This window comes from Heteronotia binoei, chromosome 10 (genome assembly GCF_032191835.1).
Source record: "Heteronotia binoei isolate CCM8104 ecotype False Entrance Well chromosome 10, APGP_CSIRO_Hbin_v1, whole genome shotgun sequence".
Lineage (NCBI taxonomy): Eukaryota > Metazoa > Chordata > Lepidosauria > Squamata > Gekkonidae > Heteronotia > Heteronotia binoei.
Genome location: NC_083232.1, coordinates 35259929 through 35548286, shown reverse-complemented (window position 1 = coordinate 35548286; position 288358 = coordinate 35259929). Strand labels below are relative to the sequence as shown.

Sequence of the window (288358 nt, the reverse complement as noted above, 5' to 3'; positions counted from 1 at the left end):
CCCAAGAATATTTTATCAAATGGTTATTTTTCTGTATTGAAACCTATTGTCTTGTATTTGACGTACCTAGATTTAACTTGCATTCTTGACCACCAATTCATTTTGATATCCATATTTTCCAGCTCTTTTCCGGTTTTCAATTGATTATCTTTTCCCAACAAGTCATCATACCTATAATTTTGATCTGATTTTGGGAGATTGGGATGAGTAACTGCTTCTACTGGAGAAACCCATCTTGGAATTTTTTTTGATAAATTCTGGTCTTTAGCCATGACCACATATGGTACAAGGTTTTTCAAAACCAGTGATTCTTAAAATAGGAATGGCCTTCAAGTCTTTGATACCATAAATATGCATGCCACCCCATAGTCCAATCATGTCCTTCTAACAACAATAGTCTCTTATCATTCAGTAGTATCCAATCTCTTACCCATAGAAGCACAGAAGTTTTATAATACAATTGCCAGTCTGGATGGCCCGTACCTGCTCTTAATTTAGCGTCTTGCAATGTCTTTAATTTAATTCTAGGTTTTTTGCCTTGCCAAATATATTTAGAGACCATCTTGTTCAGTTCTTGAAAAAATCCATTATTTAAAAATATTGGAATAGTTTGAAAAAGGAATAGTAACCTTGGGAGGATATTAATCTTTATTAAGGCTATTCTTCCCATTAAGGATAGGTTCAAGTCATGCCATTTTTTCAAATCTTTTTTAATTTCTTTAAGTAGTTTCTCATAATTATCTGTTTTTAATTTGCTACACTTATTTGAAATAACAACACCTAAACATTTGATTCTTTTTTCATACAAAAACCCTGATTTTTGTTGGAAGGATTGAATTTGTTCCATCATCATATTCTGTTTCAAAAATTTTGTTCTATGATAATTAATCTTTAATCCTGCCCATTAACCAAATTGTTTAATCTTATTTATGAGGCAGTCTATTGAATCCAGCGGTTGTTCTAGTATAAAGACTAGATCATCTGCAAAGGCTCTAAGTTTATATTGTTCATCTTTTATCACAGCTCCCTTTATACTTTTATCTTCCCTTGTTTGTTTATTCAGTACCTCTAGAGATAAGATAAAAAGTAGAGGTGACAATGGACAGCCTTGTCTTGTACCTTTTTGAATGTTGATTACATCTGTTAATTTGCCGTTCACTGTCACCCTTGCATTTTGTGTAGAATATATTGCTTCTACTGCTCTCAGAAGTATTCCATGCCTTTCAGTTGCTGTAGCATAAAGTGCCAACGAACATTATCAAAGCCCTTCTCAGCATCTAAACAAATTAAAGCCAATTGTTTCTCTGGATGAGTTTCATAATATTCCAAGATATTACAAACTGTTCTGAAATTATCTTTCAAATATCTTCTAGGAAGGAACCCTGCTTGATCATAATGTACTATAGACTGCAGAACTTTCTTCAAATGTTGTGCCAGTATTGCAGCAAAAATTTTATAATCCACATTTAAGAGGGAAATTGGTTGATAGTTTTTAATATCTTTCAAATCATTATTTTCTTTTGGGATCAAAGATATTGTAGCTTCTTGCCATGAAACTGGTATTTCGCCTTCCTCTTGAATCTTTTCAATAAGACGCTTAAATGCTAAGAGTAATAACTCTTCATAAGCTTTGTAGAATTCTGCACGTAATCCATCTGGACCTGGAGTTTTACCTTTTTTTTGAGATGCCATTGCATCTCCAAGTTCCCTTATTGTTATTGGCTCATTTAAAGTTTTTTGTTGTTATTCTGTAAATTTATTGAGATTATTTTGGTTGATATATTCTTCTAAATCTATTTTATGAACTTGCTTATCTTCATATAATTTTTTATAGAACTGTTCCACAATTTGATGTATTTCTTGTTTTTGAGTTTTCTCTTTATTGTTCTCATCTTTCAGTGTCGTAATTATTCTTTTGGCGTTTTCTTTTCTCATCTTATAAGCCAACCACCTTCCAGGCTTGTTGGCATGCTCAAAGAAATTTTGTCCAGCATACCTCAGTTTGATCTCCATCTCCTCCAAAAGCATCAAATTCAATTTGTGTTGCATTTCTTTACCTTTTTTGAAATTAATGTTTTGTTGGCTGTTTTAAAAATTCTTTTCAGCTTCTCCAGCTTGTGACATTAAGTTTTGAAAATCTTCAGTTCTTTTTTTTTCTTGATACTATATCTAATTGCAAGGCCCCTATAATAAGCTTTAGCAGTGTCCCAAACTACTTGCATCTTTACCTCTTGTGTTATATTCTGTTTGAAAAAAGATTCCATTTTCACCTTAGATTCTTTAAGAAAGTCTTTATCTTTTAAAATTGAAATATTTAGCCTCCATGATCTTCTCATTCGTGAACCTTTGAGCTTTACAGGGCTATGGTCTGAAATAACTCTTGTTTGAATTTCTGTGTCAACCAAATTTTTAATCATACTTGCAGAAAGCCAACACATATCGATTCTTGACCAGGTTTGGTAACTAGAAGAATAGTAAGTAAAGTCTTTGGAGTTAGGATATCTTGTTCCCCATACATCAACCAAATCCATTTCTTCTGCTAATTTCCAAAAACTTGTTGGCAACTGAAGACCTTTACTTTTCATCTGTTTGTGCATTTTTTTGTCCAATTGTCTATCAGAAATTGCATTGAAATCTCCTATTAGGCAATATTTCTCCATATTCAATATTCTCCAAATTTGATAATTTAAGAAGCAAATCTTGAAAAAGTTTCTCTTGATGATCATTTGGGGCATAGATATTTGCAAGTAGAATGTTTTTATTATCCACTGTAATTTTCACTAATAGAATTTTTCCATCTTCAAAAGCTTACTGCAATTGTGGGTTAAATTTGTCTTTAATATATATTGCCACTCCCCTTTTCTTCTTGTTCATGTCTGTTGCTGTAAATAAGTTACCAAGTTTTTTATTTTTCAAAAGATGTTGATCTTTAGTTAAAATATGAGTTTCTTGTAAGCAAATTATCTCCATTTCCATTTTTGTCAAATATCTAAAAGTCTTCCTCCTTTTAACAGGAGAGTTAAGTCCATTCACATTAATTGAAACTATTGAAGCCATTATGGGTTTTGCTTATCATTATCTTTCTTATCTTTTTTGGAATGCTGTCTTGTACGGTATCTCCTTGGTTCATTTGGATTCTCTTCACCAGAACTTTCTTCCTCCTCCTCCTCCTCCTTCCTTTCCTTGCCTTCTTTTTCCTTCACTCTATCCAGAAAATTCTGAGCTTTAAAAATGGAATTAATCTTGTATCTGTTCTCCTGGTAGGTAAAAAGGTCTTCTGGCATTAGCCACATGTAGGATATTTCTCTTCCTCTCAAAAAGTCTGTTAGTGCTTGATATTCTCTTTTCTTTTCTCTCACTGGCCAAAGTACCTCTCTTAGAATTTTTACCATGTTATCAGCTATCATCATTGGTCTGTCTCTTACTTGCTTCAAAATGTCATCTTTAGTCCTCTTTCTTGTGAGTCTCAAATGAACTTCACTAGGTAATTTATTTCGTCTTGTATAACTCGATGAGACCCGTCTAACTTGATCAAACTCTTCTACCACCCTCTGAGGAGTCACCTGTAAAATTTCAGCCAAGGCTTCACTTAAAATTTTCTGTAAATCTTCAGTTTTCTCTTCTGGTATATTTTGAAACCCCGACATGTAGGCTGCTCTGTCTACTTCCAACTGCAAAAGTCTAGAGTAATGTATTTTCTGTTCTTTTTCCAGATGTTCCACCTTTTGGATATTCTCTGTCACCTGACCATCTAGTACTTTTAAGGCTTTGTTGGTCTCAGCTGTCTGTCTACTGTTCTCCAAAACTTCTTGTTTAATCTCTGCCATCTGTTCACCAATATTGTCTACTTTAATAGTCAGCTGTGTTATAGCTGTCATTAAAGCGTTTTGCATTTCTTTCCTATCACCCTGCATGGTCATAAATTTCCCTGCTCCAGGTGGAGCATTAGGTGAAGAAAATGGTGGCTTTCCTTCTGTTTTCTTTTTTTTTTTACTGTTTCTTTGAAACCAAGCCCAGCTTTATTTTCCATTCTTATTAGAATAAGCACACTCACAGCCACAAATTCAATAATGCCTCTTCAGCGTTTGTCACACTATCGGCCGGTCTCAAATTTACCTTTTTGGGTAAACTCATTGAGAGGGCAGTGGCGCTGCAATTACAGAGTTTCCTGGAGGATGCTTCCGTCCTTGACTCCCATCAGTCGGGCTTCCGCCCGGGTCATGGGACGGAGACAGTGCTAGTCGCCCTGGTGGATGATCTCCAGCGGCATCTGGATCGAGGCGGCTCGGCGGTACTGATGTTGTTAGACCTGTCGGCAGCATTCGATACGGTCGACCATCGGTTGCTGACTTGCCGTCTCGCCGACATGGGGATTCAGGGGTTGGCTTTACAATGGCTTACCTCTTTCCTCAAAGGTCGGGGACAAAGAGTGGCGATTGGGGGTGAATTGTCCCAGAGGTACCCGTTGGATTGCGGGGTTCCTCAGGGAGCAGTTCTATCCCCGATGTTGTTTAACATCTATATGCGCCCTCTTACCCAGATTGCCCGGAGATATGGGCTGGGCTGCCACCAGTACGCTGATGACACCCAGCTCTATCTACTTATGGACAGCCGGCCTGCCTGTGTCCCAGAAAACCTGGACCTGGCATTGCAGGCCGTGTCTAGATGGCTCATGCTGAGTGGGCTGAAGCTAAATCCGACGAAGACAGAGGTCCTTTGTCTGGGTCGCCGTGGTCCGGGGAGGGAGATTCCCTTACCGGCCCTCGACGGTGTGCCTCTGTCAGCGGCGCACAGGGTTAGGAGCCTGGGGGTGCTACTGGAGCCTACCCTAACTATGGAGGCCCAGATAGCAGCCACTGCCAAGTCCGCATTCTTTCATCTTAGGCGGGCAAGGCAGCTGGCCCCTTTCCTAGAGGACGGCGACCTGGCAACAGTGATCCATGCAATGGTCACCTCGAGGCTGGACTACTGCAATGCCCTCTACATGGGGCTGCCCCTGTGTCGAACCCGGAAGTTGCAGCTAGTGCAGAATGCCGCTGCCCGGCTGTTGTTAGGGCTCCCTAGACGGGAGCACATTCAGCCGGGGCTTCGGGAACTGCACTGGCTGCCGATAACATACCGAATTCGGTACAAGGTGCTGGTTATGACCTTTAAAGCCCTTTATGGTCTGGGACCTGCCTACCTTAGGGACCGTCTCTCCCCACATGTTCCCCAGAGAGTGCTGAGGTCGGGGTCTCAGAACCTCCTTGTAATCCCTGGGCCAAAGGAGGCCCATCTGAAAGCGACCAGGGACAGGGCCTTCTCGATTGCAGCTCCCTGTTGGTGGAATCAGCTCCCGGAGGAGGTGAGGGCCCTGCGGAACCTGGAGCAGTTCCGCAGGGCCTGTAAAACAACCCTCTTCCGGTTGGCATATAATTAATTGTGATCAGAATGCCGAATACTAAATCTCAAACATCAGATTACTGAATATTGGAAATTGAAGGACTGATTTAAGGGAAATGTAGCATAGTGTATACCGATGTGAGTTTTATGTATTTTTAGGTTTTTATGTTTTTATTGTATAATTTTAATCATATTTAAACCGATTTCTGTTAGCTTTTACTGTTGTAAGCCGCCCTGAGCCCACCTCGGTGGGGTAGGGCGGGATATAAATCTAATAAAATAAATAAATAAATTGTCCTGAAACTCTATGTTTCAGATGTTTCTGCTCTATGTGGCAGATGAGGTTTAATGTGGACAAGTGTAAAATGCATATTGGGGCCAAGAATCCCAGCTACAAATACAAGTTGATGGGGTGTGAACTGGCAGAGACTGACCAAGAGAGAGATCTTGGGGTCGTGGATGATAACTCACTGAAAATGTCAAGACAGTGTGCGATTGCAATAAAAAAGGCCAACGCCATGCTGGGAATTATTAGGAAGGGAACTGAAAACATATCAGCCAGTATCATCATGCCCATGAATAAATTGATGATGCGGTCTAATTTGGAATACTGTGTGCAATTCTGGTCACCACACCTCAAAAAGGATATTATAGCATTGGAAAAAGTCCAGAAAAGGGCAACTAGAATGATTAAAGGTTTGGAACACTTTCCCTATGAAGAAAGGTTAAAACGCTTGGGGCTCTTTAGCTTGAAGAAACATCAACTGCGGGGTGACATGATAGAGGTTTACAAGATTATGCATGGGATGGAGAAGATAGAGAAAGAAGTACTTTTGTCCCTTTCTCACAATACAAGAACTCGTGGGCATTCGATGAAATTGCTCAGCAGTCAGGTTAGAATGGATAAAAAGAGGTACTTCTTCCCCCAAAGGGTGATTAACATGTGGAATTCACTGCCACAGGAGGTGGTAGCGGCTACAAGCATAGACAGCTTCAAGAGACAGCTTTTATATATATATATATATATATATATATATATATATATATATATATATATATATATTTGGCCACTGTGTGACACAGAGTGTTGGACTGGATGGGCCATTGGCCTGATTCAACATGGCTACTCTTATGTTCTTTTTTATAACAAATAAGCTAATCTCCACCAAGCAATGCCCTTGTTATAAAATAGTTTTTAAAAGAAAACAACCTTCTAACTTCTATCAACAATTTGTGATAGCCAAAACAATGATAAGAGTAATAATAAACAAAACTTTTTAGCCAGCCACACTAAATAGCCAATAGGCAAAACAATTCAATTCACTGCAACAACAACAATTCACTATTACAAGTCCTCTAGCAATGATGATTCAGTTGAAATCCAAATCACCACAACGTCTTTCAAGTAACTTCAAATTTCAGAAACTTCAAGGTGTAAATTTGTAATCCAGGGCTGAATGCCCTATTTGTAATCCAAGAGTGAGGTCCAGAATTAAAAATTAAGCCAATAATCCAAACAAAAGAAAAAGAAATCAGGTACTCCCAAAAGGAACAGCAAAAAATAATAAAAAATAGGGAAAAGTTCCCCTATTTGGTGATACAAAAAGAAATAAAGAATGAATGATACATTAAAAAAAAAGAAATCCCAAGCCAAAAAATATTTAAACCATGTCAAAAAATATTCCAGCCACAGATAAAAAGAAGGCAAAGAAAAAATAAAAACAAGTTTAAAAGGTAAGAATAGATAAAAATCCACTTTGGAAATTTATAAAAGTATTCTTCTTACAGCCAGACATCCTGATATGTCTTATAAGTCAATATCAAGTACCCTCCAGCCTTTCAGAGCGCTTCAATTTAAACTTCAGAGTATTTTTAAGCCAGCTGTCTTTCACATCCATATACACTTGCAAGCAAGCATCTTTCCCAAAATCCAAAACATTTTTCTCCCCTAAACAGGGGTTTAAAGCAGATCAGTTAAATTCAGCCTTCAAATCTCTTATATAACTAAAGATTGGTGTGGTCTCCTCATGCAGGTATTTTCAATATTGCCAGGTTAGGCAGAAACTTTTGCAAGCCTTGAAAAAGAATGAGGGAGAGATTCCCCCTCCCTTTCTCAGTCTTTTGCCCCACTTGAAATCTGCTTCAATCCTGGTTCTCCTTTTTCCTTCTTGTCAGAGATATTACCAAAGATAGCATAGGAAAAGAACACTTACAATGATAGGAAAATCGATATCACTTATCTTGATACTGGAAGATTTTAAGATCCAAAATGTAGAGTGCAGAAGAAGAGAGGCAGCCTGTCACTAATAACACAGGTCGAGATGCAGGACAGGAACCCGGAAGTGACTGACAGGCTGCTTCAGCGGGCCGCTGCGCCGGCCCCCTGGGCCCCACAACGATGGGACCGATGCCACAGGGACGGGCTCGAAACACTCTATAACCCCTCAAAAGAACAGCAGTCTAGCTCGCTTCCCCCGAGCCCTGCCGCCATAAGCCTCAAGGGGGCTCATTTTGCGGCATCTCCCGGCGGGAGGGTGGCACCCGCACGGGACACATATCAAATGAAAGAGGGGGCGCAGGGCTATCAGAAACAGCCGGCGGAGGGAATCGGGAGCCCACCCCACTGGGGGATCCACACCCCGAAAGTGATGAAGGTGGCGCAGATAGAGCCAACAGAGCAAACAGGACAAAATAAATAGGCTGCATTATGCAGCACAGTTGAGAAAGTGCCTTATCCCATATACTGATGAAGTAAATACAGGATTTGAGAACAAAATTGCACCAGAAGACACAAACACAAAGCTCCCTTACACTGAATCAGTGCTTGGGTCCACCAAAGTCAGTATTGTCTACTCCAGGGGTGGCCAGAGTTGCTTAACAAAAGAGCAACACAGAATAAAGGTCAGATGTTTGAGAGCCGCAAGACATGAACATCGGATATTTGAGAGCCACGGAAGGAAGGAAGGAAGGAAGGAAGGAAGGAAGGAAGGAAGGAAGGAAGGAAGGAAGGAGGGAGGGAGGGAGGGAGGAAGGAAGGAAGGAGGGAGGGAGGGAGGAAGGAAGGAAGGAGGGAGGGAGGGAAGGAAGGAAGGGAGGAGGGAGGGAAGGAAGGAAGGAAGGAGGGAGGGAGGGAGGAAGAAGGGAGGGAGGGAGGGAGGAAGGGAGGGAGGGAGGAAGAAGGGAAGGAAGGAAGGGAGGAGGGAGGGAAGGAAGGAAGGAGGGAGGGAGGGAGGGAGGAGGGAGGGAGGGAGGGAGGAAGGAGGGAGGGAGGGAGGGAGGAAGGAGGGAGGGAGGGAAGGAAGGAAGGAAGGAAGGAAGGAAGGGAGGAGGGAGGGAGGGAAGGAAGAAAGGAAGGAAGGAAGGAGGGAGGGAAGGAAGGAAGGAGGGAGGGAAGGAGGGAAGGAAGAAAGGAAGGAAGGAAGGAAGGAAGGAGGGAGGGAGGGAAGGAAGGAGGGAGGGAGGGAGGAAGAAAGGAAGGAGGGAGGGAGGGAGGGAGGAGGGAAGGGAGGGAAGGGAGGGAGGGAAGGAAGGAAGGAAGGAAGGAAGGAAGGAGGGAGGGAGGGAGGGAGGGAAGGAAGGAAGGAAGGAAGGAAGGAAGGAAGGAAGGAAGGAAGGAAGGAAGGAAGGAAGGAAGGAAGGAAGGAAGGAAGGAAGGAAGGAAGGCCGCCCCCCCCCGCTTTCGGCCCCCTCCCTCCCTGCCTGCCCTGCTTACCTGCTTCCAGGGCAGGTGGAGGCCCGTGCGCGGGGCCCACCGGCTCTCTGGCTGGCTAAACCGGGACCTCTAATGGTCCGGTATAGCCAGCCCGGGAGCCGGGAATTGGGGGCCAGAACCGGGACTTTCCCAGGTGACCGGGATAGTCTGGCCACCCTACTACATATAGGGAGTGGGCAGTGAATTAGCATGCAAAATAGTAAAATGTTTTAAAACAGATTAAAAGAATAATAAGTTTGGTTTCTGGTTATCATCTGCCTGGTTTCAATGCAGGGAAGAACAGCAAAGACAATAAACATGTCCCAATTGGAAACTGATGGTGAGAGTCTGTCATTAGGTTTCTTAATTGTAAAGAGTAATAAATTTAGATTCTGTTGTCATGCTCCATTTGGTCTCCTCTCGAGCATGGATTAAATTAACAACATCTTTCTCTTAGAGCTGCTTCTGTCCACCTTCAATTTCTTCCTAGTCCATATTCACTTCTTCCTTTTTTACTTAATTATAAAGCTATATATTGTAACTTCCTCCATGACTATTGTGATTATTTTTTCTTGCTTTCCTCATTTCAGAATTATGATCACTATATAATGAGTAGTAAAAACATTGTTCCTTTTCTAATGACTCATGAACCTATCAATAGGCCCTCCTAACACATTCAAGGTGTGGATCTGAGATGCTTACCTTGTCCCCTTGCATCAGTCCTATGCAATTACATTTAATACAATGATGGTGGCATCCAGAGTGTAAGCTGTGTTTACTGACCATGCCTTTTCAAGATACCATTAGCAAACCACCGCTGTGGCTGGTGAAAGAGAAAGATTGTGACATCCTGGAGTAGAAAATATCTTTAGTGCACAGCTAGGAGGACAAAGCTAAACAGAACAAGTTTCTATAGAGGGAACACTTTGGAAAAGTTCAAGCATTATAAATATCTAAAGTCAAGTCTTAGGTATTATTTATACTTAGCAGATACCAATTGAATAAATCACGTTAGAAAGGATTGTGATTTAAGGGTATATAAGAGTTCAACTTCTTGTAAAGGCTCTGTTGGTTCTGCAGTTGTATTAAGTCCTTTTATTAGACAATTGAGGCCACACTCAACAGATCTCATACACTTTCCCTGCCCTGAGCAGGATGAACTATCTGCCCTTGGATTTCAGATTCACTGAAAATGAATTGGTTCATGCTCCATTTTCAGAGGCTAAAGCAATGAGGATCAAATAACATAACCTCATCCTTTCCTTGGTGTTCTGTCCTCCTCCTTTATCTGCTTCTAACTCTATTACTTCAGTCAAAACAACAAATAAGGTAATTTATACATAAAAGCAATAATGATTCACCATCAAAAGTAGGTACAAAGGTCTGAAGTATAGTAAGAACAATACATGAAGCAATCAATTAAAATGGCAGCCAATAATACTAATCAAGAGTAGACACCCAGCAATTAAAATACAGTAGTATGCCTAGATTTAATTTTATAGGCTTCTACTAAGAAATTCGCAACACATGTAGTAATGTATACATTTTTAGAGGATAATATATATGGATGTCTCAATGGGAAATTGTGGATACTTCTTCCTCACCACATACACCATATCCCATATTATATACCATACAGAAAGGCTATTGGTAACTACAGTTTTCAATTGTTTCATCTTTAAGCTACAGTTTTAAGAGCATTACTCCCTCTTCTTATATGCAGGGCTTTTTTTGAGCAGGAATGCACAGGAATGCAGTTCCGGCTGACTTGGTGCCGAGGGTGTGGCCTAATATGCAAGTGAGGTCCTGTTGAGATTTTTCTACAAAAAGTCTTGTGTGGGACTTCCGGGTTGGAAAATGGTGAACTGAGTTGTTTTCCCTAACGGGGGCAGGTTGGCACTGCTGTTCAGGGTAGTAAAAGGCAAATTAATTCCTTCTGCCTACATTTCTCAGCTAGAGAATTATCCAAGATATGCACAGATACTTTGAGGAGACTTACCTTGGCTGAAAGGGAGTCCCAGGGGGGCGCTCCTTTGAGGCTTTGAGGGATCTCCAGAGAGAAGTTGCATATTCATCGTCTGCAGAAGTTCACAGAGTCATCAATTTGGCATAAGCTCGACAGGATCCAAACCTTCTTTTACAATTTTAAACATCTAATCTACAAAGGACTGGTGTTGATTTGGTTAAACTATGGAAAAAAGGTACTGATTGCTATCTCTTCATTCCGGGACTAATTAAAGTTAAACAAAACAAAAGTAAAAGGTGGGAGTTGGAAACACTGAAAGCCTGAAAGAAGAAGATAAGGGGCTAAATTTGAACTTTGTAAACTTAAAAGACAGTGTTAAAAGAAGAAAGGAATTTATTGTTTAGTCTATCTGTGGTTGAGGAGGCAGCCCCATCGTTACAGATCTGCAGCGTTCACAGTCAACACAGGAAATACGTCAGATATCGTGAGATTTCTCTACCAGTGAAATGAGATTTGAAGGCAAGAAAAGCAGGAAGTATTGGAGGAAGAAGAAGGAAGTCAATGAAGTAAACAGCCTACTCTAGGATTATAATAACAGAGAGAAACATCGGTGGCCATTGTTGTTGGGAGAACTAAGTTTTAACATCGTTTTTAAAGTGACTGGGACATTAAAAATTAGTGGAGTTAACAGATTTGGCAATTAAAAAAATTACTACTGTTGGATAGTAGATAAGAAGACTTGAACTGGTAAAAGGGAAAAAAGAAATTTTTTTTAAAGTGAAGCAAAAGTTGCGACCGCCATTTTGGGAGAAATAAAAGCTTTAAAAATTAATAGCTAAGCCTGGGAGGCTCAGAGGACAGCAAAATTGGATGCATTGGAAAGGGCAAGCTTTACTTTATCAAACCTGATGGTTCAAATTTAATTTGGTGAGATCAAAATTTTTGATCTTTTTTTACATGTCAGACCCAAAACAAACTTGTGCTAGGTCTGCTTCAATAGAGAAAATCAAGCACAATTAGATGCAATGGAAGCTAGGATAATGAAGGGGGTGAAAGAAATGATAACTGCCCTTAAAAAAGAAATAAGAAAGAATATTGAGGACTCAAAAAAAGAAATAGAGAATCTCAGAAATGAAACTGTGGTAATAACAAAGAAAGTACAAGAAGTGGAAGAGGGAGTGAAAACACATGACTCCACCTTGTTAAAATTACAAGAAAAAGTGACAATTTTTGACTGCAAACTGATGGAAACTCAGATCCGTCTGAGAGGTGTACCTGAAGATGAAGAATCAGACCTGAAAGAATACATAATAAAAATATTGCAGAATTTTTGGAGGAAGATCCTGAAGGGAATAGAAATATGTATGACTATATGTATAGAGTAAATTCACTCTATGCAAAAAAGAACAATCTGCCAAGAGATGTGGTCATAAGATTTATGACAAAAAAAATGGTGGGAAAGATCATGAATAAAAACTTTGAAAAGTCATTGATAGTGGGAGGCAGTAGAGTAAGAATTATGAAAGAACTGCCAAGACAAGTGCTAACTGATAGAAAGGCATATAAAAAATTGACAGAAAAATTACGTGACAATGGAATAAGGTACAGATGGATAATACCTGAAGGTTTGAGCTTTGAACTTCAAGGGAAAAGGATTACAATCACAAATACACAGGAACTGCGTAGATTTTATGAAGAAAATAAAGAATTTGCACCATAATGGATTACAAATTGATATCTTGCAATGTAAATGGACTAAATCCACCACAAAAAAGAAAGGCAACGTTTCATTGGATAAAATAACAAAATTGTAATATAGTACGTTTACAAGAAGTGCATATTAGACAAAAGGATTATAAATTTCTGTGGAATAAACAATTGGGACTAGAATTTTTTACATTGGCTGAAAAGAAGAAGAGAGGAGTAGTCTTTTATATTAAACAAGAATTAGACCCGAAATTGGTATTTAAAGATAAAGATGGAAGGTATATAGCGGTAGAAATTACTTTGAATGCCAAAAAAACGTTGTTGTTGGGACTTTATGCTCCAAATGGTGCTAAAGACATTTTCTTTAAAAATATTACACAACATCTTGATGAAGTGACCTATCAGCAAATTTTATTGATGGGGGACTTTAACAGAACAATTCAGAACACAATAAATAGATCTGGGAAGAAAAAAAAAACGATAAAGAAGGGAAATTGCCAAAGTCTTTTTTTGAATTGGTTAAACAGGAGAGTTTGGAAGATATATGGAGGAAGTTTAATCCTGAAGTATGGGACTATACCTTCTTTTCAGCTAGACATAGCTCTTTCTCTAGAATTGACATGTTGTGGGGTACTAAAGATTTGGGACTTATAACAAAGGAAATAGAGATATTGCCTAAAATAGGAGCTGATCATAACCCAATAATGTGGATTACAAAACTGTCAAAAAAGTCAAGAAGATGGAGATTAAATGAAGATTTACTACAAAATAAAGAAATAGTAAAGAAATAGTAAAGAAAGCGTACTTCCAAGTAAATGACAGAGAAGATATAGAATTTCAGACGGTATGGGATGCCTGCAAGGCAGTAATGAGAGGATTACTAATAACATTGAATAATAAAGACAAGACAGCAAAAGATAAACAGATGTTGGACATTCAAAATGAAATTAAGAAAAAAGAAGGTGAATTAAGGAAAAGGCCAGGGAAAAAGAAAATTATAAGGGAGATTACAATATTGCAAGCACAAATGAGACATCTGTTAAATAAAGAATTGGAATGGAATTTGAAGAAATTAAAACAGAAATCTTTCGAGGGAGCGAATAAACCTGGAAAATATTTGGCCTGGCAATTGAAGAAAAAGAGAGAAAGTAAAATTATTAATAAAATTGTGGCTGATGGAAGAAAGATGGTAGATCAAGAAGGAATAAAGAGAGAATTTTTTAAATATTATGCTAAACTATTTAAAGGTGTTAAAGTAAAGAAGGAAAAGATGGAAGCATATTTGCAGAAGATTAAAATAGCACCCTTAACTGATTATATGGGAAAAGTTTTGAATGATCCAATTGAAAAAATAGAAATTGAAGTAGTGATTAATGCAATGAAAATTGGAAAGGCACCTGGACCAGATGGATTTACAGCAAAATATTTTAAAACGTTTAAAGAAGAATTAATACCGAAACTTCAAAAATTAATGAATGTGTTAAGAATAAATGGGAAAATACCAAATACATGGAAGGAAGCAGTAATTTCATTGATTCCAAAGGAAGATAGAGATGTCACTAATGTAAAGAACTATAGACCAATCTCATTATTAAAAAAATGATTATAAGATATACACAAGAATCTTAGCACAACGGCTTAAACAATATCTAATAAACTTTATAAAGGAAGACCAAGCAGGTTTTCTCCCTAAAAGGCAAATAAGAGACAATATTAGAACTGTTGTAAATATTGTAGAATACTATGAAAGACATCCAGAGAAGGAAGTTGCATTATTCTTTGCGGACTCAAAGAAAGCTTTTGATAATTTGAATTTGAATTTAATAAATGGCAAAGAAAGATTTCAGAATTTGTATGGGCCAGGAAAAAACCAAGGATTAAAATGAAAGTTTTAACAGATGCTAAAGAAAGAGGAGGATTTCAACTATCAGATTTAAGATTATATCATGAAGCAGTTTGTCTAATGTGGATAAAAGATTGGGTGATGCTGTTGAATAAAAAACTTTTAATGTTGGAAGGTCATGGAAATAAATTCGGCTGGCACGCTTATATGTACTATGGAAAGAAAAAGTTGGATGTTTTTTTTTCTCACCATTATATAAGAAATAATTTACTAAAAATTTGGATGAAGTACAAGAAATATGGTGAAGAGAGAAAACCACTATGGATAGTGCCAACAGAAGTAATAAGAATAACAGCTGAGACAGGAGAGGATAAAGGGATGTCATATAATCAATTACTAAAAATACAAAGCGGTAAAATAGAATTGAAAACTGCTGAAGACTTGAATAATAAATATGATTGGTTTCAAATGCAACAAATAAAAAGTTTGGTGGAAAGCAATGTTAAAACTGAAGGAATAAGATGAGAACACACAGAAATGGAAAAAGTTCTGCTTGGAGATAATGAAAAATTAATTTCGAAAATCTGTGTTACTTTTAAAATGGTCTACAGAAGATGAAGTAGTGAAATCTCAAATGATTAAGTGGGCAATTAATGTAAATAAAGAAATACAGATGGAAACATGGGAATATTTGTGGAAGAACTCTATGAAACTCTCAACATGTCAGTATTAAAGAAAATTGTTTTAAGATGATGTACAGATGATATATGACTCCTAAAAAGTTGGCAAAGATGAACAATAAGATGCCAGATAGATGTTGGAAATGTAAAAAACATGAAGGTTCTTTCTACCATATGTGTTGGACTTGTGAAAGAGCGAAAGAGTATTGGCACATGATTCAACAAGAGATTTCTAAGATCTTGGGATACGAATTTAACAAAGTTGCAGAGATTTTTCTGTTGGGATTACAAATGGAAAAATTTCCAAAAGAAGATAGAACTTTAATCTGGCACTTGCTCTCAGCTGCTAGGACATTGTATGCGCAGTTGTGGAAGCAAGAAAAAATACCAGAGAAATGGGATTGGATTGTAAAAGTTATGACATGGAGTGAAATGGACAAGTTAACAAGAACCTTAAGAGGCTATGATTTAGAAGTATTTAAGATGGAGTGGAAAAAGTTCAGAAGTTACGTAGAAAAAGAGTGGAAAATAAAAGGACTTTGGACAATTTTTTATAATGACTAAGTATAAGAGGGAGGAGGATATTAATTTTGGTTCTTATTAATTAAGGGTACCTTTAATATTAAGATTTTAAGTATATAACACCAGCGGGGGTCAAGTAACGGGGGGAGGGGTGGGTAGAAAGTAATATATGGGATAGATAAAAAAAAGTTATTATTAATGATATAAAAAATGAAATTTATTACCATATGTTACTAATAAAATTATTTGAAACAAAAAAAGTCCTGTGTGAAACAATGGTGATGTCAGGGGGTGTGGCCTAATATGCAAATGAGTTCCTGCTAAGCTTTTTCTACAATGAAAGCCCTGCTTATATGTATGTACTGTCAAGTCACAACCAACTTACAGAGGCCCCAAAATGCTTCCAAGGCATATGAAAAATAGTAGTTTGCCATTGCCTTCTTCTTGCCTTCCATTGCATTTCTTGGTGGTTTCCCATCCAGGTACCAACCCTGCTTAGCTTTCAAGATCTGACAAGATTAGACTACACCATGCTGCCTTCCCTCCCATCCTTCTCTATTGTATCATAATGGAAATGGTCACAGTGGATGAACAGGCATAACGAAGCCTCCTTGAGCCCGCTGCATCGCAGCGTGGCTAAAGGGGAAGTTTTTGCCCCCCTGGAGGGAGAGCGGAATCTTCGGCGTGCTTGCAAGTGCATCCTGAGGGGGCGGGGCTTCAGCGTTATTGCTGAAGCCCCGTTTGTCGCCCGGCAGTCTTCCCGGAGCCTCCTGCAGCCCGCTGCATCGCAGCGTGGCTAGAGGGGGAATTTTGCCCCCCCTGGAGGGAGAGCGGAGTTTTCGGCGCTCTTTTGAGCGTGTCTCTAGGGGGCGGGGCCTCAGCGCTATTGCTGAAGCCCCGTCCGACACCGCTGCAGTCCTCTCTGCGTTTTTGGCCCACCCACCCACCCTGTTTGTTATTTAGGCAATTGCTGGTTGCTTCCGTTTGGAGGGGCCGGGTAGGAATTTTTTACTTCCCGGCTATTTGGCACGTGACTGGGGGGTGTTTTTTGCCTACCCTGCACAGCATTTCAGTGGATTGAGTAATTGGCTTTGGGGTTGGTGCCTTGGTAGTGTTTGGTCACTTTTTAGGGCAGGTTTTACGGGGTTTATGGCACCATGCGGCCTGGGGAGGACCGGTTAGCCTCCCCCTTTTGGGGAGTTAGGGGTCTGGCAGGATCAACCTTGGGTGTGGCCCAAGGTATGTGAATGCAGACTGTCCTGGAGACTCGATTGGATGGGTGCCTTTCACTGAGACTCGGTTGGATGGGTGCCTTTCACTGAGACTCGCGTCTGGGAACACAGGTTGTGACTGAGAATTTAGTGGCTCTATATCTTTAGATAGCATGCCATTTTTATAACTCAAATTTGATAGTAAGCCTACCAGTGGAATTCAGAGTTGGCTTTTGATTATCACTTCAACAATAAGGAGTCCTTAAAAATATTCTGTGCAGTTCTTCTTAAATCATTTTGAGCCCTTTGAAAAAACTACCTGAAGGTCAGACACTAGTCCAGTCCACTTATGTTTGTCAACAGGAATACTTACTTTTTCATCATTTTCAGAGAAGCCTTTTTTCTACCTATGCTGTTGTTTTCTCTCTCTCTCTCTCTCTCCTGTACTAATTAATATTAGAAACTATGGTTGATGAAGTATTATTGTATTAAAATGATATCATATTTAAAGATATTTTCCATCAGCAATCATATCCAGAATCATATTTGTTATCAACATGTTGACAACTTTAATATCAAAATTTTAATATCCTGTTGGATAATGAAATTTTTGCCTGACATGGGGTCATTCCTGACTCTGCAATAGCATGACTGGATATTGCTTCTGAGTTAGTGAACAGAATACTTTACCACTGCTCAGTGAAAGACAACTGTGCTTTTCTGTCAGTAATACTCTTCAGATATGAGCCTAAAGTATAGCAGGAAAATTAACATTTTTCAAGTTTTTCAGCTCTTGGGACTTAGAAGCTATGCTGGAGCTAACAGTTGCTGGCCTAATGGTGTTTTGTCTTGTAAATTATCAGGAGTACTAATCTTGGAAGAAAGAACCTGATACTCCAGAGTAGGCTTCCCAATCCCCCCGCTTTTCCGAGAGGCTCCTGGGTTCCCAGCTTCATCCCCCGGTCTCCAGAAATCAGGAAGCGGGGGGGGTGGGGGGGGAGAACATACCTGAAGCGTTCATGTTGGTGTAGAGCTCCTGAGTCCTGAGCAGTTTGTAAAATTTCTGCCCCTTTAAGGCTGGGCAGGAAGGAGGAAACAGGAAGGGCTTCGGAGAACGGCCCCGCCCTTTCTTTGCTTTCGTTTTCAGAGCAGGCAGAGGGAAGAAGACCAAGTGCGGTAAGTGTTTGTTTGTGTGTGTGAGAGAGGGAGGGGGCAGGGAGGGGGGAATTCCCTGGTATGGAGGCCCTCCCCCTTCCTTTAGAAAGCGTGTGGGGGGGAGGGAAATGTCTACTATGCACTCTATTATTCCCTATGGAGAACAATTCCCATAGGGAATAATAGGGAATTGATCCGTGGGTATTGAGGGCTCTGGGGGGGCTATTTTTTGAGGTAGAGGCACCAAATTTTTAGTATAGCATCTAGTGCCTCTCCCCAAAATACCCCCCAAGTTTCAAAACGATTGGACCAGAGGGTCCAATTCTATGAGCCCCAAAAGATGGTGCCCCTATCCTTAATTATTTCCTATGGAAGAAAGGCATTTAAAAAGGTGAGCTGTCCCTTTAAATGTGATGGCCAGAACTCCCTTGGAGTTCAATTATGCTTGTCACATCCTTGTTCCTGGCTCCACCCCCAAGGTCTCCTGGCTCCACCCCCAAAGTCTCCTGGCTCCGCCCCCAAAGTCCCCAGATTTTTCTTTAATTGGACTTGGCAACCCTACTCCAGAGACTAGTGCTTAGGGACAACCAGTGTCTGCAATTAATGGGATTTCTGTAAGACTGCACACTAAACCATTCTCAATACAGTGTCCTTTGACTGTACCGAGCCAAAGTTTATCCTACCTCTTTTGACCCCAGCTCTTTCTTTGAAATCTTTTCCTATCAGTAACAATAGCTAAATAGAGCCTCCATCTTCATAACGAAAAATGCTTCTGAACCTCAGATGCAAGGGAGAAGTACTGTTCTACTTACCAGTTCTTCACTCTTCTGTGAGTGGTCACCAAATGGTGGACTAGATGGAGACTAGTAAAGTGCCAAAAATCACAGCTTGAATGCAAGAGGTGAGATGCGGCCCTGAATTAATTCAGCATTGGCTGCTCCAGTATCTATTTTAAAGAGAGGATGTGAAGCAACTGTGACCCTAAAATAGAAGTGAGATTATGACACTAAACATGAAACTCCCAAAACAAATTCATCTAAAATTAATTTCCCTCTAAAATCCTCCAAAAATCAATTCCCTGCCAATTATTTTACCATCAAAACATTTCCATTAGAGTGGCCCAAAAGACAAAAATTCTCTATCTAACCTTATGTCTTACCCAGAGTGCCTTGTTGCTGCTGCAGTCCCATGAAGGAACAGGCTTGTATCTGACTACCACTGGAAAAGGAAAAGCATTTTCCACCAAGTCTCCCTCCCCGCTGCAGCCCCATCCTCCATGCTGTTCATGAAGGGTTATTGATCACCAGGACCAAAATGGAGGAGTTTAGCGTGGGAACGCTAGCTTCCAGGACCTGGGAATCCTTCAATTACATCTCATCTTCAGACTACAGAGATAAGTTCCTCTGAAGAAACTGGATGCTTTGGAAAATGCACTCTACAGCACTGGAGGAGGCAAGGTCTTGTTCTGCGAGCTCCGCTGTGTGGCAGATCTTGTTGGATACAAGCCACAAAACAGGAAGGTACTGCCTCATCAGCAGCCATCTGATACAACAACAAACCAGCAGCAATGTTTTCCATGTTTGTTTGTTTATTTGCAGCATTTGTTGTTGTTATTGTTATTATTATTTGTTTATTTATATTCCACCCATTCCCCCATTGATGGCTCAGAGCAGAGTACAGCAAACAGAAATAAAATCACAATAAAATTCTTTAAAATAAAATTCTTTAAAATAAAATTCTTTAAAATAAAAATTGTTTAAAATAAAATCACAATAAAATTGTTTGTTTGCTGCTTTCCTTCCTCCATAGGGACCCAAGGCTACTCACAGAGAAATACTGAAATACAATTTTCCAAATATCAAATGAAACAACCCAAAAAGTACCTGGACTGGGCTTGATCAACCAGGTTGCCTAATACAGGCCCCACTCAGGCTTTAAGTAGCCCAGATGAAACTGGGCAGCTGCTGCTAGCTTGCTCCCAGCAAGCTCTTCCTCATTTCCCCCCTCTCTGTCAGGTGCCAACAAACACAGTGGCACCAGTGCAGCACTCTACTTTTCTACAAGGTGGCAACCTTCAGATGGCACCTGGAAATCTCCTGCTACTACAGCTGATCTCCAAGATGACTAAAGTCAGTTCCCCTGGAGAAAATGGCTGCTTTGGAGGGTAGACTCCATGGCATTATACCCTGCTGAGATCCCTCCGCTTGCCAAACCCTGCCATCCCCAGGCTCCACTCCCTCCCCCCCCCCAAAAAAAAACTCCAGGCATCTCCCCACACAGAGCTGCAACCCTAGGCGGCAAGCAGGAAGCACTCTTCCATGGTCATATGAAGTGTCAATAATACAGCTTCAGAGCATTTTAAAATAAAAACAAGCCACCAGGGAGGGAGAGGTAGTCACTGACTTTATTTTTCTTGCCTGAGTATTTTGCCATGCTGCATACAGAGATCATCCAGTTTTAGCACCCAGGCACTTGACCCTTTGCTTGTGTAGGTGACCAATTGTAAAAAAAAGTGAATATATGAAACTGTCTGATATTGGTTTATCAGGGTGTGTCTTGTATAAGCTGACTGGTAGAAGCTCTCCAAGATCTCAAGTGATGATCCTTCATTTCTCCTACTACCTGATTATTTTAAGTGTTCCACAATTATGAGCTGCAGCCCCTCCCCTGGTTCAGTACACCTACTTTTTCACCACAATGGCACCTGGGGTGATTGTAGATCAGGAAAATGTGTGAGGGAAATTTCCCCTCCCCTTGTATCAAGGCCTGGTAAGAAACTGTTTTTGAATGCTGGCAGCCCCTGCATGGAACTCCCCCTGTGTCAGCAGTACCCCAAAATATCTGATCTTCCATATGGAAGGAATCTGGGCCCATTCCCACACTTTCTCACAAAGCAGAAACAATGGATTTAAAGTGAGGGTACTTAACCTGAACTGGACAGCTTTCAGCATTCAGCTTCTTCTGTGTTCCAGGCAGAAAAGCAGAGATCCAGTCACTGGAGATTCCAGTGATCAATTGTGACCTTATGTATGTTCTTATGGTGAGCCATGGCCACTCCCTTCTGTTAGGCAACACTGAACAACACTGAGACTGCAGTCTTACAGGAATTTTTCTGGAGTAAGCCCCATTGAATACCATTACTAACTTCTGAGTAGAGCTGCTTAAGATTAGAGCCACTCTTGCAGTAACCTAAATTGTGTACTAAATAGCAAAAACCCTCTGATTTTTTTTTGTTTGTTAAATAATTTGTATGGTTTGGATCTCACTAGTTTTTTTTAACCTCACTTAATTAATCTACTTATTACAACTCTGTTTCCAGATGGCTTTTGTCCACGCAGGTCCCGTGAGCTTGGCATAGCCTTTTATGATAGCCAAAGGGAACACCTTCTTCCCTTTTTCACCAGAGGAGAAACCAGTTGGAGCCAACATTATGCGATTTTCTTGAAAACCTAGAGCTATCTAGTGGAAGAAATTTAAGCAAAACTTCAGCTCTGCATATTGGCCCATGCAACTATAAAGGAAGAACATGGCCAACTTTCTAAGTACGTCAGAGCAAGAGGTCCAACCCACAACAGTTTTCAGAAAGAGAAGCAGAACCAGAACATAATTATTAAGAAGTGTAAAAGAAGCATTTATAGTACTAAAGGTTAACTAAACAAAATGGCTATTCCAAATAAATGCCAATAATCATCACAGCCAGTTAGAATTGAAAACTATTGGCAAAAACAAGGCAGTCTTCAGAACTCAAGTTGCAATTGCATTAATTAAACTTTGGTTGATATGTAAAACGAGGAAGCCATGAAGTATAATCCAAATGCATGTGATCTAAAATATGAGGGAAGAGATATCCCCACACCACTGCCTTCATTAAACAGTACCCTTGCAGATAGGTGAGGGAAATGAAAGGACAACAGATACACCAGTTGGAAAAGTCCACAAAAAGCCTATAATTGTCCAGGTTGTCTCCAACAGCACAGAAATGGATATGGAAAATGTCACTCGGAGATAATGAAGAGTGAAAATCTACTTAACTGGACTTCAAGACAAAGTCATCAAGTAGCTCTGAATGTGTTGTTGAATACTGCAGAGTAGATGCCATGCTCAAGTGTTTACAAACATGGCGTGACAGACCATCAACTGGAATTTTTATGACCAATGAATTGCCAGCAGGATACAGAACATTAGATTATAGCAAACTCTTGTGGCTGAGTTGTGTAATTTTAATAACAAAATAGTTTTAAAATCAAGTTCTCTCTTCCCAATCAAGAACATAACTTGTATCTGTTATTAAGGCAAACATTCCAGTGGCTGAGTGTACCATTTATTCCTGATTCAAATCTGGAAAAGATTCTAATTATAGGGTGGAGTGTTCAGGCTCTTTAGCATGTTGCAGTTTCTTACAATGCGAGCACATTATATATCACATGGTCTCCAAAATTCCAGTTTAGGACTACTGAACACAGAAGTAATAAACTGTGCATTTGTTCTGACAGGTAATGGCAACTGATGCTAATGTTGTCCTTAAAAATTTGACCATTAAAGAAATCTTAGGCACTGCAATTTAAATTAAGAAGTTCGGACATGTCACTTCCTGTTTGCTCTGTTGCCTTCCTCTGACATGAGCAGATGGTGCTGTTGCCTGGTACTGGTCTGATATCTACTATTTAATCACTTCTATGAAAGTTACATACACAGACACTTTACAGCTGTATTGTTACTTAAAATACTAATACCCAGCTCTTGCAGCTCTTGTTCATTAGCCAGTTTCCAAACAAACATATATCACAGGCTCAATTAGAATACAGATAGTAAAATGAATGACAGGATTTTAAAAATGTAAAATCGGAGCACAACATAAACCCAGTGCCAGATTAAACCCTGTGGAGGTCCCTAGACAGTCCAAATCTCAGGGACCCCCTTGCATATTATCTCTGAGTCAGAGCGCCTGCCCAATCACCCATTGCCCCAACTGCTTGCGGGCACCTTCTCAAAAGTCCCTTTGACAAAGTTGTGGAGGAGAAGCAGAGAGAGGCAAACTTGGCAATGATGCTAACAGCTGCCTTACCAGGCAAATTGGGCAGAGTGGCTCAGTTGCTGGCTGTGCATGCAGGCTCCGAGGGCTGCAAGCAGGGGAAAAACTGGGGTGGGGAAGCTGGCCTGGGGCCCCTAAAGGTATGGGGGGGCATAGGCCAGTGCCTACTTGGCCTAATTGTTAATCCGGCCCTGCATAAACCAATTGTAAATAAAACATGCTAAATCCCATGTTGGGAAATTCATGGAGATTTGGGGTGGAGCCTGGGAAGGACTGAGTTTGGAGAGGAGAAGTGAGAGAGTTCAGCAGAGATGTGAAGCCATAGAGTTGCCAAATCTGCTCACTACAAAGTTCATAGGATCCCTGGCTGAACCTCAGTTCTTCTTTGAACCTCTTCCTAAAGAATAGCACTCCAGTCTTATCTGGATTCATTGCTGGCCTTCATCCACCTTGTTGTTACTTTCAGGTGATTAAGACCTGACTCAAACGTTGCCCATTTGCAAATGTTGTAAGAAATCTAAATGTGAAAAAATGACAGTTGGAGCAGTTGGGAACCCTCTGATCTGATCATTTACTCGGACACTTTTCTGATTTAATTTTCCTGGGCTGCTGGAGGGTCAGCAAGGGAAGAGAGTGAGGGAACTCAATATGTACAAGTCTGTCCATCTAGATATAAAGCCATTTGCACCAGCAAGGGAAGCTCATTGTGTGCTCCTCAACTTCCTTCACAGGGCATGACTATCTGAAGCACAATGGGTGCATTCACACTACACTAACTAATGTGTTTTACATTTGGATTTTTACTGCGTAAGAATAGCACCCATCCAGATGTAAAACACATCAGTTAGAGTAGTGTAAATGCACCCAATTTCTCTCAACAGGCTCCAGTATGGGAAGACAATACAGCTGAAAGGAAAATACTGGAGGAGAATGAAAGGATGTGTTGGGGTTAGGTTCTCGTACCTATGTGCTCCACTTTATTTTACTTTTTAACATCACCTTCTCTTAGGAAAGGAGTTCACTCTTACACCAAGACATACCTCCATGTCCCTACTATGCAAGCAGATTACTCCAATGTAATCCAATGTAAACTTGGGAGACTGGATCTCTTAAAAGGATTGGGATGGGAACTCTAACCAGAACTGTATTTGTCTTTTGAAACCAGCATAAAATACTATTGAATTATTTTGCTAATACAACTATCTTTAATCTGATATTAAAGAATACAACTCAAGTTTTATTTTTGTACTTTGCTGCTACCTAGCCAGAAAAGCTGAAGCTGAAAAGATTTTCTCCCTTTTCTGTCCTGCCACACCTCACCCAATGGTATATGAACCTGTATCTAGGAATTAAAATTTTAAAGCCGTTTACATGTTGGGTATCCAATTAAGTAACATATTTACAACAACATCTCTTTCTTCACCTATCTCTAATGAGGGCATGAGACAGTTCTAAAAATATGCAGCCATTTACATTTCAGAGGTAAAAATCTGTACAAGAATCTCAGCGCTGTTAATATATTGCAGTATCTCCTGCCCCCTTATCCAATCCCTCTCCAAAGGGGACTTGGCATAATGTTATGTTAATTTTGTATTTCCTCTAATGTATTTAAATGCATGCACTTTCTAGACTTTAGTGGTCACTGCTTTAGTGAAAGAAGCAAATAAATGATTCATGAGTACATGGCATTTATTTGCTAGCAGTAAAAAAAAAATTCAAGTTATGAAAAAAAAAACCTTCAACATTATTTTCTCATATGCCCATCAGTACTTTTTTCTAATTGATCACAGTAACACAAGGCCTTGAGACCAGAACTAATAGAGAGACTACCAGATTAAAAAGGTCATCTTGAACTTGTCTAGGGATAGAGAAGTGGACTTTTATCTGTAGGAATAGACATTTTTAGTATTAAGAACCAAGAGCTGAACAACTATATAGAATTAAATGGAAAATAATTCAATAGACAGTGACTTTGAGTTACAGCAGAGAACAGTCTATTTTACTAGCATAAGATTAGGTTACAGTAGACAATGGGTTGGATCCAGACAACTTTTCCACTCAATCTTGCCCAATTCACATCATTACTATAGCTCTCTTTCATGGCTTTTGTCCATGCAGGTCCCATAATACCCAACATAGCTTTTTAATTGTCAAAGGGGAACTCATCTCCCATGAAAAAGATAGTTGGACCCAACCCAATGATTTCAGTTAACAGACTAACTCCTTCCAGTTGACAGCTAACAGAATAAACTCATTTCATCATTGCATAAACTCAGCATTTAATAGTATGGTTCACTTATAAGACTGCATGTATAGTGCAGCAAGATATTGCCAGATTCACATGTGGACTATGATGAGGCAGAAGAGCTGCAGAAGAACATAGGGTGGTTGTCATAAGGACAAGAAGCTTAAGTTTTGCAAGAAAACAACAACTGTCAAGAGGAGGAAGAGGAACACATTTTCTTCTTGCAGGAGAAATGTGGACCCCTTCATCTAGATGCATTTATGTATTTACATCAGAAGAGTTGTTCATTCTGGGGACCAGAAGAACTGCGCATCTTCATCTACTTTGGCTCTGTTTGTACAGCAGCCTGCTTTGGATTGTTCATCTCTCCACTGCTGGATTGGAGCAAATGGATTTAAATTTGTCTAAACTGTAGGAAGGAAAATTCAAATGGCCAGAGCAGTTGGACAATGTGGCAAGTTGTCCAGAGGGGCTGGGGTGTCTTCCCAAATAAAGTTAAAGTTATCCTGACAGGACAGGAAATTGACAACAGGACCTCTATAGCCATTTCAACTCTATAACACTAACAATCAGGACCTTTTTTTTTAGTAGGAACGCACAGGAACACAGTTCCAGCTGGCTTGGTGTCAGGGGGTGAGGCCTAATATGCAAATGAGTTCCTGCTGGGCTTTTTCTACAACTCTCCCCCACTAACAGTGATGTTAAAAAGCATGGCTACTCCTTGATCTGTCTCCAAAATCCTATTGAAGTTCCATTGGTTGACTGGATGCAAACATTTGGTGTTTGACTTGTTTCAGTAAATGGAATCTCTTGTTATGTGAGTCTTATTGTTACATGAAACTTATATTCCAAATAGGTCTGAATGAAAAACAACTTTCCTATATACCAAGATCACATTGCAGTCTGACATGATACAGAATGAAAACCATGCCTGACTTTTTTTTTAAGTCCTTTATTTTTCAATACATTAGACTGCAGGACAGAAATATTTCAAGTTTTATAGTCCAAGCAAAGTACTTCAGGAAGTAATTTTTTTTTTTACTTTGCCTTTAAATGCTGGGGGTTTTTAATTATTTATGGCAATGGGGTGAGTTTAATTAATAATAGTGTGGGCCATAGTGACAGTTTATACTGCTTTACTTTCAGAAGAATATTCCCTTCATCTGTGACCTTTTTTCCCATGTGATTTTAGGGTGGATATATAGAGAATTTAGTTGATAGCTACTAATAAGATCCTGCAACTTAGCTGCAAATAAGCTCATATGGGATACTCTGAGACCAGATCACGTGGGCTTTTAAAGGTCAAAGACAGGGAATGGGCCATCATGGGTTCTGTATTTGTGTTCCCCCAATCTAGAGGTAACTTGATTGGGGGAGGAGATGTAGCCTCCAATATGTCCAGCCTGCCTATCAGTATAAGCAAAGTCCAGCAGGCACAATCCCAGAGAACAGTTTAGCTCACATACAGACAGCATCCATATGTGTAGAAAGTTAGAAAGCCCTCCCAAAATGAGACAGTGCAACAACAGGGAGTAATTGTTTATCTGAAAGATTACAGAAAGATCAGCTGCTTTATATACCAAACTTGCACATACCTATTTAGTCTCTCTCTCCACCCCCACCCCCAATTTTGCTACCTTAGGAAATAAAATAAGAAAATGAAGCAAGAGATCAACCATACACTTTGCTAGATGGACAATGTATCTGTCTATCACTTCCATTATTTGGTGACTCCCTGCCCACCCACCTCTTTGCTCTCATCAGACCTTTAACAGCATCAGTGAGGTACCAGAGAACAGAGGAGTAAAGGCTTTCCTTTATTATATCCAAATGCTGCTAATTTTCCAATTCAGGCTTGTTACAAGGACTCTATTAAAGAACAAGGTATATTTGCTTTGGATTTTGCTCATTTATCTCTGAATGAAAATCCCTAACTGACTTCAGTTTAGCTTCCTGTTCCAGTGCTTGTTCAGATAATCTGTACTTTCAGCTGTGGACTCCTTTCAGCAGCTTCTCAAAGCAGATAAGGCTGAAATGGAGTCCCCACAGCACATCCAGGATATAAAATTAAACTTCTCCAGCCTCTTTAGAAATACAGTACTCCAGGGTGGAAATGCAAGGAGAATGCTGAGCCTCCCTTAACCTTTTCAAGTGCCTGCAGTGTATAGCAGTAGGCTTTCATTCTAAAAAGTTTCTTGTAGCACTGAAAACTTAGATGCAGAAAGAAAATTACTAAAGTATTTACTATCACATGTTCAGTTATATCAGATAGGGAAATATTTGCTGTGCATGGGGGGAAATAGTATAATGCCCCCCCTTTTAAAAAGTCTTGTACAAATAAAACTAACCTATCACTCAATCCCAAAGAAAAAGTCCAGCATGAACTCATTTGCATAATAGGCCACACTCCCTGACATCACCATTGCATTGCACAGGGCTTTTTTTTTGCAAGGGACTGACTTGCATATTAGGCCACACCCCTTGACACCAAGCCAGCCAGAACTGCGTTCCTGTGCATTCCTGCTAAAAAAAAAAAAAAAAAGCCCTGATCAAGCAGTCAAAGGGTTCTAGACCTTCCACATTGCTAGTTTTGCATAAGTAGCAAGGTGAGGTTTGTTTATTTCATATATTTTTATCCCAGCCTTCCTCCAAGGGCAGCATACATGGTTCTCCCTTCCTCCATTTTGTTTCAGAAGGTCAGACTGAGAAAAAGCAGCTGTCCTGGTGATGTAATAAATTGCATCCTGGACTCCAACTCTCTAACCACCACACTACACCAGGCAGTATGTGCTTTAATATAGAGAACACTGGCACATTCAGTTCTCACGCCCTGCAGGCTGAAGTGGCATAAGCCCTTCAAGGGAAGCAACATAAGAGGCCGCTAATTGTGCAGCTTGGCTTTTGGTGCATTACAGATAAAATTCCACGGTTTCCCCCCAAAGGAGAACAAACTGATTGTGTTGTGAGCATTTCATGGCATTCCCCATCTTATCAGAGATTCTCATCGCCTTTGCTTCTTAATAGGCCAGGCTAAAGAGTGTGAAGGGATTACAGCTGTCACCCGGGAGGGACTGTGGCTCAGTGGCTGACCTTCTGCTTTGCATGCAGAAGGTCCCATGTTCAGTTCCCAGCATCCCTAGTTAAAGGGATGTGGGGCAGTTGGCATAGAAGACTTTTTTCCTTCTTCTACCTAAGAGCCTAGAAACTGTTGCCATTTGGAATAGGTAATACAGATCTTGGTAGACCCTTGGTCTGACTCAGTAGAAGGAAACTTCCTGTGTTCATAGGGTGGCCAAGTCCAATTCAAGAAATATCTGGGGACTTTGGGGGTGGAGCCAGGAGACTTTGGGGGTGGAGCCAGGAGACATTAGGGGTGGAGCCAAGACCAAGGCTGTGACAAGCATAATTGAATTCCAAAGGGAGTTCTGGCCATCACATTTAAAGGAACAGCATACTTATTCAATTCCTTCCTTCCATAGGAAATAATGAAGGATAAGGGCACCTTCTTTTGGGGCTCATAGAATTGGACCCCCTGGTCCAATCTTTATGAAACTTGGGGGGTATTTTGGGGAGAGGCACTAGAAAATTGAAAATTTGGTGCCTCTACCTAAAAAAACAGCCTCCCCCCCCCCACATCTCCAGGAATTCCCCTCACCCAGCTGGCAACCCCCTCCCCCCAAGAGGGAATATTCTCCTCCGAGCCCTTCTCCCCCCCCCCCGCCCAACTGTAGAAATCTTCGTCGTGTCCCACAGGACAGCCAGTGAGCAACAAGCAAAGAAAGGAGCGCCATCCAACCCCATGAAGAGTTCCGGAGAACTAGAACACATGTGTGTAATAAAACGTACTATCTAATACAAAGTACTACCTGGTAATAGTAATATCTGCATGGAGTTTCTTAAGAAAAGAAATATTCAAGGGGGCTGAGATCCACCTCCAAGAGTACGAAGGTGAATACAGCACTCCATTTTCCCCCTTCCCCAAAAGCCTGCACAACCCCGCTCTTCAGTCAGGGCTCATCTGAAGTTCCCACCTCACAACATAAGCCCCTAGGGCCTAGTCAGAAACCGGTGGCTCTTGAGCTGGTGTCGTGCGCATGACACCCACTCCCCACTTGCCTGGGCACCGCAGCGTCCTCCTGGGGGTCAGTGTCAAGCACGCTCTCCTCCCCAATGTCGAGCAAGGTAAAGAAGAGCAGCTGCTTCCCCACCGGTACGCCCCAAGCCCCCAGCTCTCTGGGCAAAGGCGGCGCAGCCAAGCGTGGGGAGCTGGTGGCCAGGGCGCTGGAGGGCTTGGCCCCGGGGCCCGTTCGAGTGGCACCGGGGATAGACAAGCCCCCTGCAGGCACCAAGGCAGCACTACAGCCGGGCAAAGGAGGGCACGGAGAGGGAGGCAGGAGCAGCAGTGACTTGGGCTGCGGGGCACTGGCAGCGGGCGAGAAAGGGGGCGAGGAGGACGAAGCAGGGGGCTTGAAGAGTTTGGCGAACACAGTGCCAAGGTCCAGCATGGTCACTTTCATGGTGTCGCTGGCCCCCAGGAGGCTGCTGCCGCTGCCGCCACGGGGTCTTTTTCTGGCTGCCCTCTGGCAAAGCGCCTTCTTTCCGCTGCGACACAAGAGGCAAATGACGGACGGACACAGAGAGAGTGTAGCAGCCTGGGTGGGAAGGGCCGCCATTCCCCCCGCTTTCCGGATTTTTGGCGAGCGGGGGGAGAAGACTCCAAATCGGGGGTACCCCGCCCAGGCGGGGGATTTGGGAAGCCTATGTGTTCACTGAAACTCCAGCTGCAAACAAAACAAGTGGTGTACTACTCAGCAGAAGATGGGAGAGAGGCAGAGCCAATAAAAGCAAGACCATTCAACCATCCAACCAGGAACATGACAATATTAAAACAAGTGTAAACAGGTGTCTGGTTGGATTGATTTGCTTTTTAAGTGTTAATAAGAAGATTGGTGGGAGTTTTACTTAGTGCTGATGCTGGTTTCTGGTGATGGGAAGTAATTTGTGAACAGATCTTTGTGACTTTAACTGTGTTCCATCTTCCAAGTAAATGCTGAACTGCTGAGGTTTTTTTCAGCATCACTTCCTTAAAAAAAAACATCAACACATTTTGACTTAATATACAAAAGTGACTAACCACATTATGCATGTCTTAAAATGTTAACTAAAAATAGTTAACCCAATTATGTGCTTGACAAGGTTGTCACCTATTCAGGCTCTCCTGCTGTCCTGAAGTTTAATCATTCAGCTCTGCAGAAAAGCCTTATAAAATAGTATAGATCTGCCCCCTTGTGTTCTTTTTAAGTAACTGCTTTTCTCTAGAAACAAAATTTGAATTCAGTCGCACCCTTAAGACCAACAAAGCTTAATTCTGGGTGTAAACTTCTGTGTGCGCACATGATCTGATAAAGTGTGCATGCACATGAAAGCTTATACCAGAATCCAACTTCGTTGATTTTAAGAGTGCCACTGGACTTAAACTTTGCTCTGCTGCTTCAGACCAACGCAGCTACATACCTGAATGCTTTTAAAGACCGCATTCAATTTAAAAATTACAAATGTATATATGGAGGGAAATTTAAAATACACCACCCCTTGTTGCATATATATGACCTAAACAATAAGGTACAAATGCAGTACATATTTAAGAAGCTAAAGCATCTTTGTTATAATGAAATTTTGGGGCTTTTCAGTTTAGCGAAAATCTATGTGAGGGGAGAGACATGATACAGGTTTATGAAATTATGCATGGGGTGGAGAAAGTGACTGGAAGGAGTTTTTTCACTCTTGTGATGTGAGACTCCCGAAGAAGATGATAGATTTGGAGCAGATAAAAGGACATACTTATTTAAATCAATGAGTAATTAACGGAGCAAACTTAGGCAGGTTTACTGAGAAGTAATCTCCATTTAGTTGATGAGGCTTACTGTCAAGAAACTGCTGTTACGATTGTAGCGTAATTTGCTGCAGTGGATGTAGTGATGGCCATGAATATGGATCATTTTAAAAGGGGATAGACAGATACATAGAGCAGAGCACTGACAATGGAACCTTCATATTCAGAGGCAACAAATGTCTAAAACCCAGTGCAAGGAGGCAGCATTGTGGGAGGGCCTTGCCTGATATGCCCTTTGTTAGCCCACTGGCCTACTGGGTAACCATCGTGGGGGGAAATTGCACAAAATGAAACACACAAGCGAGATCGGCTAAATTCTGCCAAGCTGAAATTCTGCAAGCTTGAAGGATAGTCATAGAATAGGTTTTCACTCTCCTCATCTGCATGCTGCATTTAGTGTTTTCAAAACTGGACCTCTCCCCACTCTACACATAAAGAGGACAAGGACATCAGTACTCGATCTGAGAAGTGGGAGAGAAGGTAAATTACGAAGGCTGTAGATGAAGATTTTTCTTCACCCATCATTCCATTTTCTACACTAGTGAATGAATTTATTTATAACTGTCATAAACCAGCAAATAATTAATAAAAGTCCAATTCATAACCAATAAATGGTGATATAATTATACAATAATAATATATACCATCTAAAATATAAAAAAAATATGAATAGTGCAAGTTGCATTCCATAGTTTTTTTCCAGTACATTGGAGGGAAAGCAGGAAGTTATCTCCTTTCCCTCCAAACTCATCCCTATTTTTAAAAAATCTGATGTTGAACAATGTGAGCAGGTTAACATTTATATTTTATTCTGAATTGTAGTGGTACTTACTGTTGGAAAGGGCACAGAGACACATGTGCCTGTACTGGAATCCAAAACTTCTCTGTACCTCACCCAATGCCACCATCTTTTATGTGTAAGTAGACAGTTGTTTAATTTTCAGCTCACACATGCAAAACCATTAAATTCAAAACAATTGTGGCAGTGTGTAAGAGCAGCAGGTGTATCCAAGGCACCAAACTTCTTTATTAATTATTCTGGTTTTTAAAAAGGGGGAAAAACCCTTACCTGAAAGTACATACACATTCCTGGCAGTCCGTGAGCATCTTCATTAGTTTGGTGTAGTGGTTAAATGCATGAACCAGGTTTAATTCCCCACTGCTCCACATGCACCTGCTGATGTAACCTTGAGTCAGTCACATGTTCTCACAGAGCTGTTCTGCTCAAGAGAGTTCTGGGAGAACTCTCTCAGCTTCACCTACCTTCCAGGGTGTCTGTTGTGGGGAGGAGAAGGGAAAGGAGATTGTAAGCCATTCTGAGACTCCTTCGGGTAGTGAAGGGTAGGGTATAAATCCAATCTCTTCTTCTACTAATACACTATATGTATTATCAATAAGTTCAGTGACATCTAGAATAGGGGTGTCAAACTCATTTGTTATGAAGGCTGGATCTGACATAAATGAGATCTTGTCTTAAACAGGCACACACATGGCCCGGCCCGATACAGCCCGGCCATGTGTGTGCCTGTTTAAGATTAGGTAGCAGAGAGATGGACTTTTTAAAGGACACAGACAAACATGACTATAAAGATTTTTTTAAAAACTTAAAACATGCTTAAAACATTAGCACTTACTGGTCTTAAAGGTGCTTTCTTTGTATTTCTCTCATGGGATCCAGGGAACTGGGCAAAGTAAGCTCTGGCTCTTTCCCTCCCTTCCCAGGGTACTAGGAGGAGGAGGAGCCTCAACCAATGGAGACAAACAAGGCTTTGCTCTATGGCTCCTGTGCAATTGAGCAAGCCTTGCAAAGCAGGTTGAGATGCAGAAGGAAGCAAGAGAGAGGGAGAAGCAGACAAGAGCCAGTTGCTCGGGGGCCTGATAGGAGCCCTCGGGCTTGATGTTTGATACCCCTGATCTAGAGTATTTTCAACATGTGAAGTAATTCCTGCCATACTCACAACCTGTCAAGGAAGGTCAGGATTATCCCCATGTTACAGATAAGGTGTTAAAGTATAGTTGTTGCTTGACCAAGGACATGTGGCAACAGACCTCTAAAGTTGTCATTTATTTTTTCATTGTTTCCATTCCAGCTTGCATAATCCAGATACTAAACCAGATCATATATGCATGTGCCTTTTGGATTTGCCATTGGGTGACATGCAACTGGACATACGGATCATCTCCATAGAGGAAAAAATACATTCAGTTGGATGCAATTATACTTTTCTACCAATTTTTCCTCCAATGAAGAAATATTTAGCAGAAAGGAATGATTGGATCCGGCTTAGCATGAAGTAGTCAATCCATTGGTTGGACTGAAGGGCAGTAATATGAAAATTCTTTCAGTAATGTGTGAGTCGCAAGGGTTGTTTCACACCTGTAGTTCAACACCAGAAATTGCAGTGATAAAGGTGTGTGAAATTGGTTCTCTGCTTACTTCAGAACAGACACATCAAACCTATATGACAAAGGAAAAGACTTGCATTTTAACATTGCATTGTGCAAAGAGCAATTCCTCTGGGTTAGCTCCCAGTAGAATTAGTTTGTGAAATGGCATCAGATAAGGGCTTTGGAATTGCTGCTGTAGGTTAATGTGTTCTCTGATAAGATAGAAGGGGGTTTTTTAAAAAAAGAAAGAAAGAAAGAAAATCCCATACTCACTGTACTTGACTGCTTCAGATTATAAGGAATATTTTCTGAACAAACTGAAAGTCAATATGAACAAGTGATATTGGGGACATTTATTAATATATAAATGAATGAAAGAGAAAAAAGGCATTTGGGTCAAAACTTTGTTCTCTGCAGGGGCAAGAAAGCTCATGCTACACACTCTGGGAGCACAGATCATAGCAGCAAGTAATGAGGAAGACTACTTAGACTAACTAGCTCCAGGGAACTGCGTTGCTCTAAAGGGGGAAACAAACAAAGCTACATGATATCTTTCGTTATGATCAACCAGAATGATAGATGTCTTCATCAGGCTAGATTGTTGTTGGGGGCACACAGTAGATCTAAAGATTATTGGGCAAAAAAAAGTCTTTCCAGACAGGAGATCTTCTGTGCATGCCCCATCATTGAACCATGTGACTACTTTATGATCACTGCAAATGCCACATAGAAATCCCCATCTGTATTTCTGAAGCACTTCTTAGAAGACATGGTCCAGATCTTTGCAAAGTGTCCCCAGATTTAGCAAAGCTTACCTCGTTCAACAGTGCAAACAGTATTTGCACAGCTGTGGGCACTTAAAGAGAGAGATCTCCATGTTTATGTAAGCAGCTAGCTTTATATTGGCACATGCAAAACCATTGAATTGACAACTGAGTCATGTTCAAAGAAACACACAGAAACTGGATACCTAGGGGTAAATGAGATTTTGATAGTGGTTAGTTTTCCCTGTGCCCAGATACAGCAGACATAATTGTTCTGATGCTCTTCCTCATAGCATCGGGAAGGCAGAGGGGGAAAACACAGAATTTAAGAGAAATAACCATACAGAAGCTGGGGAGGGGGTTACAAAGTATTAAAACTGATTAAGCTGCTAATTTAATGTAAAGGAAGTTAAGATGGGGACATCTCTCTTGGGATAACTCCCATTCAAAATAACAAATTTTGGTTTCCAGAAATGTGCATCTCAGTTAAAATGGTTACAGATTGCACAACCCAGAATCCTAAAACATACACTTATAAGTGTGTCCAAAATTCTACTTATTTTATTATTGTGCAGGATCATTTTATATTCTAATAATAATTCCATTTTATTTGGATGGGGTCCACAAAACCTCTGATTTCTTTCTTCCTTTTAGCACTCTTCAGAATGCTTTGTTTGGGAGAAGAATGTCTCACAGAAGTCAGATAATGCAAGCACTTTTCTTTAATTTCCTTCTTTGTCTGTGTGTGTCTCATATTAAAAAGCCGAGCTGAATTTAAACCAGCAGAGATGTTTTCCCCTGCAATTGACATTTCAGCTCCCTCTGGAATTAATTCTGAATCCTTTGCCATTAAGAGTCATGAACAAGATTAGCATTCAAATTTTCTTTTAAAATAGTATGTTTAAATAACGTTGAACACTTTTCTTGTTGCTGAATATTGTACAGGAATTAGAACAAAAATACTACTTCTAAAATAGGTGCACTAAGTAACCTCTGGATATATAAATTGCTGAAATTGAATGAAAATGTGTAAAACTCAACTGCATCTCTCTGTATCTATTTGCCCACTTTTTAGTCTAGCAGTAGATTAAGGATTTCATAACCACATAGTCCAAGAAGATGAATGCTTGTTTTCCCACAGGTAATAAATAGATCTTGACCATAGTTGTGGTTCAGAGTTAAACAGAAGCGCCAAGGCCTTGTTGGTTTGACAGGTGAAACAAAACACAGAGGTTACAGTGGACTGACTGTGACCTCTTCACGCATTAAGGAGTACACTGTCTGGAACTGGGGCCCAACCTGTGTCAGATACAACACAGACCATTTCACAACACCTTCTTACCTCATTTTAGTGATGCGTGGAACTCACTTCTGATGCTTCTAGTTTGTGCCGCTCATTCCACAGCAGGGTTTTTGACTCAGGATGAAACTCAGACCATGCATCTTGCAATTAATTTGAAAAGGGACCAAGCTGCCTCCCACCACTCACTACAGCAGCGACTTAGTCTTTTTTTGTGCATGTGCAATTATGTTACAACAGTGGCAGATTGAAAGCACCATGGAATGCTGGGGGGAGAAGTTTATAACTGAAAAAAGGCTGAGATCACACATGCTAAACAATGCACTTTCAATCCATTTCTCAATTGGATTTTACCAGTTCACATAGTAAAATCCAGTTTGAAAGTGCATTAAAAGTTCATTTGTGTGTGTGTGTGTGCAGTCATAATGTTGCTATCTGAATAAACTTCCCTGTGTAAAGGCACCAAGACTGAAGGCTCCCTGAGTCTAGAGGGTTCATTTTAAAATTAGGAACCAGCAAGTGACAGGCAGAGGAGAAGAACTAGAGTGCTGACATTTCACAAGAGTCTGGGAGCTACGGCCATGAGGATGGAGTCCCCTTCCTCTCTCCCCTGGGGCTTGAGCTGGCTGCCCACCAGCTTGCAGCCTCAGTCATGCAAGCCACACCAGGCACCCTCACCTGCTACGAGATGGTCAACTCAGAGGTGCTGCTGTGGAAAGGCACAGTTGAGGCACGCATTGTTTAAAAAAAGGAAAGAAAAATGCAAATTGCTGTATTGTAATGTTCAAAATTGCATTGTAACACAATATTATCTTTAAAAAACTATTTTTAAAAAAATGGGAGGGGCTTGCATGCAAACTGGATAGGTCAGAGAGCCTGGGATTGTTTGCTGTCTTCCCAAAGGAGCAGCTGCAGTACTTGGCAGAGTACTTAAAGTGACCATTCAGAAAAAAACAAGATGGATAGCCATGTTTGTTTGTAACAATAGAAAAGAGTCCTGAGTAAAGACCAACAAAATTTGAGGTAGGGTATGATCTTTCGTGAGTCACTGCTCACTTCTTCAAAATAAAGGGTTTAGTTGTTGCCTTTTTCTAAATTCCCATTTAAAGCAAAACACTCTACCCTCTCTGAAGTTCAAACTAAGAACCTTCTGATTATGAAGCTGACTTGCTGCCTACTGTGTTAAGGAGGCCTCAATGCATGAATTTTATAACTTTCCTCTGTAAACCAGGCACCAAGATTGAAGTGTCTCCCCCACCACTTGGCTTTTAAAATATCTACTTCTCATTCTTTCAAAACCAAGGCAGGCTGGCATCTGCATTGACTTCTTTATAAAAGTATAAAGAAACTTTATTTAGGAGTTTTGATTTATGCCCTCATGGCTATTTCCATATAGGCAAGGAAATGCCTACACAGCACTGATCATGGATAACACTTATTTTGAGTACTAGCAGTCATTTCTGTACTGCCCATTTGTCACTGTTATAACACGATCATTATTATGTTTTAAAAGACTGATGTTTAAAAATGACAAATGTCTCTGGGGAAAATGGTGGGGGGCAGAGCACTAGGTGGAGGTAAGATGCGACAACGCAAAATGGTGGCATAGTGGGAGAACATGTTTAAATATGGATATGGGAATTCCTCACTGGGGAACAGCAGTTTCAGATCTGGAGGGGGGGAAATCATAGAAACAGATAGGGTTACCAAGTCCAATTCAAGAAATATCTGGGGACCTTGGGGGTGGAGCCAGGAGACATTGGGGCGGAGCCAGGAACAAGGGTGTGACAAGCATAATTGAACTCCAAGGGAGCTTCAACCATCACATTTAAAGGGACAGCACACCTTTTTAAATGTCTTCCTTCCATAGGAAAAAATTTCCATAGGAAATAGGGGCATCTCCTTTTGGGGCTCATAGAATTGGACCCCCTGGTCCATTCATTTTGAAACTTGGGGGGGGGGGGTACTTTGGGGAGAGGCACTAGGTACTATACTGAAAATTTGGTGCCTCTACCTCAAAAAACAGCTCCCCCAGAGCCCCTGAAACCTCCAGATCAATTCCGCATTATACCCTATGAGAATTGATCTCCACATACGGAATAATGAAGTGCTCAGCAGACGTTTCCCTCCCCCCCCTCCATTTCTGGTGACTCTGAAGCGAGGGATTGGCATCTCTACTCACAAGTTGCTGGCAGTTTCTTCAAAGTAACACAGACACCCCATCCCAAGAGGAAACCTTTCAATCGGAGACGGAAGCCTCCGGAGGTGGAAAGGCACATGGTCCTCTGGGGGCGGGGCTTCCCCCTGCTGGCCAGCTGACTGGGGGCGGGAAGGAGCCTGGGAAAGCGGAAGAACTCCCACTGGGACCTGGGGATTGGCAAGCCTAGAAGCAGAGGACTCTGAAACTATGAGGCAAGAAGGCACAAAGTTTGGATCCACTCTTGGGGAGGCAAAATGTATTGCAGAAGTTGCATAGTTCAGTTAAGAACTCCAACGTGAGGATTTGCACTTTTGCAGAAATGGTAACTGTATATAAGTTGTGGATTCACCTCAACTCTCACATGCACAGTCCCTTAGGATCAGGGCCATGATATATTACAGAAAGGAGCCTTCAAGTCCCTCTCCTGCAGCATTTTCCCAGCTTGAACAGTCTGAGAGGGGCCATACTGAGGAGGGGCATTGTTGGGGAAGCCCATGGCTATCTCAGAACACATGAGTTTCCCTAAATAGTGCCTCCCCAGGGTTGTTTCAGGTTGAGAAAATTCATAGAAGGGATGTTTTGTCAGATTCTCTTTCCTGGAGTAGCCAAGATGCACAGCAAAGGAAACTGGCAACAATTCTTCTCCCTGCACTCTTGCATGGAATTGAGTCATTTCATATACCTGGGATGATCACTTCAAGTGTTGCATTACCATTTTATTTAATTCACTTCATTTATACCCTGCCTTGCTCCCCAATGGCAACTTATATTGTTCTCCTCTCCTCTGTTCTATCCTCACAACTTATATTGTTGTGGCAACTTATATTGTTCTCCTCTCCTCTGTTCTATCCTCACAACAATCAGTTATGCTAGGCTGAATTGTGTGGGATTGGCCCAAGGTGACTCAACAAGCTTCCATAGCAGAGTGAGGATTCAAACCTGTGTCTCCCAGGCTGACACTCTAACTACTATACCTCACTGACCTTTTAAAACCATTAATAATTGGAAACCTTCATGGCTTAGAGATCACCCTTCCTCTAGCAGCCTCCACACAAACTCCATTCAGGAGGGTAGGCCCTGAGTAGGGCTGTCAGTTCGGTAAAGGCTTTACCGAATATTTACCAAATAGAAGCCTTTTCGGTAAATATTCGGAAATAGGTATTCCATATAGGCTTTTGAGCCTATTTTGTATTTCCGAATAGCTGATTTCTGAATAATTACGGTATTATTTGGAAATATCCAGTAAAGCTATTGCTTCCATAGAAAACAATGGAGAAAGCCAAAAGGCAGTCTGTGATTGCCTTTCCCACCTTTCCCCACCTCTAGCTGGAGTGAGGGGGAGGGGGGAGGCCTCTGACCAATCAGAGCCATGAATTTTGCAGATTGCTAATGCATGGCTTTGCAGGACCCTGCAGGGCTGTTTCTATTGTGCAAAGTAGGGGGAAGGGAGAAACTGAAATTATCCAATGGAATTGCATCTTTTCCCCCTCAAGCCAATCAGAGAACAGAACAATTTATTTTCAAACTGCTCTGTTCGCTCCATGGGCAGAGAGAGGGTATTTATTTACCATTTCTTGGCCCCTGGACTCCATTGCTGTTTTTGTTGCCATAGAGAGACTGTGAGGTGGTGTTGAGCCTCTGATGCTTTGGCACAGTCCTCTGCTTTCTGTGGCCTGGTGTGGTGATCCTGATCTGAATCCTGGACCTGGACTTCAGCATCTGACTGGGTGAGATCCTTCCTATTTTTCCTTATTGTGGGGAAGGGGGTTGGGGAATTTTTATAAGCAGGTTTTTGTTTCTGACCTCTAGAAAACCTTCTGTTTTCCTCCTGCTTTGGGTAGGTGTCTGGGTGGTTTGTGTTCGGGGGGCTGCTGGGGGGGACTGGGGGTGGCTCTGGTCTGGCCTGGCTGGAATTGTTTGTTTTAATCACTTAATAATTTTATTACATTATCTAGTTTGTTAAAATTATTTAACATTAATTAATTAATAATTAATTTGGGCTCTCCCCAAAATTATTTTTGCTCTGCTCTGCTGGTAGTCTGTTTTGATTCCTCGGCACAGACCATTTTTCTGTGGTCTAAGTGCCTCCCTGGTCTGGTTGTTGTGCTTGTGGGTGCGTTTGGGGGATGGGGGGCTGGTAACCATTCCTGGTCTGCTCTGCTCTGCTGTTTTGGGCCTCTGGTAGCCTGGTTTGGTCCCTTGGCAAAGGTCATTTTTCTCTGCCATTTTTCTGTGGCCTGAGTGCCTCCATGGTCTGGTCATTGTGCTTGTGGGTGGGTTTGGGGGGGGGGGCTGACCAGCTCTCCCGACGTTGTTAGGGGCGGATCTGGAGAGCTGACTTCTGTAGATTGTGTGTTCTGTGGCAGGGAAGCTGGCATCTGGGTGAGAGACCCAGAACCAGGATGCTTGGTGTGCTTGGCCAGCTCTCCCCGCATTATTTGAGGCAGGGCTGGAAAGCTGGCATCTGGGTTTACTAAAGCCAGGTCTGCAGAGCAGACCTTGAGCAGATTGTTTTGTGTGGCACTGAAGTTGGCAACTGGGTTTACATTGGTGCCAGGGTGCATAGAGTAGATAGATTTAGTGCATTGGGGTCATATAGAGATTCTCTGATTTGAACTTAGGTTTGGCTTTGGGTGCCCCAGGAATTGGACCCCCTGGTCCATTTTTTTTTCACCTTGTGGGTTTTGTGTGGGACACTGCCCTGAAGCTGCACAGCAGTTTTGTGGGCTCTCCCCAAAATCCCCTGCTCCCCAGAGCCACTTTTCCCACGATAATTACAGTGGGGAAAGTAGCTAATTGTTTTTTTTCTCACCATTGGGAACAGTGTTCCTTTTGGGGTGCCCACAGATGGGTGCAGTCTTTTATGGGGGGTTGCATGTGGGGGAGTCCCCTGAAGCTGCCCTGAAGTTTTGGGGGCTCTCCCTCAAACCCCCTGTCCCCCAACAGCCTTTGATTATGCCCTATGTTGCCACTGAGTTCAATGGCCCATAGGGTATAATGGTGTGATTGGGGCACCCTCTTTGGGTGCCCCTGGAATGGGACCCCCTGGCCCAATCTTTTTGAGACTTGGGGGGTTTGTAGGGGAGAGTCCCCTGCAGGTTCTCTGCAAATTTGGGGGCTCTCCCTCAAGCCCCTCCACTCCAGGCAGCTTCCAATATACCCTATTTTGTCATTGACTTTAATGACCGATAGGGTATAATAGGAGCCACTGTATATATCCAAATATATCTGTAAATACCACTATTCAGTAATATTATTCTCCAGAGCCAGTTTGATGTAGTGGTTAAGTGTGCAGAATCTTATCTGGGAGAACTGGGTTTGATTCCCCACTCCTCCACTTACAGCTGCTGAAATGGCCTTAAGTTAGCCATAGCTATTGCAGGAGTTGTCCTTGAAAGGGCAGCTGGTGTGAGAGCCCTCTCAGCTCCACCCACCTCACAGGGTGTCTGTTGTGGGGGGGGAGAAGATATAGGAGATTGTAAGCCGCTCTGAGTCTCTGATTCAGAGAGAAGTGTGGGTTTTAAATCTGCAGTCTTCTTCCATCATTTAAAAAACATGCATTCATCCATGTCCATCTTTTGGGGAGGGATTATCTGTTGGTTATGCTGGACTCACAAAACACCTGAAGAAGAGCAATATCATGTAAGGGCCCTGGCCAATTTGGTCCTTCCTTTTGTTTTAAACTTTCTTTCAAGGCATTGGTGCAGGGGGGGATGACCAACTATCAGCTGCCTGTTTACCCATTTGCCAGCACCTGGTTACTTTTAATGTTAAAGCATTGTTGTTTTCCAGGGCTTTTTTGGTAGAAAAAGCCCGGCAGGAACTCATTTACATACTAGGCTGCACCTCCTGACATTACCATTGTTTCACACAGAGGCTTTTTTGGTAAAAAAAAGCCCAGCAGGAAATCATTTGCATACTAGGACACACCACTGATGCCAAGCCAGCTGGAACTGTGTTCCTGTGCATTCCCGCTCAAAAATAGCCTTGCTGTTTTCTATGAAAGTACACCTAGACCCAGGTCTACTCATTTTTAAATTCTAAAGTGTTATTTTCTATCTTTGACGTTTAAAGGGAACCATGTGCCACCAAACAACTGTTGGCCATACAAACTTCCTCTTTTCTCACTCCCTGCCTCAAAACCAAACCACTCCTGAAATTCCAGAAGATTAGTTATTACGCCTAGAATTCCCCCCCCCACACACACACACACACACAGTCGATATATAGTTGTTGCACCACTACCACAAGGGGAGAGGTGGTGTCAGTAGAAGGGAAGCCTTCTACTGACTGATGGTGGCAGCACCCTCACATACCTGACAGAGATCTTGCAGGAGAGTGAGGAGAAATCTCTGTGGGAGCTGTTACCACAAAATAATGAATAGGAATGTGTTGCATCAACATGCACCATAGGCAAGCATGCTTTGTAAGGTCCTCTCCTCTGATATCTGTCAAAGTGGCAGGTCCTTAACTATTAGCTAGATTGTAGAGTTATGGCAGATTCAAAATGTTTTTGATGAATATATGCATCCATAAGAGTGGCTTCAATATTTTATTTCTGTGCAATAGTATGATATTCAGAATATGGAAATGTTACAGCTACTTGACAGAATGTGAACTAGGTTGCATAGGTTAGTACTTTCAGGTAGCAGAATGTTGCTCAAGTCCACTGAGGCATCAAGATTCACAGTGTACAAGGGGAGAGAAAGGATTTAAAGCATTTCTAATAAAATATATTTTAATAGCTGGTGTTAACCTTGTGTATAACAAAAGCCAAATTTTGTTGATAAATCATATGACACAGTCAATTCCTCCCCGCCCCTCCAGCCTTTGTAACAACAAAGGTTCCTTCAGAATTTTTTACTCTGAAATAAAATACAGCTTTGCAAAATAACTGGAAGTCTATTCACACTTTTAAGCAAATGTATGTCAAAGTACAGCATGTAGGGATGAATTTTTTTTTGCTTCTTTTAACATTGCAAAAACCAAAAGATGAGTTTCAGATCATGCTAAACAAAATACAATCAGTAAAAATTAAATTCCAGTGCCTTAAGCAGATTGCACTTTGTAATATCTACATCTACAGGATTGAAATGATACAGCAAATAACTTCAGATTTTTCTAAAATAAAACAATTTAGTTGTAACTTGATTACATTGTACACACAATATACAATTTCTATAGATTGGTCACACAAAGCATATGAAATTCCAGTGAATATCCTAAAGTTCTGCAGGCAGTTCCAGAAGAAAAGTTTGCTCCAGTGGGATTTAGAGCTTGCTGTTTATGCTAAAGTTTAGATCCAAAGATAGGATATACATCCTTTGGAAGACTCACGTACACAACTTTGTGTTACTTATTTCTGTTCATAGTATTATGAGTTTGGCTCTTTTAGTTACTGTGAATGGGCTTATAGCTAACACCTGTATATCTAGAAGGATGGTCAAAGGTTTAACAATAGGACAGTATTGATCCATGCAAAAAAAAAATCCATGTAATACATTTTATTAGAACCAGCCAAATGGCACAAAATATTGTGCAGAGCTCATCAGAATGCTTTATCAGGCTCAATGTTACAAATTTTAAAAAAAACTGAGGTGGGGGACAAGATTTTTCAGGCCACAATCTTTAGACCTACTCATGCTAGCATTCTCTGTGAAATGCTGAACCGGTATGTTGCTTTGCATCCTGGGGTGAAGGACTAAACAGTGGAGAGTCATCTCACTTAAAACATCTTTCCTTCTTTCCTTCCTTCCTTCTTTCTGAACATTTGTACACTACCCCATGTCATCTGCTCAAGCAGTCAGAACTAACACTGTTAAGTAGATTGAAGGAAACAGCAAGTAAAAACAAGAAAAAACCCCAGAAGGGGTTAGAATGGTGTAAACGCTATTTTTGCAATGTGCTGAGAAGCACATAAAGCAGAGTACTCTAAATTACAGAACAAAGTGGGAGTCCAGTAGCACCTATAAGACCAGTAAAGTTTTATTCAGAATGTAAGCTTTCTTATGCTTACATTCTGAATAAAACGTCGTTGGTCTTAAAGGTGCTTCTGGACTTCTACCTGGTTCTATTGCTTCAGACCAACATGGCTGCCCACCTGGATCTATCTACTCTAAATTATGTTGGTGAAACAGTCTGCAGGCTAGAAACCTTCTATAGAACAGCTGAAAAACGATGGAACTCTTTAGTCAAAAGCCTGCTGCCTTATGGAGACTGAGGCATGTGGCCAAGTGAGCCTCTTGGAGAAGAATTCCAAAATAAAGTGCTGCAAATTACAAATGTCTCCCAAAAACCAGGCAAGAATCACATTTCTCTTTGAAGGTTAACAGTAAAAGGAAGCACTTGGCATTCTCTGTATGCACAGTGTCTGAGATAAATGTAAGATGATATGCAAGGTATTAATCAATAGAAACCAACAATCATTTTATCTTGGGTAAGCATGGATCAATATGATCGGATACAACATTTTCCTAGTTTAAGTAGACTGATGTGGCTACCACAATTGGAAAGAAAGAATGATGGAGTCCGCAACAACTAGGCTGCAACAATTACTTTTGAGGGATGCCAGATAGATGGTGGCGTGGCCACCTGAAGGCATCTGACTGCAGCATCTTCAATTTACATATCTGTAAGCAAGCAAACATTAATTCTATCCCCTGGAATACTGTCCATGCTATGACTAGCAGTGGCCCTTTCAAGTCTCATGAAGTTTTTTCTGTCCTTATTACTCAAGAACTCAGAAATTCAATCTGGACATTTAGCACACACCTTGGAGATGGGGTTCAGAATATCAGACCAGTTTGCATTTGCTAGGAGAAACCACTGGATTGTGCTAGTAGTTAGGAAGGTCTTTTTTAATGTTAATCACCAGTGGGTTTCCATTTGCTATTTAAATATTGATTAAGTGAAGTTTATGCAGTAGGTAAAGCAACATATTTCAAACACAATCTAATCATTTTATTAACCATTATACTAATCCTTCCAAATACTTCTGTATTTGAAATTGCTTTATAATGAAGTGAAAATAGCAGTTATTGCACAAAACAAAATTGAAAACTAAGAACATAATGCTTTCCAGCCCTCTTAAAGACCACTTAGGGTGGGCATGTTTATTCTAGTTTCAAAAGCAGACTTCAGTTAAAAATACTCACAGCAGGAATCTAAGGACTAGTTCATATATTACAGGTTAATATAGTTGTCTAAAACCATGTCTGCATGGAAGGGTTCCATGAGGGGGTGGAACTCTGGCATATATCCTACCATGCAGTTCTTCTGATGAAATGGCATTTCAGTTTGTGAAAGTGAGTGCAGTCATTTCTGCTGCTTTCCCTCAACACTCTCCCTGCCCATTTAGACTCTGTGTTGTTCCCAATGGCCTGTTGACCCTCAGGGGGTTATGTGGGCTGCAGCAACAGGGGAAAGTAGGAAGATCCCACTCTGTAATAGGGATACCATGAATTTTTCAGAAAACCTGTTGGACAGTCAACCTTACCTTGGTCAACACTCACAATCAAAATGTGGGTTGATCAAGGAAGTTTGCAGCTGCCTTTTGGTGAGAAGCCAACTTACAGTTGATTGGAGGATTAACTGGGAGTTATGTTCTGATCCACTCTCTCTTATCAACAGTTGCAACAGTGAAGTTACTACTTTACGCAGAGAGTTACTCAAATGTGAAATTTGCTGCCATAGGATGAAGTAATAGCCACAGGAATAAACAGCTAAAAGGGAATTAGACAGATTCATGGAGGATAAGTCTATCAGTGGCTACACGTCATGCTGGTTGAGGGGAACCACCACAATCAGAGGCACAAATCCTCTGAATCCCAGAGCCAGAAGAGGCAATGTCAGGAGAAGGCTTCGGCCTCTATGCCCTGTTGTTGGCCATCCAGAGGAATTGGTACGCCACTGTGTGAGACAGATGATGGATTATTGGTCTGATCCAGCAGGGCTCTTCTTATGTTAGTTATTTAGTTAGTTAGTTTACCTTAATTGGCATTACAGGTAATAGATCATTAAAATAGATAGAAGGTTCAGCATAGAATGAGTCACAGATTAAAATCATCCATATTAAAATTTTGCAGACTTACAATATATTACTACATATAAGAACAGCAGCATGTAAGAACTTTGCCACAAGATCAGTTATATTGTTATCCATGTTGTTAAGCAAAAAAAAAAACCAATTTGTATGTATCAGGAAAATCCATAATACTGGATAAAATTGGGAATAAAATATTTTTTCAGATTTTGATATAACAAGGACATTCTAACAACACGTGTAGCACTGTTTCAGTATTTCCACTTGAACAGGGGTAAAATCTATTGGCAAGGGGTATACCCTGGAATCTTCCGGTTAAGATTACTGAAGGTAAAATATTAAGCCTAGCAAGAGAAAAAACTCTACAATGTTTTGGGGTCTGTAATTGATAGAAATAACTGGGAAGGAGTCCCACAATGGGAAATATCCCATGACTAATAGGAGAGCAAGTCTTACTGGCTGCATTGCATAAATTAGCTAGCTCTACCTCCAATAGTCTCTTCCTTATTATTTGGCATTCTTCTTATGTTAAAAGGGAAAGGAGAAAGACCTTGTTTTTCTTCCCTCTCCTACAAGATGGGCAGGGGCAGAAACAATACTTCTAATCTTTGCACTGCAAAAGGTAAAAGACAAAGTTCTTTTCTTTTTCTCAGCCACAAGCTGGATGAGGACAGAAGCAATGCTTCTGAACTCCACAAAGGAACAGGAAAAAAAGCTTGTTTCTCTTTTTCTCTGCTGGTGAGGAAAAAGAAAGAGAAATCATCTGGGCTTCTGACTATCCTGTGCTAAATTTGTTGCATTTCAGTAAGTCTGAGAGAGTGCGAAGTTTCCAGGATAGGAGATAAAAAGAACTCAAGTTCTAGCTGATCAGCTTGGAGTTGGTTCCTGAGAGCACAATGCTATGGTGGGGGCCAAAGTGCGTTGGGAGCAAACCTTCCCCCACATTGGTGAAAATTGCATTTGTTTTGGCGTAAGTCCAGTCCCACCACACCGGAGCGAGATGCTCCGGTGCAAGATGGGGAGGAGTCAGGAGTGCGGCCAGGCTTAGGTGGCTCCCTAAGGAGTTTGGGCCATGACACGCCCCCCGAGAGGCATAAAGTTATGTCTGTGAAAGTCCCATAGGCACTCGTTGAAACTGAAAACAAAGGTTGCCCCCACCGCCACAGGAGTTCACAAACCCCTTAGGAAGTGGTGTAATTGCCTCACCAATCCCCTCGTGCCCCGGGCTGGTGAGCCCCCTCCCCAGCAGCCAATAGCCGTGCCCCCCTCCTAGAAATACTTCCACTCTGGTCTTGTGCAGCTCAGTTTTAGGGACAGCCGCACATGGTGAGGGGCTCTGCCAGTGAGCTCCCTGCCATGCAGACTTAGAGCGAGGGACAGGCACATTGATGATGAGCTCTTAACTGTGCAATTGCTTTGTCAGCATCCTTGACTTGCGAGGGGGAGAGCAAGGTGTCTCCCCTGGGGCTAACTGCTCTTATTTCCAGGTCTCCACAGGTTCTCAGCTCCCAGAGACTCAGCACCCCCACTGCCCTCCCCATTCCTTCGCTCAAGACCGAGTGGTGTGCGAGCGTCTTCGGCACTTGAACCAGGCAGTGGGCTCTGGCAGGGGGCATTTGCTGGCCCTGCTGCCTTGTGCTACTGCCTGCTCCCTTCCCTTGGTCTGTTCTCTGCAATGTTGCCACCCCTGGCAGGGCATGGGGGGTGGGGACTGGCAGCTGCCCTGATGCAGGGAGGTGGGTCGGAGACTGTCCCTTTAAGAGAGCACCTGGCTGAAATACAGGCCACTCCTCCAGCTGCCGCCCCTACAGGTGCTCTTGATCTCTGTTTCTGTTTTGCAGGTGGGAATCCAAGACAGAGGCTTCCATGTGTGGCACTCCACCCCCTTCCACTTCCTCAGCTGTTCCTACCCACCACTCTGAATGGAGACCCGCCCCTCGCCGAGACGGTCCAATGTGCACCGGGAAAACCGTTGCACTCTGTTCTGGAAAAATAAAGTCTGAGCTGTGCCCTCCATTGTCTCTCCTGCTTGGCATCTGCCGCACATTCCCTGGGTGCCTCCCCCCTCCTACTCTGTCAGTGGCCTCTCCGACGGAATGCCTAGGAGGGTGGGCACACTTGGTCCTTAGTGGTGGGTGGGGAGAGGGCTGCCACCATATGGCTGGAAAGGAGAGAGAGGGTTGCTGCCCCTCAGCCTGGCCGGGCTGACAGCCTGCCCAATCCCACAGGAATGTTGTGTGCAGGGCACAAAGGAGGGGGCTGATGAAGTGAATGCACGCCCAGTGGCTTGCACTCTGAGTTCTACGGCACCCGGAGGTGTTCCGTGCACAGAGCAGGGGGCGGCACAGCAACACAGGGGGTCTCTGGGGGAGGTGGGGGGTGTCTGTTGGACTCATTGGTCTGCCTGCTCCCAGGCACACATTCCAACCGCTGTTTATGGCAGCGAACTCCTGCACTTTGTGCTTCCTGCTTGTGCATGCCTCTGCCCGTCTGCCTGCCTTTGGCAGAGTCTCTGACAGCGGGAGGGTGTGAGGGGATTGACAGCCTCTCAGGTGCAGGCTTTCCACCCCCTCTTCTGATCACCTGCAACTGGCTGGCCTATCCCGTTGTCCTGTGCAAGCCTGTCCCACCCCCACTCCTGCCTCCACACCAAGCCAGGCTTCTCATGCGTGCATGCCCAACCTCACTCCTGTTCCCTCCCCGTGTTGGTGGGACATCTCTCCATTACCTTTGATGGTCTGCCCGTCATTGGCTCTGTTATCTGTCTGGGGGCCAGTTGAGGATGGCTATCAGCCTCTCTGGGGCAGCCTCCCCCCACCCCTGACTGTCATGAGCCGCAGTGGATGTGCCAGGACTGGCCAATCCGGGGGAGATGGGCTGGCCCTTACCTCCGGCTACCTCCACCTCTCTTGCATGCCTATGTCAGTCCTACGCCAGTGGAGTTGCCATGACGACAGTCTTCCTTGCGGCAAGCTACACTTCTCCCCTTCCCACGTTCCAGCATGCCAAAGTCCTCAGGAAGTCTACTGGCAGTGCCGCAATTACGCCACGGCTGGCCACCATGGAGGTTAGAATTGGGCTGTGAGTCTCCTTTTTCTCATAATTTTGTTTGCTGTACAGCAAATTTCCCCCAGCAGGATATCAGAAGCTAACTCCCAGTCAATGAGGGAGTGGTTGCAAATAGGCTATTCCTGCAAATGTACACAAACAGATTGTAAACAGCCAAAGTACCCATCTATTATTTGGCTGCCTGATCACCACTGGCAAATGGAAGTAAGCTGAACTGGGAAGAGTTTGAGCATCCCTAGTATGTAACCATATTGTGTGCAACTATATTGAAACTAAAAACAACTTGGAATGTTTCTCAGCTGGCACTATGACACTTTGGGGAAGAAAGTATTAACATTTCTTATGGCAATCTCTTTATAAGGCTAATTGTAAAGCTTATTGCTCACATTTATGTGGCACATAAAGCAGTCCTCAATCATTAGGGAAACAGAATTTCCATTTTAGTAATGAAATAAATATTTTACTGTTGACCACTGCTCTTCAAGTATGTAGAGATTTCCAGGTTTTATAATGGTAAAGACTACAATTAGCAAATAAAGAGACACACATCTTCGCAAATTGATTTGTGTGTATCAGGGTGAAGTACAAGCAAATTAGGTCAGATTGTTTCTTTTGGTGCTTTAGAAGCCATACAACTGATTTATATTGTAAGGTCTGATAGCACTGGCCATCAATTTTGGGTGTGGGTGCCAGAAATAAGAAGGCCAACCATCTGTTCAGCTTATAGGTAATCATATTTATTTCTCAGCAGGAATAAAAGTAGCTCAGTGGAGGGGAGAGAGGAGGCAACTTTTAAAAAGGAAAACAGCAGGTATGAAAAGTTAAAGAACTTGTAATGTTTCTCTCATCATCCAAACAGCAAACCTTGAAACCACATTTGTGAGAAATATCTGTTAAAATGATTGTGGAAATAAATATAAGTTTCACCCTCAGATCTACTCATGAGAGTCTCTAGGTCTGGTTAGATTTTACTCCCTTTTGCTACATGACAAGTCTTACTCTCCAGAATCCTCTAACACATTTTATTTTGCTCATGGTTCTATAACCTTTCCATTTAATCCTCACATCAACTCTGCCTACTAGGTTAAGCTGAAGGGCAGCATCTGGCCCAAACGCATCAAGTAAACTTCATGACAGGTTCTCCCCTGACACTCTCCCAGATCTTCTGTCTCTCCAAGATCCTAATCTGACATTCTTATTACACAACCCTTGCTCTCTGGAATAAGACTCCTCAGTAAACAGAGGGGAGTTGCAGGATCTGAACCTATTCATTTTATATTCATACCGCCATAAGCCATTGTACATTAAACATCATTGATTATTCTTGGTCTCGGCTAGAAAAGGTAAACTCTAAAATGTACATCTTGAGCCAATTACTTTTTTAACAGTGTTTCCAATAATAGCTTTCTTACAAAAACATATCTAATTTTCTATATGGCTCCATCTGTGGATACTTAAATCTGGAAACTGGAGACATGAACTGAAAAGACAGATCTTTGTACATATGTGAGAAAACCCCTAGGTTTGGGGGGGAGAACCCTGAATTCTAAAGTTTGGGGTCCCTATAAAAGTGACCCCCACAAATCTAAATACATTGGAAGATTAAAGCTTCACAAAATAATAGAAGCAGCACCTGTACCTTTATGAAAGGAGATCCCAGTCATTACTGTGAGGGTTTCTAGGCAACCACAACAATATTGCAAGCCTTCAGGCCTTGGTTTTTGTCAGTAAAAGGGATGAGGAAGGCCCTTTCCAGGGCTGTTTTGGCCTCACATAATACCCTTGCAAGTGGGGTGAGGAAATAGAATGAAAAGCAGCAAAAGATCAAGAAAAGTTGAGCAAAATCAGGAGAGCAGGGAAAAGGGAGACAAAATACAGTAAGCAGCAAAAGGGATTTCCCTCATCCACAAGTCTTGAAGGTCCAGAGATTGACCGATTTCCCACTAGCATTGCTCCACCCCCCAGCTTCTGTTTTCCTTGGAGGAAGCAATAGATTTCCCACTAGTTGCTCCATGGGTGCATTCTGAACTGCAGCAACCTCCAATTCTTCACATGGCAATGTAATCCTGAAAAAAAAAATCTAAAATTGGCACAGGAAACTAGAGGTTGCCATGACTCAAAATGCGCCTATGGAGCAACTGATGGGAAATTGATAACTTGAGCTGGGGGGAAACAGAAGCCTCAAGGCAGAACAACACTAGTGGGAAATCTGTCCTTGTCTTTTTTTAATAGGGAACAATGTGTATCTGCTGTATCAGATGCAAAGGATGTGTAGTTTTCTGTGCTTTTCCTTTTATATCAACACAGCAGTAGAAGCTCTATCCTTCCCCCTTCATTCACATATATTTTTAAGCAACAAACATAATACGTATCTGCACTATTCACATCTGAAATACCACACATGTATTTCATACATGAGTATCATACATCAGTATAAAAGGTATCTTACATGAACTCCTCACAACATTTCCACTTCAGCAATACATACATCAGAGATTATAAGGAAGCTAGGTGTGTCTTCCATTCTCATTATTCTGTTTAGTATTATCCCACACTATACTAAGATATTTAAATCCTTGATTGCACTGGATCTGAGCACGCTATCTTTCAGAGTACATCCAATATCATAATTCTGGAATACTACAAAGTTTAAACAAAACAAAAGCACTCCAAATCAATAATTAGTAAATTACAAACTATTAAAAAAACTCCCTAAGCAACTCAATATTCAAAATATTTCAATATTTCAAGATTAATATTTATAATATGACATATAATATGATATTTGGATTCATGGCAATATGTATATTTCTTGATTTACACTCCTACCCTGAATATCAAATGAAGTAATAATTTGTATTTTCCAGGCTGGTAAAACTGCTACTATACTATATCATTGAAGCACTGACCCTCTTCATAAAAACAATATTTCAAAACAGATGTTATTCATTGGCACTGAGAATGAAATCAAACATTTACCAAATAAGATGGCAAAGCTCAACCATATGAATATCATTAATGTCCCTTTCATGACAGGTTGTGATATCTTTTTTCACTTTGAGAAAACAAGCAATTTCACATGCACAATGGAGGGAAACAACCTCATAGGAAGAATATCTCATGAGCATTTAAATCATCCCTGAACCTCTTTTACTCAGCTCCCCAATCCTTAGAAGTCCACAGTAAGACAATCTTAATTATCTGAATTAAAAAATGCTGGCTATCCTATAACTACCATCACCAGAGGACAGAAAACAGTCAACGCTGCTGGCCAGAGGTTTATTTTATCTCTATTAAATAATATAAATTTAGAATTTCTACTCTACACATGACTTTTAATACACTCAAAATATCACATCATTCTTCTAGAAAAAAATCAAACAAACGACTGCTTTCTTGAAAGTTAGAGCACAACTCTCTAACTTTTAAATATGTTTCCTTTAGATAATGGAAAATGAAAAAACATACAATGGTGTTAGTATACCTTCAAAACAGTGTATGGGCCATGAAAGGCCACCTTATCCTTAACATCAATTCAGCAAGTGATACTCTATGCCTAAGATAAAAAATATATGTACCAAGCTATCAAAAGAATTTTACTTAGTGTATCATTTCCCTCTCTGATCTTGATTAAATAAATCTGAGTTTATTTTTCTTTAATTGAAAGAGGAAAAAAAAACAGATAAATGATCATAAATAGTTATAGTGTTTATTTAATTCTGGGCTGACCAAGTAGAAAAATATATTAATTCAATATTTCCTCTTTTTTCATTTTTGTTTGGATAGTATAAATGTAGGGCAAAAAAAATGGACATTTATACAGAAAATCTTTGCACAAATGGTCAGGAAAATGTATCAACAAATTAGAATCCAGGTACTGGCTTACACATAGGAATGCAATGAATTTATGGATACATTTTCTAATTGCTACAGTATGTAATATCTTTGCTCAAAGCATTTCCCAGATGTTATGATAGAAGATTAAAAACTGAATTTAAGAACCCTTTTTAAAGAAACATTTTATTCCATTAATGCTAATTACCACTAAGTCAATTAATAGTACTTTAGAAGTGCTATAGAATAAAATGTATTTTCCCCACTTTTTGTGATGGTAAAGTTCCCAGAAGGATGCCATAATTCAATTATTTATATTCATAAGCATAGAAATTTTAGTTTTTTATCTACATATTTTTCATCTATTAAGCCTCAGAAAAATCATATTGCTTGCCAAATCAGGCCCTAAACAAAAGTCCAAATTCATGCTATAACCTGCACCACATACACACCCCATTACCATACCATTACAAGCAAAGTGTTTTGCTATCACAAGTCCCTGTATTGTAAGTTTGCCAAGCCAGACTGCTAACAAAAGAAAAGAGATCATTGTTACTTGTAAAGTGCTTTGAAGATAGGCATTTCTATATAAACACTGTTAATACAAGGGAAAATAGAAAAGGCTGGCATAAACAAAATATAAAATCTAGGCATTACATGCATCCTAAAATTGTCTCCAGCTGTGCAAAAAGGCACTGCTATATCATAACTCATTCACAACCAGTGGTTTGAGAAGACTGACAAGTGGTGGGAGAGCAAATGAAAGTTTTGGAGAAATACACAGTAGACTAGACAACTATGTGTTGGGAAACCTTCACCATTAAGAGTAAGATACAAATTATTTTAAGGCTGCCTGGCAGTAGTAAGCAACTGTTGAGCACAGCATTCATCACGACAAAAATATCTGAATGATTCAATTCACTTGGGCTTTTAATGGCTTGAACCTTAACAGCAAAACTATGGTCTCTTACAATTTCAAAGTCACGCAAATGAAATGCAACAGCTGCTTATGGTTATAACTTAAAAGCTAACTTTGACCTACAATAAAGGCAGAATTACATTGGGGAGCTAATTGATAGAAACCTCAATGTGATTAGAAGCACCAGGTTTCCACTGACAGACTGTTTTTATAGATAAATTTAAGCAGCATACTTTGGGAGCTCAGTGTTTCTTCAATTTCTTAGAGGACCTGTTGACTTCAGCATATGAGCACAGACAGTTACATTAACAGGGAAGTAATGAAGGTGTAGTCTTAAAAGTACTTTTGTAAAGAGTAAGCAAATCAGAATAAAATCTCAAGGGAACTAATAGTATTAATTAACAAACTCAATGTAATTTGCCGGAAGCATTCCAGTTTTTCCAGTTCTCTGAACAGTACCATACATCCAACCATCATCAATTGGTTGTACATTTATGATGTAGTCACCATCCCTGAAGGAAACTTCATCTTCATCTTGGGCACTGTAGTCATACATAGCCCTGTATGTTCTCTGTTGGGAAAAAGTGGGGAGGGGGAGTCCATTAAATACAGGTAGTAACAAGAACAGCTGGTTTGCTAACCACCCCCACAGCTTATCTCTGATATGAAGCTGTGTTGGTAGCACAGCTTAGCAAACTTCCAAATTGCTGGAACTATTCATAAAATAAGGTAGTCAATGCTGAGCTAGATATGTCATTTTAAGTACTGCTTGTTAGAAATTCCATAAAATATGAGTTATTTGCTTGGTGGTCAATCCAGTTGGAGGGAGAACAGAATGTTATGAACAGGAACACTATATCAACTGCATATTACAAAACTACATCAAACCAAGAATGCATAAACAATTAGTGAAATGCTATGTCTAGAGCAGAAACTGAGGGTTCAGGCTACTTTCCTTCCAATTTATTGGGTTCATCCATATTTTTTTATTTAAAATTATAGCACTATATCCAGGTAAATTGATTTTATTCTGCTGTTCTCCTAGAGGTTGTTGCAAAGAAACCACTGCCAAGGTGGCAAAATTTTGGCTTGGGCTATCTAATTAGGCAGAGAAAAACCTCTGACTTAGCCTAACTTAATTCTAAAACATTTTATAAATCATAAACATCTATTTATTTAATATTTGCCCGTTTTAACTATGTATGTCTGGATGTAACCAATTTATATTTGTTTTAATTCTGATCTTGGATTGTTAAATAAATCAACTGAACTATTTAGAGGTGGTTTACCACTGCTTGCCTCTGCATAGCAACCCCAGACTTCCTTGATGATCTCCCACGGAAGTACTAACCAGGGCCAACCATGCTTAACTTCTGGTCCATCCAAGTCAGGGAAATGTTATGTATGTTATTCCTCAAATTGTAGCTATTTCTAAACATGTTCACCAAAACTATGCAGTTAGATGCGCTGAGCAGTATGTAAACAAGATCTGCTATACACATTCCTCCCAATACAAATACAGAAGCCATAGTTGGCCACTAACTACTGTGATATATTGTTTTAGGAAAATACTTGTGACAATACTTAATTGTTTACAGAGAGCCTTTAATAAGAACCAGAGGCATGATTACTTCATAGATTCATTTTGTTCAAATTATTTCTGGTGTATCTTCAGCAGCATTTAAATCCTTCATTAATTATCTTGAACTAAAACAATCCCATTTTTCAGCCAGAGGGCAGAAGCCTCATACAGATATTGATCATCAAATGTTGGAAACCAAAGTGATCATGAGCTTTATTTGGTGCTATTAAGACACTGGTGGTGGTTGTATCATTAATATTAACTAAAACTGCTCAAATAGTTAAATCAAAAGTTAATTCCCCTTGATGATGATATATGTGATTAACATATTTGGAATGGAAGATGTGAATGTTATACAGATTGATATTATTAGATAAACTTATTAAATATCTGTGATAAATTAGATTTTGTAAACAAATTCTATTAGAAACAGACTGCTAGATGCTTGCATAGCCTTATTACATACATGTTTATTTAATTTTGTTAAAATTATAAAGAGAAAATGTCTGAAACCTTGCAAACATAATTTAGCACTACTTTTATTGCTTCTTTTGTGCTGTTGAGAAAAATGTACCCCATATGTATTTTACACCTCATTACACAACAAGGTTATCAGGAGGAATATTCATAGTAATTCAATTAACATTTAGTTTCTAATTACCACTGCACACAGTACCTGGGTTATGTAATTGAGAATTACACTGCTTTAAGGTCTTAAAACATGGCCCTTGAAAACCTATTAAACAAATTATTCTTCATCTGACTAAGCATCAGAGAAGATAAAAGAAAGATTTGGGGGGAAGGAGGTACAACTGTATTCATTTTTGGCATAAATCACTGACATGTTCAACTGTACAAGATTCACTGCTGAATGAAACCTAAGAGCATGATGGTATACATTCCACTGGTTTCAATGGGATTTGTGTAGTGCAGCTTCCTGGTGGATTATGTCCTCAATTATTTCATATGGAATCCCATCAAAACTATGACCCTCTGCTTCAGAGATCTGAGTGCATATTTAGATACTAGGAATTCCTTATCTAAATAAATTGTGCAATGGTATCTATCTATGATATTTAGCATTTACTATGATCCTGTTTATAAAGAGGGGACATTCAAAGCAAATTAACTTTAAATGTGGAACAGGACATTACTGATGGGGCTGTAAAGATAGCCAGCCAATCAAGAACTTTTTCTTAACAGCTCTTTATTCAGCTGTGCCCTCTTCCTGGCAGACATTTTGCTGCCAGGGAACCATGTGAGAATAGCTGGTCACTATTGCAGGGTCAAGCAAAACATTTTGGTGGATTCACCGGAATGTTTTGGGCAAAGGCCTTTTTAAACCTGCTTTGTGCTCTCATTATAAATAGGATGTTTAAATTAAATAGGCCTGGTTATAAACTGATTAGGCCACAACTAGTTGGCAGGAATAGGCAGGTTGCTCAGGACAGGTAGGCTTAATCAGCAAATACAGAGGCATCAGGCATGATGGAGCAGTGTTAGGAACAGCCATCACATGCCTTGAGGCCAGATACACAGTGAAGGAGTGCCCTTGGTCCTTGGAGGCATCTTTCAAATCTGGTAGGAACTTTGTGGTATAACAGGAGAGGTGAATGAAGCTGTATTTATTTATTTATTTATTTTTAATTTGTATTCTGCTCTTTCCTGCAAGCAAGCTCAGGGTGGATCACAACAAGAGTTTAAACAATCAAAAACTACCTGCTAAAACCATAAAATACAATAAAACAGATAACAAATATATCAAAGGAGGTTTTCACCTCTCTACACATAGTGATTATGCACACTGTGATAAACAAGGCCAGTAGAAAGAGCTGGCTGAGTTTGGAGCCAGGCTAGATCTGCCCGAAAGGCAGACCAGGTGGATGCCTAGTGCAGCTCACCCTCAAACTCATCAGCTTATATATAAGCAATGACATAAGTCACTAATCATTTAAATAAATAAAAGTAGTTGAACCCACATTCATCTTGTGTCATTATTTGGGGGTGCCAGGCAACTTCAGCACATATAAGCAATATTTTATTTTAGGTCTAGTGTGTGATAAATGTAAAAAGAGCATATTAAAGTTATGAAAAATGGGGTTGGATCCAAAGATGTCTTTCTCTGGTATCTGAAGAAGTGAGCAGTGACACACAAAAGGTCATACACCACAAATATGTTAGTCATTAAGGTGCTAACACTCTTGCTGTTTTCTACTTTTTTGCATGGGGAAGGCATCTGCTGCTCAGAGAAAGACTGTACAGCATATTGTACTAGAACACTGCATGAAAAAAATGGAACTGAATCCAAGGCAGCTCTTCACAATCTCTTGCATAAACAGAAACCTAAAAAGTGCTACAGTCCCTAGTTATGAAAGCACTTATGAACTCTTATAGAAGCTCTTTTGAACACAGGAGAAATAGTACTAGCAGCTGTACTTTTGATCATTTCTTATGCTCTTTAGTCAATATATTCTTAAATGAATAGGGAACTGCATTTTTAAAAAGAGGCTGCAATTAAAAAAAGGAATTAATCACTCAGCTAATACTCACCAAGCTAGCTGAATGTGGCTGTGAATGCATTGACCTCATAGATGACACACTAGTCTGGTGCATGTAACCATATCCTTGAGGCTGAGTTTGTTGATATGCCCCAGGAAGCACAGGTGCTGCATGAGGAAGAAACACAAAAACATTACTGCTATTAGATAATGCCCTGGGACTCCTTGTGTAAAGTGGTGATTCTCCTTCACCCATAAGGAAAGCAGCTGAATCTGTAGGAATTGCAGTGTGATGAAAGAACTTTTGTAAACCTGGCTTAGGCAAAAAAAAATTCTTATAGTAAAAATGGTATAAACTACAAAAGATAATACCACAACAAAGTACATGCACGCCAGACCTAGTGGATGCAAGACTAGGCTGTTACACTGTGAGTAAACTACAGAAAGTAATTGTTCTTAAGTTACAAACAGGAAAACACATGCAGAATCAACAAAATGCTTAAATAGTAGAATCAGAGAGTTGGAAGGTACCTCCAGGTACATCTAGTCCGATCCTCTGCACAATGTAGGAAACTCACAAAAACCTCTCCCTGCAAATGAAAGCATCCTATTGTGTCTTAGTGCCCCCTCCTAGTTCACTTGAAAGGGGCCTTTATGCACAAGGCTAGATTTTTATTTTCTCAGAAACCATTTTTGTATCTGCCTATTAAATTGTCAATGATCTCAAGATGGTGTACATTATTTTCCTTTTTCCAATTTATTTTCACAACCACCATGAAATGTATGTGAGACAAATTACTGGCTCAAGATTACAAAGGAAGCTTCAAGGCAGAGCAGGATCTGAACCTACTTCTCCTCACTTCTAGACCTAACACTCTCATCCTTATGTCAAAATGGTTTAAATACTCATAAATCTCTAAAAGCACAATTTAAAAAAAAATGTACAAAAGAAGAATACACTGAGCTTGAGTCCAGTATCACCTGAGAAACCAACAAGGTTTCTGGGGTATAAGCTTTTAAGAGTCAAAGCTCCCAGTTCTGAGCTTTGGCTCTCAGAAGCTTATACTCCCCAAAATCTTGTTGGACTCTGAGGTGTTGCTGAACTTGAATGTAGCTCATCGACTGCGGACCAGCACAGCCATTCTCTGAAACAAATAAGAATGTAGCTCTTTTAAAAATATAGACGTATCCAATTCAAGTCAATCATGGAAAGTAACAACTTCTTGCTGGACCTCCCCACCCCAATGCAACTTCCAATTAAATCATAAAAACAATAAACATACATAATCGCCAAAATTCCTAAAGCAAACAAAACATACCGAGATAAAAACATGATACCTTAATCAATTAATGAAGAAATACAGTTGTAAACAATCACACCAGCAGAGCTGATCATATTTTAAATTTAGATCAAAGCCAGGTACAACAAACAAACATTGGTCAAAACAATAGTATTTTTTAGGAGAACAACTTCTTTCTTTTCTATATTATGAGAATTAGGATACTGCAGAATGTCAGTGCAATCCTTTGCAGAGTTACTGCAGTCAAAGCTGATTGGTTTCAGTGGGCTTTGACTGTAGCAACTTTGCATAGGACCATACTGCATGGAATCCCTGGTACCAGGTCCTTCTTTCTGTGCAGTAATTAATATCTATGACTTCAAATTGTATAATGAAGTAGCAACTCCCTAAGAATCTAATGTTACTATAAAAAGTATACCTAGATATTACTGCAGAAAGGGAAGAGGCTGGACACAGGGATGTCATTTCTAGTGCCAGGGATCGAATATGGGACCTTCTGCATACCAAGCAGAGGCGCTACCACACAGCTATGACCTCTTTCTATGGTATATTTGAACCTAGGTTTCTCTTCAATAGTCAAGCACTACAACTGCAACACCACATGTAACTGATGAGCACATGTAACTTAAGCTATATTATCAAGAGCCAATCTTTTTTTCTTTCTGAGTGCAGGGTTTGGCTCTGATTGATAAAACTGTAAAGAGAGGAAGAGATAAAACCCTCTTCTATGAAATCCCCCCCATACTAAATCAGGAGACCATGGTGCTATTTCTATTTGAAAACCACAGGAAAATCTGGTCATTATGTCTACTAGGCCCATAGAAAAACATGAAAGTGAACTAGTTCAGGAGTTCCTAAGGATGGTCTGTGAGTTTCTGAAACAACAGAGAAAAGGTAATTGAGCAGAGTACACTAAGAAAAAAAGAAAAGTAAAAGCAAAAATGCAGGATAGCTTGAGCTACAGTCTACAAACTCTTGGAATGGAACTGCATTGTACATGGAGTTTTCGAAAATGTATCTGAAAGATGACTAGATTCCAGTATTTCCTAATTGATGCTTTATCATACACTGCCTTTTACATTGTCTGAACTTTTTTGTATATCACAACTTTCACTATTAATATGAACAAATAGGACAGCCATTATAAATAATCACAAGGATGATTAAGCAAGCAAGTAAACAAAAAAGGCTGCCTACAATACATGCTCCTGCTTTATTTATTTTATATTTATTTATTTATTTATGATTTGTACCCCACCCTTCCCACAAAGACGGCTCATTAAGTATGACAAAGTTGTTTGATTTTAATTATCTGTTCAACTAGAAAATCTGATGCATTCCTCACTATGCTTTTCTACTGCTGCTACTACCATGATGCCCCTCAAAAATATGACTTGAAGTAAATCACAAATAGTATCTTGCAATGGTTGAACAGTTTAAAAGCTTACAAGTAATGAGTCAAAGAGATACATTGATCTCTAAAAGTATTGTTAAATATTCTATTTTTATTTGAAAATAGATATACCCCACTCTTAAGATAAAAATCTACCAAGACAACGTCCAATTAAAACATAAAAACAATAAAAATATATAATCAACAAAATTACTAGAGCAAACAAAACATCCTGAGATAAAAAACGTAATACCTTAATTAATTAATGAATCAATGATCATATTTTAAATGCAGATCAAAGCCAGAAACAACAAACAAAACATTGGTTAAAACTGAATAGTACTGACATAGCTCCTAAAATTCAAAAGAGATGGGACAGGGGGGTAGTCTCAGGGGAGAGAATTCCCCTCAGCCTACCATGTTGCTGCCACCAGAAATCAGGAAGCCTACCATGTAACTGATATCTCTGAAGTCATTTAAAAATTTGGGTGGGGCAATTTTATTTTCCTTTTAGTATCACATAGGTGCTTTAAAGTAATCTTTAGCTTGCTGCATGCCTCATGGACCAAGCATGCAGCTTCATCTCTGCACTGAGTCATGGAGGATGACCCTTGCTACATCAAGGCAATGGTCCAGAGTTCTAAATAAACCCTCAAATGTTCATAGTTCTAAATAAACCCTCACTTGCATGAACCAGTGCTGCACCACCCACCACCTCCCTTCTGCAGGTCACCAGCAACCCCCACCATCCCTGTTGGGGGGAGGGGCTGAAGCAGCATTACAAAGACATCATAAAAGAGGAGATTCTCCCTTCCACATTAGCCAATTTTTAATGTTGATTTTTAACAATAGAAAATACATAGCTTGCTTGTCATCAAGTGCTGAAGAACACTTATTGTTGTGACCTGCTCTGAGTCCATTTTTGGGAAGGGCGGGATAGAAATGCAAAGTAATAAATAAATAACATTTTCAGAAACCCAACCATTTAGAGTTATACATTCCAAATAAGAAATACAGTCTATCTCCTGTTGTCAGAGGCAGATGGGAGTAGTAAAATTATTCAGTCTTAAGGCTTAAAACTGAGATGACAAGACATAGCTTTAAACGCCCTGTAAATATAGTCAAGCAGAACAGAAGATTGCAATGAATATTTCATGGGCCTATTTAAGCACAATGTGAAATCCATTTTAGAGTGAAGACACAATAACAAGCATACTTATTAATGATCCATGTATATTCATTTATAGAAATGGTTTAAAACATTAGAATTTGGAACAGATATCAGCAATCCAAGGAAAGCTATGTCAGAACTTGTAACTTTCCTGTGTGCTGTTAGCCTAGGTAATGCCATATTGTAACCAAGTACTAACCCATGCAACTTTGCCCCAGTAACTAAACAGCATTTATTCTGTGTATTTCAAACAAACTGTGATCACTGGAGGGTGACAGATAGCCCAGGGTCAACATCTGCAGATGGCCTTTGAAGCCAGGCCGGTCGAGCATTCTCAGCGGGATTCCATCCTCCCCGCCTGATAACAATCCCTGAGAAACAGACTGTTGTCTCTAACCGTGTGAAAGATCGTTTTATTGTTGTCAGCAGAACCACATAAAGTGTATCCAATGCTAGCTTTCATTATCAGTGTTATCCTGTACCTTCAGCTCTGTAGTTCTCAATAAACGCCTATACTTTTGCAACTAAGTCTTGGGCCTTATTTGAAGTTCTGCCAGTTCTGACAAGCATAAGGAAAACACTGGAAAGTTTTATCTACAAATCACATGAAGTACAGTATGTTAATCATAGAAGAGCATAACAACATATAACAAAAATGTAGAAAAAGCAGGACAGAACAGAGACTCCACAGTTGTACCAGAATTGCATAGCTATGCTCTCATTTCATTCACACATTTCTACCTCTGGATTACTATCATAGGCTGAATTTCCTTTGAGTATCTGGTATAGAATACAACTAAACTATAAGGAGGATGACATACTAACACAGAACATGACATAGAGCTCATTTGCAAGCCTAGGAGGCAGTGATGATGGCAAAGGATTTTTGCAAGTACTGCATCAGGAGAATATTATCCTGCTTGATGATTTTGTCTGTAATCTGTTGACACTGAGATTTGAGGCCTCTGAAGAGTCCAATTCAGTAATTTAATGTGCCATTTTTGCAAGGTCCTTTGCTGATCAAATCCAATTTGGGAGGCTGAGAAGGCTTATACTAAGTCAGAAGCATCCACTTTATCAGGAGTATAATATAGAAATCATGAATCAGGATCAGTTCCAGGTTTGGGGACTTTTGGCAAAGAATGCTCAGGGCCCATTACTAGGTCCCTCCCTTCTTTCCCACCCATTCACATATCCTCATATGCCTAAGCATCCTTCTTCTGCCTGCTTGGAAGCTCTCCCACCATCTGCAGTCACAGCTACCCACACTGCCTGCACAACCTTCCCCTGATGGTGCTGAGTGGTGGGGCAGTGTTCCCTCTAGATTGAGTTAGTGTGAGCTAGCTCATAGTTTTTTAGTCTCTGGCTCACACATTTGTGTCTTAGTTCAGGAAGGATGGCTCCAGATCAAACTAATTCATGCAGTAGCCAAATCACTCACTCACAACTTTAATGCCAGTAGCTCATGAAGCAGAATTTTTGCTCACATAGCTTAGAGGGAACATTGGTGGTGAGTTCACGAAGAATGCCATAGTCATAGCAACACCCACATTCCATTTTACCAGTAGTAATACACAGCATATACATCTGGGAGCAGAAGTGATGAATCACTCACAAGCAGGCATCAGAGAAAATGTATGAGTCAGGAGCAACAGGCCTCACCAGAAACCATAGGCCATGGCAACTGCCTACCTTAGTTTATGCTGATGCTAGCCCTGTTGTGAATATCCTGGAGCACCTTTCATGTTATCAAATATAGCTGATTCTATCTGATACCAAAAATATCAGACATTGCATCAGGGCAACATCATCCAATTGCACACTCCTAGTTCTAAAAACAGTTGACCATAGCACAAGGACAGGGAGGCAAAACCACCATACAGACAGGACTGGGGGGAAATAGGTCACAGCTTTTATTTGAATACACAGGATGGGGATGGATTCAGCATCAGGTGACCCATCTGCTGCCCTATATAACCCCATCCCACCAGCACACCTGCTGGGGTGTGAAACCAAGGAGTGGTAAGTCACAGAGTGGATGCCACATGGGTGGCAGCTGATGTGGTTTCTTTTCCACCAAAATGTAGACTGATGCTCTAACCCATAACACACATTTTAATTTAACACATTTTAGCCTACTTTTCTCCTAAAAAGGTTTCAAAATGGTTTATGCTGATTTTTTTAAACAGACCAAAATAAAACAAATTATTAAAACCTACTTCAGACAACTGGAAAAGTTCAATCTAAATATTTTTGTCTTATCAGAATTTAAGACTTTGTCAGAAATGGGTGAGAGCAATTTTAAAAAATTCAGAAGTGTTAATTTTTAGTAATTACATTGGAAAAGCATTACAACTTGTGAATACTGCAAATATGTCATGCAAAAAATGTTGACAAATCATGGACTCTTACATTAAAACAAATGTTTCATGTCACACAACTGTTTGACATGCAAACAGATTGCAGAGTTAATTTTGAGAAGTGCAAGGTTTGGACAGACTGTGACTGTTAATCAGTAGGAAACAGTGGACATCTGTAAATACCTTCTTCATTAGATGGCTTTGTTACCTCACTAGAATAAGAAAATATAGAACCATCCGACTTATCTTCTCCAACAACAGAAGTACTGGTAGAATGGAAATGTTGCTTACTATAGCGTCTTGCTTTTTCTACACAGAGAAAACAATGCTTCAATAAATACAGTCCCAAAAATAGAATATTAGACAGAGAATATAGCGATTGCCCATGCCAACAGCATCTTGGACAATGCAGCTCTGAGGTAATCATAACTGGGATTCAAGAGATACCAAAGTGTACAAACTGAGACAACTGAGTCAATATAATGTATTGTACTATAAACAGGATCACAAGCATCCTGCTACACCAACCACAACACTTTGTATAGCTCCATCCCAAGACATTCTACTGCCCATTTTGCCTTGCCTTACACCAGGGGTGTTGAACATGTAGTTTAGGGGCCGAATCAGGCCCCTGGAGGGTTCCTATCAGGCCCCTGAGCAACTGGCTGTCATCTGCTTCCTTCTTCCTCTCTCTTGCTTCCTTCTGCATCACAGTTTGCTTTGCAAGGCTTGCTCAATCACACAGGAGTGACAGAGGAAAACCTCTATTTTCTCCATTGGTTGAGGCTCCTCCCTTGGGGACAAAGGGGGGAGGAATAGCTTGCTTTGCCAAGCTCTCTCAATTGCACAGCAGAGCTACTGAGCCAAGCATCTCTTCCTCTGTTAGCTGAGGCTCCGCCCCCCCCCAGTCTCCTTGGGAAAGAAGGAAAGAGCCAGAGTTTCCTTTGCCCAGTTCCCTGGATCCCTTGGAAGAAATACAAAGAAAGCATCCTTAAGACCAATGAGTGCTAACATTTTAAGCATGTTTTAAGTTTTTTAAATATATATATTTGTCAAAGAATTCAGGTTTTCACGGCTGGTAACATCATTAGGGTTTGTAGAATCTTTCGGGATCAAGTGCCGTGTTCTACTGGAGAAAGTTTTCCTTCCAGACGTTTCCTTCTCAGCTGCGGAGAACATCCTCAGCTGCAACGCCACTGAGGATGTTCTCCGCAGCTGAGAACAAAACGTCTGGAAGGAAAACTTTCTCCAGTAGAACACGGCACTCGATCCCGAAAGATTCTACAAACCCTAATAATATATATTTGTGTTTGTCTGTGTTCTTTATAAAATTTATATCTCTGCTACCTAATCTTAAATAGGTACACACATGGCCCTGCCCAACATGCCTTGGCCCAACCTGTTATGGTCCAGCCCAACAAGGTCTCATTTATGTCAGATCCGGCCCTCATGAGTTGACACCCCTGCCTAACACAATCTAAGAATTGTTCTACACATGGCAACAGAATGCTGAGCTGCCAGAATGGACACCAAAGCCTGAAGGCAAGGACCACATTTTAAAAAGTGTTATCTAGATTCATAATTCCTTGTAAGTAGAAAATAGCATGGCATTCAAAATGATAAGCTAGAACACCTCCCTTAATGTACTGTTTAATTTGCAGAGGGTTTGTGAACAGGTTTCTCCCTTCCCTAAAATTGGAAGTGATATAGTTCATTTTTGCTACCTCATTCCGCTTCATGAGTAGACCAGGATTAAGATCTGTGGCATAGATCCCTTGCAATTGTATATCCATTAGCTTGGACCTACTTGTAATTTACACAGGCAGAAGGCACTTCAGTATGCAGAGTTTGCCTTCATCACCTTCCCATCCCACTGCAGCCCCAAATCTCCCCACAAATGGTGCTTCTGAAGGAAAGTGGGCCCCAAGAAACAGCATGATGGGGAATCGGAGGCTGCCCTACCAGGGGTAAATTGGCAAAAATCATCCCTCCGTCTATCCATAGAAAACCTCCACTGAATCCAAGCCTTTGGGTTAACACAGAAGTCATAGCATGACAGAAAATGATTTGTTGTACATTCTATAAACATCTCCCTCCCTGGGTAAATAAATTAATCATTACAATGATAGCATTTTAAATACATAATTGGAAAAAAATAAATGCTTCAATCAGTGTGACTATTCTAAAATAAATCATTCAACAAATACAACATTTGGACTTGTACAAGTCCATATAAAATCTGTGTGAAGTATCCATGTGGAAGAAGTGAAGTATGACCAACCGTATGCATGCATATAGCCAATGGCAATTTAAATTAATGTTGCAGGAGAAGCGTGCCACTGTGCTCACACAAATTGCAGCTGGAAAGCAGGAGCTGTATCAGTAGATGCCTTTTACTTTTTTTACAGAGAGTAGACCAGGAGTTATGCAATTACAATTGTCAATCTCCAAGCGAGGCCTATAGATCTCCAAGAATTACAAATGATCAGATCCCCCAGGGAATGGCTTCTTTGGAGGTCAAGTCTTCTGAGGGAAATGGTTGCTTTTGGAGGTGGAGCATATGGCATTATACCATGCTAACATCCCCTCCAAATCTGCCCCTCCCCCAGGCTTTACCCCAAAATCTCCAGGAATTTCCCAACCCAGAGTTGGCAACCCTATGCAAACCATTTTGCATATAACAATATTTGACCTGGATAGATCAGGCTAACCTGATTTCATCAGACCTCAGAGGTTAAGAAAAGAAGAAGATGAGAAAGAGAAGAGATTGGATTTACACTCCACCCTTCACTACCCAAAGGGTTCTCAGAGTGGCTTACAATCTCTTTTCCCTTCCCATCCCAACAACAGACACTCTGTGAGGTAATTGGAGCTGAGAGAGCTCTCACATAACTGCTCTTGAGCAGAACAGCTGTGAGAGAACCTGTGGTTGACCTAAGGTCAATCAGCAGCTGCAAGTGGAGGAGTGGAGAATCAAACCCAGTTCTCCCAGATAAGAGTCCACACACTTAACCACTATACCAAACTGGCTCTCCTAAGCAGGGTCAGCCCTGATTAATATTTGGAAGGGGAGGCAATCAAGAAAGTCCAGGGTTGTGTCACAGAGGAAGGCAATGGCAAACCATCTCTGAATGTCTCTTGCCTTCAAAACCCTATGTGGTCACCATAAGACAGCTGTGATTTGGTGGCTTTTTCCACCAACATTTGAATGGATGCTTAGTCATACTTTCCTTCCATAACGAATAATGATGTATTTCAATATCCCTGTAGATACTTTTAAAACATTCTGATAAATTATGATTACTTTTGCACTCAAGATTTCTGTGAACACATATACACAAGGCTGACACACCAGACCTCGAACATTTATTTCAAGTTTTAGTTTTTGTAACCACAGCTAAGCAGAGGGGGAAATTATGCATTAAATAATACCCGAAATCATATGTAGACTCCTAGACTGAATATTATCTTCTAGGGGATCAATGTCGAAGATGGAGCCAGGATCTGTACGCCAAACTTTGAGGTCTTTTCCAAAAAGAAATAAGAGAGTAGTAAAGAAAGTAGAAAAAACAAAGTTCTATACTGTAAATTGTTAGGATTTTTATACACACATTTATGCTCTTTAAAAAGCCCAATTGCTAAGAATGCTCAGTGCTTTATATTATTTTTATAAAGAAGTTTATTGACTTATCACAATGATAGAGCTGAGAGATTACTGGAATTCTAAAATCACATGAAAATGTATTGTCTACTCTGACTGGCATCAGCTCTGCAGAATGTCAGGCAGAGAAAGCTGTTTCCTGACATGTTAACTAGTTAACAGTGTATGTTGGCATATGTCAAAACAGAAAGTAATAAAATATAAATCTGGGTGCAAGATACTGGGTTTGCTGATTTACAAGGCTATCCTAAAAACAGTCACACTATAAGCCCACTGACTTTCACTAACATAGAAGGGTGTAGATCAGTTTAGAATTGCACTAAAGTGTTAGTTAATAAAAGTCTATGGTTGCAGTGAGAAACAACTATCTAGAAAAACCCATTATGGTTTTATAATAGCATCCAGGAATCCATATGTGATTTGCGCTATCTGAGGTTGTGTGGAACAGACACCTGGAATGGCTAATTATATTTTGAGAAGTTGTTACTTTTCAAAATGATGTCTATGACAAGCATATTCTTAGCACCTCACATCCTACTTATTATCACAACTGTGTTAAAATGAAATGTAGCACAAAAAAACCTCCAAGATATAAATCTAAGGTGAAGCTGACAGATGGAAGCAGAGACATTATTAGACCCTTCTGATTTTCCAAAGGTCCTAAGTGGAACCAACAATTTAAAAGTACATGATACTGTTCAGAAAGAAGTTTGACTCCAGTGGCACTTTTTTAGATCAGGGGTGGCCAAATTTTGGCTTGGGAGCCACATGTGGCTCTTTCACACATATTGTGTGACTCTCCAAGCCCCCTCTGCCCTGTTGGCTGGCTTGGAGAATGCATTTAAAGTTTAAGTTGCTTTCTTTCCACCTCTCCCTCCTCCCTTCCCTTCATCTATTTTCCTTTCTTCCTTCCTTGTCTTGTGGCTCTCAGATACCTGATGCTCATGTCTTGCAGTTCTCAGATACCTGATGCTCATGTCTTGCAGACATCTGAGAACTGCAAGTACCAGGTGATTGGATGCAACAAAGACCCAAGAATGGCAGTAAATTAGCATACAAATACAAGAGTTAACAAACAAATATGGGAATGAGGTTTGAGTCCAGTGGCAACTACAAGTCAGATAAAGTTCAATTCTGGGTACAAGACAGAACTGAGAGACTTAGCATGTACACTCCTTCAGATTAATTGAAACAGATTTCCTCAAATATTACATATAGGTGGGGGGGGCGGTTAGTTGTCAGGAAGACCTAGTAGTAAACTTGCCTAAGTAACTGAGCAATAAATGCAGCTAAGATTGGAATAACACATTAGGTAAGACATGTAAATAGTAGTAAATTGGTATACAAGTAATAAAGGAGTTAACAGATGTGAGAACTAGGTCTGAGTCCAGAGGCACCTTTAAGGATAAATGGGCACAAATCTGACATAAAGAATCACAAGACTGAAAAACTTGTAAGAAAACACTTCAACCTTCCAGGACACTCAATGGGTGACATGATCAAAGTAGCTGTTTTATTGCAGAGGAATTTCAGAAACAAACAGGAATGGGAGATTGCTGGATACCTATCCTTTTGTACCCTTAGAAGCTAACTGATTCACAAATCCTTGAGCAGTGGAAGACTCTTTTTTTTTATGCAAGGGCTAAAAGATTGAGACAAATTTCGCAATTGCTAGAGTGATCTTAGGATCCTTATTACTGAGCAAAAGAGCCAGGGTTTCTGGAGTATGGGGGAGGGGGGGTGGTTGAATAAAGTATTAATATAGTACTATCTCATAATCTCAAAAAATCTGCATTCTAGCAGAGCATGAAAGGATGTATCAATCCTGTTAAGGGCACAAGGACAGATTCTATTAGTGTATGGTCTATTTAAAAATCTTCCTTACTAACCATTGCAGATATAATGTTGAGTCTTGCAAACAAAAAAAGCTCTGAAATAATGTGGGATGATAAGATAGTACATACGGGGGGGGGGGGGGTAAAGATTTTGTGTAAGAAAGACCAAAAAAATGGGGGTAAGTATACTCTGTGGGCTCTCAGGTACAAACTACCATGGTTGATTTTGGGGACTTGCTTTTTGATCAGAGAAAATGCAATGGTTTTGCTCATCTCAAAAATATCATCGGTTGGTATTCTAACTTTCATCAATTTCTCAGCCAGGGCTTTTTCATCCAGGTTGATCTGTGAGTATCCCGATTTAAAGTGGCTAACAAACCATTTTCAGCAATGAGCTGTTTTAATCTCAGTTTGAAAACAAAAAGCCATGCTCTTGCTTCAATGGATATCTGTCCAAATTCTGCTCGTAATACAATATTTGACACATAGAAGTAAATATTCAGTGTTTTCCTTAAGAATTGGCCTACTGGTTGGTTGATATTATCAGAGATGGCTTTAATCCAAATAGCTGAACCATAAAGAATTATGGGGCTCACTTTCAAATTAAAGTACCACTCCAGGAATATACTCCCCCCCCCCTTATTGTGAAAAAATATATATTTATGGCATTTGTACAAGATTTTGCTTTATTAAGTGCTGTTCTAAATTGGGGGGTTCAGGATAGGACTACTGAGAACAGAATCCCCAAACAGTAGAAGGCCTTGACTTGCTCAGTATTGGAATCATTGAGGTAGGTTCCATTTTCTGGTCTTGGTGAAGACTAGTATCTTAGATTTTGAGTAGTTAATCACCAGACTTTCTCCACAATAACTAGAGAAAGACTGCAAGGTCCTTTTTTAGTCCAACCCTGATTTGGGACAAAATCACGGCATCATCTGCATGAAACAAAATACTTACACCAATCTCGGCTAATTTTGGTGGATAAAAAAATTCCCGAATTAAAAGTTATTACAGCACTAAGAACAATAGAACACCCAAGACTTAACAGAAATATTGACTTCACAATTCACTACACATGCTAACTCATTTAGTTTTCACTTATACCCAGAAATCAAACTTTATTGATCTTAAAGGTGCCACTGGACTCAAACTTTGTTCTGTTGCTTCTGACCAACATGGCTACCCCACCTGAATGATATTGTTCACTGTTTCCTCTCTTTATACATTATTTTTTTGGAGGGGGCATTAAAATTACTCTGGTAATGCATATGAAAAACTTCAGCATCCAAGGCAATACTACATTGTTATTTTTCCTCTTACACAAGATAATTCTTATAACTGCCAAATAAAAAAATGCATCTTTTCCAAAAATACGACTCCCCCCACCACACACACACACACACTGAAAACATAAAGCTAAATTCCAGTTGCACTGATCTAAATTAAAATGGCAAATGGCAATTTATTCTGTAACTTCTTACATTTTATAAAAGAAAGTTGTAATTGGTTAATAATCTGGCCTCTGAATTAACAATTTAAGTACTTTTTATATTACCTCTCTGTTTTCTTTTACCTTTTGGCCTTTGTAGAGAAAATTAATGTTTGATTAAAATCCATTTTCTCATCATCTGTTGTGATAATTAATCTCATTACCTCCGTTTTGCAGAAGACGATTATTCTCCGATAAACCAAAACTGACCTATCATTTTAATCTTTTTTAAAAAAATAATCATACAAAACAAAAATGCAAAACTTTACAAATGGTTAACACTGCAATTAGACAGAAAAAAATTAAATTGATCAAAAGATTATCCTTTTCACTAAGGGAACTATCAGCAGAGCTGGCCTACACAGAACCATTTCCACCAGTAAAACATATGTATTCACTTACCCACAATGATTCCAGGTCTTCTATCCATTTCAACTATATGTGGGTGAACCCCTTTATATGCAGCATCACTAACCACCTGGGTATTTCTTCTCACCCGTTCAGTCACAGGATCATCAACTACTGGTGTGAAACCTCTGCCTTTTGTCTTCTCAAAATCTTCATGGTATTTGATCTGCCAAAGAGTAAGAATTATCCAATTATTATTACCAGGAGTATTAAGTGGCATAATACAAAGAATCATCTTTATTTCTTCCTAATATTTATTTCCTTATTATCCAAGCAATTAACAACCACCATGCAATGGTTTATTACCAGAAGATATTCCACTATGCATATGCCACTTTTCTGAAGTCATTTTATTAAAAAATACTTTTTAATGTTAAAAGTGCCATGCTGTTTAATATGTTTAATGTTAACCCATTACATTCACATGCAAATGATATTACAGCCCTTCCACAGCACCAAACATTTCATATGAATTCAGATATAGTAAGAACAAATGCTTCATAACAAAGTGTTAGGATCAACCACTGCAAAATTTCAGGACAAACCCTTAATAGATGTTACGAAGGCATTAGAAATACTTGAATAATTTTTCAGTATGCACACACATACCCAGTACCTTAAGTTTTAATTTCTACTAGAAACTCACACATACTCAATCTTGCAAGCAAATTCAACCAGTACAACACATTCAGAATTCCATTTGCACACACAAACCAAGAGCATGCACAAGGCAGTGTGTGTGTCACCTCTCCAGTTACACTCTGAGATGCTGAAATAGAGAGGAACCATGTGAAGTATTAAAGAAACCACACAGTGAGTTGTTAGGAAAATAATTTTATTAGTACAATGATACTAAAATAATTACAACATTTATATACCGTTAACTACTTCATCCCTTTAGTGCCTAAATACTTCAAAGAAGCATGTTGCTGGTTACCTACATTAATGAGGAGTACAATCCATTCTACAGCAAATTATTGTTCCTTAGAACAGTTTAGCCACATGAAAAATGTACCCTACCATTGAGATGTTGTTTTGTGTCTCTTTCACATGCCTTAGCTCAGGTGTGTCTAGAATCACACTAGGTCTACCTCTCATCTTTTGCTGATCACTGCTGTACTTAACCTGTAAAAAAAAATCACACAATCACTACCCATGAAGTTTCATGAAAATACACTTGACAATGTATAAAAATTCTATTTACTATTCTACCCCCAAAATTAAAAAAGGGACTGGCTATTGCCACTTTACCCATCTCTCTATTAAAGCAACTTTAAACCTGGCTACAAACTGTACTACTCAACTGATTAAAAACAGTACAAAAAACTTTAGGGCAGATAGACAACTTTATCAGGAAATAAAAACCAAAAGACAAATTGTGGCAAAAGGAAATTTTTAGAATAACTGTCAAGTGCTTAATCATATTTGATTTCTTTAGGAATAAATCTATTTCTAATGAATTTTTAAAGATTAAAAAATCATGCTTAATGGAATACATCATAGAAAGGATAAATTAGATACTTATCCAAAACAATAAAATTCAACAAGAACCACCAAAGAACTTGCCGAGCTGATAAACTCTTGATTCTTCTTGACTCTCTCAATTTCAGGAGTGACACTCACAGAAGTAGCTTTGCTAAGCTGCCCTTTATAGTAAACCTAATAAGTTATAAAACAAAACACAAAGTATAGTATTTTGTGTGAACTATTACTAATTGTGTTTGCATTAAATACCACTTGGGACTAAAACTAAAGATTTTCAAACTGCTTTTGAATTTAACAAACTGTGCATAATATAATTTATTTTTAATATAGCTCACTCAGAACATGCACACAGAGATGAAAGATGTACATTGGGTGCCTATCTTTTACCAGGAGTGCTGGTACTTATCTTTAAAGCCCTAAGTGGTTTGAAGCTGGGATACCTGCATCATCTTCTGTATTGTCCATCAAAATCAGTTAAGCTCCTTATCTCATGCATTGCTTCTTGTGCCCCTGCCTATGTAAATGAGGTGGGTGGCAGCCATAGATGGTAGCTACATTACTACTTTTTAAGAAGCAGGCCAAAATATTTTTTAGTTCTGCTTTTATTGCAATTTATCTCCATGGCTATTATGGTATTGCTTTTATGCCCTCTTTTCATGCTAGGTATACACTCCAGGTTTTTGTGGTTGCTGTTTAAGATATTCCAGAATCCTGGGAGTGCATTACATGGTGGATTTGAACTTGTATGAATTGTATTTTATATATTTTAAAATTGTATTATCATTATTATGTTTTATCCTGTTCTTATACTAGTTATCCTGTAGGGAAGATACAAACTTACAAATATTATTCATGTAAACATATTGACTTTACAGTACAGCTGTTCCTATGCAAACTCAGGAAAGTTCAGTGTGTATTTTGGTATTTTTGATAGATTTTTTTATGGTTTTATCTGGGATTGCTCACTGCCTCACCTTGAGCTCTGGATCAGTATAAACTTTCAAATAAATAAATAAAATCTACGTTATAATTCTAGGATTTATGCAAATAAAACCCAGCCCACAGCTATGTTTACCATGTAAAACATTTTAAGAGCCAATGGTACGCATTTACCCTGAAGTAGATCTTAAAAAACAAAAGCAGCAACAATAATAATTACATTGTTACTACTACCACTATTATTACTTAACATTACCAAAACTTACTGTACTGATATTTTTCTGATTTTTCTTTACTCGCTCTATCTCAGGAGTCTCTTTTACTGCTGTGCCAGCATCTACTCCCTTCTTATAGAACACCTTCATTAAACAAAAGAAAAAAAATAATTATGAGCTTGTTTTTATAAAGCAGGCAATATCCCAAGAATTAATTTGCACTGCCTGTATTGTTGATGTTTTAAGCTTTCATAAGTCAGTTAAATTATCACAGGAACTAATAATGTTTTAATCTCATTTTCTTGTAATGTCTGATGAAAACTCACATTATGTCATTTTACTCTTGCATTAAATAACATTTTTACAATGGATTTACAATGTTGAAGGATTACTTCTGCAATAGAATGCAGCAAGACTATTGAAGTTCAATCTAGGCAAGATTCAAGTGATGGTTTGCAGAGCCACCTTAGCCAGAAAGAGAGGGGAAATTCTCTCTTGTGGATTTCAGATTATTATTGTAATTTTCACTTATATCTCTGAAGGTGCTCCTGAACTCAATGCAATGCTCATAATTTCATGATTTTGTGCTTGTTACAATCTTGACCAGTGTATGAAGCTCTCACTGCTTTAGACCCAACAAATATTATTCATGCTTATGGAATTAATGTTATAGCGCAATGTGGTTTATACTGCCTTGAAAACCTGTTATAGAACATGACAAAGTAGGAGTCACGTATCACCTTTAAGACCAACAAAGTTTTATTCAGAATGTAAGCTTTTGTCTGAAGAAGTATGCATGCATATGAAAGCTTACATTCTGAATAAAACTTTGTTGGTCTTAAGGGTGATAATTGACTCCTACTTTGTTCTGCCCACCTGGATCTATCTACAAAGAACATGACAGTTCCTTTCTTGACAGGGATCAACAAACTGTACTATAATATTGCAGGGACTATTCTAGCATGTTGCTGGACAAAACCATGATGCTCATCTGGCCTTCTCTCTACAACAGCTTGCTCTGAACATACTTAAAGGGAGGGGAAATTGTAATAAGAAAGATCTTGCTTTAGAAATGATGTCTAGCCTTCATGATTTAAGCATCTCTGAACCAATCCAAAATACTATTTAGTATTTTAATGAGCTTCCAACTTAAGAAAGGATGAGCTTCCAACTCAAGATGCCTTTCCAATACCAAGCGGGAGATGTTCTATTACTCCCTAGAAATACTCTAGATTACTTTAAAACCACTGGAATTTAGATTAATTTAAAATCTATATGAATTTAAAATCACTGGAATTGCAGCCCCTTATAACAGAAAAAAGTGAAACTTCTTTGTTTCAGAATATAACAAGCTAAGCAACAACTTAAATACTTAGATGCTTATCAGTGCTCTTAAAGAAATCCCTCAGGAATGACTATTCTCTATTAAATTAAAGCAACACAAAGTGAACAGGAATCAATTGAAACAAAAGACCTTTTGTATAATAGATGTCTTTGAAGAGTTGGCAACGTAGATTGTTTACATGTTCACAAACTAAAACTAAATTTATGCACTGCTTGTAAAAACTAGAATGAATATCAATTGAGATTTGGCAAGGGTAGTTGGAATAGTTTAGGAATTCTAACCATTACTGTCATAGATATATATTTTTTTCTTTTTTGAAGGAACAAATAGTACAGCCTTTGCCAAGGAAAGGATAAGCTATTTCCTTCACATAAGTGATCTGGGGACAATCATTTACAAATTTCTATTTTATCCTGAGACACAAAAGAGTTCATTTAACTTGGAACATTTCTAAAAGGTTTAGTCTGAAATGAAACCTGCTGCTACTCACAGTACTAATATTTCTCTGAGTGCTTTTAATCCTTTCCATTTCAGGGGTATCTGGTATAGCAGAATAGGAACAACGCATCTTCTCTGCTTCATCCTTATATTTCTTCTACAAAACATACATTTCACTTTTTGATTTAATATACCACAACACCAGCAACTGAACAATACATAAATTTTGACATAAACTGCATTCATGTATAATTTTATTGTATTGCACTTATACGTTGTGAGCCGCCCTGAGCCTGCTTGTGCAGGGAGGGCGGGATATAAATAAAAAGTATTATTATTATTCATATTTCCAATAAAATTAATGTTGAAATCAAAACAACAGTGGTTCAATTCAGATTTTAACACCAAACCATGGTTTACTACTACATGAATGAATCTTATACATATACATACTCCCTTCCCCACTCTACCCCTTGCACAGGGCAGCTAACAGTGCAATCCTAAGCAGGTCTACTCAGAATTCTATTAAAGTTTGCTCAATGGGACTTGCTCCCAGGAAAGTGCTTTTAGGATTGCACTGTAAATGAGTCACTTCTGTTTCAGTGCAAACCACAGCTTGTAGTCACATTCCAACTGGCACAGTATGCACTGAATGTCCAAACCACAATTGCAGACAATCTCTGATCCAACTTACTTTGTGCAGGAGACACTACTGAACTAAAAAGTAACACAGAGCAACCCTATGCAGAGTATCTCAAGTTTAAGGTCATTGATCTTTAAGAACTGCACTCTTTATTAAAGACGGCACTCTTTATTATTTGAATCCCCTACGCACTTGGCTGGCTATTTCAGAAGCTCTTTTTGCTCGCTGTATCTCTGGGATATCTGGGCCCACTTGCATTCCTTTTCCTTTTATTTCAGTCTCCAGATCTTTCTTATATTCTTTCTGCAAAAATTGAACATTAATGAATTCTTAGATTTACAATATGATTAGTCTTTTATATCAATGCAGCTAGAATAGTTCATGCATGCTGCTTTCAAAGCTATGCTTGCAACACAAACTAGATTTTGAGTCACTGGCTGTGCCTCTGAAGGATTCAGTTTGATTATCTTCTAGGCTTATTTCAAAATGATTTTATCAAAACACATTTTTACAGATCACTGTAATATTTTTACTGTAAATGTCACTGAAGTACAGGATTCTGAACTCACCTGACTTGCAATTTCAGAAGCTTTCTTAGCTCGTTGAATGTCAGGAATGTCCATGCTCAGCTGCATCCCTTTCCCTTTAAGTTCCATTTCTAGATGTTTCTTGTATTCTTTCTGTGAAGGGCACAACAGGCAACACTCAGATCTATAATACCAAAAGCTTTGTGCAGATTCTGCTTTAATCTGTGAGCTTTTATTAAACAGCACTCTTGAAGCTCAAAATGTCCTTCTATAAACTCAGAACATTGTAGAAGATACACATATCTACTAATTTAAACACCCTTTGACAAAACAAAAACATTGCAGTTTTTAATTTCAAATTATACCTGTTTCAATCACCTGAATCAAACCCTATGTTAATGAAGTAGTTTATATATTTGAACATTACAGATAATTGATGCAATCAAAATAATTGAGGGCAACTGTGGACAGGTTCATTCACTAGGGAAAGCATTCCTTAGTAGGAATAAAACCCCTTTTCTTTTCAATAGAGAATATATCCAGTATGGTTCACTGCTACCAGTCCAGACTGCTGTTAAAAACTGAAACACCATGGAGAACACACTTAGATGATGATGTAGGCAACCAGAAAATATATTATAATGCAATGTCTTCTAAACCTCTCTCTCTCAAAAAAAATCAACTAATACATTTTTACTGACCTAGATTAACAATTCCAAAAAGGAACGATTGTTAACAGAGATGAAAACATCAAAATCTATATGAATTAAAAGAGACTAACAGCATAATCCTAAACACAGTTTCACTCTAAGCCTATGAACTGCACCCTGAAATACAGATGATACTTAGGAAAAATTATCCCACCTTTCTGCTGAGTCAGAGTCACCAAGGGGCAAAAGTCAGAAAGGCTTAGGATACTTAGGAAAAATTATCTCAACGGATTGCTGGTTCAGCACCATGGATAGCACCCACCCCACCCACCCCAACTATTAAGCAGAGAGCAGAGCTAGATGTTAGGAAGGGAAAATATGGGTGCACTCCTGTTGTTCAACTAGTGGTTTCCTATGTAGTCATAAATGGATGTCTCCACAGGTCTGCCATAGAGAATTCTCAAACTTTTCCTAGGGCACAAAGTACCCCTTCTCCCCACACCTTTTGTGAGGGAAGGAGGGGTTCTCCTTTCCTTCAGTTCTTCAAAGTCCTTGCTCAAGAACAGGAAATTCCTGCATATGCAGGCAGAGAGTTCACAGCTGGGTTGAAGGCTGCAGAGCGGTCCACAGTTACAGGTAAGAGCAGCCTTGTTATCACTGTTTATGTATTTATTTATTTGGCTTGTATCCCGCCCTCTCCACCGAAGCAGGCGGTCACACAGCAAACCCACATGGGAGAATATTAAGTTGACTTATCTAGATAGGATAAGGGGGGTGTAGGTTAACATACAATTGCTTGCAATAAAGCCTTTTTGACTTTTGCCCCTTGGTGACTCTGACTCAGCAGAAAGGTGGGATATGTATTTAGTTAATAAACAAATAATAAAATGTACAGTTCTGATTCAGTTAAACAAACCTGACTTGCAATTTCAGATGCTTTCTTAGCTCGCTGCATTTCAGGTGTATCTGTACCAACTTGCATACCTTTCCCTTTAATTTCAGTCTCTAGGTCTTTTTTGTATTCCTTCTGTGAATACAAGCATATATACCTTGTTGAACTCACTTAAAAGAAAAAAAATCCAACAAATTATCTTCATAATTTATTTTTCTGAGGCATCTCCTGTTCTGAGTAGCACTCCCAAGCCGCAAACCTGGCTTTTCCCATCCAAGATAGGAGAGGTCTGAAATCCCTGGTCTACCTTTCTACTGAGAACTTCTTCTTATCACAATTAAGTTTTAACTAAGAATTGAAAATATTATTTGCATGCCTGTCAAAGATAAATTCTACCTATGTGTACAAACAAGATATTCAATGCAAACAACACATTTAATTTCAAATCAAAATTTCTGTTACGTTAAATAAAAACACGGCAGTAATGTAGAAGCATACAGTGGTTTTGTGAAAAATACAGCCATTATATTCTATTTGTTCTGAAGTATCACAAATCAATTTTATTTTGCTAAACAAGTCATGCCATAAAAGATATAAAACAAAATTTTAAATATTTTCTTTTACTGACCTCACTAACCATTTCAGACACTCTCTTTGCTCTTTGAATGTCAGGAGTTTCTGAAATGAGCTTAACTCCTTTCCCTTTTATTTCATTTTCCAGATCTTTTCTGTATTCCTTCTATAAAAACAGGTAGAAACAGTTTCAAAGCATGTACTTTTTCCATTGACTGTAAAAACTAAGAATACATTTCATTGGGTGCTTTGTGAAAAGTGCACTTTCCATGACATTAATAACCTTTACTAACATAACCTACCTCATTTAGTATCTGAGCTGCATTTTTCACTCTAATCAAATCTGGCGTATCTTCAAATACTGTCAGCCCTTTTCCTTTCATCCCTTCTTCCAAATCTTTTCTATACTCTTTCTGAAGGTTTAAAAAAAAGGTTTCACAGCTTTAAATCGTGAGCAAGATCTTGAAAAGAAAAACTTCTTATTAAATATTTCAAGGAATACTTTGAAAATCTCTATAAAATATGAATTAGACGGTGCACATTTATCATAAAATAGAATTGGGAAATCAAAAGATAGGATACACCTTAAGTGAAAAAGTAAGGTAATCTTTCCCTTGCTCCTGGAAAAAATACATATACTGCTACTACAGTTACACAGATACAATATAAAATAGTAAATGTGTGTGCTGCAGATGGTAGCACTGAAGATTACAGACAAGCAAGTGACGCTGCTACTCAAGTTCTACTAATGCCATCATTACCGGCAAAGTGCTGAATATAACACAGAGACATTTATCCAGAAATCAAACTTACTGTCATTGTAAGAAGCATATACAAGGATATTATACTGATAAGACAGAACAGGCAAGCCAGAGTTGCTACAATTATTCTGTTAACTGGAAGGAGAAAGACTAAGTTTTATGCTTTACTGATAAAACGACCCTTGGCACTTACCGTGAGGGGTCCTTCTCCTAAGAGGACAGGAGGACATCTTGGGTGTTTTCCCACCGTCCAATCAGGGAGGCAGGAATCTAAAAGATCTTCCCCTTCCTGTGGCTGTGGGAACCACCCCTCAGTTCGGGTGACTCCGAGAAGCAGTACGAAAAAACCCTAATAACTAATAAAAGAACTTCTCATGCAAACAGTTAACGGTACGTCAGCTACAACTGCCTAAGCGTGGCAGATTGAAATTCAAGGTAAACCCTAAAAAAGGAACGTAAGAGGAAAAACAGGTCCATGGCAATGGACATAAGTAGTAGAAAGTACCAGCAGTAGGTGTAGAATGAAGGAGTAGGAACAGGCTGCCCAAGGTAGGGCGATAGATGGGAGGGCAAGATGTCCTCCTGTCCTCTTAGGAGAAGGACCCCTCACGGTAAGTGCCAAGGGTCGTTCTCCCTAAGAGGCGGAGGACATCTTGGGTGCTCCCAGAGCAGTATTGTTAAGCAGGGTGGGGTCGCCCTACTCGGGCAGGACATGCTGAAGGATTCGCCTGCCGAAGGCGGCGTCTGCTGATGCGTAGACATTCAGTTTATAGTGCCGAATAAAGGTGGATATTGAAGACCACGTAGCTGCCTTGCACACCTCCTCGACAGAGGCGTTCTTATTGAAGGCCGCGTTGGCAGCTGAGCTTCTGGTCGAATGTGCCGTGATTCCTTGTGGAACTTTGAGGTGTAACGCCTTGTACGCCTCCGTTATGCACTGCTTGATTGCATAACTGATGGCAGACTTGGACATCTTCTGTCCCATCCTGGGTTCTGCCACGTTGACAAACATGGCGTCAGATTTACGCAATGTCTCAGTCCTAATCAAGTAAATCTTGATTGCCCTGCGCACATCCAAGGTATGCCACGTGCGCTCCTTCGGGTGCTTGGGATCTGGACAAAACGATGGTAGGTTGATCTCCTGGCTCTGGTGGAATCTAGAGGAAATCTTCGGGCGGAAAGTGGGATCCGGATAAAGAACGACCTTGTCCTTATGAAATACGCAAAGTTCCTTCCTGACCGACAGCGCACCGATTTCGGAGACCCTCCTGGCCGAGGTTATTGCCACCAGGAAAATCGTCTTCATGCGCATTATCCTTAATGGTACGGACATTAACGGTTCGAAGGGTGGATTGGTTAGAGCCGAGAGCACCGTGTTCAGACGCCAAGTGGGAAAGCGGTGCATTTGTGGTGGAGAGCTCAAGGAAGCTCCTCTAAGGAACCGCCAGAGGTGTGGGTGAGATGGCAGATGTACACCATCTACCTGATGGAGTACTGATGCCAGGGCCGCGACCTGTCGTCTGAGGGTAGCTGGTTTCAGTCCGGATCGGAGGCCGTCTTGAAGAAATTGTAGGATCCTAGGGACCGTAGGCTGTAGCGGGTCCACCTGTTTTCTCCTACACCACCTGTGGAAGGCCTTCCAAGACGCGTTATAGATCCGTGTGGTGGATTCTCTTCTGGAAGCTAGAATAGTATTGGTCACATTGCTAGAATAGCCTAGGTCTAGCAGTGATCTCTTCTCAACTTCCACACGGTCAGACTCAGCCATTCGGGATGGGGGTGCCATACTGGTCCCTGCAATAGCATGTCTGGTTGAACTGGCAGGTGGAGAGGTTCTTCTACCGACATCTGCTGAATTGAAGAAAACCAAGGACAACGAGGCCACCAGGGTGCAACTAGTATGACCTCGGCCCCCAGCAGGCTGATCTTCCTGAGCAACTTGGGAATGACCGGTATCGGGGGAAAGGCGTACAGAAGGTCCTGCGGCCATGGAGATGTTAAGGCGTCTGTGGCCTCCGCCCGACTGTGGTAGTACCTCGTGAAGAACCGAGGGAGCTGGTGATTCTGGTGAGACGCAAAGAGATCCAGAGAAGGTGGGCCGAAATGGTTCACTATCTTCAGAAACAAAGCCCTGTTGAGCGACCACTCCCCTGCTTGAATGCTCTCCCGACTGAGCCAGTCTGCTTGGACATTGCAGGCCCCCTTGATGTGCTCCGCTCTTATTGATTTTAAGTGGAGTTCCGCCCATTCGAATAACTTCGCAGCCTCCTTGTGGAGGGAACTGGACCTGGACCCCCCTTGATTGTTCAAGTAGGCTTTCACCGCTATATTGTCCGTTCGCACTAGCACGTGCTGTCCCGATACCTGGACCTGAAAGTAGAGTAGCGCCAATCGTATGGCCCGGAGCTCCAGAAGGTTGATTGGAAGAGTCGACTCCTTGGCTGACCACAGACCCTGTGTGGGAACCTCGTTGAGAGTAGCCCCCCAACCTGAGAGGCTGGTGTCTGAGAACAGTTGTAGTTCTCCCTCTGCGGCGTAGATTCTTCCCTGTCGAAGGTTGGTGGTCTTGGTCCACCATAGAAGACTCTCCTTGACCTTCCTCAGAACCGTCAGTGAGATGGCACATCTCTCCATGATGCGGAGTTGATAGGGTCGTAGAAACATTTGCAACTGTCTGGTGTGATGGCGACCCCACTGTAACGCCTCGAGATTCGAGATCAGGAGACCCATGAGCCTTGCTAGTGTCAGGAGCGTTGATGATGATCCCTGAATCACCTGCTGTACCAGTGTCTTGGTCTTTGAAATCTTGTCCTCCGGAAAGAATATGGAGTTCAGGTTGGTGTCAATTATCATGCCCAAATGTTCCAGTCTCTGGGTCGGATGCAGTTGGCTTTTGGATAGGTTTATTAAGAACCCGTGCTGTTGAAGGCAATTGACAGTGCGCTGGACGTCCAATTCCGCTTCCCTCCTCGACGAAGATCTTATCAACAGGTCGTCGAGGTAGGGGTGCACGTGGATTCCCCTCTATCTGAGGTGGGCTATCGGATTCACCAGGACCTTGGTGAACACCCGCGGTGCCGTCGCCAGGCCGAACAGCAGGGCCCTGAATTGGTAGTGTGATCTGTTCACGCAAAACCGAAGGAATCTGCGATGCGCGGGTAGGATCGGAATATGCAAATAAGCCTCCGTTAGATCCAGTGATGCCATGTAATCTTGGTGATGTAGGGCTTCTGTAATGGACCTGATGGACTCCATTCTGAAGTGTCGAAGTTTGATGTTCTTGTTCAGGAATTTTAAGTCCAGGATCGCCCTCCAGTCCCCATTCTTTTTGGGCACTGTGAAGAAGATCGAATAGACACCTTGATATCTCTGATTCAAGGGAACTTGTTCTATAGCTGCGATCTCTAGGAGGTGGTCTATAGCCCTGAGGGTAACATCCCTCCGACCCGGGTTCGAGCGAAGAGGAGAAACGATAAAGCGGTCTGGGGGTAAGCGCTTGAATTCTATCGGGTAGCCCCGAGAAACAATGTCCAGAGTCCATGAGTCCGCCCGTGACTCCCTCCAGGCTTGATGGAAGTGAAGCAAGCGGCCCCCTACTGGGATGTGTTCCCAGTCATGCCTTGCTGGGCTTGGGGCCCTTCTCAAACTTGTCCGATCAATTGGGCTGGTTCCTCTGGAAGCGGGGGTTGGAGAAGTTCTTGCAGAAAGTTTGCTTGGGTTGACTCCAGGATTGTCTTCTGTATTCTTGTTTAGGCTTGGAGCAGCTGGCTGCGGTACGAAAGGAACTAGAACCGAACCCCCGTCTGTCGGGGCGTCGCAGAAACTTTGGCATTGCTTTCTTTTTATCTCGCGTCTCCACCAGGATCTTTTCCAGTGAGTCCCCGAATAGCTTCTCTCCCTGAAAAGGATAGCCTGACACAATGGATTTTGAGTAATTGTCGGCTGGCCACGCTCTCAGCCATAAGCCCCTTCTCGCGACGGTGTTAGCTGCCATCGCCCTGGCTGAGAACGAAAGAGAGTCCAGAGAGGCGTCCGCTGAGAACTCTGCTGCCCGCATGAGTCTGCTGGTGCCCTCCAGAATTCTCTTATCCGTGTCTGGTACGAGTTGTGCTAAGCGTCTGACCCACACTATTGCTGCTCTAGCCACAATGGAAGTAGCGGTAGTTGCCTTGATGGCCAGGGCTGTGGCCTCATGACTCCTCCTCAAGGCCAGGTCAATTTTCCTATCCCAACTGTCACGGACTGAGCCCTGACCGTTCTCAGCTAGCAACCCCTGGGACTGTAGGGCTGCCACGGGAGCATCTGCCAGGGGTACCTGTAACATATCGTTAGCAAAGGAGGGAAGCTCATACAATTTCTTGACAGAATTGGGAACCTGCTTGCTGACGCTTGGTTTGGCCCATTCTGCTTTTAAATGACATTCAAAGAACTCTGGGAAGGGGAAGACGTTGTCCGAAGCACGGTGCCTCGGGAAGAACTCTGCATTTCCCTTGGGCTTATTTTTGGGGTTAGTCAGGGAACTAGTTGTTTCCTGTTCTTCAGGAGACCCCTGAAGGTCCAGTGCAGCTAGCACTTTGGGGAGAAGAGATAGAAACTCCTCTGGTTTGAAAAGACGTGAGGAGGGTTCTGGCACAGTAGTGCTCTCTATTTCTTCATCTGAGAGGAATTCACCCTCCTCCCATTCTTCCCCATAAGACTCCTCCGATAGAGCTTCATATGGGAGCCTCTCACCCTCCCGGAAATCACTGGCTGAGGAACCCCTTGGAGCCTTAGAATGCCCCCTGGATCTCTTGGGGGATGGAGATCTGGAGGAGGAAGCGTGGCTAGGGGACCTTGGTCTCTTGTGGGTGGCTGCCATAACTGCTGCACCCACAGTCTGTTTTATGGAGTCTAAAAATTCTGCAAACAAAGAGGGTCCCATGGTGGGTACGTTACCAGAGCCCCTCTGGGGCTGGTAGGTCTGCGGAGCTTCCTGAGTTGGCTGGTCATTGAAGGCGCTGGAGTCTCCCGCCTGGAGATTGGCATCCATCGTCCCCCGCCACTGGAGGCTGTCGGCCTGCCTGCCCGCTTCCTTTCGCGCCTTTTTGTGGCGCTCAAAATGGCCGTCGTGGCCGGAATGCAGCTCTGAGGAGGCCTCCTCCGCTGCAGAATAAGACCAGCGCCGCTTCCTTTCGTCTTTTCTTCTGCCCCTACAGGGCACGTTGCCGGCAGCCGAGGCAAGCCCCAAGGTCATGCTGGCTCCGGGAAGCGGCCTTTCGGCCCCGCGCGATGCGTCGGGCGCCGAGTCATCATCTAAAAAAGGATCTCTCCCCCGACGTGCCATCTGGCCTCTCTTCGCGCCGCGGCTTGCACTTCGCTCGCGGTTTTCGCGGCGCCGCTCCTCTCACCGAAGGAAAATGGAAGGGGGGGGAGGAGTAGCGAAAAGAAGAAGAGCTGGTGAGTGAAGGACAAAAGACTGCAGGCTTCAGACGAGGGGCGAGGTAGAATAATTAGATTAGGCTAGGAAGGAGAAGAAAAGGATCTGAGGAAAGTTTCTTTTAAAATTAGTCCACTCTCCAAGAAAAGAATAGGAGCCTATTCTAAACACTTGCTCTCCCTGTTGAGGCAGGAACAGAACTGAGGGGTGGTTCCCACAGCCACAGGAAGGGGAAGATCTTTTAGATTCCTGCCTCCCTGATTGGACGGTGGGAAAACACCCAAGATGTCCTCCGCCTCTTAGGGAGAACAGGCCACTCTCTCCATTTACCTTCATGCATTTTCTTTATGCATCTTCAAACAACAGACAAACACTCAGTCCATGCATCATGCTAAATCACAGGTAAGGAGCTTAACTATGGTTTGAGGTGATGTTCAGAATAAACAAAACACAGCTTGTGGTTGGTCAGCAAACCAGAATGAGAAAATGCAGCTCAACCACAGTTTGCAAACTATACACAGTGCCTCATATAGTTTCACATGGTGACCAAATAGACAAATCATAGTTATAGCCATGTCTCTCCACTTCTGGAAGGGGTAGATCCATGAAAACAGGAATGGAATTTAAAAGCTGAATACTAAGAATCCAGAAGAAGATACCAGCAGTTGTACCGTTTTATACCATGGCACAGAGTGGTAAAGCTGCGGTACTGCAGTTTGAACTCTCTGCTCACAACCTGAGTTTGATCCCAGTGGAAGCTGGTTCAGGTAGCCAGCTCGGGTTGACTCAGTCTTCCATCCTTCCGAGGTCAGTAAAATGAGTACCCAGCTTGCTGGGGGGGAAGTGTAGATGACTGGGGAGGGCAATGGTAAACCACCCCATAAAAAGTCTGCTGTGAAAATATTGTGAAAGCAACGTCACCCCAGAGTCAGAAATGACTGGTGCTTGTACAGGGGTCCTTTCCTTTCCTGTTGCACATTTTGAAGCTTGTATCAGGATTGTGAACTATGGTTTTGACATGTTGACAGTGAATTCAGTACAGAGTTTGGACAAATAGCAGCTATTACACAAATGCCAGAGTAACAGTGGCTCTGAGTAATTTGTTCCACATTGGTTTCCCAAGATTTCTGGGATTCCTGGACATGGCACAAGGGAAAATTGAAAAGGAAGGAATAAGGATATGATGATAATTAGGGGAACAGTCCATAAATCACTGCAATGTAGTTTCCATACTGGTAAACATACATATAAGATTTAATTCAGGTGTGTAGCCATGTTGGTCTGAAGTCCACTGGTACCTTTAAGACCAACCAAGTTTTAAGTTATTTTATCTTTTCACTTTTACCTCTTTCAACAGTTTGGTAACATTTTGCACATGCAAAAATTCTGGAGTCTTGTCTAAATCCAATGATGCCTTTCCTTTGAGTTTATCTTCAAAATCTTGTCGATACATTTTCTGTGTAGTGAGACAAAACTGCTGCTGTTTATTAAACATAGGGGAAGCGTATGCAAGATGTGTAATGATGTTGAATCAAGAGGTATATGATTTTCACCAACATAAATAATCAAACATAAATAAAACATAAATAATCAAAATATTTGAGGAATATCTGAGTCAAAAAGCTACCATTATACCAAATGGGAGTCAAAGAACTGTCCTGACTTATACCATGTACCCAGGAGGAGATTCTATATTAAGAGCTCCATCGCAACATATACTTCTGAAAGAAGGAAGCTTGCAAAAGCACTATGTAATATGCCACAGTGCTCTGCTACTTGGAGGGGAAAACAGTAAAAATGTCACTAAAGCAGGAGTTTCCAGTGCGGTGCCCATGTATACCATGGTGTCCATTTATAACTTTCCTGGTGCCCACCAAGTACGGTATTTTTAGAAAGAAGGTTGGGCTGGGGGGGGGGGGCTTTGACCCAGCAAGGCTTCTGATTGGTCACTACAGATTTGATTGATGGTGCATATTTTTAAAAATATCGCTTTGCTAATAGCTAAAGGACCTTCACTGTGTAACTGAGGGTAAGCTGCAGCAGCCATTATGTGACTGGATCTGCCTCTGGCAGCAGCCATTTTGTGGTTGCACCCACCATACTGTGTCAGAATTCCACAGGTGCTTTAAGGCTTGAAAAGTTTAGAGACAGGTGCTTTAAGGCTTGAAAAGTTTAGAGACCCCCCCCCCAAACTAGATAAACAAAAGACCATCATTTATCTTAAAAGAGCACTTTGGATCTCAACTAATGGAGGAGAGCATAAGAACTTACAACTTTTACTCCCATACAATTACATACAATATAGTAGTGATAGTACCATGGTAATACGGTTTCCATAAACATTCCACCAACCTTGCTTTGAAACCTTTGAGCTTGCTTCAAAACTTGGTATGCTGGTGTATCTGAAAACTCTAGCATTGACTTGCCTTTAGATTTTTCATATTTTTCTTTATACTTAACCTAATAAAATAGAATATTGAGCACAACTGTAGCAATTTTTTAAAAATTGACATTTTGCTCATACATATACAGAGAATGCAAATTTCACATACAAAGGAGCGTCTCTGTTTTTCACAATGCATGGAAATGTTTCATATGTGCACAGGGATTGTCCTTTGCATATTCAGAGTTTTGCTCTGCTTATAGAGTATATAACATTTGCTCCCTGAACGTGCAGAGCAGTGGCTTGTGAAAACTGCATGCATACCTGACTTTGAAGAACTGCATTTTCTTTGTGGAGCAGCTGATCAACTGTATCTGGTGCAAAATGATACAGTCCCTTACTTTTTTCAAACAGTTTCTTATATTCATACTGAAACAAAGAATACCAAAACATATCTGTGTATATATACAAGCCAAACAACTATCAGTTAGCTCAGTTTCTCTATACAGGATAAAAACATTTTTAAAAATAATTTCTATTTTTCTAATATTCATTGCAAAATTGTAAAACAGTTTTTTAAAAAAGCAATCTATCACTATGATTCAGCAAGACCAACATGCACAAGGAAACCCCACTCAGGGCAACATGTGTGTTTCCAAGTCTTGACAGGATCACGCAAGCAGCAATAAAGTGCTGACAACCTCTTAGGGGAAGCAAGTCCAGGGGCTTTCCACCTTTCCACCAGACCCACGGATCAAAGCTACTGAAGTTACTGCACAATCCACTCATTCAGTAGGCACATGCTACAGCATACACTCACTTCACTGCAGCTTATGTACAGCTTTGGAGCTTGGCATTATGGTTTGTGAATACAAACAACAAGAGCCTAGATTCTAAATGTAAACTGCATTCTCATGTATGAAAGGCTTCCATTTCTGATAGCAGCCTTTCACACTTCAGGTTTACAGCTCTGAGGATATCAGACTTTTAGAGGTAGATTTTAAAGTTAGTAGCCTGATGGTGAAATAGAATGTCTTTGGATCCCAAACTAAGCCAATACAACTATTTTGGGGGGTGGGGGAATTATTCATATATTAAGAGCTCAGATCAGACAGTATCTGATTGCCTCCTAGTGGAAGCACTGTGAAATCATTACATATGAGAAAACGAAAATACTCTTAGACAAAACATGAAGCTTAGAAAGGTCACTTTAAAATACATTATAATACTAAATCACAAAGGGCAAAAACTGGCACCCAAAATCCTGTATACAACTGGTCCATTGTAACCTATCTTTTTGGCAGCTATTTAACACAACTGTTTGAATTGTGTACAATTCCCACTGAGCTATGGTTAATGTAACCGAAATAGAGGTAATAGTTCAAACTCTGGAAATAATTTTAAGTCTGTATATAATGCCAACATGTAGCAGGTCAAATAAGCCAAACATATTTCATGGAGAAAAACTAGTTTTGTTGTCAATTCAGACATATTTGTTTGGCACTTGATTACTTCAACATCAAGCCATATTTGAATATGTGATAAGAGGATCTTTCACAGTGATAAACGCAAGAAAATGACTCTGCAGCAGGTAATGAGTTTGGGGCCAGCGGGGCTCTATAAGCCCAAACCTCAGATTGAGGCAACTATTCACATCTGTTATGGCTCAGTAGTTTAACACATTAACTTCTATCCCTTGTTTTGAGCCAGTAAAGAACCACTGGGGATAGCAGCTCACTGGGGAATTTACCATGGGAAATGCAAAAATTCTGTGCTAGCCAGAGTCTGTTTCAAGGAAGGTACTTTAGTTGTGTGTCCAATGCCAGCACTCTCTGGGTCAGACCACTGCAGTGTTTTCTCCATATTAGCTAGACTTAGACATGAGCTTGTAGCCATATCCCTCAAAAATATTGTGTTTTGTAATCTCTGCAGCTGTGTCTATTTCATTCTTTGCTTTACAGCAGAAAGAGTCACCATAAAAGGAGGCAAGATCAGATGCTGAGTTGCACATCTTGCAATGGAAGACATCAAGTGGTGCAACATGCTATTGTGAAGTCTCCTGGCACTCCATTCTGAGGCACAGAATGAGTCTTGCACAACTTCCATCCTTCTTATTTCCCAAAGAAATGTATCTCTATCACTGGGATACTTTGCTCTGCTCTTTTTTTTGGCATCAGGTTAAGATTTTCACAGTATCTCAGGGGGGGGGGGGATACCAGCCACCATGGAAGTGCAACTAGATTCATGTTAAAATTCTATAAATGTAAAAAGCCAACTTACATTACTATGGATTTTGCTAGCATTCAAAACATGTTCTAAATGCAGTAAGTTTGGAAGAGGAGATGTTGACTCATGGAGACTTTCCAGGTCTTTTTTGTACTTCACCTACAAGAATAATAATACACATGTTTAGAGAACAAAAGCAAAGAATAGTGAAATGCACAGGTTCATTTTCGCTCAGCAGAAAAGCAGATTCTGCTTTTCATTATTTTCCTGCCATGCAGAATGACCATTAGGTGGCACTCATTTTCTATTGTGTGGCAAAAAAATAGCCATAAATTATTCCACTCTGAGTGCAGGAGTGAGTGTTAACCCTTTCAAATAGAGTGTGTTAAGCAAAAGCTACAGTAAAAGAGAAATCTCATTGAACACAATGGGAGCAAATATTTTCTGAAGTTGTGCTAGGACAACCAACTTACATTACTTGCTAAGGCAGATGCAATTTGTGCTTGCTTGAAAGAGGCACTTTCCAAAGGATTGAAAGAGTGATTCTTCATATCCTTAACAAATTGCTCTTTGTATTTAGCCTGAGAAATAAATATATCATATTAGGAGCTTACAATGAATAAATCTAGAGTTTATCAATATTTTGTATTCAAAGCATATTCTAAACTATCAGTTATATAACTGCAAACAAAGCCACACACAGAAGTAGGTCTAAGTCCTATCACAGGGGTCCCAGAAGATAATGTTTGGCAATTCCTGGTCTGCCCCATGGCCTTTTACCTATCAGGTGCTGCTGGGCTCCATCTGATTCCCCATGCTAATTAATATCTATATGAAGCCAATGGGAGAGGGCTGCAAAGTTACCAGTATGTGTATGATCCCCAGTTCTACCTTTCTTTTCCACCTAATTTGGAGGATGCTGTTGATGTTCTGAATCAGTGCTTGGAGTTAGTAATCTGCTGGATCAGGGTAAACAGGCTGAAATTTAATCCTGACAAGACAGAGTTTCTCTGGGTTAGTAGAAAGGCAGACCAGGAACTTCAGATCTTCTCTGTCTTGGATGGGGGTTATACTCCCCTCAGTGCCGCCGCTGGGGGTTCTCACACTCCAGGCAGAGCTCCATCCCCTGCCCCACCTTCCAGTGGGGGGGAGGCATGGCAGCTGAATATGCTTGTGGCTGCAGTGGGCACGCTCAGAGCCTGGCTGCCCCTGACCCCACTCATCCTTCCCAGAACCGGGAAGTCTGGGCAGGACCGGGGCAGCAGCAAGTGTGTTTAGACCCAGGCTCTGAGTGTGCTCATTGTCGCCCTGATCCTGCTCAGCCTTCCCAACAGGGGTGTGCATTCGGTTCGGCTGAACCGAAGAAACCACAGAATCAGCCCTGATTCGGAAGTATTCGGTGCTATATACTTCCGAATCCAATCTGCAGCCATAATACGGGAGCCGTATATGGAACTCCATGGAAAAGACGGGAAATGAGCTTCTGCAGCCTCAGGGGAGCTGCTTACCTGCTTTCCCGCCTTTGGAAGCCTTTTCCCGCCTCTCCCATAGCCTCCCTGTGATCAGGGAGGAAGGGGGAGAGGAGCTCCAGTAGCCAATCCAAATGCATGCTTGGCAGGGCTGTTGTGTAGCTGATAGCTGAGCTAATCCCCTAGCCATCAGCAACATTGTTGTTCTTTTGTTTACTTGGGTATCCAAGTAAACAGTGTTCTCTGGCCAATCACAGAGCAGTGGTATTTTTTGAAACTGCTCTGTGTAGGGCCAGAGAACCTTTTTAAGGAGTCTGCCTGGCTGGACTCCATTCCATTGCTGCTGTGCTGGTGTTCTTTTAAAGAGACTAGGGTTGCAGTGCATCTTGATTTCAGCCACTGAAAGCTGGTGCATCCTTAGATTTCCATAGGGTAAACCACAGCTTCTCTCAAGTTATAGGGGACACCTGATTTCTACTTTGCAAGGAAATCCGGTTTGTCCCAGGATCTAGTTAGGAGAAGTTTAACCAGGAGGATATAACAAGGATTGCCTTCATCTCAAGGTAGCCTTTTAAAAACTGTAGCCAGGCAGGATCACCTAGTCTCCTAAACTTTAGCAGACTACTACTACCCCAATCCAAAGAAGGACAGGTTAGGGACCAAAAAAACAAACACGTTTTGGTGGGAGGGTTTTTAAAAAGAAGTCAGGGCACCTGTTAGTTCAAGGTACAGTGCAGTGAGTTAGGTTTGTAAAAAACCCCACTCTCAGTTCAGGTTGTGTGAGACTGGCCAAGGGTGACATGAGTGATAGGCAGCAGAAGAGGGGCCCTAGGGGCAAGGCCAAGGAGAAGACTAGAGGGGTGGAGGGGAGAGAGAGGGGGAGGACTCAGGTTCCCCCCCTCCACCTGTGCGAGGACCACTCAACAGCCACCTTCCACCACTCTGACCTCTAGCCGCCTTGGGCCCTTCATCGAGGCTGCTGCTGGGCCGCCCCCAGCAGAGGTGCCATTAGGTGCTGGCACTAAGGAGGGGTCTGCTGCTCAGGCAGTCTTTCCTCCAGCTGATGTCGCTTGGCCTCAGCAGCCGGAGGAGGGGCAGCAAGAGCAGCCGTCCTTGGAGATGAGCTTTGGGAACAGTTTTCTGTCCAAAATGATCACCCCAAGGAGGGTGCAGGGTGTCATGCAGGAGCTGGAGGAGAAGATGGTTGAGGAGGACCAGCCCTCTTCTTCGGTTCCTTCGGGCACCAGCAGTCCTTCAGGGGATGGCCAGGAGGGGAGGCCGCATGGGGTGGAGGGGAAAGAAATGGAGGCACACAAGGTGTCTCCATCTCTGCCCACTTCCCCCCCGGTGGCCAGCCCCTCCTGCCACCCCGAGATACGATGTGTCTGCCCCGAGCACATCATAGGAGGTAGCTCCAGACACCCAAGCTGCCGGTCAGCTTGGGCATCTGTACACCTCTGAAGTCTGGAAGCAATTCCGACTTATGGAGGATCCACGCTATGCGCAGTGCCAGCTGTGCAGGGCCCCGATCAGTTGTGGGCGAGACCCTGCCCACCTGACTCCGGGGGGGATGCGGCACCACCTGCTGAAGCACCATCAGGCAGTGTTTTTTAAGGGGAAGAAGCAATCTGGTGCTGGGGTGCCCAAGCGGCCAACACCACCCAGCCAGGAAGTCCGCCCCATCATGACTATCTCCAGGAGAGTTCTGTGGCAGTGCAGGGACGCCAGCCATCTCTGCCTGAGATATTTGGTAAGGGTGGTGCCTGTGTGCCAAGAGGGGGAATCAGATACTGCAGGAGGCTGATCGCCTGGAACCTTGCCAAGCGGGAAACCCATGGGCTTCCATTTTCAGTGGTCAAGAATCCTGAGGTGATAGGGTTGCTCAAGTACCTGGCGCCCTGGTACAAAGTTCCTGCTAGAACCACCATTAGCAGGACCATTGTGCCATCTGTTTTCAGGGCAACCAGATCTGTGGTGAAGAAGCATTTGTTCCGTGCTGCCGGGGGGACTGTTCATTTCACCTCAGATATCTGGAGCTCCCAACATGCATTCGAAGGGTATCTCTCCCTGACTGCACATTGGTGGCAACCCAGTGAGCTGCAGGGTGGGAGTTGTAGTAGCAGCAGGCAGGGTCAGGGCCACCAGGCTGGCTATCACTGGGCCTTGCTGCACGCAGAAGCAGTTGACGTGCCGCACATGGCGGACACTCTCAAAGCCATCCTCTCACAGCAGTTAGAGGGCTGGGTAGGCAGTGGGGATGTCGCCACAGGCTTCGAGGTGACTGATGGTGGCTCCAACATCAAGGTGGCTGTCCAGCATCAGGGCCTACAACGCCTTCCTTGCATGGCCCACCTTCTCCACCTTGTGGTTAAGGACGCATTGGGACAGACGAAAAACCAGGATCGTTGGTATCTAGCCGCAACCCATGAGTACCAACTTCTGCTCCAGAAGTGTCGGCACATCATGGGTCACTTCTCATGCAGCAATATGGACTCATATCAGCAGCGTGAGAAACAGACACTGACAGGCATGCCAGGGCACCGCCTGATTGGTGACGTCAGCACATGCTGGAACTCCACCTGTGCTATTCTAGAGTGCATGGTGGAGCAGAGAGCAGCCCTGGATGCCTTTGTCTCTAAAACGAGGGTCTTTTGGGATGAGAATCGTCTCACCCAAGAGGATTGGGTGGTCATTTCTCAGACTGTGGAGGTTCTTGGGCCCTTCAAGACCCACACAGAAATGCTCTCATCTGACACGGCGAGCATGACACTGGTTGTCCCCATGGTCCACATGGCCCGTGAGGACCTGGCCTCGTTTCTAGTGCCAGTTCAAGGCCGTGCAGATGTTCTTCCAGTGGTGCGTGCCCTGGTTGTTAGGCTGCAGGAAGGGTTTGAGGCCCGCTTTCAGACTTTCACCCAGGATAAGGTCTACATGATGGCGACCATGTTAGATCTGCGCTTTAAGAGCACGATTGCCGAGCGGGCCAATGAGCTCAATTGCTGGCAAGACAAGCTCTCCCAGAAGGTCAAGTGCTGCAGAGTCAGGGCAGGCCCAGTGCCGGTAGCTGAGGAGGAGGGGGATGGAAGCAGCTCATCTGCCATTTCCACTGCTGTTTATCCCCAACCTCCCTGGCTAGGCAGTGTTTCCCACCAGACTCACGCCACGAAGAGTCCCAAGATGACACTCATAATACTGAAAAGGCCATTGCAGCCCCCAACTGTAACTGACAGAACCCACAGGCCAAGGCAGGATAACCCAGGTTTTTTTTTTCAGGGGCAGGAGGAAGAAAGAGGGAGGTGCCAGTGATGATGACAGGCAGCAGCAGCCATACCAATGCTGAGGTCCCTCTAATGGGACAGTGATAGCTGGTGTGTTGCTGCTGAGCTGAGAGAGAAGGAATGGTTCCCTTCCTCTCACACAATCTGAGGCCCTCCCAGTGATCTTCCTCATTTGGGGTGCAACTCTGGCTCGCCTCCTCATGGTGCACCCTGGGTAATGCAAAAGAGCCTGGACCAGCCAACTATCCATCACTCAAGGTAAGTCTAGATGTTTCTTGCTTTGTGTCAGATACAGAATGATTTGGAGCTAGGTGTGGTCCACCGCTTCTCTTGTTTGAGAGTTGTGTTGTTTGGGCCAGGGCTGGAGAGCTGGCATCTGTAGATTGTGTGTTCTGTGGCAGGGAAGCTGGCACCTGGGTGAGAGACCCAGAACCAGCATGCTTGTTGTGCTCGGCCAGCTCTCCCCGTGTTGTTTGGGGCTTGGCTGGAGAGCTGGCATCTGCAGATTGTGTGTTCTGTGGCAGGGAAGCTGGCACCTGGGTGAGAGACCCAGAGCCAGTATGCTTGTTGTGTTTGGCCAGATCTCCCCGTGTTGTTTGGGGCAGGGCTGGAGAGCTGGCATCTGGGTTTGCTGCAGCCAGGTCTGCAGAGCAGACCTTGAGCAGGTTGTGTTTTGTGTGGCAGTGACGTTGGCAACTGGGTTTATATTAGTTCCAGGCCAGCAGGGTTCATAGAGTAGATAGATGGATGTAGTGCATTTGGGTCCTATAGAGATTCTCTGATGTGAAGTTAGATTTGGTTTTGGGTGCCCCAGGAACTGGACCCCCTGGTCCAATTTTTTTTTTTTTACCTTCTGGGTTTTGTGTGGGACAGTGCCCTGAAGCTGCACAGCAGTTTGGGGGGCTCTCCTCAAAAGCCCCTGCTCCCCAGAGCCACTTTTCCCACGACAATTACAGTGGGGGAAGTGGCTCTAATTGGTTTTTTCTCTCACCATTAGGAACAGTGTTCCTTTTGGGGTGCCTACAGATGGGTGCAGTCTTTTTGGGCCAGGGGGGTTGCATGCGGGGGAGTCCCCTGAAGTTGCCCTGCAGTTTTAGGACCTCTCCCTCAACCCCCCCCCCTCTGGCCAGAGCCACTTTTCCCACAGCGATTATAGTGGAGGAAGTGGCTAATTGAGCTTTCCCCAGCACTGGTGGCAATGGGCCTTTTGGGGAGCCCAAAGACAGAGACCCCCTGGCCCAATCTTTTTGGAACTTGGGGGTTTTGTAGGGGAGAGTCCCCTGCGGGTTCCCTGCAGTTTTGGGGGCTCTCCCTCAAATCCCCTGCCCCCAGTAGCGTCTAATTATGCCCTATGTTGCCATTGATTCAATGGCCCATAGAGTATAATGGTGGGATAGGGGCACCCTCTTTGGGTGCCCCCAGAATGGAACCCGCTGGCCCAATCTTTTTGGGACTTGGGGGGTTTGTAGGAGATTTGGCGGCTCTCCCTCAAACCCCCTTCCCTCCAGGCGGCTTTCAATATACCCTATTTTGCCATTGATTTCAATGGCCAATAGGGTATAATGGGGCCGTATATTCAGAAATAGCCATGCATCTATCATATATGCGGCTACTCCGAGTACCGGTATTTGGAAATATATGGTATTCCGAATTTTTTGGCCCCATATATTTCCGAATCCAATTTTTTCCGAATTTTTTTTTTTTTTTGCACACCCCTACTTCCCAAGCCTCAGGAAGTCTGAGCAGGGTCAGGGCAGCAGTGAGCGCACTTGGAGCCAGGCTCTGACTGCACTTGCTCCTGAGACACCCACTGACCCCGCTCAGCCTTCCCAGGGATGGGAAGACTGAGCAGAGGGCATCCACCTTTATGTTCTCCAAGCCTATGCTACAGACCTGATGAATGCGAAAGAGGCTGGGCGGTGCCTGTGCACTGTGGTCCTTTGAGGAGCGTGCAGCACAGGTGCTGCCCACTTTTGCAGGTGAAAGCAGCCAAATGGTGCCTGCACACTGTGTTCCTCAAAGCCTGCAAGGCTCTGAGGAGCACGCTGTACAGGTGTCCCTGCTTTTGCATTCCCCGGGAATGTACAGACCCGGGAAAGTGAAAGTGGCCCGGCAGCGTGTACGCTCCATGGAGCCTGCTTTCTGTTGGGGAAGGCAAGCTCTAATGAGCACACATGCCATGCAGGGGGAGTGGGGGCGGCTAGCAGCACCCTTAGGCCAGGTGGCACCCAAGGCAGCTGCCTACTTGGCTTACTCCCATGAGCTGGCTTTGACTCCCCTTGAAAAGCCAGGCATTTTATATCATGATTCATGAGATGTTATGGGAGAGGTGGGCAGAGATGGGGTGGTACCTTTTTGTTGTTCGGTTGTAGCCCTGTACTAAGCAGAAACGTCTTATCTCTGCACTACAAGGAAATGCACAAGCATCTATTGGTCATAACTCTCAAACTGAAGTAAGAACATCACACACAAGACCTGAAGAAGTCAAATGTGGTTTTAAAATACTCTTTACTTGGGATACAAAACAGAATTCAGAAATATAAGGAAACAAAGAGTAACACAGTCTGCAACCTCCTTCCTAACAGAATATATCCAGTATCTGATGCTCAAATGCTTGCATGCCTCTCTTCAGTGTTTCCTTAAAAACCTTCAAAAGGTTTTAGCACTGCTGGTCTGCTTTTATAGATTTAGAAACAGTTTGCTTGATATTTCACCTAAATAGCCAGGGTCACTTTCGCTTTGTAGTCAGCAAGCAAAGAACGTTTCAGAAGTAGCATAGTAAACTCTGAGTTCAGTGGCATCTTTAAGACCAATAAAGTTTTACTCTAGGTATAAACTTTCATGTGTATGCACACTTCTTCAGATACATAGAAACAGAAGTCACCAACCATTCATATAGGTGGGGAGATTGTTGCCGGAAAAGGTGCATACTGAGCAATAAATATAGCTAAGATTGGATTAAGGCAATTGGTAAAACCTGTGAATAGCAGCAAATTAGCATGCAACGTGATACAAGGGTTTACAAATAGGTTTCAAGCCGGGCACTGACGAAGGTTTGATCTGCTAAGCTTCAGCTACCTTTCTGAAACATGTACCTGAAGACTATGCCCAGAGAATATCGAAGAATGTCACAGAAAATTCTGGAAAAGGCTCTTGTGACCCAATTCTTAGTACAGCTACTTGAACAGAATGGTGTCTTGGGTTAGTTGTGATGAAGGCCCTACATTTCTGCACTGATACCTCATTAAACAAGTATCTTAACATATGATCTAAGCTCTAATAATTATCTCTCAAACAACAATTAATATCAAACTGATTGAGTACATGATGTAAATTAGAATTCTTAAAAAGATTATTACCAAAGAGCAAATTGTTAATAAAATAATGGGATTATTCAAGCAAAACCTTATTACTGGAGCATTAAAAAGAAAGGGGAAAAACATAACCCCACTGCTTTCAGCTAGCCTGTATGGTTAAAGAAAATGATATTTTAATTACATTATTTAACTTACAAGTTTCATAATGGAGATCTGCGTTTTTTTCCATACGGCCTAATTAACTTTTTTCCCAGATATTAATAGATGCACTGTGGCTAATTTTTTTCTATTCCAATATATTTTCAATGTTTATTCTTTGGAGGGCAAAGGAAAATGGGGAGGGTGTTTCTAAGTCAAAGATACAAACTCTGACCACCTGTGACAGCCAGCTCTTCTTTCAAAAATAGTTTTATAATTAAGAATAACAATTAAAAATTTAAATCCATTAAAGATACATAAGGATGAACTCTGCCTTGAAATTTACTGTTCTAGAACATAAACATATGCTGTCTCTTTGAAAATACATTTATTTGCTTACTAAACATTTTCTTGAAAGTTGCAAAAGAAGTTAAGTTTGTCATTAAAACAATTTTCCAAACTTGCCAAAACCAATCATAACTGAAGGTGAGTTTAACTTTTTCCACTTTGGTACAATGCTGCCCTGACCTGGATGGCTCGGGCTAATCCAATCTCATCAAAGCTAAGCAGGGTGGGCCCTGATTAGTTACTTGCATGGGAGACCACAAAGGACATCCAGGGTCATGTCACAGAGGCAAGCAATAGCAAACCACCTCTTAATGTCTCTTAAATTGACTGTAACTTGGTACTTTCCACACCAGCAAGTAAGCTAATATCAAAATCTGGCCTCATCCCTTTTATATAACAAAGCAGAATTATTTTAGGTCAATACTATATAATCTTACTCATCAATCCTACAACAATATGTTAAACAATAGATTAATTTTTTCCTAAGTATAGTTTGCACCAATCATATTGCTGAATCACTGTGCTGATGAGGAATTTGATTTGCTTCTGTAGTGGTTCCTGTTTCCTTATTGTTTCATTATCTCTAGTGATATGTCTCCTTGACATACTGGCAGACAACCACTTTGTATTCTGGCTGCCACACACCATAGACTGTGCCAGAGGGTACATCACATGCTATACTTGCCACCCCAACCCCCTGGTTTAAGGTTTTCATGGTGTCCTAAATAAGCATACACAGAAAAGCAATGTTAAGAGAACAACAGATAGGCACAGACCTAGGTCCAATTCAGATAAGTCGTTAAATATTAATGGTGAGGATTTCTTTGTACCTTTAATTGTCTTGCACTTTCCACTCTGGAAGTTGAAGAAGCAAGAATCATAGAATCATAGAGTAGGAAGGGACCTCCAAGATCATTGTCCAACTCCCTGCACAATGCAGGAAATTCACAAATACCTCCCCCTAAATTCACAGAATCTGCATTGCTGTCAGATGGCCATCTAGCCTCTGTTTAAAAACCTCCAAGGAAGGAGACCCCTATGTTCAAGACAATCATCCAGGAAAGTAATAGAAAAGGTTTTTCAATAAAAATGAATCTCTTTCTGTGAACTGAGTAGAGACAGGCATGAACCCACAAACTAAAGTCAATGACAGGAAGTCATTCTGACAAGTGCAGCTTCAGGAATGTATATAATGGATCCTGTGCAAGCAAACTCACAGGGGATCTCTGGCAGACCCTCCTCTACCTGCTCTCCAAGTTTGGTGAGGACTGGATTTATGGAGTCCAAGGAAGAATGTGGCCCCAGAAAAGTGCTTTCTGGGGAAATGGCAGGCAGTTAATAACTTAGAGCCTTAGATTTTAAAAAGTAAACATTAATGCGAAGCCAACTATCATACTTTAAACATTGCTTTTCCTGAGAACTTCCATGTTTTTGTGTTCACTGTCCTCTTTTAAGTATTCAATCATTTTTTTTAACTGATGAATATATAGAACCTTTATATCATCTTTATATCATTTATGTCACATCAAAAGCCATGATGTAACACCATTCTTTGCACTGCCTTATATGCTATGACTGAGCAGAATCACATGGTTTGTATTTCCAAATTACTATTCTAAAAAATACATAGTTTTTCAAAGCAGCGTTGAAACTTCCAAAGGGGTAGCCATGTTAGTTTTGAAACAAAAATAGAAAATCCACAAAATTTGATTGACTAATGACTATATATTTTGCCCAGGATGTCAAAGTGCATCAATCAGTGAATGCAAACAGGTTTGCTCATCAGTTCAGTTTTCCCCATTCTGCATACTGATACCAAGCATAGAGTTGGAAAAAGAACTTCACATGTCTGTGCTTTTTGGCTAAATTAAACAGTGTCTGTGCTTAGAAATATCAGCATGTGATATATTTCAAATATACCAGTTTTATGGGAAAGACTTGTGAAAGCCTTATTGCCAAAGCTTTCATGCAATTATAGACAGTTTGCAATTAAAGAAATGAAGCATTTGATGACACTCCTGGGAATAAGATATCTGAATGGACTCATGTGAAAAACATCAAAATCTTACTTGGCTTAAAAATTTGGAAACTTCTTTAGCATGGTTGAAGTCTGGTCTTCCAAGGACACAAGACTCCTTACTCATTCCTCGGCTTCCTTTCGCATATTCCACCTTCAGGACAAAAATCAAAGTGTTTTTTCTCTTCTTTCAATTTTGTCAAAGGAAATATAAGCCTCCGATGCAACAGTGGAGCAAGTTATCATTTAATGACCTTTCTTGATACCATTTTTGCTTACACTCTAATCAGCAATTCCCACGCTTCTCCCAACTCATCAAATGTATCATTTAATTTATTTGAAAAACAATATGCTGCATTTTTTTAAAAAAAAGAACACTTCATTTTGGCCAAGCGGGTTGAAAGGTTGACAATTTTCAAGAATATATGAACTGAAAGCAAAAGACCTGCTTGTTTTTCAAACAGTAAGTAAAATTCTACCCTGGGACTGCAACTAGTTAAAACACAGTTTTCTATACTGTATGTGCTGGAGTGGTATTTCTGTGTGAAATGCTATGGCTCAGGGTGTTTACCAAACAGCTTGCAAGAAATTTTAAGGTGGGGGTGGGGGAGCACAGATTGATAAATAGCAGGGTTGCATATATGCTTCAGTTGATGAAAAGAAATGGCAATCTTTGCCCTTCCAACATTTTGCAATACAATTTGGTAATACAAGCTAGATAAATGAGACCACAAGGAAGTACTACTTAGTCAGTCCAAATTCTGTAGGAAAAGAACCGGGATGAGCCAAAAATGTATTAGGATGGTGAGTGGTAGAGTAGTTGAGCAGCTAATGGAAGGTTCTTTGACAGCATGACAGCTGATGCAAATGACAGCTATAAGACAAAAGGCCATTACTCGAGTTGCTAATAGTAACTATCAACAAAGGCAGGTGGGGAGTAATGCCACAAAGAAAAAACAATATAGAATTACAAACAAGCCATTGCCAATTGTGAAGTTCCCATCGATCGAAAGAGGTATATCACATCCTTACCTATGTATTTTGTGGTAACCCCAGGGGTGGAATTCTAGCAGGAGCTCCTTTGCATATTAGGCTACACATCCCTGATGTAGCCAATCCTTCAAGAGTTTACAAAAAAGAGTCTTGTAAGCTCTTAGAGGACTGGCTACATCTATGGTGTGTGGCCTAATATGCAAAGGAGCTCTTGCTAGAATTCCACCCCTGAGTAACGCCTTAGACTCAGTACAATGTCCACATTAAGAAGACAAGCATCAGTAGTATGGTTACTACAACTTATTTTGCTTCAGAGTGTGGCTTGCCTGGTCTTTTCCACAGCTTTAAGGCTCACTGGGGGAGCATGGCAGGTAGAAATATTTGTTGACTTAAACCAGCAGTTAAAATTGACAAGCAACCACACCACAAGGTCACATTTTCAGGCCTCATCTTAGTCACAAATTCATTGGGTGGCCTCTCTCTCCCTCTCTCTCCTGCTTTTGTAGTATGTGAATAGTAAAAGTCTCATTACATGAGACAGATTGGGGGTTCCTCCAACCCTAAAGTAAAGTAAGTCAATAGAGTAGAAACTAAGAACATAAAAGAAGTCATGCTGGATCAGGCCAATGACTAAACTATTTAGAAAATTTGTTACAAAAATGACATCCCACTACTGCAGAGCTATTGTGCTGCTCTAAGCAAAGTGATATGGCAGCACAAATATTTAGGAGGACTCAATTACTGAAAACTGTCCACTTTAGGGAATTATGGTCATCTAAATTTGTCACTCTGCATATAAATCTACACTTTTTATTATTATGTATATTTATTCTGCTTACAATAAAACAAAAATATAATTAGAACTAGTCATATTCTCTAAAAATAACACAGAAATTAAGTTCATACATTGCTTATTATCTTTGTTAGCCGGGTTGCCATTGTCACATCTGGTCTATGAAGGACTTCAGTGTATTTATGAATATCACGCAGATCTTTCTTATACGAAACCTGTAAAACCAAAGAGTCTTAGCAGATTAGATATAAATGCAATAAAATATATTAAAACTGAGTTCACAGAGCATTACCAATATTAAAATGGAATAAAGCTTCATATAAAATATATCATAAACAATTTACAACATCTAAAAGAACAGAACGAAAATATAGTATTATTGCAGTGGATATAACAGAAAGGAAGTCTTAATGTATAAAACTCCTCTGGTTGGACATCAAACAGCATGCTACCTGCTTTTGCCACCATTATTTACACCTACCATTTTTGAAAGTTTAAAAAAATTCAGATAAATACTGAGAAATCCTAACACTGTGGACAAAGCAGATTACAGAGTTTAAGTTTAGGACAAATTATTCTATCATTAACAATATGCAAAACAAAAAGGAGACACACAAATTGCTAATTCTCATCCTTCTTTATATCATCTCTACTTTCAAACTAATTTTAACATGAGTTGTCTTAAACTTCTAGATTTCAGCTTTATTAAAATGCGAGGTCAACATGTGGCAGGCAGAAGTAAAATAAATCCAGAATAAAAAAAAACTGAGCTATAACTTTATAATCAAAGTCTTTCAATATATATTGTGGAGAGACCATATAATAAAAATAAATTAGTGTACAAGCTTTTGTCTATTCCACTTTATCAGTTGGTCATTTGAGGATATTTGTCATTTTGACATAATAGCAGAACTTTAAAAAAACCTCTAAGTGAAACATAGGGAAAATAGCTACCTAATATATATTAACATATCTCACTCACTACAATTGTGTAAACCACTACAAGTAATGTTACAGTGAAACCAGAAGTACATGCAGGCTCTTGCAATTCAGAGCATTACATAGATTTAGCTAATTATATGCTGTTCATCCTAATGACCACATGAGGTGAAGTGAATACCATAAAGGCAGTAGGAACAGGTCTCTGAAAAGGACCCCATCATCCATGTAAATTGCAAATTAAAGCTCAGCACATGTGCTGAAAACAGGATGTTAGGACTGAAACTGTCAGTTCAAACACAGAGAAAAATACACAGAATGTTGCTGTGAAATCTACAGCAATTTTGTCTCTTATTGTTCCCAAGTGACAGTCACACAGTAAATGAAATGAAGTATGGTTAATTTCACAGTAAGAGAGTGTGTATGAGGGTGGGGGGTGGGAAACCAGACAGTAGTTATTTCACCAATCAAGTTTGACGTAAGGTCTAGTGCAATACTTTTCCTCCCATGAGTTATTAGTCTCCTAGACCCACGCAAAGATATATTTATGTTGGAGAGAGACAGAGACAGCTAACATTTTGCAAACGTCTGCAAGATCTACTTTGTAAGCTGCATACCCCACTGGTAATACTAATGTTATGCAGCAGAACAGGGATTGGCATGTCTCCTAACTCTTGAGAAATCTTAAACAGGTTTAGCTAAAACAAGGTGGAAATTTTTGTAAAACACCAACTGTGAAAAGTGTCTCCTTTCGGTCATTCTTTTAACTGAGTACTGCAAAAACCCGTGGTATGCATTTGTGGGGACACATCTCCTTGCTAAGACAATGAGGCTGATGCTTTCCATCTTGCCATGTTGTACTGCAGTAGTTTAATTATCTTCTCCTACTGCCACAATACCATGCTGGAAACATGCCATCCCTTCCAGTCCCTGTTTCAGTTTGAGAGCAATAACTCATCCTCAAATCTAGTTGGCCACACACCACCATGATGGCATCATGTTTATTAGTCTGATTGACTACGATCATTTCAAAAAAGATGGGGGGAGAGGGATGAGACACAGCTGGAACAAACATGACTAACAAGCTGAAGAGGCAATGCAAGCGACTTTCTCCACCTCTGAATTTACTTTGTTCACTCCCCAGATATTTCAAAGCAAGCATTCAGCCCAAATACAGTCTTAATAATCAGCTGCTGATCCTGCCCCACACTGAGACTACAGCCTGGTGATGCTTCGGTAGTTACTAATGTCTTCTAATTGTTTTCTTAAATACACAGTAGCTAGCATCCTTTCACTTTGGTGAATAGAGTTTGGGACTAGTAAACACTGGCCAAGGACATTAGTTTTTTCTCCCTCCAGCTCCTTCATTCTTATGTTTCCTCCTTATTCCTTTCCATTTGGGATGCTCAACTGAAGCACTACAAGACACACTGCCTAGTGTTCCCTCCCCTCCCCCCCCAGTAATGCTCTTGCCAAAGATGTTTTCTGAAGATAAAACTATCACTTCTTAACTTCTGTGACCTACATCCTTACAACCAGGGGTCATTTTGTAGGAAAATAGGTGGTGGAGCTCATCCAGGGATTGTTATGCAGCTGCACATATTATTCAGTGGCCAAGGAGGTGGAACTTTCAGAAGGAGGTGGAACTCTCAGAAAGGTTCAGGAGCTGCGCTCCTGTGAGCTCCCACTGAATCTGGGGCCTGTTTACAACACAGAAAGCCTTTGAACAAATCTTGTTCAAGAAGCAAGCCCAAAGATCACTTGGGGTACAGAAGTAGCTTTGCAACTCTTTAGATCTTGGCTATTGTAGGATCTTGGTTATTGTAGGATCCCAGACCCCAGTAGTCATTTACTGGGCCCCCATCCTTCCGAGGTCGGTAAAATGAGTACCCAGCTTAAAATGAGTACCCAGCTTGCCTGGGGGGAAGTGTAAAAGACTGGGGAAGGCAATGGCAAACCACCCTGTAAAAAGTCTGCCGTGAAAACGTTGTGAAAGCAACATCACCTCAGAGTCGGAAACGACTGGTGCTTGCACAGGGGACCTTTCTTTTTCTTTTCCATCTGGCTGAAGTGTCTTCCCCTGACCTCAGAGAGGGGCAGGGGTTGAATAGCATTCCACCTCCACTCCTGTATCTCTATTCCGTGGGGTCTGCTTCAATTCCACAGGGCCTGTAAAACAGAGCTCTTTCACCAGGCTTTCAGCTGAGGCAGTGGGCATCATTTGTTATCAGCCTCCCTCCCTCATTCCATCCCAGCGCTACAAGATCTGCTGGACCTGGACAATAGGTCACATCTGTGAGGTAGAATTTTGCCATCTTAGTCTTTGTAATTTTAGATTTTATATATATATATATATTTAAATTGATCTTTTACTGTTTTTACTGTTGACTGTTTTTATGATGTAACCCACCCTGAGCCTGTTCTATGGGAAGGGCAGGCTAAAAATGGAATAAAATATTCCCTTGTGAGCTGGTCTATCCTCGCTGGCTTTCTCCCTAAAGCCATTTGAAGGCCCTATCCTGGCCTGGGGCATATCTAGTGGCCTCTCTCAACAGAAAAGCCTGTGAAAGATCAACTGTAGCTTCTGACTATTTCTGCTCTACTCCCCTTCCTGGGTCCCATTAAGACAGCTCACTGACAAAGGACCAGCTACCATTAATCAGTTGGCTGGTATGAGGCTCTTATCTGTGACTCCACTGGACTTTATGAATCCCATGTTTGACCATGGTGTTCGGCCTAGTGTTGTCTCCACTGGTCCACCCTACCCCAACAGCTATAATATTTATGCTTTTAGAACCAGAAAGCTGACCTAAGATTACCAAACATGCTTTGAAGTAAATACTACATCCTGTCTAATTTTATACTTTCTATAATCAGGTTAACTTCTGTAATTTGGAAAATCATTTTGTTTTATTATAAATATGAAGACTGGGGGAAAAAATAGTCTTCTATTCTATGACACTGATAATTTTTATTATATTTCCTTTCCCTTTTTCATAACATTTCAACCCACATAAAGATCAGCATAAATTTTATTCAAGATAGCATCAAGAAACACAGTAGCAGAAAATTTCAATGCAGGGCATATTTTCAATCAGGAAATATTTTCAGAAGACAATACTCAGCTTTTCAGAAGACAACAATTCTCAGTTTTAAGTGTCAAGCTTTCTTTAAACTTGAGAAAATAATCCTAAATTCATCTTCACCAGATATCAACTCTGTATGGAAATTTTAAATTGAGTTGGCAGAATGTGCATCTACTCCCATAGTCATATTACAATATTGGAAGATAAAAAGACCTTTGTTCCCAACCTCCTGTATAGATTTTGCATTTAAAAACTGAACTCCTCAAAGCAAAATGTGCCCAAATAAACTAGATGCTTCAGTTTTGGATTCCTTGACCATTCTATTCACAAATTTTCATATTCAGATTGGTAAATTCTGAACATTTTAAGCATCCAAATTCACAAAACTAATTTTGGATATACATACTCCTTTATTCCTGATGTCTGTTAAATAACAGAAAGATTCAATATATTTCTCACTGTTGCTTTGTTTAAACTATACATGCCATGGCTTCCCTTAATTTACTCCCATCTATATATTGCCTAAATTAGTGATAGGAGTGTGTAATAAAATGCCCATTTGGGCCTTTTTAAAAAACTGTCATTTTAAAATAAACTGAGCAAGCTCCTCACTTGGGATCATACTGCAATGGATGTGTCTACTGAGCACACAATGTTTGACCACATATGGTTACATTGGGCATCCCTGTGTGGCACATATCTGTTGTCACTTCACAGTCCCTCTGAAATCATGCTACAAAGAAAAAAGAAAAGAGTTCCAGCTGTGTCAGTCTATTGTAGCAAAACAAAATAGCAGTCCAGTGGCAGTTTAAAGAATCAGGATAAGCATTTATTCCAGCATGAGCTTTCAGTAGTAGTGAACTCTAGCTCATGAAAGCTTATCCTGAAATAAATGCTGTTTTGTTTTTGCAGGTACCAGAACCATCAATTAGTTTGGAAGGTTTCCCAATGCTCCTGAATTCTGCTTGTATTGGAATACACTGCAATATTTAATAATAGCTGGGGGGGGGTTGTTGTTGTTTTACTACAGTTTTGACTACACATTCCTAGTTCACAGCTGTTGGACTAACCTAGGGTTTTAGAAACCATTTTTAAATGTTGGTTCATATAACAATGGGCAGGATTTAAAAGATTCATGCCACTATTTCCATGAACCCATACAATCTGAATTTTTGTTTCTCAGCTGTAGTCCTTTCTCCATACAGCAAACCACTGTTGAAGCCTAATGGAATTTCAAAAGCAGTATATAATATGGTATAAATACCTGCTATTTGAAGTAAGTTTAAAATTTCACTGTGCAAACCCTTGGATATGCCACATCAGCTCGATTCAATCTGACTATTCAGTGCTTTTCATATTAAGTAAACAAGTGCCTATCAATGTTATATTGGAATATGATCCCTGTTTTCTTTCATTCACTTATTTATAACCTGAAGAATTGGTGTTGTAAATTAAAATAGTTTGCATGACAGGGTGTAGGGCCAGTAATACATAAATGAGTACTAAATTTAGGACATGAGAAACCAAGATTCAATTGCTCTTTTCTTTGAGCAGCTGACCACCACATGCATATGTGTAAATGCCATCAACTTGCAGATGGCTTATAGTGACTCCACAGGGTTTCCAAGGCAAGATACTAACAAAGGTGATTTGCCATTGCCTGCCTCTGCATAACAGCCCTGGAATTCCTTGGTGATCTCCCACTTACCAGGGGTGACTATACTTAGCTTCTAAGATATGATGAGATTGAGTTAGCCTGAACCATCCAGGTCAAGACAGTATTTATATCATATCAAAAACTGATATGGAGCACCCTCTCAAAATCATATTTGCAATGTGGCTTAAGGGGTTTGGGGAGGGGGCAAAAGGCTAAAGTCCCATGAGGCTCAAGAAACCAGTTTCATGGTGGTTTGTATTCTGGCCCACATCTATACTTATTAGCAGGTATTCAGACAATTCCAAATGTATTGGTACATGTATACAAAGATTATTCAGACTGTATGACCATAGCCAGAAACTTTGGGGCAGGGGGGAATCCCCCCCCCCAGATGTGGAATGAAAAATAAATGTGGAATGAAAAAACCGTAGTCCAATACATCTTACATTGCTTAATTTAGCATTTCACCCTCCAATGAACATTCAACTAATTTTTATCAAAATGTTTTCTTAAGATAGTAGATGCAGATGTTGGCAATACTGAAGGTTTAGCCGCAATTATCCATGAAACATCTTGGAGTCCAGCCAAGAATCAAAACTTCCAAGACCAGTCAGAAATCACAAGTTTTCTGCATGGGAAACATGCCTTCTCCTACAGCTGTTGCCAGATTCAGGAAAAAAATTGTTTCCATCTATTTACTTTATTACTACCCAAGTCAATATGCAGGGGTGGCCAATGGTAGCTCTCCAGATGTTTTTTGCCTACAACTCCCATCAGCCCCAGCCATTGGTCATGCTGGCTGGGGCTGATGGGAGTTGTAGGCAAAAAACATCTGGAGAGCTACCATTGGCCACCCCTGCAATAGAGGAAGAAATCAGACTTCAACTTTTAGAACCTAAATCCTCTATTGTACCTTTCTGAGATTATCTATGATCAAAAGAGCATCTTCTTGAAAATGTTCTTCCACTAAATACAATGATGGTGCACCAAAGTGGTGTAATAAGCATCTTTCAGAAAATGAGGTTCTTTTAAGTATTTTGATTTTTTAAAGTAACTTTTGGTATAGGATGAGGCGCACATGTACTTAAAACAATACATATATCATATCTGGATATGAAAAAATACTGAAATGGCTTAAATTATTAGTCTGGCTCATTTAAACAATAATATGTTTTATAAAAAGACGTTTAAACTGTCTTGCTAGTTTTGATTAAATTAATGACAAATTATTATGATAAGTTTGATAATATTTCATATTGCACTATACTTTCTGATATAATGCAGTTAAGGTTAAAAACTATGTATTGTTTTTACATTTTGATAAACATAGACAAATATCCTCTTGTTGAATTGAAATTTGTATCCTGCCGTTATTTTCTGTGTTAGAAAGTATAAGTTCAGACAACAAACAATCACAAATGTGTTTTCTTTTTAATAGGATTTTTATATAAAAAGGTCCATACACACTAGACAGTTTCAGTACTGTTTAGTACTGAAACGGGACAGCTTCATTTCATACACAAGAACTTCACAAATTAATACAAGAAAATACTTACATTACTCTGGTGTTTATTAACATCCATGGCATGCTTAACATCTGGAGGCTCCTTCATATGTGCATAGTTTGATGCTGCCTTCTCAGCATCATGTTTCTGCTTGTAGAGAACCTTAAAATGATAGATTATATTATCTATTGTTGATTATGTATAATTAAATTTATAAGGGGTTTTACCCACACTATATGATCTTTTCACTAGTCATGTACCCAAAGTATGAATTTGCAAAGAAACCAAATGGGATGAATCTCATGGATCTGTTCCCAGGGCCGGATATAGGGAGGAACAAGAGGGGGTGCCTGCCTCTGGCGCCATCAGGGGGGGCACCAAATTGGCCACCCCAGCCATGCTTTTCTCCTCCCCAGGAGGAGAAAGTGAGGGTGTCCCGGTGATGTTTGCACTGTCCTCGGAACTGAGGAGGGCGCAAACGCTGCCCCTCCCCCTTTCTCCTCCCCTGCTCTGTGAGTACAGACCAGGGGAGGAGAAAATGAGGGCATCCTGGTGGTGTTTATGCCATCCTCGGAGCCCAGGACGATCTGTGCACAGACTGGGAGGGAGGAAAGTAAGGGCATCCCAGTGGTGTTTGCACCATCCTCAAAGCGAGGATGGTGCAAATGCTGCCCCAGCCCCTTTCTCCTCCCTCGGTCTGTGTGTACATACCCAGGGAGGCAAAAGCGAGGGCATCCCGGCGGTGTTTGTGCCATCCTCAAAGCTGAGGCCAGCACAAACACTACTACCCCCCTTTCTCCTCCTTGGTCTGCAAATTCTGCTCCCCCATTTTTCCTCCTTGGGTTTGTGTGCACAGATCCAGGGAGGAGAAAGCCAGGGCTTTCCCGTGGTGTTTGCACCATCCTTGGTGTTGAGGACAGTGCAAACACCACTCCCCCCCCTTTCTTTTCCTTGGGTCTGTGTGCACAAACCCAGGGAGGAAAAAGCAAGGGTGTCCCGCTGGTGTTTGCATATTCCTTGAAGCTGAAGATGGCACAAACACTGCCCCCCTTCTCCTCCCTGAGTCTGGGTCTCCAGGGAGGAGAAAGTGGCAGTGACCCAGAGGCATTTGTGACCCCCCCTTTTTCTCATTTGGGTCTGTGCACAGACCTGGGAAAGAAAAAAGGGGTGGGCTCCTGGGGGAGGATGGGAAACTGGGACTGCTTTATTAGAGTGGGGTTGCCTTGCTTGGGGTGTCAGGCACATCCCCCACCATTTTTGAGTGGGGGGAGCCATTTTTTCATTTTGCCCCTGCTCAAAAATGGGTAGATCTGACCTTGTCTGTTCCACTAATAGTAATGCCCTCCTCTGGTGCAATGTGTCAAGCAAGTCACCTCACACCAAGAGAAGATCGCACCATTAGCTGATCTGTCATATTTGCCTTTCTGTGGTGACATGTCTTCCAACCCAGGATTGACATCAACATTTGGAACCCAGAAAGATAATTTAGTTTTTCACTCTGTTCAGGCACAGAGGCTATGAGGGATTCCTTGCTGACCAGCAGGAATAATCTGCCTGAGAACAAATTATGTTCCCCTTGGCTTCAAAATGAGACTGAGGTGAACTTCTTCCACTGTAGTAAGCTATGTGTGAAACCCCAGTACTGGAATCAGCCTTTACTAGACCTCCATAATTTGTGCCATACAATTCTACCACAGGTAGCAGTTTTTCTTTAAATTAATATGGTAATAGTAGTATATCTGACCCCACCCCACCCCAAATATCTGATACACGTTCTACTTATCAGACAGATGTATGAATTATATATAAGCTTTTATAAGAGTACTTTTAGATAGTGAACAAAGAATGTAACAATCCCATAATACATCATCATCCTGAGCAGACCTTGTTTTTCAAGCATTGTTGCCAAGTGCTTGCATAACGGTAACTACAGAACAAGAGTCCAGTAGCACCTTTACTTCACTGTTGTCATTTTCTTTCCTTTCATGAGTCATTTGAAAAGCCTTTCCTTGTCACTAATCTGTTTTCTTACTTTCTGAAAAGCAAAAGACCTACCCCTACTATACTAAAAAAAAAACCCTTTCTGTATCTAAAGCAGACCGATCACTTTATTTCTGTCAGATTTGCTGCAATAGTATAATAATTATACAGGCATCAACATTAAGTTAACAATAACTGGTAATCTCAGAAACTATAACACTAATGAATTAATTTCCTCAATGACAAATTCAAATGACTAATCTATCCTTATCTAGCTTGACTCCCTTGTTACCTTGGATACGGTATTTAATCTTTCCTATTCTTGACTCCATTTCTTTAGCAACTGTAAGCATCAAAAGGTCTCATCCTTCCTTAAATGCCTCCACCCCTTTCCCTTTGTGGTGGAATGCCTTCCAACCTAGGACTAACATCAACATTTGGAGCCCAGAAAGAGAATTTGGAGTTTTTCACTCTGTCCAGGCACAGAGGCTATGAGGAATTCCTTGCTGACTAGCAGGAACAATCTGGAGTAACAACAAGTTAGGAGGGCTCACCTCAGAGCCATTCAGTACCATAGAACTGAAGATAATCCCAGCCAGAGAAGGACAATGAGATGCCAGAGTCAAGTAACTATGGTGTAGATGTGATATGGACCTTCAGGAGGCCAAAAGGGAAAGTGGACATTTCCTGCAGGTCTGCTAAGGCAGATAATAAAAGCCCTTATCACACTGAGGGATCTCTCTTAGTTTCCTTTGGTACTTAAGGAGGAGGAATCCATCTTTACTCAAGAAGTACCCATGAAAACTTAGTCCAGAACTCACTAGGAGTTACATATTGAATCCAAGGTAACAGATGATTCCACATGTACTAACAGTGGGAAGAGGAAAGGGGCAGTTAACCCTACTTCCCTAGAGTGTGTAACTAAGGGCATTGGTTCTCTCAATAGCAAGTGCAAAAGAAAGGAGAGACAAAGGGTTAAAGCCTCTAATAGCAAAACAGCAGAGGGTGCCTTCAGGCTGAAACTTTAAAAAGAGCCAGTTTGGTATAGTGGTTAAGTGTGCGGACTCTTATCTGGGAGAACCGGGTTTGATTCCCCACTCCTCCACTGGCACCTGCTGGAATGGCCTTGGGTCAGCCATAGCTCTTGTAGGAGTTGTCCTTGAAAGGGCAACTGCTGTGAGAGACCTCTCCAGCCCCACCCACCTCACAGGGTGTCTGTTGTGGGGGAGGAAGGTAAAGGAGATTGTGAGCCGCTCTGAGACTCTTCGGAGTGGAGGGCAGGATATAAATCCAATATCATCTTCTTCTTCTAAAAAGAAAATTGGTTCACTGCTGGTGGGGAAAATACACAAAAAAGAGAGTATTCAGGAGCGGCGGTGGTAGTGGAGAAGCAGCCCTAGTGCTAGGGGTTCTGTCGCTCAAGACAGACCCCACACACACACCACCCCCCGCAAGCTCCCTCTGTGGAAATCATCGTGTGTGCACGCATGATGATGTCACCAAAAGTGATGTCATCACACAGGCCAGGCGAGCAGGGGATGAGGGAGTAACGGCCGACACACAAGAGTGCTGCCATGCCACGACTTTCCCCTGCAGTACACTCTTTGGAGGATTCCCTGGAAGTCTCTGAGGAGCGTGCTGTTTTAGCAGTGCCCGGCAACTTTCAGGTTGAAAGCAGCTGAGCGGTGCCTTCCCATTGCATGCCCCTTGGCCACTTTCAACCCAAAAGCAGCTGGATGCTGCTAAAACAGTGCTCTCTTCGGAGACTTCCAAGGAAGCTTCTGAAGAGCATACTGCACTGTGTAGCATTCCTCCGATCCAAGCTTAAAGGCAGGCTTGGAGGAGTGCTTTGCATGGGCAGGGGGGCATAAGGGGGTGCCTGGTAGTGCCCCCAGGGCAGGGTGGCACCCTAGGTAGCTGCCTATTCTGCCTACTCCTACCTGTCAGCTCTGTGGAGAAGTCATGGTGGGCAGGAGACCCAGGATGGCTGCGTAACTTCCTCATTCCCACCCTGGGCAGAAATGAGTCCTTGCAAGCCCTATTTCCCTAAACCCTTATACAAGGTTCTTCACACCACAACCTGATGCCTTTTTGTCTTCTTTCAAAAAGCCTTTGGATTAACTCCTGATGAATCACCAATTTCATCTGAGCCAAATTGAATATTCTTTTCCAGCTCCTCCCCCTCACTCTTCATGCCTTCTTGTGGTAACTTCCCAACTAGGCCTAATTTTATATTTGAAGCTCCTTGGAAAAGAGACCTCTTCTAGTAAGTGCCATTAAATTGGTGCCACAACATACACTGTTCTGGGTTTAGAAGAAAAGAGGTCTGCATAGTTCTTCCATGAGAGGTCTCCCATAGTTCTTTAGGAACTATACTATCCATCGCAGATCCACGTAAATAATAAAGAATTTTCTTATCTGTTAGCTTTGCAACATGGCACAGTATAATCAGAAGGAAATACTGATATGAATTTACCCTAGAAATATCAACATTCTTGACTAGCTCTTTTGTTATCTCAGTATATGCCTCTCTACTCCTCACCCGTGGTAGAAAAAATTGTCAAGTCACAGCTGATTTATGGTAAGCCTGTAGGGATTTCAAGGCAAGAGATGAACTGAGACAGTTTGCCATTGTTTGCCTCTGTATAATCGCCCTGGACTCACTTGGTGGTCTCCCATCCAAGTACTAACTAGGGCTGACCCTGCTTAGCAGTCAAGATTTGATGAGATCAGGCTAGTCTGGAGCAATCCAAGGGCAGTAGAACCACTAGAAATATAGAAAAACATGGCAAGGAAAAGTAGAAGTTTCTTTCTTTCTTCAGCATATGTCAAAACTGTCTCAGCAGAAACGTTATATTTTTGGAAGATGTAGGTTTAGATGAGAGTGGTTTGGGAAAGGGCAGGTTTCAGCTCTTCCATTTCCCTGGCAGGGATAATGTTTTGAAATGAGTGAGAATTATTCCCCTTTCATAGCTTTTGCAGCAGAACGCTATGATTTATATTACAAATGGGGGAAATGTATCTGCAGGCTTTACATTTTATGTTACATCTAAGATATATTACATATATCATCTTTTAATGGTGGGGGTTCAGAATAAATACTAGTGTTAATAGTACAATGCAGTATTTAATTCTTAAGAAATACCTCTTAAAACAGGAGCAACATACTTAAGAAGTTAAGGCTGTACCAACTAACTTAATTTTAGTATTATAGTCATCTCTTATTATCCCTACTGTGGTCCACTACTGAAGCAGAAAGAATTTTTTTTTTACTACATTAAAAGTATGCAGTACTTTTTGGAACACAGCCAGAGTGAAATGCATTCAGGGCCAAATAATTTATGTTAATCTCATTTATAAATCAAACCAAGTCTGTTATTTTAAAACATTATGTAATTTACTGCTATGACAATAAAACGCTCACTTAAACTGTTAACTCTTTGTAAGCAGTCATTTTAAAGTAGTGTACTGTATTTCAGATATATGTGTATGCTAAAATGCAGACCTAATTTCTATCAAAACTCTAACTTTAATCCATGGATATATGCATTTGTTTCTCAAAGCTATAATTGATTGCAGTTTCCTGACTCAACACATCTTTGGATACCTACTGGATATTTAGAATACATAAATCAAAATCTATTTTTCTGATGCTGTCTTTAGAATTCATTGCTGAGAATGATCTTGTGGAAGTTATGGCTGCATTCCTTAAAACTATTTCTCCTAAAGCAAGGATATTAAAGGTTATCCTATAATGTACATGATCTGGAAACAGACTGGGAAAAATCTTATGTATATTTAAAATTTCTTCTCTTATTCTCTCTGCTGCCAAGGTTTTAATTTTCATTTGGTTTTATTTGTTTTAGGCTACACTATGGCATGTGAGATTTTTATCTTGTGCTGCTGTTTTATTTTATAGCTGTTGTCACTGCTATGACATAATTATTAATTATTCATTTTATTAAGTAAGATACTATGAAAAACCATCATCTGATTCCCATTTGGAGTCAAGTTCCTATTTGGCTTCTTCCTTGGATTTAAGATAGAAACTGTCTTGGTCATCCTCCTTTATGATCTATACCAGGAAACATACACAGAGTAAATTAACATCTTGATCTGTCCTAAACTTTTCCTGTTGGTGGTCACCTTGATTTGGATAGGGATTCAGTTTTGAATCTGCAATTTTAGATGGCATTCAGGTCCATTGGCATCTTTCACAAGCCTGAGTTCCTATATAGCATGATGCGGCCAGAATTTCTCCAATCATGCTGAACAGTCAGATATTCCATCAAAAAACCCCAACAACTCCCTGTGCTTGGAGTGGGGGTAACAAAAGCAGCCTGCTTCTATTCTCCATACTACAAGATAACAGAGGGAGAAGTTCTCCCTGCTTTCTAACCCTGGATAGAGAGAACAGAAGAATAATCTCAGTTGATGTTAATTGAGAGTCAGCATCTATCTTCCAGGATACACTACTGTAGTTCACTCTACATGGGCCTGCCCTTATGCCTGACCCAGAAGCTCTAATTGATCTATTTATTAATTTATTTTATTGGATTTATATCCCTCCCTCCCCACTGAAGCAGGCTCAGGGCGGCTCTAGAACACAGCTGCATGGGTCCTTTGGACTGCACACATTCAACTTCCACTGCACTAGCTGCACAAGCTTCCAGTGGAGCACTGAATTCGGTTCAAGGTTCTGGTTTAACATTTAAGGACTGTAATGGTCAAGGACCCAATACTTTTGGGACCGTCTCTCTTAGTATGCTCCTGAAAGAGCATTATGCTCTAGTAATAAGAACTTTCTGGTGGTCCCCAGTCCTAGAAAAATCTGACTGTTCTCAGCTAAGGCTAGGGACTTCTCAGCCCTGGCCTCTGCCTGGTGGAACTCTCTGCCTGAGAACATCCGCACCCTACAGGATCTTCTATCTTTATATCCCCTCTACCCAGGGGGCTGGTGGGTACAAACTTTTTCCACCATCTGGATATCATATTGATTTACTGCTGATGTTTTTAGTGTTTTAATGTTGTCTTAATTGTATAATTCACTGTATATGTCCCTGATGTAAGCCTCCCTGAGCTCTATTCTTAGGAAAGGGCATTGAACAAATTATTGGTGGTGGTAGTGGTTCTTTTCTCTCCCTCAAAACTTCTCACTGGGTTCCTGCAAGACAGGGACTCAGCAAAAAATCTGGGAGACAGCTTCAATTCAGCCACCGTTCAGTGCAAGCCAAAGAGATCTGAGGAACAGCCCACCCATATGTTTAAAGCTGAACACAGTGGAGTGGATCCTTCCCCAATCTTATCACTCTACTGAGCCAAGTTTATTCATTCATGTTTATATCCCACCTTTTGCCCACCCACTCCTCGAATGAAACATGAGGCAAGTTATGGGTTAAACTGGGGATTTTATTTAAACATAAGCTGATTTGCATCATCTCATTAATACATTAAAGAATAGTTTGTATTGTGCTTGCAAAGCAAGTGTCCAAACTGGGCAAACCCACCCTGGCTCAGAGCCTGCTCCGGGATCCCTCCAGAGCTTATTTGTCACAGCCTACATGCCAATGCATAGAGGGGAGGGAGAAGAAGAAGAAAAAGAAGATTGATGATGATGATTGAAGGTCAGAATGCCTGCTCCGGCTGCAACGCCACTCAGGATGTTCTCCGCAGCTGAGAACGAAACGTCTGGAAGGAAAACTTTCTCTAGTAGAACACAGCACTTGAGCCCGAAAGATTCTACAAACCCTAATGAGTTCTAATATTGTCTCTTATTTGCTTTTTGGAAAGAAACCCCGCTTGATCTTCCTTTATAAAATTTATCAAATATTATTTAAGCCGTTCTGCCAAGATTCTTGTATATATTTTATAGACATTGTTTAATAGCGAAATTGGTCTGTAATTTTTAACATTCGTGACATCTCTATCTTCCTTTGGTATCCTTCCATGTGTTTGGTATTTTCCCTTTCATTCTTATTATGTTCACCAACTTCTGCAAGGATGGTTGGCTCCAACCGACTATGTTCAGCAGTCAAACACTTTTACTGCTGTTGAAATTGGCACTATCTCCATACAGTAACATTATAAAGAAGGAAGGATGCATCTGAAATTCTATCTATCTGTTCTTCAATTCCAAAGAAAGAAACAGATTCCCTTTCACTAAAAATCAGCTCAGAAAGTGAATGCCATTTTGGTGTAGTGGTTAGGAGTGACACTCTTATCTGGAAAGCTAGCTTTGATTCCCCACTCCTTCACTTGCAGCCAGATGGGTGACCTTGGGTCAGTCACAGATCTATCAGAGCTCTCAGGAGCAGTTCTGTCTGACTCTCTCAGCCTCACCTACCTCACAGGGTTTCTGTTGTGGGAAGAGAAAGGGAAGAAGATTGTAAGCTGCTCTAAGACTCTAAGTGAAAGGTGGGGTATAAATACAACTCTTTTTCTCTACTAGATGTGTGTCTGCTTCTCCCAAAGAAATGGAAGGGGATGAGCGTAAAAAGGTACCATCCTCTAGGGCTAACAAAATCTAGTATTAAAGTAAAAAGTCTGGCCGTGCTTTGTTCATTGTATTTGCTTAAACTGCTGGTTGTGGGGCTGCTGCAGAGATTCCCTTAACCATGTCTGAGAGACACACCCAATCTCGGAAGTCAAATATGCTGGTTTCAAACCCTGATTAAGCAGAAATCCTTTACTGTGGACCCTAACAGGTAATAGCCCTATAACTAAGCATATTATTCTTTTAATCTGTTAAAAACACCTTCATTATTCTGTATACTAATTTACTGCCCACCTTCTATATGTAAGATGTAAACATGAGCAAGCATGGAATGTAGAAAAGTACCTTGCTCTGTAGTTGTGTAACTTCTCTTGCAAATACACTATCTATTGTAGCTGGCATCTCCTTGTACAGTGAGTTGGAAAGCTCTTTCTTTGCACGTTCTTTGTATTTTGCCTAGAAGGAAAGAAAAAGGGGAAAAGTTACACAATTATTCCAAACAGATTAACAAAAGGATGAAAAGCTCACATGCAGATACAACAATAGATTTTTGCCACACTCTGAAATGAAAACAAATACTTGTAAATTGGTTTTGCGATTGGAGCATTAAAAATGTGGCTACCCAAAAATCTGGTTTATTTTCACAGGCTACATTTGCAACAAACCTAGATGGACTGAGTTAGTGTAAAAAGTGGCAGCATATCTAATTGACAGGCTTTTAAAATTCAGGAGCAAGGTACATGGTAAAATCAGTACATTCCCTTACATGGACCATCTACCCTTCTCCCTTTCAGGAAATTCAAAATAAACCCCACCAATTCAGCTAGTGACCTTCACAACACTGTCCAATGACTATTCCCCACTGGTCTTTTAGAATCCAGTCAAATTACTCCTGCATCATTTTTCACACAACTGACAACACCATGTTCTTAAATCTACAACTCTTTTTGAAAAGGGAACTACAGTGTTGTATGCATTCACATTGGGTTATTTGTACACCATCAACATTTGGTCACATTAACAGCAACAATACAGTTGAACAATGAAGAAAGCTGACAAGAAGAAAGTCGATTTATTTGAAATGTGATGCTGATGGAGAGTTTTATGAATATCATGGATGGCCAAACAGACAAACAAGTGGATTGTAGATCAAAACAAGCTTGTACTCTACCTAGAAGCTAAACTGACGAAATTTAGGCTAGCAAGACAATAATGCTAGAAAAGGTTGAAGGCAAAAGGAAAAAAAGACCCAACATGAAACAGATTGACTCAGTCAAGGAAGAGATGGCTCTCAGTTTGCCAGACCTGAGCAAGACTGTTAACAATAAGACATTTTGGAGGACATTCATTCACAGGGTTGCCATAAGTGGGAAGAAATTCGTTTCTAGCAGCCAGCAGCACGCTGCTAGGCTGCTGTAACGTCTTTGCCTCCCTGGGAGGAAAGGGAGGACTTTCGCAGCACATTTGGGCACGTTTATATATATAATTTGTTTTGGCCACTGTGTGACACAGAGTGTTGGACTGGATGGGCCATTGGCCTGATCTAACATGGCTTCTCTTATGTTCTTATGTTTTTGAAGGGGCGGGGCTTCCTGTGATAGCAGGAGCACCATCCGCCCCCTACCTCAGTCTCCAGGCTGAGATCGGGGCAGATGGAGCTCCGTGGGCTGCTCTGCCACGTTTGTTAATTTCAGGCTGGGAGGCAGCGCATTCGCTTGCTCCTCTGCCGCCTGATCGGAGCGTAGATAAGGCGCGCTCCTGAAGAGCAGCCTGTACGGAGCTGTAGGGGCTTGTATTCAGTTCAGCTGCTACGATCGGGCCTCTGATAAGTCCCCGCGGCTGGCTGTTTCGCAACGTTGGACTGCTGGCATTTAGGAAGAGGAGCTCCATTTTCACGGCCTGTTATTTCTTCCCCTTCCCCCGCCCCCCAACTATGGATTTGTGGGTACTCAGGGTGGTGGAGTTTTTCTATGCACCTTTCCCTTTCAGTTTGGCTAAGGGAAAGAGGATTTTGTTCAGGGCCTAAAAATTTTGTTTTCTGGTCTGCTTCAGGCAGGGTCAGCCATATTTGCTTCTTCTACATAAGGACAGCGACCATTTTAGAGGCAGTGGAGCGGAGGCCATTTTGGGGGTCTGTTTCAGTATAAGGCAGCTTCATATGGGCATTCAGTATCAGCTTCCAGTAGTCGTTCTTTGTGAAGATGTAGGCAGCCATTTTAAGTGGAGCCCGGCGGCAGTCATTTTAGGGTGGCAGCCATTTTAGGACAGTTTCAGTGATTTTAAGGGCAACCAATTTTGGGGGGCATTTTGTTTGTTTTTATTCTTAACTCGGTTTGCAAAATGCCTGGGAAGAAAGGATCTGGGAAGCCTAAAAGCAAGCAGCCAGCACCCAAGGCCCCTAAGGCCCCGCCATAAAGGCCAGCCCCCCTTTCATCTTCTTCCGATGAGGAGGGCGATGAGGGGTTAATACAGCTATTCTGCAAAGGCTTTCGGCATTGGAAAAGGTGGCGGGCTTTCCTTCCTCACAGAGGTCAGGCTTGGGCTTGGTAAAAACCTCTAAGGTGGCATTGCAGGCTGATATATTAACTAGGTTGTCCATCCTTGAGGGCAGGTTTGCAGGACTCAGTGCTGGAGGAGTCGAGGGCACCGGCGGTGCAGATGGAGGTGCAGCTTTGTTTCCAGTGAATGCCGGAGCAGGGTCAGCACTGGTACCGATTGAATCTGGGGGTAAGGCTGGGGGCACTACACAGTCGTGGCTTGGCCATGGGGTCCTTGGGCCCCCACTTCTCAGGCGGTGCCAGCTGCTGCTGCTGGGGCTTCAGGTACCTCTCCCTCCATGGGCATGGGTCCGCAGTAAGCTTGGTCATGGCCAACGAGCCAGTTTGGCCCCTATGGACCCTGGCCTGCAGCTAGTCAGCAAGGAATGCCATGCCCCTTTTCGGGGGATGGGGCTGTTCCCCTCAGTTTGGTGCTGCATATGGGTCGGTCCCATTTACTGCCATGCCTTTCCTGCAACAAAGGATAAGATCCTAAAGGGTGAGTATGTTGACATTTTCTCCCTCCTCTTCCGTAAGCTGGAGGAGAAAGATAAAGAGGAGTTGGATGACAAAGAAAAAAAACTGAAGAAGCGCAAGGTGGACTGGACTTGGGCCAATTGGCTTCCTGGGTTTTTTATATATGCTGGCGTGGTTGCACGCACACAGCCTTGGCGGGCGGCTGCGCTTATCCAGTATATGGATATCATTTATAAGGGGTACATGATGTTTAGTGGACTTGCCTGGATTCAATATGATGAAGAATTCAGGATGAGGGCCGCTTTGTACCCTTCCACCAGCAGTTGTGGCTTCAGGTCATGTCCCCAGCGCGACCAAATTTGGGTGACAGCTCTGACAGTGGTCATTTGGTCAATAGGACATTGGCTGCTTCTTCTGCTTCATCATCCTCTTCCCGTAGTTCTGTGGGACAGGTGGTTCAACCCCACTTGCTTTGCTGGGAGTTTGGCTCCCAAGGAGTGTGCAGCAGGAAAGCTTGTTGGTTCAAGCATGAACGCCCCATGTGTGGTGGCCCGCACTCCTTTAGTAACTGCCCCAGAGCCCGGCCACATAAGGGCCAAAAGAGACAAGGTGAGGGGGGGAGTACTTACCAAGCTGGAAAAGGGGCCCAGTCTGAAAAAGATGGGACCTCTTGAGCAGTGGCTGTATAGGTACCCGCGAAGGGCTGATAGGGTTTATTTGTTAAATGGTTTCACATTCGGTTTTAGAATTTCTTTTCAGGGTCCCCGGGTTGCATTTCTGTCTGGGAAACTTAGTTCTGTTAAAGGTTTAGAGCATGTGGTTGAGGATAAGTTTCCCAAGGAGTTAGCAGAGGGCAGGATTTTGGGCTCATTTCCTAATCCTCCAGTGCCTAACCTTAGGGTTTCCCCCTTGGGAGTGGTGCCAAAGAAGGCGCCTGGTGAATTTCGTTTGATTCACCACCTTTCCTACCCCAAGGATGCATCAGTTAATGATGGGATTCCTGAGCATTTATGCTCAGTTAGGTATACCAGCTTTGATCAGGCCATGGGCGTTGTATGACGCTGTGGAAAGGGGGCAGAGATGGCTAAATGCGATATTAAGTCTGCGTTTCGCCTTCTACCCATTCATCTGGCTGATTTTGAGCTTTTAGGATTTTACTTTGAGGGGCAATTTTACATGGACAGAGCTTTGCCAATGGGCTGTTCAGTCTCATGTGCGGCTTTTGAGTATTTCAGCACATTCTTGGAATGGGCTGTTCGCAAAAAAGTTGGTCTGCAGGATGTTGTTTATTATTTGGATGACTACCTCTTTGTGGGTCCTGTGGGGACTGGCTGCAGAACTTGGTGGTTGCGTTGGCTCAGGAAAAGACGGAAGGTCCGGCCCAAAAACTTATCTTTTGGGGGACTTAGCTGGATACCCTGGTGCAATTGTCCAGAATTCCTATTCAAAAAGTGGAAGATTTGAGGAGTAGGATTAATTCCTTCCTTCTTAAGAAAAAGGTCACATTGCTTGAGCTCCAGCAGCTGGTTGGGCATCTTAACTTTGCTTGCAAAGTGGTTGCTCCTGGACGAGCTTTTCTTTGTAGGCTATGTGATGCTATGGCAGGCCTCCGCCTGCCCCAACATAGAACATGGGTTACCAGCAGCATGACGGACGATTTAAGGGTATGGCAAGGATTTGTGGAGTCCTTTAATGGGATTTCTTTTTGGAGAGACGACATGAGGCTTGAAGCAGAGCTTCAGGTCATGTCTGATGCTGCTCGGTCTTTAGGTTTTGGGGTTTATTTCTGCAGACATTGGTGCGCGGACGCATGGTCAGTCATGGACTCAGGCAGCTTTGAACCGAGATCTAACGTCTCTCGATTTTTTTCCCATTCTTGTTGCAGTTTAGCTGTGGGGGAATTATATGACCAATCGCACAATTCATTTTGGTGCGATAACATGGCTATGGTCCATGTCATTAATTCCCTTTCATCCAAATATCAAAGGATTATGAAATTGGTGAGGGCCTTCACTCTGCACTGTTTGCGGCTTAACATACTGTTTTTAGCCAAGCATGTTCCTGGGGTAGATAACGGGGTAGCTGATGCTCTCTCTCGTAAACAGATGGAGAGGTTTCGTCAGCTGGCCCCAGATGCCGATCGAGAGCTGGCACCAATGCCCCAGGAGGCCTGCAGAGCGATAGGCCTAGCCATTGCACCTAGCACCAGGAAGTCTTACGAACGTGCTGTGCGGCAGTTTGAGTACTTTAGGGCTGAGGTAGGGTATCACATTGTTTGGTCCCTCCCGGTGGAGCAGTTGCTCCACTACTGTGTTTCTCTAATAGGTAAGGGATTGGCCGTGCGTTCCATTAGGGGACGCCTGTCTGCTCTGGCTTTTGCTAGCAAGACATTGGGATACAAGGAGGAAACAGCAGACTTTGGGCTTTGAAAGATGCTGGAGGGATGGGCCAGAGAGGCTGGGACTAATCTCGATACTAGGAAGCCTATTTCTCCTCTGATTTTTGAGGGTTTGAAGGGGGTTTGGGGCACAGTGTGTGCATCTTATTTTGAGGCCGCACTGTTCCATGCTGCCTCCTTGGTTGCCTTTTTTGGGGCCCTTAAAGTTAATGAGTTAGTGAGTTAGTGGCGGGCTCCAGAAACAATGTTTCTGGTAATGCCTTGTTGCTACGGGACCTGAGGTTAGTTGAGGGTAAGGTGGTCATTACCATTCGATGCTCTAAGACTGACCAGCGTTGCAACAGGACCATGTTGGAGTTAGGCACGTGCTCTGAGGTTGAGTAGTGCTCAGTTTCCGCTTTGGCTGCTTATTTGGCAGTTCGGGGGACCAATTATGGGGTTTTGTTTTGTCACCTTAACGGCAGCCCACTGGCAAAGCATCAGTTTTGGGCCGTGACTTCCTGGGCTTTAGCTAAGCTGGGGTTGTCCGGGGTGCGGTTTGGTACCCACTCCTTTAGAATTGGGGCGGCCTCTATGGCCGCTGCCCTTGGATATCCTTCTTCTTCTATTCAGCACCTGGGCCGTTGGCGCTCATTGGCCTATAAATCTTATGTTCACCCTCTGCTCAGTTCTTAGCTTTGTTGTTTGTAATTGAGATGTTATGGTTCTTGTTTCTAGTTTGACTGTTTTTTCTTTTTAGATGCTGTTGTTCCTGGCCAGAGGAGCCGAGTTCTCGTCTGTGGACAAAGCTATGTGTTTTAGGCCACACATCAGGCTCAGAGAACTTTGGTCAGCTCTCAGATGGGACTCAGCCAATATGTTACTGTCAAATGGTGTGGCCGCTGGGGGTCTTCAGTGGCCCGACCTGCTACCATTGTTATTTCATGGGAATGCAGGCCCTCCTCCTGATGTTTTAATCATCCATCTGGAAGGGAATGATCTTGGGCTAGTAAAAGGCAAGGCTTTGGTCTTGAAGGCCTGTGAGGATTTTTGGTACATTAGGGAGAGATGGCTCAGGACCACTATAATTTGGTCATCCATGCTTCCCAACCTTGTTTGGCGCAGTGCTTGGGATACTGCAGGTGTAGAGAGGGCCCGTTACAAAGCTAATAAAGAAATTCAGAAGACATTGGAAGGGGGGTTGGACCACTATCTGCCCCACCCGGATATTTCTACGAAATTTCCTGACCTCTACAGAGGGGATAGGGTGCATCTCTCTGAAAAAGGTAACATGCTTTTCTTGAGAGATTTCCAGTAAGGGCTGTGGGTGGCCTTGGGCCTCTCAGTGGGTGCTAAGCCCTAAGTAGAGACTTGGCCTTAGTAGTGGCAGGTTGTTAATGGGTTTATGGTTCTATGTGGCTAGGGGAGGACCAGAAAGCATCCCCCTTTTGGGGATTTAGGTGTCTGGCAGAATCGGCCCTTGGGTTTGATGCCCTTGGGTGGGAGGATGCAGACTGTCCTGGAGGCTCGGCTAGAGGGTGCCTTCCATTGAAATGTGCGTCTGGTGATCAGGCACTCTGGGGGTTGCCTCCTTGCTGGTCCGGCCTAGCGGAAACTGTGCCACACAGCTCCAGCTGGGGGGCTGGGTCTCTCGCCTGCTAATGGCAGGGGAGCGGTCTGTTGAGACCCCTGGCCCTGACCAGGCCACAGTTTTTGCTGCCCTTGCCGTTTATTATTAGACTTATTAAATGGCCCAGAACCACTATAATTTGGTCAGCCATGCTTCCCCACCTTGTTTGGCGCAGTGCTTAGGATCCTGCAGGTGTAGAGAGAGCCCGTTACAAAGATAATAAAGAAATTCAGAAGGCATTGGAAGGGTACCTTGTGTCCAACTCTTCATTCTGACTTGGGGGAGCAATTCGTTTCCAGCAGCCAGCAGCATGCTGCTAGGCTGCTGGAATGTCTTTGCCTCCCTGGGAAGGGTGGGGCTTGTGTGATAGCAGGAGCACCATCCACCCCCTACCTCAGTCAACAGGCTGAGATCGGCCCTCCCTCCCGCCTGTTTGTTATGTAGGCAAGTGCTGGTCGTCTCATGATTTGGGGGGGGGGGGGCGCGGGTAGGAAGTTTTTGTTCCCCAGCTGATTGGCAGTTTGCTGGGGTGTTTTTTCGCCTACCCTACATAGCAGGTCAGTGGATTGTGGTTTTGGCTATAGGAAGGTGATGTTAAGTAGGTTGGTCACTTTAGTTTGGCAGGTTGTTAATGGGTTTATGGTTCTATGAAGCTCGGGGAGGATCAGAAAGCATCGCTCTTTTGGGGATTTAGGGGTCTGGAGAATCAGCCCTTGGGTTTGATGCCCTTGGGTGGGAGGATGCAGACTGTCCTGGAGGCTCAGCTAGAGGGTGCCTTCCATTGAGATGTGCGTCTGGTGGTCAGGCCCTCTGGAGCTTGCCTCCTTGCTGGGCCGGCCTAGCGGGAGCTGTGCCACATAGCTCCAGCTCGGGGACTGGGTCTCTCGCCCGCTAATGGCACGGGAGCGGTCTGTTGAGACCCCGGCCCTGACCAGGCCACAGTTCTTGTTCCCCTTGCCATTTATTATTATACTTAATAAAATGGCCCTTTAGCAATATCTTGTGTCTGACTCTTCATTCCGACTTGGGGGGGCAATTTAATAGCCCTTAACATGCACATGCACACATATGATTTCTTCACAGAACACACTTTCAAGCTTGTAACACCCTAACAAGTAAACTTCTGTCAAAATATTAATATCAAACACTTATCCAATTTTTTTTTAAGTCTTACTTCGGAAATAAAAGCAGAAAGGTTTTTCACGTGAGTGAGCTGAGGAGTATCTGGTACAAATAAGCATTTCCCTTTAGATTTTTTGAATTCTTCTTTATAGTGGACCTAAAAAAAAAGAAAGCAAACAGGCTGGAAAACAAAGAAAACACCGATAATACTAATAATATAAACATAAATGAGAAATGAGATTAAATTGTGAGACTTTGAAGACTAACACAATTTTGGGGGAACCACGCATGCGTCAAATCGGTTAAGACGCTCCCAGAACGTACTCCCGGAGAAATTTGTTATTAAGCCATCGAAGAAGAGAGATAAACTTCTGAAAACAGTTTGAAATATTTGTGAAAGGAAGCAAGATCTGGAGGGCATCAATCAGAGTGAGTCTTTGGAAGTGTGATTTCTTATCATCTCTTTACTCTCCGCTCCCTGGGAGGAGGCCAGAAAGCGAGAAGAGAACATGGCGACTAAAAAGGAGCTGAAGGATTTAACACAGCTCATTGCTTCTTCAGAACAGAATGTAAGGGGCGATATTAAAGCTCTTAAAACAGACCTGAGACAGATGGCTATAGAAATTAAGAACATAAAAAAGGTGGCTGATAAGGCAGCCAAAAAAGCTCAAGTTAATGAAGACAAAATTAAAGAGCTAACGAGCAAATTAGCGTTTGTAAGCGATCGTCAAAGGAGAAGAAACATTCGCTTATCAGGCATCCCTGAAGAGATTACACAGAAAGACCTTGAATCAAAACTACTGGAATGGCTTGAGCGATATGATTTAAGGATACAAACGGAAGATATAGAAAGAGTACACAGATCTCTCCGCCCCAAGCCAAGCCTGGGAGCAAAGCCAAGGGATGTTATTATGGCTTTTGCAAGAGAGAAAATAAGGGACAATATTTATAAATGTTTGAAACTTCAGAAGGATTTACAGTTTGATGATAATAAAGTTATAGTAAGACAGGACCTCTCTCCAGAGACACTCCAGCAAAGAGCAATACTAAGACCTTATACGCAAAGTCTTGTTGAAAATGGAATATTATTTTCATGGGGCTACCCGGCAGTGATTTTGGTTTTTAAAGAAGGCAAGCTGCTGCGAGCTAAAAATCCAGAAGAGGCAAGAAAAATGTTGGAGAGATTGGGAATCAACATGAGGCCGTTAGAACCAGGAAATGTGGAGGAGCAAGAAGACGAGCAACAGGAACCTTGTGAGAACACTTCAAGTAGCAGTGAAGAAGAAGGAGAGTCGAGTCAGACACTGCAAAGCAAGCCAAAGCGTTTGAGAAAAGACACTGGGGGCTCTTAGTAATGAGAGTCTCCAAGGAAATTTAATATTGCTTTCAATTTACTTTAAAAAAATCTTTTTTTTTTTTTTGGAATAAGATGGCTTATAGAGAAATATTGAAATGAGTTACATTAATTAGATAGGGAGGAAGGGAAAGAAACGTGGACCCCAACTTAGCAACGAAGAGGTCAGGAGGTTATGCCACCTGTACACCCTTTGAGGGTTCTTCTTCGGGGAGGGGGAAGGGGAAAGGTAGTGACCATCAAAGTAAGAGAGGATAGAAATGAGCACATATGTATGAAATTTACAAAGGAAAATGGTTGAGACAATTAAAATATTATCTTTAAATATAAATGGGTTGGCTTCAGATTTAAAAAGGTATAGATTGAAAAATATGCTAAAAAAACAGGGAATAGATATAGTGTGTCTCCAGGAGACCCATAAAGGTAAAAAAGATAAAAAACCCCTACTAAACTCTACACTATGGGAAACAAGGGTGGAAGCAAGAGGAACTAGGAAGGCAAGAGGGGTAGCGATACTTACACATTCTAGCTTGAAGTTAGAAGTACTGGATCAAATATCTGATTTAGAGGGAAGATATGTTTTTTTGAAATTTAAGTTGAATAGTAGGAAGTTTACAATAGTATCTATCTATGCCCCAAATATGGGTCAGGTAAGCTTCTTAAATAAGGTATTCCAGAAACTGCAGAACTTTTATGAAGGGGATGTGGTAGTGGCAGGGGATATGAATTATGATTTTAAGAAAAGTAAAACCTTGAAATTTAAGAAATGGAAATTGAAAGATGTGTTCACATATGAAGGGAACAATTCTCAACCTACATATTTCTCTAATAGATTTAAGACTTTTTCATATATAGATTATATTTTAGTAAAGGAATCAAATGAGTTAGAGGTGATGAAGGCAGTAACTGAGCCATTATGGATTTCGGACCACGCTCCTTTAAGGGTGCAATTTAGAATAAGTGAAGAGAGAAAAGAGTTTACTTGGAAATATAAGGCATATCTGCCCTTGACAGGAAAAGATCGGATGGACTTAAGAAGGGATATAGAATGCTATTTTAGAGAAAATAGGAATTCAGCCACAGAAGGAGTAGTTTGGGATGCGGCTAAGGCAGTTATAAGAGGAGCTTATATAGCTAAGGAAATTAGAATTAGAAAGGAAAATAATAAGGAAAGAAGTAGGATAGTAAATGAGATTAAACGAATACAGAAAGACCTACAGGGAAATTATAATAGGCAGTCATATGAATTATTCAAAAAACTTAAAAAAGATTTAGAGAACTTGGATTCATTATCTATGTGGAAAAAGGATATATTAGTTAAGAATGAGTACCATAGAATTAATATAAATACAATGAGAAGAATGGAGAATTATTTAAAGATGAAAAAGGAAAAACAAAAAATTGGATGTATTAAGGGAAATGGGGATAAACAATTTTTTAAAAATGCTCGGATAAGAGAGGAATTTGCTACATTTTATCAACAACTATTCAATTTGGGAGAAAACCAAAGATTCGAGGAACAGCTAGATAATAAATTAACGATAGAACAGAGAGAGAGCCTGAATAAAGAAATTACCCGGCAGGAAATAATAGAGGTATTAAAAAGGTTAAAAAACAGGAAATCCCCTGGTTTGGATGGTTTTACGGCAGAATATTATAAAGAAATGGCAGAGTTAATAATACCAGAAATGCAAAGTTTATTTAATTATATTTTAAAAGGGGGGAAAATACCAGATTCATGGAAAAAAGCTGAAATTTTACCAATTTTGAAGCCTCAGAAGGATCCCCTAGAAATAAATTCATATAGGCCAATTAGCCTGATGAATCAAGACTATAAAATATTTACAAAAATTCTAGCTAATAGACTAGAAAAATATTTACCAAACTTGATTAAGGAAGATCAATATGGTTTTGTTAGAGGTAGATTTATTGCAGATCCATTGAGAAATATATTGAATGTTTTGTTCTGTAAGGATAAGAAAACTTTGGCCTTGTTAAAATTAGATGTGTATAAGGCGTTTGATACGGTAAATCACAATTATTTAATGCAGGTATTGGAAAACTTTGGTTTTGATGGGCCCTTTTTAAATGTTGTAAGGGAAATCTATAGGGGGGGTAAAGCAGTAATTAGAATAAATGATGGGCACTCTAGAGAAATTTCGATACAGAGAGGAGTAAAGCAAGGTTGCCCATTATCTCCTTTGTTATTTGCATTAGCAATTGAACCCCTAGCAGATAGGATACGAAATAGTGGTAGAATTCAGGGATTTCAAATAGGTAAGGAAGAATTGAAATTAAACCTTTTTGCGGATGATATTTTGTTGACAATAAGTAATCCACTGCAGGCAATACGAGAATTGTTAGTTATTTTAGAAGATTTTAAGTTATGTTCGGGACTTGGAATAAACATTAAGAAATCAGAAATAATGTTTATTAATGTAGGTGGGGAAACCAAGAAGGCAATATTAGCCTTAACGGGGATGAAATCAGGAGTTAGCAAAATTAAATATTTAGGAGTTTATCTTAATAAAAATATAGAGAGGCTACAAAAAATGAATTATAATAAGGTGTGGTTAAAGATTTTAAAGAAATTGAAGGAATGGAAGAACAAAAATTTGAGTATCCTAGGGAAAATTAGAGCAATAAAAATGTTTATACTCCCAAAGCTGCTATATTTATTTCAAGTACTTCCTATAAGATTAGATCAGGAAACGATAAGGAAATGGGATGAACATATTAAAAATTGGGTCTTTGGTCGGAAAAAAGCAAGAATACAAAAAAAGTTGATATATATGCCCCAAGATGAATTAGGATGGGGAGTTCCATATTTACAAGCTTATTATGATGCAGTTCAGTTGAAAGCACTGATGGAGTTAGAATGGAGGAAAGGGGATAAATGGGTAAGACTTGAATCTGCAGTCAATAAGGGAGCAGGTAGTAGTGGAATTTACACGAGAGAGATAAAAAAGGTAATGATACAAACCGAAGGTCCAAGAAAAATAGCTTTAATTGTGTGGAAGAGGTGGAAAAAGATCTTAATGCCTTTAACCTCGAAATGGACCCCACTTAAGGATATTTGGGAAAAAGAGATGAACCCAAAATTCTATGAAGAGCTGCAAAGGGAAGACATAATAAGAGTCAAGGATTTGTACAATAGCCAAGGGGCCTTATTACCACTTCAGGAGTTGAACTGTAAGATAGGGAAACAATATTGGTTAAATCTAATGGGATTATATCAAACAATCCGACAAGAAAAGTATAAAGATGCTATTAAAAGAGATGACAATTTTATAGAAAAGGCACTATATGTGGATGAAAGGAAGAAAGGACTGTCAGGGATTATTTACCTTGAATTGGTAAAAGATAAGGAGTTCATGTATAGAACCTTAAAGAACAAATGGAATAAAGAAAAACAAATAACTGATGAGGAGGTGAATAAGTTAATGATGAATTTGAAGAAAATTAAAATAGAGAAATATAGAGAACTTGAAAGGAAGATAATCTTGAAATGGTATAGGACGCCGGCTCAATTGGCATATATGATTAAAGGGATGAAACCAAATTGTTGGCACTGTAATGCAAAAGAAGGGTGGTACTCCCACTTATGGTGGGAGTGCCCCAAGGTTATAGAGTTTTGGGGGAAAATTCGGGGAAAAATAGTGGGGGCATGTAAGTTTAATATTGATATAGATGGGGAGTTGTTATTTATGGGGGTACTGGAAAACAATAACATTGAGAAACAAAACCAGAGCATTTTCAAAGCAATGATATTAGCAGCACATGCAGTGATAGCATATGGTTGGAAGGAGAGCTTAAAATGGACCCTGGAAAGATGGAACAATTATTTGTATGAATATATACAATCAGACATATTAGAATGTTTAAAACAAGATAAGATATGGGATAGAAAAATTGAAGAGATAAAAGAGAAATGGGATATATACTTCTCATGGGTATTTAAGGGGGAAGCCAACAAAGCTATATTTGAAAAATTGGGAAAAGTGTGCTCATGGTTAAAAATTTAATTGTAACTTTAGTATGGTCACTTGGTGGGGGGGAGGGATATAAATAGGGGTAAAAATGGTGTCATAAGAGAATTGGAAATGTATTCTATGTAATGTAATATTTGAGACACAATAAAATAAAAAAAGGAAAAGAAAAAAAAAAGACTAACACAATTTTGCTCCAGTATAAGAACTGGACTAGAGCCAAAAAGAAGTTATGACTTTTCACTAATTTAGTGTGAGATTCTGGGTATATGAAAGTCCTTAGGTTTGAAATACATGTCTTTGATGATATCTGCAACACTAAGCAGTGACTTGCATGAGTGACACATGAAGCTCCCCTTGTATTAGAGTCAGATCATTGTTCTGTCCAAGTCAGTACTATATACTGGTACCAACTATCCAGGGCCAAAGACAGAGCCTACTACATGAGATGCCGGGGACTGAGCCTGGGATTTTCTGCATGCAAAGCACATACTCTGCCATTGAGTCACAGCCTCTTCTGTGAGCCACAAAGTTATTCCAGCATAACCTTTCATGAGTCAGACCTCATACCTTCATTTGCAAGGTTTTGGCAGTTATGTTGTGGATACATTGTGATACGCTCCAATATAGTCTAGGTTAGGAATTGCCACATTTTCAAATCACAAAATCTTGAGTGACTCCTTTTGAAATCTGTTTTCTTAGGGAGTTTCATAGCCTAGTTTGGTTAGCATCAGCCAACCAATGAATATTTTTATCTTTCAAAATGTTCACCATCATATTTAATATATTTCTTTGGCACCTGGCATTCTCTTTCCATTGTGAGAAATAAGCTTTCACTCTTACTTTTTGCTTCCTTTCACATGATGTACAATACATTTGCACCTAAGTGCATTTGCTAACAGTACATTAATTGAATTCATTTCAAAAAAATCCAGTTCCATTTTAAACCTGCTGCTGTTAATTATTGGCAGACTTTCAAGCAGCATCCTGTGCTTTATAACTTATATTTATCTAATTCAGAAAATGAGATGCAAGGTTTTAACAAATGCTAGGAATGAGACACAGGAGAGAAACAGATGCAAAAAAGGGTAGATGGGGACATTGAAAGGTTGGGGCTTTTAAAATCACTATACTGACACTGGCAGAAATCCAAGAGGGCACTATTAAATCACAGTAGAAAATGAGCAAAAAGACCTTTTGAAAAATGTGTGGCCTAGAAAAAACAGTTCTCCCATAACAGTTTTGCCTTCAATTCTGTGTTTGTAGCAACAAACAGCAGCAGCAGCAGCTTTGGGCACAGTCCAGCCAGAGTCAGGGGCAGGTAAAATCTCACCCAGTGGAAGAAATCTAAATGCATGATTAACTGCTGCTGATATCAACGGAACATTAAAATGCTTAAATATTTCTTTATTATTTTTATCCCATGCTCCCCACAAGCGGGCTCACAGCAGGTCATAACACACAATATGGTGAACAAGAAATAAAACAGTTTGAAAACCTTAGAAACAGTTATTACAGATTCCGACACAATCACAAGATGGCATTTTCAAGGACTTATGGTGTCCAAAGTAGAAAGATGCATGAATGGTCCAGGTTCTCAGAGTTATAAGGTCATCACCATCAAATTCAAAGGGGCACTTAAGCAGGAGAGGCCAGATTAATTGGAAATCTGCCACCTCAACCAAAGGCAGAATAGCTCCATTTTACAGTCCCAACAGAACATAGTAGATCCTGCAGGCCCCTGATTTCCATTGGGAGTTCATTCCACCAGGCTGAGCCAGGGCTGAAAATGCCCTGGCCCCAGTCAAGGAGGAGGCAGACATCTTTCAGGCCAGGGATTTTCAACAGATAGACATCTGCCAAGCATAGGGCTCTTCAGTGCAATTGGCATAACACTAGCCAAATGTGTGCCCATGGAGATGTCACAGTCAGCAGGCTGAGCTTCAGTGTCTGTGTGACATTTGTCAGTCCCCCTTGCACCTCCCATAATTATTCTTCTTACTAGCATGACCTAAGTAGGCCTGGCTGCTTGCTCCTGTTTAGCAGCAGCCCCCCATAACAGCCAATGTGACTTAGCAGTTACCAGCTCCAGGATAGAAAAGTCCTCGAGATTTGAGGGGTGGAGCCTGGAGAAGGTGGGGTTTGAGGAGGGCTGGGACCTCAAACAGGTACAATGCCATAGACTCCACCCTCCAAACCAACCATTTTCTCCCAGAGAACCATTGTTGCCAATCCCCAGGTGAGAACTGGAGATCACTAGGAATTACAACTGCTCTCCAAACAACAAACATCAGCTCCCCTGGAGGTGGGGGAGGGTGAATGCCTTCTCTTGGGTGGGTAAGAAGACAGAAAGGGGGAGGCACTCACCCAGAGCCTCCTTCTAGAGCCTGTGTATTTTCCTTCACAATGGGCCTTATTCCTAGTTAACAGATATGAGTGAAATTGGTGACACCCAAGCCCAAAACTCTGGATTAGCTGGGTGAGGGGCACATATAGAGGTTGAATAATATCAGGGAAAGGATCATCCCCTGGGAGACACTGCAACCCAGTAGGAATCATGGAGAGGTCCTCTCCCCAAGCACCACCCTCTGTCCCCAATCACGGAGAAAGGAGGAAAGCCATTGCAGGATGGTCCCTCAGATCCCCGCATTAGTGAGGCCATGGGTTAAAAGATTGCAATCGATCACATCAAACGCTGCCATTAGGCTGAGAAGGAACAGCAACACTGACCTGTCTTGATCCAGATGCCTCTGGAGGTCAACTGTAAGGGTATCCACCACAGTCTTGGTCCCATGTATAGCAGGAGTGGCCAACGGTAGCTCTCCAGATGTTTTTTGCCTACAACTCCCATCAGCCCCAGCCCGCATGGCCAACGGCTGGGGCTGATGGGAGTTGTAGGCAAAAAACATCTGGAGAGCTACCGTTGGCCACCCCTGATGTATAGGGCAGAAGCCAGACTGGAAAGGATCCAGGATGGAAGTGTCATTCAAGAAAGCCTGGAGCTTTTCAGCTGCTGCTCTCTCAACTACCTTCCCCAAGAATAGAAAGTTCAATACTGGGTGGTAATTTGCCAGGATCATAGGATCCAAGGATAGTTTCTTTAAGAGCAGACACGCCACTGCCTCTTTCAGGACCCCTGGAAAAAGCCCCTGACAACAGGGATAGATTAACAATATAACTCAGAGGAGTCTGTACTGACATTGAGGGACTGACATTGAGGGGGGCAAGTACACTTATTCCATAATAGTGTGGCTGCCATCAAAAAAGGCCCTCTCTCATGTAATTACCAGATGAGGGGGGGGGGGGTTGGTCAGGATGATCAAGAGGGACTCTCCCTGTCATCTCAGTAACTTTCTGAAATTATCATTGTTTTTAAAGAAGTATTTATTCTAAGTAGCCAAACAAATTCAACTTTAAAATATCCATTCTCATTCCAGTTATATAGTTCTGATGCTAACAAGACACAGATAACAGATAAAAAGAAAAAGGCAAAATTGTAAAAGTTTCTGCCTGCTGTGAGAAAAATTCTGGTTTCATCTCAATTTCTTTTAAGCCCCAGTTTGAAATATGGCAATTTCGCCTAGCATGAGAAGCTGGCTACTGTCTTGTCTTAAGTATTGTTTTTCAAATGTTCAACCTGTCAGTACTACAGTTTTAAATTTAACCCAAAAAAACACACCTTTGTACCGCATCAATATGGGATTGTGGGACTCAGGTAAGAGACTGAATTGTGCAGTCTATGAAATCATGGCTAAGAAGACATCTGAGGCAGAATAAACTGTCAGCACTTTCCAGATATACTTAACAGTTTTTCAGGAATACAACATCTCATTTCTACATAGTGCAATACCTAAATATTGGTGGGAAACGGGGAGCAGAAACATTAATCAAAGATTTAGTGGAAATTTTACTTACATCACTTATCATTTCAGTACACTTTCTAGCCAATGCCATGTTTCTGTCTTCAACAACAGGCTTAAGAAATACCTATGCAGGAGAAGAAGAAATCCCACAAATCACTACAAATCACATAGTGATCTTTTTACCATCTTACAAAATATGCTAGAGCCACCCACCTTTTCATCGTCGCTTTCTTCTACCTCCTCTTCACTTTCATTCTTCCTAGATTCTGGAACAGGCATTCTCATTTTTTGTTCTGTTAGAAAAATGGCAAAACTAAGTAGCAAGGACTTCTGCAACTTGCTGAATGCCTGGACTACTTTTGTCTTGTGGAACACTTAGCCTCCTCATGGGTTCCTTCCTTATTTAGGCAGTACTTCCAAGGTCTTATCTGAACAATTCAGCATGAGTGCTGTGAAAAGCATTGCAGATGTCGTTACCAATGACCACTACTAAAACAAAAGAAAGATTTAATTATTCCTTTAATATATTAAGCTTAAAATATCTAATGATTACTTAATTACCTATTAGAACTATATGAGTTCTACAGTTTATGAAATATCACAAAATGAAAATAATTACAAAATAGGGCAACTCACAAATACAAGGAACAGCATGCTAACCTTTGACATTTAAATTATCAGAGGCCATTAACTAACTATGACAAGACCTCAACACTCATTCCGTATAAGGATTGCACTCACCCAACAAACATAGTTCCCTGATACTTCTGTAGATTTCCTTTATAATAAAGCTACATAATTCAAACTTGATCACAATGCCATTTCAGAACAAAATAATAATGTATTTTGACATATTTTCTGAAAGCACATTTATAGTTTTGAACTTAGGAAACCTGGTTAAAATATTAGCATGATTTGTGTAAAATCATACCCAGACTTTCTAAATATATTGCAATGATTCAGACAGTGCTGATTTTTCAGAAGTATGCAACATTAGCATGAGAATGTCAGCAAAGACAGCATTAGAGTGCCCTGTACTGGTACAAGGACAGCAAAACTGGAAATGCTCCAGTTGTTTGTCCTAACTGCCTTGCCTTTCACTTCCCTCAGATGAACTTGCATCAGATCTCTTTTCCCCCCTGTCTCTGGCTCTTGGCCCTATTTTCAGGATGTCAACACCATGAAGATATTTCAGTAGGGCATTCAATACAACATCTTGGCCATTAGTTGCCTGAACACTATGCAAGACCCATCAAGACAATGTCAAAGGTCAAATTAACTTGGCCTACACATTAATGTCTCACTCAAATGAAATCTTTTTCCTATGATCACCATGTGCTAAATTTGTTGTATAAATAGGCCCTTGAATTTTTACCTTTCTTGTACTTTCTGTACTAGGGCATAATAACCTTGGGGAAACATGTCTTTGTTCTTCCAGTTTCAAGGCTAATGTTTTACTACTGAACTGTGCTTTTGGATTACATTTCATTCACCCACTGCAACTTCTACTCATTTCCTGTGTTCCCATGCTCTAAAATCCAGAGGATAGCTTTCCTTCGAAATGGTTGTAAATACTCATGTCAAATATTTAATAACTTTGCATAAGTCCTTTAAATGATTTTATAATGTGAAATAATAAGACTTGCAAACATAGCTAATAAATATAATTCATTTTCCTTAGAAGGGTTGAACTAAAACTTTTTTATCACATAAAAGAGTTGCTGATTTTTCTCTCCCATCATAGCCTGTCATAAAATCATAGAATTATAGAGTTGGAAGGGACCTCCAGAGTCAAGTCCAACCCCCTGCACAATGCAGGAAATTCACAAATACCCCTAAGTTCACAGAATCAGCACTGGCGTCAGATGGCCATCTAGCCTCTGTTTAAAAGCCTTCAAAGAAGGAAGGAAAGCCCATTACCTCCTGAGGAAGCGTGTTCCACAGCATCCTCTATATGACAGCCCTCTAAGTAGCTGAAGATGGTTATCATATTGCGGTAAGTACTGCTCCCCAATACTCAAGTGAATTGGGGAAGTGGGGTAAAAGTCTAGACATGGATGCCAGATCTACCCATATCACGAGCCAGCATGGCATAGTGGTTTAGAGCTGTGGACGATGACCTTGGTTCAATTCCCCACTCTGCCATGGGAGACTGCTGGGTGATCTAGGGCCAGTCACACAGTATCAGCTTAACCTACTTCATAGGGTTGTGGTGAGGATGATATGGAAGAGAGGAGAATGATGTAAACCACTCTGGGTCATCACTGTGGATAAGGGGAGGGTATAAACTAAGTAAATTAAATACATAAAAGAAATAACTAGGGGAAAGATTAATTTATTGGACCTCTTGGGCTATAGATCAAAGTCAGAAGCCTAAAAACTATAATCAGAAATTGTGCAAAATTGGGGAAATGAAGAATCTGTGTTTGTGCACACACATGCATGTGTGTGTATGAAGTGCCATCAAGTCACAACTGACTTATGGTGACCCCATCAAGGGGCTTTCAAGGCAAATGAGAAGCAGGGGTGGTTTGCCATTGCCTTCTGCTGCAGAGTCTTCCTTGTTGGTCTTTTAGTTATAAAATGCAAGTATTGACCCCCAATTAGCTTTCGAGATCTAATGAGATTAGGCTACACCATGCCATCCTTCCCTCCAAGTAGGATCTAGAAAGAGGAACAAAGAAGGGGGAGCAGCACTATCCAAGACTGGGCCAGAGCTACATGAAATCTAATTACAGCTGTAGAGCTTGGGGGACAGAAGGAAAAACACAGCTTGAGGTGAAAGATTTGGGGGCAAGAGCAAAGACCGTGAATCTCTACAATAAAAACAAAACAAGTTACGGTAAATGAATTACTTTTTAATAACTACAAGAACATACAATCAAAGAGCTCTGGCTTAAATCATAAATATCTGTACATAAAGAACAATATCGACATTACAGCAGTATTATTAACACTAGTACTATTAACACTAGTACTATAAGCAAATTCAGATTTGTGCAAAATATGCTAGAGGGTATTTATAGTCAGAGGCACCTAAACCATCAGCACTTCCTGATTTCAATACACTTTTCCATATTTCTCCAGGTGGAAGAATGCATGGGGGGGGGGGGGTCACAGCAAAAATGCTAACCAGAAAATGGTTAGCAACTCATGCTGTGCTTTAAATTTTCTTCATCCCATTCTGTAAGAATTCAGCATAGCCTTCATGCTAGCACCTATATCAGGCTGCCATAGTTTTTATTTGCTCATAATTCAAGAGAGAAACCTGAGTGTTGATCATGAGAACTGACATAAGTGAATCGAAACCATAGTAGCTACAATAATTAAATAAGGGAAAACTAGGTTCCCTACCACAACCCAACAAGGAGATATGGTTACCCTGACAACAAGGACAAGACAATAAATATGGCTCTTTTCTTCAACCTTCTGAAAAACATATTTCTGCCTACATATTGTCAAAGACCTGTTTTACAACTGCCATTCTAAACTGTACCACACGTACATGGCTAAACCTCCACAAAAGCAGTTAACATGTTTTTGGATTTCAAGGGTTTAATGTTAGTTAGAATTGCTTGTAATTTAGTAGTTTCTTTGCATAGTTTTTGTATTTGTCACTTAAAATGCTTTGGTTTGCATACACTTCATAATCAAATAATTTGAAAGTTTCAGCTTCACAGCTGAGACTGAAAAAATATATGAACACTTAAATACTGGTGATCAAGTTGTACTGGTGTTCAAGTTGAACAGTTTAAAAAACTCATTGTTAGAACTGATACAAACAAAACAGGAAGAGCTTTTTAAAAACTGCATTGCAAAATGCTGAAAAAGTTGAAAGCTAAAAAGAATAGCTCCCTTGTCCAAAAGGGAGAGGAAATTTGTGGGGGCTTGAATGGGGTGGGCCCATTAGCTTAAGGAATTATGATTAGAACATTATTGTATTGTGGATAGGGTCTATAAGCCTTACTCAGTGACAGATCTAATAGTAGGAATGAATTACAACTCAATTTTTAGTTATAAAATGCAAAATTCAAATTCATCACCATTCGCTACGAGAAAGTGTCAATAAAATTAATCTGAATCATACATAGTATTGCCTATTTCAAGAGAGATGTTTTTTCCACACAGTTGAGTAGGAAACAGACTTTGCAGTGAATTCTTATGCAGGTATATTGAGCAAAACAAGATAGTGAAGTGTACCCATCTCACCCTCTCCTATGTAACAAAATCATTGTGAACAGAATTTTTACACTGCATATTCACCTCAGATCATTGTGGACATGTTATAATAAATCTATTTAGTACAAGCAACACAGTAGCTGCATAACAGCAGCAGCAAAAGTGCCCCTAGTTAGTTGATTAATAGTGGTACTACCCAGGTTAATGAAGAGAAAATTGTGATCTATGAATATCAAAGTAAATATGAAAACTGTTTTCAAAAAAGAGTGGCACAGAACGTTCAGTACTAAACAAGTATCTGGAAGACTCAGAAAAGCTTTCAGGGTTGTGAAAGAGGTTTTTAAAAGAAAGAAAGGTGCTTGGCCTCCCTGAGACAACAATAGGTTTTCCAACCTTTGGGAATGGCAGGATGGGAAAAGATAAGAAATAGAATGAATATGAATTTATGGAGGTAATAAAATAAATAAGATATGGAAAATAAGACATAAAATACAATTAAAAATAGGCTTCAAGTGACAAGATAAAATAGGACAGATTATTTTTATTCAAACTGAAAGCTTATTTATTAATGTTTACATATTCCGTCACCAGAAAGTTAATTTCTATCAGGCCAAGGGCATAATTTTGACCAGCTTTTAGGCTTTTATCTCTATGATGATCTCACTGGAAGCCTGAGGCTCCCTTTTAGTTTAAAAAAAGACAGACTAATGCCAGAGGATGGTCTGAATCTGTACCAATGAACTTTCCGGATTTTCCTACAGCCAAGAGAAGAGAGTTCTAAGTCTCATCAAAACCCTGAAGATAACAATCTGTAAATCAAAATGGCATGAGGCTTTGCCAGGAGGCAGAACAAGCAAATGTCAAATCTTTTTTATACATACCTTTTCCAAGTTGGAGCCTTATTTAATTTCCTAATGACACTTTTAAATCTAACATGCAGTAATCCCACTTCACTGTGATAGTAATTTAAAACACTCCACAGTTCATGTCACCAAAAACAAGTCAGAAATTCAGGATAAAACACACAGAGAGAGAGAGAGGTATAGTTTCATATTAATACTTCAATTCAGATGTTTGAAGAGCACTGACTTTAAACAGCTGAAAACAATAAACCAGTCTAAACAGCTGAAAACAATAAACCAGTCTAAACAGCTGAAAACAATAAACCAGTCCTTAGTGGAGAGTCTTTTCTCTAAATGAAAGCAAATGCCACATCAACCTCATGATTGCTATCAAAAGGAAATCAAATCATATTTTGTAACAGGTCAAGAACATATTTGCCATCTTCTATTCATTTTTAATTTAATTTGCTGTGCTAACATATTAAGTGTTGATATGATACACAAGTGTTATTTTAAGTGTTATCAAGGCTAAAATGCAAAAACAAAACTCTTAAATAAAATGCATCCTGAATGTGCCACTCATGAAATAGAAATAGGAAAAAAAAACAAAAAAAGAGGAAATATATGCCTGATCCAGAAGATAGCCAGCTAAGAGGTCGGACTGAAAACTCCTCCACATACAACTACTGGGTGACCTTGTATAAGCCACAGTTATCTCAGATCTGTTCCCTCAAGTTCCCTCAAGAGTTCTCTCAGAGCTCTCAGCCTGACCTACTTCATGGGGCATCTGTTGTGGGGAAAGGAAGGGAAGGAGATTGTAAGCCACTCTGAGACTCTGAATGAAGAGTGGGATATAAATCCAGTCTCTTCTACTAATTATATGAAAATAGGTGTAGCCCATTTTCATGAGTTTTAGCCCAGCAAGACTGCTCCAAAATGATAGTTAGGATCTCCAGCTATCTCTCTGCTTGATGAACCCATTCATCACCACTGCAGAAGAAAAAAAAAACTGAAAGCTGCTCTGCCATGTAAGAATTAGAAGATGGCAGTCTCTACAAAATTCACTGCCAAATTCCAGACAATTAGAAGCTCTGTGGCCCTGCTCCAGTGATGAAGTGTACCAACTCCAGTGACAAAGTATCTTGAACAAGGGAATAAACACGCAAGTTTAGCAGATGTCCGAGAAGAGGGTAAGTGGCATATATACATACGTGTGTGTGTTTGTGTGTGTAGAGAGAGAAAGTGATCAGACAGGCAAAATTGATGAGGAACATCTTGCAAAAAACATAAAGACCAACAATAAAAATTTCTTAGTAGCAGAAAACCAGCCAGGGAGTCAATGGGGCCGCTGGATGACCAAGGAATAAAATAATTACTAAAGGATAATAGAAAAATGGCAGAGAAGCTGAATGCATTTTTTGCCTCTGTCTTCACTGTCAGAAATGTGAGGTGCTTGCCCACTCCAGAACCACCAATTTCAGGAGACCTGTAGAAAGACCTGAGTCAGATTGAGGTAACAAGAGAGGAGGCCCTATGACTGATGGACAAATTAAAAACTGACAAATCACCAGAACCAGATGGCATCCATCCAAGAGTTCTGAAAGGACTCAAATGTGAACTTGTGGCCCTCCTGACAAAAATATGCAATCTATCATTAAAATCTCCCTGCATTCCCAAGGACTGTAAGGTAACCCCCGCCTTTAAAAAAAAAGGTTCTGGAGGAGAGCCAGGAAATTACAGGCCAATCCATCTAATGTCAATACCAGGTAAATTGGTGGAAATTACAGGCCAATCCATCTAATGTCAATACCAGGTAAATTGGTAGAATCTGGCACACTGATGATCAAAAGCTATTGAGGAAAAATCAGCATAGATTCTGTAAGGGAAGACAGTTTCTCACTAACCTTTCGAAGTTTTCTGAGGGGGTAAGCAAACTTATGGACAAGGGTGACCCAGTAGATGATATTTATATAGACTTCCAGAAACCTTTTTCAAAAAGTTCCTCATCAAAGGCTCTTACATAAACTCAGCAGTCATGGGATAAAAAGAAAAGTCCTCTTGTGGATTAAAAACTGGTGAATTAACAGGAAACAAAGAGTGAATATAAATGGGCAGTTTTTATAATGGGAGTTAGTAAGTAGTGGGGAGTTTGTAAGTAAGTAGGGCTTGGTACTAGGTCTGATGCTTTTAACTTGTTCATTAACGATTTGGAGCTGTGAGTAAGCAGTGAAGTGGCTAAGTTTGCAGGTGATGCTAAGTTGTTCCGGGTGGTGAGAACCAAGGACTGTGAGGCACTCCAGAAGGATCAATTGAGGCTGTGAGAGTGGGCATCAATATAGCAAATGAAGTTCAATGTGGGCAAGTGCTAAGCAAATTCAAACTATAAATATATGTTAATAGAGTCTGAACTGTCAGCAACTGACCAAGGGAGAGATCTTAATAGATAACTCACCAAAAATGTCGACTCAATGTGTGACTGCAATCAAAAAAGCACATGCTATTCTGGGAATTAATTAGGAAGGAGTTTGAAAACAAATCAGCCAGTATTATAATGTCCCTGTATAAATCCATGGTGCAGCCTTTGTGTACAGTTCTGATCACCACATCTCAAAAAGATACTATAGCATTGGAAAAAGTGCAGAAAAGGGCAACTAAAATGATTAAGGGATGGAACACCTTCCCTATGAAGAAAGGTTAAATTGGTTAAGACTTTTTAGCTTGGAGAAATGATGACTGCGTGGGTGGGGGTGACATGACAGGGTTTACGAAATTATGCTTTGGATAGAGAAGGTAGAAAAATAAGTATTTTTCTCCCTTTTTCACAATACAAGAAATCATGGGTAAATGAAATTAATGAGCAGTAGGCTTAGAACAGGTAAAAGGAAGTGCCTTTTCACCCAAAGAGTAATTAACATAGAGAATTCACTGCTGCATGGTGGTGGCTACAAGCATAGGCAGCTTCAAGAGGGGATTCCATCAACATATAGAACAAAGGTCCATCTGTGGCTATTAGTCACAAGGTATACATGGAACACTGTGTCTGGGGCAGTGATGCTCTGTATTCTTTGTGCTTGGGGGAACGGTGGGAGGATTCTGGAGTTTTGGCCCTGCTGGTGGACTTCCTCATGGCACCTTGTGACACCGTGTGTTTGGACACTGTGTGACACAATGTTGGACTGGACAGGCCATTGGCCTAATCCAACATGGCTTCTCTTATGTTCTTATCACAGTAACTAAGTAGCAGAAAAGTACATTCCACACTAAGCACATTCCACTTGTTTAGAGTTTTTGACTTGGATCCTCTTGTAATTCCAAATATGGAAGGAATTCCTGTTGGCAGAACATACTATTACCTCCCCCCTTCCCACGGCAGCCCAAAGTGCACTCTAAAATGCTGCTCCTAGGAAATCCCAGGAATAGTATAAGGAAGATCCAGTGGAACATTCATAAAAATTGTTTCGCATCTGCAGGAATCATCTGCTGGATCCAGGCCTTTGCTTCTTTATTAATGCTTTTTTTCCTCTTGCAATTCTAAACCCTGAATATGATAGAAGAAGAAGATGAAGAAGAAGATATTGGATTTATATCCCGCCCTCCACTCCGAAGAGTCTCAGAGTGGCTCACAATCTCCTTTACCTTCCTCCCCCACAACAGACACCCTGTGAGGTGGGTGGGGCTGGAGAGGGCTCTCACAGCAGCTGCCCTTTCAAGGACAACCTCTGCCAGAGCTATGGCTGACCCAAGGCCATGCTAGCAGGTGCAAGTGGAGGAGTGGGGAATCAAACCTGGTTCTCCCAGATAAGAGTCCGCACACTTAACCACTACACCAAACTGGCTTATAGCAAAACTCTAAGCTTAATTCCCACTCTTAGTAAGCCCTAAGTAAATTCTAATTCTTTGGTCAGTATTTGCTTCATGTAGTTATATATTTTTATTATCTTGCTCCATCATGTCCAATGTAGAGCTTATTCATTTTATTCTGTATTTTGACTATTTTCTGAACTTAATTTTGATCCTGTCTTTTTAATTAATTCTAATTTTAATAGTCTGTAATAATTTTCATTATGGTGTCCTATTATTTGTATTTAATGAAAAAATATGTTTTAATAGTTTCTCCTGATGAAGCCTGCACAGCAAAATGCACAGGGGCTCTATATGATAATAAACTAGTCACCTATCACCTGGCATTTTTTTTTCCTTTTGGGTTTGCTGGCACATTGCTAGGTGCAGCCCAGTTCTTCTTCATCCTGAGAATGACAGCTGACACTAGAATCCATAAGGGAAACTGAAACAGTTTGCTCCAGAAGAAAAAAGAGAGGAGCCTGAAAAGCAGCCGGACTGGCCTGCATTAAAATACTCACCATTACCCTGCATGCTACTAAGTTTTCTCGTACTTAAAAAAAGTGCATTCCTTTAAAAAGGTAAAGGTAGTCCCCTGTGCAAGCACCAGTTGTTTTTGATTCTGGGGTGATGTCGCATCACGACGTTTTCACGGCAGACTTTTTAAGGGGTGGTTTGCCATTGCCTTCCCCAATCATCTACACTTCCCCCCCAACAAGCTGGGTACTTGTTTTACTGACCTCGGAAGGATGGAAGGCTGAGTCAACCATGAGCCGGCTACCTGAACCCAGCTTCTGCCAGGATCAAACTCAGGTCGTGAGCAGAGAGTTTGGACTGCAGTACTGCAGCTTTACCACTCTGTGCCACGGGGCTCTGTTAGTTTGCCCCTAATGCTGACATTTCCTTCCCCAGTACAACCCCTGAAGAGTATTACACTGGAGATAAGAACTTCCTGGTGTTCCCTGGCTCGAAGTACATCTAGCCATTTTGGTCCTGGCACCGGTCTGGTGGAATTCTCTAGCTAAAGCAGTTCCTCAGGGCCTGAAAGACAAATATCTTCTGTTGGGCCTATGGTCAAGGACAGCAATGGCTCATGAGGTCATATGAGAACGCTTATGAGGTCATATGAGATGGCACTCAAGGCCGCGAAGAAAGATTACTTCGCGGCCAAGATTGCGTCTGCAAATTCACGCCCGGCACAATTATTCAAAATAATTGGAGATTTAACTACACTGCCCCAGGGCAGGCCAAATATTAAAGAATTGGAAATAGGCTGTAAGGCTTTTGCGAATTTTTTTGCAGACAAAATCACGTCGCTCCGCCAGGACCTGCCCACCGCATTGGATACAGTATACGAACTGGAGGCTCCGTGCCTGTCTTCAGGTTTAGTTCTGGATCATTTCGACCCGCTCAGCCTGGAGGAAGTCGACGGAATCCTCGTTTCTGCACGCCCAACAATTTGCGATCTAGACCCATGCCCCTCCTGGCTAATTAAATCTTGCCTGAGGGAGCTCAGATGTCCTTTACGGGACATCATAAATAGATCCCTCTTGGAGGGGCGTTTTCCAACGCTCTTAAAAGAGGCCTTGGTCCGCCCCCTCTTAAAAAAAAGTACAGCAGACCCGGCCGAATTGGCAAATTACCGGCCGGTCTCAAATTTACCGTTTTTAGGTAAAATTATAGAGAGGGCAGTGGCGCTGCAGTTACAGAGTTTTCTGGATGATGCTTCCATCCTAGACCCTTGCCAGTCCGGCTTTCGCCCGGGTCATGGGACGGAGACTGTGCTGGTCGCCTTGGTGGATGACCTCCAGCGGCTTCTGGATTGGGGCGGTGCGGCGGTGCTGATGTTGTTGGACCTGTTGGTTGCGTTCGACATGGTCGACCATCGGCTACTGACCCGCCGCCTCACCGATGTTGGGGTTAGGGGGTTGGCCTTACAATAACTTTCCTCCTTCCTTGAGAATCGGGGACAAAGGGTGGCAATCGGGGGTGAGCTCTCCCAGAGGCGCACACTACATTGTGGGGTGCCTCAGGGAGCAGTTCTCTCGCCGATGCTATTTAATATCTATATGCGCCCCCTTGCCCAGATTGCCAGGAGATACGGGCTTGGGTATCACCAGTATGCAGATGACACCCAGCTCTATCTGCTAATGGACGGCCGGCCTGGCTGTGCCCCAGAGAACTTGGACCTGGCACTGCACTGTGGCAACTTGGTTAAGGCTGAGCGGGCTGAAACTGAATCCGGCAAAGACAGAGGTCCTTTGCTTAGGTCGGGGCGCCCTAGGAAGGGAAATACCTCTCCCGGTCTTTGACGGGGCGCCACTGAAAGCAGCGCACCGGGTCAGAAGCCTCGGAGTTCTGCTGGAGCCTTCATTATCAATGGAGGCCCAGATAGCAGCCGCGGCCAAGTCAGCCTTTTTTCATCTGAGGCAGGCAAGGCAGTTGGCCCCCTTCCTGGAGCATCGGGACCTGGCAACAGTGATTCACGCAACGGTCACCTCGAGACTGGATTACTGTAATGCCCTCTACATGGGGCTGCCTTTGTGCTGAACCCGGAAGCTGCAGCTAGTGCAGAACGCGGCTGCCAGACTGTTGCTGGGGCTCTCAAAGCGGGAGCACATACAGCCGGGGCTGCGTGAACTGCACTGGCTGCCAGTTATATACCATATTCGCTACAAAGTGCTGGTTATTACCTTTAAAGCCCTATATGGCCGAGGACCTGCCTACCTTAGGGACCGCCTCTCCCCGCATGAACCCCAGAGAGCACTGAGCACTGCTGACTATCCCCGGGCCAAAGGAGGTAAGACTCCAGAGCACCCGTACTCGGGCTTTCTCAGCTATGGCCCCACAGCTGTGGAATCAGCTCCCAGAGGAAATGCGGGCCCTGAGGGACTTTGAACAGTTCCGCAGGGCCTGCAAAACCATCTTGTTCCAAGCGGCCTTCACCAGCTGAAACTACTAAACTGCCAAATAAACTTGCCAACGGAATAGCACTAAATGGACTAATGTTTTTAGAATGCTCTTAGAATTTTAATGGATTTTAATTAATTATAGTTAAATGCTATTTACTGTATAATGTATATACTGAGTTTTGCTGTTAGCCGCCCTGAGCCGCTTGGTCGGGGAGGGCGGGATACAAATAAAATGTGACTGACTGACTGACTGACTGACTCACCATCAAGCCTGGCCTCCCATTTCCTCCCCCCAGGAAAGGAGATAGAATGTTAACACCATCTGATCAGTTTGGTTATTGCTGTTTTTACTGTTTAAATTTTTAATTTGTGTTTGTGCGTGTGTATGTATGTATGTATACACACACACATATTGTTTTATTAGAATTGTATTTACAAGCTGTTGTTTACTGCCCTGAGCCCCAAATGGGGGGAGGGCAGTATATAAATGAAATAATAAATAAATAAAATTACCTTTACCTTCGTAACAATAGATCAATATGTGTAGCCGTGTTGGTCTGTCTGTAGCAGTAAAAAAGAATCTAAAATCCCCATGAACCAGATCTGAAGAAGTGACCAGTGGCTTGCAAAAGTTCATATTTTACCACAAATTTTATTAATCTTTAAGGTGCTACTGGACTCTTACTCTTTTCTACATCATAATAATGTTTGTTACTCCTTCAAACACAGACCCAATGCAAATATTTCATTTTTTGTTAGCATGCATGACAATACTAGAGCACAATATATTTTATAATTTTAATAGTAATACAATGTGTACATTTCCATTATATAGCGCCATGTCCGAGTGCCAGATGAACAAACAATGAAGAGCCAGGTATTGCTTCTTTAGATTAAAAAAAATAATTAAATACAGCCAACGGGAAGAAAACAGAAAACTTTGTTCCTGTAATATGAATCATCGTTTTCCAGAACTTACAAATATTCAAAATGCAAACAGAGCAATGCCACAGAGAACTTTAAGATACTATACATCACACACAACTTCTCCTTCCCCATCTAATCAACTTCTTTAGGCTACAGTAGCTACAATAACTGAAAAAGATAATTATAAGAATTTATTTTGATCATATAATGCTGAAAACTATTGTGCCCTATAGCTCTGTATGACATGACCTAAAGCATTACAGAATATAGTCAAATGATATCATAAAACAGGTCAGCAGGGTGAATGAGTATGTAATGTCTGTCTCACTTTTATTTCATCTTTCATCCCAACCTTTTCACTTATTTCTTGACCCTTTTTGATTTGTAATGGATTAATGTACTTCTTACTTAGTGGGATCTGAGCCTTTGCTAAGCATTAAGCTATGTCCTTATTAAAAGAAATGCATTCACAGCAGTAGAGTTGTAGATGCTGTTGACCTGGCCCCTTCTCCAGTCCAAATGAGGCATGGGGTTTAGACTGGCTGGGGCCTGTGTTCTCCAGCCAATTGGAGATAGGGCTGAAAAAACAGGTCTTCACTCCCCCCCCCCCCATGTAGCAAAAGTTGCCTTCTCTCAGCCCTTTTGACAACATCTTGCCACCTCATGTCACCCAAGACAGAATAGCCTCCTGACATACTAAGAGTTGTGTAGAGGAAACTTTTTAAAGATATGATGAATCCTTCAAGCACATGACCCCATCACTTGAAGCAGTCAAGTCCAAATACAAGTTGGCCATCATTGTGAGAACTAGGCAAGTATAAGCATGAACAAGCCATGTATTTTATTACCTAGCAATGCTGAATCATTTGTTTTCCTAGTATTCTGGTATCAGCAATATACATTGTTCTTTATTTAAAAGGATTTTAGATGAGGTAAATCACAACAAAGGCACGTAGATTGTCACCAGGTCACCCAACCATATGTGTTTATTTCACAGTTTTGAGTAACTCCTGAGTAATCTGCTGAGGTAGATTTTAGCCTAGGCCTTTAGAGCATACAAAGACTACATGGAAAGCATACTAGCTTCTCTGAATGGCCGATCACACACTAAGCCAACTCAGCAGATGGGGCTGTTGTTGTCAGTTCTGAGGACCAGCATTCTAGAACATGCAAGGTCTATACAGATAAAAGGGGAATAAACAAAGCACGCAAATTGAAGCTCTGGTGCAGTGATATAAAGCATATGCTGGGCATGTGTATGACATTTCCAGAGGAAAGCATCTCATATAGATGCAAAAGACCTCTGCTCAATTAACCCTGTCTGATCTGCTGCAGCTGATATTTAGATAGGTGCTGGAATCTCTCTGACTTGGGGAATTTCAATATGTGTGCAGAGGCAGCTTTGTCTGGACTGACTCAAGACTGCATGGCCACCATAAGGCTATCCCAGGTTGTAATGGGACCAACACATTAAAAATATTACATTCTAGATTGAATCTTCTGTACTGAGCAGGTTCCTCTTGACATGGTTAAGGACTTGGAAATTCAGCCAATCCAGCCAGGAAATTCAGGAACAAAATTAGTTTAGCATGTAGCTGTAATTTTTTTGCATGGTTTTCAGAAAAACTCTCTCAGATTTATGCTGATTTAATCAGTACACAGATGGAACAGTTATCTTATAGCACCATCTAGTTGCTGTTGCTTGGATCAGTTTACTTTGGTTTCACTTACCGGTACTGAAAAGTTTCTGGAATCTGTGAAGGTCACAACTTGTATTCTAGATCCATGTCCTCCTTGGCTTGTAAAATCTGGCATCTGAGCAATGGGTCCTTTGAGTCCAAAGACAGTACAAACCTCCTAGAATTTGAGAGCTTTGCCTACAAGAATAGTAATAACTTAGTAAAATGGCTCCTTATAACATATTAAAACTCTTAGCCAAAACCAGTTACTCACTTCTGCTAAATAAGGAACTTCCCTCTATCAAAGGAAGACTCTTCACATACCATAAGAAAGCTACTCAATCTAGCCTTTTCTCTTTTAGTTTGGATTCTAAAGGGGTCAAGGTCAACCATAAGGGTTGGATCCTAAAGGGTTCAAGGTCTTCTGCCAAGCATTTCTGAATTAAAATCCATGGCAACAGATAAAAAACAAATATTAAACCATTTGGTCCACAAAAACAGACACTATTTGGCCCACCTCGAACACTCTACTGGGACCTGGGTCCTTTCTCTTAATAGGACATCTAGCAGTAACAGCTAAATAATAAAACTTAACATCGAGGGAATTGGCAGCTACCTGCCATTACTAATACATCAATATATTCCGCTGTTAGATCAAAATAGCACCTGACATTTTTTTATGATATTGTTTTATATGCTTTTATCTATTATGTATTTTATATTTTTGTTATGGTTTATTAATACTGGTTTTTATGACCTCTAAATGTGAGCCGCCCTGAGCCTGCTTCAGCAGGGAGGGCGAGATATAAGTCGAATAAATAAATAAACCATAAACAAGAATACAGACTATAAGGTATTGGATGCTGTGCTGGCTAGCCAGATCTCAAAGAAACTTACAAACAGGACTTGATATTAATTGTCATCATGATCACTGAGTTCCTTCAAGGGAAGGGGAGTTGTCTTGCAAACAGAATAATAGGGTATGTCAAATATTAAGTTATACTAGTATTAAATAAACTGTGACTCAATGTAATCCTTTTTTTAAAAATCGGTCCTTTCAAAGATTAATCTCTTCTTTTGTTCCTTCTTTCACTGTATCACGTACTAGACTACTTGAGGTCAGCAGGGCCAAATATGCCTGAAGTTCTTCAATGATTTAACATACCACCAAGATATGTGTGCATGTTATGTGCTGCCAAGTTGCTTCAAACTTATGGCAACCTCATGAATTAACAATGACAAGATACTGCTAATAGAATGCTAATATCAGTATTCTACAAGTCAGTTAGCAATTGAGAGGCTAGCTAGACATTGCCCATTACTCAGCACTGGAATCCAACCACACAGAGCTGAATCACCTGTACTGGTCCAGAAGCAGTCCTCAGCTAGTGTACAGATAAACATGAGGCCAGATAAAGCACCAAGTACATTTGGACTGTATGGATTAGAACAGCTAACTTAGTACACAATGGTGGTAAAATTGCAATTATCTGGCTAGATGTGACATCTGAGGAACATCACTGAAATGACAATGAATTCATCCTGACCAATATGCTGTCAATGCCTTAAATAACATAAATATTACAGAGAACTCTACAAAAAAAACCCCTCACAGTTGCAACCCATGAAGGTTGCTTTTCTTAATGCAGTGGATACACAAGAGGCTGATACCGATGCTTTAACTGTACTGTATTTTGGTAAACTGCATTCTGCAGCAACCTCTCCTAATCCTTGCCATGATTTAAGTAGAATTTTTCTAGTCATTCAGTCCTGCTATATGCATCAAGAATCAAGACCAATGTTGGGCACATTCAACATCCAGTCAGTGATATTAAATATGATTCATTTATATATCAACATTTTAACAAAAGGGAACTGCTGTTTCACTTTGCCAGACAGATGATGAATCATAAAAATGCAATAAATATATTCAAGGCCAAGGCAGCCCAAAGCAAGACAGCAGCTGGTGAAAAACAATTTTACCTTTTCCATCCTCATTATTTGCATGTTCCACGATGTTCCTCAAATATAAACTTCACTGACCTTGGAGAAGAAGTAAGGGGAATACTGATAATCAACAAGCCAATAGGTGGGTACCGCATTCAGAAGCTGCAGGGAGGGAGAAAAATCTTACAAAAAACCTGCTTGTTTTGAATCCATTTTGAATAACCACACAGGTTCATGAACTCACCACCTACAGGCAAATAATACACAGAAGAGAGTCTATCTTATTTCACAGCAGGTTTGGCAACTAGAAGAATGTGATTCTTCTGCAATGCATATGTCAAACAGCAACAACAAAGACTAAAAGAGAAGTTATCACATTTGAATTGTTACTGCAATCCTTCCAGATTGTAAGCCAAAATGCCCTCAAAACAAGGTTGGGGAATTGTCAGGGGGGGCACCTGGCTTAATCAGGATCTTTTACCTGTGTATACAGGATTCCACATCCAGAAATTAATGCTTAAAAATATTAGGGACTCTAATTAAGTAAAACAATTAAAATTTATTCCAGAAAAATATAGGCTTTCATACAAGATACAGTACTCATAAAATCATACATACAGTCCTAAGAAAAATACATAGAGAGATAGGGAAACACATGGGTAGATGAACAGGGTGATATTTACCGATCATAGTCTTCAAGGAAGGCTCCAATGGTGACGAGCGAGGAAGTGGGAGAGGGGACCCGAAACTTGGCCTTAGAATTGGGGATGGATCTAGGAAGCAGAATTGGGATACTGCTAGAAGCACACCTTTGGGTAGCTAGTCCACAGGTTATAAGGACTACCTTGAGCCCTTAGGAGATGGGAGGTACGAGGGAGGAGGAAAGTGGTCAGCTGATGCATGACCTCCCAAAAAGGGGAGACTTCGCAGTGACCATAATGGCTGGACTACTGCGAGAGCCAATAGAAAGTTCATTGGTGTCACCTAATTGGGTGTCCATTCCTGACCAATGAACAGACTTGGATCCTGGATACCTGAGTGAACTTTCAGGTTGAAATGGACCAGGGTGGGGATGCTCCAAGGGGATAACAAAGAGAAGAATGGGGAGAACCACTGGGTGGAGGTGTGCTTGAGTTTATCACACTTATCTAAAAAGTGACAATAGAGAGCCAAATTGTTATCTAAGGTTACACCCGGTTTACACAAAGAAACTTGGCTCTGGCTGAAGATGGTCTTCCTCTTATTCTGTCTTCTTTTTGGCACCAACCTTTGTTTAGAGTTCTGCTGAACAAAGACAGTGGTGGTTGGACAATTAGCCACTCCTGGGGTGGGTTGCTGGCTTGCAATCACTGGTGACATCTGGCGAGTATGTGAGCTGTTCGCTTCGCTGGAATGGAGTCTGGCCTGTTAGGAAGATGGCTGCGTGTGGTGTTAGCCCTCCACGGTGGATTCCATGGTCAGTGCTTCAAAACCGTTTGCCTGGATAGCTCCTGGTGGCGCAGTCTCCTCCGTTCCTGAATGCCTTCTTCACGTTCTGGCTACCAGTACTGCATAGGTCACTTTCGCCCCTGGATAGGCTCACTCACACTCTCTGGCCAGACGTGTGTGAGCGACTTCTCCAGGTGCTCTGGCAACCAAGGTAGTGATCACAAGGTTCTGTAAGGGGTTTTTCCTCACAATATCTTCATATGATTTCACTCAGTGCCTCTGCTATGCAGAAGCAAATTTTGTAGAATTTCACAGATTAAATATAAGGAAGCAGTAAAATAGCCACTGTAGGCTAATAAGCAAATATACATACCTCCATGTTAAAAGGGAAATGCAGCACTCATCTTTTCAGGAATCTTGGCAGAGATGGGTTATTCCAATAAATGAAAGTTATGCCAATATAGTCTGCTCTGACTTAAGGATCAGTATCAACATTATTAAAACAAAAAAAATTAATAAAAACAACTTACCTAACATAAGCTTTTTGTAAGAGAAATTCCTGAAACATTCCCTGTTACAAACATTAATCTTTTCACCTTCATTTTAGATATGTTATGTCTTAAAAGGCTCTAATTTTTAGTCTAAACTAAAACAATCCACAATGTTTACAATTTGTAAATGTGATAATTTTTAGAGTTGTATTAATCATCCCCAGGGGCTTATGTCAAAGAACTCAGGAGTCCTGTCCTCACTACAAAGACTTTCGAGGGAGGGGAGTGGTGAAAGGAGAGGGAGTGAGGGGGGAAGGAAAGCCAGAAAGAGACAGAGAGAGAATGAACTCCTGTGCTTAAGATTAACAATGCTATCAGAGAGAGTGTGTTGGAATTATTGGGCCTAGTCATTGGGCCCAGTCCTGATTACAGCTAACAGTTCCAGGTTGGTGGAAAATTCCTGGAGATTTTGTGGTGGAGTTTGAAGAGGGCAGGGTTTGGAGAGGGGTGAGGCCTCAGCTGAATATAATGCTACAGAGTCCACCCTCCAAAGCAGTTATTTTCTCTAGGGGAGAGAGCTTTGTTGTATGGAGTTCAGTTGTGATACCAGAACGTCTTCAGGCTCATCTGGCAGTTGGCTACCCTATACCTGGCTGCTGTCTACTGTTCAGCAGCAGCCCCTCTATGGCAGCCAGTGCGGCATGGGAGTTAGGCCTTCAGAGCTGGGTCTGCCAGACCCAGGTTCTTGCTGTAGAAGCTGACTGGGTCACTTTGGACCCATCACAGACTTTCAGCCTACCCTACCTCGCAGGGTTGTTCTGCTGATCAAAAGGGAGAGAGGAGAATGATATAAGCTGCTTTGATCCTCACTGTGGACAAAGGCTGTAGTTTTCCTAGATAGAGGCAGGGGGGAGGGGATGGAAAGATGAAGTCAGATCAGTTCCCCTACAGAAAATGGCAGCCTTGGGTGGGTGGGAAGACAGTGGATGGGGCACTAGCCCAGAGCCTCTAGATCCCACTGTATTTCTCCCACAACAGGCCTGGTAGGAAATATAAAAACACTGGCAATTTAAAAACTGAATCATATAAGCAACATTTGTTTCATTAAGAAAAATATGCCACCAGGATGCCATGAGACTATGATGTAAAATCTTGGTAGCCATTTTAGTGGTTGCTAGGCAACCCCCAACCAATATTGCCAAGGATTCTGAGCCACTGTTAACATCAGTATGGGGAAGGGGAAGAGAGCCAGGCTAAAAAAGTAAAAGAGAAGAAGAAGGGAAGGTGTAAGGTAGGAGGGAGTTGAGCCAAAAAAAAGGGAAAAGGGAAAGCTGAAGACAGGAGAGGGTAACAAAAACACAGCCAACGAAAGTCTAAAAGCTATAGTTTTATAAAGATACATTACATACATTGTCTCAGCCCCATGAAAATGCACTTTTGTGAGAGAACATTTCAGTGACCCAACCTTGAGAGTGAGGACTGATCATGAGTAACTATTCCAGTGTGGGTGAGACAGCATCACAAATTTATCAAGCTGCAATAAAGACAGCTTGATAATTTTTTGCTCACCTGCATTTGAACCAAATAATTAAATAAATACACATTTTATTTCAAAATAGGTGTTGTATCAAGTATAATAAATGGAGGCGAGGGGACATGATTTCCTTCAGTATTCTACAAGATACGGTACACTTTTGAAGATTACCAAATCCTTAATTCCTTTAAGCATCTGGAAAAGTTACAGTTTCTTAAAGCAACAATTCAAATGGAAATCATTATCTTCATTATCCAGTACTGACTAGATGATCTCTTCCAGAATTTGGTCTTATGCTCAGTCTATCTGACCAGCTGTTGAGCACTTCGACCATCACTACTACTTGGGAACTATGTTGTTAATATTTACTCATTTCCCTACAATATTTTATTAATTTGATGATGTCACCATTCATGTTTTGTATTTTTAAGATGGGCTTTTATAGCATCATAGTTGACATTAACTTTGTAGAATATTTAATAACCTATTACATTAAGAAATATGATTATTTAATACATGTGATACTGTTTTGTTGTGTGATAACTAATGTATCTGCCCAGAATATACAATATATAGAAACGTCACAGCCAGAGAGGCTTTAAAATGAAATGTTCTCCTATATTATGAAATTTCTAAATTTAAAAGGAATATTGACATTGATTTCAACGGAATACTGTCAGTTTCAGTTGCCTGTATTCTTATTGTCCATAGCAAAGACATGGTGGCTTTACTTGACCCTGAACGGTAAATTATATACTAGTTCTGCATAAAAGGTGAAGGAAATCCAAATGGGTTTTCTCCCCCACCCCAAATAATGAGAAAATATAGAAAATGTCTATGTTTGTATAATCTAGGCAGAGATATGCCCTTCAACTGCAATCCACCAATTAAGCAACAGGGTATGTGTGCAATTAAAACTTGGGCTGATGAAATTACCAATTAAATCTATGAAAGCTTTCACTCTTAATAAGCTTCTAATAGGCATGAAAATGTCAATAACAAGCCTAAATGGCAATTACAAGTTCTGAGCTTACCAATAACATGCATAGGTTTTCACATATTAAGGCTTTGGTTTATTAACCTTCTCCACAACCTCCAATATTAAAAAAAAAAAAAACCCTAATGAAAATGTTCCCAAGTTACTACTTAAAATCGTTTCACAAAATCTATCCTCAGCAGAGTTACATGCTTCTAAACCTGTTGACATCAACAGACTTAGAAAGCTATAACTTCGCTCAGGATTGCACTGTGAATTAAGAGAATGGACTGCACTTGGCAGGCATTCTTGGCTCCCTTCATTTGGACAACACCACCATCCTGTCTCCAAATCCTTGTCAGTTTTGGTTACCCTCTCCTGCACATGGACTGTGCCAAGAGATCTGCTAAATCATGGCCCTCTGCCTTGAGACATACAAACTGGTTTTGGCCAATGCTGCTCAGCACCCAAGGCACTCCTTCCCAGAAACCATTCCACTGCACAACAAATGGTGAATAACTCAAGAAATGATCCTTCATTATAGCATGAGATAGCATGATGTCTCAGGGTGCCTGTCAAGTGCTCACTACCTATCATAAGTAACCCACCTCACAAAACAAGACTTCATCTTGCACGCCTATAGTAAGCACTTAATACACTTGAATGAACTTGGAAAGCTATGCATACAATGGCAGTGTAAATAACTCAGTATAATTCTGTTTTCTTTCCTCATTGCTGTTCCATGGAATTAAAGAGGCTGGAAAATTATTAAGGCACTCCTCCTTTTTCTTACTATTCCTAAGTAAAACTTCAAACCAGTAGACTCTATTAAATCAAGAAAAGGAAATGAAAACACATCCCTTTCTCAAAACGATTGAATAATTTAAGTGATTCAGGAGATTAATATGTACCCCATTCAAATAAAACAGAGTAGCTTTCTTACATTAGTGCATTCAAGCACTTGAGCTCTGCAGTCTACAATTGAGCTATGGGGGCTTGATTTTAGCATCTTTTCTTGCCAATTCTCCCTGCAATCTGTTTTATCAATTTCAGAGCACAGCTTATGCTTGAGCAAGTAAACAGGTTGAATGAATGTGCCAACAAGTTCTAATTATGGGATTGTTTTTTAAATGTGTGACTAGGGCCTGGAAATTATCAGTGCAGTTCACAGTGCATGATCATCAGCAAAAACTACATTTTGTTACATTAATAGGGTTAAATGTGGTCTTCAAAATATCCCAGTGCAGTTTCCACACAAACAAAATATTTATCATTTCAATAGAAAAAAGCACCCAGACATGCAGAATTTCAGAAACACCACAAGCAAAAAATATTTTCAGTATTTTCAGTATTTATGAGTAATCACCTTGATTATGTTCTTCTGCACTGATAAGAGAATGGGCCAGATCCTACTAATTCATTCCACCTGCATGATGAGGCATCTGCTGCTGGAAGAGTCCCTTGTGCCCAGTGGAAGGCTTACAGCGCTGTAGGGATAGAATCATAAGAGCCATTCAATTTATGTAAATGTAGACCTAGCCTTTTCTATATTATGCATATAAGAAAAAACTCTAGTTAAGGAATGAGACAACAACCAAAGAAATGTTTTAGATACAGCCTATGATTTTCACACACTTCTCTTCATTTAGCTTGCATCCTAACAAAGAGGGCTCTGGTCATGAAAGCTTGTGCCAAAGTATGTTTGGCAGTCTTAAATATGACAATAGACTCCCACTGTTGTTTTCTTTAACATATTAACTAGGCCACATCTCTGGAGATGTTGTATGTATATATTTAAAAAAAAAGATTTTACAGCAATTACATAGATGACTCCTTTGTTATTTTAAAAGCTATAGACTTGGAGTCAATGGTGTCCCTAGCATGACCTTACACAGGGTGGAGACAATTTTTGAACAATTTTTGCCAGTTCTCTGCAGCTGAAGTTTCATTCAAATGTCACTCTGGAGGACACCCCAACTCTCAGAAAGAGCTGAGGAAACAGCAGCACAGGAGGCTGAAACAAAAATGAGAAAATTCCATAACAAAATTATATCTGTTAATTTGTTACACATTGTTTACAAGTGGGAAAGGCATTTTAGGTCTATCTTGAAATTAAGAGAAATAACAGTAATGAAAATTTGACAAAAAGTTGTATAATGTTTAACTGTGCTGGCAAAACAGAATCACTACAGACAGATTGCTACATTTTAAATACTCACACACAATACTGACATTCCTAAACAAATGCTTACATGTATGCCATATGTCCACAGTCCATGGCAGCCTGATAATAGAAAACCTGTTTTCATTGGCTGAACCTGAAAATGTAATCCAGAGGCAAGTGCTACAAGTCTTAAACTAGGATGCTGTTTCCAATTCCAGGGCTTACCTCAACCTAGAAATGCAGTATGGTCTTCATTGGTTTGGCCATCTCCTCTAAACACCAGGTTCAAGAAAATGGGTATCTTCTCCAGTGGCTCTCCACTGGATGGTACCAAATCAAACATCAAGACAAACAAACACACACACATAAAGTGCTGTTTTTAAATAAATGACTGGTGATTACCCAGTTGCCATTAACAATATGTTTTTCTGGGCCTTTTAAAACTTACCACTGCTGCTACAACTGATGTTTCAAAGGACAGAATTTCTTCTTCCTTACCTACCTTTTAATAACCTCTCTCTTCAAATTTAATACATCAATCAGAATACAAATCTTGGAAAGTTGTTATAATTATATTCTAACACTTTCCTCTTTTGGATATTATAAATCCTATATACACTTGATGTCCTGAGAAAAGGTATGACTGAAATAAATTTGATTGTGAGGAAATACTAACAGATGAAAAGTTACTGATTAAAAAGAAACAAAACATGGTAAAACAAAACAAATGCAATTTACTGCACCACACATTTGAGGTCACAGATTCAGCATGCTTTCCTCTGTAAAACAGATGTTAATAGTTCAGACCTGAAATGTTTGTAAAAAATTAATTTATGAGCATCTTACATCAATCCACACAAATTGCAAAATGTACAAGCAATTTAAAATGCCCATTCAACCATGGAAAGGTGAACCAAAATGTCTAAAACTTGTCATTAAGAGAGACAGTTAATTTATTTAACATTCCTACAGCAATCCATACAGGACACTCAGTTTGTAACTGTCATGACAAAATAATCCTATCAAAATAATTGGGGGGGGTAACTTCTATAGCTCATATTCTCACTAAATTTAGGAGGTACTATTTACTCAAAAACTACATTTTTAATAGTAAGCAAAACAGCAGTCGATCAAATAAGGTGTGCCAAACAAGGCTTTGACCCCAACTGTCTTTGCCACCATCAGAAGCAGCTAACAACCCTTCCCTTCCTTGTCCTCCAGGTCTCTTATAACCACAGTGTAGCAAGCTGTGCATGCCAAGTCAGTCTTCGCAACTTCTTGCCCGAGGAAGTGAAGAAAGAAAGAGCATTAGCAGATCCAGGGGTGGGACTGAAGATGGGGAGAGAGTGGTGAAACAGAGGTAGCAATGGATGTGCACTAGCCTTCCCCCCCCCAAAAAAAAATCACTGCCCATGGTCTCTGCTTCACTTCATGTTTGACAGGATATATACAGTATATAAATACATGCACCATGACAAACTTCCATCTCGATAGATAGCTCCATCTTGTTTAGCTTACAAATTCCATTTGTATTTCTGTGGGAAGCAGAAGATGTAAACCTGCTAAAGACATAAATTTGTCAATACTTTGACCATAGTAGGAGATGAGAAATATTCAGTAGATGGAGGGTTTTTGTTTTGTTTTTTTCAATTAGTATTCAAGTATTATGCAATGGCCTTCTTGAGGAAAGAAAGATGGTGCCTTCCCCTAATGTCTTTAGAAGAGGCTGAAATGCAAACTTTTTCCAAGGATAGTTTGTTGAACTTAAAAGCTGGTGATGTTATAATTTGTTGTAGAGCATCCATTCCAGTTTCCCTTTTCTCTGATTTAAAGGCTACCCATGGATGGCATGCATTTCACTACATATGGAAACACAATATGTACTGCAACTAGGCCTGCTAATACCTAGGTGGGGGCAAGGGATCCCCCGGTTTGGAGACCCTCTCCCTGCTTCAGGGTCATCAGAAAGCAGGGTTGAGGGAGGGAAATGTCTGCTGGGAACTCCACTGTTCCCTATGGAGTCCAATATCCATAGGGTATGACAGAAACTTGATCTGTGGGTATCTGGGGCTCCAGATAGGCTGTTTTTTGAGGTAGAGGCACCAAATTTTCAGCATAGCATCTGGTGCCTCTCCTCAAAACACCTCCCCCAAGTTTCAAAAAGATTAGACTAGGGGGTCCAATTTAATGAACCCCAAAACAAAGTGCCTCTATCCATCAGTATTCCAAATGGAGGGAAGGCATTTAAAAGGAGAATGGTCCCTTTAAATGTGATGGACAGAACTCCCTTCAGAGTTCAATTGTGGTTGCCATACCCTTAGTCCTGGCTCCATCCCCAAAGTCTCCTGGCTCCACCCCCAAAGTCCCCAAATATTTCTTGAGTCAGACTTGGCAACCCTAACTAGAACATGTACAGCTCTTGAAAGAGAAGAGAAAAGTAATTCACATATAAGAGGGGAGCAGACCAATCCCAGAGTACATTCTTAATTTTGGTACTAAGGCCACAGTAATGCTATGATATAACATGGGGCTCTATGAATTTAGGGCCCAAAAAAACCCATGCCAAAACCAAGTCAGAATGTGGAATTAAAAGTTCGGGGACTATAGCTATAATAGAAGATTTCCATCTTTGAGGATACCTGTGTCATGCAGGTGATCTGCTAAGCTGTGGCTGAGGATTGGACAGAGCCAGTTTCTGAAAGATCTCTGATAAGTATCTGAAAGTGAGAGACCAGATCAGTTAAGAAATGTGTGGTTAAACTGGCCAAAGTGTCTATGGTGGTCTCTTGCATGAATGAAAAGCTTATGCAAAGTAATAATTTAGACCAGAAACTGCTGATTGAAGCAATCTGTGATGATAGTCTGGAGGAAGATGGAAATGAAGTAGTCAGGAATTGATAAAATCTTGCTTAATATGAAAGCATGCACAGCTGCATGGAGATGCTGTAATAGAACTTTTGACCTCTCTGCTGAAAACAATAAAAACATTTTTTCTTTAAAAGTGGACCATTTAGTCAAGAGAAGTTCAGAACAATCCAAGGAAGAAGAAATGCAGAGAGAAATATACTGTCTTAATAAACCAAGCTTGTTTACACACTCGCCAATTATAGCATGCACAAAGCCAAGCGCTACTGCTGGTATTAGGTTCCTCCTTGCCATTCCTGAAAAGACCAGATGTACTGGGCACATCATGAGAGGGAGGGCAGGAAGGGATGTTTCAATGGTCAACTCTCAAGGACCTTTATTACATATCCAGGGTAATGCTGTTTGCCACTCTGGAGTCAGGAAAAAAATTTCCTCCAGGCCAGATTGGAAAGGTATCATGGTCATTTTTTGCCTTCCTCTGGGTATAGCATAAGGGTCACTTGGGCGGTAGGGAGAAAGGTAGTTATGAATTTACTGCGTTGTATAGGTGGTTGGACTAAATGTCCCTTGAGGTCCCTTCCAGCTATACAGATACCCTGCTGGGCTTGTTGGAAGCCGTATCAGGCTGGGCGCTGGAATACCCCAGGTTACTGATCCTGGCAGGGCATCAATGTCCATGTTAATGATGCGGCTTCCATTCAGGCCAAGGACCTAATGTTGTCCATGGGATATCTGATTATCTTCATGCTAACAGCTTTCAAATCCAATCAGCAGTTTTACCCAAAGTGTGATGTAATCATTTGTTTATATGTCAGCAAATGCATTTAAAATGATAGTGCAGCTGTTTCAAAGATCAGATGAACACTTGTACTTCGGTGTGCATCACAACTTAGCAATTCTGAACACTTTTGAAAGTTGTTCTTGTATCCAGTAACATCACATTGTTATATGTTACCACCACTCACCTAGGGTTTTTTACCCATCACCTTATAGTATCGCCTTGGAAGCTACCTTTCCCAGGTTTTCAGATGCTACCTCCCTCCGAGAAAAAAAGGATCCAGAATAGACAAGAAATCCTCTGTTGTCACAAACTAGAGTTCCTCTGTTCCTTAGATCTCTCTCTCTCTCAGGTTCAGCTGCAAGGTTTCCAACTCCATAATTATTTTATGCTATCTTTTTCTCTTACAAATCCACTTTGTGGCTGTATCTTGAAAAATTAAATGTTAACAATACATGTGTGAGGTTACTGTATAAGCAGAAGTTATGTGGAACATTATTCAGTAATTTGTATCTTGCATAATTTATAGTAAAATCTATTACATTGAGGCTATTTGAAAAAAAATAATGCATAACAAAAATATTCATATTTGCAAAAAGAGGATTTGTTTCTTTATGAGATTTTAATAGCAAGTGTAAATAACAAATCCATCTTCAGTTAGAGAGGAGAAACACACACTACCAATGTACTGGGTAAGCAAAACAAAGCTCTGATCCCAAACACACAAGCACATCAAATAATCCAGATCCTCACTCAAACAGATTCATACTTGAAAATATCACCACAACCTCATATCATGCCTTTTCACTGTGTACCATTCTTAAAATCTAGTACCACTGAAATAGTTGTCACATACATTACTGATTTGTTCCTGCGTTCTTTTCAGTCTTTGCAGTTCTGGTGTGTCAGTTACAATGCTGAAGCCTCTTCCCTTGCTTTCTTCAAAGTCTCGTTTGTATTTGACCTACCAAATAAGATATGCAAAGGGGAAAGCATTTTCATTATATTCTACAGCCTATCAGATGAAGTATAATTTTTAATTGAACACCACCAAAATAAAAAAAAACACTTGAGTATATCATCTTCCATTTATTAAGAATGATTTTTGTCTGTATTTTCACATCAAGGAGCTAGTTTGCAGTCTAGTCATGAAGCAGAACAAAGAAAAGTTAAAAAAAAAAAGTAACAGAGTTCAAATCTCCCCCTAACCCACTCTTTTTTTTTTTTCTGCCAGACAACAGGTGCTGGTGCTGGAGAGAAGCAGACATTCCAAGATGAGCAACTGAAGATCCGTTTGTCTCACAGAGTTCTGGACACAGCACCACCATCACTGAGCACAGCTCCCCATCCAACTCATTTCATTCTGTAGAACATGGCACTGCCCTTGTAAATGTGGTAACATTTACAGTATGCACCATAAATCACCACTGGCTCCACCTATCATATAATGTAACCTCTTTCTCTCTGCTGATGGAGGCAGATGAAGACTGAATGATTTCCCAAATCAAACCAGAAACCAAGAAGTGTGTACCCTGGTATTTCTATGTCTATCTTACTGTTTTCATGCTCTGAATACAAACCCTACCCCAAAATTCAGAGATGTCTCTCACTGGTGGTAACCATCAGTAGGTTTGGACCTTGACACATACTCCTATGGAACTACATGTTCTTATTTTTATTTTTATTTTGTCTTTTTGAACTATTATACAGCAATGTTTTCTGGTACACCATCAACTTAAAAAGTTATCTTACATCCATGTGGATGTCGTCATCCCACATCCGTGGGAGGGCTTTTTGAGTTCTAGCCCAACTAGTGGACCTCATGAAGGCACTTAAGTTTTGGCCACTGTGTGACACAGAATGTCGGACTGAATAAGCCATGGGCCTGATTCAACATGGCTTCTCTTATATTCTGCACCTCTTTAACAAACAGCCACTTGCCAAGTAAATACCTAAGAAACCAGAAATGCTTAGACTTTTTTTGTTTTTAAAAAAAGTTAACCATATTTCCCCATGTTTAACTGTGCAGTCCTAAGAATATATATAAAGAATTCTACTTTAGTCTATTCAATGGGGTTTACTTCAGGAAACTGTCCTTAGGCACCATTCAGAGTCAATTTTTAAAATTTCATTGATCTCATTCATCCTACAAATTATATAATTATTTACATTGCTGGGACAGAAATGTTTGCATTTGGAAAACCTGCTGAAAGTTCTAAGTCCATGAGATAAGGAAAGGAAAAGGAAAGGAAAGGAAAGGAAAGGAAAGGAAAGGAAAGGAAAGGAAAGGAAAGGAAAGGAAAGGAAAGGAAAGGAAAGGAAAGGAAAGGAAAGGAAAGGAAAGGAAAGGAAAGGAAAGGAAAGGAAAGGAGAGGAAAGGAAAGGAAAGGAAAGGAAAGGAAAGGAAAGGAAAGGAAAGGAAAGGAAAGGAAAGGAAAGGAAAGGAAAGGAAAGGAAAGGAAAGGAAAGGAAAGGAAAGGAAAGGAAAGGAAAGGAAAGGAAAGGAAAGGAAAGGAAAGATCCCCTGTGCAAGCATCAGTTGTTTCTGACTCTGGGGTGACGTTACTTTCACAACATTTGCACGGCAGACTTTTTACGGGGTGGTTTGCCATTGCCTTTCCATGAGATAAAGCAGGATATATATAATAAAAAAAATAAAACATCTGTAGCTGAACAGCTGTATGTTGGATTTAGGAATACTAGCTTAAATCATATGGTTTCCCTGTCAACCTCCAACGATTTCTGTTATTAGTTTTAAATACCTCATTTTACCTCTCTATAAAATCATTCTTGAAGCAACTCACAAAATATTAAGATACTAGAATAACCACCTATTAATTGCACATATCAGTAATTAATTTTTGATATCTTATTGCTGTTTTAAAAGTATAAATAGCAATTGAAAAGTTTTAATAAGACTAATAAAACTAGCAGTACGTTTTCTTAAAACTTGACAAGTGCTGTTGAAGCCAAAACAGGTGACTCCAACATGCCTGTGGGTATTATGGAAAGTAAGATTGATTTTTCCCTGGTTAAGGCTACACTATAATACCACAATGAGCTACTTTGGCAGTGATACAATGCTAAAACCAGATGCACATTCTGAATGTACATTTTGAAATGTACACAAATGCTGTGCTGGGTTTTTACGGGCTCTGTGATCACAACAATGGACAGACTCTTTCTCCTTCTCCTCGTTTGTTTTTTTTTTTGCATTAAACATCTAAACACTCTAATATTTCCATTGTTTCATATTGTTTGTCAATAGCATGTTGGCTACTGTTATGTTTCATTTCAATCTCTGCACCAATGTTGGTATGAAGTTACATTTAAATCTGTTTACAGTTGCTTTCAGTGTTATTAGTTACCTCAAAGTCATGTGAGGTGTTAGGATATACATTTTCCAATATTTTTAAAATAATATTTTATTCTTTGGTCTCTCTTCTTTCTACTCAATGTGAGGATATCTTGAAAGATATGCATCTGTGCTTTTTTCTCATTTATCCTCCCCCCCCCCAAAAAAACCCCTGATGGCTGTACCTATCTTCTAATGAGTGAAGCAAAAAAAATAACGAGGTCTGCACAGACTTACTGGTTTGAAGCGAGGTTTACTTTATGGTACCATAAGCAGAACTCAGTCGGGCATGGCCCCCCAAATTGACTGAGATACATTTCCCTGTGTGCATACAGTTTTCAAGCAAGCAAGCAAGTAGGCTGGTGCAAGTTTATCAGATTTCAAAGATCCCGCCTTCACAGAGCTCCTTCTAGTAAATTTCCATGACATGGCCCCCTTTACTCTATCTATATACAGCAAGTCGCCTGTAGAACTTATCTAAACTTACAGCTGGAGCTCACACCCGCTGGGCGGTAGTCAGTTTCTAATAGCAGTTTTACAACAGACACCTTAGTTTGAAGGCAAAGCATATTTTTACTCAATATGACAAATATTATTATTGGGTGTATTAATTATTCAGGGGCTGCCCCTTCAGTAGCCTTGAAAATTGAATACAGAAGCATTAGGATTGGTTCCAGTGTTCCCCCTAAGCTGAATTAGTGTGAGCTAGCTCACAGTTTTTTTAACCTCTGGCTCACACATTTTTATCTTAGCTCAGGAAAAATGGCCCCAAAGCAAACTAATTTATGCAGTGGCTCACAATTTTGATGCCAGGAGCTCATGAAGTAGAATTTTTGTTCACAAGACTCCACAGTTTAGAGGGAGCATTGGTTGGTTCTAAATTGAATCCTGGGAGCACATGCACATGTGCACATATGCACACACACACACACAATGCACTTTCACCCCCAGCCAACAAAGTATACACACAGAGAACACACACCTGCCCTTTTTTACACTCAGAAACAAGAAGACAAAATAACACCGACTGGACTCAAAAATTAGGAAGGCTTATATCATGCATTTAACTGGGCAGTTCTCCCTATAAATTTTCCATGGCCACCTGCAACAATTTTTGTTACTGTTTTTACAGAAAAAATAATAAAGATTATGGAATAAAAACTTAGTAGTTAAAGAACAGTATAAGTTCAAACCATTAACACACGCACACAACTCTAAAAGATTTCAGTAATAAAATGAATTCCTTTAGTTTGACTGAAGGAGCAACAGATGGCTAAGCTTCACATTACTTTTTACACAAGCTGGCCATGGGGACTTGCATCTATACTACAGTTGTATGTTCCTCACAGCAGCTCCATTTGGCAGCGCTAAATAAACCCAATACAACGCAGGACCACAGCACCGGGGATTAAGAGACCACTTACTGGCTGAAGGTGGGAGATCTCCTGCCACCATTTCTTTGAGTGCCACCACTCCTGAGGCTGGCAAGAGGGGGAAAAACTGCCATCAGTGCTATAGCATTACATCACTTCCAAGGAAAACCTGGAACTGACACCACTCTGCTCTTGGAAAATACTGTAAACTCTACAGTATGGCAATTCCTACAGCAGAGTGACCTCACTTCAGTGGTTCCTGAAAAAGATGTAATGCTGTTGTATGATGGTGCCCCTTCTCCACATTCTGCTGGTGGCCAGCCACTGGGGGCTTCTCAATTAAATACATTAGTAGACACAAAATATATACAAGAATATATATTCTTATCATCCTATAATTGTTGCTAAAATATGTGCTCACACTAACATCCACCCAAACAGGTATATTAAAGGAAACTTAAAAGTTATTATGGAAATAAAAGCACAGAAAGAAACTAAAGGAAAAGGTAATAGCTATGTTCAAGAAGGATCTCAAACATTACACTGCCTCCAATATTCCAAAATTCTCTTGGATAATTTGTACACATATAGCTTGACTTTCATGAGCTCTCCTCTCTCCTTGCAAACTAACATGAGAGGAACACATTTGGCACTATTTACAGACCAGGTGGTATCGCTTTCTGTCAACCATCTGGTCTCACGTTTGCTCTTGGTTGGGATCACCAGCACCAAACAATGTAGAAATAACTATTAAATGAAGGATTTTAAAATAAAAAAATACTGATACTTAAAAATACTTCAGAAGGAAGATAAAGGATGAGAGGAGTTGTTTTTAAAGAATGAGAAGTGTTTTTTTTCTAGTATGCTTTCTAATAAAATTGGTATTACAAATATAAAGCAACTTTCACGAACAAATGTATTTCATTTCTGAATGTTAATGCAACAGAAGAATCACGGGAAAGGCATGCTTAAATTAAAAGTGGATTATTACAAATGTGAATGCTGAATCATACCAGAAATTCAAGTATCATAGTCATTGTCACATGTGAGCCTCCACCTAAATGCTAGGCTGCTTATTCTTTCTCAAATAAAGAAGGGGAGAAGGTAAAATAATCTCTGGAAGTGTCACAGTAAGAACTATTGGATTTTGCAGTTAATGTATTGACTAGACAACAGGATGTTACCAAACATACTAGGTCACGACAAATGTCATCTAAGCAACTTTAGCAAGCTGAAGAAAGTCTAATGTTGTCACCGGGGGGGGGGGGCGAATCCAGCAACAGAGTAGCTATTGACTATGGGACTCCAACACCAACAGGAGTGGTGGGCTGGAAAGCAGAGAGTTAATTAAAATTAGACAGTTGGTGTTTGACAGTTAAGTGGTTAGTTAGTGATGGAGGTTGATTGAACTGGTTGGCTAAACTGTAGAGAGAAATAATTTCATTATATAGGGATCAGATTCCCCATTAATTCCCCCATCTCCAGTCTGGTAACTGAGGGTATAAAGTGTTGCAAAGTTGCAGTAGGGGGTCTGTACTTATTTGTAACAAAGTTGTTCAACAAGTAACGGTTTTCTTGTCACGAACATTTTAAAAGGTGAAATCCCATATTTCCATTTTGCATAACAATTTCCCTTAGTTTGCATTATATAAGTAAGCCCCATCTTATTTCTATCCAGTTTACTTCCCACCTCAGTTATCAGTCACAGGCTTGGGAGGGTTTAATACTCAAGACACATATCCTATCCTAGAATGTTATTCCCTCTGATATCCCAGATGCAGTGGGGAAGGCAAGAAAGTGACAAATTAAGGCCTGCCCCCAGGAAAACATCATAATTGTCTATTTCAAAACTTGTATTCCAGATTTCTACACAGTGTGTCAGCACATTTTATTTTTTAAAATGTTTGCAACAAAACAGAAACAACAGAAAAATCTAATCAAGAACAAAAAAAAAATCTCTCCTAAACAGCATCCCTTTCATTGCTTCTACAAGGTGCTTTGTTTTGCTCTGGCCTTGTTTCCAAAAACCGCAGTGGGTTTTGTGAACATCCACATACTGTCCTCTAACTGTCCACTTTCTAGATTTACCCCTGCTGAAAAGTCAGTAAAACTTGGAAACAGATTGTTGTAAAGTTACTGCATTTGAGCAATCTAGCAATTGTCAATTTATTTTTAAGCCTAAAAAGCCCCCTGGTGGCAGGGGGGAAGAAATGGAGGCAGGGGGGCTGAAACACATAAAAGTATGGGTAGAACAGCTGCATGGATGCTCAACTGCACACCTACACAGAAAATCTCTCCTTGTGGAGGCAGTCTTTAACCTAATACAGTAGTATCATCGGGACTTTTTTATAGAAAAAGCCCAGCAGTAACTTATTTGCATATTAGGTCACAAACCCTGAAACCAAGCCAGCTGGAACTGCATTCCCATGCATTCCTGCTAAAAAAAAGCCCTAAGCATCATCAAACAAGGAGTAAGGTGAATGTCTCTGGAGACAGACTTCCACAAGCTCATTCTTACTGTGGAAAGGACAGTATTGTAATGACTGTGGAAAGGACTCTATCAAATGTAATTTCCAAGCAGCCCATGTAGACCACATTACAGTAGAGTAATCTTGAGGAATGAGTTACTGTGTTTAGTTCATAAGAGCTGAATTAAACCTAGTGGGTTCTCCTATCATAACTCATGTACGTACTTGTGCCCTCTGGGATCTATGCTTGTTTGAACATATATGAACATATGAAGCTGCCTTATACTGAATCAGACCCTTGGTCCATCAAAGTCAGTATTGTGTACTCAGACTGGCAGCGGCTCTCGAAAGTCTCAAGGTAAGGTTTTCCACACCTATTTGCTCAGACCCTTTTTAGTTGGAGATACCAGGGATTGAACCTGGGACCGTCTGCTTCTGTTTGTGCTCTGCCTCTCAAAGTCTATTTCTACCATCTATGTCTACTTGCATGTAGAATCTGTTCTGTATTTACTTTTAGTTCTTTTTATGTGCACGTGACACAATTGTAGTCTGGATTATGTTAAATTAATCACTGTGGCTTGATATTGTAAATGGATGGCATGGCAGGGTATTTATAAACACCTTAAATGAACAGTGCTTCCTGTGGATTGTAGTCAAAGACCCAGCCCAGGTAGCTTTTATTTTCAACAGTTGGCAACCCAAAAAGGGAGCTTGTATGTACATATGGTATTGGATCAATATCTTCAGAAGTCCCTAAACTCTTTAACAATTTTAAATTTGTAATTAAAACCATATGCATTGGTTATAATCTGCAGCCACAATCTGGCAGCAACAGAGAATACAAATTCCAGCATGCTCTCACTGAAAAGACATTTCTCTACTTAAAATTCCTGGTAGGAGAGAGAACGAATGGGAAAGATTTCTAGCAATTTCAGAGGACTGACTAGAACAATGCTTCCCACTCTCTGACTAGACAATGGGAACCCACTGGGATTGGTGACCCATGAACTGTCATGAAATCGCCTACAAATTATCAGGGTTTTTTTTTTAACAGAGTGTCATTCAGGGAGGCAGAAAATATCCTTAATACATATCCTTAATACATACCAGAAATATCCTTAATACATATTGTTGCATTGTAATTTAATACTGATTAACTCCAAAAGTTCACAGGAAATTCTGCTCATGAACATCATGAGAACCTTAACATGGAGTTCCATTTATATTAGTGAAACATTTGGAAGCCAGGAACATTTTTGATACCTAGATAAAGGTGGATCTCCAGTTTTTTGCAGTGTGATATCACACACAAAACCGTAGCATCCTAAGTAAAAAGTAGCTTTCTTGGGTGGCAGTGAAGAGGATATTCTTACAAGGGTTTTTTTTTTTTTTTAGCAGGAACGCAGAGGAATGCAGTTCCGGCTGGCTTGGTGTCAGGGGGTGTGGCCTAATATGCAAATGAATTCCTGCTGAGCTTTTTCCTACAAGAAAGCCCTGATTATTACCAATAATAGGATGATCAACAACCGTAACCTCATATATCTCACCTCACACACACACAGAATGCATTTAAAATATTCTGATGGAAAGAGATGAGATGTATTTGCCAGAAGGGGAAAAAACCCTGCCAGCAAACACTCAATAGGTAAAGTATGTTGCCTTTCGATTTAAAAGTAACTCCTATGCTCTGAGTAATCGGTGGATCCACTGTTCCTACCACAAGGACAAGTGAACTCTCTCACTAAGCACTAAGTAACACCTGTCACACATAATTCCTCAATTATACTTTTTACTAGATACAAGATACAGACTTGACCATGTTGATCCATGCTACTGTAATTTCCAGGCTGGAGATTCTACATTGCTCCATACATGTGACTGCCCTTGAAGACAACCCAGGAATTAGAACTAGAGTGAAATGCTGCCACCTTCTTGCATGTCCGAATTGGATTCAAGGTACTTCACAGCTTGGAACCAACATATCTGAAGGATTGCTTTTCTCTGAGTATACATATCAGTTTGCATCTGCCCATAAACACATTACTCGGAATACCTTTACAGTTCCTACTTAGAGTTTATACTTTCCCCATGGAGCTCCTAACATAGAATGCTATTTTTTATTTCGTCGCAATTCTGTGCTGTTTTTTCTCTGTTGGACAGTGTTTACCACTTTGAGCTTTGGAAAGAAAGGATATAAATTTTAAAATAAATAGCCTCACGGGGTTGCCAGATCTGTGTTGGAAAATACCTGGGGACTTTGGGGGTGGAGCTAGGACAGGGCGAGGCTTGGGGAGGGGCCTCATCATGGTACAATGCCATAGAGTCCACCTTTTAAAGCAGCCATTTTCTCCAAGGGAGCTGCTCTCTGCCAGCTGGAGATCAGTTGTCAAAGCAGGAGATCTCCAGGCCCCACCTGGAGGCTGACAACCCTAAACCTCATTTATGGCTTATTTAGATATAAGCAGCTAATATACTTGAATTCAATATGCCTTCAGATCATTATTCTTATAGTTTATACACTCTCAGTGTAGATACTTTCTCAATTTTCTGTTCCTCTCTTCAAGTCAAGGCAACTTGAAACTCACTTGGTACATTATAATTGAGAAATTAGACAACATTTTCTTTTTAAACAGACATACTTTCAAGTCTGCTCTTGGAATATAACAACCTGCATTCACTAGCCATCAATAAGCTCAGTTTTCTCATCCTGGTCAAACCAAGGCTGAATATATTAGCACAGGATACTTTTAAAGGTCAAAGGTAGTCCCCTGTGCAAGCACCAGTCGTTTCTGACTCTGGAGTGATGTCACATCACGACGTTTTCTTGGCAGACTTTTACAGGGTGGTTTGCTATTGCCTTCCCTAGTCATCTTTGTTTTACCCCCAGCAAGCTGGGTACTCGTTTTACTGACCTCAGAAGGATGGAAGGCTGAGTCAACCTTGAGCCGGCTACCTGAACCCAGCTTCTGCCGGGAAAGAACTCAGGTTGTGAGCAGAGATTGGACTGCAATACTGCAGCTTACCACTCTGCGCCATGGGGCTCCTGCAGGATACTTTATAGCACAGTGTTAATTAGAAAACTTATGTGATACAAAAAGCAATGTATCATTACAAAGGAAAACACAAAAAAAGAAAGGGAGTGCAGTGGGAGAGCACATTGTATTTGTATATAAAATGTCTCAGGTTCATCCCCTGGTCTTTCCTGTTGAATATTCTTGGGTAGCAACTGTTAATAAAAACCTTTCCATGACTGAAACTCCAAAGAGCTGACAGAAGTCAAAGGAAAGAATACTGAGCTAGCTTAACCAATATAAGGCACCTTCATATATATGTAGGAAAGGAAAGGTTCCCTGTGCAAGCACCAGTCGTTTCCGACTCTGGGGTGACGTTGCTTACACAATGTTTTCACGGCAGACTTTTTACGTGGTGGTTTGCCATTGCCTTCCCCAGTCTTTTACACTTTCCCCCCAGCAAGCTGGGTACTCATTTTACCAACCTTGGAAGGATGGAAGGCTGAGTCAACCTTGGGCCGGCTACCTGAATCCAGCTTCCGCTAGAATCGAACTCAGGTCATGAGCAGAGAGTTCAGACCACAGTAATGCAGCTTTACCACTCTGCGCCATTTAAAATATACACAATTTGCATGTTAAGTATTAAAAAGAAATAGCCAAGAATTTCATTCATTCATTCGTAGTTCACCTTTCCCACTCAGGGTGTATTAAACATAGCTATGTATAAACCCATAACATTTTTAAAACAATTTGCAGTTTCAGAGACTGCTGTTTAAGGAAGAAGAAGACCACAGATTTATACCCTGCCCTTCTCTCTGAATCAGAGTCTCAGAGCGGCTTACGATCTCCTTTATCTTCTTCCCCCAGACACTCTGTGAGGTAGGTGGGGCTGAGAGAACTCTCACAGAAGTTGCCCTTTCAAAGACAACTCTGGCAGCTGCAAGTGGAGGAGTGGGGAATCAAACCCAGTTCTCCCAAATAAGAGTCCGTACATTTAACCACTACACCAAACTAGGAAAGGGGAAAGAGCAGTGTCAAGTACTATTCATTCATGCCTTTTTTCTACCAAAAACTATCACCTCAAGCTATTTTGCCCCTAGGAAAAATTTACAGGTTCCCATAATTTTCCTCAGTGAGAATAAAAACAGATTGGGCAATGGCAATTTTCAGCAGTTTCAGAGAGCAGCCATGTTGGTCTAACAAAGGGAGCTATGACTCTCAAAAGCTTATACCCCCAAAATCTTTAAATTAGACACCTTTTTGGTGTCTCTAAAATTGGTCTCTAAAGTGTTCCTGTACTCCAATCTAAATTTTCAACAGGTAAAGGGTATGCTGGGAAAGTGTTAAAACAGTCCCTCTCCCCCATGCCAGTGTGGCCTTTTAAAACACAGCTCCTTTAGCTGCAGTTTACTAAAAATACTAGAAAAATTATTATACAACTACACTCGAGCTATCTGCCATTAGGTAAGAGCAAACCTTGTGCTGGGATAGGGGGAAGAGGATACTGGGGAGCTACACTTCTCGGCAGGTCTTAATTGAGGGTCCTACATAAGAACATAAGAGAAGCCATGTTGGATCAGGCCAGTGGCCCATCCAGTCCAACACTCTGTGTCACACAGTGGCCAAAAAAACCCAGGTGCAATCAGGAGGTCCATCAGTGGGGCCAGGACACTAGAAGCCCTCCCACTGTGCCCCCCAAGCACCAAGAATACAGAGCATCACTGCCCCTGTAGTACTATCTATAGCTCCAACCCACCTTTTGGTCTCTGGCTGCAGGGCATGGCAAGTATGGGGCCAGAAGATCTCTCTGGTCCTTGCCAGTCTTTGAAACGCTCAGCCGGTTTGCCGGCATAGGTAACAGTGCATCAATTTTAAGCCATCTTCCACTACCATGAATAAAAGTATAGCCTTCCATTCCAACACAGATGGCTCTAATTTGAAGCTTAACAGACAGCAGTGCCTGACATTAATGACATGCATAAATACAGGAATCAAAACTACACTTCCTATATTTGCACATATTCATTAGCATCTAAAGCTACTCAGACTCAGAAGGGCCTCTAATCATCTATCTATTCATATTACCTAGCAAGGGGGCTGATTTCACATTAGGGCTGTTTCCTTGAAAACAATGGGAAAGCCATTTGATTTCTAAGATCCTTTTAAAACTTTTATTCTGGTACATAGCAGCTTATGTTCTCCATGAGTAGTTTGTGTAGTTTTTATTTTCAAATATTTTATTTTCAAATATTCTTTTAAAAATATTTTTAAAGCTTACATAATATTTAAAAATATTTTTAAAGCTTACATAATAAAAAACTAGAGATGTATTTGAACAAAGCTGAGAAGCAGGACACTGAACTCCGCTACAGTTGAACATTGGCAGTAAACATACTTCAATCTGAAAGGAACTAAACATGATAGAAAATAAAAATCAATACCTATTTAAATCAAGTACTTTGCAATAGTTTCCAATTAACTTTCTCAGTGCAGTGCAAAATGTACTCATCTGACATATTTCTTTGTTGTTCTGAACCATACATTAGACCCATTAAGCATTATATAATCAGGAAGTTGCACAGAAATCAATTTCTATCATTCAGCAATAATGGCTTTTAGATCGCCTTATTAGAACAGTTATGGAGAATGTATTCACAAATAAAAATAAACTCTATTAATTACTGATATTTTTAAAGAATTAGTGGGTCACAGAAGGTCTGTCTGCATCATGGGTTCCCCAACATGGTGTACACCACCGATTGCCCTGGAGCCCATCAGGTGTTTTTAGAAAGTGTTCAAGGTAGCTTACAATTAAATTTTGTTTACCAAAGTTTCAAAAAATTAACAAATATCCAAACCATGGACAGTAAAAGGTCCATAATTATTTAATGTTGAAAAATCTCATCTTTCTGCTTTCAAAAGTCCCCAAGGTAGCTAGCCAAAATTAAAAGTCACATCACATAAACAATAAAATCATAAAACATAGTCATTGATGAAGTATGAATTTTAACAGCACCAAAATAAAACCCTGTAGAAATCAGATTTTGCCTAGACCGTAAATGATAGTGATGATTGATGTGAGGTGAATTTTCAAAGCCAAAGAGCAGGGCTTTTTTTTTAGCAGGAACACACAGGAATGCAGTTTCAGCTGCCTTGCCATCAGGGGGTGTGGCCTAATATGAAAATGATTTTCTGCTGGGCTTTTTCTACAAAAAAGCCCTGTGAGAAAAAATGGTGACATCAGGAGGTATGGCCTAATATGCAAATAAGTTCCTGCTGGGCTTTTTCAGTCAAAAAAGCCCTGCCAAGGATTACTATAAAAAGTCATCCTCTTATTGTGAGGATACCGGGAAGACAATGCTCATTTCTGGGCTGTTTCAAGCAGAAGGATATAAATTGTGTATGTTTCTGTTATCAATAAAGATTAAGTGTGTGGCAAATGATGTTGCTCAAATCAAAGGTAAAATTCTACTGTAATAGAAGTGGTACTTAGTTGCAGCGATTTTGTCATTACTATTTATTAAATGTCACCTTCTCAAACTGTTTATATTAGTAAATGTTATGGCTCCTCAAATATGTTCAACATTTCTGAATTCTTCAGCTCCAAAAATGCAAATGAAAAGATCTCTCAAAATTCAGGAACATATATTATTCTGTCCATCATGCTTCATAATTGTTCTGTAGATCAGGTGCCCTACCCTTAGCACCATGCATCGATCTTTATATCATAAAGAATGAAGGAAGCTTTTCTTCGCTAACAACAAATTTTATTTTCATTCTCAGCCTCTGTTTTAGAGAATTTTCCACTTTGTGCTCCTGTTGCATTTTGTCTTGACCATACCCTGCATTTGTATACATATATTCCTTCCAACACACACCTGCTTAAAAGAACCAACCCACAGAAACAATCCATGATCTATATCCCCAATCCATGATCTATATACCAATTCAGATAATGATTATATACAAACAAACCATTATCAAAGCAGTGGCTTAGGTCTTTGTCTGGGGAAGGGCATTGGGTTGCATATAACCAGCCAGTAGCAAAAAAGTGAGGTGGGGGGTCCCCTCTGACTACTAAAAAGGCTGTGCTGGGAATCATGGATCCTACATGGAGAAAAGTCATCTGGAACAGGAGCTATAGGATGGAGGGAAATTGTGCTGATCAAAAGCATTTTGTTATTGTCACCTTAGATATTTAAAGAATCCCATCACTTTACAGGCTTTATGTATTTATTTATTTGGTCAGTAGCACCACCCTGGGTCATACTGTTTTCAAATATAGACTTTTTTATTATTTTCACATCAAGACTGCACATAACACCTCAGTATTTTCATACTGGTAATGTTAACACCTCTAGCGAAGATTAAATGCTGGTATATTTATTTTTAACATCTGACTCTCAGTGGACCACTGACTCATCAAGCTGTGACTTTGAAACCAAAAATGCATTAAAACCACAAGCCAACAATGGGGGGGGGGGGGAATCTTAATTTATTGTGAGTAGCAAAAAAAGAACACTCTGTAGAAGGCTAAACTTTAAAGTAGTACCTGGCAGGTAGGAGAAGAAAAGACATGTCACGGGGATTACTAGGTATTTGCAAACTTTTGGAGTTATGTTTAGTGATTGTAAATCCCTATAGAATATTTGTAATTCACTTTGTTCCACTTTATTGTAACATTTTCAAGGGAATGTGATAAAAATATGGATTAAAAGAGGAAGCTGGCTAAACCTCTGTTTAGGCCTTCTTGCTATAACCAAATTCAGGACTAGTACATTTAAGCAACATAGTAAGCTCTACTGTGTTATATATTCCATTTTCCACATGTATAAAACAACAGGCCAATACAGTTATAAAGCCTAACACATTAAGAACTTAAAAACTAAGCTACAGCTAATGCCATAAGTACTCTAACTTAATTATATGAACAAGTAAATACCTCATTTGCTACATTTCCAAAGAATATTTATATTCTCTGTTTATTATTCTCTCAGTCTCACATAAGGCATTATCCAATCTACTGTAGGTGCATCACTCATGTTCAGGTTTCCATAAACAAAACAGAGCCTTGTTTCTGCATATCCCATACCTATGCACACCCAGGCTTGTGCAGGCAGTAGTAACAGTAGAATCATAGAGTTGGAAGGGACCTCCAGGGTAATCTAGTCCAACCCCTGCACAATGCAAGAAATTCACAAACTGCCCACCCCTAAATTCACAAGATTTGCATTGCTATCAGATGGCCATTCAGCCTCTGTTTTAAAACCTCCAAAGAAGGAAAGGCCACCACCTCCCAAGGAAGCCTGTTCCACTGAGGAACCGCTCTAGCTGTCAGGAAGTTCTTCCTAATGTTGAGCCGGAAACTCTTTTGATTTAATTTCAAGCCACTGGATCTGGTCCTACCTTCTGGTAGCTACCTAATAAGGAGGGTTTTAAACTAAATTGCATGGGGGAGCGAGACAATTCAAAGCCTCGTAGGATGTCAATAACTGGAGATAAGTACATTAAAGCTTCGCAGAGAGTGGTGCATACACTAGATAATATTACCTTGCAGGTATGTACAAAAACAAAACCCTCAGGATGCATAAAACATGGATCCCTATGTCTCTACACTAATGTTCAGAGTATGGGAAGCAAACAGGAGGAACTGGAAGTCCTAATACAGGGAGGAGACTACAACATAATAGGCCTTACTGAAACATGGTGGGGTGACACTCACAACTGGAATATTAGGATCCAGGGGTACAGCTTATTTAAAAGGGATAGACAAATAAGAAAGAGTGGAGGTAGTAACAATGAGAGAGAATGAGACATCCGTGTGAATTTCCTGCATTTCTTTTTAGCTCTTCCTTTTCATTCAACACAAGTTTCTCATGCCACAAAGCATGCCCAAGAACATCAGTAATTTGCATCAAGATGAGTAAGGCCTGACTGATCATGGGGAGGTCCTTATTTGCAGGTCTTTTTTGGTAGAAAAAGCCCAGCAGGAACTTATTTGCATATTAGGCCACACCCCTGGTGTTACCATTGTTTCACATAGGGCTTTTTGTAGAAAAAGCTCAGCAAGGACTTATTTGAATATTAAGCCACACACCCTGACACCAAGCCAGCAGAACTGCATTCCTGTGCATTCCTTAAAAAAAAAAAGCCCTGCTTCTTTGTATTCAAATGATCTAATCAATAAATCAGATGAAACAGAAATAGCCTGGCATTAGCAACTCCTGCAATCAGGTCAATGCTCCCTCCCCCCCACCCCTGCAGCTACCCTGGTTAATGTCAATTGACACAGGCCACATGTGACTGCTTGAACATTAAGACTGCTTATATGGCAAGTGAACCAACCCTTAGTATAAATACTAGTGAGAAGCTATGTCAGCCATTAGTAAGATATACGAATTGATTCAGATTACCTGACTTTGCAATTCACTTTGTTGTTTCAGTCGAAGGTTTTCAGGTGTGTCCGCCACAGTAGTAAAGGACTGCTTTGGGTAATGTCTAGAAATTAAAAGAGATGGAATTAACTGCTTTCACCAACTATTAACCATCTCATTATGTCCTGTGCCTTTTGCATGACTGCCCTCCAATTACTTACCAACTTCTTGTACCTTTCAGATACCCTCATCCTTGAAGCTGGACTAAGTTCATGAGTTACAGTTTAGAACCTTTGGCTTTCAGTTATGCTATGAGCTCTCACCTCCGGATCAGCAGTGAAATATTGATTACCTGCTCTGAGTTTTGGCTAGCTAGTTTTGATCCTGGAACTTATCTAGCAGAAATCAATTCAGAGTGGCAGAGGTTGCTTGTATCCCTTACCATACCATGACAACCATATGTAACAGTTCTGTTTATGGGTGGCATCTAGGTGGCATTCTGTTTATGGGTAGCATCCATGAAGAATAGATGACTCATTTCGATGAAACTATTTAATGTCTCAGCACCCCTAGGTTTTATGCCAGGAGCAAACTTGGAAATTTAAATATTCTGAGTGAATGGAGCTAAAGAGAGTGCTTTAAGTCTAGATTGTGGGTACAGTAGTCATGGGGCAGATGGAAATGTAGAAAATTGAAACAAATGGGGGGGGGGGGGAATAAGAAAAAAGAAAGACAAAAAAGGAAACCTAATAATACCCTGTCATAGGTTTTCAGTCCCAGGGTTGATCAGCTCACACTGCTATTGTTATGTGGATTTAAAGATGTCCAGGACTTGCTTGTACTAGAATGGTTACTTTAAGAACTGACTCTGTGGTTCAGGGGGAAAGCTATTATTTTATGGCTGAAAACACACAATTTAAAGTTCAACAGTTTGGATCACAACCTTATTTTTCATGGGAACTGAGTCAGTAGTGAACTGTACATAAAGGTCTCCTGACATTACACTGAGATCCCACCTACCAAAAGGTCAACTCTATTAGCATTAATCATGTCAGCACATTATTCTAAGTAAATGGAAAATGTATTCAACAAAGGATACACCACAAAGAACAACAGCCTACTCAATATCTCTTCTTCAAGTTGAAATATTATACTCCTGTCATACATTGTTATTCCTAATACAATTTAAAATAGTGAGTCATGCACTTGTCGCGCAGCATGACACATTTACAAAACTGTAAACTGACAGGTTTTATCGCTTTTATCCCAACTTCTTTTCAGAATTATCTACATTAAAAGCTGAAACAGAATAGTTTACCTCTCTTTTAAGATCCATCCTGAAAGAACAGAGGCTCAATTTGCTAATGTAGAGATCAGACACATTTTAAGTGTCAGGCATATACATCTTTTTTTTCCCCTTCAAGATTTCCCATTAGTCATCACATACTTGATGCAAATAAACACATACAATCATCACAAAGATAGAAACAATTTCTTGTATCCACCAGTCACAGATTGCATCTGAAACTTGCTGAGGAAAGGCAGGATGGAGACCCACCTTAGGTACTATTTATGCAGGAAAGAGTCATGGATTGATCGACTGCCCAAGTCCATTCAAGCATATGAGAATTATACAGGAGTGATCAGACATAAGCTTATTCTTCCCCTAGACACGGCACAAAAACCATGATGTAATTTACAACCTGAGTGATCTAATCTTTATCATTTTCCCTCCTTGCCTTTACAAAGAAGGAGAACATAGACCAGGCTTATCAAATAAATCAACAGCAATGCTGTTCTTTATTGCAGTTTTCCTTCCTCAGTTATATAACTTCAAATAACCAACCACATGCCAATGCTCAATTTATCCTGTCCTTGACCCAACAACTTATGCTTCACACATTACTTAGGTATATGTATGTGTGTCATATCTGAAAGCCACATGCAACCTAGGCTTCCATCAAGCAGATATACTGGAGTGTAAAGCAAGGAGTGGCCAAGCTCATAGATCTTCAAAACAACTATGCAGCAAATATAACAAATGAATTGGTACCCAAACACTGTAACTATATGAAAGATGACAAGTTACATTCTTCATTGTTTGTGTTAATTAGTAACTGATTTAAGAAAACCTAATATTTTGTTTCTTCCATCTTTCTATCAGTCATTCTATCACTAATTATCTACCTTCAGAGGATAGTTTCATTTTCTGCCTTATTAACTCCCACTAAAAGATAAAGCCTACCTGATAAACCTCTGTCCCTGATTAAGGCACTCAGCCAACACAAAGAGAATTCATTGGCCACAAGGAATCCTGAAAAATAACACTCTAGAGGAAATAGATATAACAGAAATATTTGTAATTTTAAAAGGTTATGAACAATTACCCCTTATGTCAGAAACATCTTTATGTACCTCCTCTCCGATTTCATAATTACTTCTAATTTGTAATTCCTTTTTACCACAGTGGTATTTACAACTGAATAAGTAAATCAGTTGTTCCACAAATAATTGTTAAAAGACTGATCACAAAACATGTTTCTTCTTAGGTGTCATTTAAACATTCTCTCAGCCAATAGGAGCTGCTTATCTATGAGCAAGTCTGACACATGACTGGGAGAACATTTGGATGATTCAGTTAAATGATTACACTGGTCTTTCCCACTAACCATTAAGGAGCCCAAGGTACAATGGTGATATGCTTCTTCCCTACCCCTGCCCCCTCCCAGCTTTTGGAGGCTTAAAAGAGAGGCTGCCTCTTGGAAGGAAATTCTTGGGAAGACACTGTTGGCGTATTCACTGGTATGCTCTGGATCTGTGAGGCTTAAGAATAGACAGCACACTGACTTGTGCTAACTATTTACATTTATTTACAGATATACAAGTTTATAGTTGTTCTAGTATACACTTCGACAAAGTGCTTCACCAGACACCACATTTGAGAGCAGAGAATACACTGTACAGGGTCTTCCCAGTTATATACATATAGCTATATACAAGCACCAATCGGCACACAGTGCTGAGTCATCCTGCAAAGGCACAAGTACTCGGGACAGAACTGGTATGCACCTGCTAAGGGAAGCTGTCAGGAACTGTCACAGATCATGAACTGTCATAGATCATGTGCATTAGACTCCAGTCTGAAGTCTTACTAACAAGCATATGCTGACATTCCCCCTAAGACTCAGGCAGTGAGTCCCAGCCTTTGTTTCAGAGTTACAAATCTGTCCACATTTAAACACTTAGTGAACATGTCTGCTACATTTACATCAGAAGAACAGTACTGTAACATAATCAAACCTCTATGTACAGTCTCCCTGACATTCTGATAGCGAATGTTAATGTATCTACTTCTTATTTTGACACCCTATGCATTTGCCAACTGTTGAGCAGCAGTATTGTCACAAAATACACACAAAGGTAAGTTACATTGCATGTTCAGGTCTATTAGTAGCTGATATAGCCATTCCAGCTGAACAACACAATCACTTAATGCAGAATACTCTGCTTCACTAGTGCTAATTGAGACGTGTGGTTGTTTCAAAGATTTCCACAATACAAGAGTTCCATGCACATACACAGAATAACCTGTTGTGGACCTTCCATCTCTTCTATCTCCCCAGCTAAAATCACTGTAAGCTGTTACTTGTTGTGCTGCAGTAGTGTCTAGCACTAATTTGTTTGCAGCAGTACCTTTTAGATACCTCAATACCCTTTTTGCAGCAGTCCAATCTTTCCTAAAAGTACATGCACACTTCTGACACAACATATGAACTGCAATGCAGATATCTAGTCTTGACCAACATGCTATATACAGTAGGGACCCAATTAGTGATTGATACAATGCCTTGTTTTCAAACACTTTGTCATCAGGCTCTTTTCCAGAGCTTGTGGTCATTGGTGTACTAACACAGTTTGCATTTGTCATGTTGTATTCTTCAAGAGCTTTGTTATTTTATGCTCCTGACTGAGCTCAAAACATCAGTTTGTGTTCTTTGTAATGTCTACACCCAAGTAGTGCTGAATGCTGCCCAAATGTTTAATCTTAAACAAGCATTGAGTTGTTTGTATAAACCATTGCAGCTGCATATCATTATGGAACAGAAAACATAAATCATCCACAAAAACAAACAGATAGCATTTAGTTTTCCCAATAGTTTTGCCAAACATATGGGTCAGCAATTCCCTGTGTGAACCCAAGATCAGTTAAGGCTTTGCTCAGACACTGATTCCACACTCTTGCACTCTGCTTTAAGCCATACAGGGCTTTGTTAAGTGGTATCAATCCAAAACTGACTGGCGGTATACCCTTTGTACTTCTGGTAGACACTCTAGGGACCTGTTGCTCACTTTGTTCACTCTCAGAGGATTGTTGCCTAGGAGACACTATCTCTTGTTTTACACTTTTGGTCTCCTCTGATAGGGGGAGTGCGACCTGCGAAGGAAATTCATTGGCATTCATTCTGTGCCAATTCTGGTCTTCACAAAAATTGGCAGACCTGCTAAAGCTCAGCATTTGATATTCATTTGCAAACCTGTATGCCTTCATTCCTGTCTGATAGCCTAGAAATAGAAGCTTTTTGGAGCAAGCACCCCTTTTCCTCCTTTGGTTTAAAGGAACATACACCCAGGCCTTGGTGCCAAAAATTCTTAAATGTCCCAAACTGGGGGTTTTGTTGTACAACACCTTATAAGGAATGTTATCTATGGACCTAGTCCAAATCCTGTTGCTTATATAGCATGCAGCCCTCAATGCTTCAACCCAGTAAGTTATAGATAAACCAGCGTCAGTAAGCATAGACTGCATCATATTTTGCAAAACTCCCCCCTTTCTTTCAGTCACACTATTCTCCTGCGGTGTTGACATATTTGCCACTCTATGAGCTATACCTTGTGCTTGCAACCATCTGTTAAACTCAGAAGACATGAATTCACCTCCCATGTCAGTCTGCAAAGCACATAATTCACCCAATTGCTTCTGTACCTTGCGTGCCCAATATTTTACTATTGTGAACACCTCAGACTTCTTTTTGAACACATACACCCATGAGAATCTGGAAAAATCATCAACCAAGATTAGTGCAAACCTCTTATTAGAGTGGCTTTTGGAGTAAGGTCCTATCACATCTGCATGTACTAAAGCCAACGGTTTTGCAGACACTCTATCACTTTTCCTGGCAACTGAGAATGCTTTTGATTTTGTACATTTGCACACTTCACAATCAAGGAACACTTTACATACTTTCACTCCCTCATGCCCCACAATAGCAAGTGTTTTGCTTATAGTGTTAAAACTGGCATGCTCCAGCCTTCGGTGGAGCAAGTGCACACAATTATCATGAGGTTTTGTGTTTGTTACCACCTGTGCTCCCACAGATGAATTTTCTATAACATAGACATTGTTTTGCAACCTTCCCACAGCAAACACCCAGTCATTCTTCATTATTTTGCAAGAGTGGCTGGCAAAAGTCACAGTAAAACCAGCTTTGTCCAAAGCAAGCACACTTAAGAAGTTGTTTTCAAGAGCAGGAACACACAGCACTTCTTTAAATGTGTGTTGAAGTGCTGGGAATGTGACACTTCCCTGACACTGTACAGCAGAGTTCCTGCCATCAGCAAGACTCACATGTTGTAATGTTGAGGAATGAATGTCATGAAGCAGGTATTCATCTCTGCAAAAGTTCTGAGACGCTCCTGAGTCTAAAATCCACATCCCACGTGCAGCAGCCACATCTGTGACCACCAATGTGGCCTTCTGGCTGTATGAAGAGTTGTGAGTTGTGTCTCTCTTCTTCCACTCTGGGCATGATCGTCTCAGGTGCTTTGTAGACCCACAGCAGAAGCATCTGCATACTTTCAGAGCAACTTGAGGTGCCTCTCCATGCTTTTTACTCTCTGCTTGGCCGGTCTCACAGCTGGCCCTTTTTGCCTCCTCCCCTTTGGAACGCTGCCACATCTCTGAGGAACTCAACTCCCTCTGCCTTTGTTCCTCTTCCAGCAGGCGTCCAGTGACGTAAGCCAAGGTTAATTTGTTCGCTTCTGTAGATTCTAGCGAAGTTATCAACATATTGTAATCCACAGACAGGGAACTGAGAATAATAAACACTTTATCCGCATCTGGTACATTCTTTCCACGCTGCTCCTGTTGCTGGAAGCATTCAGCCAAAGTGTTTAAATGAGCCCTCACAGACTCCCCCGTCTTGGTACATGCGATGGGTAATTGTTATCAGAGACCCAGCTGTGCTTTGCATGTACATAGCCTTCAGACTGTCCCACTCTTGTTTAGCCTTCGGCTTACCGGATACATGCACAGGCTGGTCGTCTGCCACACTCAAGACGATGGTAGCAAGAGCTTTGGCACCCTTGATGTCGTCTCCATCAGCTGAAGGGTCTGGGGGAGCGTTGACATACAGCCACAGACCTTCTTGCTTAAGATGTTTCATCTGAAGAGCCCACACATTATAATTAGTAGAAGTGAGCTTCACCAGCAGAACAGTCAGTGCCTGGGCCATGCTGTCATCTCCGTCCAACAGCTGGTCCTTAGAATCACTCCCGTCCTCTGAGCTGTTATCAGGAGCCTGGCTGAGCAAGTCTTCCTCCTCAGTTCCAGAAGCGGTAGCTGCAGACATCCACTCAGTCACAGGTCACCACAGCAGTTCAGCCTCATTCAGAACCTCCAGAGTACGGAGCAGCGGAAGCATGTTGGGACCATAACCCTGTTGGCATATTAGCTGGTATGCTCTGGATTTGTGAGGCTTAAGAATAGACAGCACACTGACTTGTGCTAACTATTTACATTTATTTACAAATATACAAGTTTATAGTTGTTCTGGTATACACTTCGACAAAGTGCTTCGCCAGACACCACGTTTGAGAGCAGAGAATACACTGTATAGGCTCTTCCCATTTATATACATATAGCTATATACAAGCACCAATCAGCACACAGTGCTGAGTCATCCTGCATAGGCACAAGTACTCTGGACAGAACTGGTATGCACCTGCTAAGGGAAGCTGTCAGGAACTGTCACAGATCATGAACCTTCATAGATCATGTGCATTAGACTCCAGCCTGAAGTCTTACTAGCAAGCATATGCTGACAGACACCGCTGTTATCAAAGACGGAACTTTTACTATGTGCTCAGCTCCTCTCCTCCTCCGTTAGTCTCTGATTTTTTGTATTTAATGGTTTACTGTTGTGGTTATTTTCCTATGCTGCAAGTCAGACTGCAGTCCTTATTCAGTGGAGGAAAGCAGGTTAAAAGTATGCAAATAAATAAATAAACATTATATTTACTGTACTGAAACACTAATCTGCAAGATGAAGGTAAGAAGAAGACACATCTACATGCAAGTGGAAGCTTCATCTTCAACTCTTACCATGCCTATTAACTTCACATTTGGGTATACTAATTATTACCTGGGAAATCATATGCACACTATTTAGAACCAAGCATCATATGTCTCAGTGGGAATCTTATTCTACTATCCCCTAGTTTTACAAGGAAGCTTGCTGTGTGTCGGACATGAAACACTCTTTAAAGTTAGGATTTCTCTTTGAAGTTCTGCTGGAAATGTGCTTTCTGTTGTGCATTCTGCTCTTTGAAGTTCACCATCAGAATACATCTGATAGCAGACAGCGTGTAAAATGAGTTTTAGAACATGGGGGGAAATTCATCTAGGAGCTCTGTATCTAACGCTAGAAGACTAGAAGCAAATTATTCAACTTGGGAAAAAGTGAAAAAGAACAGAGGGAGATATTGATCCTGCTTCTGTTTCATTCACATTCCAAAACAGGTTCAAAGAGAAGAGGGAGCTTTAACTAGTTGGAATCAAAGAAACAAACACATCTGATTGGCAGAGATTGTAAGTGTAAACCTAGGTTTAAAGGGTTACCAGGCCCTAACAGCAAGGGGTGGGACGGATCTTTCAGGGAACAGGGAGGAGCACTGTGATGTGCCTATGTCATCTGGAAGTCATATAGGCAACACTCTGGTTTTTAGGCAAAACTCTATGGTAGAATTAGCTACAGATCATAGAGTTTGGCCCAAAAACCAGACCATCACCACCCAATGTTCCTGATATGCATATGTGACTTCCAGGTTATGTGGGCACATTGTGGTTATTTCCAGCTTCTCAGAAGAGAGGGTAATTTGGGGGAGAGGAGTGCCCCAAAGCAGAAGAGCCCTGCCTGGATCAGGGGGTCTGGTAACCCTATCTATGGTTCATGGTTTTAATTTGTAATTATTTATTTGTAGTAGCAGAATAAAGACAAATTACAAACTGCAGAAGGACTTGAATTAAAAAAACCACTTACAAAACAAAGACAATATTAGTTAAAGAGATGTTGACCCAGTGTCTGACTGCAATAAAAAGGCAAAAGCTATGCTGCAAATTATTAGGAAGGGGTTTGAAAACAAATCAATATCATAATGCCCTTGTATAAATCTATGGTATACAATTCTGGTCATGCACCTCAAAAATGATATAGCATTGGAAAAGGTGAAGAAAAGGACAACTAAAATAATTATATGATGGAACATTTTCTCAATGAAGAAAGGTTTCATAGGTTAGGACTCTTTAGCTTTGAGAAATGATGTGAGGAGTGATATGACAGAGGTTACAAAATTATGCACTGGATAGAGAAGGTAGAGAAAGCAAGTACTTTACTCCCTTTCTCACAATATAAAAACTCATGGGTACTCAATGAAATTAATAAGCAGTAGGCTTAGAGCAGATAAAAGAAAGTACTTCTTCACCCAAAAAGTAATTAACACATGGAATTCATTGCCACAGGAAGTGGTGGTGGCTAAGTTTCAAGAAGGTATTAGATCAACATATGGAGCAGAAGTCCATCAGTGGTTATTAGCCAAAGGGTACACATAATATCTGGGGCAGTGATGCTCTGTATCCTTGGTGTTTGGGAGGCAACAACAGGTGAGCTTGTGAAATTCTGGCCCTTCTGGTAGATCTCTTGATGGCACCTGGGTTTTGGCCACTGTGTGACACAATAGTACTGGACTGGATGGACCACTTGTCTGATCCAAATGGCTTCTCTTATGCTCTTATGATGCTTCGTTTTATTTACATGGTAAATTTTCATAGAAAGGATCACTTCATATAATTTAAACACTAAAATTGACCCTAAATTGTTTATCCTCCAGTACTAGGATTTTTTAAAAAACAATCTTCCTCAAACCATTGTATGAAATGCTAGACTCAAATGCGAATCAAAAGCATTAATACAATAAATATCAGTGTTTTTGCGTCCATGGTTCATTGCTATGAAAAACAAGGGATCTTTGCCCAGGTAAGGGGGAAATGTTGTTATTGTCAGTCAAAAATGTATTGTGTGTAGCCATTGGTCATTACAAAACAGAACAAAACACCAAATTTCCCAGATAACATCTTAAAAATTTCTCCAGGAAGGCCAGCCTCAAGAAGTTACGGCGTTTGATATCACTCTTGCTCTTATCTTCTTAGCTGCAAGGGACCCTATAGGATACATAAGCATCATTGTCAGAGAACAGAAATATAATATTTTCAGTTTCCAAATGTGCTTTTAAGGTGGTTAGTATTCTGGCCAGAAATTTAATTCTGAGTGGACAAAATAGAATATAATGGGGAAGGTTCTCTATCATAGGCGAACCACAAGTGCAAAAACATTGTTCTGTTGATGTTGTTATTGAAATACATGTTTTTGCAACCAGGCTTGTGGCCTTTTTCATACAAGCAGTTCTAGAAAGGATAGCCCAACCCCATTGGTTATGTTTAAAGATATATAGCAATTTTTTTTTTGCTTTTTTTAACCTATGTTATATTTGTAAGCCTGTCTGTATTCTGTCCATTTTTGTTGGTGTTTCTCCTATATCACTGCACATTACTTTTATGCTAGCTATTTATAACTGACACAAAAACTACATGGAAAAACCTGGCACAGATATGGTACACAAACTTCCAATTTTGATCTGCACAAAGGAGAAGCAAAATTGAAATGGAGATTTTAATGTGACCAGCAGGAATCAGAAATATCACTAGCATCCCTTGTATGCTTCCCCGTTAACACTGTGGACAAGGGTGGGGTACAAGTGCCCTTGGTAAACTGGCATACCACAAGAAACACCTTCACAAGCATATTAACTTCAACTAGAAAACCATAGAGGCAATGTTATGTAACAACTGACAGAATAAAGAAAGCAAACAACAAAGGGATTCTGAATAGTAATGGTCTGGCTTCCAAAGTTCCAGAAACTACACTACTTTTTCCACAGTACAATACTGAAGTGCAGGCATTTTAACCTGACAAGTCTATACACAACAAAAACATTCAATGAAAATTTGTTATCTCACAATAATACAACGGTTGCATATTTAACAATCCACATTTCAATGTTTGCACAATCTAGTTGCTGCAGAGAGTTTTGCAATCTCCACCTGTTCACAGGGTTTAACACCTATCATAACATGCTCAGCTTTGGATCCAGGTCAATGTCTTTATTTGATCACAGTTTACAGACAGCCTTTCTTAGTAAGTCACATTTGGGATTTTGAAATTCCTGAAGGAATATGGAATTTACTATTCACAGCTACAGTATCAGTTAAGAACAGAATCAGGGTAGACTTAATCCTTTGTTGTCATTTTCTAATGAGCAATGCAAACTAGTGCCATTCAATAGTACACTATGAACAACAACTATGTGACAAAAATTCTGGGGCAATTTCTGGAATGACCATTCACTAAGAACTCCTTTACAATAAGCTTTTCTGGTACATATAGGCTGATACCAGACGGCTGGTTTGAGTTGGCTGCAAGCCGTCCCAAAGAGAGCCGGCTGGAAATCGAGCACCCCAGAGCTTCCAGACGGTGCTCAGAAAAGGGGCAGGCTGTGGGTGTCCAGGGAGTGTCTGGAACGCTCTCACATGCTGTCCACAGCTCCCTGGGCGCCTCCTGGCTTTCCAGATGGCCGGAGAGGCCCCTGAAGGAATATGGAATTTACTATTCACAGCTACAGTATTGGTTAAGAGCAGAATCAGGGTAGACATAATTCTTTGAAAGTGGTGCCTTTTTGAGCTGGCTCCCAGCAAACCTGGGACAGGACCGGGGCAAAACAGGGACAGCAGGCAGATGTGCATGCGTAGATGTGCTTTTTTGGTCTGCCTGCCTCCTGTCCCTCGGGCGGCTTTAAACCCCCATCTGGTATCACCCATATATACTTTTATTTGCTTTATTTCATTTATAGTCTGCTTTTTTCAGAGAATCAAGGGTGATTATAAAAACTAAAAGCCAACCATAAATACAATAAAAAACTTTTACAAACTTTCAAAAAGTCTTAAAAATTACAACAATATGTAGCATGTCCAACTAAACCTTTCTACATCTGTTTTGTGGGGGAAACACAAGATTAATAAAAGGTTACATACATAACCACCTCTGCTTCTCACTTGCCTTGAAAGCCACTTGCTGGAGTCACTATATGTTGGATATGACTTTACAAATACAGTTACATACATACACAAAATCAAAACTGTATACAAACTTTTTAGAATTCTCTAAAAAGATCCAGATTTAAATTGAGAATAGGTATTGGATTGGGGAAGCGCATTCTTTGCCAGAAGTAGATCAGTCCCTCTAAGGCAGGGGTGGCCAAACTTGCTTAACGCAAGAGTCACATAGAAAAAATGTCAGATATTCGAGAGCCACAAAACATGAATGTCAGATGCTTGAGAACAGGAAGGAAGGAAGGGTGGAAAGAAAGCAACTTTAACTTTAAATGCATTCTTCAAGTCGCTGGCTGACTTGGCTTGTAGAAGTGATTTAAAGAGAGCAATGCCTTCTCCAAGCCAGTCAATGGGGTGGTGGAGGTGTCAAGAGTTACACAATATGTGTAACTGAGCCGCAGTTTGGCCACCCCTGCTCTAAGGCATATTGCTGCTTATTTCCCCTAACCAGGGCAAATATGCCATCGCAGAGTCAAATTTAATGAGGATAAGGATGTAGCTGGAATTCCCTCTCAAAATCAGCTGTCATCACAGTCCAAAGCCAAAGATGTCATTAAAAAGATGGCCTGGAGAGGAAGCTGATCTCTCTGATTCACATAAGCGGAACTGCTAACTTTCATATGGCTCTCTGATGCTCCCCTCTTCCCAATGTCTATTGCAGAGTATGACAATCTTCTGGAAGCTTCAGAGAGTTCCATTCAGAGAGCTCTATTCTAAATGTTATGACACAAGATTCTCAGACTAGCACAAGTGTTGACATGCCTCTCTCAATACCTTGAAAGAAGTCCTCAATTTCCCACAATGAACCAGCAGTTGCAGAGACAGAACACATATGCTTTTACTGAATAGCTCCTAGGTTCCAGAGATGGCTTTTTGAAGAGCCTGCAAACTCCAGCAAGATTACTAAGCTTCATAAAGCAAGTATTTTCAGTGACACGCCCATTCTTATCGGAAAAACCTATGGCTACAAGGAAGGCTTAAGAGGAAATGCAATGACTATTCTATTTGCGGCATGCCAAGCATTGGCAATACTAGAAGTCAATATATTACCCACTCTACCAAAAGCAAGCCAAGGGCTGATGTCAAAGAGGAAGAATATCAAAGTACTAGAAACAAATTCTCCCCATCCCTTGTGATGTTGGGGACTACATGGACAATGTGTTCTAATGCCTTAGATTCCCACCCACCCCCCATTATCATGGGCTAAAGGGTCGAAGAGGGTTATTTTGTTTACTTTGCCCACACTCCTCAAGCCAATTCCTGGTTGGAAGGAGAGAGAAAAGATTGCCTCTTCCTATCTCCTCCTCCCCCAACCTTCTATGATCTCAATCAATTCCTCTGCAGCTGCCTTGGAGAGAGGAAAGATTCCTCCATTGTCTTCTAACTTCGCTCCCTCATACAGGTTCCCAGATTGGAGGTTTTTCCTTTCTACATTTCTGACTGCATCCTCACACTTTCCAAAAAGCTTCCCTTCTTGCCAGTGCAGGAGTCATGTCCTCTCTGAGCTACTGCTTTTCGCAACAAGAAAGCAAGGAAACAGTGATGAATCAGCAATACAGGGAAAGTTGGAGCTGTGGAATGGATTGGTCAAACTGTGAAAGGAACTGGGGGAAAGAGTGAAGGAAATGAGGAATTGCTATGAGGCAGGGCACTGTCTGGTATATACAGGCAAGAAACTACTGAAAACAGGTAAAAAGAATGGCTGAAGCTATCCTTTCCAAAATCATTACTATCTGAATATGAAATATCACAAGCGAAGAGCAGCCTCTTTGAATATTCTAAATGTTATGACACTTCAAAACTATGAACAGAGCACTAAGAACACACAAAACATTAATTATCCATCAATGAATATAATGATCTAACACGGTCACCACTGGCATATTTTTGCACCAACAGCAGTTATTAATATATGGATTGTGGAGCAGACCTTAATTTCACTGCTACTCAGACTCTTCTCCAGTCAAATGGGAATACAAAGTCTGCAAAGCTAGGCAAAGATAGGAAAGTACAGAAAGCAGAGTTTTACCTTGCCATTTTTAAAGGGCTACTGTTTTAACCCCATTAAGAGATTTGTTTACTGATCTGGCTAATTATTTTAATACTATTCTTCTTTGCACAGAATATTCTACCCAATGCCACTTTAGGCCCTGTAAAAAGGTTTACAAAAAAGCCCAATGCTGGAAAGATAGGGAGCAGGAGTAATGTGGCACCCTTAGAACAACCTGGGCAACCCATCCCCAGCCAACCAAGACTGATAAGTCTGGCATCAGGTGGGGCAGCTCCCAGCTTCTCACACTTCCCACCAGCCTGCACCCTCTGCCCAGCAAGAATTGACATGGCTGCCTTCACCCTCACCGCCCCCCTCCCAGCAGTGCCAGAAACAGAACCTGCAGTGAGTCCAGGCCCCAGCTTAAACCCGGACTGTGTATTATTGCTAATATAAAACAAGAGAAATTACTTATTTTCCTCCAAAATTGATTTCCAAATACCAGCAGCCAGACATAAGAACATAAGAGAAGCCGTGTTGGATCAGGCCAATGGCCCATCCAGTCCAACACTCTGTGTCACACAGTGGCCAATATGTGTGTGTGTGTGTATATACACACATACATACATATACACACACATATATACTGTGGCTAATAGCCACTGATGGACCTCTGCTCCATATTTTTATCCAATCCCCTCTTAAAACTGGATTTGCTTGTAGCCGCCACCACCTCCTGTGGCAGTGAACTCCACATGTTAATCACCCTTTGGGTGAAGAAGTACTTCCTTTTATCCGTTTTAACCTGACTGCTCAGCAATTTCATTGAATGCCCACGAGTTCTTGTATTGTGGGAAAGGGAGAAAAATACTTCTTTCTCTGCTTTCTCAATCCCATGCATAATCTTGTAAACCTCTATCATGTCACCCCGCAGTCAACGTTTCTCCAAGCTAAAGAGCCCCAAGAGTTTTAACCTTTCTTCTTAGGGAAAATGTTCCAACCCTTTGATCATTCTAGTTGCCCTTTTCTGGACTTTTTCCAATGCTATAATATCCTTTTTGAGGTGCGGTGACCAGAATTGCACACAGTATTCCAAATGAGACCGCACCATCGATTTATACAGGGGCATTATGATACTGGCTGATTTGTTTTCAATTCCCTTCCTAATAATTCCCAGCATGGCGTTGGCCTTTTTTATTGCAAACGCACACTGTCTTGACATTTTCAGTGAGTTATCTACCATGACCCCAAGATCTCTCTCTTGGTCAGTCTCTGCCAGTTCACAACCCATCAACTTGCATTTGTAGCTGGGATTCTTGGCCCCAATGTGCATTACTTTGCACTTGGCCACATTGAACCTTATCTGCCACGTTGATGCCCACTCACCCAGTCTCAACGGATCCCTTTGGAGTGCCTCACAATCCTCTCTGGTTCTCACCACCCTGAACAATTGAGTGTCATCTGCAAACTTGGGCACTGCACTGCTTACTCCCAACTCCAGATCCTTAATGAACAAGCTAAAGAGCATAGGACCCAGTACTGAGCCCTGTGGCACCCCACTGCTTACCGTCCTCCACTGTGAAGACTGCCCATTTATACTCACTCTCTGCTTCCTATTAATTAGCCACTTTTTGATCCACAAGAGGACCTGTCCTTTTACTCCATGACCCTCGAGCTTACTAAGGAGGCTTTGAGGAGGAACTTTATCAAAAGCTTTCTGGAAGTCAAGATAAACAACATCTATTGGGTCCCCTTTGTCCACATGTTTGTTCACCCCCTCAAAGAACTGTAACAGGTTAGTGAGGCAAGATCTTCCCTTACAGAACCCATGCTGAGTATTCCTCAATAACTTGTGTTCATCAATGTGCCTACTCATTCTGTCCTTGATAATGGTTTCTACCAACTTCCCTGATATTGAAGTCAGACTGACTGGCCTGTAATTTCCCAGATCTCCTCTGAAACCCTTTTTAAAGATGGGGGTGACATTTGCTACCTTCTAGTCCTCAGGAACAGAGGCAGATTTCAATGAAAGATTACATATTTTTGTCAGGAGATCCACAACTTTGAGTTCTTTCAGAACTCTTGGATGTATGCCATCCAGACCTGGTGACTTATTAGTTTTTAATTTGTCAATCAGTTGTAGGACCTCCTCTCTTGTCACTTCAATTTGACTCAGATCTTTCAACACCCCTTCCAAAATTACTGGTTCTGGAGCGGGCAAACACTTCTCATCTTCCACGGTGAAGACGGAGGCAAAAAATGCATTCAGCTTCTCAGCCATTTCCCTATCCTCCTTCAGTAATCCTTTGACCCCTTGGTCATTCAAGGGTCCCACTGCCTCCCTAGCTGGTTTCCTGCTTCTAATAATATATGATCCTCATAGTCCCTTTTTGCCTGCCTGATCATAGTCTTGCATTTGATTTGCCACAGCCTGTGTTCCCTTTTATTAATCTCACTTGGACTAGCTTTCCACCACTTAAAGGAGTCCTTCTTACCTTTTACAGCTTCCATTACTTTGTTTGTTAACCATGCAGGCCTTTTCTTATGCCTCCTCATCTCATAGAATTTACCCCTTTTAAAGTTAAACGTGGTTGTGCTGGTCTTTTAGGGCAACTCCCTATTTATACAAATGGTGAAATCAATAACGTTGTGGTCACTGCTCCTAAGTGGTGCGATCACTACAATCTCACTACAGACTACAATCTCACCAATAAATATAAGTGATGGTATAGGTCCAGTGACTGGTGAGTGTTTGAAAATCCATTAGATCTATAAAAGGCATTTTTTGAGAAGGAACGCACAGGAATGCTGTGGCTGGCTTGGAGTCAGAGGGTGTGGCCTAATATGCAAACACCTGCTGGACTTTTTCTACAAAAAAAGCTCTGTATGAAATGGTAAAATCAGGGTGTGTGGCCTAATATACAAATGAGTTCCTGCTGGGCTTTTTCTACAAAAAAATCCCTGGATCTATATAATCTCTATTTATATACATTACACTGTCTTGACTGAGCTGCTGGACTTTCATTTGAGGACCGTGGATGTATTGAGAGCCAACACTGTGTAGTAGCTACAGTGTCAGACTAGGATCTGGAAAACCCAAGTTCAAATCCCCATTCTGTCATGGAATCTTACTGGGTGACCATGGACCTGTCATACTCTCTCAGCTCAACCTACCTTTACAGGGCTCTTATTGTGAAGATAAAATGGACAAGGGAGGAATGATGCTGAAAGCCACTTTAGGTCTCCAGTGGGGAGAAAACTGGGGTATGTATTAACCTAAACATACAAATATCAGATTCATAAGGTCAGTGCATGTCAGAAGAGCAAGACGATGCCATGGGTCTCTCCCCTGACATACGGAAGTCGAATAAAGCCTGTGTATGTACAAGGTATATGCAGGTAGAATCTCTGTATGGTTGCACGCCTGTAAGAAAGGACTTTGCTCACACAGAGGGGCACTTCTATGAATACTCAGTGAGAAACACTTGTAATGCTACACAGTTTTCTGGAGAGAAAAGAGTATCTGTTCTTCTTTTTGCCATTTCTCACCTCAGCATGACTGGAGATCTTGAGATGAATGGAATTTGGAGATGTATGGCCTTGTCAGCCTTGGCTGGCTTATGACTCATCCTGCCTAGTTCTCTCTTCTCATTCTAACAAATCAAAATAGGAGTTGTATTTTTACATGAACCACCACTTAATCAGTTGGAAGAAGAATTAGTAAAGATTAGGGAAGGGTGTCAACGTTCAACATTGGTGATGCATGCAGAGATAAATTTTCTATATACTAGCCTCCTAATTTGTTAATAGAAAGAAGAAAATTAGAAAAAAAATCAGAAAAAAGATAGTTCCCTGTCATTGTTATTTTCTGCTTGAAGACCTGGTGTCATGGAGTGATCTATCGTAAGATAGTTGCCAAAGCAAATCTAACCACACATATTACTTTGTAAAAAGCTGAAAAGAACAGACGACTTTTGTATGCTGTGATTACTTCAGAGTAGTATCTCCAGTACAATCAAGTATTAGACTCTTCTTATTTAGCATAAAGCAATTCTCTAGTGCACTGTGCCCTCAAAACAGTTCATCACATCAACTATGCAATCTCTCCCTGCCAGTGTGGGCAAGAATAGATTTATAGATCGGTACACGTCATTTGTTGATTTACGCTTCATAAGTGTCCCCAGGGAAGTGCCTCAAACCTGATATCCAAGAGTTCAATCTGCATGTGTATCTGGCTTTTTCAAAATTGCCAGTTATTTCTTCCAGCCATCTTTTTTTTCAATTTAAATGCAATGAGGTACTTCTAGCGATGTTCCTCTTTCAAATAACAAGACGAAAAACAGGTATTTTACTCCTGTGATCCAATTCATATGGCCTAAACATTCTGGCTTTGAGAGTTTTGTCACCAAAGAAGCTGAGATTAAACACAAGGAAACAAATAAGAATATACACTTGGTTACATTAGAGATTCTCAGACTGATGATCAGCAACAGAATTCTTTCGAGCCCAGAAATGGGGCCATCTAGGCTTTGAAAATGCACTTTTCTATTAATGAGCAATAAGAAGTAAAACTACCACAACCTTTTGAAGAGAAAGCCAAGTAACTGGTTCTGGAGTGTAAAGGCAGCGTGCAAACTCTTGGATAAGACCAGGGCTTTTTTTTTCTGGGGTAACATGGCTGAACAGAGTTCCAGAACCTCTCTATGGAAACAAAATTACTTTGAAAGGTTTAAAAGTTCATGAGGGGAACCCGAGTGTTCCTCCTTCATTTCCCTCTTGAGAGTTCCAGCACTTCTTTTTCCAGAAACAAAGTCCTAGATAAGACTATTATACTTCAATGACCTTTCTGTCCATCTCCACTTTAGAAGCATATACTGAATTTCTTTCATAGCCTCTTCAGGAAGCCCCAACCACCCATGGAATAAGATGTATGGCAGACAACTGTATTAAAATCACATTTAATTACATCCTATTAACTATGTATTTAATGAAACCAAGGGGAGTGGACTGTAGAATGCTCAGGATTCAGCATGCTTCCAGAGGCAGAGCAGTCTAGAGCAATGGTTTAAAACATGCAGCCCATGGATTACATTTGGTCCACACAGGGCTCAAATCTGGCTGCTGAACAATTTCCTTCTTCTGCTTCCTTTTCCAGGGCTGCTACTGCAGCTGCACTGTAACCTGCTTTTTTTCAGCTCCCTCATGGGCTCTTTGCCTCCTGTTTCTTGCCTCCCTCCCCCCATCCCACCTCTCTCTCCCAGTCTCTCTCTCTCACACAGAGAGAGAGAGAGAGAGAGCTCCATAGCCGCTTTCTGCTTTGTGTGGGAGATACAAAAACAAGCCACCACCCCCTCGCACGCACATGCGTGCGTGCACACAACACAGGTTGCCAGGTCCAATTCAAGAACTGAGCTTCGTTACCAATTGCAGTTTAGCAATCTCTCTTTCTAATCTCCCTTTGAAATTCCTTTGTAAGAGCACTGCTACTCTTAGGTCAGCAACCAAATGTTGTGGTTTCTTTTCTTTTCATTCTTTGAATCCTCCTGGACTGAATCCTCCTGGATGGAATTAAGACCTAGGTTTCCTGTTTCATTACCAACACTGGTATCTCCATGCCTACTACCCCTCTGCAAACCAATCAAGCCTGCTTTCATCATTCATCTGCCATTCAACATCTGAAATCACCTTTATAAAGTTTATATCCCTGGTACCTCATGTTACATTTTATGGCACACATGGCCCAGCCCAACAAAGTGACATTTATGTCAGATATGGCCATCGTAACAAATGAGTTTGACACCTTAGGGGCCAACTGGCTCAGACCCTGCATTGGTCATCAGTGTCAGTTCACCAATTGTCTCTCCTTGCACTGCTGCCATTTTGTGAGATGAGAGTAAGTCAACGTCCACTGTTGGTGCCACTAAGTTCAGAGACCTCTGAAGTGCTGGCTGGTAGGGGTTGCTCAGTTGGGTTTGTTCCAGAGTCATTTTCACTTCCCAGCATGCTCCTGTAATGCCTGGATTCATGAAATGTCTTCCCCACAAAATGCTTTATTTGTAAACTTTTAATGTGCCAGGTGGAAACTTCACTATTTACCAGATATTTCATTAAATATAGTGAGGGCTAATTGTCATGTTAGTATGCTTATGTTAACAACAGATGTAGATAATTCAAATCCTATCTTGTTTGTCTGTAAATGCTAGTTTTATCACTTTCACTCAGTAGCTGGAGAGGGCAATGCAAGGCAATAAGCCAGGACTAATCCAGGATGTCTTTATTCACACAAGATTTAAAGCTGCAGTTAAAATTGAATTTACATTAAACTTAACAAGCATCTTGAAACCATGGCTTTGGAACCAGGTTTGACAGACCCTAATTAACCATAGCAGTGGAGTGGGCTGTGTTCAGACAATCACACCAATCATAGTTAATATAATGAAATCATGGTGCCACATGATATCTGAACTGAGTCACAGTGTTTTTTCTGTTGCTCTACTGTTTTATCTGCAGCCTTGAACTTGCTGTTTGTATTTCATGTTTTAAGTAGTTACTTGTTTACTGATTTTGTTGTTTCATATTGTTCTTGGGGTGTGGGGGTCTTGTAAGCTACTTCTAACACTTTATATAGTGTGGCCTATAAATATTTTAAAGAAAAAATAATGTTGAAGTACCACTCACATGTCTTTAGCCTGTTGCAGATTGTAAATAAGGTAAATTCTGATAAAAACATATTCTGATAAATTGCTCAAAACTCTTCCAACAATAGCTTTCAAAACAGCTTTCAAAGAAAAGGCTACATTTCCTATATACAATATAGACTGATGGTTTACGACACACACCCCCCTCGAAATATGAGCCTCTAAGAGTTTCACATCACTTCCCAAAGATTTCCACTTCTTTCGTCCCACCTTCATGTCTGAAACAGGCTTCTAGCAGTATGAAGGGCTTAGCCTCTAGGTGACAGCTACAGAGTGAACGGGAGGGATTAGGCAAAGCAGCTTCACTCACAAAGACAAGCAGTCCAAGCAATGATGACCCATTATCGTATAGTCAGTCTTATGCTGGCTCTCCAGCCGACCAGGAGAGCAATATGGACATCTGTGAAACACCAGCTGGCTGACAGAATTCTGTGTATCACCTCAGCATGCAATACAACACCCTGCATTTGATTTTCTTCCAGAATTTGTTTCAAATGTAAGGCGATAAGGGGGAAAATAATAAGTGTTTTGAGAAGGGAAAGGAGATTTGTGTGTGTGTGTGTGATCAGTTAGCACCACAGGATATCCTATTAAAATCTTCAAAAATCTTTTGTTGGTAAGACAAAATTATACTTAGTGCTGCAGGAAATCTAGAGGAGTGACCATGTCAACAATAATATAGCAGCCATGCCCTAAAAGGGCACTTCAGTTACTGAATATGACAGATACAAAACCATCTTGATATCATTGATTTGCAGGCAATAATCTTATATTCTATACATCTTAACAACAAATGCTGCTGAACAGTATAGTTAAGATATTTTTCACTAGTGAATATATTTTTTGATTTTTTTTATTCCACTTTTCTCCATAAAACAAAGTTACATTATAAATTCAATAACAGGCCAAATCAAACGGAATTCTAACAGCAGATTGAGCCTCTAGAAATATTATCTCTACGTACATTTCTTAAAGATTCTATAAAATATTTTGCATTGGTCTGCCAGATGTGTGGGTGCAAGATGGGCTGCAATCCAGAAAAAAAGAAATGTGCATATGTTTTCATGATGTTTTCACTTACAGGAGCAATGAAACAATGCACCCTTCTTAACCAGAATCCCAGAGCCTCTATAGATAGATGGCAATGGGGGAAAGATTGCCTGCAAGAAAGGATTATGTATTCCTGAAACTGATTCCCTACCAGGTTTACCAGGGGCAGTAAACTATGCCTACACTTGCCGAGAGCAAGATTACTAACAAATATTTTCCAAGCAATTTGTGTGTTTTCCTTTTTTATGGACCATGAACCTTGGTAACTTTATCATATACTTTTTTCCGAAACTCCCTCAAGACTTTTTTTACAACTGACTGTAGCTTAATTGCTTCTAAGAAGAAGAAGAAGAAGAAGAGTCAGTTTGGTGTAGTGGTTAAGTGTGCGGACTCTTATCTGGGAGAACCGGGTTTGATTCTCCACTCCTCCACTTGCACCTGCTGGAATGGCCTTGGGTCAGCCATAGCTCTGGCAGAGGTTGTCCTTGAAAGGGCAGCTGCTGTGAGAACCCTCTCCAGCCCCACCCACCTCACAGGGTGTCTGTTGTGGGGGAGGAAGGTAAAGGAGATTGTGAGCCGCTCTGAGACTCTTCGGAGTGGAGGGCGGGATATAAATCCAATATCATCTTCTTCATCATCATCACGTATTTATTACTAAATCAGCCTCTTTGGTCTCAGTCCTCTAAACAACAAAACTTATGGCACAAAGATTATCAACTACAACTTAGTGATGACCAATGGAAAACTACTCTGCGGTCACCTTTATTAATCAAATTCTAATTATTTTAGATTACAGAATCACAAAATTTTTGTGAGATGGTATGTAACTCCTTATAACTTGTTTTTGGGGGAACTACTGGAAGGAATGTGGTCAGCCTGGGTCGTTCATCCATTGCTGGTGGGCTTGTCCCAAAGTTAGTGATTTCTGGAAGAGTATCCTGAAAAAGATAGAGGACATAGTGGGGTTTTTTGTTCCAAACACCCTGGAATCTATATTGTTGAATTATTGGTCAAATCTGATTCTCACTCCTCTGAAGAAAGAATCAATTTCATTATTATTAGCAGGAAAGATGTTAGCAACTCATTAGAGGCCCCCAAAAAATCCCTTCTTTAAAATGTTGGTTTGACAAAGTGTGGGATAGCAGCTCAAATTGTACAAGATAATCTCAAAATGGTGAACAAGTTTGTTGAAAAATGGTTTTTCTGGAGTATGTTAATGAAAAAACTCTAACTATGGTGATGACTGGTAATACAAGTAATAACATTCTAAAAATATTTTATTTCAATTACTTATTGACATGCAGATTGTACTATAAATGTATTGAGAGTTGTATCTTTACTTTTCTATTTCTATTTCCAGTTCCCCGTTCCTTCCTTGTATGTTGTATTTCTATTCTTTTGTTTTTGCTTTGTTTGTTATGTTTAAGTAAAAGAAAAAAATAATCAAAGTTTAAGTTATTTAAAAAAACATCTTTTCTTAAATGACCAAGCAGTCTTTCTTCTGAGTATACATCTTTGATAACCAACCAATCAACCACTGGTCTTCTCCTTCATGTTACACATTTGTTCAAGGTTATCTGCTGTTGGAGACAGAATACCAAGCTGGACGGAGCTTAGTGTTATTCATCATGCAGTGCTTTTGTCCTTAACAGACAAGTTTATTTCAACATTCACAAATTTCCTTTCTGCTACTAGTATCAGTTTTAAATCATCCATTCCCTCAGGGGAAGGGAGCAAAATGCTGTGTACCTTGATACTACTGCTAGCAGAGAAAAAACATCCTCATCATTCATCATCTCATGTAAAGAATCAGGTTTTGTTTATCTTCTCTAAAATCTACCGTCTATTCTTTCGATTTCTTCTGCTTTTACAATATGAATTCCCCTAGTGGGCAGCATTATTTTAAAATAAAAGGCAAGTAACCACTGGCACTATTACAGGGAAAGGGAACACTGTTTTGCATGAATTTAATATAAAACTCAATCAAGTTTTTTTTCCCTTTAGCCAGGGTGCTACAAATCCTTATTCAGCAGAATAACATTCACTCAGCAGTCCATCATACAAGGCCAACAATGTTTTGGCCCATTAATTTTTCAAATTGGTCAGAAGCCAGTGCTAGTTTAAATGCATTCTCTATCACTCATGTTACAAATGATTGTGTTCATAGCAGAATTCCCAGCCAACCAGAGAAGGGAAAGTAACTGGCCTATTTATTTAATTATTTATGTATGGGGTATGCGGGGGGGGGGTGTGTGAATAAAGCGCATCAGAATCCTGAGGCGGAAGGCCAAAATACTTTAAACAGAGTCAGTAGCAACATTTTAACTTGTTAAACATGCCTGTAATCCAGATGAATATTAAGAAACCAAATTGTTGAATACAGACTCTCTTCTTCATTTCATGTGCTACCATATATGATGTGTCTTGCTTTCAGATTCTTAGTTGGTGAGGAGGGCGGGGAGGCAACTAAGGAAGGACATGATCAAGGCCAGCCTTGCCACTTGGAAAACTAGGCAATTGCCTAAGATGCAGGCCTTCTGGGGTACCAAATTGGGCACCCCCATGTGACTTGGTGTTGTAATCAGGTCAGGGGGGGGGGGACACCAGAAGTTAGCCTTGCCTAGGGTGCCAGACAGTTTATGGTCAGCCCTGGACATGATAGGTTCATATGTGTGGAGAAAGTGGGCAGAAAGAGATTCCCCCCACCACAGTACTAAAAGCCAGGAGCACTCAATGAAGTTGATGGGAAAACAGGTTTAGAACAGTCAAAAGGAAAGGTTTCTTTACTCAGTAAGTAATTAAATTGCGGCTCATGGCATAGGTGGCTTTAAGAGAGAATCAGACAGACCTGTGTCTTTCTACTCATAGCACAAGTAGCAGCTTTTGGGGGGGGGGGGGAATGACTTACATCAGAGTGGGAAAACAATTAAGTCTTCACCCCATCAACATTATTCTGCTGATCCCCATCAGGAATACACTGCAGCTACCATTACCCTTTGAAAAGACATACAAGGTGGCACAGTCTTGTGCACTTTAGCACTGCTCACCACCACCACACATGGTTCCTGTGAAGCTACATCACAGGTCCAATAATGTACCATACTTGAAGCACCTTCCAAACCTTTTCCTTTTTTCTGCATCTTGTTAATAATCCTTACTCATATGACTACCAAATCATTCCTAAACTCCCAATCCTTTACGCTTTAAAGTTTAATCTGATAAGCATTCTGTTTCCATAGCAATTTCTTTACATTTCAGTGCTCCTTCGAATAAGCTGACGAGAAAAATCCTTAGACAGAGGTGGTGATATGACAATATGACAAAGATTTCAAGAAAGCCTACTCTGTATGTTTTAGCATTCAGATCACTGAAAATTCTGTGGAAATGGTGAGAACACTTAAAAGGTTTGGCAGACTTTTGCTGGGCATCCTGAAATGAATGTAACTCTTGCCACAGCAATCCCTGGATGTTCCCCATTCAATCTGTCTTTTGTTGGTTGTTATTATCTTGAACATTGCCTGTGTCATGATTTCATTATTAGTAATTGAGTTTTAGTAAACCAGCTTGTTAGGAAAAGCATTACATCACAAACTGCTTCTGCTGTTCAGAAACAGTCTACTGTTAGACAAAAGTACCTCCTCTCAAGATGACCACTTCTTTATGGAGTGTCATTAATGTTTCTTGATTTCCATCCATCTTAGGCTTCCAATTGCCTTCAAGGATAGCAGTACTTTTTGCTACTAAGTACAGAGGTCAAAACTGAAGACAACAATGCAGGAGACAGCAGAGGAACATAATTGTTTGATTCATTCAGCTTCCTCAAGAAGTGTTAATACAATCAATGTATATGATGGGGATCTTTGATGAACATGCTGGGGACCACTTTAATGTATAAGACTATAGTAAACACAGCACCATAGAGTGACAAAGCACTTCATAAACTGCGAAGTGCTAGCAAAAAAATATTTTTTGTTGTCTCTGCAGGGCTTTTCTGCCCATTAGGGACCCAAAGCAACTTACAACATTGTTCTCTTATCCTTCATTTTATCCTGAATAGCAGCAACCTGTGAAGTAGGTTAAGTTGAAGTGTGTGACTAGCTCAAGGTCAACCAGTGAGCTTCCATGGTAGAGTTCTATCCCTAGGTCTCCCAGATCTTAGTCTACTATACTATACTGGCTTTCTACTTATAATGTAAATAAATATCTAATTGCAGTTTAACTTTAAAACAATAGAAGTCCATCTCTCTATGATCGGCAACACCGTATCACGAGCAAGAAACAGAACCCAGAATGGCAATATAAAGCTTTTTAGCTTGGAGAAACGTCAACTGCGGGGTGACATGATAGAGGTTTACAAGATAATGCATGGGATGGAGAAAGCAGAGAAAGAAGTACTTTTCTCCCTTTCTCACAATACAAGAACTCGTGGGCATTCGATGAAATTGCTGAGCAGACAGGTTAAAACGGATAAAAGGAAGTACTTCTTCACCCAAAGGGTGATTAACATGTGGAATTCACTGCCACAGGAGGTGGTGGCGGCTACAAGTATAGCCACCTTCAAGAGGGGTTTAGATAAAAATATGGAGCAGAGGTCCATCAGTGGCTATTAGCCACAGTGTGTGTGTATATATAAAATTTTTTGCCACTGTGTGACACAGAGTGTTGGACTGGATGGGCCGTTGGCCTGATCCAACATGGCTTCTCTTATGTTCTAAGAGGCAATATTAATCACAATGGCTGTTCTGGATGATCAGTCACATATGGGAGAAAGTACAACACTGCAACATGGATGTAAAGAAGTAAAACTTTTACACAATTTAATGACAATTATTCATCTACCATTTATATATATTATAAGTTTTTCAAGACTTGGAAAACTGACCAAATTGGTATCTGTACACTGCAGGATTGTCTGTGCTTGAAGACTTGGTGGTTTTTGTGGCTGCCTTGTTGTTGACATGTTGATTCCTTTAAACAAAAATCAGTAGCAGAGTTGATAATATTCATGAATATGTATGTCAGATAGACAGATTGTGAACATACTAATGGTTGAACATTTAAATGATAAAATTTGAGAGTTCAAATGGTTGCTTTATTAAGAAAAATTTACATCCCTAATGCATGCCACTGTTGGCAAGGGCATGTCTCACTGCTCACCTCTGATACTGGATCATCTACCACTCAATAACAGGTATTCTGCAATGAGTGGAAAGGGGGGGTGTCTCCACGCAGACATATGCTTCACCCCCAAATATCCTTAGTATATACAAGCACCCACAATCATTACGTTTCATAATAACAAAGCATTCTGCTGCTAAATTGTAAGACCTTTTGCAGAGCTTTCCCTTTGCAACCTGAAGCATGCTTGTCAGGACTGGCAATCTGGAAGTAAGATGGCATTTAAGCTTGGAAGCAAGCCAGCCACTCTGTCTGTGCTAAAGAAATCAGCTACTTAGGCTGAGGTACCAAGCTAGTGCCAGTAGCTTTATACTCTTCTGCCCTGTGCTTTGCTGACAGGGTAGTTCAAATACCACCCTCATATAAAGCACAGGCAAGAGCCTGCAGTTTCCTGATGCAGTAGTATGAAGTAGAAAGTTCTTCGGTCCAAAGCCAGAGTTACCAGTTCAAGAGTCATGGCACCTCCTAGCAATTTTCACTAGCAAAGGAATGGTGACCACTATTAGTAAAGTCAGGCAATCCATACTCTTTTAACTTTAGTGGCTCTGCCTCACTGCAGAACTTTGCTTATCAGAGGTTTGCTTATCATTCAGAATTTAAGGAAGCAAATAGGAAGACGTGTTAAAGGGGTTCAGTTGTGGAAAGACATCATTTACAAGTTTAGAGGAATTCCTATCAAAATCTTTATTATTTCATATACTGCACAGGGCTGGTGGAGAATTATGGAACGGGTAGGATGCTGCAGTCAAATTTCAAATTCTCCTATGAATTAAAAAAAACCTGAGGACTAAGATCTCTTTCTGTGAAAGTAAGAGCCTACTACTGTCATTGTTATGCAAATAGGGTGGGAGGCAAGAAGAAATGTACTCATGCTTATCTTGTGATCTTTGATTTTTTTCACATCTTCCTGAACTCACAGAGTCTATAGCAGTTTTTCTTCCACTCAGGAAAAATACTTTAAGGGGAAAGGGGAGAACGGAAAACAAAACTGCTATTCAAAGAAAATCTTGCCATTATCTTCTTGCTTTATTTTAGACAACAGAAATGCAAATCTGTCATCTTAATTCTAATACCCCTTTTATTTTATTTTTTGAGATTAATAGGAAACATTTAAGTTAATGCCTCAAATGTATAACTATGGTATTTATAAATGCACCCTTGACACAAAGAAAATGAAGGCACACTATTTTAAAAACATGAAATCACATTTCCTCTCAAATATGTATACAGGCAGAAAATGAAATATGATTTGGCTGTTTTGCAAGTAGAAGATAAAATGCAATGCAACAATAAGCAGTTGTAACCTTTCCTCCTGGAAGGGTGTTTCTTCCCTGGCAAAACAATTTAGGTCAGAGGCCATAATAATGGTGTTGGCTCAATGAACAAACTATTTTTGAAACAAGGTTTTCCTTTTAGCTTTTTCAAGACTAATCATTTTAAATAAAAGCTAAATGGATAGGGTTTTTTCCACAGATGTCCTTGTTTATAAGAACACCAATAGTTATATTTATGCTATTTTTAGATAGCTGATTCTGGCTTCGAACCTTTAATTTATAAAGACATTAACTCAAATGGCATGCTAGGAATTGCAAGGAGGATTGAAGAATTTTAGCACTCTTGAGTTCTGAAGTCCTTTAAGCCACAGTTCTCAAAGTAGGGGGAAAAGCAGCTCTCAGCATACTGAGAACTGCTTGTGGAGATTCAAATCTTCGAGCCCAAGTGTTTGCATTTGTGATTCAACTGGGAAGTGGAGCCATGACAATTTGCAGGTATTAACTAAATATACTAAAAATCAAGGGGAGGGAGCTTACTGTCCTTGGCTTTTCATCTTGGGACCAGATGGTTCTTCCCTTTCCAATCTAACAGATCTGGAATGAGACTGCATGCTGCCAATTGAGCACTCACATTCTCACAGTGATGTATATGAGGGGTGTGCATTTGGTTCAGCCAAACTGAATAAAACCACGAATAACAGCTGATTCGGCTGTTTTCAGGCCCAAACAGAGATGAGTCAGATTCTCTAATGTTATTCGGGAGCCGAATACAGCTGGCTGAATACCGCTGAATACTGATTTGGTGGTATTCGGCTCCATTATACCCTATAGGCCATTGAAGTCAATAGTAAAATAGGGTATAATAAATAGTGGCTGGGGAGCAGCAGGTTTGAGGTAGATGCCCCAAAATTGCAGAGCAGCTGCAGGAGCCTCTGCACAACAGAATCCCCAAGTTTCAAAACACTGACCTTGTTCTGCTGGGGAAATTATCTAGCTGTCATGTGTTGAGTTGCACCTGAGGAGGCTGGGTCAGTGTTAAAGGATTCCCCACAAGTGTTTGTTCTGTAGGGCTGCACAACTATTTGCATGCAGAAAGTCCATGCCCATCTCTGCTGCGTGGCACTAATGCATTCAATGTACTGGTTCTGTGCTAGAGTCCCTGAAGAAAGCCCCCAGCCCAATTTGTGAATCAGAGAGATCCTCCAATTTGAACTAAGGTCTATGTATTGCACTGCCACTGCCACTGCCACAGTGGCACATAGCACTGTTATGCTCCTTGCAAGCAAACACCCTCATCATAGTTGACTTTCCACTGCAGAGATTCTCTAGGAGAATCTGACTGCTGCCTGGGATAGTTTTTTCCCATCATATGAAATGACCATCTTTGGGTGCCCCTAGAAAATAAAATATAAAATAAACTGTAAGCCAAAAGCCCTCAAAACAAGGTTGGGGAATTGACAGGTGGGCACCTGGCTTAAAAAGGATCTTGAATCTATGTATACAGGATACACGTCCAGAAATTATTGCTTAAATTTGCCAAGGACACTAATTAAGTAAAACAATTAAAATTTATTGTAGAAAAATATAGACACACATACAAGGTAATAAACTCATAAAACATACATACAGTCCTAAGAAAAACAGAGAGAAATTCAGAGATAACACAAGGATGGACAAACAGAGTGATACTTACCTATCATAGTCTTCAAGGAAGACTCCAATGGTGATGAACAAGGACTAGGGGGAAGGGACCCTCAACTGGCCAAGAATCGGAGATGTATCTAGACAGTGGCACTGGATGAAGATGTTCTTCCTCCTCTTCGATCTTCTATTGGCACCAGTCTTTGTCTTGAGTTCTATTGGACAAAGGCTTAGGCGGTCTGACAGGATCCACATCTAAGATAAGCTCGATGGCTTTATGCATAGGTGACAACTGTTGAGTACATGAGCCTCCTGCTTTGCTGTTATGGAGTCTGGCACTGCAGGAAGATAGCTGCTGGTGGTGTTAGCCTCCCAAGATGGATTCTATGGTCGAGGCTGGAAACCACTTGCCTGGACAGTTCCTGGCGGCGCACCTTCTTCCACTACAACAGCCGAGATGGGGATTGCACGGAGCGACTGGAAACCATCTGTTCTCCTGGTTAGCACTCCTCAAGAGACACGGAGTGCTGCTGCAACGTTGTGGCTGTTAGTACTCATAAGTCCCTTCCAGTTTGGTAGACAAAACCCACGTTCTCCTGGCAGATGTGTGTGAGTTGAGTCTCCAGGCACCCTGGCAACCAAGCAGGTGACTACGATGTTCTGGAATTAGGGGTATTTTTCTCACAAAACCCATGATCCAAACCTTCTGGAACATGGGGGTTCTGATGGGGAGAGGCATTTGAATCAGCCCTGTAAATCAGCCTCTACCTCAAATCCCCTGCCCTGATTAGAGTGGGAACAGTGACTGCTATTTTCTCACCATAGGAGAAAGAGGCCAATTTTCAGTACCCCTAGAATTGAACCCCCCAGTCCAATCTTTTTGAAACATGTGGGATCCGTGGGGGGAGGTTCCTGCAGCTACCCTGCAAATTTGGAGCCTTTCACTCAAACCCTCTGTCCCCCAGCTGCCATTCATTATACCCTATTTTGCCATTGACTTCAATGGCCCATGGGGAATAATGGTGAGATGGGGGAACCCTCTTTGAGTGCCCCTAAAATTGGACCCCCCTGGTCTAATCTTTTTGAAACTTGGAGGTTTTGTTGGGGAGAGGCTCCTGCAAATTTGGAGCCTCTAGCTCAAACCCCCTCCACCCCCAGCCACAAGTCATTATACCCTAATTTACAATTGACTTCAATGGCCCATAGAGTATAATGGGGCCATATATTCAGGAATAGCCAAATCTGCTATTCCAGGGTATTTGGCTCTTCCAAATATCTTGGCCCAAAATAATCCCAAATCCGGACTTTACAAGATTTTTTTTTTTTTTGCTCATCCCTAATGTGTATCATCCCATGGCTTATCATGTAACAAATGAGAACTGAACTCATTAACTGCCTCCATTTAAAAATGTTGCATTTGCATTGATGATACAGAAACTTGCCTGCAACACTTCATCTGTGCTTAAGCATTCATAGCTACAGGTCAAGAAAATGTAACTGCTTAATGGCCATGCTTGCAATAGGCCTTGTGGGCTACATGCTTTCAGACCTTTAAAAAAATTATCTTTAAAATTAGCATATCTACTTAAAGGATGTTGGATAGAGCAGTGATGGTTGAACACTATCTGTTCAAATTGCAACGCCATTACAAACTGTGAAAAGCCCCAGATTTTTTATGTTTGCTTTTAATCAAAGATTCCTGCTTTTTTATCCCCTTCCCTGCAGCTTTGGTATTCTAAAATGTGGGAACAAATGATAATGGCAAAAACAGCAGCAGGGAACAACTCAGACTCAGATGACAGCTTAACAAATTTTGTAGGATTGTGGCTACCAATAATTGTGTTTATTTCAAATGGTATAATATAATATAATATTCTCCGAATAATATAAAGAACTGCTGTATTTGTAGCCGGCACCCCATGCAAGTCTCCACCACTGCCCCCCCCACACACACACATACAAGTCTGAGCATGAGCACAGTGGCCCATAGGGTTGCCAAGTCCAATTAAAGAAAAATCTGGGGACTTTGGGGGCGGAGCCAGGAGACTTTGGGGGTGGAGCCAGGAGACATTGGGGGTGGAGCCAAGAACAAGGATGTGACAAGCATAATTGAACTCCAAGGGAGTTCTGGCCATCACATTTAAAGGGACAGCACACCTTTTAAAATTCCTTTCTTCCATAGGAAATAATGAAGTATAGGGGCACCATCTTTTGGGGCTCATAGAATTGGACCCTCTGGTCCAATCGTTTTGAATCTTGGGGGGTATTTTGGGGAGAGGCACTAGATGTTATACTAAAAATTTGGTGCCTCTACCTCAAAAAATAGCCCCCCCAGAGCCCCCAATACCAACGGATAAATTCCCTATTATTCCCTATGGAAATCGTTCTCCATAGGGAATAATAGAATGCCCAGTAGACATTTCCCTCCCCCCCCCCCACGCTTTCTAAAAGGGGGGAGGGCCTCCAAACCAGGGAATCCCCTGCCCCCTCCCTCTCTCACACACCCAGACACACTTACCAGATCTTCTTCCGGAGAACTCTTGCTGTGAAAGTGAAAGCAAAAGAAAGGGCGGGGCTGTTCTCCCAAGCCCTTCCTGCTCCCTGCCCAGCCTTAAAGGGGCAGGCATTTTACAAACGGCTCAGGAGCTCTATAATGAAGCCTACAGGTATGTTCTCCCCCCCCCTCCATCCCCCCCCCGCTTCCCACTTCTTGAAGACCGGGAGATGAGGCTGCAAACCCAGGGGACTCCCGCCAGAGCAGGAGGGTTGGGAAGCCTAGTGGCCCAGCCAGCGAGGCTCTGCATCCCATCTGCGCTTCCAGCACAGACATGGGAGGTGGAGTCACGTTTGCAACCGGGGTGTAGGCATGGGACACGTTGCTTTGCAGTGTATTTCCCACAACTCTGGGACAAGAGTGGGTGGGAAGGCCAAACCCAGCACCCTTTCCCAGGCCTGTGCCCAGGCTGCCTTACAGATGAGCCGGGCCTGTTTGTAACCACCCAAAATTTAAGTTCCGTGAGGCCATCTTTCACTACTAAATTATTTAACTATGTAGATGTGTGAATAAGATGCCCTTAAAAGTTTTTTTATTATTGTACAGTATGATTTCACTTTTGGTATTGTTGAAGTATCTCAGTTTAGGTTGTATTAAAATAAAATGGGCACGTGGTTAGGAAAGAACAAGCTGTAACTGAACCCAGATAAGACAGTAAATAGGCTGCTTGGTAAAGAGCACACTTCTAGAAGAAAGGACTTTGGAATGGGTGAACCTTTAACACTATAGTTAACATCTTAGGGGTCTTGCTGGATTCTGTCCTCCTCTTGGAAAATCACAATTTGTTGGCCCAAAACACATTTTTCTAGCTAGATCTAAAGTGGAAGTTACCCTCCCCTTCCTGCTTTCCTCCTTGTAACAACCATCTTGAGAAGCAAATGGCCCACTGAGCTTCTACAGCACAGCAGGATTTTTGTCTTGGGTTTCCCAGAGCATAGACCAACCACTACATCATGCAAGCTCTTTGGGGAAACAGAATCATCACTGGCAGAAAGGGAGAGAAGGACTTTTTTCCAAGGTTCCTGGTATCTGCGGCCTATCCACATTTATAATACTACTAGATGGTCTAACTTGATGATACAGCTTTTCAGTGCTATAATCACGGACTAAATTTATCCTTAGCTATCTATTGTAATTCTCCTACCCCCACAATTATGTTAGGAAGATTGGAAGCTCCACTGCTCCCTTATCTTTGAAATTATGATGTCTGCCTATTGGGTAAAGATAATTGCTTCACAGGGGGCAAGAACTGCTAGATGAAAACTATAACATTTCATTTCAAAGTTTTATTCTATTTAAAATACACAAACATTGTTTATTGATTCCAAAGCTAAATTAATGTGCCAGGAAAAATAAATTCATTTTAACATATTATATTATGAAGTAAAATTAAATTTTTCAAAGACTAAAAATTTTAGAAAGTAGTGGTTATGAATTTACATTTGTAGAAGGTTTGAGGGTTACCATTTTGGGGGGAAAGAATAAAGACAGAATTGCTCTGATTCACCCAAGTGCCTTTTTAAAATTTTGTTCCACCAAAAGCTTTCTTGATTAAACTGCAAATATGTTATTAAAGAGGCGTAGCAGTAATACAACTGCACAATTTCTCCCCATAGTTATGCAATCAAGGTAGACAATATGCTCCTATTAGACTCTTTCCATAAAGAAATAAAACTTCTCCTTAATGTATTTTAAAGGCACTTCCATTTCCAGTATGTTATCATTTCTTGCTGTCGTTTTATTGCAGCTTGCAGATTTTACTATTAGTGATGGCATTACACTAATAATAACCAGTAAAAATAAAAGTCTGAAAGAATTACCATTAATGCCTATCCTTTTCTCCCTCACCCCCAATTATGAGCAAATATAAAAGACCTTTTCTTACAATTGTTATACCAAGATATGCTTTCATCAAGGACACCTGGTCATATACTGTATTTACTGGAGTCCAATGATGGAGAAAGTATACTACAGTATTACTGTAGTCTTACTTAAAGATGCAAAATGTATGGATTTTTTGAGGCCATGAGGGCTGTGCATGTCACAGTAACTATGAGCATATAAATATCAGACTTTCTTATTTATTGAATTAATATTCTGTTCTTTCCATTTCTTTATGGAAAGAGTCTAATAGGAGCATATTGTCTCCCTTTACTATATCTTTGAAAACAGCATCACCCACATTCATTTATGAACAGCTCATCTTTTTGCAAACCTCCATGATTATTCAAAATTACAGAAGGACATTTCTGTGTTCAGTATGGCACACTCACAAAATGCACATGGTGGTCCTTTGGTGGTTCTATAGATGTATAGAATCAGAGATGTATCCCATTACAACAGACTACATTCTGTCCACAGATGACTACTTTCCACAATTTATAGGAAACATGACAAGTCTCAATCATTATTCAGCCCATACAGGTTCCAAGGTTTTCAGATAAAAAATCCATCACATTTCCTTCTGCAAAAGTAATTTACCAGCATCTACCTGTTGAGTGTCACTAAGCGTTAATCTTTCCAAAACAAAAAATCTTAAAGAATCAGGAGCATGTCCAAACCTCGAATAGTGGTCAACGAGGGGAGCTTCAGATATAAAATTTTTCAGTCTCGATTTATGCTCCAGCACATGTGTCCTTACCATTCACATGATACTCCCAACATACATACGGGTTTGTGAACATGGGCAGATCACAGCATAAATAGCCCTTTTGGTGGAACATGTAGTATGATGCCAGTTTGGCATTCTAGTGCCAGTTTGTGGATGAGTAAAATATTTTATTTGTAAACAGAACTGATAGGCTAGGCATGACTCACATTTATAGTTTCTAGGCAACAAATCACTATTCCTATTATTTTTAATAAGGTCCAAATGTACCCGAACATCCCTGAGATTTTTAGTCCATTTGTAACCTATCACTGGTGGTTCTTTACAACCCAGAATATCTTCTACCAAAAAGCACCCTCATACCCCCATCCCCACCCAATTTTTGAAGTTTCTGGCAAACATGGGGGTTCCCAAAGAGCTCATTCTCTGTTCAGGGTGCCATTGTGTGAATTTTTGGTCTACACTGGGGGGGGGACATATTTCATGAGATGACCTTGCAACGTTTTCTTGAAATCCCCAGTAAATTCTTCTCTCTTTCCAGGCCTTCTCTTCTGACCAAGAAGTGATTACCATATTATATATCAATTGTCTGCTGAGGATAAATACAAAGGCATGTTCCGTATTCACTATATTGACTGTATGCTATATTCTCGATACAAATATTCTGATATTGCTCTGCAAGTCCCTAAATGACCAAGCATCTCTTAAGGGCCATCTCTCTCTAAGTGGGTGGATCAGATGGTTGAACAGACACACTGCACCTGGTTTAATTAGAGTTTCAGTGATATAGTTAATTGAAGCTGTACTCTTTCAAAACTATTCTATTTTTAAAACTGTTGTTTAATTTTAATGCATGATATTTTGTGGTATTTTATCAAGGCCTTAACCACCCTCAATAAGGGGTAAAAAACAGGATAAAATAATTTTTTAAAAAAAGTTGGCATCCATCTGCTAAATATATGTAAGCACCTAATTCAGGTTAATAACTCTCCAATACATTTTTGTCCTCACTTTTGATCTACTGGATTAAGTTGAAAAGCAAGAAAGAAGGAATTATTTCCATCAATAATAAGGACAATTTCTGATGTGACATTTCATCTAAGAAAACACATACAAATGCTATCAAGTATAAAAATGGCAGATATATTTAGATCCACTGGGAAATAGTATGCAAGAAAACTAATGCATGATTTTTCAATATCCCCAAAAGACACAGTATACCCATGAGGAAATGGGACACAGAGACAGTGAATGAAATGATTCAAATTCTGACAACTTAGGAATCCTTTCCTTCCCACAAAGATACCTCAGGCAAGATTGTACATATGTCACAGAGATCATTCTCTCTTCCTCTGCATCAATTCTCCAGTGATTGAAGCACAGCATTCAGTCACCTAAGCAACATTGTTGGGGTGGGCTGAGAGGTGACCAAGTAAGGGCTGTGAGACCACTTAACAGTTACCTTATAAATAACTATTACAGGCTGTCAGAAGGTGTGGACTTCAGATCCAGCAACCAGTATCACCATGACAGCATGGTTAAAATCATGGCTACCCATGATATTAACAAGGAACTGAACTTGATATATCAAAACCCTTTTGCTAGATACCCAATAAAAATTTACTACTTCAATTACATAGTTCCTTTCAAAATAAAACCACATTTTTTAAAAAGCGTACAAACCCAGTCCCCAATATAATTGATCCAGTACACATCTGTGTAAAATCAATAAAAGGTTGCACTAGAGCTTACACTTTGCAGATCACAGCTGTTTTAATGAACCACTTAAATACATAAAAATTAAGTGCACATTCCCATTTAACTTAAGCAACTAAGCTGCACTTGTAGGCCAAATTAAGTATGCCTCTCATTCTTTTTGCTAATGCTGCAAAAAAACAGCAACAGCCATTCTGTACACCATTAAAATCTCATAAACCACAGAAGCAAGAAAATTGTGGGTCTGGTCTTAATAACAATTTCAACACATGAAGTAACACTAAGACTTCATCATTACAAAATGTGGGGGGAGGTACAAAATGTGCTCAGTGATAGCACATATGCTTTATATATAAAAGATCCCAAGTTCAAAGATGGAAGGGGCTGGGGAAAGGAGAGGTGGGGTTTGATGGTTTAAGTGGGTCTGGGTTTTTTCTTCCATTCTTCCAAAAAAACACTCCCCTCAAGATTTTACTAAGCCTTCACATCTCTAGGTTTAACATATGAGAGGTTCATATAACAAACAAATATAAGATCCTGCTTTAGTCTATGGTTAAGAAGCTTCTTCTTGAGCTAAAGTCATACAGAATGCATAAAATTCTTCAATGCTTCTCTGGCTGTTGATGTGCACATGTAAAGAACAGAGAAGCAAAAGCATGTACTGTCTCTCCTAAGGAAGGTTCACATTCTGTGGCCTATATGCCTCCATGTTGGTTCAAGCATTCTCGCCTCCATTTTCAAAGCCACAACCAGGTCCTGTATGGTACACCAGGCCGTTACACATGGTTTCTAGGTAATTTTGAGACACAAAAGGAGAGAGAAAGCAGAGTAACTAGGAATACATCCTTTAATCATACCAAGAAGAGCCCTGCTGGATCAGACCACTGGTCCTTATAGTTCAGCATCCTGTCTTACCCAGTCACCCACCTGTTACTACTTCAGAAGGTCAACAACAGGGCATAGAGGCTGAGCCTTCCCCTGTTGTTGCCAGAGTCCTGACAATGGTATCCAGAGGTTTACTGTTTCTGAATGTGGGTATTCCCTTTTGTCACCACAGCTAGCAGCCACTGACAATCCCCTTTCAATTGGAGTAGCAGAGGCTGTCTTGGGGAGATGCATCAATGTACCCAAAATCTGGCCATCAGGTCTTAATCAAGGATGTTCTGTGGCTGCTTCCACATGGAGATTTTTCCTCCACCATTCTGTGGAGTTTCCACACAAGGTCACAATCCTTACAAGCATGATGTGAGGGGTTCCTGCACTTTTCTCCTTTGAGCTGGGTCAAAAAAAATAAACAGCCTCTTTGATTTCAAACCATAAACTGTGGGCTGGCTATGGGTTGGGCATTCATGTGGATGCTCTATTCACAGCTCACCAAGGGAAGGGGTGAGACTAAGCTGTGCATTCTTCATAACTTTCAAGCCCTCTCTTTTCTCCCTCCAGATGAGCACCACAACTCACTTGAGAAGGGACAAATAAGGGTTGTCTGACATGAGGGGGGCACACAATTGTCATTACCTTAGTGTTTGTAATGACATGACAGATCACAAGGTAAGAGAGCAGGCCACTCTCAATACCTTCCTCCTGTTCACTGCTGCTTCCAGACTCGGAGCACCTTTTCCTGCTCCCAAGTGGAAGCAAGCCAAGGATGAACCAGTAAGCCCTACTGTCTTGACTTCTGGCCTCCCCTCTTTAGTGGTGTAACTTGTACAGTGTTTGAATACTTGGAAGAGCCTAGTTCCTATAGCTGTAGGGCTGCCAAGCCCCCGGGTCAGGCAGGAGTTCTCCCGCCCTGCAGGTTCTCAATGTGGGCTGGCAGGGGACACCACCCCAATGTTGCTGGTGTGATGACGTCACCCGTGACATCTTTGCACCAGTGCCACTGCATGCTGGACACTCTAGCAATTTGGGAGGGAGAATTCTATGGCTATGGGGGACTTGGCAACCCTATATAGCTGTCTTCTGGTATTGTTCATTATCTGGAATCATAAAGTTGGATGGGACCTCCAGGGTCATCTAGTCCAACCCCCAATGGAGTGTTTGGTGTTATTTTGACTGCTTGGTAGTTCACCAGATCAGATTATTTGTAATATTCTACTCAATAAATTTTATTTATTATTTCTGCTTTTACCTACATGGATTCTCAGTATCCCTTTCCATCTTAGAAAAGCTCAACACCACTTTGTCTAATATTCCTTAAAGTCATGTGTTGGGGCATTCTTTACCTTAGGAGTGGATCTTAGTCAGCATCTCCTCCAGGCCTTGAATTCAGCAGGAGCTCATAGGAGTGCAGCTCCTAAACCCTTCTGAGGGTCCCCCCCTCCCCACTACCTACATACCTTGTCCACTGAATATTCGGTGCAGGTGCATAACAATCCCTGGATGAGCTCCACCACCTATTTTTCTACAAAATGACCCCTGATCTCCTTTAATTGAGAAATTAAAGGATGCAGTACAAAAGTAGCTTCCTTACACTCAGGCTTCTTTAAGGAGGATTGGATCTAAATTAGAAAGAGTGCTATATTCACAGTATCAACAGTTCTAGGGTGCACATGTCTTCTGACCACAGACAGTAATGTTTCCATCTCTCAGTCTGTACACATGCATATAAATCCATCGTCCAACAATGAATACCCTGATGCAGATAGTTCATTCTCATCAGATCTCAGAAGCTAACTAGGGTCAGCTCTGGCTAGTATTTTAATGGGGGACCACCAAGAAATCCAAGTTTCCTGTGCAGAAGCAGACAATCGCAAACTATCGCTTAACATCTCTTGCCTTGCAAATTTCACAGGATTGCCATAAGTCAGCTGTGACTTGACAGGGGAAAAAGATTAGCTAGTAATAATGTTTCATTTGCTTTTTAAGCCAATCTGAAACTGCTGAAGAGAAACTAACGCTAATTGATATAAGACAACCACTAATATGCAGGAATAAAATGTTATCCAGTGGAAATCTCCCTCACAAGCATATTGTTGTTCTTCACTAATGAGTTTTGGAAAGAAAACACATTTTAAACATTCTTGGAATGCAGACATGGAAAGGTCCCTCCCTACTCAGGGCCTTCTCAGATAATTATTCATTACATGTTGACTGAATATAGCACTAACACCTTTGAACAGGGATTACAAAGGCTAGCACACAAATGTTAAATTTGGCTGGAGCCTGCATTCACTCATTATCTGAAAAGTACTTTATGCAATGCAAAAGCAGTGGTGATGTTCCATCAAGAGAGCGTAACATTATCTGGTGATAGAAACTGAGAAAACAAAAGATCTCACCAAACATGAAGGAAGCATTTTTAAACTGCCTTTCAGCTCTGTGCCTCAGCAAAACACAATCAGGCATACCCTGCGTAGGACTGTGAACATAAAATACTACTATAGTATGTGGGAAGTGAAACATTTCATTGCAAAGAAAAATGTGACACTGGAAATTTCCATTCCTTTTTGTAACTTGTTCCTGAAATTAGGTAACATATCTCTCTAACATTTCTAGGTAGGCCAAAAATAATGGCAAGTATAGTTTACATTAAAAAAAAAAAGTCAATTCACCTTGTAACTATGAAAATGCAAAACCCAAACAAACATAAGAATAGATCAGTTAACAGTACAATGCTAAACAGAGTGCCACCCTTCTACACCCACCAAATTCAACACTGTGTAACGGTGCTTCAGAATGAACTGTTACTTTGACAATTCAATGTAGTTCAGACCTACAGTGTTTCTACCTTCCAACTTTATTATATACACATTTGCACCCCCTAACATCACCATTGTTTCACAGGGCTTTTTTGTAGAAAAAGTCCAGCAGGAACTCATTTGCATATTAGGCCACACCCTGATGCCATACCAACTGGAACTGTGTTCCTGTGCATTCCTGCTCAAAAAAGCCCTGTATACACATGATGGTCTTGATCCAAAGGTTGATCCAAAGACAGCTATCTTTGCTTGGTGGATCCATTCACAGATCTCCCAGCCTCTCAACTATGTTGCTTCTAACACAAATAATCATACTGAATGTATATTTTTATTATACATGCAATAATTAAATGAATGAAGGAAAACAGTAACACAAGTATTACCATAATAAGTTAAAGTATCCAGTCTATAATGTTTGACAGAGGTTTAACTTTGGTGCTGTCTTATAGCAGTGTTATGTATATCCAGGGCTTTTTTTGAGCAGGAATGCACAGGAACACAGTTCCGGTTGGCTTGGTGTCAGGGAGTGTGGTGTAATATGCAAATGAGTTCCTGCTGGGCTTTTTGTGCAAAAAAAAGGGAAGATGATATTGGATTTATACCCCGCCCTCCACTCTGAATCTCAGAGCGGCTCACAATCTCCTTTATCTTCCTCCCCCACAACAGGCATCCTGTGAAATGGGTGGGGCTGAAAGGACTCTCACAGCAGCTGCCCTTTCAAGGACAACCTCTGCCAGAGCTATGGCCGACCCAAGGCCATTCCAGCAGGTGCAAGTGGAGGAGTGGGGAATCAAACCGGTTCTCCCAGATAAGAGGCTGCACACTTAACCACTACACCAAACTGGCTCTCCAAAAAGGTCCTGTGTATGTTATTTGCTCCCTCTCAACTAGGCTCACTTTCAACTGGGGACTGCACCCCTGCTTCACACTCTGGTGGCAATCTTGGATGATGCTAATCATCATTAGCAATGGTGGGAAATATACAAAGGATGACAACCCAGAATGTAAGATGACATCCCTAAGAAGTAACACACGCAGAGTAACTTGCATGCAAATTTAAGACACCCATCTCTTTTGATAGCATACCTGGTAGGGGGACTAGTCTTGTATTTAAGTAAATACTGTAACAGTGAGCGATGGTCAGGGCTGATAAGAGAACAGAGGAATTTGTGATGGGAAGGCACAAAAAGGAAGCATTACAGCCTTCAATCTGTTCCCAGTCTGTTATTTAATAGCCTGGCAGCTTTATGTCTGCCCCAGTCCTATTGAAGATAGCACTGAATGCTTTGGAAGAATTATACAAGATGCATAATGAGGTAGGATCTCTTACACATACAGTGATGTGTAGTTCCAGCCTAAATCTGGGGTGCTTTGTTTTCTCCAACTTAAACAACCAGCAACTTTTGGGCAAGGTTGTAGACCCCATGTTCTGCCATATCGGTTCAAGAATAATTATTTTGCTCAAGGTGTATCAATTCTAGAGAAGTAAACAAATGGAAGTTTCCTGGAAGTAGGTTCTAAAAGTACAGTGAATAAAAGTATCAACATATATACTGCAAACAAGGGGGATTAAGAACAAATCAACAGAAGCTGCCGCGTGGAGGACAGGGTACAGAAAAATAATTGGTAATGGTAACCAACAGACATGAAAGAGATCAGTCACAGGGAAATGAATAAAACTCACAGGACAGAAACAGTCACTGGCTACAAGATATTGTTGGCTTTACAGCTCCTCTAGCAAAGAATTCTCTGGAGCCACGGAGAAAGAAATGTACAGAACACACAAAAGAAATCAAAGACAAGAAGTTAGATAATATGGTAATGAGGTAAGGGAACAAAAAAACTAGGGAAACCTAACCAGTGCTAGGTAGACTAAATTAAATTATATTACCTTTCCTCTCAGCCTCTACCTAAAGTGAGTGAAATACTAGAAAAATTCTGAGAGACGGAGAGTGCAGAAGATAAGATGAGAGAAAAATATGGCAAAAGAAAGTACATATAAAGCTGATGAACAGTAGATAAGAAGAGAAGCAGTAAATCATAACAAGATTTCAAGTGGTTAATCTGTTTATATCACAATGGTCCACATTACTTATATGAAGATTGGAGGAATAGCCAAAAAAATTTAAACTGTCTCCATGGTAGCTTTCCCACTTCCTGTTTCCTTAATGGCACAGTCAAAGTTCAGAACCTGATAAGACTGTCTTGAGAATGATATGGTGATTTAGTTTCCAGTTCTGTTGTTTTTAAAAAAATATTAGATGGATTGAGTACTATAAAGGACTAGAAGCCACAAAGCCAAATATACTGTGCGTTTGCTTCAGAACATAAGAAACAAAAGGGAAGTAATGCTGTATTTGTGAGCATGGAGAACTATCTGCCTGACAATTCTTAAGAAACTGAACGGCGGACTACTTATATATTGGTCTGATCCAATACAATCATTCTTATCTATGTATCTAATAAGGACATGTGCAGGACTTTTCTGTAGTACATTTATTTAGGGCTTTTGTTGTAGGGGGGAAAAACACCAGGAACTTATTTGCATATTAGGCCACACCCCCTGATATCACCATTGTTTCACACAGGGCTTTTTTGTGGGAAAAGCCCAGCAGGAATTCATATGCATATTAGGCCACACACCCTGATGCCAAGCCAGCCGGAACTGCGTTCCTGCTCAAAAAAAGCCCTGGACATGTGGCCCCCATCCACAGATATCTAAATCTGTGGATCAGGACCACATTGACACCAAGCAGTTTTCCTGCAAACTTGGAGAACCCCCTGGGTTTACAGAAAAATCTGAACTTAAAAAAATACACCTGGAGGGTTTAAATCCGCCCTCTCAAATAAAAGAGTGTTGTCTGCTCATGCACAGAGAGCTGGTGATTCTAGAGAGCTGGTGGCAGCAGATGCCAGAAGCTGTAGCTCTCTGTAATTAGGGAAGCTTAACATCCTTAATATTAGGTATATACATTTCTAGTTTTCACATATTTTACTAATCTATTGCTGTTGCATTACACATTGAACCAAATATCAGTTTATTAGTTGGGATAGGAATACTTTAACTATTTTTGAGTATGTTTCACACTTCCTTTGAGGGAGGGAAAGGAATACAAACAGGGCTCTTTTTTTGAGCAGGAACACACAGGAATGCCGGCTGGCTTGGTGTCAGGAGGTGTGGCCTAACATGCAAATGAGTTCCTGCTGGGCTTTTTCTATGAAAAAAGCCCTGTGTGAAACAATGGTGATATCAGGAAATGTGGCCTAATATGCAAATGAGTTCCTGGTGTGCTTTTTTCTGCAGCGAAAGCCCTGAATACAAGTATCCCATTTTAAGAATCAGGATGACTTAACATACAAAATTTAGCTAAATCATCAGTTCTACATAGTAATTCCTTGGATTCTAATTATTGAAAGTGTTGTAAATTGAAACTGGAAATGTATATAATTCACAGCATAAGCATCACCACTAAATTTCAGCTTCTAAGGTAGGTAGTTCTACTCTTTTACTTCTACTTAATCTTACACACTACCACAGGAAAGGGCTGCATTAAAAATGTTCACTTTAAAGCTCTGTTTCCCAACCACTTTCAAGGGGCTAGAGCAGTTGTTATAGCCGGTAGAATCAAGTTGCTTAGCAACCTTTAGCAACTGATATAGAAAAGAGGGAACATGCTGTATGTCTCTTCTGATGCAGCGACCTGACATAGAATCATAGAGTTGGAAGGGACCTCTAGGGTCATGATGAAATTAAGTGGCTTACAACCTTCTGATGCTACACTGACAAAAGTTTTACTAATAGGGTTGCCAGGTTCAATTTTATGTATATTTTAGGTGGTATCATATTTTAGTGTATAATAATTATTGTATATTTATATCACCTTTTATTGGTTATGAATTGGACTTTTATGAACTGTTTGCTGGTCTATGACCGTTATAAATAAATAATGTAATAAATATATTACAGTGACAAAAGTTTTACTAATAGGGTTGCCAGGTCCAATTTAAGAAATATCTGGGGACTTTTGGGGTGGAGCCAGGAACAAGGTCCTTTTGAAACTTGGAGGGTGTTTTGAGCAGAGGCTTTGGATGCTATGCAGCAAATTTGATGCATCTACCTCAAAAAACAGCTCCCCCAGAACCCCAGATACCTGCAGATCAATTCCTCATTATACCTTATCGGAATCGGTCTCCATAGACAATAGCAGACACCCCCACACACACTTTCTGATGACCCTGAAGCGGGGGAAGGGCCTCCAAACCAGGGACTCCCTGCCCCCACCTGGGGATTGGTATCCCTATTCACTAAGGAAAGAAGGCCTTATTTTCTCCATTCATCTATTTTGTTTCCAATTAAGTTAGCAAAAGGACACAAAACAGGAGTCCAGTTACAGCACTGACTAGAGACTTCTGTGCAACAGCCAGGATTGAGATTCCTCCTCTAGCCTCCAAAAGCTTTCATATGGGTATGACCTCTTTTGTTAATCCTCCATCCAAGTTTGTCCCCCAGCAACATTTTAAAAGTTCATATTTGATGCATGACCAATTATGCAATTCTAAGCAGAGATACGCTGCAAGTACACTGAAGAAGGGTTTGACCAGGGCTTTTTTTGAGCAGGAACGCAGGGAACACATTTCCAGCTGACTTGGAATCACGGGTATGGCCTAATATGCAAATGAATTCCTGTTGGGCTTTTTCTACAATAAAAGGACTGGGTGTAATTCTGCTTAGGATGGTACTGCAAGTCACACAATGCTTGTCTAGGTCAACTGATCTTTTGTGAAGTCACATGGTACTCCTGGATGTCACATGACTGCACCTCAATGAAAACCAATTGCTACACCCAAGAGAAATAAGCATGTTATTGTATTCGAAATATTTCTGCCCTTTCCACTATTGGGGGGGGGGGGAATCTACAAGGTAGCTAACAAAGGTTACAATTAAAAGCAAATGTAATCAATTCAAATATAGTACAATCAACAAATAAAGAATCTATGGAGCATTCCTGCATGGATTGCAAGACATCTGCTGTACAGATTGCACAATAATGCTGCCTTCTCAAGAAACTGTGAGAACAGCAGAAGAAAGCCAGAATACTGTTTACTGATTGCATCTGGACCAGAGGGATCAGGTACAATGACTAACTGCACCCAATGCAGGCCCATAGCCACGAGGGGGCCTGTGAAACACAACTCCCCGACTTCAGGCTGGGGGCCCCCAGTGGCTTGAGGGTTGCAGGGGGCCTTCCCTGGCTCCCCAAACTCCTCCTCCCTCCCTTCCCCGCCATTTCAATGACTGGGAAGGGGCGGTGGAGCAGCTATGGCTTCCCGAGTTATTTAAAGCTCCACCCCACAGCACTGGAGGTTCGCAACTCCTATGCTGGCCCTCCGGCGTGATCACTATCAATGTGGGGTGAGGAGGCAGCAGCAGCGGAAAGAACGAGCTGCCGAAAGAGCAGCTGTAGCCACTGCTGCTACCATTTCCTCCCCCCTTCCTTCCTTGATCGTGTGGGAAGGAAGAGGGGAGGCAGTGGCTGTGGCTGCTCTTTCAGTGGCTCATCCCTCCCGCTGCTGCTGCCTCCTTACCCTGCACTGATAGCGATCGCACTAGAGGGCACTAGAGGGCTACCATAGGAGCCGTGAGTCCCCAGCGCCATTTTACCTGTTGATTAGCTGATCGGCAGGGGGGGCTTTAAATAGCCTGAGAAGCCGCAGCTGCTCCCCCCCCCTTCCCAGACATTGAAATGGTGGGGAAAGGAGGGAGAAGGAAGAGGCTGGGGAGTGCAACCCTCAAGCCAACTGCAGTGAGGGGAGTCGCGTGGGGGGGGGACGTGATTGCCCCAAGGCACCCCAACTCCCCAAATCCTGCCTACAGCCCTGACCCAATACATATTTGTACAGACATCTCCTCAGAGATCACATATCTGTAATCGATGTTCAACTGCTAGATACTCAACCAAGTTACTATATTCCTCTGTGGTCACTATGATGGCTTGCTTTGAATAATGTACAACTGTTTCCCAATCTGCTGTGGTGCAGAGATGCAATAGGTGGGAAATGAGGGAGGATTAGGTGTACCCCATGCCACTCCCAAGAAAAGAACCACATTATCAGTCCTATCTCCTAAAATTAAAGCAAACTCAACAGCTTCAGATCTTGTCATGTGTTTATGACCTTTTTTCTGCCATTCTTCCTCCCAGGAGCACATGGTTCTATACCTCCATTTTATCCACTAAACCACTCATAGACAGAGTCAGAGTCATCCAGTGAACTTTATAACCAGATAGAGATTTGAACCTAGGCAACACTCGATAGTCCCAGCACAAAACTCTTATAATCATTCAACTGCACTGACTCTTTGGAACCTGTACATGATTTTGGAGGGAATGTAAGGAAGTGCTCACTGTAGCTCATCCTTGTAATTGTGGCGACAAGCAGCAGACCCTTAAATACAGCAAAGATTGTACTGTATATAAACCTCATGCTGATGAGCAGGACATGTGCTCCTCTACGCATGAGGGAGAAAGAAAGTTGCTAACCCTATTTAGGTTTATGGCATTAAGCCAATGAAATTTGTCTATTACAGAGTTGCTTTGTAGAAAGCCTGGCAATCCAAATATTGCCCAACAACCTAATTACAGGTGAACTGTAATGAAAGAAAAACAGAACCAAAAAGTGAACCAGACTACATTATGCAATACTCTCTCAAATTCCTCTTCCTATTTCACATAGTCCTGACAATTGCTTAATACTGAGATTAAAAACAAAGCACAACTGTGAATTTTTCTACCACTTTAGACCATTAGTCTTCCACCTTTCCAGGACCGGAATCCAGCTTTTGCCCCTACATAGTACCAGGAGTCCACTAAGCTGCAAGCATGCAGCATCCAGTCACGTGACAGAAAAGGGGGGAGCCAGACTTATAACTTCACCATTTTCAGGACCAAACCCATGGAACAATTCTCTTCATCACTATCCTGATGTTCCTCTCAGCCTGCATGCAAAAAAAAAAGGAGAAAGGTGTAGCATCCTTGTCATCTGTAAATCTCTTTCAGCAGGTCCCTCTTATAAACAGCAAAAAAACCCACAATGTCTCTATACAGAGGCAGGTAACCCACCTGGTGTCCTCACCTGGATGACCCAGACTAGCCAAGTCTCATTAGATCTCAGAAATAAAGCAGGTTAGTACTTGGATGAGAGACAACCAAGGATGTCCAGAGCTGCTATACAGAGGCAGGCAATGGCAAACCACCTCTGTGCATCTCTTGCCTTCAAAACCCTGTGGGATTGTCATAAATCAACTATGACTACATGGTACTTTTCACACACACACACACACACACAAGCCAGCTGGTGGGTCTCTGCAACCAAACAGAAGGTCCTGACCCACATGCTAAAGGCTACTGCCTTAGCAAGATCTTTCTCCTGCTGCCTGCTCATGTGATATTATATTGGACCAGCATACTTTTACAATATCAGTTGCTAATCAAAATGTTTCTTGTTCCTCCTTCAGAGAAGAAACATAAGCCTGCTGTTTTTATCAACTACAGAGATGCAGTTTCTTGTTTTCTTAAAGAGTCAGCTTCAGAAGACCTTTATTTTTAATGATAATGAAGTAAAAGGGAAGGCAAAACAGCACATTACCAGCAAGATGCATATTAACAGACCTTCTGGTGGCAATTGCTTTCTTTTTTTTCTTGTTTTTAAATTCAGTGGTGAACTTGGCAGGTGATTAAGGAACACCAACCTCGGAAACAAACATCAAGCATAAATCTCTTGCATTTCTTGTTAAACCATTCATTTCCTAAAACAGCATATTTTTAGAAAGTAATCCACAGGGAATCTGCATGACATCAAGATTCTCACTTCCTAAAATCATGAAATAAATACAGCACATGTAACCCCACCTCCAAATGGCAGCTGTCCAGTTCTCTAAAGCCGCTATTCGTTGTTGCCCAGAGCAATCAACAATTCCAAACAGACAATAGCTATTTGTGTTTCTTGCCTTTCCAAGAGCTGCAAATGCCAACTTCCCATGGTGGATTCAGGACTTTTATTTCAAAGCAAAAAGGAGCTTATACTGAAGCAACAGTGAAGGATTTAATGCATAATGGAAGATGACACTGGATTACCATCAGAATAATTTAGGGCTGCTAAAAATCAGCTAGTAGTTTAGCTGTAGGAAGAAGTCATCTCTGTCTTGTTGCATAAGTATTCTGTTGACTTCTTCCTAGGGAATGGTCATTTATCTCTCTTTGAGTACATGCTCAAGTCTAATTGGCAGCAGGAAAACTGGGATAAGCAGTTAAAAAGTTTTATTTCCCTGCCATGGTCCCTGCAAGTTTGTGGAAACCCTTAGTTAAAACTGTGCACTAACAAAGAGCTACATCTTCTGTCTAGCTTAAATGAATACTCAGCTGGACAGAATATGCATTAAACAGGTTTAAAACAAATATATATAGTGGGCACAATCTGTCTTACTATAAGCACAGCACTCTACAGAGCCCTGCTTCATCCTCCTTTGCATACACAAAATCTGCTGGATCATTACAGAAATAGATACATTAATGTATATCTCCCAAAGCTTCTTTTAGCACACTCATCTAACTTAATGCAAATTAATGCATCATTCTGTTGAGTCCTATGGTGATCCCACCATTCTCAGAAAATGCCTATAACTGGTTTTCCATCAGATAAAAGCCTGCAAGTAAAACACAAAAAATCCATCTATAGAACACCTGCAAAAAATATTTTTGCTTACATTTCAACTTTAATGTTAACACTTTGATTTACTTTATCACCATAAACCAGCTGTTTAAAAAATGTGTGTTACTAAGCAACAGTTACCAAGAACTTCTGTAACTGAAGTTTAAATTCCAATGTAACATTAACTGAACATCAAATGTAATGAGCAAGGAGTAAGCAGAGTCATATTTAAAGAAAGGACTCCAGGTAATCCATAATTGTGAAATTGTCAGACTAACCTTGTATGGGAAAACAAAGTTGCATCTACCTGTAACTGTTGTTCATTGTTGTCTTCTGTGCAGACACATATTGGGAATGCACTTGAGCAGGCTTGCCAAAGACATTTTCTTTCTAGCTTAGAAACTCCTAAGAAGGGGAGCCCCATCCCTTTTTGAGCCAGCGCATGCACAGAATTCCCACCCAATATGTCACATGCTCTAGTGTTCAGTCGCCCCCTTCCCTCAGTTCCAACTAAGCCACTGTGGGCCCCCTTGAATGGCAGAATAGGACTTGTAGGAGGCAGAAGGGAGGGAATATGGGTCTGCACAGAAGACATCAATGAACAACTTGGCCAAAAGAGAGCTACCATGATACAATCCATCCAATCAGCTAGAATTTTGTCTATTACATTGCTCAGGGAAGGGAAAGGAAAGGAAGGAATGTATAGAAGAGAGTTCCTGACCATGAGATCTGAAATGCACTCCCTAATGAGCTTGGATCACTGCTGGCTAGAGAATAGAATACTGGAGCTTTCTGGACTCAGCTGTGGCAAAAAAGTCCACCTGAGGATACCCGCAGGTGTCAAAGACCATCTTGAGATATTTATTCTGGATAGACCATTCATAATTGGTCTGGTAGACTCTGCTCAAAATGTCTGCTCTTGTATTTAAAGACCCCACTATATTAAAGACCCTTGGGGAGAGCCCCTATATCCACAGCTATCTCCCATGCTACTATTGCCTCTAAGCAAAGCCTCTGGGACCCAAGCCTCCTTTTTACAGCAGCTGCCCTTTCAAGGACAAGTCCTCTGAAAGCTATGGCTCACCCAAAGCCATTCCAGTAGGTGCAAGTGGAGGAATGGGGAATCAAACCCAGTTTTCTTATCTGGGAAAACCAGGTTTGATTCCCCACTCCTCCACTTGCACCTGCTGGAATGGCCTTGGGTCAGCCATAGCTTTCACAGGACTTGTCCTTGAAAGGGCAGCTGCTGTAAGAGCTCTCTCAGTCCCACCCACATCACAGGGTATCTGTCGTGCGTGGGGGGGAGAGGTAGAGAAAATTGTGACCACTCTGAGACTCTAAGATTCAGAGCATATGGAGGGATATAAATCCAATATCATCATCTTCTTGTTTGTTGAGGTAGTATACTGTTGTGGTATTGTCCATCTGGATCAGCACCCTCTGGTCTTTGAGAATATCTAAGAATGAGGTAAGGGCAAGTCTCACCACATGCAGCTCCAGAACATTAATATGCGGGGTATTTTGCATAAATAGCAAAATCTACAAGCCCTAACAAAGGGCTCCCCAGCCCAATAAAGAAGCATCCATGGTGACCTGAGGAACCCAAAGACCCCACTACTTAATAATATTCCTCTAGTGCAGGTCTAATTCGTAATCACAGTTGGTTCCTTTAACCCTGGTTAAGATCCCAAATTCTCAGTGAAGTCACATTTATCAACCCAAAGAAGGCTTTGGCCCATGAAGCCTTGCCAGATGGGGAAATTACCTTAACCAGAGTTTGTTAACAGTAAGCATAATACTTAAACATGATTTATGATCCATCATCTGTAAAACTTACTTCAGCCCAAATAGTTTCACATACTGATTTGCAGTCAATCCTTAACCACAGTTAAAGAAAACACACAACTATTAATAAGTATACATGCACAGAAATAGAAAAATACAGTATTAACGTGTCCCTGATTACACACTGGACATACTTTGCTCACCAGAACATACTAAGATTACCTTATGTTTTCTTTTTAAAGTAAACAAATGCACTGTACTCTCTGCGTGCTTGTCACTTTTTATTTCAACATCATTCCCCAAAACTGGGGCTCTAGTACAGGGATTTGCCCCAACTTTTTTACACTGAAAAACACAGAGAATGTTTCTGTCCACTCTCCATCTTCCTTAAGCAATCCTTTCATGCCTTTTTCAGTCCTTTCAGTCTACCAGGCCAGCCACCTGTTTTGGGACCATTTTCCTACTCCTGATATATTTGAAGGAATACTTCTTGCTTATGTATACATAGTCACTAGAATCATATATCAGCCTCCTTCTGCATGTAACTTGCACCACCCATGCATAGTCTGCTATTTCTTAAGTCTGTTGTGGGGTTACAGTGAGAAATGAATGTTTTATGTCAAACCACCTCCCAGTGTAATATTTAAAAAACAAACATATGCCTACTCAAGAAGCACAGGGTGCTTCCTACCCACTAAGGGTACCCATATTCATTTAAAAAAAAAACCAGGACTCCATAACTCAGAACAAAAAAATCTTTAAATCCACGCCACCTGATTCTCTCACATATCCTATGAAAATGCAATAATTTTCCATACATTTCCAATAAGGATTCCTGGTCCAAGTTTTATAAAGATAAATGAACTCAATTAAAACACTCTCTCAAGTATGTACGGTGTCTTGAAACATACTGTACCATATCATTTTTTCCATATCAACTCCAAGAATCACACAGGCTGATAAAAACAACAAAAATTAAGAGACTATCCAAACCAACATTTTAAGTTAAACATGCAGCATTCACTCTGTAGTTGTGGTGACCTGCATATTGTTTAGGGTAGCAGTACTAATGCATGGAACCTACCACTGTCCCAACAATAAATGGCAATATTCCACTGCTGCAAAAGTACTATTTCAACTTCTACCTCTTCTATTGCATTTTCACTTGCTATATGGACTACAGTTTGGAAAGTGTCACTAGAAGTAGCATTCATGACATCACCTCTAGACAAACAACACTTTGTGCACATGCAATAGCTTTAGAACTGTGCTCCCCCCCCCAGAAGTACTGGATCTACAGTACAATCCTGAATTATATGATAATATTATAAGTCCATTGAGGTTAGGGCTGCCAGCTGTCCATCCATTGTAGGCAACCTCCTGCTCCCATCCACTCATAGAATCACAGAATCATAGCTGGAAGAGGCCATACAGGCCATCTATTCAAACCCACCCACCACCCAATCAGTGCAGGATCAGCCTAGAGCATCCCTGATAAATGTTTGTCTAGCTGCTGCTTAAAGACTGCCAGTGAGGGGGAGATCACCACCACTCTCAGGAAACTGAGTTGTGGGAGAAAATGGGGAATGACTTTGCAAACCCAGTAACGTCAATTCAGCTTGTGGTGTCTGTGATGCTCTATGATCAAAGTCTCCCGATTGTTCCAGTTAAACCAACATAGCTTTCAACTACAAGAAAATGAATAGAAAAAATTCTATTTTGATTTATTTTTCCCTGTAGTTTTTGTCTTGGCAAATATAAAATAGCCAGTGCTAGACATTATATGGCATCATCTCCCTGGTTTTAGAAAGACATGTTCTCATTTGTTGAAATAAATTGAAAATATTTTAAAATATTTTCAATGTGTGAAATCCAAGTTAGAGTAAAAGCAGTTTCTGTATTTTCTCTAATCCAAACATTCCTATTTATAGAGATCTTGTTGCTTGGGGGGGGGGGGGGGGACACAGTGTCCTGGTCCCACTGATGGACCTCCTGATGGCACCTGTGGTTTTTGGCCACTGTTTGACACAGTGTTGGACTGGATGTGCCATTGGCCTGCTCCAACATGGCTTCTCTTGTGTTCTTATGTTCTTATCCAGGTGGGTAAGAACCTGCTGGACTGAAGCAAGAGAATAAAGTTAGAGTCTACTAGCACCTTTAAGACCAGCAAAGTTTTATTCAATTAATAAAACACTGTTGATTTTAAAGGTGCTACTGAACTCTTAACTTTATTCTACTCCTATTCATAGTTCTCAAAAATTGTCAGCAAAGGGTGATAAGCATTTAGTTTCTTCATGTTTTAACTCTTATGTTTTCCCACTTTTTAAAAAAGAAATATATATGTTAAGGCTACAATTAATTCCAGGCAAGTGTTTATTTTGTGGAGCTCTCCCCAAGCCAATACAGCTATGTGTAAAATATATGGCAACTGCAAGCATTGGTATATGACAGCCTATGGAAAGGAAAGGAAAGGTCCCCTGTGCAAGCACCAGTCGTTTCCAACTCTGGGGTGACATTGCTTTCACAACATTTATACGGCAGACTTTTTATGGGGTGGTTTGCCATTGCCTTCCCCAGTCATCTACACTTTCCCCCCTGCAAGCTGGGTACTCATTTTACCGACCTCAGAAGGATGGAAGACTGAGTCAGCCTCAAGCCGGCTACCTGAAAACTCAGCTTCCATCAGGGATCAAACTCAGGTCATGATCAGAGCTTAGGACTGCAGTACTGCAGCTTTAACACTCTGCGCCACAGGGCTTTATGACAGCTTATACTCTAGCAATATTTTTATCAAGAGAAAAAGAATGATAGGAATCTTAGACACTTTTTAAAAAAGATCAGGGACATTTTTTAAAATGTACTTTAACTACACCCTTACTATTAACAATGCAGACTATTAACAACGCAAACTATTCCCTTAACAGAGCAAACACTCTGAAGAGCTATTTTTCTATGAAAGGGATTTTAACAATTGTTTGTTTAAAAGTTGGCAAAATCTCACTAAAGGTCAACTGATAACTATGCTATGGCAATTCTTACAACTTATTTTCATGGCTTTTTCCTGTGGGAGTAAAAACAATTTTAGGTGACTTCTGTGCCTTAGGGATTTGATTTTACACAAAAATTCTTACAACATAGTCACATTTAATGTAGGTGCTACCACTCATACAGGTGGCTATATCAGCAATCCACAGAAAGAGTATATCATTCAGCTTATTCCCATGCCTAAACACACTCTTTTCTTTTTCTCAGGCTGATGAGGTATTTGGCACTCACTTTGTTGTGTCTGGCATTCATCCCGGAAGGTACAGCACAGCACGACTGTTGGTGGTGCCTGGAAGGGACACACACAGCCCGCCTACGACGATCAGTGGCGGGAAGTTTAACTGGCCAGGATTGGACCTCACCAGGAAGAAGGTTGTTCTGGGAAATGTATATAACAGGGGACTCGGCCCCGCCATGTTGTCTTTGTGATGTACTCGCTAATAAAGCATGTTGCCATTTGAACTCCGACTTTAGTACATTACACTGGCAACAAAGGTGGGATACCAGTAAGCAGAGAGCAGCCTACAGTGCTCCGAGCTCTAGCGCTTCCGTGGCCGAGGTCATGGCTACTGCTCCTGGACAAACCCTACCGGCATTCGACGTCACCCCGCCCAACTTATGGGAATTATGGGTGGACCACATCAACTACTACATAGAGCTCCACAAAATGGAGGCAGCGGCTGAGAAGAAGGTGCTTCTCCTGAGTTCGTGCGGGCTGGAGATCATCCAGCTGATGAAGCAACTCATCGTGTCATGAGAAAGTGACACATTGCGTCAACCACCCTCGCAAGGGCCACCTACGACCAGCTGGTCAAGGCGATGACGAACCACATAGTGCCCCAGCCATCCCATCTCACAAGCAGACATGCATTCTACACGAGACAACAGAGACACACTGAGTCTGCCACCGAGTATCTTGCGGAGCTCCGTGGATTAGCCCTGAGATGCGATTTCACGGGGAACCTGGAAGAGATCCTGCTGGACAGCTTTGCGGTTGGCGTCCAGGAGGAGAAAATGCACCGAAAGTTGCTAGCATACGTGGACAAAGACATCAACATCGCAAAAGTGCTTCGACAGGCAACCGCCTTCGAACAGACACACACCAGCCCTTCCACAAACCAGGTCGCCACTGCCTCGATCTCGGATGGCTCTGACAAGGAAGGGGCACACCAGCTTCGCCGCCAGCCAAGCAGCAGGCCAAAAACACCAACCCGACCACAGGCAGTGGAGAAGCCAAGCACCAAGTGCGCCAGCTGTGGGGACCCACATGAGCACCAAGACTGCCCCTATTGCAACGCGGAGTGCAGAAGCTGCAGAAAAATGGACCACATCACCCGAGCTTGAAAGGCCAGAACCAGCAGGAGGCCCCAATCCGCACACCATGACTCGACGCACACACAACGCATGTATCAAATAGCATCCAGGTAATGAACTTGCCCCTGGACACCCCCAACAAGGTCAAAGTACAGATCTAGATCAAAGGGGGTTCCTGCCTGATGGAACTGGACACGGGATCCTCCATCTCCATAATTTCAGAGGAGACTCTTAGTAAACTCTGCCCCCACAACCGGCCAGCCCTCCGGCCCACGGAGTTCACACTGCGGGACTTTCAAAAGAATCCAGTGCAGATCATGGGGTGGGCCAGAGTTAGGTTGGAGTTTAAAAGTTTTAAAGGGCCCCTGGACATATTTGTGGTGAAGCACCGGCTCATCACCCTTTTGGGAATTTATTGGTTTAAGCCCCTGGGCATCAAAATTGTTGGGGCGGACCACATGCAGGTCCACACTTTCGACTAAGTGTGCAGGGAGTTCCCGGAAGTATTCGATGGGGCTCTGGGAACCCACAAGGAGCCACCTATCACGCTGCAGCTGGACCCCACGGTTAGGCCCTTAAGGCTGAAGGCTCAGCAGGTTCCATTTGCACTTGAGCTGAAAATTGAAGCCGAACTGGACCGCCTCGTAGCCCGGGGGTGCTAGAGCCCGTCCCTCATGCCACTTGGGAAACCATCATAGTCACCCCAGTCAAGCCAAAGGGGGATGTATGCATCTGTGCAGACTACAAATGCACAATTAATAAAGCACTAAAGGAACACCCATACCCAGTCCCGGTGATCAGCCATGTCCTTGCCTCCCTGGCTGGCTCTAAGATTTTCGGGAAGTTGGATTTGGCCCAAGCATACCAACAACTTCCAGTGTATGAGCAAATGGCTGAGGCTCAGACCATAGTTTCACACCGGGGTGCTTTCAAGGTGCAGAGGCTACAATTTAGTGTCAAAGTGGCTCTGGGAATTTTCCAAAACTTAATGGATCCTTAAAGGGATTCCCGGAGTACAACCCTTTTTTGATGACATTTTAATAGTGGCACCCGATGCCGACGAGTTCTGCCGCCGCCTTCAAGAGGTGCTCCGACGTTTCTGGAATGCGGGTCTCAAGGTGAAGCGGGAGAAGTGCTCGCTTGGGGTGCCAAGAGTGGAGTTCCTGAGGTTTGCGGTGGACACCGTAGGAATTCACCCAACGGCTGACAAGACCAGGGCGATAGTCCAGGCCCTGGCCCCCACTTGCAAGGCACAGCTTCAAAGTTTTGGGGGGTTCCAGAACTTTTACCACTCATTCTTGCCCCACAAAGCAGCCCTGGCCGAACCTCTACACAGAATCCTAGATAAGGGTGCCCCATGGGTCTGGGGGGAAAAGCAGGCCGTGGCCTTCCAGGCGGTCAAGGACGTCTTGGTTTCAAATGAGGTACTCCATCATTTTGACAAGTCCCTCCCCATGATTTTGGCCTCTGATGCTTACCCATACGGTGTGGGCACCATTCTGGGCCACCAACTCCCAGACAGGAGAGAGATCCCTGTGGCCTATTACTCTCGGACTTTGAACCAGGCTGAGCGCAACTACGCCCAAATAGACAAGGAGGCATTGGCAATTGTGGCAGGCGTATACAAATTCAATGACTACCTGTATGGTAGACACTTCACGATTGCCACAGATCACAAGCTATTGCTCGGCCTACTTGCCTACTTGCCCCAGACCGCCAGATGCCGCAGATCCTGTCACAGCGGGTCCTGCAGTGGAACGAATTCCTCAACTCCTACACCTACAAACTAGTCTACCACCCCAGCAAGGCAATGGGCCACACAGACGCTTTCAGCCACCTTCCGCGGTCGGAGATGAACCCTGATCCAGCCCCGGCCCACCAAGTGATGCTTCTGGAGTCTCTACTGGAGCGGCCCCTCCATGCCACTGAGGTGGCAAGGTCCACAGGTAGAGACCGCATCCTTGCACGCGTTTCGGACTGGCTGAGGAGGGGTTGGCCCACAGGAAATTGGACACTGAATTCAGGCCTTTTGTTTCCCACCGGGAGGAACTCTCCTTACACAAATGGTGTATTCTGTAGGGCAGCAGAGTGGTGATCCCTCCCCCACTCCGGAAGCAAGTGCTCAAATCCTTGCATGAGACGCACCCTGGGACAGTGCGTATGAAAGCTCTGGGGCGGAGCTATGTATGGTGGTCGGGGATGGATGAAGAGATAGAGGGATGGGTTAGGAGGTGCCCTTCCTGCCAAAAGTCCCAGCCAACTCCACCCGGAGCCCCCGTTCACCGCTGGGAAACCAATCGGGTGCCATGGTCCTGGCTACACTTAGATTTTGCGGGGCCATACCAGGGGCAAATATTCTTTATCTTGATGGATGCTTACACAAAGTGGCTGGAGGTCACCCCATTTGCTTCCACCTCCACTGCAGCAACAGTCAGAGCCTTACGGAGGGTTTTTTGCACCCACGGGATCCCTGACACCTTAGTGATGGACAACGGCACTGCTTTTACCTCCCGGGAGTTCCAGGAATTCCTGAATAAGTACCTCATCCACCACATACAGTCCGCTCCCTTTCACCCTGCAACTAACGGCCAAGCGGAGCGCATGGTTCGCACAACCAAGGAGGCCCTGGGTCGCATAGTTCAAGGGGACTGGGACCACTGATTGTCCACCTTCCTATATGGGAACAGTATCACCCCTAACTCAGCTACGGGCGTATAAGCCCCTCCGAGTTACTCATGGGCAGGAGGTTAACCACCCAGCTCGATAGGCTACACCCCTACACACCTCCGCAGCTCCCCCAAGACCAGGGAGGCCACTAGAGGGTTCTTTCCAGGGGATCCAGTCTATGCCAAGAACTTCGCAAGTGGGCCGGAGTGGATACCAGCTTGGATGTTGCGGCTCACCAGGTCCTGCTCATACAAGGTCTTGTCGGAAGGGAGGCAGCTCCTCCGCAGACACATAGACCAACTTCACCGCCGCACTCTCCCAGAGGAACTGGCAAGGCCAGGGGGAGTGGGGAATGGGGAGAGAATGGGACTGCCGCAAGAAGCAACCCTGCCGAGCTCGCTGGCAGAGGAGCCTTACAGGACAGGGGAGATACCTCCGCAGGCTTGAGACAACGCTTTGCCGACTGCGCCCCAAAACGAGGAACCAGCGGTTACAGAACCCCAGGCAGCAGCCTCAGCTCCCCAGATTGAACCTCAGCAGTCACACAGAGAGCGGTGGCCGCCCGCTAATTTGAAAGACTATGTATCTTGAATTAGGGGGGGAGGAGTGTTGTGTCTGGTGTTGGTCCCGGAAGGTACAGCACAGCACGCCTGTGGGCGGTGCCTTGAAAGGACAAACACAGCCCGCCTATGACGATCAGTAGCGGGAAGTTTAACTGGCCAGGATTGGACCTGACCAGGAAGAAGGTTGTTCCGGGAAATGTATATAACAGGAGACCCAGCCCCGCCATGTTGTCTTTGTGATGTACTCGCTAATAAAGCATGTTGCCATATGAACGTCTCCGACTTCAGTACATTACACACTTTTTAAAGACCTTTGCAAATTCACAGAAAAATGCCTGTAGTAGAGGATGTAAATCAAAACAGCATCTTCATTAGCCTTAGTCTGAAGCATGTTTTTAAAAGAAGTAAATAGGGTCACAAGTTTCCTGCAATTTATTTGTGGGGTCAACCTTAGTCCTCAAATGCGATGGAGCTAGGGGGGGGGGGGGTGTTCAACATTTCTGGTCCAAATTTACATTCAGAATACATTATCAGTATTTTTGAGATATATTTTTATATCCAGAATAACATTTTGGTTTTCCAGAATACCTGTAACTGGGTTCTCAAAGATTCCAGAAACATTTAAGGCTAATATTTTAAGGCCTGTTTTTCTTCAATTTCACAGAATTCCCAGCAATAGCAGGGACTGAGTAGGGAAACAGCTGTCTGAACCAACAGAAGCAGATGGTTAAGGGGAACATGATAACTTTTTGTCTCATCAGGACAACTGGATTCTCAGATTTGACATTCATTCTGTTGCGCTTGCCCCACTGGCCCTGAGTTCTGCTTGGTTTATGTGGTTGACACTGGTTCTGTTGGGCTTGCAACAGTGTCTCTTGTTTAGGTTGGTTTGGCTTGTATTCCCTGGCTTTAAATTGGTTATGTTGGCCCATGGTTCTGCTGGGATTCTCTGATTTCACACTAACCCTTTTTAAGCTTGTTAGCTCTGTTTGCATTTAGAGAGTTTTGGACAGTTCTTGCTCTTGCATGCTTGCCTACTGGGGTCTCTGTTCTGGAGAAAGCATGGATTTCTTCCCCATGCATAACAATGAAGATAACAAAGATGGCTGATCTAATTCACTTAAAATTTTGGGGTGTCTTTATGAATAGGTAGCACTATGATCCCTGAAATTTTGGTGTCATTCACTCACAAAAAAAGCCACTTCAACGTGCCAGAAAAAACTTCCCAAAGGAATAACGGGGGGAGGGTGTTTAAGTACCATCAAGTCACTTCTGATTTATGGCAACCCTATAAATGAATGGTTTCCAGAATGTCCTATCATTAACAGCCATGTTCAGGTCTTGTGAAATGAGGGCCATGACTTTCTTGATTGATTGAATCAATCCATCTCATGTTGAGTATTCCTCTCTTCCTGCTACCTTCAACTTTCCCTAGCATTACAGTCTTTTCCAGTGAGGCTTGTCTTCTCACAATGTAACCAAAGTACAATATCCTCAGATTAGTAATTTTTGCTCCTAGGGAGAGTTGGACCCAAACAATTTCAGAATTAAAAAGAATACAAACCCTGAAACAGTATTGGGGACATGAATAACCCAGAATATTGGTATGTATACTCTTTCTGAAATACTACCTTAAAAATATTGATTTTTTTTAAGTGCACATCCCTAACTGAAAAGTTTCAGACTCCAGACATACCAAACCTGTCCTTTAAACCTTGTTTTGCTTGCTGGAAGTGAACTTTCCCCTCCCAAGTCAGACTAGTTCCAGCTCTGTTTTCCCACCTCTCTCCACAGAGGAGAGATAGCACTTGCATACAGATTGCATTGAAACTTCCTCACACTATGACAATATGCAACCTTCTTGTTAAATAGCAGTAAACACCCACATTAGTATTATGGCACAAAACTGACAAACCTAGCAAAGCAATGGCGAACTGAAAAGTTTCTGAAAAAACAAAAGCTAGTATAAGTCTGCTGATTGACTATCAGTGCAATCCTAAACTATACTGTTCCAGATCCACTGAAGTCAATAGGTTTAAGCTTGTGCTATGGAGACTTCAACTGGAGAGTTGGAGACTGAACATTCTATAATGAATCAACCAATCGCCAAACTTGGGCATCATTTTTTAGAACCCACATATATTACTTGTAAATACATACTACATTATTTGGCCAGTCCATACTGTACTCTATTTCGAAGACTTGAATTATATATTTAGAATATTCATTAAAAGGTTACAGCGTGATGTTTATTAGCATTTTGTGATTTTGCTTTTATACTGGACCAGGGTTACTCTGCTAATTATGAAGTACACATTTGTCTTTGGTATAGTGGTTAAGAGCAGTAGATTCTAATCTGGGAGAACTGGGTTTGATTCCCCAATCCTCCATGCGCAGCTGCTGGATGACCCTGGGTCAGTCACAATTCTCTTTGAGCTATTTTCAAAAAAGCAGTTCTCAAAAGAATGCTCTCAGCTTCAGCTAACCTCACAGGGCATCTGTTGTGGGGAGAGGAAGGGAAAGGAGATTGTAAACCACTCTGAGACTTCCAGTGGAGGGCAGGGTATAAATCTAATCTCTTCTTCTTCTTCTCTTTTCAGTATTTGAACAAGCCAAGATTTGACATTACAGCTACACATAGCCATTGACTCCCAGCATCTAACATGATAAAATGGACAGCCCCAAATAGTCCGTCCTGGTTAAGAGGCTATGTCCAAGGTGTGGTAATTAACTATGGCCGTTTTCCCACTTACCTTACCCCAGAGCGACGTCCCTCTTCACCGCACTGCGTCTGCGCGGATTTCGCACAAACTGCTGCGCAGGACCAGGAAGAGCCATGTAGTCCCGGGGCTTTTGTGTCGCAAATGCAAACCGCCAAAAAGCAGTTTACATTTGCGACGCAAAAGCCCCGGGACTACGCGGCTCTTCCTGGTGCTGCGCAGCAGTTTGTGCGAAATCCGCGCAGACGCAGCGCGGTGAAGAGGGACGTCGCTCCGGGGTAAGGTAAGTGGGAAAACGGCCTATGTGATGTCCTGATCAATCATGGGTTACCCTGTCTATCAGCTGCAGGGCTTTTTTTGTAGCAGGAGCTCTTTTGCATATTAGGCTACATCTGCAGACGTGACCTCCATCAGCATAGCATTGGTTCCTCCCCTTCCCACTGCAATCCAAAATGCACCCTTTAGTGCTGCCCCTGGGGGACAGGAGATCTCAAGAAACACTAGTGATGGGAGAGTTTGAGGTGTGTAGGAGGGAGGAATCATCAAGAATCCCCTTCACAGAAGTCATGTATTTGATCCAAGCCAATGGAGTCTACTTTTTTAAATGCAACCCTATTAGGCAAGACCAAGTTTTTGGCTACTGGTCTAAAGTACTTCTTGCTCCATGGAAGCTTCACTAAAATTTCTTTTCTTATGGCACACCTCCTTGTCACTTAGGTGGAGGGCAATTTTCAGACTATCAATGGAATCAGAAACAAATCTATTCAGAATCCTACTCACATCTATTTCAGGAAAGCATTCTTAGGATTGCACTGTGAGGTAAACTATTTGTTATTTCTTCATTAAGTATTTCAGTAGCAGACTAATTTCAGCTGAGCAGCGATGTTAATCTACTGCAGCAAAAATAAACAGGAGTCCTGGGGCACCTTAAAGAGCTGCACTTTTTTATTCTTTCATAAGCTTTCATAGACTAAAGTCAACTTCATCAGATGTAACTTAAAAGGCACCTAATGCATTCATATGTCATCAAGACCAACACAAAATTGATTGTAGAGTATACAATATTGTGAAATCCAATGAGAATTTCCTAGCTTTTGCTTCCTTTCATACCTATTTCTAAACTCCAACTCATTGCCATTTTGTTCCCAAAGCCACCCCTCTATAAAATAATGTTTTCTGGGGGGGAAATAATGTTTTTGGGGTGGGGGAATGTTTTCTTTGTTCAGTTGTTTTAGTTGATTTTCAGAAAACATTATTGCTGGATGATCCTAACTTCTGTTCTGCCCCTTCATAGCAAGTGTTGAGAAAAACTAATTAAGAATTCGTGATGTGAGTTTTACTCCACAGAGCTTGGCAGGTACTTTTCAAAAGATTCTGGTTGTCTTAAAGAGATTTCTCCAGGCAGCAAGGTTAGCTGGCTCTAGCAGAAGGGTAGAACCGAAACACAGATTTCAGTTGCAAGGTCTGATACAAGCTAACAAATGTATCTTTGTTGTATCCATTTTCCCAAAAGGAAGCTTTCTTTCATCAACAGATGCAGTTCAAGTACTGAAAAGATTAACACATACTGAACCATTCCACGCTTCAGTGTCAGACAGCACAACCCTAAGCAGAGTTACATTCTTCTTAAACCCACTGATTTGCACAGGATTGCTGTAAATTGCTATAAATCTATAAAGCAATTAGCAAGAAGCATCCCGCTAAAAGCATAACCAGAGCCATTTATATGTTCCTGCTTTGCACAGAAATAAGAAAACTGCACAGAGAATTACTAAATTTACAAATGTCAAATGTGAACAAGGATTAACATACATTTTCCATATTAATTAGATACCAAGAACAGGACAACTGAAAAGGCTTGGCTAAACTGAAAGCTCCAGTAAACTGTTTCTCAATTATTTAGCAAAAATGGCCATTACAGAATACTTTTTGGAGATTAATTTTTTCAGTTAAGTCTGTTTCAAAATAAACACAGCAAAACTCATTAATCACCAGTTGCCCACACAACACTTATCTCTAGAATCCTAATGGAGTCACATCATTCTAAGCTGACTGAAGACAGCAGGTTTAAAAAGACAGAACTCTGTTTAGGAATGAACTGTAAGTAGGTGTCATTTTGTAGGAAAAAAGGTGCAGGAGCTCAGTAGCATATCTCATTTGCATATCTCCCTGGATCTGTATGCAGCAGGGAGAAAACTCCCCACTGCATGCAAACCCCAGCTGGAGGTAAAAGGAGCCGCGCTCCTGTGAGCTCCTGCTGAATTCAGGTCCTGGGCAGTTGGTTTTCTGTGTTCTACGGTTTTCTGTGTTCTTACTTATGTAAGCAGAAACAAACATTTGAGGCTGAACCACTCACTGACATATACAGCACAGAGCAAAGTTGCAATGCTAACTAACAACTCTCTATCAAGATATAAATGGAAAAGTGTTGTCAAGTGGCAGCCAGCTTATGGCAACCCTGTAGGGTTTCCAAGGCAAGAGACTTTCAGAGGTGGTTTGCCATTACCTGCCTCTCAGGTACAAATACTGGAATTATAACTTGCATGAAGCAATGCCTCCACCAGAATGCCAACCCTCTCAACAAACCCCTATTCATATGAGCAACGAAGCCATGCTTGAAGGCTCCTTACTATCTATAGCCACGAAGCTCTTACTTCTAAGAGGCTTAGATCAGCCCTGAAGGAAGACCAAACATCAGGACACATACAATTGTATATGCTATATACAGACTGACATCAAAACAAACAGGAAAAGAAAGGGCTGCTTAGGGAATTTACTTCAAGCAAAATAAAACTTTGTGTATTTCAACTGTTTAAGAGGACAGAATAACCCCTAGATTACTGGCCAGTTATTTACCCAATTCTGTATAAACTGAGCCCTAATATTTTTGCTTTCATTACTCTCTCAAAGACAGTAGCTAATGCTCTTGCCCTTGCAAGATCTATACACCTTATAGGAATCAATGTAACTGCTTTACAACTGAATTTCTGAAGTGGATAAAAATTAAATATCATTGTAGCAGCAATTTTCAAAGGAGGTCAGGACACAGTCTACTCAAAATAAAAGTTTGACCATGCTAATCAAACCAACCTACAGTCACTTGACCCTCTACCAGGGCCTTTTTTGTAGAAAAAGTCAGCAGGAACTTATTCACATATTAGGCCAAACCCCCTGATAGCAACATTTTTTTCACACAGGGCTTTTCTGTAGAAGCCCAGCAGGAACTTATTTGCATAGTAGGCCACACCCCCTGACACCAAGCCAGTCGGAACTGCGTTCCTGTGCATTGCAGCTCAAAAAAAAAACCCTGCCTTCAACTATAAGATAACACTGTTCTCTGAATAACAATTTTATAAGCATGATCTGCTATGAAAAAACTGTAATGAAGCATTTCCATCATGGTAGCATTAGAATCATCTTATCCAGGGCTTTTTTGTGCCTGTATGCACTGGCACACCCTGGCCTGGACAGCCCAAGATCTCATGGGATCTTGAAAGCTAAGCAGGGTTGGCCCTCAACAGTATCTGGATGAGAGACAGTATTTGGATGAGAAGACAAGAGTCACTGTGCAGAGGAAATGGCAAATCACCTCCGTTAGTCTTTTGCCTTGAAAACCCTACAGAGTTGCTATAAATGAGCCCCCATGGGGGAATGGGTGGAATATAAATAAACTAAATGATGATGATATAATTTGACTGCAACTTGACAGCAACAACAACAACAGAAGCACTGGCACAGCATTCCTGCATCTCTTTTGATCAATTGGGTTTTAGCTGTCTGTGCTGGGACCAGGCCACAGCACAGATAGCTACAACAACATACATTGGCTGCATTGGCACTTTTCCTCCAGCCTGCTGCCTTCTGTGCAGCCTGCTAGCCCTGCTTTCTCCTCCAGTCTCTGTGAGGCTATGGAGGCTAATAAAGAGCACTGTCCACCTTAAAAGCTGCAGTGCACTGCCACCTCAACTTGCAGTTGATGCTAGAGGAATAGGAGGTAGATTTCTCCTCACCATACACTAGGCTCTGCCCAACTCTGCTGCCCTGAGTTCATCCACTGTCCACTTTCCCTCACCAAATGTGGACTGCAGTCTGTCAAAGCTGAGCACTGCAATCCCCTCATCTTCCAATCTAAATGCCTCAAATCAGGGCATGCACTGAGCCTACCCTGCTGAATCTTTCCTTCCCTGGCTGGCTCACCCCAGCTCAGGGGGTGCCAGCCAGCATGGTGTTGCCCACCAGCACTGATGCCATGGACACCTTGCCTTCCTATTTGGGGCTAGGCACCCTCTTCCATCCTGTCAGACCCAGGCACTGTCCCAAATTACCACTGCTGCTTTCTTGAGCACTGAGTCTTGCAACGCGGTGCTGCCATCACAGCTGCCTCTTCCCTCTTCCTAAGGGTTGCCTTCTTCCATCCACCCCCAATTTCCCCATTCCATCATGAATCCATGACAGCAGGAGGCCAGACTCCCACTTCCACTGGGCTAGCTACTGCTACCACCAACTCAGCCTGACCTACTGCCTCAGGCCCCCAGCTCCTGCCTGAATTGCTGCTGAGTACCTCCTCTCCATCACTCCTCCCCATCCCATCTCACCAGCTAGTGTGGCAGTGGGTCCATCTGAAAGAAGAGCAGGGTTCACAAAGCAGTGAACGTCATGAGGTTTTAACAAAAAAAAATGCAGTTATTTTATCAAAGCATCAGGTATATGCTAATGAAAGCTAGCTGCGACCTGAAAAACAGAAGTCCTGCTGGCTCAACTACAAGCAGAGACATTAGATTACCACAGAGCTGCAATCATGCTATGAATCACAGAAATTGGCTTCCAGTACAATATCCACTTGCATTCAGCCAGGTTCCTCAAGATCCCAACATTTTTAACACAGGTTTGTAACTCCTTTGCTTGTAGAAATGAATAGAACAAGAAACAGTCTGCAAAAGATTTGGAGACTACGTTTTGGAAGATTTATCTGCTTTTGCTTACAGCCTATAAAAATTTCTCATAGATGCTGTTCCTCTTTTTGTGCCAAGGAATCTATGGTGATGGTTGATCTGCTAGCAATGACTGGTTGATCCGCTAAAATGTCACATAAGGATGAGGCAAGCAGAGAGTCTATGGCTGCCATTCATGGAGGGCAAAAAGTTTCTACAGGTAGAAGGTAACATAAAAAAAACAGAATTCAGTGGCTAAAGGAAACAGAAAGCAGAAGATTTGGGAACTGGAGGTGAGGAATGAGATAAGAAAAAAGATAGGCACCCAAGTGGACACAACAAATTAGACAGAACAGACCAGGGGGGGCGGGAAGGAAGTTCGTAGGGGTCTTAAAATAACCAGTCAATCTGTGGACTGTAGGTCTCCAAGTTTGCAAAAGCATCTGATACACAGTGAGGGCTATCAAATTACATTTTTCACCCTGCTGTTGTTGAACTGAGTTAATGACATCATATTAAGTCTTCAGAGAAGGTATGATGTACATGGGGCAGTCATATGCACCAGAATTGTTCAAGTTCCATCTTCTCATCCAACAGGAAAATTCCTAATGGACCACAATAGCATACAAAAACATACAAAATAATTTTTCCTGTAAACATGCCAAGGGTTCAAAGCTGCTGTGCTTTTCTTGCACTCTGAATATCTTCAGTCCTTCCTACTATCATGTTTTAGTAGCCAGATCTTTTGTCGTGATTGTTCTGCTTTTGTGATTATCCGCCTATAAACAGAATGCATCACTTGGATTTTCAGCCCTATTACCTCATTCTTGATTTCTGGACAGGCAAAAAGCCAATATGGCACATAATCTTGGTTTCTCAGAAAATATCACCATTTTATTATAGAAATACAAGGTGCCTAATATGAACTGGGAGGGACGGTGGCTCAGTGGCAGAGCATCTGCTTGGGAAGCAGAAGGTCCCAGGTTCAATCCCCGGCATCTCCAAAAAAGGGTCCAGGCAAATAGGTGTGAGAAACCTCAGCTGGAGACCCTGGAGAGCCGCTGCCAGTCTGAGAAGACAATACTGACTTTGATGGACCAAGTGTCTGATTCAGTATAAGGCAGCTTCATATCTTCATATCTTCAACTAACTTCTAAATATGAAACCACTACTAAACTCCAGAGAAAGGAAGTTGTCTTCCTCTGGCTGTTAGAAAAAGCAGTACTACCAGTGCTGGGATGCTATTGCCCAATCAATGAGACTCAAGTACATTTTATTTCATTGAATTCACCAGTCTGTGTTGTGAAAACATGAGACTCCAAGAGCTCACCCTCCAGATAGCAATAATGTTAATTGTCCTCAACTCCACTCCATACTGTGGCAGCCTCATGAAGAATGCTCTGTCCTGACTCTTTTTTAAAAGATACAGGAGAGCAGTCATATAGTCTGACCTCATATTCTAGTCAGCCTCTCCCCAGCTAGTAATTATGATAGCACAAACACCAAATCCATTAGAGGCCTTCACAGAATGCAGAACAGAGAAGGTAAAAAAAAAGTCTCCACTCCCAGGACAATGTGGTGCAGTGGATATAAAACCTCTCATACAAAATCATTTAAATCTGAAGCAACCAGTCCAAGCCAACAATGTCAGATCAATGAGTAGAAGACAGGCTCATTATGGCAAATAAGTGCTTTTAGCCACTTTTCCTCCTTGCCTTGAACATCTGGATTTTATTTAAATGCCCCTGTGTGCCAACTATGATAATCAGGTAACCATTTACTGGCTCTCCTACCACTCAGGATGACCCATCTGGCATCAACTTGTGGTTCGAGCTTTCTGGAATGGGCTCCCTCAAGCAGTGGGAAGAAGTTCCCTCCTTGGCAGCCTTCAGGGGAGCTGCAAGGCCTGCCTGTCTGCCAAAGCTTTTGATGGGGTTTGAACAGCAGGCATCTTTTAAGGGGGGAGAGATCTGAGGTTTGCTATTTATTTTCAGTTTTAACTTGAACCTTTCTTACACACCCAGGGAATGCTGTTCACCACTTTGGGGTCAGGCAGCAATTTTTCTCCAGGCCAATTTTGCCAAGGATTGTGAAGGGTTATGGGGGGGTTTTAGTAGATGACCTTGGAGGTCCCTTCCAACTCTATGGGTGTTTTCGCACTCACGTTTTACTGGCGCCACGACCCTCCTGACGCCGGCGAATCTGCATGGATTTCACACCAGAAGCGCCGGCGCACCCAGAAGCGCCGGCTACTTCCGTCGCTAAGCCAGCGCAAACGTTTTCCTGCATCTTTGCGATTTGCGTTTGCGCTGGCTTAGCGACGGAAGTAGCCGGCGCTTCTGGGTGCGCCGGCGCTTCTGGTGTGAAATCCATGCAGATTCGCCGGCGTCAGGAGGGTCGTGGCGCCAGTAAAACGTGAGTGCGAAAACGGCCTATGATTCTATGAGGAAAAGCAGGTTATAAATGTTTAATAAACAAATAAATGCCCCAGATGGGCATCACAACTAGATATATGCCCTTCCTACAAGGTTATATAGGGAGACATCTTTTTTTGTCTACAAGATGACGGAAAGAAGTTTAAACTTCACTTATTCTAATAGTATACCCAGAAGCATTACCTGATTTTCTTCTCTCTTCCACCTCTTTGTAACATTTGTTATGGGGACTGCTTTGGGTCACCACTGGAGACCCAAAGTTGGGTTATAAACAAAGTAAATGAATTACCTGATTTTCTTCTCTCTTCCACCTCTTTGTAACATTTGTTATGGGGACTGCTTTGGGTCACCACTGGAGACCCAAAGTTGGGTTATAAACAAAGTAAATGAATTACCTGATTTTCTTCTCTCTTCCACCTCTTTGTAACATTTGTTATGGGGACTGCTTTGGGTCACCACTGGAGACCCAAAGTTGGGTTATAAACAAAGTAAATGAATATAATTTGTCCTTTTCTATTATGCAAAAAAAAGAAAAGAAAAAGAAATTAAAGAAAGACTAGGAGAAAGGCATGAAGAAAAGATGAACACCAGGAAAGAAATACAGAGAACAGAAAAGAGTGTGTGGGAGCAGGGAGATTATACTGAGGAAAAAATGAAATACTGAAGTAGATTTAATAAATACCTGCTGTTGGGCTAACAATCACACGTTCTAGTTTTACCAGAGAGCATCTTACAAAGTTATGTCAAGCTCACAATATTTAAGGGCAGATTACATTTTTCCCCTATAAATTGCCCTACTATAGCTCTCTGGTGTTTGACTTATTAAACCAATCAAACGATTAGGCAAGACTTAATACGCTGTTGTATTATCTTTGTTGTCCACCCACAGATGTATCAGGTCCATAAGAAATCACATGCCCCTGTTCTAAGATAGATATATCAACACTGCCTACTTCTGGAATGTCACTAATCAGAATCAGCCTGCTTCTTCTTAGGTCATATAAGTCTAGCACATGTTTACTTCTACTACTTAACTAGGCATACTGTTCATGCCTTGGAGATCTTCACACAACCATACTAGTCAATGCCAAGTATGAGGAAAACCAAGAAGCTTCAGTCTCTGCAGAATTGGTTGTAGGCACATTTTGTAGGTTAAGATTCAGCTTTTTGCATAGCACCACTAACAAGCATACATTTGGAGCAGTTTGTCAGAACATGGCAAAAACCAGATTCTGACCACTGAAAAATATGTACACAAAATAAGCACAGCATAAGTTGAAGCACCTGTAGTTCACACAGGCTAGGGTGTGTGTTTTTTTCCTTGCAGCTGTAACAGGCTTGTGAAGAGGCCCCTCTCTTTCCCACTTGAATCTCTCCCCTTCTGTTCCTTTTTTGAAGCTCATGCCTGAATCCAACATATGCACAGTTTACTAATTAGCACTTCCATTTCTCAGGCCAAGAAACACAAGTCTTAAGTTTGAAGTTTGCTGCTTTTGCATAAAGGCATCATATTATTGCACATGTCCAAAGGTTTACATTTACATTTTCGGAACACAATACTCATCACTTGCCAGCATTCTAAAGGCGAAACCAAAAGAAGTACTGTTCAGCCATGAGGTGTTACAGTGAACGCAGAAGCTGGTAAGCAACAATTTATATCTATTTTTCCCCACAATAGTGCATTACTGAAGAATCTATCAGTTCCCAACCCACACTCAGCCCTTTCAAACAGTCCAACTGGCCATGAAAATATTGAACCTCTTCTACAAATGTACATTAAATTATTAATGCAAAAAGCAACTTATGTTTAACCGGCTAGACAAAAATCAATTATCAAAAGGTAAATAAAACTGGAAAAAAAGATTATAACATATTCTAATCAGCAGAAGCCAAGGAATCCAAAGGGAACTCTGTTTTCTCTCTAGCAAGAACTCCATGTGTGTGTGTAAAAAAACCACCTTAGAAATATCGGGAGTACCCCAGTCTAAGAATAGACTTTTAAAATCTTGTTTGTTTCAATAGGAAATCTTCTTGAAATCAATACTATTTAAATTATTTGTCCCCATTGCATTTTAAAAGCATTTTATTGAATCTAAATTATCAGGCAGCATGAAAGATCAATCTAGACAAGAACATTCCATTTTTTAATATGGACAGATACTGGGAAACAAGGGATTTTACTGGCCAGATGCTAAGGACACAATTTTCATTATTATTAGTCAAAATTAGCATTCATGCCAGGACATGGACCATGTTGGAAGAATTTGAGAGGAGTCCTTTTCTGACTGTCTAGTGGAGCTGTCCAATTAAAACCTTGGGGCAAAAAGGCCAATATCTTCTAAAAGACAGTTAGGCATCAAGATACAAAAAAAGTCTGAATTTTGTTTACTATTAAGAAAATGATCGTAATATAATCATAAAATACAGGATTTATAGCCATTCTATCCCATAGCAGAAAATATAATTACAGTACTGTTTATCTAAAACTACTACATGCTTACCATGAAACTACGTTACATCTGCCACATGAATGCCACAGGGACTTACAGCCATATAACAAATTAGTCTGCTACTGAATGGCCTGTGGAATGTAATAAAGACTAACTGATATTAGGATCTCATTTCAGAAATGCCACATGGCCCCAGTCCTGGTTGTGGGTACACAGCACAGGGGAAAGGAGGCTACTGTCTTCCTGTTCACACCATTTTCCAATCCAAATATCACTGGGGGAAATAATGCCCCCAACACTGTTCTCAGTAGGAAAATTAGCACAGGTGGGAGGCAGAAGCCCCTTTTCCTCTTGCACAGAGGACCTGACCAGAATTAGGACTCTGCATTTCTTCTAAACTGAGATCCTGTAGGAAACCAGCATCTATTGTCCTGTTGCAAGTCCCATGATAAGGGGCAGAGGCTCTAAAGTGCTTTCACACTACTTGATTCCTATAACTGCTCTGAACCTGGGACTTTTTACATGCAAAGCAGATGCTTTCCCACTGACCCACAGTTTCACCATTTAGCTAACGAAGGTGAACATCAAGAGACTTGTCTAAATCTTTTTTTAATACAACTGGCTTTACACAGAATGTTCAGAAAGATTATATTAATGCTAAACATGGATTATTCACAGCAAGGAAAATGAACTTAATAAGAGTACTAATTTATACATTGTGGAAATATTGCTGCCACCACCACCACCAGCATGAACCAGGTTTTTATATCAATGCATATATCAATTACATATTTTATATCATTACATATAACAGTCAAATAAACAACTGAAACAGACAAACTCCTAGCACACATATGCACTCTTGGGAAACTGCCATAAAATAGGCAGGATGTTGCTTTTCCAGTTCCTCCCATACCTTCAGAAAGAAATCCAGTTATTGATACCATTTTGTCATTAGAACAAAGTTACAGTCCAGTGGCTCCAGCTTTGTTCTATTGCTTCAGACCAACCTGGATCCATTTTGACATCAAAAGAGTCAAACTTCACTCAATGACACACCAATGGCATTTTTACTGCTACAGCATCTTCATTAAAGTCAACAACAAAGGAGATGAGTCATCATTTTAATTCACCATAGATATCAAGGTGTGTTATCACAATCTGGACTGCTTATGCTTAGGGCACTTAGGAAATTAGTAACTACATCAGATGTATCAATAGCATACACTATAATGCAGAAATGAGGACAACTGATCTTTTTGACATGGATATGTTATACATACATGTCACATACCAGGTTCGAATGGGACTCCACATATACATCGGTGAAGACCTTCTTTTCCATTCATGCCTTTCAGGATAGAATTATACCCAGTATATACACCAATTCCACATTCTGAAGCCATCTTTATATATCAAGCACATGCATACTTAATACTACAATTCAATGAATGGCTTCAATTCACCGAATAATTTGTGTGTTCAAAGGGGGGAGATTTTGCGTATTCCCCCTCCTGCTGCAGACCTCCAACTCTCACCCCCCTCCACACCCATGCTGCTCAACCAGAAAAAGCATTCCAGAGGATTTTGGACTGCAGCTGGAGTGGGGAGGCAGGGAAGTTGTGTTGCATGAATGGAAATCCCTTCTGTATGCTGAAATCTCACAACGGATCCAAATCAATAGGTTCACAATGCAAAGGCATACCTGCCCTCTCCATCACACCCCATGAGATTCAGTTCAGTTCTGCAAAAACTGATATTTGTAATACTTACGCATTGCAATATGGTTTCTTCTCATACCCTTTGTAATTGTTCATGTTCAGAGCCATTTTGCAGACTTCGCAATGGAAACATCCTTTGTGCCAGTACTGGGGGGGGAAATTATTATTATTAAACAAGGTTTTACACTGCCAACATTTGCTATTTGTGTAAGTCCCATTAAATCCACTAACACTACAGATAAATGTTACTTTGTTGTATAAATTAAACCCTTTCAAACCTGTGCATGCCACAAATTCTATTGCAAATATTTCCATAATGCAAGGCACATGCACCTCCTATGTTATACTTTTATGAAGTTGTAAACCATCTCAAGACTTTAGGGGTGATTATGTAGTCAATAAAATTAATAGGTGTACTCTTAATTGCAGCAAACAACCATCTCTCACCCCCACCCTGACTTGCAGAAAGAAGAAAAATACCTCCTAAGGAGGAGTGGACAGAGTGAAATTTGTCTAAACAGTGTTTCATCCTGTTTATAGAATAATCCTTAAAAAACTTGATTCAGTAACTCTAAGAAGTGACCCCTCCCAGTTTCTTCCTCTGGCATTCTAACAACTAGACACACCCCACCCTAAGCAATATGAGTGCCCTTTAATTCCGCCCCTTTTAATGATTAAAAACAGATCAAGTATCCTTGTTACAACAACATACACCAAGCCCTAGGAAAAGTTTCACCAGCTAGGCATCAGGCCCTTTAAAATAAGCCACAACCCTCTCCCCATTCTGCTCCACACCCTTGCTTGACCCTAAGGTTGTCTTTTTCAGGAGTACATACGCACACACACCCCAAAAAACCCATGCCTTTGACATATTGCGTGCTAGTAGGAAAATCGGTATGGTGGTGGTGTTTTCTTAAATTCCAACAAGACCCATCCCAAGAAGCGAACAGCAAACCCAGCCCATGAAGCTTGTTTCTGTGACAAGCTACGCAAAACTCTGAAGTCTCCCAGAGAGCCAACTAATCCCTTGTTTTCTGGTGAGGACGCATCTGTCATAGCCTGGGCGTTTGCGGTTTCCTTCAGACAATCGCGCCCTGTGAACCCCGAGCGGGGCGAGGGAGAAAGCATTCCGAAGGGAAGGGCACGCGCGGGCTGCCGATGCTTCTCTCCCCCTCCCGTTGCCTTGCCTGCCTGTCAGTCATGCCAGGCCAGCAGCCGGCTGCCTGCCGCTGTTGCGTAAGAAAGCATCTCTCCTGCACTGCAGCCCTGCCCGGACTCTCCCAGGGGCCTCGTCTCCCGCGCTGAGGGGCCCGGGGGTGGGAGCCGCACTGAAAGCGTCCAATGAAGCAGCCGGACGGGCAGCCAAAGGCGGGGCTTCGGGGAGCGGCTGAAGGGGACCGGGGCCCCTCCCCAAACCCGAGGGCCACGGGGCTCCAAACAGCCCAGTCCTCCTGCTAGGCGATGCGTCAGTCCTGGGGTAACAGAGTGGAGGCTACGAGGTGAAAGCCTCCGGCGCGGGCGCTCCATTGGCCCCCGGAAGGTTTGCTCCGGCCCCTCCTTTTTCGTCCAAGCCCCTGCAGCCGCAGCCCAGCTCAGTCCGCGCCAGGCCCTTTCCACGTCGCTTTGCCCAGCTCTCCTGGCCACTAGCTGGTGAATCCTGGCCGCAGCGCCCTCGCCCCGGCAGCCTCCCCTAACTCCTCTCCCTTCACCCCTTCCCTCACGCCGCCGCCTCACAACCCGAAGAACGCGAGGCCAGCCTTTGGAGCCGGTGCCTCAATTGCAGGGCGCCTCCGAGGCCTGGGAACCCGGCGGGGGTGGGGGGAGGCCGAGCCTCTGGTGTTGCCGAGGAGCTCCATTTCCCACCTCACAGGAGACCTTTCCCAAGTTCGAGTGCCTGCAGGCGGGAAAGCGCAATCCCGAGACCCCTGCCCCACCCCCCAACAAACGCAATGCATCCCGCCAGCCCCCCATGTGAGGACACCGACTTGCAGCAGGTGAAGCACAGCGCTTGAGGGGGACTCGCTGAGGCCCTTGCCGCCGCCGCCCCCCGAACCCCTGTCCCCCTCCTCTCAGGCGCCCACCTTATCCAGGCAGTTGACTTTCTCGGTCGGATAGACGACTTTGCCACAGCGGGCGCACTGAGGGTTCATGGTCAAGGTGCCGGCCAAGGAGCCCAGCGGAGGCAGCCGCCCGGAGCCGCTGGGGCATTCCCTGCCCACCCCGCGAGCGCGACTTTCTCGGGGACCACAGGCAGGAGGGAAGGTCAGCGGCGGAGAGAGCGCGGCTCCAGCGGGCGGAGGCGGCGGCGGCTGCTGCTGCGACAGAAGCTCAGCGGCATGTGCGAGCGAGTGGGAGGGGAAGGGCTGCCTGGAGCCTCCGCCTCGTGCCTGCGCGCTCCGTTCCTCCGCAGAGCCAGCCCCGCGCGGGCAGAAGGGCGGGCTGCTTGATTCGCGCGGCTCTCTCTCTCCTCGCCAAGCCAGGCGTCGCGGAGGAGCGGCGGGGAAAGCGAGCCGGAGCCCTTGGAGAGCCTCAAACTGGGCTGGGGAGGGGGCAAGAAAGGCCAACTGGTTCTCCTCACAAAGGGAAAGCGAGAGGAGCCCCGAGGGACGAAGGCAACAGCCCTTTCGCTCGGCTCCCGTCCATGAAGAGCTGCACCCACCAAGGGGCGGTTTGCAGAGCCCACCGTCGAGTTTGAAAGCTGACAAAACGGGTCAACTCGGAAGGAAGTTTCAGTTCGGTGGGGTTTCTTTATTGAAGGGTGTGAGGCTGCCTCAGGATTGCCAGACCACAAACACCGGAAGAGCGCCTGGAATTTCAGTTGATTTCCAGAAGACAGCAGTTCTCCTGGGAAAAAATTGGAAGCTGAACTCTATAGCATTATACCTCGTTGAAGTCCCTCCCCTCACCAACCCCTGCCCTCCACAGGCTGCACACACACACACACCCCCCAAATGCCTAGGTAATTTTCAATGGAGCTGCCAACGCTAGGTGCCCAGTGGCCATATAGCCTGTCTACTGAGGCAGGCTTGAAGGGCTTAAAAAGAGCCCATCCACTCATACATGTTTGCTCAGAAGTCAAATCTAGTTGAGTTTGCTAGACTTGGCTGCCAAGTACAGGGACATATGAAGCTGTGATATGCTGCTTAGGCCATCTCTTGCTGGAAGAGGGCATATTGCCTGAATACCTTTTGATAAGAGAAGCCAGGGACTGGAGGGGTGATGTCTTCAAGCAATGCATATGTACTATGGCAGGGGTGTCAATCATGCGGCCCGGGGGCCAAATCAGGCCCCCGTAGAGCTGCTATCAGGTCCCCAAACAACTGGCTATTGTCTGCTTCCTTCTTCCTCTCTCTTGCTTCCTTCTGTGTAACAGCTTGCTTTTAGAAGGCTTACTAAATCACAGCTACAGAACAAAACCTCTATTTTCTCCATTGGCTGAGCCGCCTCCCTTGCGGAGGAAGGAAGATAGATAAATTTATTGTCATTGTTCTCAAAAAAGAAAATGAGAGCAACGAAATGAGGTGCTCTTCCACAAACATACCAACACATCAACACCCACTAAAGGACATATACATAGACCATTTAAATACATCTAAAAACACATAACCATTCATAACCCTGCATTTAGCTTAACCACGGCACTTGGATAGAAGCTGCCCTTGAATCTATTTGTCTTTGCCTTCAACACTCTATATCGCCTACCTGACGGTAAAATCTCAAATAGCAAGTGGCCCGGATGTGAAGGGTCCCTTAAGATCATTTGTATCTTCCTTCTACATCCCATATCATACAGATCCACCAATGAGGGGAGAGAACATCCACAAATCTTCTGTGCTCTCACCATCTCTCTTTGGAGCACCCTTCTCTCTGCTCCGTGCAGCTCCCAAACCACACGCAGAGGCAATAAGATAAAATGCTCTCAATGGAACTACGATAAAAGGCAACCAGCAGACTCCCTGACAGTTGTTGTGATCTTAAGAGTCTTAAATAGTATAGTCGTTGCTGGGCCTTTTTCTCTAGAGCTAAAGTATTTGCTCCCCATGTTAGATCCTGTTTCATAGTAATTCCCAAAAACTTCCATTCTGTCACCTGTTCTACCATAACCCCATCAATAAACAACGGCTGAATGTCCAGACTACTCTTCCTATAATCCACTATAATTTCCTTCGTCTTATTTACATTAAAAATAAGATTATTTGCTTTACTCCAGAGGGACAGCTGATGAACTTCCCTCCTATACGCAGACTCATCATTCTCAGAGATGAGCCCCACTAACGTATCATCTGCATACTTAATGATTTTATTGCTCAGACTACTAGAAACACAATCAGACGTGTAAATAGTGAAAAGAAGTGGACTCAAGACACATCCCTGGGGAGTGCCAGTGTTTAAGATCTTCACGGAAGAAGTATATCCGTCCATTTTAACCCTTTGTTAAAGGCAGAGGAAGGCAGAGCTTGTTTTTCCAGGCTCTCTCAATCACACAGCAGAGCTACTGAACCAAACCTCTCTTCCTTCTATTGGCTGAGGCTCCTCCCCCTCCTGGTCCCCTGGGGAAGGAAGGAAAGAGCTTCCTTTGCCCTGTTCCCTGGATCCCATGGGAGAGATACAAAGAAAGCATCTTTAAGACCAATGAGTTAACATTTTAAGTATGTTTTGGGATTGTTGTTTTTTTAAATTAATCATGTTTGTCTGTGTCCTTTATAAAGTTTATATCTCTGTGTATACCTAATCTTAAATAGGTATACATACACGTGGTCCAGCACAACCTGACATGGGCCGTCCCAACATGGTCTCATTTATGTCAGATCCGGCCCTCATAATAAATGAGTTCGACACCCCTGTAGAGCCTTCCCAGCATATGGGACATAATGTCAACGACATTGAACTCAATAAGATTTGCTTCTAACCCCAGGATTAGGGTTGGACAAAAAATTCCACCATGGCATCCCCAGAGAGTACTGAGGTCGGGAACCCAAAATCTTCTCGCCATCCCTGGGCCAAAAGAAGCTCGCCTAAAATCCACCAGGGACAGGGCCTTCTCTGTTATGGCCCCTACATGGTGGAATCAGCTGCCGGAGGAGGTGAGGGCCCTGCGGGACTTTGTTCAGTTCCGCAGGGCCTGTAAGACAACCCTCGTCCGGCTAGTCTACACCTAACTGATGAGTAACTAAATGTAGCTTGCCAGACTCCTGTTACATATATATGTTGTAATGTTTAATGGTTTTAAGGTTTTAAATGTTTTAATGCCTATATATTTAAATACTTGTTTAATTTTATGTTTGATTAATTGTTGTGAGCCGCCCTGAGCCACTTGTGGGAAGGACGGGATATAAATCATAAATAAATAAATAAATTAAGAACCCCCACCTCCAACATGGTGGTCCTGATTAGGCACAAAGGCAGGATATCAGTTTTATAAATAAATAAATCTGAGAATAGTCTCAATTAGAGGGGTTTTTTTACAAAAAAGTCATGTGTATGTATGTGTGTGTGTGTGTGTGTGTATATATATATATATATATATGAGATGGGGGGAGGGTTAATGCTTTGTGTAGCATTTCATAATAGCTTTCATAGCAGGGAGGGTAAAAAGAACCAGTGGTTGCAGTTTGAATCTGGACCCATAAGATATTTAGCAAGACTGGAAGCAGACTTGGGGCAGCAGCTAATATTTGGGGTCCAGTGGTTGGACTGCAGTCTGCCTACTTTAGTTAGGATCAGGACTTTTTAATAGAAAAAACCCAGCAGGAACTTATTTGCATATTAGGCCACATCCGCTGATGCCAAGCCAGCCGGAACTGCATTCCTGTGCGTTTCTGCTCAAAAAAAGCCCTGATTAGGATCCTGCTTGCTTCCAGTATACTGTCCATTTGTTGTTGTTGTTTCATAAATATACCTCTGGGTGATAGTTTCACTTACCAGACCAAGTCATCTCACAGAGGTCTGAGAGGAGCAGAACAGAGCAGAGCAGCTCTGATAGCTGAGACAGCTGGAGAAGTTGCTGAGAATTTCTGAGTTTTGAAAGACTTCATTCTGAGGTTTGTGGGGCTGCCTAAAATTCTTAGTTGTGATAGCTGGGGAACTGCTCTTTGTTTGCTCTTTGTTTGGTTGAGTGGGCTAAAGGTGAAAGAGATTGAGAGTGATTGCTGCTGATTGCTTAGGAGTGCCTCCTCCACCCTCTTTGCATTTTAAGCTGTGCCTTGCCAGAAAGCTAAAGGGCTCTTGGCCTGTGGCTCTTCGCCTAGGGGCTCCCTAAGGACCAGGAACCCAGATCCCTGATTTCCTTGTTGTAATGTAATGTAATGTAATGTAAAATTTTATTTGTATCCCGCCCTCCCCCGCCAAGCAGGCTCAGGGCGGCTAACAACATTTAAGGTGAACAACACAATAATAAAACAATAAATTCATATTAAATTCACATTAAAACCAATCAATGATTAAAACATTCCTAGATCTGATACTGGCGGTAAACATTATTAATCTGGCGGTAAACATTAATTTAGTCATTGTGAACGCCTGTTTAAAGAGGACGGTCTTGCAGGCCCTGCGGAACTGGTCTAAGTTCCGCAGGGCCCGCACCTCCTCTGGGAGCTGGTTCCAGAGTTGTGGGGCCGCAGCGGAAAAGGCCCGAGTGCGGGTGCTTTGAAGTTTAACTTCTTTTGGCCCAGGGATATTCAGTCTGTTTTTTCCCATTGACCTCAGTGCTCTCTGGGGCTCATATGGGAAGAGACGGTCCCTCAGGTAGGTCGGTCCTTGGCCATATAGGGCTTTAAAGGTTATGACCAGCACTTTGTAATGGATCCGGTATACGATTGGCAGCCAGTGCAGTCCGCGCAGCCCTGGCCGTATATGCTCCCATCTTGGGAGACCAAGTAACAGCCTGGCCGCCGCATTCTGCACTAGCTGCAGCTCCCGGGTCCGGTACAGAGGCAGCCCCATGTAGAGAGCGTTACAGTAGTCCAGTCTTTAGGTGACCGTCGCATGGATCACCATTGCTAGGTCCCGACGCTCTAGGAAAGGGGCCAACTGCCTCACCCGCCTCAGGTGGAAGAATGCTGACTTGGCAGTGGCTGTTATCTGGGCCTCCATTGATAATGAAGGCTCCAGTAAAACACCCAGGCTCTTTACCCGCTGCGCCATCTAAAGCGGCACCCCGTCAAAGGCCGGGAGGGATATTTCCTTCCCCAGAGTGCCATGACCCACATGGAGAACCTCTGTCTTCACTGGATTTAACTTCAGCCCACTCAGTCTAAGCCACGTTGCAACAGCCCACAAAGCCTGATCCAGGTTCCCCGGGGCGGAGGTGGGCCGGCCGTCCATTAGTAGATAGAGCTGGGTGTCATCTGCATATTGATGGCAACCCAGCCCAAATCTCCGGGCAATCTGGGCGAGGGGGCGCATATAGATGTTGAATAACATCGGGGAGAGAACTGCTCCCTGGGGCACCCCACAATCAAGTGTGCGCCTCTGGGATCGCTCACCCCCAATCGCCACCCTCTGTCCCTGACCCATGAGGAAGGAGGAAAGCCATTGTAGGGCCAGCCCCTCAACCCCTATGTCGGCGAGGCGGTGGATCAGCAACTGATGGTCGACTGTATCAAATGCAGCCGACAGGTCTAGTAACATCAGTATTGCCGCACCCCCTCGGTCCAGTTGCCGCTGGAGGTCATCCACCAAGGCGACCAGGACCGTCTCCGTCCCGTGGCCCGGTCGGAAGCCAGACTGGCACAGGTCTAGGACATAAGCGTCATCTAGAAATCTCTGTAGCTGCAACGCCACTGCCCTCTCGATAATTTTACCTAAAAATGGTAAATTGGACACCGGTTGGTAGTTTGCCAATTTGGCCGGGTCTGTAGATTTTTTCAAGAGGGGGCGGACCAAGGCCTCTTTTAGAGATGTTGGAAAATGCCCCTCTAGGAGGGATCTATTTATGATGTCCCGTAAAGGACATCTAAGCTCCCTCTGGCAAGATTTAATCAGCCAAGAGGGGCAAGGGTCCAAATCACATGTTGTTGGGCGAGCAGCAGAGAGAATTCCATCAACTTCCTCCAGGCTGAGTGGGTCGAAGTGGTCCAGTACTAAATCTGAAGACAGGCACGGAGCCTCAGTTCTCCCAATAAGGTAAGTTGACCCTCCAGAAGGGGAGCCACTTAAACAAACAGCATTTAAAGAGGACTGTATATTTTAAATATATATATATATATATATATATCATGAAGATAGAATGCCAGCAGGGGGTTGGGGGCTTTCCAGTGTTTTGCACTGAGTGTCACATGTACGACTATCTGCCCAAAGGACAGAAGCCTTGGGTGTGTGCTCAATGCAAGGAGCTTCTGGTCCTCAGGGAACGAGTTCGTACTCTTGAGGCCGAGGTGACTGCCCTGGAGAAGCAGAGACAGTCAGTTAGGCACTTGGGGAAGACTCTCGGGGGTGTATTAGATGAGCCCCGCTCTGAACGTAGCAGCCCCGTTGCTGCCAGAGAGCGTGAGGGTTGAGAGGGAACAGGGCACCGTGCTGAGGATAAGGGGAATGCGCCCTCAGAAGGGACCTCTTCTTCGGTTGGTGAGCGGGAATCCTTTTGCACCAAGGAACCATCCCTGGGCAGAGGGAGAGGGGGGGGGTTGGTAGTTGGTGATTCGATCCTTAGGCAAGTAGATAGCTGGGTGGTGAAACCGCGTACTGACCATATGGTGACTTGCCTGCCTGATGCGAAGGTAGCGGACATTACGCATGTAGTAGATAGGCTGATAGACAGTGCTGGGGAGAAGCCTGTGGTCATGATGCATGTTGACACCAACGATGTGGGGAAATGCAGTCATGAGGTCCTGGAGGAAAAATTTAGGCTGCTAGGCGGGAGACTAGCAGTGGGGTGCCGCAGGGCTCGGTACTGGGTCCCATGCTCTTTAACTTGTTCATAAATGATTTAGAGTTGGGAGTGAGCAGTGAAGTGGCCAAGTTTGCGGATGACACTAAATTGTTCAGGGTGGTGAGAACCAGAGAGGATTGTGAGGAACTCCAAAGGGATCTGTTGAGGCTGGGTGAGTGGGCGTCAACGTGGCAGATGCGGTTCAATGTGGCCAAGTGCGAAGTAATGCACATTGGGGCCAAGAATCCCTGCTACAAATACAAAGTGATGGGTTGTGAACTGGCAGAGACTGACCAAGAGAGAGATCTTGGGGTCATGGTAGATAACTCACTGAAAATGTCAAGACAGTGTGCATTTGCAATAAAAAAGGCCAACGCCATGCTGGGAATTATAAGGAAGGGAATTGAAAACAAATCAGCCAGTATCATAATGCCCCTGTATAAATCGATGGTGCGGTCTCATTTGGAGTACTGTGTGCAGTTCTGGTCGCCGCACCTCAAAAAGAATATTATAGCATTGGAGAAAGTCCAGAAAAGGGCAACTAGAATGATTAAAGGGCTGGAACACTTTCTCTATGAAGAAAGGTTGAAACGCGTGGGACTCTTTAGCTTGGAGAAACGTCGACTGCGGGGTGACATTACAAGATAATGCATGGGATGGAGAAAGTAGAGGAAGAAGTACTTTTCTCCCTTTCTCACAATACAAGAACTTGTGGGCATTCGATGAAATTGCTGAGCAGACAGGTTAAAACGGATAAAAGGAAGTACTTCTTCACCCAAAAGGTGATTAACATGTGGAATTCACTGCCACAGGAGGTGGTGGCAGCCACAAGGATAGCCACCTTCAAGAGGGGTTTAGATAAAAATATGCAGCAGAGGTCCATTAGTGGCTATTAGCCACAGTGTGTGTGTGTGTGTGTGTGTTTATATATATATATATATATACATACATATATATATATATGTATATATATATATAGATACACACACATACATACATATATACACATAAATTTTTTTTGCCACTGTGTGACACAGAGTGCTGGACTGGATGGACCATTGGCCTGATCTAACATGGCTTCTCTTATGTTCTTAAGTCCTACTTGGAGTTCCATCATGTAGGCAGATTAGACTAGTTTCTGCCTGCTTCAGGCTTTTTCAACAGCAGCTCCTGATGAATGGAATAGCTTTTCTGTGCAACTCAAGAAGGCCCCCCACACACATACACATGCATTACAAGCATTTTGGTGGCAATGCAGGACCAAATTATTTAGACAGCCCTTCCAGTAGATAAAGATTTTCTGGTCATCTGAAATTATTTTTATCTGTGTCATAAGCAGCTTTTGTTTGTTTTATTTGGATACATTCTAAAAAACATTGTGACCCACCTTAAGTCTTTTTTTTTCAAGGAGAAAAGCATGCAAAATGTCTTCAATTAATTAACTGTTTTGAAAGTTCAAGGGTGAGGTCAGACATTCATAAAATCCCACTACGGGCATGAGTGGAGTCTGGGAGCATGTCGGATTTTAAGCGGTTGTCCAAACGTCAACATCTGTGAATGGTGGTTAGCTCATTCGAGTCCCGCGTTGAGACGACTGGGGCGCGGACTAATTTGATACTGCTTTAAATCCAGAACAAAATTCTTCTGACAGTTCCTGAGCAGAATTTCTCTGTTTGAATGCTCCATCGTTGGCGACTCGTCGGAAGCACACCACCGCTTCCCTCCCAAAGCCCCCTGCAAGTGATATCACTGCGCCAGTGAATGAGCGAGCGAATGTTGGTTCGATAAATCGTTTACCCGCCCCTATGTCTGGAAACAAAACTCACTTTTGAAAGTCGATGTGAACTAGATGTGAACTGATTTGAATTCCTGGGGGTTTTTCAGCACGCGTAGTGCTCGTGTTGGAAAAGTAGTGCCAATGGACTAGCAAAACTGTTAGTGATCCGACCCATTTAAAAGTGACACACTGCAGATAGCGGGCATCACTGCGCCTGCGCTAATGCAGATTGACGTCTCATGAAACGAGGTCCGGTAGAGCACTCTGATCGACCAGCGATGGGACCCACATGGGATAGAATGGGAGCCTGGCTGTTTGATCGGAAAATTGGTTGTGCGGATTATAATAGAGGCACGTTGCAGATGGATTTAATGGTGAGTGTGACCACACCCCAAGTGTATTTATCTTGACTGGAGCCTGGAAGTAACAACAAAATATATTGTTTTTAAAGCCTCACATAAAACATGTATGCAACATGCTAAATAATACTTAAATTCTCCTGCAAGATTTAGATTAATATTCAGACTCTATAAATGATCATACAGTTGTTTCCAGTGACCTTCATTGCAAGAAATGACATGCCCATCAAATATAGCCTTTGCAACATTTTGCTCTGCCAAAACTGATGGTGGGTGATTTTAAAGCATTGGCATTTGCAAGCAAAATTTTGGCTTTTTAAAGAGCAGTGCTTGCATCCCTCATGAGGTAGGATTGGATTTCATTATTCATATCTTCAGAGGCAGAACATTGAAATAAACAGCATAGATTATCCTGAAGTACCTCTTCACCACAAATTCAGTGGAAAGATTAAAAAGGAGCATTTCCATAAAGACAACTAGAATTGCTGAAGGCATTTGCTGAGTCCTTGGAAAGGTGAACTCTCCACTCAGTGGAAATTTGCTCAGATTGATGGAATAATTTCCAGCAATGCTAATCCTTGCATACCAAGGAGCCACTTTTAATTCTGTTGAAACAGACCTAAAATTAATCTCCAGCTCTGTTACTGTAAGGACTACCATGTTTTCTTTCTGCCTTGTAAAGAACTCCTGTGTTCCGGTCAGAGCTGGAGGGTTCTCAAAGGGAAAGTGGCCATTTTCCAATATCCTTTAGTCACTTGAAATCTGCTTTGCATCTAACACCACCTAATCCAGTTATGTTAGTAATACATCTTGGTATTCCATATTAAGACTCTACAAATTGCAGTCTAGAGGCTTTTCTGTCATGCCCTGAAATCCTTTTCTGTTGTCCTCTTTTTGCTTTTGTTTGTTTTTATACTGAAAACTTCAGGGCCATCTCATCCCTGAGTCAAGGTGAAAAATAGCCTTGGATGGCAGATCCTCTCCCCTCCCCTGACCTGGGAGCTAGAGGTGCTAACCCTTCTCCTTTTCCCCCTCTTAAAACCAGCAAAACAAGCCATGATGTCCTATAGCAGGGGTGGTCAAAGGTAGCTCTCCAGATTTTTTTTGCCTACAACTCCCATCAGCCCCAGCCATTGGCCATGCTGGCTGGGGCTGATGGGAGCTGTAGGCAAAAAAAAATCTGGAGAGCTACTGTTGGCCACCCCTGTCCTATAGCAGTGGCTCCAAACCTTTTTGGCACCAGGGACCAGTTTCATGGAAGACAATTTTTCCACAGACTGGTGGTGGTGCTGGGGTTCCCACCCCATCTCTGCCCCCATGAGGGTTTCTAAATGAGGGGTAGGCAAAGGTCATTGCCATGCTGCCCCTTCTACCTGCCTGGGTCCTGGGCAGATGAAAGAGTAAGGCTGCGGTGCCTCTTCTGTTTGCCAGTCTGCACTGGCTCTTTTGGTAACAGTCTGCGGCATGCAGGTTGGGGACCCCTGTCCTATAGAGGTGCTGAGTTTTCCTGATATCATTCCTAAGGCAACCAGGAAAAAAGGAAAGGTCCCCTGTGCAAGCACCAGTAGTTTCCGACTCTGGGGTGACATCGCATCATGACGTTTTCACGGCAGACTTTTTTTACAGGGTGGTTTGTCATTGCCTTCCCCAGTCACCTACACTTTCCCTGCAGCAAGCTGGGTACTCATTTTACCGACCTCAGAAGGATGGAAGGCTGAGTCAACCTTGAGCTGGCTACCTGAATCCAGCTTCCGCCGGAACCAGAATGATGGCCAAACTCTCAAGAATCTCATGAGAAACCAGGAACCCCTTCAGATCACTGCAGGTTGCCACATTGGTTTTAATAAGGCTTGGATGAGTGAAGACTCATGGGGTAGAGGAAGCCAATGAGGCAGAAGGCAGGACAGCTGTTGCCCTTTGGTGGCAAATACCTTACACCACCACTATCCAGCTTGATGGAGAGTTCTGTAGAACTCAAAAATTTGTTCAATGTTTCATACTATTTTAGTTGGTCCTCAAAATAAGACATGACACCACTATTGTTTTGGTGTTTGTGTGCATTTTGTTTAATAAAGGTAAGTAAATTTTCTTAGCAGAGAAAATTCAAGTGTCAGTAGTACGAATAGAGCTCCCAGGGAATACCAGGGTTCTGGCTGAGCTCAAACTTGGAAGTTGCTTCGTTTGGGGCACCCAAGGATTATGTATAGAAGCCTACAGTTCATACATGCCTGTTTGCAGTGGAAACAGAAAAAGCCAGCTGTCAAAAGCAGGTGGAAACACAGACGTGGGCCTCTCTCCAATTCTGCTTCTCTTAATAACTCCCAGAACTTGACAACTTTAATATTTTTTAAGAGCGTTGGCCTGTTAACCAATGCTACAGTCTAGCAGGCTAGGCTGCTGCTCCCTGCAAACCTATGGGTAGCATGATAGCCAGATGAATTAGTTCTATGGACTTCATGTGACTTTCAGGGCTGTAAATAGCCCAACTCTGATTTATACAAATCATAGTTTTGGGAGGGGTTGCATAAGTTTCCTATGGTGGCTAGAAGTCCCTGTGTGGTACTGCATTGTATGTGAGTATAAGACAAGACAGTTTTCATGTACTAATCAAGGGTGAGGAAAGTCACACTAAGATCAGTTAGAACCATTTTTATAAAAATTGAACCTCCCAAAGTGGGCATACACCTCTCCCTTGTGCCCATAGTCAAAGGTCTGACTGGTAAAGTCAAACAATATGTGGAATTCAGTCTTTTCCAATTAAAGTCCACTCTTGGGGTACTTGACCCTGGTTACCTCACTCTACAAAAATCCCTAAAACATTTGTTATCTCCAACAGCAGAAAACTCCTGTTCATAGACCGTGTGAGAAAGTTTCACATTTCATCACTTTCTCATTTGTCCAGAGTATAATTTTTTTGTCAGCACTTCACTTCAAAGTTTTTTGTGTTTTGTTCAGCACTTCACCAGCCTTCTCCTACACACCCTCCTACCATAGCACTTTATGTCATTTTACATCAAGAGAGTGCCTGGGTGTAATGTGGCTGCCATGTCCCTTGGAAATGTTCCCTTACCGCCCCCAAACAATGGGAAACAAGGCATATATCAGGTGCCTTTTACATCCAGCCCAGCTTTAAAGGATATAGGGTTCTCTGATCTCTAACCCCCTCCATTCACCTCTTGCAAAAGAAACCCTGAGTTTTTGCAGTACTATTATCCCAACATGACTGCCTAAGGAGGACCCTACACTTGGCAATAAGCTTCTTTGAAATCAGTGGGTGGAAAATGGATAGAAGATTGCTGCAAGCAGTATGTGTGGAGGCGCTCTGACTACTTCTCCAGGCAGTGGGGAGGGGGAGAGTTGAGTGTTTCATATGCACACAGCATGCATTCCCAGCCATCTCATCCCCTCTGCAAAACACACAGCTGCTCAAACAGACAAGAGACAGAGGTAACCAATCCAGCAGCATGAGCATGTCACAGATAGCCTTGGGAAGCTCAAGCTGCCCAGTCCAATTTTACCACCTCCAGAGTGAGGTGCCTCCTGCTTCTCTGTTTGTTTGTACAGCTCTGTATTTCACAAAGCTCCTGCTCTGGAGAGTTTATAATCCAAAATTTGGCACAAGGGAAATGATAAATGTGTTCATTTCAATTCACACATGCAGGAGAAAAAGGCAGGAAGAAGGTGGCAGAATAGAGCACACCAAACTTGCAGGCATTTTGATGATGATATTGGATTTCTATCCCGCCTTCCACTCCAATTATCAGATTCTCAGAGTGGCTCACAATATCCTTTATCTTCCTCCCCCACAACAGACACCCTGTGAGGTGGGTGGGGCTGAGAGAACTCTCACAGCAGCTGCCCTTTCAAGGACAACTCCTACAAGAGCTATGGCTGACCTAAGGTCATTCCAGTAGGTGCAAGTGGAGGAGTGCAAATGGATGAGATGCTTCCCTATAGTCAAAAGTCCCTGCAAATAGAAAACCAATACAGCAAGCTTAAAGTGGGGGGATAAAGATGCAAAAATTGTCCCAGCAGTGGTAGTTTTCTATTTGCATGGAGTTTTTATGTGGAGCACTATTCAGATTCTTGGTTTGGTCTGAAACAGAACAGTCTATTCCTGTATTAGAGTCTATTAATAGACTCTACATTTATTGCCCTGTGACAATGGACTCTCACCATCAGTCTCCAATTCTGACATGTTTATTGCCTTTGCTGTTTCCCCACACAATTGATGCTATCCAAACCAAACTTGCTTACTCTCAATTTGTTAATTTCACTATCTTGCCATTGGATTTTAACTTAGTACTATTTTGCATGCTTAACCACTGTCCACCAGCTACGGGTAGCACTGCTCACTGTACCCCCATTTCATCATCTGATGAAGTGCGCATGCACACAAAAGGTTATGGCAAACCACCTCCATTTCTCACACTGCCATCTTCCCTGTGTCTATACAACCTGGGGGCTTGATTACTCTTGCATTGCTCATGTGTGCTACATGGGTGGGATCGTCAAGAGAGTGGCTCACTCTTGCATGCTGTCACTTTGTCGAATGCTGCTTTTATGACTCCATATACTCCTCAGTCAAGCATGGCCTGAAGTCTAGGTAACAGTATGGAACACTGTCAAGGGCCTCATTCTCCTTTCTTTATTTGTGTATTTTTTTTATAATATGGTGCTTCAAAACAGTCACACGTGCTCAAAAAAAACAGACCCTGCCACAACAACAGCAAGTGAGGCAGGAACAGATGAGGATGTCATTTCCATTGTGCTTTGCTGCCACTTCCACCCCCTTCTCCTTCCCAGGAATGGAATTCTAGCAGGATCTCCTTTGCATATTAGGCCACACACCCCTAGTGTAGCCAATCCTCCAAGAGCTTACAAAAGCCTTGTAAGCTCTTGGAGGATTGGCTACATCAGGGGCGTGTGGCCTAATATGCAAAGGAGATCCTGCTAGAATTTCACCCCTGCTCCTCCCCCTTTTCTACACAAAGCACAGGCAAAATTGAGATTTCAGAGCCCTTCCATGACTACACTCTCCCCTTTTCTCTCCTCTTTCTTCTCATCTCTGAGCTGCACCATAATGACTTCCCCAATGCAGATCCAGTGGGCAGAGAGCTCTGAGGAACAGCATGACAGGAATATGTAGGTCTGCAATGGGGGGAAAGGGCAAAAATTGCTTCTCCTTCCATCTGCAGAAATCCTCCACTGGATGCCACCCATTAACTGCCTTCCTGTGTGAAAACTACCCCAAATGATGTGTGCAATCAAAGCATATCTCACTTCTCTTTGAGAATACTTTGAACAAAGCATATAAAATGTCTAAAATTAACAACATGGTTGAGAATGTTTTGTATTTCAGCCAAACAAACTTTGTAACAACCCCAGTTCATTTAATATCTATATGCGCCCCCTTGCCCAGATTGCCAGGAGGTATGGGCTTGGGTGTCACCAGTATGCAGATGACACCCAGCTCTATCTGCTAATGGATGGCCAGCCTGGCTGTGTCCCAGAGAATTTGGACCTGGCACTGCAGGCTGTGGCAACTTGGTTGAGACTGAGTGGGCTGAAATTGAATCCAGCGAAGACGGAGGTCCTTTGCCTGGGTCGGGGCACTCTGGGAGGGGAAATACCTCTCCCGGTCTTTGACGGGGCACCACTGAAAGCGGTGCGCTGGGTCAAAAGCCTGGGAGTTCTACTGGAGCCTTCATTATCAATGGAGGCCCAGATAGCAGCCACTGCCAAGTCAGCCTTTTTTCACCTGAGGCGGGCGAGGCAGTTGGCTCCCTTCCTAGAGTGTCGGGACCTGGCAACAGTGATCCATGCAATGGTCACCTCGAGATTAGATTACTGTAATGCCCTCTACATGGGGCTGCCTCTGTGCCGAACCCGGAAGCTGCAGCTAGTGCAGAACGTGGCTGCTAGACTGCTGCTGGGGCTCCCAAAGTGGGAGCACATACAGCCGGGGCTGCGTGAACTGCACTGGCTGCCAGTTATATACCGGATTCGTTACAAAGTGCTGGTCATTACCTTTAAAGCCCTATATGGCCGAGGACCTGCCTACCTTAGGGACCGTCTCTCCCCGCACGAACCCCAGAGAGCACTGAGGTCAGCAGGGAAGAACCTGCTGACTATCCCCGGGCCAAAAGAGGCAAAACTCCAGAGTACCCGCACTCGGGCTTTCTCTGTCATGGCTCCACAGCTATGGAATCAGCTTCCAGAAGAAATGCGGGCCCTGCGGGACTTTGAACAGTTCCGCAGGGCCTGCAAGACCATCCTGTTTCGAATGGCCTTCACTGAGTAGAACTGCTAAGTAAAACTTGCCATCTGGGTAATAGCACAAAAATATTAATTTTATTGTTTTTAGAATTTTAATGGATTTTAATTAATTGTAGTTAAAATGTTGTATTGTACAATGTATGTACTGAATTCTTGTTGTTAGCCGCCCTGAGCCTGCTTTGGCGGGGAGGGCGGGATACAAATAAAATGTGATGATGATGATGATGATGATGATGATGATGATGATGATGATGATGATGATGATGATGATGATGATGAGTTCACTAACGTTCTTTTCTGTCTTTTAAATTGAAGATCTTATCTTCTGATGCAATCCTAAAAAGAATATATGCCCTCCTAATTTCATTGAAGTTAATGAAGTTAGAAGGATGCAGTTCTGCTTAGAATAGCACTTAAATCTTGTTGTGTATTGCTTGGATCAACATCATCTACATTTTCTTAAATGAACATCACAAACTGAAAGTACACCACAAGTTTACATAAAGCAGATTGGGTTTAAACAAGTTTACCATTGACAGTAATACAGAATATGATTTTTGAGGAACTAGAGTAGTTTCCTAGTGTGAGAGAAGCAGCTATAATTATTAGTATTCACCCTCTGAACTGCACAGTGAATACCACAAGTCTAAATGCTACATTAGCGTAACATCCTATTAGTCTGGCAGAAAGCATACGGTAGTCCTGTTTAAATCATTTCCCAATTTTCCAGGTCACTGAAGCAATGGAGATACGTGTAGTTTGAAGATTAAATTGCCTGCTATGTTTCCATTTGTGATAATACAGGAATAAAGTAATTGTTGGTTGAGTGGTATTTGCATACTACCTACTGTAATGTTTCATTTTCTCATCAAGAACCATCAGTTGCTTGGAGTTCTCAATATTTCTATCATTTGTGGGGTTAAAAAAAGTTATGACATTTTCTAAAGCCATATAGTGTTAGTCCTCACTTTAGAATCGAGAGAAAATTCAGTTCACTTGAGCAGTCCTAAAACTTATTTTTCAATCCATGATTTATTTATTTTATTAGCTAACATTGCATGTGCACATAGCACACTGGTTTTTAGAGGAACTCCAAACTATTTGGAAAGGGAACACTCAAGCAAATCCGCCCAACCAAATCTGCTTGCAAAATTTCTCACTTGTATCTTTTGAGCATAAGGTTCCAAAGCAAATGTGATTTGTTTGAAAAATTAAATTCAAATTTAGAAATGCTACAAAATTTTAAAAGTTGTCTTTCATTTCATATCAGCTCTCAGTCTAGTTCTCTTTCTCCAACTGTTCATCACAGACATCCCAACAGTTTACATGTGTGGTGAGCAACTGCACAAATGAAGAGCTTGCCACACACGTATCAAATTCATGTACAAGTAAAACCCCACAGCGCTTTCTCTAAACCAAGGCAATAAAGAGGTAGGTGTAGGAGTCAGCTCTCTGTCTTATTTCAGTGGGTCTTGTTTGCAAGCTGTTTGGTTGGAATTACACTCCTTGAATATTGATCTGCAAACCTTGAATTACTTACAAAACATGTGTGCTTAAACCAAGGTAAATGCAAGAATGCTATTTTAACAGTGCAGTCCTAGGGAGAATTAGGCCTCCAATCTAAACCCAGTGAGTGGACTAACTCAGCATAGGACAGTACTGTCAAATCTTGTAGATAATTTGAATGTAAATTGAATTGCACTCTTATGTCTTAGCTACACAGAATCGCACATCTGGAAGAGTTCCAACAAGGCCATCTAGCCAAACTCTTTCTAAGAGAGATGAACATTCTCCCACCAGCCCTCCAAGAACATCCTACGCACTCTTAGACCATTTAATGCTCTGAGCAGAAAGCAAGTATATCCACTACTTATTGGGCATATGGTTTAAGATTAGTCACGCAAGCAAGGCAACTTGGGTTCTGAAGCCAAACGTAATACTTCCAAGTTACATCAAACCTTTCCTGAAGAAAGCAATAAGAATTTTTTCTCCACCTATGCAATAAGAATTTTCCCCTATCACTAGTTTAGCCCCTGGGCATTGCACGAACTCTGAATGCTGCATAATATATGATGAGATTAACGTTTCTGTAAGGGTTTGACAAAGGAAACAAAGATAAGATAGTAACTTCCAGGGGGAAAAGTATGTAGAGCACCCAGCTGATTGTTTGGTTCTGCATTGCAGAGTCTGAATTGTTTCACAGTAATTAGTTTGCTTTATATAAAATAAATCCGTGTTACATGCTTATGTTTAGAGAGAGAAATGTTTGTTGTGTCAAGATGGTCAGTTTATTAATGCCTAGTGTAGCATGATGTCCTTGTTTTCTAATGAGTTGGTTTCCCTTCCAGACATTAATTTCAGTGTCTCCTTGGAACCACTTATATGAACTGTAATTTTTTCCCTTCTTTAAAAATGCCATAGGCATTATCCTATTATGTATGGCATCCATTTAGCTGGAAAATAGTATTTTAACATATATCCAATAAAATCAGGAGAGAGCTTCCATAGGAATCGATCCAAGTAGTGGTCCAAGTCTCCATTGTGACATTTCAAGTATCCAACTTGCCACACCTTCATGGGACAAGCTTACTGTAATAAACCTACTTAAAGAGACCATCATGAACTTGTTTGGTACTGGATCACAATAATTCCTTAGTACTTCTTTTCCCCTGTGTAAAACAAAGATCTGACTCCCTGAGATCTCAGTATATCAATCTGTCCTTCAATCAGTGGCAAGCTTGTAAAAAGACAGTTGGCTGTCACCCAGCGATCAGTTTCTCCAAGTAACCAGGTAAGGATGGTTTGCAAAAGTCAGTGCTTTAAAGATTTCTTTTAAACCACAAATATTTATGAACAGGTAGGTTAGTGTGCTTTTTCCACTGAATACAAGCATTTGTTGACTTATATGAAAGGGTAGTTGGCAGTTGTCTGTAACATCTGTGGCCTCTTGTAAATTAAATCTTATCTAACAGCAAGTCTCATTCATATCAGGGCCAAGCTACATGTAGTGCTGGAAATGCATGATTTGATCCATAGATATTGCAAAAAAACCCAGCCATAGCTGATATGGCAAGGGGTTTTTTTCGGGGGGGGGGATTATTTCACCCATGCTATTCCACAAGTAGAAATCCCCCCCCCCCCAAATCTGGTTTAAGCCTTGGGAGGAGGGAACAGGCAATCTATTTTGTCTGTCTTTTCCCCATCATTAGATCAAGGCAGCTGGGGGAGCATTCTGATCAGGGAAACTGTGTGGGGAGAGTTAACCCCAGTACCATATTGTTTCCCACTGCTGGTATGTGTGTGTGGGGAGGGGGGGGGGTTGCAGCTAAATTATATGTCTGGGGATTTCATCATGGATCCAATCACAAATTTCTAGTATCATATGTAGTCTGGCCACAATAGTTTAAGAGTTGTAATTATTACTTGGAAAATATATGGTCTGCATGCAAGAGCAGGCAGGCACAGCACAACATACTTTTTGATAGTGAAGGGGGGTGGGGTCCCCGCTTTTCATCTATGCCATAAATCTGATACAATTGAGACAACCTATGTAGCCTGGAATTCTTTCAGCCAATGCCTCTCCAAAAATGTCTCTCCAAAATTCTTTAACAAACTGGAAGATTTGGGGTGGTTTGTTGTATGGCTCAGAGTGGTTCTATTGTTGAACCAAAAGTATTTCCCATCAGCAGTCTTGGTTTCCAGGCCATTCTTTTGAGTAAGAAACTTCAAGCATTTTTTTACTATCCAAGAAACTTCAAGCATTTTTTACTGTTATCCAAGTGAGAATTGTCCTGACTAATAATGTTAATCTTAGGCTGCATCCAGATGATTCTCTGTTGTGGATTCCTGTAGCAGCAAAAGAGTCCTCAAAGAAGTTTCCTCTTTATTGGCCTTAGTCATTCCCTCACAGCTATTACCTCCCCCTGCGCCCATAGCTGCTATGGTATGGCAGAGGAAATCACAGGTGCAAGATAACAGCAGTGGAGAAAAGGTGGTGTGGGCTTCTCCGGGGATTAATAAAGGCTGCTGGGGGTGTTGCAAAGCTCCTGGGGGTTGGCTGGCTGCCTGCTCTCCCAATCCAGGGATTGTTATGCAGCTGCTCCTACTATTCAATGGACAAGATAGGTGGGGAGGAAGAGGTGCTTCTGTGAGTTCCTGCTGTTCCATGAATGTGTGCAATTGCACAATCCTTGCAATAAAAGTTAAAGGAAGGCCCTAGAATAAACCAAAAGTGTCTTGAAGGTTACCTGCAAGTCCATCAAGTGCTGAAGAACTGCTATCTACTTTATACACATCTGACTAGCACCTCAGCTATAGTATCACAGACAGCTCCACTTACATGAAAATAATTCTAAGAAAGGACAGGGAAATTGTATGTTTGGTGCAGTGGTTAAGTGTGCAGACTCTTATCTGGGAGAACCGGGTTTGACTCCCCACTCTTCCATTTACAGCTGCTGGAATGGCCTTGGGTTAGCCATAGCTATCGCAGGAGTATTCCAGTTGAGCTATTCAAAGTCCTAAAAGATGATGCTGTTAAAGTGATGCACACATTATGTCAACAAATCTGGAAAACGCAACAGTGGCCACAGGACTGGAAAAGATCAGTTTATATTCCAATCCCAAAGAAGGGCAATACCAAGGAATGTTCAAACTATCGCACCATTGCACTCATTTCACATGCCAGCAAGGTCATGTTAAAGATCCTACAAGCTAGGCTTCAGCAGTATGTAGATCAGGAACTACCAGAAGTTCAAGCTGGGTTTTTGAGAGGTAGAGGGACTAGAGATCAAATTGCCAACATTCGCTGGATTATGGAAAAAGCATGGGAGTATCAGAAAAAGGTCTATTTCTGTTTCATTGACTATGCTAAAGCCTTTGATTATGTGGATCACAACAAACTGTGGCAAGTCCTTAAAGAGATGGGAGTACTAGACCACCTCACATGTGTCCTGAGAAACCTGTATAAGGGTCAAGAAGCAACTGTCAGAACAGGATATGGAACAACTGATAGGTTTAGAATAGGAAAAGGAGTTCAACAAGGATGTATATTGTCATCCTGCTTATTTAATTTATATGCAGAGTACATCATGCAGAATGCTGGCCTGGATGAAGCACAAGCCGGAATTAAGATTGCCAGGAAAAACATCAATAACCTCAGATATGCAGATGATACCACTCTAATGCCAGAAAGTGAGAAGGACCTAAAGAATCTCTTGTTGAGGGTGAAAGAGGAGAGCACAAAAGTAGGCTTGAAACTCAACATCAAAAAAACTAAGATCATGGCATCCGGCCCCATCACACCATGGCAAATAGAAGGGGAAGACATGGAAGTAGTGACAGACTTCACATTTCCGGGATCCAAGATCACTGCAGATGGTGACTGTAGCCATAAAATTAAAAGATATTTGCTCCTTGGGAGTACAGCTATGGTGAACCTGGGCAGTATAATAAAAAGTAGAAACATCACCCTGTGTAGTCAAAGCGATGGTATTCCCAGTAGTAATGTATGGCTATGAGAGATGGACCATAAGGAAGGCTGAGCGCAGAAGAATAGATGCTTTTGAGCTGTGGTGCTGGAGAAGGATCTTGAGAGTCCCTTGGATTGCAAGAAGATCAAATCAGTCAGTCCTAAGGGAAATCAACCCTGACTGTTCCCTGGAAGGTCAGATGCTGAAGCTGAAGCTCAAATACTTTGGCCACCAAATGAGAAGGGAGTACTCACTGGAGAAGATCCTGATGCTGGGAAAGACAGAAAGCAAAAGAAGAAGGGGACGGCAAAAGATGAGATGGCTGGACAGCGTTACTGATGTAACAAACATAAATTTGAGCGGACTTCGGAGGATGGTGGAAGACAGGAGGGCCTGGCGTGACTTTGTCGGACTCAACTGTGCAACTGAACAACAACAACAATCGCAGGAGTTGTCCTTGAAAGGGCAGCTGTCATGAGAGCCCTCTCAGCCCCACCCACCTCAGGGGGAGAAGATATTATAGGAGATTCAGAGAGAAGGACGGGGTATAAATTTGCAGTCTTCTTCTTCTATGTGTGCACTTGCTAGGTTACATGGAATGAGCCTTAAGGCAGCCTGGAGCACGAGAGTCTGTGGGGTATGTTGTCCTTCTTGACATCATGGGGGAGGGGAATCTTGAAAATATATGCACATGGTATGTCTGTAAGTAATTGGTTAACTTAGAGCATTGACAATGTGGAAAGAAAGGAGAGGATTAATCTTTACTTGCAAAACTCCAGGTGTATATTCATTTCCCTTTGTTTTCACCGGGAGGGAAGGCAGTACAGCATAGCATGATCTTGTCAGATCTTGAAAGGTAATCAGGGTCAGTACTTAGAAGGGAGACTTCCAAGAAAGACTGCAAAGGAAAAGATTGGCAAACCTCTGCTTGTCATTTGCTTTGACAGCCCCTTGCACAAGTCATTTCCCTTAGGACTGACTGATATGTATATTTTCACTATCTCCAATTATGGCTACTATTTGGTTTAGGATCTTGCAGAAAGCAATATCTAAGTATATTGGATCTGGTGAGTCATAGCTTAAAATTATACCTTTTAAACTGATTGGCATTACTTATTTCAGCCATATTTCAGATATGAAATTTAAGAAATTTTTGAATATTCACAGTATGAAATATGAAATTAGCTTGTGGACCAGGAACCTAGGAGAAGAATGGAAACCAAATCATGCCCACGTGCTCCTACGAACATTACCCTGAAAAATCCCTCATGTGCAGTTATTTAATGTTTTAGGATAGCAGCCACAGGGTGAACCAGCAAAGCACAGCAAGAATTCTGGCACACAGTTGGGTGGTCAGGATTTTGGTATCCTATCAAAGCAGGAATCTGGGTGAGCAGTGTACAGATAGGACCACAGAATCTAGGCAAGCAACATACAGAAAGGACCAGACATAGCTTTCTAGGACTTGGATACAGATCAGCTGCTTGAGCAAGGAGCTTAGCAAAGGGCCAGAAAATGGCTGCGGCCTTATGTAGTCCTCTTGATAAAGAAATGTGACCTCCATTGCCTTCCAGGACACAGCTGCAACAAATTAATGGGGCAACACTGAATTATGGAGGCAGGCACTTCAATAGAGCTTGGAGTTCAGTGGAAAACCCATTTCCCTGGGCTGCTGAGAGTTCTGAGGGTGCTAAATCTAAAGAAAGAGATAACTGCATAGAAGCAGCAAGTGGAAGTCTTCCTCCTCCTTAAGTCTCACATGGGGAGACCAGTTCCTTAGGTAATTCCTGATAACAGGCCTGTCATGGCACTGTGTCTTTTGATTCTCCTTCTGGAGTCCTGGGCCAAGTATGGAAGGACAAGACGTACCGTAAATTGTGTCACTGAATACCATACTAAATAAGCCCTGCAATGTAGAAACAGCCTTAATAGCTCAGTAGTCCCTAATATTGACTGGTGGGCAACTTTGATTTACAGAGCTTTATTCTCAGTAGAGCTGAGCAGATTTATAGTTCCTCCTCTTCTAGGTTCTGAGTGTATCCCAGAATTCCAGTTTTTCTCAGAACATCTGTGCTATAATTGAAACTAAGTAGAATATTTCAAATATTTGCGGACTACAGAATAATGTTTTTTTAAAAAAATCTTATGACTAAATCTTACAAAAACAATTGGAAACAAATATTATTGTTATTAAAAATTCAATTTTATGATCTGGATGGCCCAGGCTAGGCCAATCTCATCAGATCTCAGAAGCTAAGGACGGTCGGTTAATACTTGGATGGAAGATCACCAAGGAATTTAGGATCGCTATGCAGAGAAAGGCAATAGAAAACCACCTCTGTCTTGAAAACCCTACAGAGTTGCTGTGATTTGACACACACAAGTCAAGAATTCTTGATTTAACCATGAAGTCTTTTCAAGCTAGCAAATTTAACATTAGTAAGCTTAAAACTCAATTAAGGGTATCAATTTATTCATCCCTAGCAACCCATGCATTCTGTTGCTAATTTCAGTCCTTCAACAATGTACAGCTGATGTGGATGGAGCAAAAAGATGGTATCAACTTTTTGGTTAACTGAAATGTGACATATTATTTGTTGGGGGGGGGGAATGATGCCACCTCTCTAGGGAACATAAAACAGCAGAAGTTATTAATTTAAAACCTTGCAAGAACATAAAGATATAAAATACTGAGCAGCATGTGCTTTCCAAGTTAAAAACATACTATAAAAGCAGTATTAAAAGATCATCCCCTTAATTTAAAACCTTGGTAAAACTGGATTGTTCTTTTAAGGAATAAAGCCACACATTCAGAGTTTATTAATCTAAAGAGTGTTCCCCTAACAGGCCCAAACCTGCTAGGCAAGTTTAGTGACACTTGCAGCTGCATATCTAACTAACAATCTTTATTCAACATTCACTTCTCATGCCTGGGTTCTTTCCATCATTGTGCTAGGCACTGATATCTTCAGCCTGAGCCACATTTTCTCTTTCTTATGTGATTATACATATGTGTAAAAACAGTATAAAGGTAACTTAACTGAGTCCCAGGTTCAAGCAATATGTGGGTAAAATCAGCTGTGAACCTGTATGTTGACTGATGACTTCTGAAATGGGTTGTTCATTTGATGCAAGTTGGTTTTGTAGTTGTTCTGTCTCAGCATCCATTTGAGATTTACACCTCTCCCTTACAGCAACAGTAATTTGAAAAATGGCAGCATAGTGAGAAGCAAAATAGCTGATATGGGTACCCCAAGCAACATAATTCACACAACCACTTGGAGCAGAAAAAGGCTTATTGAGTAGCTACACAGCTGCAATCCTAAACAGAGTGACACTCTTTTAGAGGCTGTTGATAGATAACTGTATTCAAGATTGCACTACTGAAGGCTTAAAAGGGTGTAACTGACTGCACTATAAAATAATTCTTTCTTTCTTCTCCTTTAGGTAAGCAGTAAAATAGCCCAAGGTGGGCGGCCATGTTAGTCTGAAGCAAAAGAACAAAGTGGGAGTCCAGTGGCACCTTTAAGACCAGTAAAGTTTTATTCAAAGTATGAGCTTTCATGTGCATGCACACTTCTTCAGACATAGTGAAATGAAACTTAAAGGTAAAGGTAGTCCCCTGTTCAAGCACCAGTCGTTTTCAACTCTGGGGTGACAGCACATCACTACTAGTCCATATATATAAGACAGAGTCCATACACAGAAGGCATACATATAAGAACAGCAAATTAGCATACAAGCATACAATATAATCTAACCCCACTATGTAGCTGATTCAGCATCCAAACACGTCCTGAATTTCGTAGCTTCTTACACTGCATACAAAATAGCTTAAGAGGTATTATTGTGATAAAATGTGACAATGCTGTTAAGAACAAAAAACTAGATGTTAACAAGCAGATGACAATGCAAGCAGAAAAATGTTTCTTTGCCAAGATCACTCCCATTACATACTTTCTTTAAAGTGCTGTTGGTGCCATGTTCAGAACCAGATAGCTTCAGTATGAGTCATGTTCTAAGAGCATTGTACAATCTGCTGTCCTTCCTCATCTTCCCCTCCCTATGCCAACAAGAGTAATAGTTGCAGAGCACCCCTGTCATACAACTGGGATTCAACAAACTAAGCTCCCTAGTCAACCTGTTATTTCATAAGCTAACAACGCAGTGGTCAAGAGCAGTGGGTAAAATACCCTGAGAATTTTGTTATCTAACTGGGTCTATGAGCCATCAGTGTAGACCAGCCTATCATATTTATGGTACTGATAGGAGCTGGAGTTGCTGAGATCTGTGCCTTTTAGGAATAACAAGGGGGGATGCAGAACTTGTGGTTTTCCCCCACTTTGGCTTCCTCACCTCTCCTTCTACATTTCTCAGTCTGTTCCTCTTTCTCCCTCCCCTTCTTACTCACTCTCTTTCCTCCATGCCTCTCATTTTCTCATTGTCTGCCTCAGCTCATCACTTTCTTTTTTTCTTTGCTCATCATTTTCCTTTTTTCTTTCTGCCTCTCTACCACATCAGTCTTTATCCATTTGTGCCCCACTACATCACTGTTTTTTTTCTGCTTTCCCACCCCACCCCATCACTTTATCTTTCTGCTACCCATCACTTTTTCTCTATCTTTTCCCCCATCCCATCATTCTCTCTTTCTGTCCCCATCACTCTCCCAGACACCATCTGCTACCCACCCCAAAGCAGCAGAAGTGGCAGTGCTCCTGACCACCCACCTGCTCACAGCCACCCACTGGCTCCCCCCGCCCCCCATCACCAAGCCCAGAATGACTCCAGGCCCCACCATTCAATGGCAATGGTGTCTGGAAAATCATTGTGGATTTAGATGTCCACAAATCAGGGCCAGACTTTACTCTTGGTTCAAATAAACATACAACCTTAAAGCAAATTCTGTCTTGGAGTTCAGGCCCTAAACAGAGGAGAGCAAGTTAACTGGTGCACAGTATGCCACACTTTCTAAATGAGTGCACTACATTTTCAAAATGCCAAGGAAAGTTGAATATAAGGGAAGAAAGGCTTATCTGCATCTGTCTCTAGATTCACATGCAATGTTGTGAAAACAAGTAGCAGCTGAACTTAATTCTGTTGACACTGAGGACTCACTCCATAATTTAGGATAAACCCATGGTTGTCATAAAAGACAGGTGGGCTTCAGCCAGTATTTATGCATGCAATACAGTGCAAAGTATAATTTATCCAAACCTTCATGGGCAGGCATTCTTGTGTGCTTGTTGGTACTTTATGTGCCATCTTCCCTTTTTATTACAATACTTCCTGTTACCAGACTGTTTTTCACTTGGGAGAGATACCAGAGCTAGCCTTCAGTAATTTTTTGGCTTGTTTTTCCATCTTTCTGGGAAGCAGGCATCCTCTGTGCATGCCTGGAACTGAGGAAAAAGCTGCCTCTCATCCAGTTCCTTTGAACTGCCATCAGTAGGTCCCATCAACTAACTTGCTTGGAGTGCACTCTTCCCCAAAAGATGGTAGCAAAGCAGGTTTAAGGCCAGGGAAAGTACAACTGGAGCTGGATAAGAACACAGCATTTTATGGATACTCAAAAAGAGGCACTCTAGATGGAAAGCAACGTGATTTACACTCATGATCCTTAATCCTTACCCAAGGCTGCTTAGGAGCACAAACTGCTGGACTGGGAGCATTACTGTAATATTGAAAACAAGATATGGAACACAACCACTTATTGTGCAATCTAAATAAGAGAAAGAGAGCCAACAGTGCCCCATAGAAACTGAAGAAACATTTCTCCAGCTTATGTAGCACTACTCTGCTCAGCAGTCTCAGTGACCAAAATTCAAGCAGGATTTTTGTTTTAAATTGTAAAATAATGGCTCTGAAACGCTAAAGGAACTTTCCCAAAGGAATGCCAAAAAGACACACACATGCGTATATGCAAACGAGAAGGATGAAAATAAGACTGACTTTGTCTTGCTAACCTGGCACACAAGCCCGGTGATCAGTAGCTGGCATTTATGAGAACCTGCTGGGAAGGAACTCTAAACTCCACAAATGAGTGTCTCTATGGAAACTAATCAAATGAACAAAAGTATGAAAGAGCAGACTCAGTAGAAATATCTGAGAGGGAGGAACAGTGCAGTAAACACATTTTGTGTGTGTGCTAAAAGGGCATGGTTTGAGCTCAAAAACAGACCTGAGATCTGGAAGGCTGAAAAGTAAATTCATGATAATTTTTCACTAATCATTACAGTCTTTGAGCACCATGTATTTTTCATGGAGTGGGGGAGAGAATCACAAACTGTGCCTCTTTCTCAGGCAAATCAGAGCCACTGCCACAGAGTACTAATAGCTAGAAGTTGGATTTTTGGCAGGATGTTGCGTTACTGGCACAACATGGAATGAAAAGGCTCCAAACAAGCAACCTGTTTCTAAAAACATGACAAAATTCTGGGTTTCCCAAATTAAATAATGGTGGCCTTTCCATTTACGGGAAGTCTTTTGACCAACTCCTTGAGGCAGTCATCAGGGTAGTTGGCTTGCTGTTCCTGCAAGCATGATAGGAAATAGACATCTCAAGTATGCTCAAGCTGAGCATTAATTTGGGTCACAGGGAGGTAATTACCATAACTCCATGGCAAATCTAAAAGCACTTTCCCATTCAATATACCTGAGTTGGATTCTGGTCTACATAGGATTGTGCTGTTATCAGAGAGCAAAATATAGAAGTTCATGGCGAACTAAAAAGCAAACTATCAAATGATTGCATATACTGGAATGATATGATGGGAAGAGCAACAGGGGAGCAGTACAGAAACATAGCAGCAGAGTTGTAAGTTAATAATAGCAAGCAGGGCTTTTTCTGTAGTAGATACTCCTTTGCATATTAGGCCACATACCTGATGTAGCCAATTCTCCAAGAGCTTACAGGGTTTGTTTATTTATTTATTTATTTATTACTTTCAATTTATATCCTGCCCTCTCCGCAAGCGGACTCAAGGCGGCTTACAACATCATAAAATACAGGGCCTACTGTAAACTCCAGCAGGATTGGCTACATCAGGGGGATGTGGCCTAATATGCAAAGTCGTTCCTGCTACAAAAAAGACCCTGATAGCAATTAAGGAAAGACAGATTCCATGAGACATTCTGAAGGTACAGGTGTTTTTTTCAGGAGTCAAATTTTTTTCCAGATACTCTACAAGCCCTTTTCAGTCATTGCTGTTTTGCTCATCCAGCTGTGTACAAGGGAGTATCTATCGCACTACACACAGTCTTTTTAACATACACAGTCACTATTTCATGTTAACAGGATGGCAACTATATTTTCCAGCTTTGGCACATGTTATCAGAAATCACACAATTTAGAGTTGCAAACTCTAGGTTGGGAAATCCCTGATGATTTGGGAGTACAGCATGGGATGGGGAGGGCTTAGGGAAGAGAGGACTTTAGTGGAGTCTAATGCCACAGAGTCCACCCTCCAAAGCAGCCATTTTATCCAGGGGAACTAATCACCATTGTCTGGAGAACAGATTTAGCACAAATGGTGTGATCCTAGGCATATTTAACCACAGGCAAGTACTTCTGCATTCAATAGGAGTCACTCCCAGGCAAGTATGTATAAGATTGGAGAATGGATTAAAGATGGTTACGGGGTTACACAGAGAAGTTTATATTTGGGGAGGACAATCTGGGTTTATGTTCAACAATGAAGTTACTGAAGGAGTAATCTTTCGTCACCCGTCTCAGAGCCAGGAAAGAGTCAGAAAGGGAGGGTTGAAAATAGGCCTGGAAAAAATGTCCTATAGCTTTAATGGAAACAATGTTTGGAAATGGGCAGTTGAAGCTTAAAATTGCTCACAGAATAATAACATTGCCTGGTACATAACACCCTATTAAACCTCTAGTAAAGGGACAGGCCTTCCCCACCCCCCAAGACAGCTGACAACTCTACTGAAAGCCAACATTTTTTCCCCACACGATAACAGAGAAGTTGTGTCTGAAGGAAAAGTTAACTGTGAAATGCATACCTTTAAATCTTTTCTCCTGGCTTTCAACTTTTACTGACAGAAAATGGATGCCTTTTCCTGATTTTACTGACAGAAAATGGATGCCTTCTCCTGATTTTAAAGATGGTAGGGTGAAACGTCCTCAGTGAAATGGGCCTCTGTTTTAAAAAACTGGATTCATTTTGGATACAGGATGAGGCTTTAAAGAGACAGTATACTAGTTCCTTGGGGTTCACATGAAATAGTGACTGTGTATGTCACTACATATCTCGTCTGAGAGTGTCCTTGACTAGTAAGGGTTTTTTTCTTCCTCTCCTTACATGGGAAAGAAGAAAGATGAACAGGCAGGGATGCCAGACCACCAGCTGGCATTCCTGGAAGTTTTCTGGGCAGGGTAATGGGTGGAGATGACATCTGGTGACATTGGATGTCATAGCCACCTGAAAACCCAGATGTAACCTAAACATGTCAGGAGATGTTCTGGTGATCCCCCATTCTATAGTATGCTTTCTACTGCCACTCAGAAGAGCGAGGGCAGGAGAGAGGGACCACCCACCAAAGAGCCTTCCACTATAAGCATAAAAATGGTTTCCCTAAGCTTGGTCATTTGTTTGTTATGGATAAGGTTCCCATTTTCCTGCTTATGGCAGGAGACCTCCAGCCAGTGGTAGCCCTTGACTGCTGATGTTTAGCTGATTGATGGGCAGTAACTGGAGCCAATGAAAGGGACATAATCATCCTGGGGGAGAAGAAAAATAAGACCTCTTATACTTACAGACAGTTTTGACCATAGAGTTCCTGATGATTCCCAGAATTATCCTTGTCTCTTTTGAGTAGCTTTAAAAATCACCAAGAATTCTATGGTCAGAACTTCCTGTAAGTCTACAAGACCTTATTTTTCTTTTTAACTTTTCCGCAAGGACTTTGACCTCCACAGCTTTCCCACTAGCTGTCAGAAAGTGCCTGAGAACCCTAATTATGTAATATCTGGCTCAGAGAGTAAAAGCATAGAATTTCTGGCAATCCCTAGAGCTCCCCGTTGTCACTTCTGGACTGTAAATGGAGGTGACATAGTGACATCAGAGATGTCATGGACATCACACACCTCCTATGTTCCCACCCCCCAATTCTTCCATTGGTTGCCAGGCAACCCTACCAATGAACTTGGGTACTGGTAGGATCGGCCTGGTTTAAAGTGAGGATTGTTTGTAGTGAGTGGAGTTGCTTACATGGGAAAATTCCTGGAAATTTGGGGGCAATGCCTGAGGAGAATGGAATTTGGAGAAGGGAAGGAACTTAATGTGGATGTGATGCCATATACCGTTTTCGCACACAGCTTACCTCGCAGTCACAATCCTGTTCCCTCCGCAGCATCCGGTCGGATTTCCCACCATCTGCGCTGGAGTTACAGGAAGTGCTGCGGCTTTTGCGTAGCAAACATAAACTGCTAAAACCCAGTTTACGTTTGCAACGCAGAAGCTGCGGCACTTCCTGTAACTCCAGCGCAGATGGTGGGAAATCCGACCAGACGCTGCGGAGGGAACAGGATTGTGACTGCGAGATAAGCTGTGTGCGAAAACGGTAATAGTGTTCTGAAGGTGTCATTTCCTCCAAAGGGACTGATCTCTGTCATCTGCAGATCAGTTGCAATACCCGGAGAACGCCAGGCCCCACTTGGAGGTTGGCAGCCTTAGGGAAGGACTTGCTTGCTTGCAGATCTGAATTAAACAAAGCCAAGACAAACTAACTATATAGGTAGCTACTTGCCACTTCCAAGACTGCCTCCTAATGACAGTAAGGAGGTAAACAGGAGGGAACTAGAGGCAGCCTGATTTGGTGCAGCATTGCCCCATTTTCCCTAATGGACCAGTCTCTACTACCTACAATACGTATGTTCTGTAGTCGCTGTGAGATACCACATGGCGAAAATAGCATAGTTCAATGACAGAAGAACACATACTTTGTATGCATGCAGTCTCCAGTTCAACCCACAACATCAACTCTTGAGGGTTCCTGTGAAAGACTGCAACATAAGACACTAGAGAGCTCCTATTCTCATGAGGCAAGCAACACTGGCCTATAGGCTCATCTGTGTTCACAATGGCCACACAATATTCCTAGCATGACTATATTGGTCTCACTGTATACCTTCATTGCAGTAAAGTGGTATGGGATGAGAATTCTGCTATTATTTTTAATTCCTAAATATTGTTATAAGAGCCCCACTTATCTGAGTGGTGAGACGTTCCAGGGGTTTGTACTGATGGGGTTTGGTTCCCTATGGAAGAACAAGAACACTAGAGACTTGTGGTGTATTTGTAGTATATGCTTTTTTATATAATTGCAGGTACAGCACAAAGGCATTCTTAATGGGATCTGCTACCCTGCACGGAGAGAGATCCTGCCTACAGCAAGGTGCTTCAGCCGACTTCAGCAGGATCTGCCTGCTTTGTATCTTGTCCACTATCAAAACTGCATTTTCTTTTTCACAGACACAAATTTGCCCACTCCCTTCAGCAAACAGGGGGGGGGGGGGAGTGTCACCTCTCCAAACCCTAATGGGCTACCATTTTGGTGTAGTGGGTAGAGGGTCACACTAGAATCTGGGAGACCCCAGGATGGACTCTCCAGTCTGCCATGGAACATTTCTGGGTGACCTTGAGCCAGTCACATACTCTCAGCCTAACCTACTTCACATACTTGTTAGGATGTTAAAATGGAGAAGAGGACGATTATGTGAAATCTTCATTGAGGAGAAAGGCAGAGTATAAATGAAGTAAAAAAAAACTTGGAGCAAATATGCTCTGTAATGTATAAGGACATCATAAATGAAAGGGGAAATTTTACAATAGCATCAAATTGTGCTTATTATATTTATTATGTCAATTTATAACGCTGCTTAATATGGTTGGAAGACATAATAATTTAGCTTCTGCCTAATGGAGGCTGGTTATGTAACAGAGGTTCCTTTGTGATGGTTTTCATCCAGTATAAAAAGAAACATTAACTTGCCTAACAAGGAGAGAATACAACAAACAGAAGTCTTTATTCCCCTGTCGTAGTTAGTATGTGTGTTACAGATCAAAGGAAGCCTAAAATCTCTAATACTTCCTGGATTCAGAGAGCTTTCAAATACATCTCTACAGGAAATGCAGCTATCGAATTATGAGGCTTGCTTTTTTTTTTAAGGAATTTGGCTGATTAGTGGCACCATCTGGTGGATATAAAGAATAAGCACTCAACCCCCCAAAAAATCACCCATGCTAGTCAAAAGTTGGAAAGGAAATACATTTCAGAATTATTTCTAGATCTCATATCTTGTTCTGGTCATTTCTGTAATTGCAGTGAAGGAGATATGTCTGTCTAGATGCCAGCTCACAACAGTCTTTCCCGGAGCTGTCACATTAAGAAACAGAACCTTGAACTCAACTGCATCATTATCAAGAAATAGACAGCTCCTGTAGTGTAGTGGCTAGAGCAGATCTGGAAGATGCAGATTCAGATCCCCACTCCCAACATGGAAGCTCACAGACTGTACATAGCCTAGAATAGCTTAATCTCATCACCTGCAATTTGATGGCACTTTATACACACACAAACCCACATGTATGTAGCTTGATGGTTTCTTTATTTGTTTACTTATTTGATACATTTATATACCACTTCTTTGTTACTGGACCAAAAACAGTTAACAATTCAGAATCAATGCCCAGAATATAATGCACATGACAAAGCACAAAAGAAAAAAAGGAACTGGAAGGGAAATAGTGAGAACCGTTGACTGTGGTCATGAGGTGATTAAGAGTAGGAAGCCAGTTTGGTCACAAGCCATTAATATCCCCAAGTACAATCTTTCTTAAGTGAAAAAGATATGCAGTGTTGGGGGCTTCCGACCAGCCAGTGCATCCATCCAACTGGCAATGCTGACTGAGGCCTCAGGAGAGGCTAAGCTGATACACTTGACTTCTCCTGCTCTGCCCCAATCAGCCAATGAGAAGACCTGCAATTGCTAATTGAAAAGAATAATCTATGCACATCTTGCCATCCAGCCACTCAGTCGCCAGTGGTCAGAGGAATTGCAGTGGCAGGTCAAGATCTTTGCTACCTGAGACAGTGGCAGCCATAGCTGCCCTCCTGCTTTACCACTGCTGCTGCCCTCAGAAGAGATCAACTCCTTATCCTCCTCATGGCTCCAGCAAACCACTCATGCCCAGCAGTTCTCACAAGACGTTTTATTGGCCTGAGGATTCAGCCACCGGTTTAGTTGCCCTGGAAACAGGCAACCTAAAAAAAAAATAGTCAGCTTCTCACAAGAAAGAGGAATCTCTTGATAGTTCAGGAACTGGTAGTCATGATTTGCAACACTGTTTTTACAGAGGGATAGGGGAGAAGGTAAAAATATAAAGAAAGTTTATCTTCTCTGGCTTACAGGCATAGATTACAGTTGGCAGCATTTGGCATTCAGGACAGGAAGTTGCTCACACACACACCCCTGCCCAGCATTGTGATCCTTGGGGCAACTGCTTCTGGACACAACATCTAGAGCCAGTCCTGGAGGAGTGCTATGCCATGAAGGCACAGGAATGCCCACAACGACCTAATGAGAACTGTGGTTTAAATGTGATGGCACAGCAAAGCAATGCTATGCATTGGAAGGTGGAAGCACTCAGAACTCAATTGCATTTTAGCGTAAACTTCCTTGGAAATAGTTCCTGGATAAAAAAGGCAGGCAGAAATCAAATAGGTAAATAATATGGGTGAATAGTTGTCATTCAGTCTTCTGAGCAAAAGTAAAGTACTGTAGTCCACAGAGAGTGCATAACTTCTTTCCCTACTTCTGCCTGTAACAACAGTCTGTTCGCAAAATGGGCAAGAATATACTTACAACATGCACCCTGGCAGAGATTCTGGAAATCGGTCTTCCATCATAATTAATAATGGGCTCAAATCCATGTATTGCACTGAAAACTGTCTTCATGTTTGCAGCCATCCCTACTATATACTTAAAAATTTTATGATAGGATGCAAGTTCCTGATTCTTTGTTATGGCTGCCAACAGACCCGCAGAAAAATCCTCTCTCACTTTAATAGATGTTTAATGCACAGAAATGGGCAACTGGGGCTTTTTATTGCGTAAAGGTAAATAGCATCATTTGGTAAATTGGCCTTTAATAAAAACACAAGATCTTTTTCTCCAAGCAGGTTTTCTTCTCCCTGCCAGCTCCCATCACAACAATTCCCTCCATTTGTCAGCCTAAGAACATTATCTTTCTGAATCAAAGCAGTGACCAGCCACAGAAGATGAGTCTTTAAACAGGAGATGGGGCAGCAATGGCACCTTACTTTCCTGTCAACTACTCTTCCTAATCTTCCCAACATGACTTCCTGACAGGTTGGTGGAACTGTAGTTTCACAGCTTCCTAAACTGATCAGAAGACTAAGAAAACTACATTTCCCATCAGTCCTAGGCTTCCAATGAGTTCTAAGTGTGCCAGTAGGGGCTACTTGGTTTACTGCCATAACAACAAATGCGGCCAACTTCACAAATGCCTATATTCTTTGAAATACCCCTTGTTTTAAATGACAAACAAATTGGCAGTTCAAGAGAATGGGATACAAGACTCAAGATAAAATTGATACTGTGGACAGAGAAGTGAGCAGTGACTCACGAAAGCTCATACCCTGCCACAAATTTTGTTAGCCTTTAAGGTGCCACTGGACTCTTTCTCTTTTGTACTGCTACAGACAAACATGGCTACCTATCTTGATCTATCTTCAGTTAAATAGTAAAGAGTCTGGTAGCATCTTTAAGACTAACAAATTTTATTGTAGCATAAGCTTTTGAGAAACACAGCTCTCTTTGTCAGTTGCATGGAGGATATGTGGAAACTGGCCAGAGACATATAGACAGGGCCATAGCCAGGATTAGACCATTTGGGGGGGTTCAATTTGGGGGGGGGCAGTGGAGGGGGGGAGGTGGCAGCAGTGGCCCCGGCTCTCAAGCAGCCACTCTCTTGGATGCTCTCCCCTCTGCTGCCCCTCCCACAATTTCAATCATGGGGGAGGGGGCAGCAGAGGGGAGAGCAGCCAAGAGAGTGGCTGCTTGAGAGCTGGGGCTGCTGCCGCCGCCTCCTCTCCCTTCCTTCCCCACGATTGAAATTGTAAGAGAAGAGCATTGGAGCAGCCGCTGGGTGTCCCATGCTATTTAAAAAGGCCACCAATCAGCTGATAGGCAAGCTCTTTAAATAACATGGAAGGCTCCACTGCCCTTCCCCTGCAATTTCAGTCGTGGGGAAGGAGAGTGGGGAAGGCTGTGGTGGGCCAGGAAAGGACCACTGTGGCCCTCCAGCTGCAACAGTGGCAACCAGGGGCCCCGAGTTGGGGGGGACCGGCCCAAAGTCAGGGCAGGACTCCCACAGGACCCCTCATGGCTACAGGTCAGTATATAGATGGTAAGGAGAGGAGGGAGTGGATGCAGGGAGGGAGTGTCATGTAAATGCAAAGCAGAGGGGCATTGTTGGCACATAAGAACGTATATCATATTGAAGGATGAGCAGCTGTAAGTGCCAGAGATCATGTAGTTGACACCATTGGGTCCTGTAATCATATTTTCTGGATAGATATTTGGGCAGAGTTGGCAGCTGAATATGTTGTAGGGTCTGATTCCTGTGTTGGTGACTCTGTTAGATGGGCCATGGTTGTTAGTGAGAAGTCATTTAAGGTTGGGAGACTGTCTGTAGGCAAGGAGAGGTCTTCCATCGCGCGTCTGTAAGAGAGAGCCTTTTCTAGTATGGGCTGTAGATCACTGATGATACGTTGAACTGGTTTG

At 41.7% G+C, this 288358-nt stretch overlaps 1 protein-coding gene across 3 annotated transcripts; it reads right to left on the bottom strand.

Annotated features, from left to right (window-relative positions):
• Positions 1–52784: 52784 nt before the first annotated feature.
• On the bottom strand, positions 52785–253120 carry NEBL (nebulette). Of its 3 annotated transcripts, XM_060248394.1 has the most exons (25): positions 135609–135731; positions 135448–135519; positions 126242–126346; positions 118392–118502; positions 109625–109735; positions 102500–102601; positions 100653–100754; positions 90507–90614; positions 90088–90192; positions 88132–88236; positions 87777–87884; positions 86770–86880; positions 79303–79413; positions 78699–78809; positions 77175–77285; positions 76798–76908; positions 76015–76119; positions 74231–74323; positions 73107–73199; positions 72561–72665; positions 71535–71706; positions 67580–67672; positions 64331–64456; positions 57975–58090; positions 52785–54413 (listed from the first exon to the last, which is right to left on the bottom strand). In XM_060248394.1, the coding sequence occupies exons 1-25, from the start codon at positions 135678–135680 to the stop codon at positions 54237–54239; spliced, it is 2736 nt and encodes a 911-aa protein (XP_060104377.1). In that variant the 5' UTR covers positions 135681–135731; the 3' UTR covers positions 52785–54236. The 3 variants fall into 3 exon arrangements, with proteins under 3 accessions (XP_060104377.1, XP_060104375.1, XP_060104376.1); XM_060248392.1 differs by lacking the exons at positions 72561–72665; positions 73107–73199; positions 74231–74323; ... (15 more) ...; positions 135448–135519; positions 135609–135731 and adding exons at positions 162814–162921; positions 178578–178662; positions 250838–250932; positions 252867–253120; XM_060248393.1 differs by lacking the exons at positions 64331–64456; positions 67580–67672; positions 72561–72665; ... (17 more) ...; positions 135448–135519; positions 135609–135731 and adding exons at positions 162814–162921; positions 178578–178662; positions 250838–250932; positions 252867–253120.
• Between the last annotated feature and the right edge of the window lie 35238 nt (positions 253121–288358).

Bases quoted from the DNA above. Each gene is read 5' to 3' on its own strand.
- NEBL (XM_060248394.1), bottom strand. From the start codon at position 135,680: ATGAGAATGCCTGTTCCAGAATCTAGGAAGAATGAAAGTGAAGAGGAG. The intron at 72,666-73,106 runs GCAAGTTCTTTG...TTTTTTTTACAG, and splicing joins ATCAAGAGTTTATCAGCTCG to GTTAAGTACAGCAGTGATCA. The intron at 67,673-71,534 runs GTAAGTGAATAC...TTTTTGGAAAAG, and splicing joins AAGACCTGGAATCATTGTGG to ACCTCAAAGTTTGGCGTACA.